Source organism: Rhinatrema bivittatum, chromosome 7 (assembly GCF_901001135.1).
Source record: "Rhinatrema bivittatum chromosome 7, aRhiBiv1.1, whole genome shotgun sequence".
Taxonomy (NCBI): domain Eukaryota; kingdom Metazoa; phylum Chordata; class Amphibia; order Gymnophiona; family Rhinatrematidae; genus Rhinatrema; species Rhinatrema bivittatum.
The window spans coordinates 181,073,567-181,361,924 of record NC_042621.1 but is presented as its reverse complement, the minus strand read 5'-3'; the positions used below and the strand labels follow the sequence as shown (position 1 = coordinate 181,361,924).

General features: G+C 44.3%; 3 protein-coding genes across 10 annotated transcripts; 2 read left to right on the top strand and 1 right to left on the bottom strand.

Annotated features, from left to right (window-relative positions):
- The first annotated feature begins 65,004 nt into the window (after positions 1–65,004).
- LOC115095612 (homeobox protein MSH-C-like) lies at positions 65,005–70,529 on the top strand. The gene is made up of 2 exons (XM_029609593.1): positions 65,005–65,618; positions 68,506–70,529. The coding sequence occupies exons 1-2, from the start codon at positions 65,171–65,173 to the stop codon at positions 68,919–68,921; spliced, it is 864 nt and encodes a 287-aa protein (XP_029465453.1). The 5' UTR covers positions 65,005–65,170; the 3' UTR covers positions 68,922–70,529.
- Positions 70,530–83,941: 13,412 nt separating this feature from the next.
- ZNF511 (zinc finger protein 511) lies at positions 83,942–110,220 on the bottom strand. Of its 2 annotated transcripts, XM_029609591.1 has the most exons (7): positions 110,005–110,220; positions 106,170–106,243; positions 101,367–101,568; positions 90,477–90,601; positions 88,728–88,922; positions 87,333–87,476; positions 83,942–86,266 (listed from the first exon to the last, which is right to left on the bottom strand). In XM_029609591.1, exons 1-6 carry the CDS (start codon positions 110,185–110,187, stop codon positions 87,350–87,352), a joined length of 906 nt encoding a protein of 301 aa, XP_029465451.1. In that variant the 5' UTR covers positions 110,188–110,220; the 3' UTR covers positions 83,942–86,266; positions 87,333–87,349. The 2 variants fall into 2 exon arrangements, with proteins under 2 accessions (XP_029465451.1, XP_029465452.1); XM_029609592.1 differs by lacking the exon at positions 87,333–87,476.
- A 213-nt stretch (positions 110,221–110,433) lies between these two features.
- TUBGCP2 (tubulin gamma complex associated protein 2) lies at positions 110,434–269,184 on the top strand. Of its 7 annotated transcripts, XM_029609585.1 has the most exons (21): positions 110,434–110,603; positions 126,585–126,706; positions 127,458–127,524; positions 128,207–128,279; positions 147,724–147,883; positions 149,677–149,805; positions 150,535–150,705; positions 169,238–169,397; positions 175,419–175,626; positions 176,799–176,998; positions 187,694–187,883; positions 188,614–188,759; positions 192,511–192,691; positions 193,093–193,273; positions 212,997–213,169; positions 225,627–225,755; positions 226,913–227,033; positions 239,573–239,716; positions 241,021–241,149; positions 256,993–257,156; positions 268,369–269,184. In XM_029609585.1, exons 5-21 carry the CDS (start codon positions 147,734–147,736, stop codon positions 268,478–268,480), a joined length of 2,688 nt encoding a protein of 895 aa, XP_029465445.1. In that variant the 5' UTR covers positions 110,434–110,603; positions 126,585–126,706; positions 127,458–127,524; positions 128,207–128,279; positions 147,724–147,733; the 3' UTR covers positions 268,481–269,184. The 7 variants fall into 7 exon arrangements, with proteins under 7 accessions (XP_029465445.1, XP_029465447.1, XP_029465444.1 ...); XM_029609587.1 differs by lacking the exon at positions 127,458–127,524; XM_029609584.1 differs by lacking the exons at positions 127,458–127,524; positions 128,207–128,279.
- The last annotated feature ends 19,174 nt before the right edge of the window (positions 269,185–288,358 follow it).

Below are 288,358 nucleotides of genomic sequence, written 5' to 3'. Positions count from 1 at the left end.
AATTACCAGCAGAGATCGGGCTTGCTTTCTCTGCACATCGGAAACGATGTGGGGTAGATCTGTATAATCGAACCTACTGCTGTTGTTCCTTTCTCCACCGCCGGGAATGCATGGATAAAAGTAGGCCTGTTGTTGAACGAACGATGCACTTACCTTTATCTGCAGACAGAATGAGCAATATTCAATGCCCCCACTTTCACAGGTTAAAATACTTTTTTCACCCATGGAAAAAGGCTTTGAATATTGGCTTCTTTTCTCCTTGTTTGCCAAAGCCAGAAGACTAAAAATATATTCATTTTGTTTTCTTTGTTTCTCATTTTTTAGTTGATATAATCAAGATGAAACAGTGGAATTTGTTGTTTTCCTGTTTATCTTGTAAGATTAAAGGGGAGCTGACCTGCTAAAGATTCAAGGTAACGGATTAAGCAGACAAGTGACAAATATCCTCTGATTGCAAAATGAGTCAATGATCCAAGCAGAAATGTATAGTAATGTAGTAACATAATAATGATGGCAAAAAAGACCAAATGGTCTATCCAGTCTGCTCAGTATGTTTCTTATAGAAATAGCTGCTGCTCCTTGCAGGATACCCACAAGTGCAGGTCACCCCCAAATCTTATGTTAAGGGTAGTAATATTAACAATCAAAAACCAAGCAACTGTCAAACCTATAACAACATTACTGCTAGCAACATTTTTACAGAGTGAGCAGCCTTCTTGATAATTCATACTACGCTGCTGCTTGAATGTGCTTTGTTTTTTGACTTGGTTGTAGAAGCAGTCCTGCATTTTTTTCCCCTAATGTCTGTGTATCAGACTGTAAAAGTCAGGGCCCAGCATTGGCTGTCATCTGAATACAATTCCCTTTATCCCTTTTTTATTACAGATGTTTGGGGCAACTTTTTGAAACCCGCTGTTTCCTATATAAGCACTGTGCGCATGTGCCGACGTTTTTCGCACAAGCATCACCGCAATATTGAAATGCTGAATTGAAGAGTAATTATGAGTATATATTTTAGGAGACAATATGTAATTAATTTTTTGGACAATGTGGAATTGAGTGTTCGCTATTTTATAGAAATTGCCCTGAAGCAGCCACTTGGCGAAACGCTGGCCAACATCAGCATCTCTGGCCTTTACATTCTGTAACTGAAGGGGCACAGAAATAAGAGAAAAGTTTCTGTTTTATTTAACGAAAAAATAAAAAATTTGTTTATAATAAAATTAAGTTAAAAAATGGATGGATGGGAGGATTTTCAGACCGATGATAATATCACCCATCAACATGCTCACAGGTTCTGTTTGAACAGCGCGTGTAGGGTTCTGAGGTCTTTTCCTACATTTAAACCAACATTCAACTGGAATTGTATAATTTTGGAAGTATTTGTGAAAGCAATCTATCTTTGTGGATCCATGCTGGTTACCCCCCCATGCACCCTTTCCTTAATTTCCAACTCTAATCTATAGGGATCTACAGTGTTTAGCCCATGCCTTTTTTAATTTGTTTAAGGTTTTTGTCTTCACCACCTCTTCCAGAAGGTCATTCCAGGCATCCACCACCCTCTCTGTAAAGAAATATTTCCTGACCGTTCTGAGTCATCCCCCCTGAAAAGATTATATACATCATTAAAATCTTTCAGGTATCTGAAGGTCTGTATCATATCTCCCCTGCACCTCGTCTCTTCCAGGGTATACATCTTCAGATCCTTCAGCCTCTCCTCATATTTCTGCCATTTCTTCGTCTCTCTCCACTCGTTGCTCCTTGTCACCTTTCAATTTCAGTACTCCACTTTACCCTCCCTTCTTTCTCTCATATATCTGAAAAATGTTTTATCACCTCACTTTACCTCTTTGGCAATCCTTTCTTCCACATGACGTTTTATTTTCCTGACTTCTTTCTTTGTCTCCCTCAGTTTCACCAGGTATTCTTCCCTGTATGCCTCTTTTTGTGATCCTTGAACGCTGTACTTTTTGCCTTTATTATTTCAGCCACCTGCTTTGAAACCAGATTGGTTTCTATTTCCTCTTACTTTTGATTATTTTTCTAACATTTAGATTTGTTGCCTTTGTAATAACTCTTTTTAATTTGGTCTACTGTTGTTCCATCTCACCCATTTTCTCCCAGTCTTCTAGTTCTTCCTCCAAGAACATCCCCATTTTGACAAAGTCCATATTTTTGAAACTGAAAACTCAGATCTTTGTGTGACTTCTCTGTATCTCGGCGATATCAAACCATATCCTCTGATGATCACTGGTGCTCAGGTGGGCAACTTCGCAGACATTAGAGACATTATCCCCATTTGTGAGCATTAGCCTGAATATCACACCTTCCATTACCATTTGTTTGAGTAGAATGCCTTGAAGAGCATCCACTATCTCTCTACTTCATCTCCAATCTACATTCAGCTGACTAAACTCTCCAATGAGCAACATTCCTTACTTCTTTCCCACCTTTTGGATGTCTTCGACCAGATCTCTGTCCAGTTCTTCTGTTTGAGTGGGAGACCTGAAGAACATATCCATGTAAATGGAAGCACCATCTTCTGTTTTTTAGGCTAGCCCATAGTGCTTCTTCCCTACCCCACTTCCCCAATTGCTTGGATATTGTTTTTGACATAGCTACTCCTCCCCCTTTCCTGTCCTCTCAGTCCTTCCTTAATAAGTTATAGCCCAGGATGGCCATATCCCAATCATGAGATTCAGTGAACCATGTCTCTGTAACAGCAATGATGTCTAAGTCTGCATCCACCATTAGGGCCTGCAGGTCTGGGATTTTATTGCCCAGACTAAGTGCATTTGAGGTCATAGCTTTCCAACTTTTCTCCCTTAGTTTACTGCTCTTCTCTAGTCACCTTTTCTGCTTTTTTGAGCTGATTTATTTTGTTATTGTTGGGGGTGACCTGCCAATTTCATTGGCTACCTCATGCCTCTAGTTTAAATACCTGATAATTTATGATCTGAATTTCTCATTTAGCATCTTCTTTCTTTTCAAGGACAAATGTAGTCCATCCTTACCATATAATCTTCTATTGCTCCATACAAGGGACAGATTTACCAACTCTTCGATTTCCAAATGAGGATGATTTTTTTTATCCCTTTTGAAAATACAAGAATAAAAATGTTTTCATATATTTAATGTTTTCGATGTTTTATGTATTTTACTTTAAATTGTTTTTCTCTGTATTTGATGTTTTATCTATGAATGTATTTATGTGCACCACTTAAATCATGAATAATGTGGCATATAAATGTTTTAACGGATTATTAAGTAAATATCTGAATGGAAGAGTCTTGGGTTTTGATGAGCAGGATGCAGTTGAAATCTATGAAGCTAAATGAAATAGAGGTGAAGGGTGTCTGCCTTGAAATGAAAGGGAATTAGAAGGTAGGGGGTCAGCCCACTCCATGCTTGTCCTTGCTACTGCTTCTGGGAATCACCATTTTGCAGCAGTAGCAGCAGAGATGACATCGCTAGTATCCTCCCTTAAGTATAAAGACAGTGTTCTATTTTAATATGTAACCAAACAACAAAACAAAGAACTGCGGCACTAGTCTTATAAATCAAATCCAAAACAAAAAAAGACCAAGTCAAATAGTATTGTAGAGCTGTGCCAACCACAGATACTTATCAGAACGTAATGTCCTTAAATGATTTTGATATTGTTCATTTGGGAAGGTACCGCATCAGCAAGCCAGTCACGGCTGTGAAAAACACTTGCCGTCTGGACTTCTCGTCACTTGCGGTGTAGATGTTTGCAAGAGTATTATAATGAAATTGTAATCCAATATGAGAATGTCAGCTTGTCCCTACTATTTTAAATAGCAATTTAATGTCCCGACAACGGCCGGTGTTTCGCGATCGAGAGATCGCTTCTTCAGGAGTACTTTAAATGACTGAAGAGGCGCTGACAAACAAAAATCAAAAAAAGGTTTAAATAAATGATTTCAAACCAACCATACTTATCTTAAAATAGCACAGTTTCGCAAACCTTCTATACGGACGCGGACGTCTCAAATGTTGTTGCAGTGAGAACGGGACAGCCAAGAGCCTTGAAAACGCCAAGTCTTTAAATCAGCCCGCGCTTTCAATACGTGATGACGTCAAAGACGTGAGCAGCGTCGTTGACGTGTTGTTGCCATAGAGACATCTAAACGACGAGGAAATGTTTAAAGAAACACTTGTAGTTCTAAAGCTGTGTTCAAGCCTTCAGGTTCCACACACCCCAGTCGATGGATCCAACGCTGTTCAGCACGCAACAACCTAGTGTTAAAGTTCCCACCTCTCCAGTTAGGGCAAAGTTGTTCAAGCACGCAGACTCTAAGATCATCAAAGGTATGTTGGAAACGAGAGCAGTGCGAGGTAAGCGGAGCTGTCAACCGGCCAGTAGAAATACACGACCGGTGCTCAATCAAACGAGTCTTCAGTGTCCGTTGTGTTTTCCCAACATACAGCAAACTGCAAGGGCATTGTATGATATAGATGACCCTATGGAGCAACAATCAGTGATTTGCCGCAAGACATAGGTAAAATCTTTTCTGCTGAAATAAATGGCTGATGTATCAATCATCACATGACAAACCGAACATGCACCACATGATTTATGTGCTCCTGTTGTGTTGGCTGCATTGGGCACTGTGGAATCAGAGTGAACCAAAAAATCTTTAATATTAGAACCCCGAGTAAAGGAAAACCTAGGAATATCCTGAAATTCATTGTAGACCTGTAACATGTGCCAATTATGATGTACTATCCGTTTCATTGTGTGTGTCATAGTGGAAAAAGGCATCACATAGGTCAAAATGTCACTGGACTCTGTTGGACGGGGTAAAAAGAGCCACTCTCTATTAGTAAAACGTGCCCGTGTGAATGCTCGTTTAACACAACGCCGAGGATAACCTCGTTCAATAAACTGGTCTGTCAAAGAACCTGCTTGAGAACAATACTCTTCTGTGGAGGTACATAACCTTCTCAGTCTAAAAAACTGACTGACTGGAAGGTTAGATTTTAAACAACGAGGGTGCGCGCTAGTATAATGCAAAAGGATATTCCTAGGTTTTCCTTTACTCGGGGTTCTAATATTAAAGATTTTTTGGTTCACTCTGATTCCACAGTGCCCAATGCAGCCAACACAACAGGAGCACATAAATCATGTGGTGCATGTTTGGTTTGTCATGTGATGATTGATACATCAGCCATTTATTTCAGCAGAAAAGATTTTACCTATGTCTTGTGGCAAATCACTGATTGTCGCTCCATAGGGGTCATCTATATCATACAATGCCCTTGCAGTTTGCTGTATGTTGGGAAAACACAACGGACACTGAAGACTCGTTTGATTGAGCACCGGTCATGTATTTCTACTGGCCGGTTGACAGCTCCGCTTACCTCGCACTGCTCTCATTTCCAACATACCTTTGATGATCTTAGAGTCTGCGTGCTTGAACAACTTTGCCCTAACTGGAGAGGTGGGAACTTTAACACTAGGTTGTTGCGTGCTGAACAGCGTTAGATCCATCGACTGGGGTGTGTGGAACCTGAAGGCTTGAACACAGCTTTAGAACTACAAGTGTTTCTTTAAACATTTCCTCGTCGTTTAGATGTCTCTATGGCAACAACACGTCAACGACGCTGCTCACGTCTTTGACGTCATCACGTATTGAAAGCGCGGGCTGATTTAAAGACTTGGCGTTTTCAAGGCTCTTGGCTGTCCCGTTCTCACTGCAACAACATTTGAGACGTCCGCGTCCGTATAGAAGGTTTGCGAAGCTGTGCTATTTTAAGATAAGTATGGTTGGTTTGAAATCATTTATTTAAACCTTTTTTTGATTTTTGTTTGTCAGCGCCTCTTCAGTCATTTAAAGTACTCCTGAAGAAGCGATCTCTCGATCGCGAAACACCGGCCGTTGTCGGGACATTAAATTGCTATTTAAAATAGTAGGGACAAGCTGACATTCTCATATTGGATTACAATTTCATTATAATACTCTTGCAAACATCTACACCGCAAGTGACGAGAAGTCCAGACGGCAAGTGTTTTTCACAGCCGTGACTGGCTTGCTGATGCGGTACCTTCCCAAATGAACAATATCAAAATCATTTAAGGACATTACGTTCTGATAAGTATCTGTGGTTGGCACAGCTCTACAATACTATTTGACTTGGTCTTTTTTTGTTTTGGATTCTATTTTAATATGTGCCATATTTGCATGTCTTATTGTTACGACTGTCGCTGCCCAACGTCTCCACTCCGCCCACCTTACCTTTTTTGTGACTCCTCCCACTGTTGATGGACGTCTGGCTGCCATGGCGTCTGCCTACCGTCCTCTCTGGCGTCCCCGGTCTGGCTTGGGTGCTGCATCCTGCCATATTGTCCAGGTATCATAAGGCGCACGCACCGCGCAGCCCTGCTTCTTATTCTCTCTTTGGCGTGAACCTCAGGGGCGTCCCCCTGTGATGATGTCATGGATCCCGGATACAAAAGCCTACACTTTTTGCTAGCTAATCAAGTTAGCAAGGGATCTCCTTACGGATGGGATTCGCTCTCTGTACCTAGCTATTCTTCCTTTCCAACTTTTGGACTTTATCCTAACGGGGTACCCGCTCCTCGGGGGCCTCTCTCATTTCTTGCAGGTCACTATCAGGAACCAGTACTCGCCCCTCAAGGGCCCATGTTCCCTGACTCGCTGCCTGAACCTATCTCTTCTGCTTGGAAGAAACCACTGCCTACATCATCAGTGAGTTACCAACTTTATTTCCTCAGAGCTGTTCACTGAAACCAGGTACTCGCTCCTCGAGGGCCTGCCTCTATTCCAGCTTCTGTGTCACCTTCTGGGAGAAACCGCTGTGTGAGTAACTTTACCAACGAGGATCTATACCAGAACTCTGTGTATGCTCCACTGTACTCACTATCTCAGTTTTCTCCACTACAGCACAGCCATAGAGGGAATTGCTGTTCCAGTAGCCTGAGGAACCCTAGCCCAGCCGGGCTTCATCTCTACTCACTACTGCCACCTCTGGTGGCTTCTCAACTCTGTCTAATAAAAGATAGAACTCTGTGTTGTGTGTCCCGAAGCTGAGCCTGACCTGTGGCCCCTCACGGGACTTCCCCCATGGGTGTGGTCAGCTGCCATGGTGTCCAAGGGTCCACCCAAAACCTTATAAACAATAACACTTATCACTAGGTATTCTCCCTTAAGTACAAAAATAGTGTTCTACTTTATCTTATTGTCAGGTATCCTCCCTTTTCTATAAAATCAGTGTTTACTGTGTGTTGCTGAGTGTCCAGTTTTTTAGCATTTCAGTTCCCAGTGTATATGTTCAGTATGTCCCCTCCACCTCAACATATGCACTGCAGTTCACATCATTTTTTTGCAATCTGCCTTGTGCCTTGCCTGGAAAATGGCAGAATATCAAATGGAAATAAATAAATAAAACATGTTCCTCTGCTTCCCACAGTGAACCACCACCACCTCTACAGCACTGCCAACCAAAAGACAAATTGATATTCCTGGGAAAAATATTTGCTGCTGCCATGATGATTACATTTCATTAGATATTTTCCAGCTTGGTGACATTTAAATGTTTCAGCTTTCAGTATACTTTGGGGCAAATCTTCAGTAATGCTCCTAACTGCAAGGTTATATCCACAATTTCCAACTGGCATAAACAACTTGATTTTCAAGGCTCACACATAAATGGAGTTGAATATTGGGTTCTTATCCAGCTAAATGTAAGGAGAAAATGACTAAAACAGTATAACTAATAGACGTGTCAGTACTAAGTGATTATTCTATACTATGTATTGAGAAAGAGAAAAGATCATCAGGTACCAAAAGATGTAATCAGAGACCAAGAAAATGTGGCCTAAAGATACAGAACCAGTCCTAATTGTTTGGGCGCCACTCCCCTAATTAAAAAGACTTCCAAGCTCACCTCGCTATGCTGCCTGTATAAATTACACCATATGAGCTTCAGAAACAAGAAATTTGGCACAATTTAAGTATTGAGAAAAGTACTATCAGTAAATTTAAGATCATACCCCACATATTAAGCGTTTGCTTAAGAGTGAGGTTCATGGGACGGGGAGAGAATTTTGAAAACCATTCATGCGGGTAAATAGCTCTTTACCCAGTTCAATAGGCCTGCCTGAAATCTGCATCCCCTCAGATGTACATAAGGTTCGCAGCACAGATAATTTTAGCCATATTATGATGCGTTCCTTTGGGCAATTTCTTGATGCCAAGGAAAATAGTACACATTCATGACATTTTGAAAAATATGTGCACTATTTTTCCCATCTTGACCACCCACAGAAAAGAGTAGCTGTAAGCTATGGGGGTCAATATTCTATATAACCCAACGGCATTCACATATATATTTTATATTTATCACACAAATCTCATACTAGCAAATTTAGACCAGAAAAATTTAGAGTTGTATGGCAAGACTGTTCATAACATCCATGCATTTACTTAGCAGTTGATTGCTTTATGTGCTTAGCAGTTGATTGCTTTATGTGCTTCGAGTCATACCTAGTGTTTGGGTACTTGCCAGGTACTTGTAGCCTGGATTGGCCACTGTTGGAGACAGGATGCTGGGCTTGATGGACCCTTGGTCTGACCCAGAATGGCAACTTCTTATGTTTCTTATGTTTTTTAACCATAATGTCTTTGCCACAACATCAATACTCAATATGTTTTTTGAAAATTTTTTTTAGAATCATTGCAAATAAAAACAGGGAAGAAAAAGCGTTACTTCCCTCTGCTGAGTTATCCAGTTAACCTATCCAAATATCAGGTATATCTAGCCAGGTTAGCTGGATAACTTTAGATCTTCTTCAGAGCAGGTTTAAAGTTATCCAGATTTGCGTGGCTGGATATATTCAAAAGAACATAGCCGGTTAACTGGTGCTGCACTGTAAAAAAAAAAAAAATTAAAAAAAAAAAACCAGATTATGAGCCTACAGGCCTGAACCAGACCCCCTCCTCCTTTCCATGAATGCTGTAAACAGCCTGGCACCCCCTCCTCAGAGCACCTGCATCTTGATTTAAAAAAAGAAAAAACAGGACTGGGGGTTGGTTGCGAGTGCATTCCCTCCCCCTGCTCCCATTTTCAGGCTTTTTAAAAAATAAATATTTGTTTCTCCACCTCACCCCTCACCCCAGCCTTAACCCTCCCACCCCATCCCGAAGCTTAAATTGGAATTTTGATATGGCCCGGATCTCGGCACCATCCTACTGCGATCCAAGCCCAGCGCAGGCAGTGGAGAGGAGGGAGGGGGAATGAGTTCACAACTGACCCCCGGTCCTTTTGAATAAAGCCAGTTAAGTGGCAGCTTATCCAGCCTGGCTAGATATACCCGATATTCAGATAAACTAGATATCTCAGCCCTTCCCGGAACACCCCTGAAATGCCCCTTTTTTATCTGGCTATAATTTAGCCAGATAAGTGTCTGAATATGCCACATTTGCCCGTGATTTTTAAATCATGATGCAGCTGCTCTGAGGAGGGAGGGCCAGGATGTTTACAGCATTCATGGAAGGGAGGACTCTATTCTTTTGAATATTGGTTAAATGTAAAGTTATCCAGCTAATTGTAGCCAAATAACTTTATGCCAGGCAAAGTAGGTGGAGAACCCAAATCACCTATGTAGCCACACTCACAAATAACGATTTGGTAAAATGTTCAAGTCCACAAATTTTATAAGTTGTTCAAAATGTATGCTTTATTGGCTTAATAGAAATAACATTCAAATAATGGTGTTCACGGTGCCCCGTAGCACATTCAAAACAAATCAGAGAAAATTATTTTTCACTCAATGCACAATTAAGCTCTGGAATTCATTATCAGAGGATGTGATTAAGGAAGAGTAGCTGGGTTTAAAAAAGGTTTGAACAGATTCCTGGAGAAGTCAATAAACTGTTATTAATCAAGTGGACTTAAGAAATAGCCACTACTTATCACTGCGCAATAGCAACATATACTGTTTGGGATCTTGCCAGGTACTTGTGACCTGGATTGGCCACTGTTGGAAATAGGATACTGGGCTTGGTGAACCCTTGAGCATATCCAGTAAGGCAAGTTGTTATGTTCTTATATCAGTTCTGTGTTACATTTCTTAATAGAATCATTACTTACAGTCGAATCACCATGCACTCATTATGCACTTCTGACGATATATGACCAGATAGATCTGAAATGTTTTAGTTTTGAAAGCTGTATTAATACACCACCATCAAACCCATACAGGAATAAATTGTTGTATTGCCATGGACATTTTTATTTGAACATAGGAAAATCAGAGCTAGATTCATCAAATCTCTATAAATATAGTGAAAATAGCTCCCGCAATAAAAAAAGGGGCATGGTTAGGGTAATTTGCAGCTTGCCGCATCATATAGGTAAATATCGCACGTGGCATTGTGTCAGTGCACAAGGTGTTGCATCAGCACGTCGCGCATTGTATCAACGTGTGGCAGGTTGCATCAGTGAATGCTGCGTCATCTTACGCAGTTAGCATAAAATAGTGCGTGGTGCGTTATTTTTTCCAGTTTATATATATCGGCTTACTGCAGCTGCCTCTTTGAGGGTGTGTCAGGAGTTTGGAGAAAGGAGGTAGGTAGGTAGGTGGTGTTGGCGGCTAGTTGGTAGAGATGTGAATCGTGTGCCCGATCGTCTTAACGATCGGGTTCGGCTAGAGGGGGGAAAAAATCTGATCGTGGGTGATGTGGGTGATGTGAATCGGAATTGGTTCCGATTCACATCGTTATTTTTTTTGTAGTGAGGCCTGACCCTTTAAAATTAACCCCTTACCTTCCCCCACCCTCCCGAACCCCCCCAAAACTTTTTACGATTACCTGGTGGTCCAGTGGGGGCGTGGGGACCGATCTCCCGCTCTTGGGCCATCGGCGCTATTTTGGCTGCCACTCAAAAATAGCGCCGATGGCCCGATAAAAAAAAAACCCCACCCGACCCTTTAAAAACGACCCCTTAGTTTCCCCCACCCTCCCGAGCCCCCCAAAACATACCTGGTGGTCTAGTGGTGGTCCTGGGAGCGATCTCCCGTTCTCAGGCCGTCAGCTGCCACTCATAAAGATGGCGCCGATGGCCCTTTGCCCTTACCATATGACAGGGTATCAGTGCCATTGGCCGGCTCCTGTCACATGGTAGGAGCACTGGATGGCTGGCGCCATCTTTAAAGATCGTGGCAGCCATCTTTACGACAGCGGCGGCCATCTTTAAAGACGGCGGCGGCCATCTTTACGAAGGCGGCAGCCATCTTTAAAGATGGCGCCGGCCAGCCAGTGCTCCTACCATGTGACAGGGGCCGGCCAATGGCACGGATACCCTGTCATATGGTAAGGGCAAAGGGCCATCGGCGCCATCTTTATGAGTGGCAGCCGACGGCCTGAGAATGGGAGATCGCTCCCGGGACCACCACTAGACCACCAGGTATGTTTTGGGGGGATCGAGAGGGTGGGGGAAGCTAAGGGGTCGTTTTTAAAGGGTCGGGTGGGGGTTTTTTTTATCGGGCCATCGGCGCTATTTTTGAGTGGCAGCCAAAATGGCGCCGATGGACCGAGAGCGGGAGAGCGGTCCCCGCGCCCCCACTGGACCACCAGGTACTCGTAAAAAGTTTTGGGGGGGTTCGGGAGGGTGGGGGAAGGTAAGGGATTCGTTTTATAGGGTCGGGTGGGTTTAGGGGTTTTTTGGTGTGCCGGTTTTCCCCGCTCTCCCCCTCAACGATTTTTCACGATAAATCGGGGGAATTTCTATTGTATCGCGACTCAACGATTTTTGACGATTTAAAATATATCTGACGATTGTTTTAAATCGTCAAAAAACGATTCACATCCCTACTAGTTGGAGGTTCTTTATAGCAATTACTGAGTGAGTTGTCTTGTTTTCTGTTGCCATCTGTTTCCCTTTACCTGGGTCTTTGCCTTCTTTGTTGGAATGAAAGTTTTCTTTGTTAGTCGTTTGTCTGTCTGTCTTTTAGTGTGGAGGAGTGGAGGTGTGAAGAGGAGTGGAGGAGTTTTTGTTTGTTAGACAAGTTTGTCTGTCTGTCTTTTAGTGTGGAGGACTGGAGGTGTGAAGTACAGAAGTGTGGACGTGAGGAGGAGTGGAGGAGTGGAGGAATGGTGCTGCAGGAGTGTGGATATCTAGAGTGTGGAGTGCAGGAGTGTGGAATGGTGCTGCAGGAGTGTGGAGGAGTGAGGAGGAGTGCTATGAGTGGAGTTGTAATGTTGGTGCAGGAGTGTGGAGGAGTAGTGTTTTTGGTGAGGAGTGAGGAGAATAGAGCGTGAGAGGCATGGGAGAGAGAGAAGAGGAGAGGCATGAGGAGAGGAGGAGAGGAGGGAGGGGAGGAGGCAGGAAGACAGGGGCAGGAGCGCTAGGGGAAGGAGGAGTAGGATTAGGGACAGGAGTAGAGAGAGGCAGGAGGGAAAGGATAGGAGGAAGCGGCAGGGGGAAGGGCATAGGCAGGCAAGGACAGAGGGAGGAGGATGGCAGGCTAGGGATAGAGAGGGAAGGCAGAGGGGATGAAAGTGGCAAGGCAGGGGCAGGAGAGGGGGAGAAAGGGAGGGGAGATGGGAGATGGGAGCGGGACAGAGAGTGAGGAAAAGGAAGGCATCTCTCCAGAAGAGGAAGTGGCACCCCCTTCTGGCAGCCAGGCAGCAGGACACCCTCATCTCAAGGCTATAAAGTTGTGTCAAGGAGAACGACATGGTGATTGCAGGGGTCCTGCAAAATTATGGAAAATAACTAGCTATGTATTTGCTGCTGAAAGCCAACTTGAATCTCCAATATAATTATCACTGTCTAAAATAATTAAACTTTATTTCTCTCAATATAACTCAGCTATTTTTATTTCAGAGAAAAGACCTCAGTATTGGCAAGAGATCTGAAAATTCAAAAACTACTTTAAGGCCAATTGTTTCAATCACCAGTCTTATATTCTCTTATTTTTTATTTTTAATAAAATTGCTTGAAAAGACTATTTTGTATTTGTTTCTTTTTTATTTTTTATGGTTATATTCTTATAATGATATCACTGGAATTTAATGTTGACCACTTGTTTGGTGAATTTTTATTCACAATTTATATTAATTGAAAAAATGACAGTCCTTATAGCTCAATTGTTATTTACTGCTTTGTCCACAGTTGTAACTTAGATGCCAATATTTTTGCTTTTTATGATCCTTATGATATTATCATTTTTCTCCAACAGTCATAGCTGTCTCATTATATCTCTGACTTGAATGGTAATGTTTTTTCTTTTTTTATCCTTATAACATTGGCACTTATCTTCAGCTATTATAGTCTTTGTAATTTGATCATTATTCTTCAGCTGTGTTTTAAATGCTGATGTATTGTGATCTATATGCTATTCTTCATCACTGGCCGATAAACCACATGACACCATTTAATGCTTTTCTCTGCAGCAATGATTAAAATTATTTCTTGTCAGCCCTTCTTTCAAATTTTCTTTTTCTTTCAAACTTCCAACGGGTGACATTTATGCCATTCTATAGAGCATATCTTTGTGCTTCTTGTATCGAATACTCCTTGAAAATCTCGACAGCTTTTTTAATTTTATAGCAGAGCACTTATCTGGCGCTTGCAATATGGAACTTCTCTTTTGCCGCTCTGCCGTGCCTCCAGCTCAAAAGGTCTGTTTGACTGCCGCCAACGTGGCCAACATTTCGCTGTAAAAACGCTGCTTCAGGGTGGACTAGTTTAAAAAAATGATCCTCCTTCTTTAAATGCCAGATCTGGCAAAACCTAGCCCAGACAATCAGGAGGCGTAGCGGAGTGCAAAGAAGCGGGGAGTAGGTCGCCCACAGGTACAGGGATATCAAAGCACAGCTGAAAGGCAAGGTTGTGGCAAGAAACAAGTATGTACAGCAGACCAAGAAGGAGCCCCATATCCCATCATCCTCGTCGTATTTCTTTCCAGATCATTTATATAAATATATTGAAAAGTAAGGGTCCCAATACAGATCCCTGAGGCACTCCACTGCCCACTCCCTTCCACTGAGAAAATTGTCCATGTAATCCTACTCTCTGTTTCCTGTCTTTTAGCCAGTTTGCAATCCACGAAAGGACATCGCCAACTATCCCATGACTTTTTACTTTTCCTAGAAGCCTCTCATGAGGAACTTTGTCAAACGCCATCTGAAAATCCAAGTACACTACATCTACCGGTTCACCTTTATCCACATGTTTATTAACTCCTTCAAAAAAGTGAAGCAGATTTGTGAGGCAAGACTTGCCTTGGGTAAAGCCATGCTGACTTTGTTCCATTAAACCATATCTTTCTATATGTTCTGTGATTTTGATATTTAGAACACTTTCCACTATTTTTCCTGGCACTGGAGTCAGGCTAACCAGTCTGTAGTTTCCCGGATTACTCCTGAAGCCCTTTTTAAATATTGGGGTTACATTAGCTATCCTCCAGTCTTCAGGTACAATGGATGATTTTAATGATAGGTTACAAATTTTTACTAATAGGTCTGAAATTTCATTTTTGAGTTCCTTCAGAACTCTGGGGTGTTTACCATCTGGTCCAGTGATTTACTACTCTTCAGTTTGTTAATCAGGCCTACCACATCTTCTAGATTCACTGTGATTTGGTTCAGTCCATCTAAGGGCCTTATTTTCTAAATGTATCGCACGCGGTAAGGGACATTTTGCACGCGAAATGTCCCTTTTCACATGCGATACCAAAATGGGGGCGGAGTCGGCACCACATGTTATAAAATCCGGGGTCGGTGCGCACAAGGGGGTGCACACTTGTGCACCTTGCACGCACCAAGCCCTAGGGGAGCCCCGATGACTTTCCCTGTTCCCTCCGAGGCCACTCCGAAATCGGAGCAGCCATGGAGGGAACTTTCCTTCCGCTCTCCCCCCACCTTCCCCTCCCTTCCCCTATCTAACCTGCCCCCCAGCCCTACATAAATCCCCCCCTACCTTTGTTGTCCTATTTATGCCTGCCTCTGGCAGGCATTACTTGCGCGCGATTCCCCTGGCACGGCCGCCACACCAGAGGCCTTGGTCCCACCCCCGGACTGCCCCCGGATCGGCATCCCGACCATACCCCCGCCCCCTTTCCACCCCTTTTTCAAAGCCCCAGGACATACATGCGTCCCGAGGCTTGCGCACGTCGCCAAGCCTATGCAAAATAGGCTCGGCGCACGCAGGAGGGGTTTTAAAGGGTTACGTGCGTATGTTATGCATATGTTATGTGCGTAACCCTTTGAAACTCCACCCCAAATACTCTAACTTCTGCTTACTAGCTGCCTTACAGACTATTAAAAATAAACACACTAACTACTGCTTACTAGCTTACTAGCTGCCTTACTGACTATTTAAAAATACAGTCTAACTTCTGTTTATTCACTGCCTTACTGACTATTAAAAGCACAAACACACTAAATAATATTCCCAAATAGTTAACTTTGCCCCAATACTTTTAAAAAAGAAAATGTCCCAAGCAAAAACTTACTGATTCCTTTCAGCCACCAGCAAGGTGGAAATGCATGCAGATAATTTGACCTAGCAGCAGTTTTAAAAATGGAAGTACATGCATATTTTTGCTTTGAAAACATGTGCAGAGACTATGGGCAAAAACCATCAATGGACTTTCCAGCAATGCAAGCAGTTTGGAAATTTTCCCATAAAGAGCAGTTGCTCCCCTAAGGTCTTTGCACCAATTTTCAAAGAGGAAATACATGCATACGTTTGTTCTGAAACCTGCTCTGAGGACATTTTTTTTAGATGGAAAACAACATATGTAAATATGAAAAATGCAGTTTATGCGCATCTTTATCCTCCCCACCCTAAACATTATATGCCCCTAGTAATGTCTCCTTCAAATGTAGCTAGAAGTACATGCATTGAAGAACTCCACATAAACTTTTAATTTGGCAAAGGGTGGGGGAGTTATCAGACAGCCCTTTTAACCAGATAAATTGTCCTCTAAATAAACATAAGATATCATCTGCATTAATATATTATCAGCACGTGTTTTTGTTATTTTTCTGTAGAAATAATTCCATGTATGTTAATGAGCATAAGAACATAAGATTTGCCATATTGGGTCAGATCACAGGTCTAACAAACCCAGCATCCTCTTTCCAACTTGTGACCAGTCCAGATCACAAGTACTGGCAGGATCTCAAAAGATCAATAGATTCCATGTTGCGTATCCAAAGTCTACCTTAATAATGGTTTGTGGGCTTTTCTTCTAGGAACTTGTCCAAACATTTTTAAACTCAGCTCATTAACAGCTTTTACCACATCCTCCAGCAATGAATTCCAGAGTCCAGTTATGCATTGAATAAAAAAATATTTTCTCCTATTTGTCTTAAATAGTAACTAAATTGCTTGTCTCTTAGTCTTTGTACTTTTCAAAAGAGTAAACAACCAATCTGCATTTACTCTTTCCATTCCATTCATTACGTTATACACCTCTATCATATCTCCTTCAGCCATCTCTTCTCCAAGCTGAAGAGTCCTAACCTCTTTAATCTTTCCTCATAGGGGAATTGTTCCATTCCCTTTATTATTTTGGTCACTTTTCTCTCTACCTTTTCTAATTTCTAATTCTGTTATATCTTTTTAGAGATGTGGTGACCAGAATTGCACACAATACTCAAGATACAGTCAATCCATTGAGTGATACAGAGGCATTATGATATTCTCTGTTTTATTCACCATTCCTTCCCTAATAATTCCTAGCATTCTATTTGCTTTCTTGGCCACCATTGCATACTAAGCAGAGGAGTTCAACATTTAATCCATGATAAGACCTAGATCGTTTCTTGGGTGTTAACCTCCAATATGGTACCTTGCATTGTGTAGCTATAATTTGGGTTGCTCTTCCATATATAACTCCTGAGCTAGTTATTCCCAGATAGTGGTTCCAGAAACCATATCTCAAATCACAGTTTTGGTTGTAAAAGTCCTTTAATAGTAAATTACAGTATTTTAATCTCCAGTATTCCCTGAGTGGGGGGAAGACAAATCTTCTAGGCCCTTTTTTGCATTTGCAATTACTTAGATCCCCAGATGATGAATGTTTAGGTCATTAAACAGTAAGAAGTACACTGTTTCCATACATGGTTTTCAACATTGCTTTTACTGAATTGATGTGCAATGATGAAAATGTTCTTTACAGTTTTATTTCAATTTATAGATGTTACAGTCAAGGTCATGGAATAAATATGTGACTTATTTAGTAGATGTAAAAGTCATTTATCTAAATTAATAAGTACAGTTCTCCTCGCACTTCCTCATGGATTAGAGTCACTGGTAAACTTCCCTCTCATGTAGATGATAATTAAAATGTTTAGTCCCATTTACATTCAAAGTCTCATCTCCTAACTCTCCACATAGTTTTCCCTTCCAAGCTCACATTCTCCTCGTAGTAGCAGATTGATTCTGGCTGTACTCCTCTTCTCCCAAGATCTTCCTTAGATATTCATAGACCCTGCTGAGAGTCCCAAGTCCTTTTTCCCCTCTCTCCTTCTTCTTCTCTGAATGGCTATAGGAAAACCCTCCTCTGGATACAGATGATCCTTAGGTCTTCTCTCAGAAAAGCAATCTCTCCCTTGTTTGTTGATATCAAATCAAAAGACTGAGCTCCCTAGTTAATTGGAAACCAAGTAAAAGGTAAAAAAAATTGGAAAAGTCTTTTTACTGAAAAAGAGGGGAAAATGCATGAGTCCAGGAGGGTGCTAACTAAAAGAATGACCTTAAAAGTGGTTCTTAACAATAATGGATGGCTCTCTGACTCCACAACTATTCTAGGTCTCATTTTGAGAACCCCAGAGGCTTACCCCTTCAACACAATCAAAACAGAGGACAAATTTGACATGTTGCTCTTAGAAAGGGAAACTGAAAAATCCACATAGAAATGATGGTCAAAGTATGTATATCAGAGGAGTTCACCATGTGCACTCCCCCACATGAGGGAGCTACCTACCCACATTGTTACTATGTTTCCTCTCACACAAAAGGAATATTCTGTATAACTCCCGGTAGAGATCTAACAGGATCTCTACACCTTCATGCATCACTTTGCACTTGTCCATGTTAAATGTCATCTTCCATTTGGATGTCCAGTCTCCCAGTTTTACAAGGTCCTCTTGCAGTTTTTCACAATCCTCTTGTGATTTAACAACTTTGAATAATTTTGTATATCAGCAAATTTGATCAACTCACTCTTTTCTCCCATCTCTAGCTCATTTATAAATATGGTAAAAAGCAGTGTTCCCAGGACAGATCCCTGGGGCACTCTACTATTCACCTTTCTCCATTGAGAAAATTGACTATTTAGCCTAATTTCTGTTTTCTATTTTCTAACCAGTTCTCAATCCACAATAGAGCATTGCATCCTATCCCATGACTTTCTAATTTCCCCAAGAGTTTCTCATGAGGTATTTTGTCAAATGTTTTCTGAAAATCCAGATATGCCATATTAACTGGCTAGATGATATCCACATTTCTTCATGCCTTCAAAAAAAATGTAAATACAAAAATGACAGAATCCACTAATGCCAGGAAACAACCAATATAGACAATTAATAAACTATTCCTGAAGAGAATATTAGGGTGGGAATATTAGGGTGGGAAGCTCACCGAGTCTTGGTGAGCTTCCCACCCTAATATTCTCTTCAAAAAAAATGTAGCAAATTGGTAAGGCAAGACTTCTCTTGGCTACATCCATGTTGGCTTTATCCCATTAAACATATAAACATAGAAATATGATGGCAGAAAAAGACTGTATGGCCCATTTAGTCTACCCATCTGTCTAATTTATCTAGCCCTTACAATTCCCATTACTCCCTTCCTCAGTAATTTTGTTCATATAATACCATTTTTCCCAGCATGAATAGGCTCACCAGTCTGTAGTTTTCAGGATCTCCCCTGGAGCCCTTTTAAAAAGCTGGCATTACATTGGCCACCCTCTAATCTTCAGGTACTATAGCTGATTTTAATAATAGTTTACAGATTACTAATAATAGGTTTGTAATTTCATTTTTCAGTTCTTTCAGCATGCTGGGATATATATACCATCTGGTCTAGGTGATTTGCTACTCTTTAGTTTGTCAATTTTCTCTCTCACATCTTTTAGGTTCACTGAGATTTGTTTAAGTTCCTCTTAATAATCACCTTTAAATATCACATCTGGCATGGCATCTGCCTTATATCGTCCTTAGTAAAGGCCAGAATAAAAAGACACAGAATGCTCTCAGAAGAAAATAAACTTTTTAATGAGATTCAGGTTTTGGTATGTGCCAAGAGAACTTTAGGAAGAGTTGATCCAAGCTCCTGTGTAGTCTGTCATAGAGCTGTGTGCTCATGTATTCACCCTTGATCAGCTCATCAAGGGTCAAAATGGGTGTATGGCACTTTGAAGGTATCTCTAAAGTTTAAGAGAAAACAACTTATGCATTATAAATGGATATGCAAAGTTATATTTTAGCATCCTAAACTTTCATGCTTAATTTTCAAGAATTTATTTTGAGTCTAGGAGATTTATTAAGGCAGGCCTTTCAAAAGTCCACAATGAATTAAGGGCTAGATATCCAGTTATATATTTATTTGCACACAGGACAGCACCAAGGAGAGTAGCCTGGCTGTCCAATGGCTTATTTAATACTTTTTTTTTATTCTTTATCATTTTTCATAATTAAAAAAAAACTAAATTTTGCAAAATCAGAAACATATGGAGAAATATTCAGTTATTCTTTCAAACAAAAATATCGCTCACCAAAGAAAAGCTCTCCATTTAACCAAAATAACAATATAGTATATTATAATACAATAATCCAGTTAATTATAGAGAGATATGCAAACACAAATAATTTGAAATAATTAGGCATTGACACGACTATCAGCTACATTATTCCATTTAAATATCTATGGGAGAAGAAGTGGTGGGAGACTTTGATGCCAGAAACTTTTTAAGCTGTTCCACACTGAAAAATATATAAACTTCCTCCCCCTCCTCAAGATACACTTACAAGGAAATTGTAATTTGAAGGTAAACCCCAAGGAAATTATTTGTTGGTGTAGAGCTAAAAAACCTCTGGGCCGGATTTTAAAAGGGTTACACGCATAAGGTACGCGTGTAACCCTTTTAAAACCCCCCTGCGCACGCCGAGCCTATTTTGCATAGGCTCAGCGGTGTGCGCAAGCCCCGGGACGCGCGTAAGTCCTGGGCTTGCAAAAAGGGGTGGTCGGGGGTATGGCTAGGGGGTGTGGTGTCGGTTTAGGGGCATGTTCGGGGGCATGTGGGCGGTCCGGGGGCGTAGCCGAGTGCCCCGATACAGCGGCCTGTGTCAGGGCCTGCTGCGCCAGAAGATAGCCGGCGCACATAAGTTACTACTGCCCGAAGGCAGTAGTAACTTTTGGAATAAAAGTAGGGGGGGTTTAGATAGGGCCGGGAGAGTGGGTTAGGTAGGGGAAGGGAGGGGAAGGTACGGGGGGGGTGGAAGGAAAGTTCCCTCCGAGGCCGCTCCGATTTCGGAGCGACCTCGGAGGGAACGGGCAGCGCGCGCAGGGCTTGGCACACGCAACTTGCACAAATGTTAGGGAAAGAACATTTCTTTGTGCATAGTAGTACCAAAGCCAGATTATATTCCCCATTATACTGTATAATATGATTTAAGGTACACACAGAAATCTGGAAGAGCATACTGATTTGTGGTGGTTCAACATTATTTTCCAGCCAACAAATTGTCAGATATTCCTGGCTCTCATGTCAGCCCCTTCCTTTCAGTCTTTTCTCTGTTTGCTTTGGCTTTCTGTCTCTGCAAACAAGATATAATAACATCAATCTTCTGGTTTATCACATTCTGCTAAAACTGCTGCTTATGCAGCCTTAGACTAGAAGATGTTAGAGCTTTGGTAATAGAAATTTTGTTTGTATAACTGATAGAGTCCAAAGATCAGCGTTTATCAACAGATGATTGGCTTCTCTGAACATTTTTGGAAAGAACTTGGTTTTCCTACTTTAATTATTCGTACCCTATGTAAAGGGACTTTCAAACTTTTGCCCCTTACTAGTGGAGTTTCCTGTAACTATAATGGCCACAGTGGTCTCTACAGACCTGGTGTACAAGTAGTATGAGATCAGTGATCTCAACAGAACCTGCCCCTGTTAGTAAGGTCAATATAGGTAGGAATGTATAACAGAACTTCTACACAAATGTGATGCAATAAGATTTTGAAGATCCCATACTATCTACATTTGGAGTAAAGATGCAAATGATGGATACAAGACAGATAAAAAAAATGAAAGAAAAACCAAAGCTTTTGGGAAGAGTCCAGTTTTGGAAGTTCTGATAAGGAGCATAAGGACCAAGTGCTATCAGGATACTGGCTCAGATGTGAACAATATATCAGCAAGCAATTTCTACCAAAATTATATGGAACTCTAATGTATAGAGGATGCCAAGTTGCCAAGTGGGTGAAGCAAACTACCACCAAAGGTCTGGATCTATCTGTGATTGGTCGTATTTCAGCAGATATCAATTGCCTGGGAATAAATGTAGTACAAGTTATCAAGGAGACTGTTAGAGACTTATCTGCTCTAACATGGGATATTGGTAGAAGAACAAGCATTTCGAGAATCTGGGCAAACAAAAAATTAATCATGAAATTGTAAGTGAACAAGTTTGCTATAAGCAACAAGAATGCTGCTAAACATGCATACATACCAATGGAAAAAAAACAGTAAGAGAAGATGTACTATCCTTAATATAAGGCTTAAGGGTAACCTGCACAGAGAGGTAGTTACTCCATGGGCAGATTATATTGACCATTTAGTCTTTTTCTGCCATCATTACTATGTTACTATGTTACTATGACTTCTTTAAAATGCATTTGAAAGAGGTGCAAAATCTATTTATTTATTTTTATTTATTTAATCTCAAATGTATAAACCACCCCTCCAATAAAGGCTCTGGATGAATACAATTCATAAAACATAAATACAATAAAATTATAAAATCATGCTGAACAAACAAAACAAAATACAATCATATAGATAATAAATAAACAAACAAGAACATAAACCCCATTATTCACTCAAAAACATAATAAAAGCAAAAAAATAAAACACAATAAAGTAAAATTGTCAAAATCAGAAATCAAATATAGAATGTCCAAAATCAGACCGTAGTCAAATAAACACGTTTCTTATGAAAAAAGAGAAAGAAATTGGAGTCACCAGTATCAGTTAAAATCAGAAAAGTGGGACATTCATTTATGTCTGTACATTTGAAATACTCCCCAGATTACCTAAAACAACTACAATTGGAAGATTCAGAACTGAGTGAAATAATTCACCCTTTGAAAAAGCATCTGAAACCAGATATGTTACCTTGTACCTCAAAACAAGAAAAATTGTAAAAACAGACTAAACTTTCAGATGATGAGAACTGCAATAACTTGACTGGATGAAAGCTCATGCTGAATGTTTACAATAAGCTTTCCGCACAGCAGATGAAGAATTCAGAAAACAAGGTAAAGAGTGAAGGCTAAGAGGATGTTTATTGATGTGAGTTTCCAAGTTCTTTTGAGAAACCACAGTTTTAGAGGCATGCACAAACTACAAAACATTTGAGAGGAAAACTCCTGTGTGGTTATTCAGGTGCTTGGAACTCTAAATAATGCATTTCAGATCCATTCAGACACTGGTGTATCCAAAGTGCTTCATTAATACCAAATCACATTGATCTCCTAGCCATACTTGTAAAAACTTGATAGAAAATGGAGAAGCCAAGTCTTCTCTGGTTGATTCATAAGGTATTGCATGGAGTCAAGATTTTGGTTTCATACAGAATAACAAAATGAGTCAAGATTCTGCTTTCAAGAAAAGAGGTACTGAAAGAAAAAATGTAATCTGGTTGTTACTAGGAGATGCCAGTTGGGGGTGGGGGGCACAACTTGGGAATCTGGAAACTAATCACATTTTGGAAAGAAATGAGGATGAGTAAGCAAGTACCAATATTAACAAATAAAGTCGTTTCATCTAGAAAATCCAGATTGACCAGAGGAAACATACCTAAATATTTAAGGGAGAATTAACTGATGTATTGAACTGAAGATGTAATGGCTTGATATTAACTCTTTATGAAAATACAGTATTGTATGTGAATTGTAGAGTTGTCCTAGAAATGCCAATGACAATATTACATGTTTGGGGGGAGAGGGAGAAATGTGTACATATAGTATTTTTTACCTGCATTTTGGAAAGTGTTTAGCTCTTTAAGTAGGAATATGATTTGCTTTCAGAGAGGAACAGGAGACATCTTCTTTGCTCTGCCTTCCTGAGGCAGGGAGATACCATACTGCAGGAGCTGGAAACAGAATAATTCTGATTGGCTAGAGCTTAGTCAATCAGATGATGTAAGCCTTAGAGAAAAAAAAATCCATGGAATGTTTTCAGGAGAACTTACCAAACAAAACATAGTTAGAGTGGTGAAGCAAGTATCACAAGAGTTGTGGAGACTCACATGAAAAAGGATCAGAATTGTGCTGTACATACCAGATGGAGAATCTTCTCCATTTGAAGGCATAGTTTTTCCTGGAAAGTAATATATCTTCAATTTCCAATGGAAATTATAGTTGTACTATCACTGTGTGCTCAACATCCAAGTTATGAGATGGTAGGTTAGGAGATTGGGATGAAAGTGTATCCCGTCATTCTGAGTTAAAAGAGCAGATGGTATGACAAGACTGCTGAAAAGCTTGATGAGATATACATACCAAATCTGTCTGGCCATGCCGGTGCAATTAGGATTAGACAGGGCAGTCTTGAAGGACTTTCTGCACTGTTTTGGCAATGAGGGGTATCGACGGAAAAGCATACATGAGGCTTTGGTCCCCAATCGATTAGGAAAGCGTCCTGTGCTAGTCTGCAATCGCTTGGTATAATTCAGCAGAATAGGTTTAGTTTTGTGTTTTGCTATGGTGCAAGTAGGTCTATTATCAGTAGACCCCAGAAATCAAACAATTTGTTTACTACTAATTGCTGCAGAGCCCACTCGGGAGGTTGAAATACTCTGCTGAGGTGATCTGCTAGAAAGTTGGAGACACCCGGTAGGTAGGTAACCTGAAGGGTCACCCTATGGCATTCTGTCCATTTCCATATCTTCAGTGCTTCTTGACAGACAGGCTTTGATCCCATTTCCCCTTGTTTATTGACATTGAATATGATGACCTGATTGTCCGTTTGAATTAGAATGCTCTTCCCTTGAAGGAGGTGTGTGAAGGTGGTGAGAGCATGCCATATTGCCCTCAGCTCCAGAAGATTGATTTGAAAAAGACTCTTGTAAGAGGATCAAGTTCCCTGGGTACAGAAAGAATCCCTATGAGCACTCCAACCTTTGGTAGAAGCGTATTTTGTAAGGACAAGCTGATAAGAGCATAGTTGAAGCAGGGCACCATCCCAGAACAAGTGGGGTTGTAACCACCACCATAATTCCCATACCATTGATTGTGTGATGCTCACTACAGAAGAGACAGGTTGTTTGAGTTGATTCCATTGAGATCTGAGACCTCACTGAAGGTGTTGGTTGTGAAGATGGGTCAGTGGAACTACGTGGATGGCTGCTGCCATGTGACCCAATAATATAAGGAGTTTCTTGGCAGTGGTCCTTGAATTGGAAAGTTGTTTTGGGATTAGCAAGATCATAGTAATCCTCCAGTCACTGGGTAAGAATACTTTTGTAATGTTGAGTTAATGTGTACTCCTATGAACTGAAGGCACTGCATGGCTCCAGGTTTGACTTCTCAAAGTTGAGAAATCCTAGACCCTGCAGGAGGCAAATCATCATGTCCAGAGAGTGAAGAAATGCTTCTCATGACTGCACTGTGATTAGCCAATCATCAAGGTAGGGAAAGACTTGTACTCTCTGATGACGTAGGTGTGTTGTCATCCACTTGGAACTTTAAGTAACGCCAATAGGAGAGAGGAATTGGGATCTGAGTATAAACCTCCTTGAAATCGAGAGCACACATCAATTCACCCTGTTGAATGAATGGGAGAATGGTGGTAAATGGCTTCATTTGGAGTTTCTCCCAGAGGATGTATTTGTTGAGAAGTCTCAAGTACAGGATTGGTCACAATCCTCCTGACTTCTTGGGCATGAGGGAGTATCTGGAGTAGAAGTCCTGCATTTGTTGTGATGGTGGGATCAGCACCATTGCCTGATGATTAAGAAGTGATTGCACTTCTGGTTGGATCTGATGGAGACGAAACAGATCCTGATAGGGAGGCACATAATGAAAAAGGGATGGGACTCAGGAGAAATGCAACCAGTACCCATACTGCACAATTTTGAAGACCCAAGAGTCCTTGATTATTTGATGCCATTTCTCCAGAAAATGTTGGATTTGTCCCGCTACCAAAAGCAAAGATAGGGCATTGATCAATGGAATCAAAAACTTGACTCTGATTAAAGCTGGACCTTTGGATGGTTTTCAGCTGACAGAGCTCATGCTATCTAGGCCTGGCTGGAAGTAACTATTGACTCTGGACTGGAAGCGTTGGAAGAAGGTAATGCTAAAAAGGCTAGTAAGGCTGTCTGTGAAAATACAAACATTTGTATGAATAACACAGGCAGTGAGGTCGAGCAGGTTTTTCAGGCAATATGGAGAGAGATTGTACTGCTACATTCTGATCTTTTATCTGGGAGATAGCTTCCTTCTGAAGAGGTTGTCTCCCAAGTTTAGGAGATCTGCCAACTTTTCATGCACATTCTCATGGATGGAACTAGCTTTCAGCCATGCCATTCGGTGCACTTCAATAAAAGCTCCAGAGGTACGTGAAGCAGAATCAAACAATTCATATACCGAACAGAGCAGGTGCCAGACAGCCTCTTCTGCATCCTAGAAAGGATGAGTGACTGCATTCTGGTATAGTTTTAGTTTTTTAAGACAATTGCACCATGTAGAATTATGGATAGTAAAACAAGCAGAAAACATAGCGTTCTGAAAAATTATTTTGCCAAAATTGTCCAGAAGTTTATAATCTTTACCCAGAGGGGAAGTGGAATGAATATGGGTTTTCTTTGCTTTCTTCATAGCAGATTCTGCAACCATTGATTGGTGTGGCAGACTGGCAGATGCACCATGCCAAAGCCTTGTGAGCTTTGCTGCAATTGAATGTGTGGAAGAAGTGCCCTTGATTTGAGGTTCTGATAGTGAGTGTGTACTCATAGGGGAGCTGGGGATGCCAACTTGTTGAATTGCTGAAGACTGAGTATAGATGAGAGGCTAGAATGTTCCATCCGCCTCCTTAGATAGAGAGGTAAAGAAACTCCTCACAAATCCCATAATGTGGTCGAACAACTGCTGTGTCCTCTGTCCTGGTGTTACGACTGTCGCTGCCCAACGTCTCCACTCCACCCACCTTACCTTTTTTGCGACTCCTCCCACGGTTGATGGACGTCTGGCTGCCACGGCGTCTGCCTGCTGTCCTCTCCTGCATCCCCGGTCTAGCTTGGGTGCTGTATCCCGCCTTGTTGTCCAGGTACCATAGGGCGTGTGCGCCACGCAGCCCTGCTTCTTATTCTCTCTTTGGCGTGAACCTCAGGGGCATCCCCCTGTGAAGACATCATGCATCCCGGATACAAAAGCCCACACTTTTTGCTGGCTAATCGAGTTAGCAAGGGAACTCCTTATGGATGGGATTCGCTCTCCGTACCTAGCTATTCTGCCTTTCCAACTTTTGGACTTTATCCTAACGGGGTACCCGCTCCTCGGGTGCCTCTCTCATTTCTTGCAGGCCACTATCAGGAACAGGTACTCGCTCCTCAAGGGCCCATGTTCCTTGACTCTCTGCCTGAGCTTATCACTTCTACTTGGAAGAAACCGATGCCTACATCATCAGTGAGTTACCAACTTTATTTCCTCAGAGCTGTCCCCTGGAACCAGGTACTCGCTCCTCGAGGGCCTGCCTCTATTCCAGCTTCTGTGTCACCTTCCGTGAGAAACCACTGTGTGAGTAACTTTACCAACGAGGCCTATACCAGAACTCTGTGTATGCTCCACCGTACTCACTATCCCAATTTTCTCTACTACAGCACAGCCATAGAGGGAATCACTGTTCCAGTATCCTGAGGAACCCTCGTCCAGCCCAGCTTCATCTCTGCTCACTACTGCCACCTCTGGTGGCTTCTCAACTCTGTCTAATAAGAGATATAACTCTGTGTTGTGTGTCCCAAAGCTGAGCCTGACCTGTGGGCGTGGTCAGTAGCCACAGTGTCCAAGGGTCCACCCAAAACCTTACAAACAATAACAATAACACCGGGGTAGGCAGAAGTACATGCTCTTCCAAAAGGTGATCTAGTTGATGATAGTAGAACAGACAGGATCCACTGTTTCCAGGCAAAGGCCTTCTGCTACCAACCTAGGTGGTATTAGCTTTCTGAAAATTGGAGGAGGTAAGGATAACTTTACTCCTTCTTCCACAGATCTCGGATAGATAGCATATTATTGTGTTGGCAACAATGGTGGGTCCAAGGAAGCAAAACTGCTTAAGGGAATTTAACACATGGGTGTTTTAGAAGACCATGAGTATTTTGTGGTATGTTCCTGAAGGAAGTGAGTCGGCAAGAATAAGGATTGCCCATGTACTATTATTGTCTGTAACAGATATGTTGCATCAGAAGTTAGATTCAAACCATACTGGTGTATTGTTGCATTTAGATATTGCATCAGTCTTTGATACTGTCTCACATGAAGTGTTGATTTCTGGTTTGGGTTTAGTTTGGATGGAATGGTGCTCAGATGGTTTGCTCATTTTTGAAAAATAGGAAACAGAACATCCAGCTTGGTTCATCAATCTCCACATGGAGAGATATAATGTTAGGAGTCCCACAGGGTTCATCCCTATCTTTGATTCTTTTCCATCTTTATTTGGCTACATTAGGATCTTTGCTAAATTCCCTATGGACATTGCGGAATAAATAAATAACTATGGCCCGACATTTCCAGTGAGACAAATTCTTTTCATTCGACAAACTTTTTCTCTTTTTTTTTTTTATAGCACTTAAAATGGGATTGTCAACTAGCTCCATATTTTCAGGACAGGTTAATGCAGTCCTAGTTTTACCCTATTACATGCTGGTACTTATTCTTATTTCCCTATTGTATATCCTAAGAAAAGCAAGACTATAAGTACTTGCATGCAGGGGAGTAAAACCAAGACTGGATCAACTTGTCCTGAAAATCTAGAGTCAGTTGGCAACCCTAACTTAGAAGTGTTGTTATGGGGCTGCAGAAGCTGTGAAGCAAGGCAAAAAAACAGGTTTTGATTTTAAAAAATGCTTTCACTTTGAAGAAATTATGAACAGAAGAGACATAGTATGCATCCATGCTTCAGCTTGAATAAAAATGACTGAAAAGGCTCACAAGGCAATGCTTATGCGAGAACTCCTGTACATGCTCAGTATAGCTCAAAGCTCTACAAACTTGGAGAGAAGAGTCCATTTGGTCCCACCGGATGTCATCATCCACATGTAATATCTAATTCAGACTGCATATCAATGAAAAATGACATTAATAAGTAGCATATTTAAACAAATCAGAGAACATTCTTTTTCAATCAACACACAATTAAGTTGTGGATTTCATTGCCAGACAGTAAAGGCAGCTAACATAGATGGATTTTAAAACGGTTTGGACAAGTTCCTAGAGAAGTCCATAAACGATTAACCAGATAAACTTAGAGAAAGCCACTATTTATCCCTGGTCATTAGCAACATGGGATCTCTCTACTGTTAGTGATCCTGCCAGGTACTTATGACCTAGATTAGCCACTGTTGGAAACAGGGTACTGGGCTTGATGGACCCTCAGTCTGACCCAATATGGCAATTCTTATGTTCTTCCCAGTCTAGGCCCCCAGAAGTAGCGGAGAGAGGCAGAGGTATAAAAAAATAATACAATTAAATTGTTGCAACCTTGAAGGCCTTGCATTCTGTTGCGGCCTCGAGGCCTTGCATTCTGTTATGGCCTCGAAGGCCTGGTGTTCTGTTGCGGGATGGGTTTAGTGTGCCCTTGGGCCTCAGCCCAGCCCCAGGCGCACCCAGGGCCGACCTGAGGGTTGACAGTGTATTCTAGCGTGACTGGCAGGCTGACCCTCTGCCAGGCCTGCAGGCTCCCAAGGCCAACACCCAGTAACTTATCCAAACCATTTTTAGATCCAGCTACACTAACTTCCCTAACCACAACCTCTGGCAATGAATTCCAGGGCTTGTGCATTGAGTGAAAAATAATTTTCTCCCATTTGTTTTAAATGTGCTACTTGCTAACTTCATAGAGTGCCCCCTAGTCCTTCTATTATCTGAAAGAGTAAATAACTGATTCACATTTACCCATTCTAGTCCTCTCATGATTTTATAGACTTCTATCATATCCCCCTCAGAAATCTCTTCTCCAAGTTGAACAGCCCTAACCTCTTTAGCCTTTCCTCATAGGGGAGCCGTTCCATCCTCTTAATCATTTTGGTTGCCCTTCTCTATACCTTTCCCAGTGCAACTATATCTTTTTTGAGAGGTGGCGACCAGAATTGTACACAGTACTCAAGGTGTGGTCTCACAATGGAGCAATACAGAGGCATTATGACATTCTTTGTTGTATTCACCATTCTCTTCCTAATAATTCCTAACATTTTGTATGCTTTTTTGACTGTGGCAGTACACTGAGCCAACAATTTCAAAATATAATCCACTATGACACCTAAATCTTTTTCTTGGGTGGTAACTCATAATATGGAATCTAACATTGTGTAACTAAGCATGGGTTATTTTTCCCTATATGCATCACCTTGCACTTGTCCACATTAAATTTCATTTGCCATTTGGACACCCAATCTTCCAGTCTTGCAAGTTCCTCCTGCAATTTATCACAATCCACATGTGATTTAACTATCTGCGGATGTATAATTTTGTGTCATCTCCAAACTGGATAATCTCCCTCATTGTATCCCTTCCAGATCATTTTTAAATATATTAAAACGTAGGGATGTGCATTCGTTTGCGACTAAATAGGAAATAGAGATATTTCCTATTTCGTCGCATTTCAGGGGGGGGGCAATGAAACGATATGAAAACCCATGAAATTTTGTGTGGTTTTCTTATCATTTTTTAAGGGGGAGAAAGAGCACATTAAAAAAAAGAACCCCAAACCCACCCCAACCCTTCAAATTTAATTAATTGCAACCCCCCACCCTCCTAACCCCCCAAGACTTACTGAAAGTCCCCGGTGGTCCAGCAGGGTCCCGGGAGCGATCTCCCCCTCTCGGACTGTCGGCTGCCACTATTCAAAATGGCGCCAATGGCGCTTTGCCCTTACCATGTGACAAAGGCCATCGGTGCCATTAGTCAGCCCCTGTCACATGGTAGGAGCAATGGATGGCCCGCGCCATTTTTTAAGATGACGCGGGCCATCCATTTTGATTACTGGCAGCCGACGGCCCGAGAGTGGGAGATCGCTCCTGGGACCCCCGCTGGGCCAGCAGGGAATTTCAGCAAGTTTAGGAGGGGTCAGGAGGGTGGGTGATTGCAATTAATTAAATTTGAAGGGTTGGGGTGAGTTTGGGTTTGTTTTTGCTTTGTTTTTTTACAACCCCGTTCTAATTAATTAAATTGGAAGGGTCGGGACGGGTTTCAGATATCATTTCGGGGGCAGCCGAATTAAAACCGGCCCGAACCACAGGAAAATGAAATTTCCCACGGCAGACCGATAATGAAGGGTGAACCAAAAGGTTCGGCCAAATCACATCTCTATTAAAAAGCATCAGTCCACTTACAGATCCCTGATGCTCTCCGCTGTTTACCTTTTTCCACTGAGAAAACTGACAATTTAATCCTACTGTTTCATGTCTTTTAACCAGTTTGCAAACCATAAAAAGACATCGCCTCCTATCCCATGTCTGTTTGGTTTTCTCAGAAGGCTCTCATGAGGGACTTTGTCAAATGCTTTCTTAAAATCCAAATATACGTGATCCAAGATGGCCACGCTTTAAGAAGCTAGGTTAGAGCTCTCTCTGTTTCCCTGTTTGGGACATTTTCCTTGACATGCCTCATACTAAAAGTAAAAACTAAATTGAGGGAGATTGCCCAGGCCTCTCCCTTGATGAACTTACTTCAACCACGGATTAAGGGGTTTTTTTGCTCCAACACCGATAACTTTGCTGGGTATGAGGGCCGCTGCGAATGCCGACTTGGAGGGAATGCTGACGCTGCTGGCTAAGGAAACATTGCTGAATCCTGGCACGCCTGCAACGCCATCTCCTCCCTTTAGCAAAACACCCATTGGAGTGGAGCCAAGGCTGGTAAGCCCCATAGTTAATCGGGTGATTCCAGTGCCTGGGGGAACCGCTGCATGGCAGATATAAGCCATACTTCTGTGGCTCTAATGGAGGAGCTAATTGGAGGAATTTCGTCTTCTCCTGTTGAGAGAATACCACCAGATGCTCCCTCAATGCAGACCTTGTCATTGGGATTTGGAGGAGATTTGGCTAGAAACAACACCTTCTTGAGCGAAGGCGGTTTGGAAACCAGGGTAAGTTTGACTCCAAAAATAACTTTAATTAATCCTGCAATTATTATCTTGGACGCTGTTTGGAATGCATTGGTTTCATTAGAAGCTTCTATTTCCTCTTTATCAAATATTACTTTGGATACTAATCAGCATGTTTTGGCCATTGATAAACTGGTTGCTTCACATGGGGCTACATTTCACAAATTCTCAAGATTCCAACTGAGACTATGCCAGTTATTACTAAGGCATATTATTTGTCACAGCTGGAAACAGGAGCAAAGATCAAGTGCAAGATTATTCTTTAAATCTGACAGATCTTCTCAAATCTTCACAAAATGTTCTAGTTTCAACAAAGAGAACTCTATTGGTTTCTTTTGCTTTTTTGAATAATAGAAATTCAGTTCTTAGATTTCTCTTTCGTAATAGGTTACTGCCATTTTGTGATCAGAAAATATGGATATTTCCTGATATTACTGGATTAATCCAAGAACGCAGGAAGAAGTTTCTTTCTATGCGATCTGAGTTGTCACTAGGTGCTCAGTTTATTTTGCGATATCCTTGTAAATGTTTTGTGAAACATCTTAATACTAATTATGTTTACTCTGAACCTTCTCAACTGCGATTATTCCTGGATTCCATTGCCTAAGATAGCTCTGCATGATGGTATAGCAATTTAGAAATGATGGTGTTTTGGTATGTATCTCTTTTTTTTCCCTTTTTCTTTATTTCATTGTAAATCACTCCTTTTTTCATTCTTGATCTCTCCTTTTTCTACTATGTGTTGAGATATATGTGAAGATACTTTATCGCTTTCTTTTTTTATATTAATATGATATTATTAGTGTATATGGTATGACACATCTCTCATTTTTTCTGGTACAAGGACTCTTTTGTTTAATTGTAAAATCTATTAAAAATAAAATAAAAAAAAATCCAAATACACTACATCTACCAGTTCACCTTTATCTACATGTTTATTAACCCCTTTCAAAAAAATGTAGCAGATTTGTGAGGCAAAACATCCCTTGGGTAAATCCGTGCTGGCTGTGTTCCATTAAACCATGTCTTTCTATATGTTCTGTGATTTTGTTCTTTAGAATAATTTCCACTATTTTTCCCAGCACTGAAGTAATGCTCACCAGTCTATAGTTTTCCAGATCATCCCTGGAACCCTTTTTAAATATCGGGGTTACATTAGCCACCCTCCAGTACAATGGATGATTTAATGATAGGTTACAAATTTTAACTAATAGATCTGAAATTTCATTTTTTAGTTCTTTCAGAACCCTGGGGTGTTTACCATCTGGTCCACATGGTTTGCTACTCTTTAGTTTGTTAATCTGGCCTACTATATCTTTCAATTCACAATGATTTCATTCAGTTCATCCAAATCATCACCCTTGAAAACCTCCTCTGTAACCAGTATCTCCCCAACATCCTCATTAGTAAACACAGAAGCAATGAATTCATTTAGTCTTTCCATGATGACCTTATTTTGCCTTTAACCCCTCAATCATCTAATGATCTAACCGATTCCCTTGCAGGTTTCCTGCTTTGGATATATTTTAAAAGGTTTTATTTTGAGTTTTTGCCTCTATGGCCAACTTCATTTCAAATTCTCTCTTAGCCTGTTTTATCAATGTTTTATATTTAACTTGACAATGCTTATGCTTTTTCCTATTTTCATCAGATGGATCTTTCTTCCAACTTTTGAAGAAAGTTTTTTTGCTAAAATAACCTCTTTCACCTCACCTTTTAACCATGCCGGTGATCATTTGACCTGTCTTCTACCTTTCTTAATGCATGTAATACATCTGGACTGTGCTTCTAAGATTTTATTTATTTATTTATCAAGTTTTATATACCATCATTTGGTAATGCCATCACAATGGTTTACATATTTAAACAAGGGATATGAAAGTTTATAAATAACAAAAAGGGAGAAATAAATAAGTAGAAAAGAGATTATCATCAGGGTACAAATAAGGTCAATGTACAGTCGGATGAAGGTATAGCAGGTAATGTAAAAGAGGAGTGAGGTAATAAAAAGTATGGGAAAGGTTATGTTCTCAGCTGGAGATGGTTCAGAGTTAAGTTGAACTTGGTAACTGAGCATGTTTTCATATCATTTGAGAGTTCAGTTGATGAGATGATGTTGTGAGAGTTAGGGTTTCATTATAAGCTTTGAAAAACAGCCAAGTTTTCAGATCTCTTTTGAATGTTTTCAAATTGGGTTGCATTCTAAGGTCCATGGGGAGTGAGTTCCATAATTTTGGGCAAGCAATGGAGAAGGCTCTATAATGGGTTGTTGATAGTTGAGCTGTTTGAACAGGGAGAATTTTCAGAAGGCCTTTGTTGTTTGAACAAAGGTTTCATTGAGTCATGTGAGGAATGAGATTAATGATTGACCAGTTAAATCATCTTTATATATTAATTTATGTGTAATATTCAGGGTTTTGTATTCAATACAGTATTTGATTGGTAACCAGTGTAAGGAAATAAGGATGGGTGTAATGTGTTCATGTTTTTTTACGCCTGTTAGACTTCTTGCTGCTGCGTTTTGTAGGATTTGGAGTGGTCTGATGCTCGAAGCTGGAAGTCCAAGTAATAGGGAGTTTCAATAGTCAATGTTGAAGAAAATAAGTAGTTGAAGTACAGATCTGAAATCTTCAGTGGTTAGAAAAGGTTATAGACGTCTGCGGGTTAATATTTTATAATATCCATCTTTAATTTTGGTTGTGATGTGGTTTTTTAAAGATAGTTCATTGTCAATGATCACTCCTAGGTTGCGTGTATGTGATACTGGGAAGATGGGTTCATTATGGTTCTCGAGTAAGAGGGGAGGTAGAGGTGATGGGCTGGGTTTCCAATCCATGATAATTAATTCAGTTTTTTCAATGTTAATTATGAGTTTCAAGCGAGTTAGCAGATGTTTGATTATAGATAGATATTTGGCAGTTTTCTTGTATCATCCAGTGAATTTTGAATTGGAATTAAAATGTGTATGTCATCGGCATAGAGGAAGTGGGTCAAGCTGAGATCTTTTAGGAGATGGCAAATTGGGAGAAGATAAATATTGAAGAGTGTTGCAGAAAGTGCAGAACCTTGAGGTACTCCAGTGTGAAGGTTAATTTTATTTGATAAGGTGTTATTCATTGAAACTTGGTAGCTTCTATTAGAAAGATATGAAGAAAACCATTGCAAGGTTATATTATATAATCCAGATTCAAAGAGACAGTCAATGAGTATATTTTGGTTCACTGTGTCAAAAGCTGCAGATAGGTCTAACATTATGAGTAGGTATTTTTACCCATTGTCAAACCCTCTTAGTATAGTGTCATTCAATGAGAGTAGTAAAGATTCGGTACTGAGGTTTTTTCTGAAGCCGAATTGAGTATTATTAAACAATGTCCACGCCTGTTCTACACTCTTAACCTTTGCAGCTGCACGTATCAGTTTTTTTCTCTATTTTCCTCATTTTATCAAAGTTTCCCTTTTGAATGTTTAGTGTCAGAGTCATTGATTTACATATTGTCACCCTTACAGTCATTAGTTCAAATTTGACCATGTTATGATCACTAATGCCAAATGGCTCCACCACCATTATCTCTCTCATCAAATCCTGTATTCCACTAAGAATTAGATCTAAAATAGCCTCCTCTCTTGTCAGTTCCTAAACCAGTTGCTTCATTAAGCAGTCATTTATTACATCCAGAAACTTTACCTCTCTAGCACATCCTGGTGTTACATTTACCCAGTCAATATTGAGGTAATTGAAATCTTCCATTATTACTACACTGCCAAATTGGTTAGCTTCCCTGATTTCTCTTAGCATTTCATCATCCATCTCATCATGTTGGCCAGTTGGAAGGTAGATACTCCTATCACTATATTCTTATCCAACACACACAGGATTTCTATCCATAAAGATTCTACAGTGCATTTAGTCTCATTATCCTGTTGGCCTCTATGCCCTCTCAGACATAAAGTGCCACCCCGCCCGCCCACCCCCACCCTACCAAGTTGATCCTCCCTATCATTGAGATATCATTTGTACCCTGATGTAGCATTGTCCCATTGGTTATCCTTCTTCCACCGGGTCCTTGAGATCCCAATTATGTCTTTCTCATCATTCACTGCTATACAGTTTAACTCTCCCATCTTACTTCTTAGACTTCTGGCATTGGCATACAGACATTTCAAAGTGTGTTTTTTGTTTATATTAACAACCTACTTTTCAGTTGATAGTAATAATTTGGAATCCTTTCACTCAGGTGATTCTTTACTTATAGGCCCATGTATTACTTTTGCTTTTATTGGAGCCTTGTTATAATTAGTGAGGTTTGGGTGGACCCTTGGACACTGTGGCAGCTGACCACGCCCACGGGGGGAAGTCCCGTGAGGGGACACAGGTCAGGCTCAGCTCTGGACACATAAACACAGATATTTCTTTATTTAGACAGTTTGAGAAGCCACCAGAGGTGACAGTAGTGAGTAGAAGATGTAGTCCGGCTGTGCTAGTATTCCCCAGTGTGCTGGAACAGCGGTTCCTCCAGTAGCAGTGCTGTAGTGGAGAGAACTGAGAAAATGAGTACAATAGAACATTCACAGAGTCCCAAGTATGGAGAAGCCCCGAGATATGGAGAGCTGGCCCTCGAGGAGCGAGTACCAGATCCCTGGGAGCAGAGAGACTCGTTGGCAAAGTACTCACACAGCGGTTCCACGTAGGAGATGGCACTGGTGGTGGAACGGAGGCAGGCCCTCGAGGAGCGAGTACCTGGTTCCAGGGAGACAGCTCTGAGGAGTGGATGATAGTAATACTCACTGATGGTGTCTGTAGCGAATTCTTCCAAGTAGAAGAGGAGATAGATGCAGGCACAGGTCAGGGAACATGGGCCCTCGAGGAGCGAGTACTGGTTACCTGATACCGGTAGCAACCTGAAAGAAGCAAAAGAGGCCCCCGAGGAGCGGGTACCCCGTTAGCAGAAAGAGTCCAATGGAAGTTGGAAAGGCAGAGTAGCTGGGTACAGAGAGTGAATCCCATCTGTAAGAATTCCCCTTGCTAACTCAACGGCTAGCAATAAACTGTAGGCTTAAATATCCGGAGAGCGTGACATCATCACAGGGGGACACCCTTGAGGAACGCGCCAATGAGGAAATAAGAATGAGGGCCACGCGGCGCGCGCGCCCTAAGGTACCTGTAGAACATGGTGGGAGGCAGCGCCCAAGTCGGTCCGGGGACGCCGGAGAGGACGGCAGGTGGACGCCGCGGCAGCCAAGCATCCATGAAGAGCAGGAGGAGCCGCAAAAAAGGAAAGGTAGGCGGAGTGAAGCCATCAGGAAGTGACGGTCACAACAAGCCTCTCTGTTGGGATGCCCTAACTTTCCTATTTCATTAGGAGTCTTCGAAGATACCTCCCTCTGAATCATGTACTGCTTAAAGACTGTTGGCTTTCCCCCTTGTCTAGTTTAAAAGCTGCTCTATCAGTTCCATTCTGTTAAGGTGAAGCCATCCTTTTGAAAAAGCTCTCCCTTCCCAAAAAGGTTGCCCAGTTCCTTACAAAACTAAATGCCTCTTCCCTGCACCATCATCTCATCCATTCATTGAGACTCCAGAGTTCTGCCTGCCTCTGGGGACCAGCACATGGAACAGGAAGCATTTCAGAGAATGCTACCCTGGAGGTTCTAGATTTCAGCTACCTACCTAAAAGCTTGAATTTGGCTTCCAGATCCTCTCTCCCACATTTTCCTATGTCATTGGTGCCCACATGTACCATAACAGCTGGTTCTTCCCCAGCACTATCCAAAATTATGTCTAGGTGATGCATGAGGTCCACCACATTCACATCAGGCAGACAAGTTACCAGATGATCCTCATGTCCACCAGCCACCCAGGTACCTACATTTCTAATAATCAAATCAATTATGGCAGCCAATTTAACCCTTCCCTCCTGGGCAATAACCCTGGGAAGCTCATCCTCGGTGTGAGAGGACAACGCATCACCTGGAGAGCAGGTCCTTGATGCAGGATCACTTCCTACTATACCAGGGTAATGCTCTCTGACCATGAGGCCTTCCTGATCCAAGGCAGTACCAGGGCTTCCAGACTGGTTTGGGGACTTGGCTACTAGGTCCCTGAATGTCTCATCTATGTGCCTCTGTCCTCCTCAACTCCTCCAGGTCTGCCACTCTAGCCTCCAGAGATCGGACTCATTCCCTGAGAGCCAGGAGCTCTTTTCACCATGTGCACACATACATCCACTCACCGGTGGGTAAAAAATCATACATGTGACACTCGATACAAAAGACTGGAAGCCCCCCCCCCCCCCCCCCCCCCCTTGTTGCTGGACTGCTGCCTTCATCTTAATTTTGTTGCATTCCTAGTTAAGTTTAGGTTGCTATGGGAGTAGGAATACATACAATTAGAGTCCTTTAAATGTATTGGTGTAGTCTCTAATAATCTGGTAATGACCTACAAAGGGATGATTAAACTCTCAATGAGGGCAGGGGCAATAGTGTGATTTAGATAACAGCCTAATTGATTTTTAATGAGAAAATGTCTCGTGCCTATAAATCAAAGAATGAGCTGGGGGTGAGTGGGAGGGAGGGAAAGACAGACACCAGAATTTAACTCTCTCTGGCTTGCTTACTATCTCAGACACATATACACATTAAAGAATATACCCCACTATTTTACCTCTCCAAACTTTTTTAAGTCCTAAGATTTCCCAAAGCAATACTTACCGATCCTCTTCAGCCACCAGCAAGATGATATTTTTTGTTTTCCTCTCAATGCTCCCACTGGATTGAGGATTACTGAGCTTTTCCACAACACTGTGGAAGTCTCTAGACCAATGATTCTTGGCCTGTGATAGGGATGTGCATCCGTTTTCCACGTATTTGTAATCCGCAACTTATTTTTTGCTATCTGTTAAATACGGGGGAGGCGAAACGCATCGCGACTCCCCATGGATTAAACAGATTTCTGTTTTATTCGGCCTCCTAAATAAAAATTTAAACCCCCCCACCCTCCTGACCCCACCAAGACTTACCAAAACTCCCTGGTGGTCCAGCGGGGAGTCCAGAAGCCATCCCTGCACTCGTTTGCCGGTTCATTATGGCGCCGATAGCCTGTGTCACAGGGGCTACCGGAGCCATTGGTCAGCCTCTGTCACATGGTCACCGGCGCCATCTTGTGCTCCTACCATGTGACAGGGGCTGACCAATGGCACCGGTAGCCCCTGTGACATAGTATGGGCAAAGGCTATCGACGCCATTTTGAGTCCTGGCATCGGACGGCCGGTGTGCAGGAGGTCGCTCAGGGGCCCCTGTTGGACCCACAGGGACTTTTGGCCAGCTTGGGGGGCCTCCTGACCCCCACAAGACTTGCCAAAAGTCCAGCGGGGGTCCGGGAGTGACCTCCTGCACGCAGGCCGTCCGATGCCAATACTCAAAATGGCACCGATCGCCTTTGCCCTCACTATGTCACACATAGTGAGGGCAAAGGCGATCGGCGCCATTTTGATTCCCGGACCCTCAAAATGATTCCCGGACCCTCAAAATGGCACCGATCGCCTTTGCCCTCACTATGTGTGACATAGTGAGGGCAAAGGCGATCGGCGCCATTTTGAGTATTGGCATCGAATGGCCGGCATGCAGAAGGTCGCTCCCGGACCCCCGCTGGACTTTTGGCAAATCTTGTGGGGGTCAGGAGGCCCCCCCAAGCTGGCCAAAAGTCCCTGTGGGTCCAACGGGGGTCCCAGAGCGACCTTCTGCACGCTGGCCTTCCGATGCCAGGACTCAAAATGGCGCCGATAGCCTTTGCCCATACTATGTCACAGGGGCTACCGGTGCCATTGGTCAGCCCCTGTCACATGGTAGGAGCACAAGATGGCGCCAGTGACCATGTGACAGGGGCTGACCAATGGCACCGGTAGCCCCTGTGACACAGGCTATCGGCGCCATAATGAACTGGCAAACGAGTGCAGGGATGGCTTCTGGACTCCCCGCTGGACCACCAGGGAGTTTTGGTAAGTCTTGGGGGGATCAGGAGGGTGGGGGGTTTAAATTTTTATTTAGGAAATCCTTTCCCCGTTGACTTTAATGGGAACCGGGAAACGTATTGACAGATTGACAAAGTATGGAATTCTCCATACTTCCGCATGAAACAGAATTGACCATCCATGACTAAGTATCACGAATGCAACGAAAACTTTTTGGCTGCACATCCCTAGCCTGTGACATCTCTGAAACAGAAGCCCACCGTCTTTGGTCCAGAGATTTACAAGACTAGTCTTGAAAATATCTGGACCTAGGATTCAGGCTCAGACCACCCCTTGACTGCCCTTAAAAATAAAAAAAGGCATATGTAAAAATTTCAGATAGTTTATTTGACTTCAAAAGCAATTGCACAAGTAAACATTTAGAATTAACTTCAAAGTGATTGCATAATATACAAGCTTGCATATGAGGCAGAAGTCCACAAACTCCATCAACAGGTCCATAAGCTGAAAGACCCCTTCTGAAAGCTTGGCAAAGTAGACAAAGCATCCCCATTCCAAAGAAAGAATTGTAGATGATCCACCTTTTCATCAAAACAGCAGCAATGAGTGCATTGGAAGGGAGCAACCATATCCACATATTGCAGTGATGAGTATTGATAATGAAAATGCACCCACCTACAAAAGAGAAAGGGAAAAGGGGGGGGGGGAGTACAATACATGCAGGATCTGAACCTGTTGAGCCCAACGGGAACCAGCAGGAGAAAGGAGTACATGTCTTTTATGTTAAATTGTGAATAAGAGACGAGCATTGGCAGATGGTGGGACAGACGATGGCAGAGACCAAGCATCTAAGACGGAGAAACATCCTTGCCAGAAGGAAGAGCAGGAGCAAAACCACTAGTTCCGCATGCTGCAGTGATGAGCAACGACAATGCATCCACCTGCAAAAGAAAGGGAAAATTAAAAAGAAATTAGTAAAGCCATTCAGAAGCTATCCAGTGCCCACTGGGGAACCAGAAAGAATGGTGCCGTGGAATGCTGGAGTGTAAATATTCATATAAAGAAAAGAGATGAGAGTCTGTGGCAGGTCAAGCGATGGCAGAAACGAGGGGGAGAAGCATCTACACCAGAAGGAAGAGTAGGAGTGCAACCACCATTCCCATATACTGCAGCGACAATGATGCACCCACCTGCAAAAGAAAGAGGAAAGAGAAAAAAAACTAGAAAAGCAATTCCAAAAGCTCTCCCTTGCTGACATTCTGGCCTCTCTACACATCCAGTGCATTTCCTTTCACATGTGCTCCATTTTTGCATATATAGCCCTGCATTTGGTTGTCACACTGGACTCTATGAGTTCCTGCCTTGCAATTAGTTCCTCCGCCAGCTGGTCCACCATGACATCCATAGAGGAGGGTGCTGCTTGTATCAATGCCATCATTCAAAACCAACCACCTGGAGACCCACCTCGCACACAGGTTCCAGATGTCACTGGTACATCCAAGATTTCAGGCAATGATGTCTCTGGCCACATGAGGTGGAGCTTGCCCAATTGACTGTCCTCTTGTGTGGTGGCTGCTGCTATCTCACTTAACAATTGCAGACTTGTAGTTGGTTCTTCTTCTGTTTCCATGGGTGAATCCTGGGCCTGGATCTCTTTGCCACGATAGACCTCTCTGTGGCAGGCTCTTCTGCAGCAGGCACTTCTGTCTCCATCATCTGCTGATTAATCGGAGAAAATTCTTTTTCACTCAACGCACAATTAAGCTCTGGAATTTGTTGCCAGAGGATGTGGTTAGTGCAGTTAGTGTAGCTGGGTTCAAAATAGGTTTGGATAAGTTCTTGGAGGAGAAGTCCATTAACTGCTATTAATCAAGTTTACTTAGGGAATAGCCACTGCTATTAATTGCATCAGTAGCATGGGATCTTCTTAGTGTTTGGGTAATTGCCAGGTTCTTGTGGCCTGGTTTGGCCTCTGTTGGAAACAGGATGCTGGGCTTGATGGACCCTTGGTCTGACCTAGCATGGCAATTTCTTATGCTCTCATATTCTTAACTCCTTCCACAGTGTCTGAATCCCTGCCCCCAGTATGGACACTCGTCACATAATCCGGCTGCAGTCGCCCAGACAGGTCTGATGTTTGCATCAGCAGCACCTCACATGGTGGGCCCCCTCCCATCCAGTGCAAGGACTGCTCAATCTGTGCCAGCTTGGCCTTGACAGTTCCCCTAGTGTCCGCCGCCAACGGTGCCTGAGATGCTCCACTATCCTGGCGGCCACCGAAAGGCTACTAACATCCTTCGCAATGTTTTACCAGTTTTTCCTCTTCACCTTAGTAGATGTTTTCTAACCAAAGTGTGCAGTGTGCTTTTCACAGACCTTGCACACTAGAAGATCGCTCTCTTGCTCTGAGAAGCGCATATCAGGCTACAGCCACCACTCCTCCTCCAGCTGTAGGCTGCTGATTCCTGCCTGTTCTTCTCTGTCAGATGGGTGATGTGGGTCCCTACATTCTTAGGCACTATTCCCAGCTCCCATCTCCCTCCCTCTCCTCCTGTTCTGGTACCTCCACCCACCTCTTTTCCTCCCCGCCCCACCCCCAGCTGCACCCTCTCCCTCACGCACACCCATCTCCTCCTGCCCCATCTCCCATCCTTCGCTATGCTCAATTGACTTACGCACCACACTCCTTCTTTCCACTTTGCCACCACTCATCTGCCTGACAGGCTCATCTTCTCCCCTACTCGCAACCCCCTCTGCCACGTTCTATTCTCACCACAGCTGGGAACACCCACTCCGTACTTTCAGGAACCTAAACAAGCAGACAAGAAAGACTGACAATTACGGACCAACAACCAGATGCCCTCAAAAGATACACTCATTCAATAACACAGACAAAAGCAAAAGAAAAGGGACAGTGAGAGGGAAAGTGAGAGCAGCACAAAAGACACCGCTCAGCAATCACAAAAGAGCACCTCTAACACCTCCAACCACCAGCTCTAACCACGAGCTCCAACCAACTCCTAACAACGCCCAGAACATGGTCCTGGAAGAAGCTGCCTTTCATTTTCCTACAAGGAGCAGTGCCCCAGAAAATTTGATGAGCATCTATGCACACCAATTACACCAACGCCACTTTAAACAGCCAATAAGGAACTCTGCAGCATTTTTTTTTTTTTTACATTGGCGCAGATTTTAGCACCTTTTTTCCCACGGTTTTCTGCAATTGGGGCTTTAAAGTGGCTTTGGGCACATGTTTTTACCTAGCGTGAATTTATAGCGCTGATTTCATTTGCATACTATTATGTTATGACATCAAGCGGGGCCGCTTTTTTTTTTTAACTCGTGAAGTATCAAAAATCAGCGCCAAAAAAAAAATATTGTGGGTTTTATTACATCGGTCCCATTATCATTATTATTCATTCTGGTTAGGAAACAGTGCCTGTTCTGGATTTATATATGATTTCTCTTCCAATTATTACCAGAACCACTGTCCTAAGCGAATCATAAAGAATCATAAATATTACAATGAGCTAACAAATATTAAAACACCCAACAATCAGTAAAACTAAAATTAAAATGAACTAAAATAAACAAATATGTAACATGATAAAAATAGATGTTAAATAGAAAAAGCTTTCTGTAATAAGTATGCCTTTAATGTTTTCCTATGAGACATACAATACTGCATCTGCTGCAGGCTATTCTATAAAATGGAGTCTATTAGGGAGGAAGCTCGATGGCGGGTCTCCTGCAAACACGCCACTTTCATATTAGGCTGACTGAAGCAAACAGGATGGATTATACTGTAAAAGTAAATTAGCTAAATATAGGAGACCAATCCCATGCAAAGCTCTGAAAATTAATACTAGGATATTGAATTTTACTCTTTACTCAATAGGCAACCAATGAAGAGCTTGCAATACCAGTGAAATATGCTCCTTAAGTGGACACCCAATAACCAGACGAGCTGTGGCATTTAATAACAATTGCAAAGCCTTAAGATGACAACTGGCAAGCCCAATATACAGTGTGTTGCAGTAATTTAAAGTGGTCAAAAAAAAAAAAAAGGAAAATGACTCTAAAATCCTTGCTATCTAGAATAAACTTCAGCTTCTGTTCCTTTCTCAACTTAAAAGAAATCCCTGATTTAACCACTACTTTTATCTGAGGTCTTACAGAGAAACAACAGTCAAACAGATTAATTATAGAGCACAGTCGATCTATCTTTTCCTAGATCTGCCTGGATCTCTTTTTCCTGTAGATCAATATCGAAGAGCTTTTTTGAGGAATCTTCTATGCTCCAAACTTTCTACATACTTTTTCCCTCTTTCTTTATAATATTGCAGTTTCTCATTCACGGAATAAATATTTAGCTTTTTCTTAAATCTTCATTTCTAATCTGATCTTGCCTATTACATGATTATATCCTTTAACTGATCGTCAAAATGTAATTTCTGCAGCCTGAATTCTGCTAACATCTGTTATGCATAACCCATGTTTTGGATCTCTTGGTGCTGCCATAACTTTACACAAATTAAATTCTGTTTCTCTTCTAGCAGCATGCAACAAACTAGGGTTCAAATCCCACTGACACTCCTTGTCACCTTGGAAAATTCACTTCACCCTCTGTTACCTCAGGTACAGACTTGGGGGGGGGGTTATTCACTAAGCCACATTAGGTCATTTATCATGGAAAAACATTGTTTTTCATGTGGTAAAGGGGATAACAAGATATTTCAAATATCTCATGTTATTCCAGCCCCAGCACCGTGTTATTTAAATGAGCTCCTTAGCATGCAAATACATGCTAATCAGCTCATGGATGCCCTAATTGATGCAAATCAAGCAATGCAGCATTCTGAAAAATTCATAAGCCACATTATTAATTAGAAAGTAGCTACAACTCATATTCTCTTTTTTAATTCCCTCCCCCTTTCTGATCCTAGTTATTATTCCCTGTTTTTTGTAACTTTCTCACGTCCTAATTATTGTTTTAATATTTTTTAAGTTTCACACTAGATTTAATGTTGAATTGGGAAATGTTTATCATTATGTTACTCCCTGCCTCCACACACATGTTAATTGTAAACCAGGTTGATGTGATTCTTATCATGAAACTCGGTATAATAAAAATAATAAATAAATAAATAAATAAATAATTTCTTCCAGGAGCCATAGGACATTAACACAGCGGAAATAGCCACTGCATGTTGCTAGCATTCATAGCATGGGATCTATTTAACGTTTAGATACTTGTCAGGTACTTCTGACTTGAATTGGACACTGTTGGACACAGGCTACTGGGTTTGATGAACCCTTGGTCTGACCAGGTATGGCATTTCTTATGTTATGTTCTTATCCTGAGGATCCTAAAGGTCCCAAGAATGCTTTTTTCCCAAAGTAATATAAAAACCCTGGGGTCTGCATATACTCCTCCTGCTCCCTACCCTTGGAGGGAACCATTGTGCAAAATTTTATTTTAAATAATGTTGTAGCTTCGGTGCCAGCTTCGCCCCAACCCCAAATCCCTTCCCTTCACTAAAATCATTCAGTCCCAGGAGCCAGGACCCCCCCACCCTCCAGTTACCCAGGAAGATAGCCCTGGTAGTCTAATAGCCCCCCTCCACCCTAGCCCACTCCAGACCCCCTTTTTTGACAAAAATGTTCTGGTGGTCTAGTGGCCCCCCCCATCCTAGCCCACCCCTTGGACCCACAAACTCACCAAAATGTCCCTGGTAGTCCCATGGAAACCAGGAGCAACCCCTAGGATCTGGGCCTGACAACCACCATTTTCCAGAATGGTGCTGCCCAGCCTTTACCCTTAGACATAGTAGACCCGTCCCCCTGCCCTTTAGAGACACAAGGGAGGGGTTGAGCCTGGAGCAGATAGAGGAAAAGGAGGAAAGGGAAATCATTTTGGGAAGGTTAGAAGGGGCTGATTGGAGGATCATTAAGGAGAGAGGCTGGGGAATAAGAAGGGATCAGCTGGGGTAGTGCATTTTCATGTGTAAGAGAGAATGGTATGGGGGCGAGGGAGAACGTGTATGAGAGAAGAGACTGGCGTGGCGGCAGGAACAGGAGAGCAGAGGTGCATCAGATGCATCCCCCACCTCCGCAGCTTTAGACCCAACTGCTTCTTTGACCTACACCGGACTTTGTACAGCCACATGGTTCAAAGCAACAGTCGGGCCAGATGGCAGAGGAAGGACAAGGACGGGCCTGAGGCACCACTGCTCTCCTCCTCCTGCTGCTGATCAGCAGGGGAAGAAGGAAAGGGGGATCTTGGGGGAGGAGAAAGGAAGAAAGAGAGAGAAGGGCTGGGGCAAAGAAATAGAGAAAAAGGTGGGCAGGGAGAGAAAAAGGGAAGGATGGGAGAGAGAGGGGATGAGAAGGGATGAGAAGGGGTGAAGCTTGGTTGACTTGGACCCCCCCCCCCCCCCCAACCAAAAAAGTGTTCCACTACCCCTGATGGAAGGTTAGAGAGGGGATGATAAAGGAAAAGGAGCAGAGGATGGTCAGGGCACCTGCCTTCTCCTCCCCAACCTCACTACAATTCAGATCCTCTCTCTCTCTTGATCTTGGATTCAGATTTTGAAACTTTCCTTCTTTCCTACCTCTCCCTTTTCCCCAGTTCCTAGGATCCACCTCCCAACCCCTCTTACTCCCTCCTCCCGTTTCAAAATCCAAGATCCTCCCTTTTTCCCCTCCTCCTCTCCCATTCCAGATTCCTAATCTCCCCCCTTCTCAATCTTCCTCATTTCCCATCCTCCTTATTCTCAATGCTCTCTCCCTCTTCTCCCTCCATTCCCAGTCCTCCCATCTTCTCCTTAACATAGAAATGAAGGCAGAAGAAGACCAAACGGTCCTCATCCCATTCCTGGCCCTGCTCCCTTCCTCTTCCCATCTCTAGTCCTCTCACAGTTTTTCCCTCCTCCTTCCGGTGTTGGAAAACTGCTTTAGTTTTATAATGTAAAATGAAAACTGGAAATGTTTGTCAATGTGTTTCAGAATTTTCAGATTTTTGCCCCAGAAGTGGAAGAGTATCCTATCGGTTAGAGCCGTGGGCTGTGAACCAGGGAAAACAGGGTTCAAATTGTGCTGCTGCTTCAGGTTCAAAGCTATATTGTAAACCCTCTGGGGATAGGGAAATATCTTTTGTACCCGAATGTAATCTGCTTTGAAGTGTCTGAAAGGTGGAATATAAAATAAATAAATTGAATCTACCCCTGAGCTGCCAGAGGAAACTGTAGGGCTGGACCTTAGACTTTCTACTTCCTGCTCTCTGACCTTAAGGGAATTGGGGGGGGCTACAGCACCTACAGAGCCTAGTGGGGTGACAAGACCGACCTTACTGGAGTGAAGATATGGAACTGGTCCCGGACGAATAACAAAACAAGAATGTGAGCAAGTGGATTTGGTTTTTTTCTCCCTGAGGCAGACAGACGTTCGAAACATGATATCGTGTCGGGGTTGGATCGGACATTTGATGACAAGATAAGTGTGGGAATACTTTGATGCTCATTTGAAAAGGAATTTTGTCCTGTGAATGTGCGGGACTGTTTTGGGTGATTTCTAAATAGTTTTGGTGATTTCTAAAGATTTTTGAAAAAATACAAAATAACATTAAAAAAAATATAGATAGGATTAAATAAAGAAAAATGGACTTTCCTCCTGAATTGGCTCTTTTATAATATTGAAGAGCTTAGGGTTGTCGGTCCCACATAAATGTCTGCATAAAAAGAGCTTTTTACATAAAGTATGAGTTTATAGAAGATCAAGTTATATGACCAGTTGACCAATTTTGGTTTTGTGAGTTTATAAAATCCTAAATGTGTCATTAGTTCTGGCTCTAGTCATCCTCCAGAGGCCAAAAAGAACTTAGTTGAATTGAGCCTTCAGAGCACTGACAATGGCAAAAAAGTTCATTCTTATGAACTGGAGCCACATAATAAGATGAGAAATGACATAATAGTCTAAGTTTATTAACAGCTACAAAAAAAGTATCTTTTAGATCTAAAGAATAGGAATTTTCAGAGATATCACATGATTTTCTTGAATTGTATGATTAGTTTGTATTGTAGTTTTGTAGGAACAGACAAAAAAATGGGAGAAGAGCCTTAGTGAATTAGGTCCTTAATTTACATTTTGTCTCAGTTTCCATGCCCAGCAATGCTGTCCTGACAAAACCTGAACTTATCAGATCTCAGAGACTATGCAGGGTCCAAAATGGCTAGTACCTAGATGAGAGTACCGGGAAAGACCAGATGCTACAGCAATGACAACCCACTGCGGTATCCTACTAAAAATGTCACAGTCATGTGGTGGGCCATGACTGCTTAAGACTGTAACAAACGAGGTGTCTAGTGTCTACTATCACCTTATCTTTTGTATGAAAACTTGTCACAGGCATTGTTCTAGATACTAGTTACTATTAAACCACTCATAGAAACACAGAAGATATTGGCAGATAAGGACCATTTGCTTCCCCCAGCCTTCCATGTGTGCCTGCCTGCCACCTTCTCCCCAACTGTAAGGTCCCTTTGAGTTTGTCCCGTGCATGCTTGAATTCTTCCATTGCTTTGCTCCCACCATCTTCATTGAGTCTGTTCCAGGTGTCCACCACTCTCTTAGTGAAAAAGTATTTACTCACATTTTTTTGAGCCCTCCCTCCCTTCAACATGATATGATGATCCTTTGTCCTTGAGCTTTTGTTTCTATGGAAAACACTGCTTTCTGGCACCTTATTGTATCATAGCTTCTCTTCTGCTTATTTCTTGGAGAATATCTTTGGCTTCTGTAAGTAACTCTTTGACTTATAGCGTAGGATATTGCCTTATCAATATCCTTTTTTTAGATACATTCTTCACAAATGCACGATAGTACTGACGTTAGGGATCTCACTAGAGACCTGTACAAAGGTCTTTCTACTAATGACACCTCTGTTTGGGTTCCAAACCTAAAACGCGTGTGCTAAAATCATGCACACCAATGTTAGAGTGCTTTTTCAACGTGAATGGTGCATTGAATTTCAATGCTCATTCAAAGTGTGCTGTGCTACTAGAAGGCATCATTTCAATAGTGGAGATCAAGCTAATGGGAAGTAAGATGCTATCCTTCTGCCAGCCCGGGGGAAAAGGGAGAGGGTCCAGGGAGTGCCTCATGTTAAGGGATTTCTAATGTTGGGGAGTGGGGCCCAGGGAAAGCTAATGTCAAACGTCTGGATCAATTAGTCTGTTGAGAGGGGGTCTAGGGAGGTCCCAACATCAGTTTGGGGATGGGGAGGGGACTAATGTGGGCAGTAAACTTAACTACACATCCTGGGGTGTAGTGAAGTTTCATCCACTAGTTTGCCTACATTAACTCTCATAAGTATTAATGCTTGCTGACTAGCACATCAAGCATTAATAGCTGATAAGGCCATTTAAATCTTTTTTTTAATTTAAGTCATTTGCATTTGCACTGCCAGCACAATAAGGCACATTTAGCACAAGCAGTAACATTAAAGCCCATTAGTACATAGGTCCCCTTATTCACTCAGAACTTCCCCAGCTGCTCTGTCACACTGACTGGCACCTTGTGCTAGCACAGATGATGACCTCCCAAGTCTTTTCCCTAGCTGGTAATTGCTGGTACTTCCCTTCCAAAACGGTATTTCACCTCTGAGGTTTTTCATTCTAAATGCATATTTTTTGATTAAAGCACAGTTACCAAATCCTTGAAGATTCTATTTTTTTTTTTAAATCATCTTTCATCTTATCAACTCTCCCTGGCATTTTTATATCATCCGCAAAATGGCACACTTTGCCTGCTAGCCCTTCCACAAAGTCACTTAGCCATGTTTCTGATGTAGATTAACAGTAAAACTCTTCTTTCTCTTGACTTGCCTGATAACAATGATTTTTTCCTGAAAAGCAACAGCTTGGTATAACAGTTGTTTTATGGCCACATCTGTGCCATCCATTTCTCTGTTGATCCTTGCTGTTAACTATGTGGAAAAGATCATATGAAGCTACTTAGCATTTGGTTGGGTGAAAGTTCCATGAGCCACTTTGCTTGATGGTTTTTTTTCTCCAGAGAAGAAATGTGATGATCTGAAAGGATTCCTCAGCACTGATCTGGGACACTGGCTCGTAACCCTTTGTCATTAAATAACAATCCCCGCAAAGCTCAGTTCTAATGCTCAGTAATTGCCCATATGTACAGTGAGACAGCCTGAGCTAAAAATGGGGCATTAAAACAAAAGGTATATGAGGAGTTACTTAGGGGTATAGTCTGCTACCAATCAGGACAGGGTTTTTTTATGTAATAAAAAAAATTCCAAACGTGATTTCCATGTTGCTTAAACTGTCCCTTTAAGTACAGGTTCTAACAGGTTTCTAATGTCAGATAATGCCTGCTTGATCTTGCTGGTCTGCAGGCGTAAACATTCCATGTCCTAATAAATAACTTTTCAAAAGTCAGGTCCGCCCTAGATTAAAGTCTTGGGGGAGACTGAGAGAGACGATCTATCTTTGCCTACATGCCCTACCGTTGTGCTCTAAGTCACAGTCTCAGTCCTCATACATGCAATACACTGTACAACATCATCAAAGTATAATGTGTAAAGGTGGTAAAGACCTTTCTGGTAATAGTGAACAAAATCCAACAGAGAATGGAACGAGGAAAGAGGAATGAACTGGAAACAGAAAAGGGAAGGGAAGAGAAAGATTATGGTGTTTAATGTATCAGATTTTCAACTAGTCTAGCATATGACAACAGATCAGGCATTTAACAACCATCAAAAGAAAATGACATAACCCACCATTTCTTCTCTTATAACCCCTTACAACAGGGCTTCCCAAACCTGCCCTGGGGACTCCACCGCCAGTTCAGTTTTCAGGATATCCACAGTGACTATGCATGACATACATTTGCATATACTGAGTCTCCGTGATATGCAATTTTTTCCCAGGCATATTTATTGTGGCAATCCTGAAAACCCAACTGGATGTGTGGTCCCCAGGACAGGTTTGGGGAGCCCTGCCTTACAACATGAATGACTCTCCCAAAGTATGGTCAGGGAATCTAAATCTAAACAATTATAATAAAAAGTTTAAACTAGATGTTCCCCTGATACATTATAGCCAGGAAGCTGCAGTATCCAGGCCCCGTGGACAGCAAAAAAAAAGTGCAAACAAGCAATGTATGGGCTCAGGAAACTTCAGCCCTCCCCACAGTCTGAGTAAACCGCAGATCCTGAGCAGCAGGCTCTGTGGGTGCAGGGTTTCAAGCTCTGTGGGTGCAGTAGGTGCTCAGACACCCCCAATGTTAAACCAACTCCTTCCCTGTAACCAGGCAGGGATAATTTGTGTTGAGTTTTTAGTGCCCCTATTTTTTTTTTTTTAAGCTGGCTCCTTTGCCGCAGGGTAACAATCAAGGTTTGCGGTCCCGTTTTGTAATCTTGCCATCAAAGGGCCGGAGTGAGTGCCTGTCCGCTGCCCCGTGCTGGAAGGGGGAGGGAGGGGCTGCGGCTCCTGTGCTGCTTGCGCTGCTTCCTTTCTCTTGCTGCCTGCGCTTTGGCCTCTGGGAACGAAGGATTCAGGAACAGCTAAAATCGAGAGTCCGAGTCTGCGCTCGAGCCTAAGGAAGGCGGCAGGGTGCGCCTCGCCTCTGACCGTGAATATCTCTGAGGGCGCCTAAATAGATAGAATAAGATGCAATTCAAAGGCAGAAGAAATATCTTAAGGGCAGAACTGCTATAGGAGCTTCGGATCCAGAAACTCTGCTCTTAAGCAACTGATTACAAAAATATGGACGGTCTTAAATTACTATTTCAGAATGTATCAAAGCCTAATTTACTGCGCAGAAAGCCTGCCGAAACGTTCCAGATGCAAAGCAAGCATGCAATCTAAAACACGACCTCTGTGAAGTAAATGTGCCCTGCCTTTTAAGAGACTTCTTGAAACTGTACGGCATGAAACGGACTTTGGGCTTAGTGACAGCTCTGTATTTACAGGAAATATTTTAAAGGGGTTTAAAAAAAAAAAAGGCCCATCTGCCATCTCATCTTAAACTGCATGTTATGTAAAATGTAAGTTAAATATATACATTTTAAAAAAATCAGTCCTTATAGCTGGAGAGCTCATTTAAATATATAGAACAAAAATGGCATTTTTTTTTTTTTTTGGTATGGGACCCTGCACACTTTTAAATATTTCATGCGGACTAAACAAAGCAGGTCATCCAACGTTCCAGTTTTAAACTGGGTGCATCTGCACTCCGATCCAAGCAACAAATTATTGCACTGAGTAGTTTACATTTGTTAAATAAAAGTTTGGCTGCTGAGTAAAATTCCTAGAGGCCGCTTGCCACCGACAACTAAAGAAAAATCTCTTCCAGTCAATCAAAGACAATGGTCATGTGTCAGGGCACTGCTCTCACAGACAAGCGCAGACTGTACGCATCTTTTTGCTATTCATTTGTTGCTACAGTAACTGTGTGCAAGTCACTGCTCTCTCTCTCTCTCCTTCCCTCCTCTTTCTTGTCTGGAGAGAGACTTAAAATGCAATTGTGCCTGTAGCTGCATTTTTTTTTTTTTTTTTCATGGACAAAATATCCTGTTAAAATGTTACCAGATGAATCAGAAATGTCAATGCGGAGATTGTTCTCCTGATAGGTTTAATGAGAAGACACGCTGGGACTCGACTGGGCAACTTTTCATAGGAAAACTTCCTTAAGGGGGGGGGGGGGGGCTTGGGCTTCATATATATTATAGAATTGCTGGTGCTCTTTTTTGTTTTTAAAGTGCCTTCTAATTTTGCACAAGAAGGATCATTTTTAATAGCGCTTATCGCGCTATTAAACGTTTGTGTGCTGTAAACACATGCAGCAAATAGCCAAGCCCCCATCTGCCAGGAAGACTAAAGGAAAAAAAGGGAATCTAAGGTGTCCAAGGCAAGAAATGATTAGAGCTGTTGCATGAATGCATGCTCTGCTGCCATGTCTCTTTATACTTTACAGAGGGAGATTAATCGGCACAGGAGATAAATAAGCGCCACTGCTGCTTGCCTGTATCCAAATGAACATGTAAATGCAGAGAGTTACCCCCCTTTTTGAGTCTGACCTCGATTTTCTGACGATTCGCCCCCTTCACGTTTTTTGAAGTCTCTTTAAAGACGTTTAAAGTTTTCTCCAAGCCCTAAGTAGCGTAACATGAGAGCCTTCTTCTTTCACTGCTGGACCATACCAAAAGTTTTCGTCTTTTGAAATATTACCCATTGCTCATAAGTTCTTTTTTTTTTTTTTTTTCAGGACTGCCATCAGAGATCTATAAATGCACGTCTTGAAAAGCACTTGTACAGTGGACAATTAATGGGATGTGGATTATATGTTTTCTAGCTTTAAGCTAAAAATTTGTTTAAGTTAAAAATGTGATTAGATGTCTCTCATGAATAACTAAAATCGATATTTTAAAAATGATGAGATTATTTCAACTTACATACATTTAAAAAAAAAAAAGCAAACGGTAAGCAGGAATTATTTCATAACTCTGGCCCATTCCTTCCCTTCAGTAATAAACGTTAAATTTATGTGCCAGTATCTGCATCGCTTCCCCCAGATCCAAGTTTAAAAGGGAATGGACAATAATTTTAAAATAATTTGCATTTTGTGCTGCCAGCAAGCCAGCGCAAGGGTGACGTCACTATTCAAGGACGTACTCTACCAAATGCAAGGGACACATGCTCCCCTCTATACCCCAGCTCTTTAACAATTACCATAGTGTAAGGAGGATACATTGTATAGGTGAGAATGGAAATAAAATTTCTCCTGCATTGGGAATTTTTTGGTAAAATGAGCGGCAGGGCGTGGCAGGGAGCTCTAGTACAATGAATGAATATAATAAGATAGATGGCAATCCGTGGTGACGTGTCTCCTCTGAAATGTTGCAGTCTGCGGAAAGATGCGGCATTACGTCAAAATGGATCTTGGCAAATCCCATGCGCGCGTACGTCCCTTTAAATTATGAATATAGAACGTGAAGCGCCATTTCAGCTACAGTGATGTATATCTTCTCCATTTTCACCCATTCCTCTCAATGTATAGTGCCGTCAGCTTGGGGGCATATGGGGGCCAATTTTGAATATAGCTAAAATAAAGCCTGCTTCCTGATGGGGGCCGGTGGGCAATGAACTCCTCAAGCGGAAGAACAGGGCCGACAGGTTAACAGAGAGCGGTTTGTATAATCTGATATTAAATGGTAAAATTAGCACAACAATAATAATAACTCAGTCAGTAATTCTTATTACATTTTTCCAAACAGTGTACAACAAAGTCAATAATTTGACTTCATGGGACAGATGTACTAAGCATTTTTCCCCCCATGAACACAAAAAGGTAAACCCCTGAAATACAACTAAGCAAACCATACCTTTTATTATAGCTTGCTATGCAAGTCCTCTCAGTCAAACCGAAGGCCGAAGTACTGGGCTCTGTTGGTGCACTGATGCTATTTGAAATTTTCCACAGGGGTGGAGGTGAGAAGGAGCCATTTTATAAATAACATATGGTTGGGTAAACTGAAGTACAGGAGAGAAGTCGTCTAAGATCAAACAGTGTCATGGGCAGAGGGGAATTCAACATGCATTCCAGGAATTCTCTTGATCCCACGTTCTACCCACTCGACCTCACATCCACTTTAATAAGCTCGTCTGGAAATCAGGAGTAAATAAATACTTAAGAAAAGGGAGCAAGACTAGCGTTTTAAAAGATGTTATGTCAATAATAATGTTGCAAAGTGGCGCTATACTGGACACATTCATTGTCCAAAGAAAATTCTACAACAAGAATCTTTAATTGCATAATAAGAAACTCTGGGCCTGAGCCAGGCATAGTCTCTATGTGTTTTCCAGTCTATTCGGATATCAAAAAAATAATCCTGTGATTAAATATACCAACTATATAAGGATGAAAGCCGCTCATAGCAAATGAAGCTCAGAAGAAAAACATTAGGGAGCTACATTAATTTATGTCTTAAAGCACCTTTTAAAAGAATGTTATTTTAAAGCGGAGGATGTCTTGTAATCTAAAGCAATCTAATCCCATAAAAAGCGGCCCTGAAGATAAGAAACCCTGTGTTCGCATGTAATGGATGGCATTTATATATAGGACTGCCCTGTCAAATAGTGAAAAGAAAGAAAAACAAGCAATAACTACTATGAAATCTGTCAAATAATTCCAATAATTGTCTTTTGGCAATGCCTAGTGTTTTTTCATCTTTCGGAGTTGACCTATAGCTAAATGATCTGTCTAAAAAAAGAGAGATGGAAAGAATGAGAAAAAAATCAAACATGTTGAATACTGCAGGATTGCGGTAGAAAACTTGCCTCAGTAAAGTGAAAACTAGACACATGGAGGGATAAAATGCTCGTAAAAACTGGAGATTTTGAGTATCGTGTTATTGATTACTCACGGTAATGGTTAATAGGATCCACGAGTGTATCTGATTCATTGACCCTTGTACAACTTGGACAAGTTTGTTGCACAATTTCTTACTCCTTGCTCTGTCTCCACACCCAAATCCATTTTAGAAAGCGTTATTATTCTTTGTATTTAAAAAAAAAGGATATGGTAGCCTGCTCTTTATTCATGCCCCTATTAATTAATTATGTTGGAAAGACAAGAAAGAAAGAGTAATGATTTGATAGAATGGCAAGACTTGGTAACCTTAGCAAGATTTAAAATTTGACAGATAGACTGCAGTCATGCAAAAGGGGGATATTAGTGTGACATTTATGTTAATCATGTGTTTTTCTATTCACAAACGAAAAGAGAGCACGACTAGTGTAAATTAGAATAGAATAGGATAGATTGGTTTTAGGATTCAAAATATCTTTTAATAGATACATAGTGAGTGACAGAGAATTGTATATATGGACTATTGTGAATAAAAAGACTAGCTATAGCTGGATAATGATTGCCATTCTATTTTATAAACTGCTGAGCTTTTGCAGGAAAGCAATATGGAGGTAAAACTGGACTGAGAAATTTATTCACGCAACAAGAAAATTTCCTGTCCTAATCTGTCTTTCCATCATAATTTTTTTCTTTCCTACCAAATGGAGAGAAACACTAAAATAATAACATAGAAACGTAGAAATGACGACAGAAAAAGACCAAACAGCCTATCCAGTCTGCCCAGCAAGCTCCCACACTTATTTTCTCATACTTATCTGTTTCACCTACTACCAAGTTCAGGGCCCTTGTTGGTAATTGTTTGATTGGAATTTCCTTCTGAAACTAGCTTACTTCCAAGGCACTGCTGAAGAAAGGAACTTGTTATTTTGGCCATTTTTTGAAAGCAGTGGTCTGGTTGGCTGAGAACACACTGTATTTTTAAGCTACCAGCAGCTAATTTTTGGATAATGCTAAAGGATATATATATATATAGGTAGATTAGGAATATATATGCATTCCCATACATTCCAATTCCTATGTATATCTCATATTTTACTCTAGTTTTATAAGCAGTGCTGCTTGATAATTGAAATCAATCTTACATTGCACCTTGGTGAACTGATTTTTGATTGATTGGTCTTTTATTGTATGGATACATGATTATCAGTAAATCTGGTGGATACAAATTACATTTGATAATATATTATTGTATATTGTGTAATGTACAATAAATAGATCTCGCTAATCTAATCTAACTACACAAAAAGATCCTGTGGAAGTAAGAACAAGCATGCTGTAAAAACCATGATGCCCGCAATAAGCAGTGTACTGAATGATGCATACAGATCAAGCCATATAGTATCCGACAGCCAATTAAGGAGACTACATAGCAAGTGTCCCAAAAGTTCGAGAAAATTTGATTTGAAGTTTTGTAAATGATCAGGAATTTTAGTGTGGTCTGGTAGTTTATTTCAAGAGTCTGCTTCAGTGTGTGCAAACTCATTCTCAGTGTATCGCTTAACTTGCAGCCCTTAAAAAATTCTTAGTAATAAACATTCATTACTTAAGACATGAAGAAAGGGTTGTATGCTATGGATGCAGTATGGATACGGCTTCTTATATATTTAAAGTTTAGTCACACAAACAAAACCTCAAGTTTTCAATAACACTATCACTATATTTTGACCAAGGACAAAACGCATTGCATGATATGACAAGATGATGATATGATGATGATATTGCATGATATGACAAGATCCACAACCCTATCGCTGTTCTTCAACTGGTTTGTTCGAGGGGAGACACCGTCTGTACTGTGAGCTTTCTGAGTCCTCAATTGGTGAATGTACTATTTCTGTACTGCAGGCCTCACACATCTGGCAAAATAAAATGCTATCAATAAATTGTGGCTTATAATCTGGGAACATGGCGAGGTAATTAAAAGACTGAAGACAAGCTTGTGATCTCAGTTTCATTTAAAAGAAAAAGTGGTAGCACACATTGCTATATGCGTTTGTTTTTTGTTGTTCCTTTCTTGTCGTGTTACTCAGGTCCATAAACGATAGAACGTACATAGCTGTACGTGTACAAGGTAAATATTTAGAAAGACCTGTGCTGCACACCTCTTCTAATTGTATATCACTCAATATGAACAAGGACAATTAGTTGGGAAAGGAAAAGATTAACAAACAATACTAAATGCTTGCTAAACTGAGAAGGAGGGAGTAAGTTTCATATTTGGGGGGGGGGGGGGGGCTGAACACCTTTTTAAACTCCTGTACATATACATAATGGAACCGAGAGGGGGTCTCCCGCACCCCCTGCACATCCTTCATAATAGCGGGGGATGTGGCACCGCAGGGGTGGGGACGACGACTCACTTTTCACGCTGATGCGCTGCATGACGGCTCCAGCGCTATTTCGATCATGGAGTACTCTAATAAGGAGGCTAGGCGGACTCCCTTTTCCAAAACGAGTCGCGCGGAGGTTGGTAGTATTGCACGCACGGATCCCTCAAGAAAACAGTTTGGCAGGAAAAGAGGTTTTTCCCAGCAAAGTAGGTAGGCAGTTAGAAACTTTAAAAAAAACTGCCCCATTGTGGATAGTTTTGTAAAGCCATCCTCAAACTTTAAATAAAGGAAGCCTTTTAAAGCCAGGGGGTGCGTTTAAATAAATATTTGTATATAGACAATGCTAGCAGAGGAGGAACATTTTTTCCAGCCAGTTTGTCCATTTCTGTCTGCTGTTCTCTCACACAGGTCCCGGTTATTACATCACCAGGTCTCGCCCTACCACTGAGATCCCTTTGTGCTTTCTGCCTCTGGTTTGGCTCTTCCAATCTCCACCTGAAGTCTCTTCCAGGTGACCACAACCGTCTCGGTGAATTCCTTTGAGCTTCCTTCCCTTCACTGTTATAGAAGGATCTCTTGTCTTTGCGCTGCTCCTTCTTTGGAAAATGCTACCCCATTCTGGCATCTTACATACTGACCCTGTCTTAACGCAGGAATACATGCGGAGAACTACAGGAGATCCTCTACAGTTCTGCCACTTTAATACTCTGCGTTAGGCAACCCATAGCGCTGTGACCTCCAGCTTAGGAATTCATACTCTGCCTTCTTATATAAAAACATTAAAAAAAAGGTGCCAGGATGCGCAGTCACAAACAGCAGTGTGAAGAGCACTAGATTAATCTCAGTGCTAACTGCGCCAGCATCTTTTAGTATATTAATTTAAAGTTAGTGCCCGTGCTATCCTTCACTAAATGAATCGACATCCTTTACAATGTTTACCAACCTATGCCACTCAGTTACATTTCTTTATCTGAATATTTTTTAGATGGTAGTAATTTTAGAGGGTAAAGGTTGTTTGTGGGTTATTTGGTTTTTTTTAAATGTTTTAAGATGAAACCGGTACCGATTTTTAGTCATTTGTCTCTCAGCCCTGATAAAAGCAGCGGTACCAAAACATTCATTAAAGTTTTCCCATCAGTTTTTGCTTCAGGGCAAAAATCAGGCCAGTTTTGCGCCACTGTTTCGCCGAATGAAAATGATGGAACATCGATAAGTGTGACCCAGTTTTCACACCGGAGGAAACTGGCAGGACATTTAAATAAATGAGTCCTCCCCACACACACACACAGTGTGCCCTTTGCACAACCTCTCGGACGCTAAACGATTGACCATCAGAAATTGCGCCAAGCTCGCATAGAATATAAAAAAATCATGGCTGCCGATTTTGTTTGTCTTATTTATTACTACTATTTAAAATATAAATAGTAACCCCCTTAGCAGAAGTTTTGCTCCCAAATATTTAGGTCATGTTCAGCCTTCGTGATCATTAGCCACATAAGTGAAAACCTTGTCAGAAGTTCTCTGTCCGAGACAGGTGGAGCTTGCAAACATCCTGTGGGAAAAGAGCGAAGGAGTGAACTAAAGCTAATAGTTTACCGGTTCGACCAATGTTATCAGCCATATAGGAATGCGATTATTTGGAATTAGGATCACAGTGGAAGTGCTCAGGAGGTACACCATAGCTAACTAATGTGAACTCGAAAACGTATTGACTATACGATTTCAAACTTTGACAACTTGCAGCTTCAAGCGTTTTTTCATATCTGATGCTTGTAAGCAGAGAATATTTTAAATCAGCGAAATGCAGCCTTCTTCAGAGCAAGAGTTACTGCACAGTGGTCCTTCCTTGGGTTAAGATCCAATTAATCTCTCTTCACACCGTGTTTTAAACTGCTCGTTCAAAATATACTGTTCAATTAAAGCAACATAACAGCTGCATATAACACTGGAATATAAAGAGTATTTAATATATAACCTATCCCCATAACAATATGCATTGTTTCTTCATTCCACGTTCCTTGATAGAGGAATATATCCTTCCTCCCATAACGAAATCCGTTTCTATCAAAAGTTTGTTGCTTCTGATTTGTATATGCGAAAAATAAAAGAAGAGGAGGACAAGGGAGGATTAAGGAGAAAAAAAGCCAGTGAGAGAAAAAAAAATAACTACGTTTGAATGTTTATCCTGGAATGGGTTCAACTGTTGATTATTTGTGAAAGGCAATTAAAACTCGCATAGGGTAGAAAAGGAGAAGGTTTACAAAACCTTGAGATTTAGAAGGTGGAAAATATCTCAGCACCTCACTAAAACAGTTTAAACTCTGGCAATAGTCCTTAAATTCGTCATAAATATGTTTGTTTGTTTTTTACATTTTTTTGCAAGGACTGTTCAGGTTCCTGTTGCTAGATGGTGTTTGACGAACCCAAAAGCAGTAAGCACAAAGCTAATTCAATGATAAGCCCTGTTGAATATTGCTCCTGGAAATCTGACACACTGTGTGCATCGGTAATTGGCTACCTTCCTGCATTGAATATTCATTTATTGTCAACTAAACGTTAAATATTGTTGGTATGAAAAAAGTTTCTTCAAGATATCAATGTGTCAAGAACTGATTATCGGAACGATATGCGGAAAGGGAATAACAACTATCTTTTACTTTCAGCCAAGTGTCATCATTAAACGAAAAATTAGAGATCTGCACAATACAAAAAAATGTTGTGGAATTTCTGGAAAGTGTCTTTCTTTATATTTCACTTTCATTATTTTTTCTCTTTTTTGTTTTCTTCTTTTTTTTTTTTTTTTGCCCTGCATTTCTAATTCCTCTTTTCTCTACCTTTTCTTTTACTTCCCCTCTGTCACTCCTACTTAGATTGCTTTAAATATACATTTCACTAAGCCATTCTCCCTTTCTCCTTCAGTCATATGAAATGAATTTACATATAATGAAATGCTCGAGGGACTATCCATTGACTTTTTTTTATCCGCACCATATTGTATGTTTGTGTCATATGTTACCAATAAATTATAAGCATTAAAACTTAGAATCACAAAATATAGTGCTTACCATAAAAATATTTGGGCGAAAATCCAGGAATGTATAGCTATTATAGAATGAGATGCTGCCAAAATTTCTCCATTAAATTATAATTTTCCTATATGTTATAAACTATGGAGTTTTAGCTTTCAAATTATTTCAGTTTCTAGTTCATCTAGAAAGAAAATGTTAGCTTTAATTCAATTTTATTTTTTAGACAAACAGCTAGACAGTGGCCCCAAGTATTAATAATTATGCAGGAAAATATTACAGTACAAAGTGTAGTTAGTCACTTAAAGGGCCAAGTTTTTCAAAGAAAAAAGGGGAGTTCTCCTAGTTGATGCTTATAGATAATTAGGCAGTCCTCTGTTGAATAGTGTGTATTAAATATATTTTCACAAGAGTTACAGAAAGATCTAAAGGGAGAAGAGAATTATAGGGCACCAGAATGAGAGAGACAGCTGGATCTTAAATGTTGCAATGATTAATTTGGTGCATGTCTGTGTCCAAATATAATCAATGTATGATGTAACCTAATATCTATTAGAACATAAAACTGCCTGCAAATCAGAGGTTTCTGAATATGTGCTGCTCTGTTGCTGAACGGTTGATTAAAAAAAAAAAAGAGAGAGAGAGAGAGAAAAGAAATTTATTCCAGCATTATCCATTACCTGGTCCAAATGTGCCATGCTAAAAGGTAACCAGAGGACTCTCATTTTCCCTTTTTAGTTTGCATGAGTTTTCATGAAAAGCATTTGTAGGTTACTATTTCACAGAAAATAATACCAATGAATAGTATTCACTGCTATTAAATAAAAGCCTATGTAGAGCAAATGTTCCAAAGGTCTTCATTACATGGTGAATTGTCACTTGCCTCAGCACTTCTAAAGTCGCTTCACACCCACTTATTTTTTATCATACATACGCTAAGAACATTTGTGTTCATAGTAACTCATATATAATTTTTTTAAAACATACTGTAATTCCCCTTGCCCTTTCTAAATTCCTAAATAGTTTCAAGATAGTCAATGTTAACAGCTATAAGAAAATAGTGCCTTGCTTAATTAATATAGAACATCTTTCTTCATCAGCTTAACGACGGAGAATGTATGTAAATTCAGGAATAGATGATGACACATTACAAATAAGCCGGCCTTCATAACAATGTGTGTCCAACCTTCCTGTGTTCCTAAAGGAGCATCTGGGCAAATTATTATATTTAATCGAGTTCCTTCGATATTGCAGAGTGTAGCAAACTAAGAAGAGAAGTGACTTTCTGGAAAACAACGCACTTACAAAAAAGTATTTTGATGGCCTGCTAATGATTAACTTCTCTAAATGAGCCTTACCTTTATTTATGCAATGAAATATAACTTTATTCTACTAGGTGTTTCCTGGTGTCTTCCTCGTGTATCAGAATATCAGCGCAACCCAAAGTACAAACAAAATGTGCAGTAAGGATCCAATGTTCTGCTGAAGATCCAGCTTCATATCATTCAAATGAGGATGTTAATTTCAAAAACGATTTGTTAATATATTATTGGAATCTACATGTTGGTAGTCAGCTATCACTATAAAATTTCACACTAAGCGCTTCCATCTGGCTGAATTCCGACCGAAGCTGCAGTTTTATAGAAACACGGTGTGATAGTAGCATATCATTACCAAGAAAGTGTCTATAATGGCCATTCCACTTCAGTATTATTTCTTTATCGTTTATTTTCTTTACGTTGTTTATGGTCAGGATATGTGTCACTTTAGTTCAAGATTTTCCTTTCCAAGGAAATTTTAATATATCGTATAACTTCAGGGGAATGAGATTAGTGATAATACAAGAAAGAAACTGCATTCAAAGTGGTAAAAATAAAACCGTTGATGTCCTTTATATAGAATAAACTTTTTCAACGCTTCCAGACTGGAGAGCCCCTTCCTTTTGGTGGAAGCACGATCACAACTTGCTAGTTAGAAAAAAAGAAGCACTGGAAATGATTTATCGGTATGAAACCAGCAACACTTAAAATCGTAACATATGTCTGTTAGCTTCCATTAGGGCTTTATAAATTAAAAAAAAACATTTTTGACCACAGAAATCATTTTAAGTTCCGTTTTCTATTTTAGCTCTTACAATTCGCATTACTCCATTCAAACTTGTGTTTATATATGGGTTTTTTTTTCAAAGGAGGACCAGCAATTTCCGCTTCTATTATGATCCTATACATAAAACCACATCTTTTTTTAAGCAGTTCATGAAATCATTGAATAAGATATAAACTTATTATTTTAACAGATCATTTTATTGATTTCTAGTGAGACCGTTCCCACTTTAAATATTTACTCAATGCATGTTTATAAATTAGATTAAATTCAAATCTATATAAAACTGCTGAGAAGTAGAATATCTATCAAAATACTAAAAATAATAATAATAATAATCATAATCATAATAAATTAATTAAATAAGCCTTACCTGTAAACTTCTGGCATCGCTGCGGAGTTCTCCTAAGAAAAGAGAAAATTCCTTCTTTCACTGAGGACAAAGGGAACTTTTATTTCCCACAATTAATCTAGTTCAGATAATTCAAGACAGTGAAAAGTGTGTTTAAAAGCCGGTAAAAAGCGTATTGTATTTCAGACTCCAGTAACCAACTGCTTAGGTTTTTTCAACGCATAACGGAACCATTTTCAAAAGCTTTCGAAAATAACTACTTGAGTGAGTGCATTCCAAAATTATTTTCTTAAAAATTATATCAACAGTAGTTTTAAGCAGTCCTTGAAAGTTCTGTAGTTTGCAGCCAGCTGGGATTAACTTCACTGCATGGAGTTTCAAAACTGCTTTTCCCCTCACTTAGTATGTGAGGTCCTGATTAACTCTTTCTACACTAACCCATCTAGGGCATTTAAGGCCAATATTAGATAAAAATAGGTTTAGTGGACATAAACTATTAAGCTCCACTATCTTCCATAGATGTTCTGTCGGCTGGGATACATCTTGCATCCTGTAATCTTATAACATACGTTTAAGAGTACTTTTTCCAGGCAAGATGCATTAATGATTGCTTATAATAAAAACCAGGATGACTGGGAATATACATGATTGTACAATGGCTAAGCAGTTTATGATACTGTACTAAGGAGAACATTGTTCTTCCACAGATTTCAGTGACATTTTATCAACTTTGAATAACGATGATCAACCTATTTTAGAAAAGGAAAAACTTATACAAAGAAAAAATGAAAGGTTTTTCGATTTCGATAAAATTTAGCTTCTTGGACGAGCATGAGGATTGTACGGTTCTCCAGTTTGAGTTTAGCCTTCTTAAAATCGTAATTCAATTACAAATTGTAAAAGTCCTCCCCCACCGGAAAAAAAAAAATCAACCTCCAAAGTGAAAAGATAGGGCATAGGCAAAAAAACAACTAACTTTTCATTAAAAAAAAGAGCTAAAAAATAACCTTCCATTCAAAGAATAAAGCCCATATTTAATTACATGTGCAACATTTTAATTCCTAGGTGAAAACATGGATGCTTTCCTATGTCTAAAAATCCAAATGCTTTTATAACGATTTCCAGCATTTATGGAGTTAACAAGCAATAAAAATCAGACTGTGAGAATGTTAGCCCTTTCAGCCATGCACTAGACATTAAACTTTTTGAGGACAATTGGTTAAGTAGAGTTAACCGTTGCCTATTCTCCCTGAGGTAGCTTCCTTTTTGATCCTGCCGAGCCTGGCGCCTTCCAAAACATAACTTGTCTGCCTTATTAAATGCTTTGACTTATGGTGAAGGATTGCCTGGTGCTTTTCAATTGAAGCTGCAACAACCTGAAAGAACCAAGACAGGCTGAACAGCAGAATGGCTGGGACCGCCGTAATAAATTAGCAATTACTTTGATAAGTAAAACAGCAGACCTGAAGTCGAATCCAAAGTTCAGGAAAATTGAATGAGAGCTCATTCCCACACAACACTGAATCAAGTGAACTAAAAAAAAAAAAAAAAATGCCATGAACTGCAATCTTCTCCTGTACTCTTTACAGTCTGCTAATGACTTGTTCCTAACTGAACTTTGAGAAGTTAAAAAAATATATTGGTAAATATTTTTCTTGTTTACATTTTACAGAATGAAGTAGGAAATTGGAACAAAAGTAGTTGTTTTTGGGCAATGCTGTTAACATCAAACGGATAAATGCAACTAATTTATTTAGATGCCTGGGTTTTAAGAAAACACTATTTGCATGCCAGAGAGGGGCTCTCCCCCTCCCTCAGGCTTTCAATAAGAGGCTTAGTAATGGGGAGAAAGACGCTTTCTAAAGGCTGCCCTACTGGTTAATTGCACTAAAATTGCTCTGGTGGCTCTGTGCTCCTTGGAGATTAGAGCCTAAAGCTATCAATAAACCTCCCCAGCAAGACATCTATGATTAACTACTCATTTCTTTCAAAATCGGTCTTGATGCCTTTTAGAGACAGGGCGGCCAATCCAAGCCGCTCCTCCTTGACGTCATGGGTGGGAGAAAGCCCTCCGATTGGAGGGCGGCGCCATGAAAAGGAAACAGCGGAACTTTAATAGCTGTAGAGCGTGTCCGAGTGCAGAGATTGAGGCGGAGAGTGCGGCGGTGGCGGCAGCAGCAGCAGCAGGAGGAGCAGGGCTGGAGCCATTGTGTTTTTTGTTGTTTTTTTGTTTTTTTTTTTACGGAGGCGGCGTTTAATTTTTTGGCTTTCCTCTTCAGTTCAGTGGAGTACATATACACACATTTGACATTTTGTTTTTTCCTGAAAGAGAAAAGTTTATGGCCCCCTATTCCCTGATCATGAATCCGAGCCAGAGGTCTCTCAGTCCAGAGACGACGCATCCAGAGACGGAGGAAGCAGGGAAAGAGGAGTCGCCGGCGGCCAACATCACGGAGAGCGCGAAGTGTGTGCCCAAGGAATGTAAGAGCCAGGCCTCCAGTCTGCCTTTCAGCGTCGAGTCCCTGATCGCGGACAGAAAGCCTTTCAGGACTCCGCTCGTGAATTCGGAGCCCGGACTATTAGCGGTTAACCCTCCGCATGCCGGAGAGCAGCAGCGGCAGCAGCAGCAGCAGCAGGCGCCTCCCTCACGGACCCTGTATGCCGACAAAGGTTACTCAGGGGAAGACTTTGCCACCTTGCCGGAAAGATCAAAGCACGACCTGGAAGGTCTGGGGGACAAGGAAACGAACTCTTGGTATCACAAATCCTCCTACTCGCCCCCTCCAAGTAAGTATATTTAAAACGGATTTACCTCCCGGCTCGCCGGAAGGCCACTTGCCTGCCTCCAACTCAAAAGCAGAACTGCTGTCTGCAATGCTCTCTAGAGAGAGCGCAATCTTCCGTGAGACTCCAAGGCTTTCGCTTCTCGCTCGCCGGCAAAACCGATGTCGCCGTGTTTTTGAAGTAGCAGTAGAGAGAGACAGGCCTCCTAGATTTGTGGCTGCGATAAGAAAGTTTAAAAAGAATAAAATAAAATAAAGCATACGCTGGTGCACTTTTTGGATTCTTGTATGGCTTGTATTGGGAATCTGGAGGAAGGCGAGTGATGGATTGGGTCAAAAAGATGTTAACCTTCCTGCCAATGATCGTTTTAATCTTCAGAACGAGAGATGGGCTCTCATTAATAAACTGCAAAAAAAAAAAAAAAGGGGGCTTCAGCATTATTTGCTATAATAATAGAAGTATTTCGAATATTAGTAAATACGATCTACTAAAACAGTCAACCTTTCACTATGTTCCAAATTACCAAGATAAGATCTGCTAAAGTAGTTAAATAAATGACCATCATAATTGATTTTACTTTCCTATACCTTTACAGATATTGTGATGCAGGATGCTAGAAAGTGGTGGTTTAAAGCTTCTTGATTCTAATATAGAAACTGATGCCACTAAAAACTAATCCGTACTTAGACTAACCTCCTGCATTATCCCACTACGTTTCCACATCACTACTTATTCCTGTGAAACTGCGTGCCTTTTCCGACTGAACTTCTGTTAACTTTTTTTTTTTTTAATATTTCTACTATAATTCTGTTCATTAGTAATTTGTGCATAATCTGTGCCTCAAAAGAAGGTAATGCCAGACGTCCAGACAAGAGACACATACACACACACACTTTTTTTTTTTTTACTTCAGAGACTTGCTGCACAGTCGATGCAATTCTGTAATTTATAGCTAATCACTAGAAAACTATTGTATTAATGATAATTGTAAGCATCCTTTTTTTTTTTTTTTTTTCCAAACCTTTCTCCCATTCACTTACGGAAAATAACATTTTGAATGGTAGGGCCTGAACAAATAACCTACTATGATTTTTAGCCAGAGAATACTTTTTTGACTCTGAAGATGACTGGGGGGGGGGTTTTCTCTCTCTTTTTTTCCGTACAGTTTTAAGATGAAATCTGTAATTTTTAAGCGTTCTAACTTCTGTCCTAAAACCATTTTCATTGAGCGGGCACTTCAACAAGCTGTCTCCGTGAGCCCCCGAGAAAACTTCCAGAGCAAACTGTTCAGCAGGCCTACCCGAGGGCAAGCTTCTCCCTAGGACAAATCACCCAGTGCCTACTAAGTAAAGCACTACGTACTACTAAAGCTATTATTAAGTATAATAAAGCTTCAATACGAAAATGTATTTTTCTCAAACTCTGAATTAAATAGCAATGTTAGTATAACTTCGGTAATTTGTTTTATAAAATGTTGTCAAGTTTGGGGATAGATTTTGCAGCTTATTTACGATCGCCAACATCCAGGGCTGTTTTGGTCTCTTAGGTGCTGGACAGATTCTCAGTACTTCGGTGTTTTTAAAGAATTCTATACCTGGACCAGCAGCAGCGCTGACACACAGCCAACCCTCGCTTATCACACGGAATAAAGATTCCCTACTCCCTTAAATGTTTATAGAAGTTCAAGGTTCTTTCACAGTCTTGAGTTTTGGCGCTTCTTATAGGAGTGTCGAGTAAATTCTCCTCCGGATTTCCTACTTAAACCTATTTTAGGATCTATTTAGAAATGAATCAAGTCTGTGCAACCGTTCATATAAGTCAATAAGAGAGCAATATATATATATATATATATATTTATTTTTTTTTACGTCCAAGTTTAAAAATCGTTTTCATATTATAAAAGAGAGAATCCTTAGTTATCGGGCAGAGGCAATTTAATGATGAATCTCAGGGATGGCGGGTTTCGAGTAGAATTTTATTATTTTCATTTTTAAAGTAATCTCCTTGGAAAAAGTGAGAAACCCTAGATCCAAATGACGCATATGCCTAACTCGTATCCTTTTTAAAAAGGATTATTAGCAAACAAAACGTGTTTGGGAATTTCGAGTAACCACGGTTTTCATAGGCACACAAGTAAAACTATTTATTTAACATTTTTTTTTCTCTGTTTGTACAAGTACTAAAATCTTATCTCTGTCTGCACAAAGGAACCGAAGAAGAAATATTAATTCAAAACCTAGCCTCCTATTTCGAAATTCATTTCAGCAGGTAGAAAAAAAACATGAAAACACACTTAGCTTATAAGATCCACATTTTTATTTTTATTTTTTGTTGGCTTTTTTTTTTTGTTTTTGGAGTCCAAGTAGTTCTATGCTCGACAGTTAAGTATACCCTTAGAAACATTTTCCGAAGACGAACATGTTTTTAAGATTAAACCATTTGTGAGTAAACAGCAGGCCATACCTGCCTACTAACTTTTCTAATTAAAAACTTTTCTTAAAGGTCGAAGGGGAGCCTTGTCAGGGACTAAATAAATACATAAACCCTTTCTCCTGGCGCCCCACCTCCCGAATAGTTTGTACTTGGGAGAAAGCCTTTAGAATAAACGATCTATACGTTTATGCTGTTCTTGTTATGCTCCTGTCTCTCGACTTTTTAATTATTTTTTTTCCACTTTGCTCTTCTTGGATCTCTACATCATTATTATAGGTTAGCACCCTGGCTGCATTTTTGGAATGATGATGCTGGGGGATTATTTATAGTTTTAACAGTTTAAACTCAGTACCTGCTTATCCAGAACTTAAGATGTGACCAGCTAAGGTGGATTGTCTTTTTTTTTTTTTCCTCTCTCTCTCTCTCTCTCTCTCTCTCCCTTTTCCCTCACCCGCAGGACACCCGAGCCCTCCTCCGTGTACGCTGAGGAAACACAAAAACAACAGAAAGCCTAGGACCCCTTTCACCACCTCCCAGCTGCTGGCGTTGGAGAGGAAATTTCGCCAAAAGCAGTACCTATCCATTGCCGAGAGGGCCGAGTTCTCCAGCTCCCTGAACCTCACGGAGACCCAAGTCAAAATCTGGTTCCAGAACAGAAGAGCCAAAGCGAAGAGGCTCCAGGAGGCGGAACTGGAGAAGCTGAAGTTGGCCGCCAAGCCCCTGCTGCCCTCCTTTGCCTTGCCTTTCCCGCTGGGTGCTCACCTGAGCTCGGCCTCGTTATATGGGCCCTCCAACTCTTTCCAGAGACCTACCTTACCTGTGCCGGGACTCTTCACCGCCCCTGTCACGTACGGGATGTATTACCTGTCCTAGTCATCCTGGTTTAGAGACAGAGACAAAGTATCCTGGCAACTTGTTTTAAGAAAGGCCTTGCCCTTTTTTTTTTCATCATTATGAGAGGTTAAACCCAATGGGTCAAAGAAGGATGCTCGGAGCATATAGGAAGAGTTCTATTATTAGAACTTAGCCAAACTGACAGCTTAGGTACATAAAAGCCTTCATACTGTATGCATAGGTACGTTCCAATTATTTATCTATAGCCTTCACTATATATGTGAGTATCTATCTATATATATATATTTTTTTTTTAAATTGGTAAAGCCATGAAGTACGGCTAACACGAAAATACATTTGTCATTTCTGCCCCAGCCCTAATTTAGAAAATGAATTTTTGAAAGTCAAGACAGGAAGGTGAGCCAACGATAGTGTCAAGTTTTTTTTTTCTTAATAATGATTGTGGTATGCTGGTATTTTTCCTTGTTATAGTGTAGGGAACCTTCTGTCCATTAAAAATTAGTCTCAGAGAATCAAGCCGGTTTGTGACACACACCGCTTTCTATACTGTAAAAACCAGGGAACTAGCCTGTGGTGGTTTAAGAACTTAACCTGATGCCAATTAACGGTGAACCACTTGATTGGCAAAGCAGACTCTTCCCAACAAAAAGGAGCATTCACCAAAACGTTTCCCCAATGTAGACAGCTTCTGGTTTGTCTCCCAAGCACCGTTCTGAATGACTTGAAATGCAGTTTCCTGTAGGTATTTACGTCTCCCGTGCTTATGCATGGTTTTAACTTGTTGAAGTTTTTTCCTTTGTAAAAGGACTCTACCATAATTAATTCTCCCTTCCATTATTTATATGAACACTTCACGGTGTTGATATCCTCTAGTTTTTTTGTTTTTTTTAACCTAGTTATTTTGCTCTCACTCTTAAAGATGTTTCTAAGCGATCTAGCACTCAATTCAGAGCGAACCGCACTAAATCCTACATAATGCATCCACTTTGCCACCAATTGAGGCCAGGGGCACATTACCATCAGGCTAGGACTGGGGGTAACGGCAGCCCCGAGTGAAAAATGACGATTAGGCTGCTGCAGCGGGCCCCTGTGGTAGGAGTTCGATGAAGCAGGTTATCCCCACGGCAAATGCACTCTACAAAGCCTAATATTTATTGCTCCAAGACCTGAAAAAACGCTACTTAAGCAGCTAGAAAAGGTGCTTAAGGTCTTTGAGTAGGTCGTCTTATTGCAGAATAAGGGGTGCTAAAGTACACTGCAAAATCTGTGGTTTGCTCACTGCTTTAAAGAGGGACTGTCAGACTTTGCTGACCAGTATTCACAGTGAGGGCCGTTCCTCCTGTCAGCTGTCTAAGGCTGTAGATAGGAAATAGAGGGGATTTATTGGGTTTCTATTTTGTATTTGGTTCACAAGTAAAAAAAAATAAAAATACTATGGAATCCTGTTTATAGGAGTCTGTTACCAGTATTTAAAAAGATGTATTTTAAACTGTGTGCATATTCGATCTATGTAAAATCTGTTTACCTGATTTCAATAATGTATATATTTTTTATTTGTATAGAGTCTATGGATGGAATGGGACATCATTCCTATTTTGTATAAAGCAGTTAATAAAAATCTTTTAAATTAAACCAGTGTTGTTTTTTTCTGGACCTCACTTTTTTTTTTTGGGCAAAAGACTATATATACATTACAGAGAAATATTAATTCTATTTTTTAGAAGTCCTAGCATCAGAAATGTTGTACCCTTTAATGATTTTTTTCATATTTACAGATGTTTACTATCAATGGGCATGATTCACAAAGTATTTTCCCCCATAGATACATATAGGACCCGATTCTTTTCTCCCATTATTTGCAAATTACATGCAAGTTTAAAATTAGCATATATTGGATGAAAATAAAAACAATCTGAACACAGGCTATCCCTTTCAGCAGCAAAAATTAGTTCAAGAGATAGAAATGCCATGGGGATGGCCTAATGTCAATCAATAAAAACACCCTTTTATAAAGATAAATGCAGCCTGATTGGATAGTATTCATTCTAATTTAATAATACTATCCTTTAGAAACTAACTTGTGTAAAATACAACGAAATAAGAAAACAAACATCCTTGATTTTATAAACAAGTAATTTTCTCAATTCTTGTTTTTCCTGTGAAAAGAAAAAAAAAATTTCCTGTGATGAATGGAAGTCATTGCTGCAAGAAACCCCTCCAGGAAGATATATTGGGGAGGTACTCTGCCCTTTCGCAAACATTCAATCTGCTGTTCAGGCAATTAATTCATGTATAGTGTCCACTTCCAGTAACAGTATACCCATTACCCATCATGCTTCCTAATATAAAAAGGGCATAGCTTGCACTGGACACCACTGGCACAGATTTTAAAAAATGGTTCAATCAGCACAAGTTTGAGACTTGGGAGAGGAAATGCTGCTCCTGAAGCTAACTGCGATGAAGCCTGGAGGACAGGCCTCACTGCTTACAAGTTTCAAATTTGTGCTAAATGAACCTTTTCTGGGTTCATCAGGAGACGACCGCTGTGGGTGGGCGTGTGTGTGTGCCTGGGATGGAGCCCTAAAGTGAGAATTAATTTTATGATTGCTTTCAGAGTAAGCAATTATGAAGATACACTTTGTATGCCTTTCACTTATGTGTGACCCAAAACTTTCCAGGGGGGAGGAAAGGGCAGGGACACTTATTTTATAGGAGCAGTTTACTCTTTGTATTCGATTTTGTCCAATGCTGGGTTCCTGGCTTTACTGAAAACAAAAATCTGAAATACTGAAGAATGCATGACACTGAAGCAGCAAAGCATTATGCTAATCCTAACAGGCATTACTGTAATTGTTTCTGAAGCAATAAAGCTTGGCAGCGTTGGCAGCTTCCTAGGGCCTGCCTGGAAAGTCCTGCGATCTCCCACAGGGTTGTGTGCGGCTCAGTCTACTCTCACTGCCTCCCTAAGGTTTATTTCAAGATTAAATAAGACATGGAATTTTAAAACCCATATGCTTGCGGGAGTAGAAGCAAGATTCAAAATGCTTCTCACGGAGGGCTGAGCAGATGTGACCAAAAAGGAAAATAATAATGACAAAAAAAAAGAAATGTTTGAGACCAAACATGCTAAATTTCATTGGTTTCATTTCACAACCTAGCAACCAATGGCAGAACGTACTGGATTGTTCTGGTAAAATAAGTTGGAACATGGTGAGGGGAGGGAGGACTCAGTCGCAAGGGCTTAAGGCAGCACGAAATGCCCAATTTACAACCCAGCACTAGGAATAAAGGGCTCATTAGCAAAGGTCACAATTTGCAACTTAATAAGGGATCTTGCCGATGAGCCCATTTTCATATTAAAATCGAGGTTCATCAAACAGGCAGACTGTAACATTATCTTTATCAAAACAGAATTGTGCTTGCTTAGCTCTCTGTGCTCCAAATTTACCGCTGCCGAAAAGCAAGGGCAAATTTGGGAGGAAAAGTTTCAAAAATGTCTTTATGTTGAAAAATGTTTCCTCTCACCCCGGCTTTGCGATTTACTCAACAAAACCTTTCACTTGGGACAGGTTATTATGTTTGGAGGTTTCCTATTTATTTATTAGAGGTCAGTGTGAGAAAGAAGTATTTTTTTGCACCGTGTAATCTGCCAGGCTGCGGCCGATGCCCGCGCTACAAACCGCGCCAGTCTCTGAGCTGAGCTCCATGTCACTAACGCTTCGCTGCATGCTAACGACTGCCTGCACAGGAACGCGAACCAGCGCTAAACCTAGGATCTTGCTGCACAGCATCGGCTGCTTTTGTAAATGTTTAGCTTATGTCATGTTATCCGGTCCTGATTTTAAACTGTGTCAATTAATGCAGCCGTCACTTCTAGCATCTGCAGCTTGGCCATTTCGGGTCTTTATTACTTTATATTTTGTTTGCATTTCCACAACTTCCACCTTTTCTTTTTTTTTTCCCCCCTAATAATACAGTTTTGTCCTGTACGTTTTCCATTCTTTGTTCTGGTCATGCCTTCGTTAAAAAAAAGAAAAATGCTCTTCCTTAAGTCTGCTTTTCTACTGTCTAAGTCATGCGTTACTTGTGCTTGCACGCTCAGTCTCACAGGCAGCAGAATGGTTAAATTTGGCAGTAGACTTTTTAGAATTGGCTTAATCAACACCCCAGAGAAAGATTCCCGTTTGCAGTGAGCTACCAGTTATTTTTCGGTTCTTGCAAAACTGCCACTAGAGAGGCTTTCCACATTTAAACCTCGTATTGCATTTGTAACTAAAAGTCTGCTGATTGGATAAACTTGTTTTCTTTCCTTTTAAACTGGTATTAAGCTAAGTAAATATAACCCACTTAAACCAGATGCGCATTGTAATACAATTCATTTTAAAACGGTATCATTTTAGTTGAATGCCATTTCGGGAATTTATTTATTGCCTAAAAAGTTAGTTTTTGTGGAGGAGAGTAGGGAGCAGCTTTCTCCTGCCCCTTGGGACTTCAGAACCTGCCCCCCACTAGGACTATGGTATGAACCTCCTCTGGTAGGAGTGCTCCATTCTTCATTTCCTCTTTATAACCCCGTCGTCACAGCCGCAATTCTCTCTAGGGACCCACAGAGCACAGCTCCCTTTGGAACTAGTATGCGGGTAGCTGGGATTCCCTCGCCAGAGGCTGTAGTAGCCCTAGCCCTGCAAGCCAGCCCAATGAGCAGAAGATGGCGGCAGAACAGAATCCATTCTTGACTCATGGTAGTACACAGCGTAGCCCGTTAACTAGTGGGCTACCCGCCCATATTTTTTATTCAAATATAACCCCATTTGCCACAAACAATAATAGCTTTCCATGTCCACTTTCACCATTCAGATGAAGTTCGGGGCAAATGCATGTGAATGAGCCTATTCCTCATTCACTCCCCATGTAAAAAGATAAATGTGCGTCTCAGATGCACATTTAACGCTCAGCTATTAACGCCTGCCAGGTAAAAAGTACAGAAAAACAGAAAAAACTGCTTTTCTGTTATTTTATTTTTACTTTAAAAAAGAAGTAACTCGGCAGACCGCCAAATTATGAAGACCGACACCAGTAAACTCAGCCTTGGCTTCCAGAACGTGCCTGCCTGCCTGCCAGTAATGAAAATGGCCACAGCGTTTATCGGCAGCCATTTTCATTACTGGCAGACGGCCGGTAACGAAAACCGAGGCTGAGTTTACCGGCATCGGTCTTCATAACCGGCAGTCGTGGGGATCACGTTAGCAAGGAGGCACTAGGGTCGCGCAAGCGACCCTAGTGCCTCCTTCCTAGTGTGACCCCCTAATTTACATATTGCATGGCACCCCCCCTTGCAGGCGCCATGCGTGCATTAAGAGAGCGGGCGCTGAAAAGTCAGCGCCCACTTTCCGCAAACATTATTGCATAGACTCCTTCGTGTGGTTATATGGCATAAGGAAAAACAGTCAAGATCTAATGCAATAACAATAAAAGTGAGTAGCCCAGAGGTTAGAAAAATAAAGTAGGAACTGAGAGTCTAGGGGGTTCAATTACAGCTTTCACCAATTTTTTGGCATCTTGGGCATCACTTCATCTCCTATTACCTAAAGTACGTACTCACAAGACGATGCAGAAAGGTGCGATCAGTCAAATGTACCTTTCTGCCTGCAAAACTTGTTGGTGCTGCAGCAACAGGGTTTGGGCGCAGAAAATGTGCGTCCCTAAATGGGAGGACTGCTTAGCTCCTTCAAATGGAAATCTCATGCAAATGAGGGCATTAAGGAGTACTCCCCCATGCAGAGAGCCTGCATCTGCCAGCATACCTTTTTTACTGCTGGAAACTTGATCACTGGGCCAGGGCTGGAGTTAAGTTTGCAGCACTGTGAAAAAAATAGATAAAAAGGCAAAAAAAAAAAAAAAAGGTTTTTTAAAAAGTATAAAAAGAGTCAGCGGCAGTACCGGCAGTCACCTCTACTTAACTACTTAACCAGATAAGTACTGACTTATCCAGGTAAATGGCAGCAGCCACCACTTATCCAGATAAATCAGAATCTATCTGTCTATCTAGCAGCAGGAAGTAGCTACCAGATAGCTGAATAAGTACTGACTTATTGGGCTATCTGGCACAGTTTGCCCCTTCTTAGCCAGGTAAGTACTTTATACACCTAAGTAGCAGTGACTCGCACCAGAAAGCCGGAGAAGTACTGACTGATCTGGCTATCTGGCAACTGCTTCTCACTGCCAGAAAGTGGGGTGGCAGCCCCTGCCACCACTTACTCAGTAGCTCATCAGGGATGCCTCTACCTCCCTTCCCAAGTTAAAATGTGTGCTCAGCACAACTTAAACAGGCCAATGCAATAAATGTGCGCAGAAAACGGGCGCTCGGTGTTGAGCGCCTGCTTTCCTAGTGTACGCCCAGTCACCTCTCCTGAGCGCACGATGCAATATTTAAAGGAGGGAGTCACACTAAAAAGGAGGCGCTGGGGAGACGAACGTGCATCCCTAGCACCTCCTCAGCATCGGGTGGCTGTCACAAGTGGGTTGGGAAAACAGACGCTCAAGTCTATGAGCGTCCGTTTTCCCCCCGCTACCGGCATACACACACACACAAGACACACGACATCCAGAATTTTTTTTTTAAAGACTTCTTTGTTTTTAAATAAATACTGCTTTATTCGGTTCTTCCTATTTAATATTGTTACGATACTATTAGGAGGAATCACAGAAAACAGGATTTTTTTTTTTTTTTTTCTATGTACCCTTGAGCTTAGCATTCCTTTAAGCAAGCCCTGGGCTGGCGTAAAATTTGCCGCGATACAAGGGCACATTGGCCGCGAGGGGAAAATTTATTGGATAGTGGGGATTAGCTAATAGCCTCATCTACATGAATTTGGACGTGCTAATCCCCGTATTGAATCGGGAGGGTTATGGACGCGCATTCAATCACAAGTTAAGCTGTGCGCAGTGGCTAGCACATAGTATTCCATTGGCCTGAAAGTTTGGGTGCATTTTTTTTTTCAACTTCTGATGCATCTGCATAGCTTTAACTTACTGCATTAGGAGTTAAAAAAAATATTTTAAGCTGAGCATTAAAATCGTGTGCGGAAATCAAGCGCACAAGGTCTTAACGCTCAGCTACCTGCATCAGCCTGTCAGATTGCACACGGTCTGGGGCAGGAACGTGTTATACCGCACCTTCAACTCTAGTCCCAAATCAAGCCGGTTTTCAGGATGCCCACGATAAATATTCAGACATATTTGCATACACTTGGTCCAAGCACTAGGTGACTTTGCATAGTTTGGTTACGTTGAAAACTAGACCAGTTCCTGGCACTTGAGGACCAGAGCTATGGATCCTGGTTATAAACAATCAGCAGTGGCAGTTTTAATTAAACAATGTCACCATGACATTACTAATCCTACAGTTGTACAGTCACCAGGAGTGGTGTCACTAATCTCATGCTCTAAATTTTTAGTCCAGCAGCATCAAGGTCACTAATCCTATAATAAAGCAAAAAGCATGGTACTGATTTGTAAATTAATTCAGTGTGGCATTACCAGTTTGAGAATAGGCGTTCCCATTGTCACTCCTTGTTGTTTGATGCTTCCTGGATTATCAACGATTTCCCTTAATACTTTGTTAATCCTATAACCAAGCTGTAGTCAGCTCTGGAAAGTTAACTGATGTCACTGAGAACCCTATTTACTAAGCATTTTTTCCATAGACATAGAATGGGAGAAAATCTTTAGTAACAGACCCCCTAAGACTGAAAGACTTGTCATCTGACATTTAAGGGCAGCTTTATTGACCTGTGATAATTTTGATCAGTTACTCTGGGCAATGCCACACAATTAGCATGGGAAGGAAAGGGCTGATATTACATCATCTATGAAGCAAATGATATGTAAAAAAAAAATAAAAAATTGCAGTATTGTTATTGTAAAATATCTAATCACTCAGAAAACTAAAAGCACAGGGGATTTTAACCAAGACAGGCTTGAACAAGATTGCTGGAGCCACCACCCCTCCTGAAAAGCATAAATCAGGCCCTTCTCCGTTACTCACACTCAGTGCTTGGAGGAAGGTGTGGAGAGCAATAGAGGCATGGAGGATAGTATTGTGCTTAAGAGGGAGAGGAAGAGAACATTGCAAGTTCTGAGTTTGCTGTTTATTATTTTTCCAATTCCCTTCTTTATGGCTTGTCTTTTTACTGTTGGCATGCTTGAGGGTGTGAAAGCCTGTGTGGCTTGGTCTTTTTCGGCTTTGTGTGCTAGAGCGCAGAGTGTGTACCTGTGCAAGGTGGAGGAGAGCATGAAAGGGGCCACATGTTTGTGCATGAAAAATGTGAGTGGGGGAAGTTAAGGAGAGAAGACAGAGGAGGAGGGGAGGATATGGCAGAAGGGAAGCACCACCTCAGTTACCTGAACAGCTAGATGGGGGAGTGGTGGTACAAGATCAGCCCTACCTCGACCCCATCTTTGCATCATCTGATTCAGCACTGGCAATAACCATCTTCTCAACTAGGCCCTGCACTACAACTCAGTATAGTTCAGTCATTTTTTTTTTTAATTTAGACTCTTTTTGTGACTAATCAGTCACTTCATAGCAGATTACATTCAGGTACTGTAGGTATTTCCCTCTTCCTAGAGGGTTTATAGTCTAAGGACCCTGCTTACTAAGCTTATTTCCATAGACATAGAATGGGAGAAAAGCTTTAGTAAATCAGGACCTAATAGGGTCATTTATCAAAGGCGTATCACATGCGATAGAATGCAGATTAGGGGGAGGGGAGGAGGCAGGGCCGGGAGGGGCAGAGTCGGCGGTGTCTTCGTTGCAGGCGAACATTACTAACATTATCGTCGGCAGTAGCACACCAAATAGCACCTTTCACGGTGGCGCTATTTGGATATGTGGCAGCCGGCACACCGCCGTGGTGCAAAGGCTGCGGGCTTTCACAGGCCCGCCCGCCCCCCCCCCCCCCCCTTCACTCCATCTGTGAGGAATGATGAATCCAGGCCTAAGTTTGTACCTGAGACAATGGAGGTTGAAGTGGCTTGCCTAAGGTCACAAGAAGCAGCAGTGAGATTTCAGCCCTGGCTTTCCTGGTTCACAGCCTACTGCTCTAGCCACCAGGCTATTCCTCCATGCCAGCAAGAAGTCCATTGTGGCAAAGGACATATTATGAGGGGACTGCCATGGCTGATTGCAGTTTCAAGATGTTCTGGCATACTGCAGACCACAAAAAAAAAATAAAAAATAGTAAATAGAGCACAGACTTTGAAAGGTAGTGAAGATACAGGTTAATAGAAGAAAGTCGGCAGGAAGGAAGCCAGGTTCCAATCAGCAGCCTATTATAGACCACAAACCTCTGAATACTACGTGCAGAGCCCTCAGCTGAGTTTCCACAGAACCTTTCCATACATAGGAGCATAGAAGCCAACTTTTGAAAATGATTGGGGGTGCTGAGTTCAACACAAACAGAAAAAAACCAAAACAGTGGGTTATGAATGTGGCCGACCAGTCTATATTTTAAATGTCCAGACGAGAGCAGATAAATTGGACACGAGGAAGATTCATGCTGCCAAAATAAAAGCTAGGGAAGCACTCAAAGTCCCATTCATCTCCCCCATACTGGGCTCATCCTCACCAGTCTCCTCTCCACTCCTCCAGCAACCTATCCACACTCCAAGGAAAAGGTTCAAATCTCAGTGCCGTTGCTTGTGATCTTGAGCAACTCACTTTACCTAGGTGCTATCCATTAAAATGCCTGAGGCAATGGAGGGTAGAGTTCATTTTTTATTTTATTTATTTATTCGCTTTTATATATTGACATTCGTGGGTACATCATGCCGGTTTACAATATAACTGAAGGAGGAAATTACAAAAAACCAGGGTGGGGGGGGGGGGGGGGGGGGAGAGGGAGCAGATAGGAAGAGAGAAGGGGCGAGAGAAGAGGGAAAAACAGGAAGAGGAGAAAAGGAACAGTACCTGATGGAAAACAACAGAAGAACATAATAAGTAGCATTGCAAATTATACACTCAATAAGGGACTGTGTATAACCTTATACACTGTGGATAACCTTATATAAATTATACACTCCAAAAAATATTATATACAATAACAAAAATTATTATATACAATAATATATATTATCTTTAACTAGTACATACAGAAGACACTATATATGACATTACAAATTATGCGTTCAGAAAGGCAACTATGTATAGACTGGCAGGATTGCTTTAGGGAAAAGTAAGGTTTAAAGGATAGCGGAGGGAGGACAAATAAAAGGGATATAAAAGGGTTACTATAGGGAAAAAGGTAGGGTATAAGGACAGGGAAAGGGGTATAAATGGGGGTAAATAAGGAGGTGAAGAGAAATGGGAGACAAAATAGAGTATAATTAAAGGAATAAAGGAGAAGGCTATGAGTACGTTAATGACAAGGGCTCTTTCTCTGAAGGAGTAGAGGGAGCAGGGGGACTACGTAGGATCCAGATCAGGGTAGGCCATTTTAAAGAGCCATGTTTTAACCCCTGTTTTGAATTTCCGAAAGCTAGGTAGAGAGTTTATCAAGCTAGGGCAAGAGTACATTGTAGAAATCTCATCTTTGGGTACCTTTCCTCATTACAAATCACATCAAATGTTCACTGTGTACTATGCTGGTCATACATCTCACAGAGTTTAAAACTGGCCCGAAAGCCCTAGACTACCACCACCAAAAACCTCACCTTCTACAGTGATATAAATTATTGACTAATATGAGAGCCTTATAAAGAAGTTCTCTGTCAGCAGCCCAAAACAGAGCTGAATATAATCCACTTTGAAGTGCCCAAAAGCAGAATATATCATTATCTTCTCATCTCCTTCTAGTCTTACACTTTCCTTCTCTTGATTTACATCTGCTCTCTTTATCCCACTACTTTCCCAGTCTTCTTCACCTAACCCTAATCCCTCAGCTCTTCCCACAGCCCCCATCCTATCTCCCAATTTGTATTCCCTTCTCAGCTACTTTCCTCTTTTTCCAGTCCATGTCCCCTCTCTTAGCTCCACTCCCAGTCCCCTCTCACCTTCACAGCATGTGTGTACTCCTCTCCAACAGCATACCAGCCCCTCTGTCATCTCGGTTCCTCCCTTCCAAGCCAGAATTCCTCCCTTTAGTTCCTCTCCCAGATCCTCACAGCAGCATTCTCTCTGTCAGTATCCCCTCGTCTATCTCATCTTCCCATATCCCAGCCAGCATTCCCTCGCCTTCTCCAGTTTTCATCCCCACATAGTTCCTCTGACATCCTTTCCCAGCTCTTCTAAGCAGCCTACCCTATTCTCCACTGTCAGGGGGGTGGGAGCAGCAGCAGGGAGACAGAAGCACTGCCTGCCGGCCCTTCCCCCTGGCCCTGCATCACAGAGCTCTCAGCTCCTGAGCTTACTAGAAGGAGCATGAGATGCTGGAGTCATACTGATCCGGAGGTGATCAGGATGCATCAGTAATCCTGACACACTTAAGGGGGAGAGGGGAAAAAGCTATATTCCTGAAGAAAGACCGCTGCCTTCCACGGAAGTACTTGCCACAAACATTTGGTGATCTTTACTCTTAGAAACCTACCTCTGAGCCATCATACTGTGTTACTACTTCCATCCTTTGAGGTTTATATACCTTCTTTTGCATAGCAGAGGATCCCTACAAATAGGCAACAATGATTGTAAACTAATTGATTAGGCTTTGTATGGGGTTTTTTTTATACCTTGTTGTATAAAATGTATATTTCATTTATATGGCCTATGCTACTGTTTTGCTTTTACAATATATTGTTCAACAAAATTATTATGGAAGATTAGCTGGGGAAGGTGTGCTAGATGGGCCTCAAAATGAACATGACATTCCTCAACCTCAACCAGATTAGTAGTCATGGTTTGGCTGACATCAAGCCATGACATCTCCCCACTATATACTTAACTAACTGTTAGGCCCAGTAATAATCCTGGCTCTGCATGACCTCTCCTGTCTCCTTTCCTCCCATTGCCACTACTGCTACAGCCAGAGAAAAAGAGGCTTCATGTCAGATGTGATATTTTCTCCCACATGCAATCTGCACTTGCCACCACCCTCCAGGTAGAACAGGGCTCCCCCCTCCACCCAATTTAAATAGCACATGATAAATGCCATGCTACTTACTGTACTTGACTACATACCAGATTGCCTAATGAGCTTATTATTCTTCATTAGCATGCCTATTATATTTACATAAGTGGCCACATTAACCCCATTTATTGAGTTGAGATGCAATAAATAGTACATACAGCAAAGTGTTTATCATGTCATAAATACCTGATCGCACCTTAGCATACATTATTATGCTGCAATCTTGAGATAGACATAGTTACCAGGGTTGCTTGAAATCCGTTCCTAAAGCGAAACAAAGACTGTCCTTTCCAAATCCTAAGCTGCAGTTTATCCTTTTAATAGTTTTACATTGGTGACATAGTTAAGTGATCTTACTAAGCAAAATAAAGAGAGGTTAATTATAATAATTTACAAAGGAAGGGTCATTTTCAGAGCCCTTTCCATGGGTAAGACAGTGCCATAGAAATGACCAAATATAAAACTGCTTGCCCAATATGAGGGTTACCTTTTGCATGCAGATGCTGAGTGCAGGACAAGAGCACCGGAACGAGCTGAGGTGTTCTGAAGGGCGGGATTGGAGGGGCTTGGACTTATGCGAACAGGTTTGGATTTTCAAAAGCACGCACACACACATTTTCCCAGGAAAAAATCCACACAAATCAGCAGGTATAAAATGTGTGCAGATAGAGAGTCGGTGGGATAATTTTCAAAGGGCAAATATACACGTACTTTCCCATTCAAAAAACAGATGTAAAGTAGGCAGGTAATTGCCTTCAAATCTATCTAGGTTATTATAAAATTACCCCTTACTGGATAACGATGGGAGAATGGTGGAGCTTGGCTGATGTTCTATAGCCTAGAGAGGCACCAGTGTAAAACTACTATAGAATAAAGTGAGGCTTAGTGTGTGGAAGAGGTTTCCAAACCTGTCCTGGGGACCCCCACAGTCAGTTAGGATTTCAGTATATCCATAATAAATATCACAAGATTAATTTGCATAACACAGGTCTCCAATGGTTGCAAATTTACTTCATGCATATTCATTGTGAATATTCTGAAAACCTGGTTCATCAGGACAAGTTTGGAAAGCACTGCCTTAGGAACTAGTGCCATCTGCTGTTTATTTCACAGAATATGCCAATAACCTGTTACTCTTAAGCCCTGAACACATTTATATTACAGCCATGGACTGGGCTCAATGTTCTCTATTGTATCACTATTTCTCATCAGCACTCAGTCACTGCCAAACTCTCACCGTTTTTTCTGCCTTCAGGACCCCCAATGATCACCAGGCAGTAAGGCCAGGGCCAAGCAGATGGGAGGGGAATAGCCAAACAGGAGGAAGGCTGAGCTACTAACTGGGCTGTGCGTCCTCCACCCACACCCTCCCCTTTCACCATCTCTTTTTCCTTCTCCCTGAAACCCACCAGAATAAGGCTAGGTCTCAATGTGGCTATATCCTGACTCAACAAGGGTAGCCACCATCACGAGCCACAACTACAATAGACTGGAGGTAGCAGCATTCCCTATGCTCAAACAGATTGGGTAGGGATTGTGTCCCCAAGTTCCTGGGGCTGGTATGAGTCAAGCTGCATGGACTCCCTGGCCTCACATATTCCACCACTGCTCGGTGGCAGGAGGGAGCAGAGACCTTTATGTAAAAGATTTATTTTCCCCAAATTTGTAGGTCTTTATACACCCCCATGCACAAGCTAGCATCTACAAGCGCAGTTGTAAATTTTCAGAACATTCAACTTTTTTCCTCCACTGTCCTATTCAGGGATTTAAATGCATAGATAATGAAATGTTTGCTACTATTAATAGAGATGTGAATCGGAACCGGAAACGGTTCGGTTCCGATTCAAATCTTATAATTTTTATTGTCCGGCCCGATTGGTTTTTTGTTTATCGGCTGCGCCTGATCCGATAAACAAAAAACCCACCCCGACCCTTTAAAACTGACCCCTTAGCCTCCCCCACCCTCCCGACCCCCCCAAAAATGTTTTAAAATTACCTGGTGGTCCAGTGGGGGCGCGGGGAGCGATCTCCCGCTCTCGGGCCGTCGGCTGCTGCTAATAAAAATGGCGCCGATGGCCCTTTGCCCTTACCATGTGACAGGGTATCCGTGCCATTGGCCAGCGCCATTTTTAAAGATGGCGCCGGCCATCCAGTGCTCCTACCATGTGACAGGGGCCGGCCAATGGCACGGATACCCTGTCACATGGTAAGGACAAAGGGCCATCGGCGCCATTTTTATTAGCAGCAGCCGACGGCCTGAGAGCGGGAGATCGCTCCCGGCGCCCCCACTAGACCACCAGGTAATTTTAAAATGTTTTGGGGGGGTTTGGAAGGGTGGGGGAGGCTAAGGGGTCAGTTTTAAAGGGTCAGGGTGGGTTGTTTTTTTTTTTTAATCGGGCCATCGGTGCCATTTTTATTAGTGGCAACAGACAGCCCGAGAGCGGGCAATCAGTCCCAGGGCTTCCACTGGACCACCAGGTGATTTTAAAACGTTTTGGGGGGGTTTGGGAGGGTGGGGGAAGGTAAGGGATTAGTTTTAAAGGGTCGGGGTGGGTTTAGGGGTTGTTTTGGTGTGCCGGTTTCCCCCCCCCCCCCCCATAACTCCCGTTAGTGGACACAAACCCGATTAACGATTTTTCACGATAAATCGGGGGAATTTCTATTGTATCGCACTCTTTAACGATTTTTGACGATTTAAAAAATATCGGATGATATTTTAAATCGTCAAAAAACGATTCACATCCCTATTAATATGCTAGCAGCCAGGTGCTTCTTAAAATGGGCAGACATATTCCTAATCGCTGTACTCATTCCCTGCCTTCCCTGAAACGTACAAGAGACTTCAAATGTTATTCATAACATTATAGCAACTTTTAAATTGACTGAAAAACAGCAACTTCTGCATGAAAAAGAAAATATACTTCTATGTTTAAAAATTTATTATTTACAACTTCAAATTTGCTTTAGCATTAAAAACTCTTTCACAATCATCCTTGGAATAGGAGGTCAACTCCAAAATATAATAAATAAAATCATTGCCTGTGAATACAGTTCATCCTGTAGAAAGATAACCACTTCTTTTTTTTTTATCCTCATAGACTAAATGCTGGCTCCTTTTACACCTGCTCCTCCTCTTCAGTGGCCATCCATAGTCCCTGGTTTCTCTTCAGGATCCAGGAAAAAAAAATCCCTGGAAGGCAATCACCATTTTAACTGTTCCCACCGCTAAAAAAGTCACAGTGTAAAAAATCAGACCTGTCAGGGTGCAGCCTCACTTCCAGATCACATTCCTTCCCTTTAATACAAATCACTATTACATACATTTACTAAAGAGCACGCATGAAATGCGGAGCGCAGGACATGTTCTTTCTGTCACGTATTGAGGCCAGCTAATAGGCAGGGGTCCCCAGTTTGCTTGAATTCTTTGTTTAAAGCAGCTGCCACAGAATCACAACAAAACTGCCCTCCCACCTTCCTTGCCAGGCTGGGTCAGTGGCTGCCACTGTTCCTCTCCTAAGCTGGAGTAGGAATGAGACTGGGGAGAAGGGGGAAGAATGAAAGGTCAGAAAAGTGAGGTTCATGAGGAGGAAGGATTAAAGGGTGAGAGTGGCAGAAAAGAGAGCTGGAGATAGGTTGGAAGATTGGGGACGGGAGGAATGGAGAAAATATTAGATGAGGGAGAAAAAAAATGAACTGGAGGTGTGGAGACAGGTGAGCAAAGAGGCACCAGCTGTCATGAGAGTGTGGGTGTGGTGCAAGAGGAGAAAAAGGGAGGAAAACAAGAAGAAATCATCAAGACATACAAGCTTCCTTCAGAATCTACCACTGAGCTGCTGCAGGAAACTGGAAGCCTTCATAATTGAATGCTCTTTGTCCAAGGATATCAGCCTTTGCCAGGACTGCCAACTCATGAAACAATTTTTTTTTTTTAAACCAACAACCTACCAAAGTTTTGCCATTGTTTTTTTGTGCAGAGGTAGACTTTTGCTGCCAAGACTCATCCTCCTCAAGCAGAGAGAGAGAGAGAGAGAGAGATAGTCCCTGACTCCCAATTCGTGCAACATCACAAAGCCTGAGCCTGCAGCACTGGAGGCAGGCTCTGCCACTTACAACATGAAATTGTTTTTACCGACATGTCATTTACTCACACTTGGCCAATTCTGATCTTCACTTGCTTATTCCTTAGATTTTCTCTTGTGACCAATATCTGACAAATGCTAGCAAGTATGTATGTTTTAAGTACAGGAACATTTTATAGCAATTTCTCTAAAAAAACAAGTCAACAGGTTGATTTGCTAGACTGAAGATTTGCTCTACACAATGCAATTGCTCTAACATATTTATCAATTTTGTCAGCCCAATTAAACCTGAGGTTTATTATTGAGGGACCATTGTATTAATCCACCGAGGGACACATAACAGCACCTTCTCTTTTTACAGCGATATCGCTAAGCCAAACTGTGGTTCTGAAAATAGTTACTATCTGCGTTTTATATTGCTCCTTATTGTCTAATAATGTCCAAAAGGCCTTACAAATCAGAGCACAACAGAAACACAGGCAAATCTCCAGGCACCATTTTCCACCACCTGTACAACTGCATGATAGCTTCCCCAATCAGATGCGTGAGACAGAAGAGGAGCTCCTCCATCCATCAGACTTGCATCCGTGCAGCGACCTGGCACTGATGGCTCCAAATGTTAGGACTTGCTCAGGTAACGGTGGCGATTCTGCGGGAACCTTCCCTGCACAGCCGTGCACCGTCAGGGACCACTTACTCTCAACCCAGCTACACCTGATGAAAGTAAACCATAGACAGCGGGAGCAGCATCAGATCGAGAACCCTCCAGACTTACAGGCTCATGCTCTAGCTTCGGCACCAGCTCTCTCAGTCTCTTGCCATGTTCTCCCTTCCCTTTATTGATTTGTGTTTTTCTTTACAGTGCAAGAAATCGGAAGTGGCCACAGCGAGCCTCCTATACCAAAATCCCAGCTTCCAACCTTAATAATTTACCTAAAGACAGAAAAGTCCTGCTGTTGAACTAAGTTTCAGCTAGGAGTACATGGTCCAGCTGTTCTGTAGCTCTTGTCTGCCTCTTAAAAATGAATAAGGCTTTCTCAGCTCAGGTTTGCACTGCTGATTTTTTCATGAACTCATTGTCTCTGGTATCCGTCATTTCTTCTTCTTTGAGCTTTTAAATCCTCGTATGGCATTGTGACCAAAACAAATTGTAGAAGGCACCCTGCAATAAAAGGAAAACCAATCCAGGTTGAATAAAAATAGCTCCCTCTTGATTCATGTTATCCACTCACTATAGCAGGATTACAGTTTCCTCCCTGAGACAGTAACTTTCAAAGTGGTGAGCAGGCACCCACTGGTGCGCATACGGTCGGCCTGCATCCAGGGGCGCAGCTATTTTATAATTGATGCATCTTTATGTGCATATGTTATAAAATAGCCTGGCTCCGCGCACAAGCGTAAGTCGAGAGATTTTAAGAGGGGCGCCTGCCCATGCCATTCCCAGTTTACCAGTTTGTCCACCGATTCTCCCACTTAACAGCTAGGTGGTTTGATAGCCTGCATGCCCCCATTACCCCAGGCCCTTTAAACCCCTCAGATATGGTGCAATACTTAGATTGTATCACTTACACTTCATCCCAAGGCAGAAGTAAAGTTATGGGACAAGAATTTTGATGCGCGCTAGGGCCCATAAATATTTACGAGTGCATCTCTTAGCCAGGCTCCAAAACACCAGCACCTCACCCAGACCATGTCCATGCCCCTTTTTGGAAAATTTTGAGATATGTGGGCCACGGCATTTACACTCTTATCTGGGCATTTTTAAAAATATGGTCAGCACGTACAAGTCCAACTTCTTCGCGCATTCTCTAATTGATGTGCACACCAGGATTTTAAAATTCGTCTTTAAAAGAGCAGTTTCCATCTTACAAAATTCCTTTTTTTCTCCTCATAGTTGTGAGAAGCCAGTCAGCCATGTTGTTATGTGCTATAATGCTGTATAGTTACTAATTACATACAATCACTGCTTTGAAGAGTAAATGAGTGATTTAACACAGTTTTGTTAAAAGGGATATTACAACGTTAATGTAAATACATAAGAGTCAGGAAATTGAGAGTAACGAACTCTGTAACAGTCCTAATACTACAACCGTCTGACTTGTCATCATACCAGATATACATCTTGTGTGGGATTTATAAAGGGAGAACAAAATATGCTTATGAATGGATTTGTAGGGCTTTTCAATTTTTGCCCTATTAAAAAAAAAAAAAAAAAAAAAAAACCTCACCCTTTTTAGATTGAAGTCTACCCTGTTGGAAATGACATCAGGCCCCAAATTTCACCCCCATGGTTCCCTGGCAGGTGATACTTCCAGATGGATCTACCCACCACCTTAGCACTCTCCAGACTGGAACTGAAAAGTGCTTTTGATCTGAAAAAGCAATTGGTATTTTTGTTATGTTAACATTTTGAATTTTATCCTTCCAAAATTAAGTTTAGAAGTTTGTTGAATACGTGTGGATTTCATTCCTCCATTTCAGTTTTGGTGTCATTTCTCTCTTTAATCACCCTCCTGTCCCCTTTCTTCTCCATTTCTGTATCTCGCACCCCGCTGGAGTCTGACATTTTCAGCACAGCCACTATGGATTCTTTATTTCACCTGTTGTGCTCTCTCTTCTTCACCTTCCCCCACAGCTCCCCCCAGAAGCGCCAAGAGCTGAAAGCAGCAGCAGCAGCTCCCCTTGCACACTGTTTAGGAAGGATGTGAATACCAGCGAGGAAAAGGGAGAGAAGCAGCCAGGGAGACAGTAAGGTGGGTCCTCTCATACTGCCCAGGGTGCCAATCCTTTAGGTCAGGAGAACTGGCATTACATACATAGACAAGGTGGGGATGGTGTGCATCAGAAAGGAAAGTGAGACTGTAGCCATATACCCATTGGATGAAAATAAATAAGAAGCCACTTTTATAAAGTCATGTTTACATATCTCAATGCTTCTTCCTACTTTTTTTTTTTTTTTTTAACCACCCAGTAAAATAATCAGTGCTTCAGAAATATATAACACACAAGAAACTCCATTTCTAAAAGTTCTACAGATTTTCAAGAACAAACATTACATTCAAATATTAAAATTACAGTGGAAGACTTTACTTGTAATAAAGAATACACAGCTTTTGCAGGCACATTTTGTGATTTTTTTTAAATTTTACAATTCTCTGAGAGAGGAAGCGATGGTATCAGGTAAGTTAGTAGAGAGATGAGTAGTTCTATCTTGGAATTATATCTAATTTTGTTACTTTGTGAAAGAATTATTTTTTTTATTCCATGGCTCCTACCCCTGTGCATGCATACACACAGATAACATCAAAGACACAACCAGAAAGAGTAAAGCATGGAACAGATATCTCTGCTTAATCAACTCTTGCATTACATTGTATAGTTCAAGCTATTTCTGATCTCAGCATTTAACAAAAGCCTTTACATTAAATAAGGGCTGCAAGTTTATTTGATGACAATTCTGTTCTGTGTAAACCGATGTGATATTCTGAATTGAATGTGGGTATAGAAAAACAAATAAATAAATAAATAAGAATTCGTTTCTGGGAATTGTGACAGTAATCATCTGTTTATGAGTTTTGCCTCAGACATGGTAGATTACAGTGATTAAATGTGAGGGGACTGACCTCTGTTTACCGGGTGGACTCTCTGACTTGGGAAGGCTCTTGCTTACAGTCAGGAAAGTGCAGGTACTTTCCATCGGTTCAGGGACAGACAACTCCATGGAATCCACGGGAGACTGCTCAGTATCATCTTCTACATTTAAATCCATGCACGCTATCACATCTTTCTTTTGTAGACTCTTCTTCAGTTTGGTATTACTGTGGAAACAGGCAGTTTATTAGAGCTATACATCTTTCAAACCACAGCTCACCTTAGCTGGCCAAAGTTGTAGTTAACAAAAATTTCTCAATAATACTTCAAAAATACATTTTTTTAACCTCCTTGCCTACAATCTTTTTCCCAAATCAATGCCTATCTGTAAGTTGTGGCAAGCAGCATCTCTCTTTGCTGCAATATATATATATATATATATATACACACACACACACACACAAGCACACATACATATACATACACACATACATATATATACACATACAAGCACACATACATATATATATATACACACACACACACACACACACACACACATCAGAGAAAAGGAAAGCTGGATACCTATAGCTATCTGTCCCTTGTTTTGAGTGTACTTTTTGTTTACATCCAGACTGAAGGAGGGCAGGTTGATAGTGTTTAAAGCTGTCATATTGCTTCATCTACTCATGTTTCACTTTGAAATAACATAGCAGATATAAGTTTTCTTATACAATATCTGTTGCTATACGTAAAGCACAGAGTTCAATTTACCATCCACTGTTGATTCTTTTTTTCACATGTGAAGTTTGTCTACAGCTTGTACAATGTGATTGCTCAAAGTTTCAATAAAAATTAGATTTAAAAAATTCACATATGAATTTTCTGCATCCAGGCTTCTTTCTGATCTGCCAATTATCCTGTCAGAAAGCAGCTTCAAGCAATCTACAATCTAATTGGCAGTTTTGTTGATATTTGAAATCTTTGTCTGGGGAACATTTGGAGTTACCTGGATAAAACCTAGGGGATCTCCTTCTGTTCTAGCTAAATTTTGTCCAGGTAATGAGTTACCGAGATAAAATTTTGCAGTGATGGAGGCATTTCAGGCATTGGTTACATTTTAGCTGTTAAACGAAAAGTCAGCTGGGCAAGTCTAGTTGGAAGAATATGCATCCCAAAATTACCTGGGTAACTTTATCCAGGTACATTCAGTGGCAGGCTTATCTGGATAAATGCTGCTGAACATTCAGGTAAAGTTACCCAGGCAATGTTCCTACTCACTAGCTCGCTGATTATCTACTTCACATGCAATGAGAGAGAAAGCGTACAATAGGATGAACTGCTGGTTGGACTTCAATATCACGTTAACTTACACAATTTTATCCTCTGTGGTTGCACCAGCAGCGCATATTTTTCTGCCTGCTAAACTTGCCATAGAATAAAGGAGCAATCCGCCTCCTCTGCCCATACAGACAATCAACCCATTCAAAGTAATCATCTAAATCTTATTAAAAATTCAAAGTCAAGCCTATTTTTAAACTTGAAAAGTGAAGAGACTTTACTAAATTCTGAGTGTTTGAGTATGTTTGAAACAACATACACTATACAAGGCTTTCTGAATTTAAATAAGATGGTTTATATTTTAAGTCTTACACAATATAAGTAACAATGTTCAAGGTGTGTAAGAGACTTCCTGATTGACAAAACTCATAAATCCTAATGGGTCTTCAAGTATCAGAGACTAGTGAAAACATTAACTGGCTTTAGGCTTTCACAATCACCATTTAGTTTTTTTTGGTTTGTCGAATCTGAAGTCAGAAGGATACAGATGAACTTTGATCAAATGGTCTTTTCTGTCTCTACTCGTCTTGAACTTCTCCAGGCAACCTTCGACTAAGCACTGATACTGAAAAAGAATATAGAAATTTCAAAAATATGTCGGAAAATAAGTTCATCTTCAAGACTCAGAGTATCTACCATTAATGCTAAGATGTTTCAACTGCTTTTTACATTTTTCGTTTTTTAACAATGTAATCAGAACTACATAATTTTTATTTACTTTACTACTGCAATAGTGATTGACTGGTACAGTATTTCCCAGTGGTAAGGAGGGGATGAAGGACATGAAAAAAAAAATAGCACAGAACCACTTAACAAAAGAAGGAATGGCTATTGTCATTGCTATGATATAACAATACCCCAGAAAAATGTTAAAAATGTTAAAATATTTTAATCTAAATTTAATTGCCTATATTTTGTTAGCTAGTATATATATTATTTTATTCCACTATCTTTCTACCACCTCCCCAAGTGATTCAGGTCCCTTTGTAGGAAGAAGAAAGGCATCCTCAGAGTTCAAACTCTTTACCACATCCATGTGACAGTGGGCGTTACCCCTGCATTGACAGTTACCCTCCATCCTTCCTACACCCTACCAGCTCCAACAGAGAGAGAAAATGCAAATTCAATTTTCTGACAACCCAGTGCATAGTATTAGGGCAACTCAGAAGGTAGTATTTTTATATGGAGTTACATAACCCACGATTCTCTCTTTCCTTGGTTTTTGCATCTATCCCCATCATATGGCTAAAAAGCTGAGGAGGCAAAGGCTGTGCAAGATAAGTAATAATAAAACTCCACCTACAGTATGAGATCCAATTCCAAATGTAATCCAGTTTACAATTTTCCAAATTTTCAACCTCAAGTACATGAAGAATTAGGGTGACCCCTTCCAAAAATTAGTAAGATTTGAAGAACCCTCAGTTCATATATCTATCTATATATAATGGGCAGAATCCCATGGTAAATCTTTATCCTGATCTTTTCCTGCAGTTAAAGATCATTATTGTAAATAATTACTATTAAGAAGCAAAAATCCACTTCAGCTTTCCACACTATTTCTAATGCTATATTGACAAGTATGGATGGCTTTTCTTGGCAATTAATGTACTGGCAGACAGGTTAAAAGATCAATACCCAAACCCAGTAGGGGTGATTAGCCTGAAGGGAACACTATGATTTTTTTGTAGACCTGTTAACATTTAGAAGGTACAATAAACCTATATATAGTTTTAGTTCAGAAACATATGGCAAAGTGGTTTTGACTTTCATGCTTGGTGCTAGTGCGATAATGGATCTTTGATGTTTAAATTTCAGCTTAGACCAATGACGGGACAGAATTCATGTTCAGGTAACTGGCCTCACCCACGAGGTAAACATTAAAGTAATAATAAAGCACAAGAGAATACATATTGCTGGTGGGTATCCATATATCTTGAGTGTATCATAAGACACAATGCTAAAGGTAGAGTATCTTTAATGAACCAAAAAGTGCCATTATCTAATTAAAGCACACACCCTGGAATGTGATTACAACTTTTTAAAGTCACTTTACAGGGCTTGTATCTAATCCATACCATTATGCTGGGATACAAGTCAGAGCTTCTGGCAGAAGATCAGGGATTCTTCTGTTTATTATTTAATAGTCATTAGATGGTTAGAATTTCCTTTTTCTGCTTGTTCGAACTGTCCATATTCTATGTTTCTGTATCTTCTAGAAACAATGGTGTTAGGGAAATATATTTATTTAGTGCTAAAAATATGTCTAGTGTAAAAGAATATTTGAATGTAAGATTCTAGTCTGGTAGGACATATTGCATTGGTGATAAATATTTAGTTGCAATATATGTTTATTTCCAGAAGTGGAATGGAAAACACAAACCAAAGCATTGAAGGCCTGCAAGGTACAGTATTAGAAACTAGCAGTAATTAATCAAACAGGGGTCTCAGTCCAATTGTAAAAAAAATTAATCTCCAAATATTGTATTAGTTCAGCCCCAAACTGAATCCTCATGAGCAGCATTTAAATTCAAACTGCAATTATGGACTTAGCAATTTATTGCTTAATTCACAAACTATATCAAGCAGAATCTCAGCAGTAGATGAAAAATGATTTAGTTTCAGCAGTCAATGTGACAGTTGTGGGGACAGAAAATGAAGTTAATTGGGGGTAATTTGCGATTAGGAAATGTAATGTATGCTAGAGACCACATATTGTTTCCCAGGTGGTATTGGCAGTGGCTTCTGATAGTGGTGAGCTTTCAGAGCTCCTGCATGCCACCATGACTTTGCCATCAAAGAAAAGGCAGCGCTTTGCTTTTAGATGAGGCATAACACCACAGTTCTTAGAGGCCACAATCCAACTCCCAGTTCCCTATATTCACAAGAGGACAGCAAAGAATGCATATTTTGAACTTTGCAATTTTCATCAACTGAAGTCTTATTTTACTAAACAGCATCTGGCCATCTTCATCCATACTGCAGTTGCATCCTGCCTGGAGTACTGCAATGTGCTGTATGTAGGGCTTCCAGCTAAGTTAGTCAAGTGTTTACAAGTAGCTCAAAATGCAGCTGCTTGTTTACTCTCTGGCTGTGGCCCATAAGATCATACGGCACCAAGCAGGAAAGCCCTTCATTGGCTTCCCATTTTCCCTAGAGCCCTTTGCCTTGCTTTTAGGGATACTAAAAGTTATCTCCCTGATCATCTACACAGTGTTATGTTCCAGAAAGGTCACTGAGATCCCAGAATGCACGTTTATTGAATGCTCCATCAGTTAATGAGGCACAGTTGGCTCAGACTCGCAATAAAGCCTTTTCCTGCTTTATGTCTTCACTTTGGAATAAGCTTCTAACAGAGATCTGTCAGCTGAATGATTACCTGGCCTTCTGCTGTACTTTCAGGACTTGGCTCTTTACCCAAACATATGGGACATATTTTTATTATTAATATTAGGATAGTATTCTCTTTATGATTTCCATGAATTTCTGTTTTATACTTATTATTGCTATGCTTAAATTGTGTTACGTTTCTAAGGAATCTTGTTTTTATTGCAATGTTATTTTTTATTATGTGGTTTTACCTGTGACTGCATAGATTAGTGCACAGTTTTGTTTTTTTAATTTTGTGATATTTTGCTTAACCCTCTGCTGTTTCTCATCATGAACAATGATGAAATGGCAAATAAACTGCTAATAAATAAAGTGCAGCTATTGTATTAGTACAAGTTAATTCAAAAGATAACAAAGTTATACTTTTAATTCCTTTCCATGAAGTCATTTCATAAAATACAGAAATTAGAATTCTGAAATATTATCTCTGTTTCTGACAAAATATGTCCTTTGAAACTGATTATGACCAATTAATTCCAATGGTGACTAAGACAACACCTTATTTAGTTCTCACTTGCTGTACAATATTATTGTACTGTATATAAAACAGTAGATATACTGCACGGATTGGCAGGTCTAGAAGGTTGAATACCTCAATGGGTGACAACTTGAACAACCAAGTCTTAGAATACTCAAAAACAAAGGCTGAGAAAATGAACTTGCCCCAGGTGATCAGGTTACCAGCCCAAGGAGGACATTCTCACTGTAACAAAACTCCTGTCATGATCTTGTTTTACTGGTCCTTAAACTGAGTGGATAAGAAGTGATTTCACATGACTGAGTGCTGCTGAGCTGCCATGGCAACCAGGTAAAACTCCTGCTCGCTTTAAAGGAAAAGCCAGCAAAACATTTTCAGTGTCAAACAAGCAAAGCTGGAGTCAGAACACCAGATTACAGATTCAAACAGGATTTAGAACAGTTAAGAAGATGGGGGGGGGGAACAAAGAACAGGTCAGCTCAAGGAAAAACCTCAGTCTCCTGCTGCTGTTCTGAAGAGGGAACGGGTTACGTGAAAGGGCAGTTCAGCAGGTCCCCCCATGCTATCGCCTCCCACATTATCTTTCCTTCCATCTTACTCTCAGACTGGATACCCATACAATATCTCCTAAATTAGGACTGTTTTTTTGGTTTTTTTTAAATAGTGAATGCTGGTCTCTCACTTTTTATCTGATAGATTAAAAAAAAAAAAAAAAGACCAGAAATTTGCTTTCACTTTTTTTTTTGTTTTTATGAATATTTCTCTTTCTGTTTTGGGGCTAAGTGTGAAAGATGTTATCAGACTTAACATTTATGTACAAGATTTCAATTCTAGTTTTTTTTTTAACTTAAGATTTTACAGATGCTGGCTATAGGCTGTTTCACAGAGTGCCAAGAGCAACATCAAAAACAGGCAGTCTTTGGCCATGCTTGGGACAAATGTGGAGGATAGTGGTGGGAAAAGGGTTGGTAACAGATATGGTAGAGGGCAGAGCTGTGTTGGGCTCATGAGAGATTTTTCTTGTATTGCTACCCAAATTGAATGATTCTCAACTGGGCAGACTGGATGGACCACTTTGGTCTTTACTATGCTAGAATCTTTAATCCAAGCAGCAGCTCATCCTCCATATTGCAAAATGATCCCTACTAGGTGGTGTTTAAGGTAAATGCCAGTTATCCTAAACAGGATGAGGCCTAGTATTATGCACACAGACTGAGTAAAAGTGCAGGCCTAAAGCAAGGTAGACATGGAGTTTTGCAGCCATGTGATTTTTTGGCAACTTTATAAGAGCCTGTTTTTCACATAAAGGAGAAAAGACCGTGTTTGTTTCTTCATATCAGAGAGTTGTCATCACTTCCCAAATGAGAGGACAGAACCTTGACCAGAACCGAGAACATGTCCTTGGTAAAAAAAACTTTGTATTTCGCCTGAGACCAGCTATGAAATGGGTACTGTTCTAATACTTGCTTTATTGATGGACTCTAATGAGCATATGAGAATATTCCTATACATTGGGACACAGATGACATCATGTGCATCCCACCAATCCTGTGTCTATAGGAGGTGGCAATATCCAATACAGATTAATACTGGACCCTTATGAAGCTGAATACTCAAGAGAGACTGAGTTACCCAGACAAATTTGAACGTTTGAGATTACCTGGCTGGATATTATCCTGGGAACATTATCCGAAAGAGCTTTTGCTTAGGGCTTTTCCCCATGGCTTTTTCCACAGATTCCCCAAGCTCTGCCAAGAGAGCTTTGTTAATGGAACTGCTGTAGTAAATCTGCAAGCTAAACTTAGTTTCAAATACTCAGCACAGTTGCTCATTAATGTGAATGCAACTGTTTGCCAAATATTTCATCTGGAAGGACTTCTCGGCCAATTAGTGAATTTTTACTCCTTTTCTACCGTCATAGCTCATGGAAACATTTGTGAGACTTTTTGGGTTTTATCTTTCATCCATTAAAAGTATTTCCACTGGATTAATCCTTTGGTATAGAGACAGTGTCCTTTTACTGCAAAGGGTGAGACACTGGCTAAAGTTACCTTACAAATGGGCTAATTTAGTGGCAATTGTGTAATTCTTAAGTGCATAGTTGAGGTTAAAGACAACGCTTAGAAGTTCTGCCTATCTTACATGACAGTGCTTACACTGTAAAACGAAACAAACTAACAAAACCAAAGAAAAAATAATTGTACCATATCACTTATTTTACTTATGCTGCTAATAAATTAATTGACTATCTCATAAAGTTTCTGTATTTGCTCCCTAAAAGTAAATGAATTAGTATCACAAGGTTACTGGTTAAATCTGATAATCAAATATAAGTGATCCAAACCATCCAACATAATACAGGTCCCATGCGAGATCTTCTTACAAGTGTCAATGTCAAAATGTCTAATCAAGAGTCCAGAGTTCGACCATAATGATAAATATTTTGCCTAGATTGTGTTATCTGTTTCAAACTCTCCCAATTAGTGTTCCGGATAATCTTTAAAAATTATGGCAGAAAAAGATATTTGGTTTCATTTGGAAAAGGAGACCTCCAAGAGTGGCTAAGGGAGTGTTATATCAAACTAAATTGGGGGGGAGGGGGGGGATTTCCCCCTGGTAACGACCTGGCCGCCTGCTCTCGGTGGTGGGCTTTGAGTTTAACTAGGCTAGAACAAGTCTGGGGTGGGCAGAGTACATTTTCTATATATAACCTTCAGGATAAATATTCTCTTGGAGATAAGGATAGATATTCCTTTTGTACAGCTGTTGCGTTCTGTGAATCTTAAAAAAAAGGAAAGACCCTGTTTGAGGGACTCTGTGATCAAGTGGATAAATTATAAAAACCTATTTCCAAAATGTATGGGATGTTAAACGGTGATTTAAAATCTTAAATGGCCCTTATCACAGCTTGGGAAAAAGATTTGGGGGAACTTCTGGGGGAGGAGTTATGAAATCAGTGCTTTCTGGCTACAAAGATATTCCATTTTAGCCAGAATAATGGAATCTGGGTATAAAATATTGTGCAGATGGTATCTAACAGCAGAGAGACTGCATCAGATGTACCCAGGGGTGAGGGGAGACTGTTGGAGAGGATGTGGAGAGAGGGGTCAATTTTTCCAATTAAGGTGAGACTGCTCACCTTAATTGGGCCAGGGTTTCTCATTTCTTTACAATATTATCGGGGGTCTTGGTGGCTAAAGAACCAAAGCTATTTTTACGTGGGCTTACTGATCAGAGCCTGCCTGAGACAGTATACAAACTGCATATGCAGCTAGTGTTGGCTGCTAAGTGTGAGCTGGCCTAGGAGTAGTGGAATCCAGGCGTTTATTTGCTTTTATAGACCGACATTCAACACATGTTATCACATCGGTTTACATAGAACAAGTTGGAAAAAGGTTACAGTGCAACAGAGTATAACAACTGGGAGAACAAAACAAGGGGATATAGATTTAACTGATATATAAGGCAAATAAAGAAAAATTGAGAAGCAAATAAATTAGGTAAAGAAAAACTCAAGAGGGTGGTTTTTCTTATATTCATTTAGGAATATTTAGGAATGTGGAGGATAGGCATTCTGTGTTATTTTAGTCACATATGATGGATGTAGGAGTGCATTGGATAGAATAGGGGATGATCGGAGATTGTGTATATCATGGAGGAGATGAGTTGGTGAGTGTAGTAAAGGGTTAGTAGGTGAGTGAAAAGGGAAGGGGGATAGGATAGGGGGAGGGGAGGGGAAGGAGTGGCTATGAGTGAGTTGTGGTGATTGTTCTCATGATATTGTAAAAGCTTTTTGGAAGAGCCAAGTTTTTAGTTTCTTTTTAAAAGTTTGAGATGTTGGCTCAAGTCTTAGGTCGATGGGGAGGGAGTTCCATAGAGGTGGTCCTACTATGGAGAAAGCACATTCTTTGGTTGAGTTGTGGCGGGTTAGTCTTGGGGAAGGAGGTTTGAGAAGACCGGTATTTGTGGAGCATAAATTTCTTAGTGGGTTTTGAAAGTGAAGTATGATTTTCATCCATTCCGTTTTGTTGTTGAATAATGCTTTGTGGATGAGAGTTAAGGTTTTGTATAGTATTCTGTAGGAGACTGGTAACCAATGTGGCTCCTTGAGAACTGGAGTGATGTGGTCAGACCTTTTGCTATTGGTAAGTGATCTTGCTGCTGCATTTTGTAGGAGATGGAGTGGTTTTAGAGTTAAAGCTGATAGACCTAGGAGTATTGCATTGCAATAATCTATTTTTGAAACCAGGAGGGCTTGCAAAGCTATTCTGCAGTCCTCAGAGTGCAGGAGGGGCTTGATCCTCTTTAAGACATGGAGTTTGAAGAAACCTTCTTTTATTGTGTTATTAATATGCTTCTTGAGGTTTAGTTCATTGTCTAATGTGATTCCTAGATCTTTTGCAGTGAGGATAATTTCTTTGATTGTTATGCAGTTATTGAGTTGGGGGTCATATATGGGTGAAGATTTGTTGCATATATAGAGAATCTCAGTTTTGTTATGGTTGAGGGCGAGGGCCATTTTTGTTAGTAGTTGCTGGATTGTTTTGAGGTGGGTGCTCCAGATGTTTAGTGTATTAGCCAAGTTGTCATTTATTGGGAGGAGAATTTGGACATCAGCATATATGTAGTAATTCAGTCCGAGATCTGAAAGGAGTTTGTATAGAGGTAGAAAGTAGATATTGAAAAGGGTGGATGATAATGGGGATCCCTGTGGGACACCATATGGAAGGGGTATTTGTCTGGATTCTGTGTTATTGGTTCTGACTATATATGATCTGTTAGATAGATAGGATGTGAACCACATAATGGTGGAGCTACATAATCCAATTTCTCTTAATCTATTTAGGAGGATGTTATGATTGATGGTATCAAAAGCTGCAGATATATCAAAAAGTATGAGGTTGAATTTTTGGCCGCTTCTTGTAAAAAGATGACAAAGACCTCCAGTTCTTCACAAGCAGAGTAAATGAAAGCAGAAAAAGGCCATCCAGTCTGCCCAGCTGCAACACAGGCACCACCAGTGCAAACATACCCATGCTGCTCTCCAATCCTGGAAACTACAGACTGGGTAGCCTGACTTCAGTGCCAGGAAAAATAGTGGAAAGTGTTCTAAACATCAAAATCACAGAACATATAGAAAGACATGGTTTAATGGAACAAAGTCAGCATGGCTTTACCCAGGGCAAGTCTTGCCTCACAAATCTGCTTCATTTTTTTTGAAGGAGTTAATAAATATGTGGATAAAGGTGAACCGGTAGATATGGTATACTTGGATTTTCAGAAGGCTTTTGACAAAGTTCCTCATGAGAGGCTTCTAGGAAAAGTAAAAAGTCATGGGATAGGTGGTGATGTCCTTTCGTGGATTGCAAACTGGCTAAAAGACAGGAAACAGAGAGTAGGATTAAATGGACAATTTTCTCAGTGGAAGGAAGTGGACAGTGGAGTGCCTCAGGGATCTGTATTGGGACCCTTACTTTTCAATATATTTATAAATGATCTGGAAAGAAATATGACGAATGAGATAATCAAATTTGCAGATGACACAAAATTGTTCAGAGTAGTTAAATCACAAGCAGATTGTGATAAATTGCAGGAAGACCTTGTGAGACTGGAAAATTGGGCATCCAAAGGGCAGATGAAATTTAATGTGGATAAGTGCAAGGTGAATCATATAGGGAAAAATAATCCATGCTATAATTACACAATGTTGGGTTCCATATTAGGTGCTACAACCCAAGAAAGAGATCTAGGCGTCATAGTGGATAACACATTGAAATCGTCGGTTCAGTGTGCTGCGGCAGTCAAAAAAGCAAACAGAATGTTGGGAATTATTAGAAAGGGAATGGTGAATAAAATGGAAAATGTCATAATGCCTCTGTATCGCTCCATGGTGAGACCGCACCTTGAATACTGTGTACAATTCTGGTCGCCGCATCTCAAAAAAGATATAATTGCGATGGAGAAGGTACAGAGAAGGGCTACCAAAATGATAAGGGGAATGGAACAACTCCCCTATGAGGAAAGACTAAAGGGGTTAGGACTTTTCAGCTTGGAGAAGAGACGACTGAGGGGGGATATGATAGAGGTGTTTAAAATCATGAGAGGTCTAGAACGGGTAGATGTGAATCGGTTATTTACTCTTTCGGATAGTAGAAAGACTAGGGGGCACTCCATGAAGTTAGCATGGGGCACATTTAAAACTAATTGGAGAAAGTTCTTTTTTATTCAACGCACAATTAAACTCTGGAATTTGTTGCCAGAGGATGTGGTTAGAGCAGTTAGTATAGCTGTGTTTAAAAAAGGATTGGATAAGTTCTTGGAGGAGAAGTCCATTACCTGCTATTAAGTTAACTTAGAGAATAGCCACTGCCATTAGCAACGGTAACATGGAATAGACTTAGTTTTTGGGTACTTGCCAGGTTCTTATGGCCTGGATTGGCCACTGTTGGAAACAGGATGCTGGGCTTGATGGACCCTTGGTCTGACCCAGTATGGTATTTTCTTATGTTCTTAATTCTACTTTGGAAGGGACCAACTTTCAAAGTGAGAAAGTAATTTAGTCTCTATAGACTTATGCAATCTTTGGCCTTACCGTATTCATAACTGCCAAGTTAGAAGAAATAAATGAATCCTATTGATAAACCACTCCACTCCGGAGGCTCTAGGTTATGTACAATAATGGTGGATGGTGATCTTTTATTTTTATGAGCACATCCATCAGTGACCAGGCCTAAACCATCAACTCTCTTCACACAAGCAACCAAGCATTTTTCAAATGGCAATGATTTTTGCTAAGTTTTAATAGGTGACAAGGGACCTTCATTTTCAGTACTTATTTTCTTTTTCCTGTGAATTTATCAGTGTTTATTAAAACAAAAAGGAAAAAAAACCCAGAGAAATCAGTGGAGAAACAATAGTATTTTTTATAGGTAAATATTTGTATTCGTCTTGTAATAAACACAGAGAAAATTCCCAGGAAAAATTAAGAAAAATTGAATACAAAAGTTCTTACAGGTGACTTAGGAGTGAAAGACTAAGCCTGTGCCAGTGCGGTCTCAACCAGTCCCTATGTTTATTGGTAGGTTTACTTTTTTTCTACAGGAATTTGGAAAAAAGCAATTTACAAAATATCCCAATTTTATCAATAAATCATCATACTTCTGCAGAAGAATATCATATAAAATTAAGTAGCCATCTTGCTCCATGATGAAGGCATCTGATAATTTCATCACCTGTCATCAATCCATAATAAGCATAATGTATGTTATGCATTTCTATTGCCACACGGGACAGATTTAAATAAATGCAAAACCAAAATACTGCTACCTACATAGAGTCTTCCATTACTAAAGAAATTCAGCCATGGCAATAAGGCAAAAATACAAATTATATTGATCTTTCATTTATTCAGAAAGCAGACTGCTTTAGAACAAAAAGGGTTAGCATTTTGTTATGTCTAACTAACCATGTTCTGCTTCTCTGACATCATCTGAAAGTATGAGTCATGCCACTCAAGAATGTGCACATCCAAGAAGTGTCCTGATGGAAACGAGCGCTTGCAGAATGAACAGACGTTTCGGTGAAGCGTGTTGTAGTGGTGTTCATAACCTTCCAAGGTATCGAAGAGCTGGGAACAGTCAGCAAGATGACAGCAAAACTCAGACACCCTGATAAGAAGAAATAATAGAAATGTGAGTGTAGATGGCAGACAACACCCACACTTTTGACCGATTAAAAGAAACTATTCTTGTTAACATTATACCACCACAGAATAAATATCAAGTTACAATAAACTTGGTTTTATATTCTGCTTCATAGAAGACAGCATTGGTGGGTGTATTAATTTTGTACAGAGATTGGCCGTATGTTCATATCCCGTATGATTCTGAAAAAGAAAGATGCTTGCAATGATTGAAGCCGAATGACTAGTCTAGTCTATCCTGTAAGAGGACCACACTAGAAGCAGTGACGGCAAACTCCAGTCCTTAAGTGTCACAACCAGGTCTGATTTTCAGGATAGTGAAACTATGCAATGAACCAGATTCTTAGATGAAGTGTATGTCGATGTATCTCTTGAATAAATCAGGCATTCAAGAACCAAAGTTCACCCTGTACTAGATATACTGTAGCTAAACTAATAGTGTTTCTCTCTGCATGTGTGCTTACAATGGAAGCAGATGGAGCAAATGTGTATTAACATTAACGCAGATTTTCCCCTAAGCGAATGTGTTAACTCGCTATTTACAATGGCACCCCCTGTTGCGTCCGGTCTCAGATGGCTTTGACCTCTGTGCCTCACTTTTCTTCCTGCTCTCTCCTCAAGCCTTGGGAAGATGGCTGCTGCCGTGTCTTCATGCCGCTCTCTCCGGCATCCCCGGAATGGCAATGGCAAGGCTATTCGCCATGTTTCTCCTGAGGGCCCCCTATGGTACGCGCGCGCGTGCACACCACCCACATCTTTATCCAAGTCATGGCAGGAACCTCGGGGGCGTCCCCCTCGAGGGATGTCACGCCATCCGGGTATTTAGCCTGCCCTTCGTTTGCTAACAAATCGAGTTAGCAAGGTTTGGATATGCCTCCGGTCTAAGCTACTCTGCCGCTTCTGTGATGCCGCTGGAAGCTCTTTCTGCCCTTCGGGGTATTTCATCTAACCTGGGTACCCGCTCCTCGGGTGCCCTTTGCTTTATTTCAGGTGCCTATCTGGGATACCAGGTACTCGCTCCTCGAGGGCCTGCTCTCCCTGCCTTGGTGCCTGCAATCCAACTACTTCTGCCTGCTGGGATCTCCAACAATACAGCTACCAACTTACAGGCCGATACAGTAAGGGCGCATAAGAAAAAGTGCGGCAGTGCCGGGCGTCCGCTCGTTTGCCGCGCGCACAGTTTGGATCACATACCGCTCGATACAGTATTTAAATGGCATGCAAATGCAAGCCGGGTCCAAAGTGCGTCCATGAAGCGCAATCCATTTTACTGTATAGAGCGCTATACAGCGCCTATACAGTATCCTGGGTGCGCTGGTACCTGTCATTTCAAATGACAGGTACCAGGAAGTGGATGGTTCTCCTATGCTCGGGCATCGGGGATTGCCAGTCCTCTCTCCCCCCCTCCCGAAGCAAGGCGCAGGGCGAAAATCGACTCGACATGTTATTAACGCAAATAGAAATTGTAACAAAAGTAAACTTACTGCATGCTTCCAGCAGCCTCAGTCCTCTCTCCCCTCCTCCCGAGGCGCCCACCGCGGCTCCCCTGCCTCCCGGGGGCAGCCGGCGGCGAAAGCGGCTTCCGGCAGCCCCTCCGGCGAAGGTGCATGAACGCACGTCCAATTTGGGCGCTCAAGCAGTGAAGGCGCATTAGCGAACCGTGACCTGAGCGCCAGGATGGACATCCGAGGTCACGGCGTGCGCGCATGCACCTTTGCTGCTTGAGCGCCCAAATTGGACGTGCGTTCATGCACCTTCGCCGGAGGGGCTGCCGGAAGCCGCTTTCGCCGCCGGCTGCCCCTGGGAGGCAGGGGAGCTGCGGTGGGCGCCTCGGGAAGAGGGGAGAGAGGACTGGGGCTGCTGGAAGCATGCAGTAAGTTTACTTTTGTTACAATTTCTATTTGCTTTAATAACATGTCGAGTCGATTTTCGCCCTGCGCCTTGCTTCGGGAGGGGGGGAGAGAGGACTGGCAATCCCCGATGCCCGAGTGTAGGAGAACCAGGCCACACCATGTTACTTGCTTGCTCCAACCCACCCACTTATTTGACCGGAGCCTGTCTATTGCTGTCACATCCCTCTAACGCCAGGGTCAGGGTAGGCGGTAAATTAGCAGGTTAAAGACGCGGCAAAACAGTTGGTTAAAAAGGCGATAATCGGGCCGCACGTTACTGTATGGGAGGGAATAGCTAATCCGATCGTTTACATATATACATGCCGCGGGCGGAAAGGGATACGCGTCGATTTAAAGAAGTGGTAAAGATTGGTAAAAACGGATAGTGAATCGCGGGTTAGACTTACGCGGCCAAATTGTGGGTAGAAAGCGGGTTAGAAACAGGGTAACCGCGGCCGCGCTTTACTGTATCGGCCTGTAAGTGAGTAATCTAACCTTTGTCAGTCTGTCTCATCTGCAGCTCAGCACTGGGAACCTGCATCTGGAACTCCCTATACTACCGTGTACTGCTAACATCTCCCATTGTGGGATGGGTCTCCTCTGCCGAGGGCTCCTGGACTGCTCCTACTGGATCACCTCACTACTGCCACCTCTGGTGGTATCATTCTGCTGTATAGTAAAAGACAAATCTGTGTTTGCGTGTTTCGAGTCTAGCCTAGTACTGCGGTTCCTCATGGGGCTCCTCCCCGTGGGAGTGGCCATCACCGCAGTGCCCAAGAATCCACTCCAACACCAACACCCCCCACCCTAATGCGCTGTCTAGGTAACATAGAGACACATTAAATATTAGCACACTGGAATATGGTAATGATCTCCTTAGTTATTAGCACACTATGTAGTAAGGCCCCTTAAGCAGAAGTTAAATTTATGTGATTACTGCTTTAAATGTAACTTCTGTCAAGAGCTGAAGTAAACCGCTAGTGTGTAAATCCAGCAAGGCCATTACAGCAGGCTAGCAGTTTACTACAATGGAGAGGGGGTGGGAGGGGAAGAGACCACGTCTTCAGCCTTTCCCTAGAGTACCTGTAAGAAAGAAAAATTCCCTCCCCGTTGCCTGTCTTCCCTGATCTTCTACAAAGAAAACTGCCCCATCTCCTGTTCATTCCCCTCCCACCCCATTCTGCCAAAAATATAAACTCACCCCATATGATCCACTCAAAGGTTTCAAATGTTGACCAGAGGAGACAGCCTTACCTCCTACTGGCCCAGCATATAATGATGCTCTAGCCTCACTTAATGGAGGCCTTCAACTTGAGAACCCTGTAGGTGGGGCCAGAAGAGGAGGAAAGGCCATCTTCTCCGGCTGGTATTAGGTGCTTTCAGGATGAGGATGGGGGTTCTTGGTAGTCCAGGGGGTCTTCTATTTGCTTATTGGGAGTGACTGATTTTGTTTTGCATTGGAAGGGCATGAGTCTTGTTTCACTGGATGAATGTGAAGTGAAAATCAGGGGTCTTTATTTTCATTGGGTGGGCAAGAGGAGAGATCCAGGGAGGTAAGGGTTATGAGGATCGAAGGTGAGGGGCCATTTGTTTTGTATTGGGCAGGTGGGAAAGGGGTATACTTACTTTTCTTTTGTATCATGGGAGCTTATGGACTAATTTTAGTATTGTGCATAGCACACCGGTGTTATGCTTAATGACCTTTTGACAGCGCTCTTTTTATAGTAAAGTTAAGCTATGTATATCATTTACCACTTTGGCAGAAAGCCTAATGATTAGCATCCATCGTTTAAAAAAAAAAAAAAAAAAAAAAAATATATATATATATATATATATATATATATATATATATATATATATATATATATATATATATATATATATATATATATATATATATATATGTACTAATTTTTAGCACACTTTGTATGCTTTTACTTCACATGCCCCAGAATTAGTTATAAATCATTCCTCTCCATTGCTTAAGAGGGAATATAGAGTCACTAATTGCTCTGTGAGAAAATAAATGTGCCCTGTACAAATAAAGAGCCAAAGGATTACAATTTACAGTGGCTTGCAAAAGTATGACCCCCTAAAAAGTCAGATTTGGGTGGATTACAAATGACACAAACATACTGTCTGGAACAATCTGTGTATTGCAAACCAGTATGCTCTTAAAGTAGAATTTCAAAGTCATAATTCATTATTTCTCTGCATTTTTTGTAAAATAAAATTCAAAATTGAAAAATGCTGTTTGCATAAGTATTCAACCCCCCTGCTATGGAAGCTCTAAGTTTACACAGAGGAAAGATATTGCCCTAACAACTGGCATCTACTTCTGAATCATTTAAAAACAAACAAACAAAAAAAGTCAGCTTTTCTAACATCAATGATTATAATACAAAAATGAGTGATGAAGGTAAAGTAAGGCCTAATATGAAGGACATTCTGTCTTATTGGGGACTGTTGGAGGTAAGCAAGATCAGAATCTGATTTTTCTTTATTGGGTATTCTACAATAGCTGCTCTGCAATACAGCATTTCATCTCTGTGCTGAATATCAGAAGAACACAGGATCAATTTAAGATAAAAAATGAAACATATAATCCATTCAAACCTTTTTTGATTATTTTTTGGATGCATGATATGACGGCAACAAATAGAATTCAACTTACTTGGGTCGTTCTGTCACTTCTGAAACACTCGTGAAAATGTCTTGGAGATATAAATGTCTATGAATATCACCATCCTACAGTATACAATAGATAGCAGAATTAGGTGACAGGAAATTTTAAATACTCCAAAATACAAATTCCCAGCACATACAGTGTAGCTGTTTTTATGTATTACTATTTCTATTACTAATAATCATTCATGAAGTACTACTAGACATATGCAGCATTGTACAGATATATACAAGAGACAGTCCCTGTCCTACAGTTTACAATCTAATCAAAATTTATTTATTTATTTATTTATTTTTGGTTTTTATATACCGGAAGTTCCTGTATACAATACATATCACTCCGGTTCACATTTAACAGAAATAACTATCGCCGGGGAGGCGGTTTACATGGAACATATCGAATATAATGAACGGATAATAATCAAGGTAAAATCTATTATGAAACAGCTAAGATCAACTTAGAGAACAACTTAGAAAACAACTTAGAAAACAACTTAGAAAACAACTTAGAAAACAACTTAGAAAACAACTTAGAAAACAACTTAGAAAACAACTTAGAAAACAACTTAGAAAACAACTTAGAAAACAACTTAGAAAACAACTTAGAAAACAACTTAGAAAACAACTTAGAAAACAACTTAGAAAACAACTTAGAAAACAACTTAGAAAACAACTTAGAAAACAACTTAGAAAACAACTTAGAAAACAACTTAGAAAACAACTTAGAAAACAACTTAGAAAACAACTTAGAAAACAACTTAGAAAACAACTTAGAAAACAACTTAGAAAACAACTTAGAAAACAACTTAGAAAACAACTTAGAAAACAACTTAGAAAACAACTTAGAAAACAACTTAGAAAACAACTTAGAAAACAACTTAGAAAACAACTTAGAAAACAACTTAGAAAACAACTTAGAAAACAACTTAGAAAACAACTTAGAAAACAACTTAGAAAACAACTTAGAAAACAACTTAGAAAACAACTTAGAAAACAACTTAGAAAACAACTTAGAAAACAACTTAGAAAACAACTTAGAAAACAACTTAGAAAACAACTTAGAAAACAACAAAAATAAACATACATGGCAAACAAGAGTCAATGGGAAATGTATTTGATGTAGAGAATTGGTTAGGTGTTAAAGGAAGCCTCAAAAAGGTGAGTTTGTACTATTAACATGGGATCTGATTAAAGCTACCGGTATTTACATGGGTATATATCTGGGCTTTCATTTGCTACATTAGCAGATATTTGCTTCTCCAATGATTTTAAGGCCCTGATACAAGGTTGCATGGTAACTAATTAGATACTTTTAGGAAAACCGTTTGTTGATTACTATCTATACAGGACACCACATAAGACTTCTTTGCTGTAATATTCTAATAATAGACATAGGAGAAAAGTGAAGATACTCAGATAAGACAGAAGTGCAAGATCCCAGAAAACGTTAACAGATATTTGTAAGAATTCTAACTAGCTAAGGGATCCACAAAATATGTCTGAATAAAGTTGTCCTATGAACAATTCCAACCATCCAACCCAAGCAATTTTATTTTATCCTTGTTCTGGAACAAACACTACTAGAAAAGAGTCTGATCTAAATAAATAATTTCATAAAAATGTGAGTAATCATAAGTTGTCTATACTGCAGCACCACTAATTATTTCCTCAAAAATAAGCTCCTTGACAGTCCTGACAAAATATATAAATAAATATATATATTTTTTTTTTTTACTCATCCTCTTCCATGTGTTTCTATAAAGAGAATTCAGAAGGGTTATCCTTCACTTCTGAAACATGCAGTATACTTAGTGATCAAGGCAACCCCTGATATTTTTCCATAGAATATTTTTTGTGTAAAAAAAGTATCAAAATAGTCTCAACATATAAGATGATCAGAGACAAGACAGCATGGAAGTTGTGTGTCAAGTGTCAGGAAGAAGCCTTTAGTAAGACTACCACATTTCCAGGTCAAATTTGTGAATCTGTGGAGGAGCTGAACTTTGCGAAAATACAGCAGACTGATGCAAAGGGTTGCACAAGCAGACTGACAGCGGGAGGAGAGACTCTTTATAAGGCCTTTATAATATTCAATTATTTATATCACTTTCGGGCCGATACAGTAAAGTCTGCGGGAGAGTGGGCGAACGCCCACTCGCCGGTGCGCGCGATTCAGTATTTAAATTAGGTCCGGCGGCAGATCCGGGTAAAAGTAGGCGCTAGGGACACTAGTGCGTGCCTAGCGTCTTCTTTTTGACAGGAGCGGTGGCTGTCAGCAGGTTTGACAGCCGACGCTCAATTTTGCCGGCGTCGGTTCTCGAGTCCGCTGACAGCCACGGGCTCGGAAACCGGACGCTGGCAAAATTGAGCATCCGGTTTTCGGCACGACAGCCGCGGGCCGAATTCAAATTTTTTTTTTTTTTACTTTTTTTTACTCTTCTGCACAGAAAAGCAGTTTTTACTGCTTTTCTGTGCACTTTCCCGGTGCTGGAAGAAATTAGTGCCGACCTTTGGGTCGGCGCTAATTTCTGAAAGTAAAATGGTGGCTTGGCTGCACATTTTACTTTCCGTATCCCGCGCGCATACCTAACAGGGCCATCAACATGCATTTGCATGTTGAGGGCGCTATTAGGTTCGGCGGGTTGGACGCGCGTTTTCCTCCCCTTACTGAATAAGGGGTAAGGGAAAACGCGCGTCCAATAGCAGGCTAACAGTGCGCTTCGCACTGTACTGTATCAGCCTGTATAGGAGGGCCAGCTAATAACTCGAAGTGAGGTTTTGGTGGGGCTAGTTTTACATGCAGAGTGAGATGTATGAACAGCACAGTACACCTCAGTGAAGATTTGACTTCATTTGGAGTGAATAAAGTGTCACAAAGATGAGATTTCTACAATGTTCTCTCACCCTAGCTTGATGGTCTTCTCACTCTGCATGTAAAACCGGCCCCAAAACCCTAAATCACTACCAAAACCTCACCTCAACTTATTATTTCTACAATGTTTTCTCGCCCTAGCTTGATGGACTAAATTTATTTTTATACTTTGTAATCTTTTAAATAAGATGTAATCTGCTATGACGGCTCGACTGAATAACAGTATAAGAATTTTAACAAATAAATAAAATAAAACAAAACTTCTCCTCGAGTTATTAGCTGGCCCTCCTATAGTGATATAAATAGTTGTTGTGAAGGCTTCCTCCAAAGGCTCTCTCTCTCACTACTCCACTAGCCCAAAAAATGGCTGAAATGCAATTTGCAATCTTTATCGCGAATTGTGTTAGGGCTGTTTCGGGCATTTCGCACAGCTTAACACCAGGGGGAAAAGGTGTAGTTATTTCCAGCACGGGTTACGCTATCGCACAGAGTGAAAATGCCCTTCATTTTCAAACCCCTCTCCTTTTGAAAAATTTGCATTCGCACAGGGCGCTACCATTACTATCGCATGTGTTATGGCATTATCCCCATAACGCATTTTGATGAATGACCCTGTCAATTAGGTAAATAAAACCCAAAGTAGTTGGGTAGAAATGATACACTCGCCAAGGCTAAAACGTGTTTAAAGATGAAAAGCTTTTGGGAGCACCAAGACATTGCCCGTAAAAGGCAATGCTGGTCCCAAAACTTGCTTACACCGTTAAAACACTTTTATTAGAGTACTATCTCCGCCCAACAACTTTGTTGTATTTCTTTTTACTACTCATTCTATCACAAGCCCTGCGCCTTAGGAGGCAGCCCCGAACACAGCCATAATGGCTGAGATCCAGCCACCCTCACCGACCCCCGCCTAAGGACACTCATAAGCCGGCCGGGACGCAGCCTTCTCTACCTCGAAGAACGCGTGCTCCTTGTGGAAGCGGATTCTGCGGGGGGTGAAGCGGCAGAGGGCCGCCCCCGCATCCCCGCCGCTCTGCTCGGGAGCAGCCTGAACCGGGAGCACCGGGAGCTTCCCCAGGTCGGCATCGTCAGGGCCGCAACGGGTCAACGTGGCCACCAGCTCAGCGGGCAGCATCAAGGTGGCAGAGCAAAAGCCATCGAGCCCTCAACAAACCTGCAGCTGCGCAGTTCACAAGCCAGCGCCGTGCGTGTCAAGCCTCGCTCTAGCTTAGAATTGTCGGCATTATCTTTTTTTTTTTTGTATTTGTTACTAGACCGCTCGCAGTGCTTTACATGTACTATCGCCCGGAGGAGGAGGAGTAAGTACTGGGCGGAACTGTACAGCGTCTTTCCTGGACTGTTCGGGCTTGGTTTCCGCAGGGACGAGTTTTCCGGTTGCACCGAGGGGGTGGGCGGTAAAGACCAGGCTGGAGCTTCTCTTAACAGTAAATGCGGGGACGGAAAGCGGCGGTGGCGGGAGTAGAATGCGCTGTTAGATCTACGGAAAACTCAGGGATGGCGAACAAAAGGGAGATATAGGAGGCGAGTGTTGTAAGTGTCGGGGGGGGGGGGCTGTGGCTTGCTGTTGACTTTCGGACTGGCAAGAGTGGGATGTAAGGAAATGCGAAAACTGCAGAACAACTGCCCGTCCTAACATTCTTCCATCTTTCTCTCTCTCTCTCTCTCTCTCTTCTGAGTTGGTCTCTCGTGCTCATGGTTCCTTTTTAAGATGGCTCTTCTTGTTTCTTATGCTTTATCTCTGACTGATTTAATTATTCGGCTCTTTACGCCCTTTTAATGTTTTCATGCAACTGACATTTAGATATGTATCAACAATGTGTGAATAGTTGCCCACCTAGGGTAACCAACTGCCCGGTTTTGCAGTCTGTTGTACAGTGTCCGGTTACAAGGGAGCTTAGAAGGGTAACCGGACACTGTAAAACCCGGTCAGTTAAGGCCAGGAGTCAGTCAGTTGTGGCAACCTGGCAGTGCTCCAGTCACCTGCCTTTTTTTGAAGGCTCGGTTTGGCTTGCCCCTTTAACCTCTCCCATAACTGTGCCGCGCTTGTTGCTATTTCGCCCTGGCCACCTGGGAGTCGAAGAGGAGAGGCCAACCTAGCCCCAAAGACAGGCAGGCAGAATCTGCCCTCCCAAGTGTCCAGTCCTGCTCCATGGAAAAGTCGGCAACCCTATGCCCATCCTACCCTTTATTTTCTAGGTTTATGATTTTTTTTTAAGCTTTTCGGCACTTCAAAGTGATTACATTCAGTATTGTTGGCATTTTCCTATCCCCAGAGGGTTTACAATCTTAGGGGGTCATTTACTAAGCATTTTTACCATAGACACAAAATAGGAGAGAGCCTTTTATAGATAAGCCCCTAAGTTTGTACCTGAGGCAATGGAGGGTAAAGTGACTTGCCCAAAGTTACAAGCAGTGGCAGTGAGATTTGAACCCTGGTTTTACATAGCCTGCTGCTCTAACACTAGCTTACTCCTCCACTCATGATGCGGCCAGAACTCCTTGCTAGTTACAAGCTTATGTGCAGTTGGCGCTGGTATTTGTTGAAACAATTACATTACTCACAATAACATTGCGAACTGAAAATCTGTATTTTTAATATTACAGGGTGTGTTATGCTATTGATTTAACTGCATTTTTCTGGTTGAGTAGTTGTAGGCTTACTAACTGAATATTTGGCCAGCTTTGCTGAAGGGAAGCTGATTGTGGGCAGGACCTTAAAACTAGTGTTTCTTATGATATGGAGCCAGGTGGCAACATGTTAACTTGGTTCTGCTTTTACCCTGTTGCATGCAGAGACTTACAGTTTTGATTGCCCCTTTGATTTACCTAAGAAAATCGGATGTATTTTAAACTGTCTCAAATGGAACCATGGTAGTGGAAGAAAATTAGGGAACTAAAAAAAGAACCAATCCGAAGTCAGTATAAACAAAAACCCAGTAATAAAGGGTTTGCAAATAAAAGATGAAATACACTGCATGAGGAAAATTAAACATTCATCTGCAAAACAAAATCTGGGGGGAGAGGAGCTTAGCAGAGCACACCATTTAGTGCCCACTGGAGGGCAAAGGCATCCACCGAGTCAGTAGGGACAGCGATTATAGTGCTCTGTTGAGATTCAAGAGCACACTATCGCCCAGAACAGGTGCCACAGTCTATGGGTGTCTCCCCATTCAAGCGCAACCTCCTGGTCTTATAGATGGCTATCTTTTTGCAAGAGCCAGGAGGAGAGCCTTTTCCCAGTGTGGTGGAATCTTAGATGTGGTGTGCCAGAAAATAAACAGATGCAGGGAGAAATGAAGCCAGAATTGCATCAGCAGGTTCTTTAACAAAACAAAAAAGGGCTGCAATGTGGTGGAACACAGACTCTGTCCTCCCACAGGAGAGTGAGGAGTTCGTGAATCTTGACTAGAACTCACCCAGACTTGCAGCACCATGCAAGATCCTCCAGCTTAAGTCCATAGTGGACCTTGGAATCAGCTGAGAGTAGAAAGATATGCACTGGGGGTCCTCTCCCTCAGATGGTGGGAAAACATCTTGCCAGATGGTATGTATTGTCCTTTGCTTGCAATCTGTTAGCTTGAGTACTAGACAATCAGTTAAACCTTATTCCCAGCTTAAAAAAATAGAGAAAACTCGCTCTTGAATGCGAAATAACATTTATCTGAATGATGAATAGTTCAACACTTACAGATTGAGAAGGCATCAAGAGTAGCCGGACAGAAAGGAGACTATTACGGCTGTGAAAAGTTCTGTCTGGAAGTTCAGTAGTCCGAAGAAGGCAACTAGAGCTGAGATAGAAGCTGTAGAATGTGAATGGTGAAAAGCAATGCTTCTGCTTAGCTTGAAACAGGAGTAAGAGATGCTGCAGAGAGGCTAGTTCCAACTGAAGAAAATCAAAGGAGGCAAACTGTCCAAGATATTCCTAGTGGCAAGGGACCAATGAGAGCAGGCGAAACAAAGCAAAACAGGAAAGATTCAGTAAGGAGCTTAGAATCATTCAAAAGACAACTGATTGCGGGGGAGAGCTCTGCATCAAGTAGAGAACCAAGCTATGCAATATCAATAAAATTATACAGAGTAACAGCAATACAAGGAAACATATATACATATTTTCAAATATACAGTGAAGACAGACCATGGTGCCTGGGTAGGAGATAAGGGTGAGGAATTGCATAGTGTCTAATACGAGTAAGTAATGTATCTGCCTCGATGCAATGGAGATATGTGTTGGGATGAACTCTGACAACCTGGTGAGGTTCTCAGGATGAAGAAGCTGAGGGGGATTTGATCCAATGAGGAGATCTGGAGGTTCTGTGGATGGTGGTGCATGGCTACCTCCGGTCTGCAGAACCCCCTTGAGTAAGGTGCGTTGTTTGGGAGATAGAGCATCTTTGATCTCCTGCAGCAAATGACTAGTGATATGAGTGGTTCCCAGATCATTAGATGTGGAAGGAGTTACCCACTCAAGTCAATTGTAGTCTAGGAGATCCATGACTGTAGAGATTCTGGCCAAAATTAGGTGATCAAAAACCATGGCGGACTCGAGCTTGCTTGCAACTAGGCAAGACTTAAAGAGCATAGGCTTGGCTAGAAAGGCCACACTCGTGATCACTGGGGCCTCATTATGGAGATTACATTCTGGATTCTTAGCAGATCTTGATAGAAAACTGGCAGCCTTGTGAGGTCCCTGGATGAATACAATAAAGCTGCCAGTCATGTTGTAGATTCTGCAACTTGTGAAGGAAGTAACAGGCTTGTATGTGCCAATGCGGGGTGGGCATGCAGGATCTGGAGGCAAAAGGTGTAGACATGGCTTTGGACTCACACCAGACTGTGTCCTCCCTCATTCAGGTGGAGGATCAGAACATGAGCAGAGGCTCTGCACTACCTACGAACTTCTCATCTGATTGGTCACCATCCTTTACCTCCCTGATGCCAAGGATTTCAAAACTCTTGGGATCAGGGAGAGACTTCATCCTCAGCTTTAAGTGGTCCCTCACTGTCCCAAGATGTGTGTGTGAGGGACCTGAGTAGAATGCCTCCAGCAACGTGATGAGGACCATCTTCATTAGTTGAGCTGGAGGGGTTATAGTTGTCATTGCTGTGGCCTTGGGAGACCCAATAGTGAGGGGAGGAGCAACCTGCTAGGAGGCTGCAGGTATTGTTTCCTCTCCCTCTGGCACCCTGGTAATGTATGTCTCCATGGAGTCATTCTCAATGGCTAGGTCAGGGGTCTATGAGGGTCTCTGGCTCCACCTCATCTGAGGTTGAATTGGCTTTACTGAGTAACTTGACCCAGGTATCTGTAACCGGAGTCAGGCCTGGCTCCTCACCTTGGCCAGGTGGTAATCCCGAGGGATTCTCCCCCTCTTTCTTAGCCGCTTAAAGCTCAGAGACGCATTAACTGGCTGGTGGTGGCTGGAGAGAGGGCCAAGAGTTTGCCTTGGCAATCCTACCAGACTGGGGGAAAGAGAGGATTCTTCACTCCCATGAGGGTATTTTCCCCAAAGGGGATCTGCTAGGGGACTTTCTTTACCCAAAAAAGTTGTGTTCCAGGGATTGAACCACAGATTTTGTAACTGCTAAGGGGTCTGATATTTCAAGCTCCATATCCTGGCCCTTGCTTGTAATTGGGCCTGGATCTTCTGGATCCAGTCCCATAAAGGACCAGCATCCTCATCTTGACTTGGGGAGCAGGTTTTCCGCCCCTGTACATTTACTCAGCACCTATTCTAGCCCTGTCTCAGTGCTCTCCATCTTCCCATGGGTTATGCTCCCCTTCTCCTCCGTAGAAGTGTTGTCTAGGAGAGAGTGAACAGAGACAGGATCAGGAGCATTAGATGTTTCTTCTGTAGGGGGTTGGTTGGGGATACAGCAGTGATAGGCAAGGTGGTGGTTCAGCCTGTTTCTCTTGCTTCCGTTCTTCCTTGGAAAGAGCTGAGTTTATTTTACATTCCAGTTTTCAGCATTTCAAAGCAGATTATATTCACATACTGTAAGTATTTCCCTAAGTTCGTACCTGAGTCAAGAGGGTAAAGTGACTTGCCCAAGGTCAAAAGGAGTAGCAGCCGGGCTTGAACTCTGGCCTTCCTCCTTCATGGCCTGACGTTCTAATTATTAGGCTGCTACTCCACTCCAGAGGTTTTCCCTGCTTCATCTGCTGAAAAGTAGAGGAGCAGTTGATGTCCCTGCTGATGCTGGTAGAGCTGGACAGGCATAAGAACATGCCATACTGGGTCAGATCAAGGGTCCATCAAGCCCAGCATCCTGTTTCCAACAGTGGCCAATCCAGGCCATAAGAACCTGGCAAGAACCCAAAAACTAAGTCTATTCCATGTTACCGTTGCTAGTAATAGCAGTGGCTATTTTCTAAGTCAACTTAATTAATAGCAGGTAATGGACTTCTCCTCCAAGAACTTATCCAATCCTTTTTTAAACACAGCTATACTATCTGCACTAACCACATCCTCTGGCAACAAATTCCAGAGTTTAATTGTGCGTTGAGTGAAAAAGAACTTTCTCCGATTTAGTTTTAAATGTGCCACATGCTAACTGCATGGAGTGCCCCCAAGTCTTTCTATTATCCGAAAGAGTAAATACCGATTCACATTGACCCGTTCCTGACCTCTCATGATTTTAAACACCTCTATCATATCCCCCCTCAGCTGTCTCTTCTCCAAGCTGAAAAGTCCTAACCTCTTTAGTCTTTCCTCATGGGGGAGCTGTTCCATTCCCTTTATCATTTTGGTTGTCCTTCTCTGTACCTTCTCCATTGCAACTATATCTTTTTTGAGATGCGACCAGAATTGTACACAGTATTCAAGGTGTGGTCTCACCATGGAGCGATATAGAGGCATTATGACATTTTCTGTTTTATTCACCATTCCCTTCCTAATTCTTAACATTGTTTGCTTTTTTGACTGCCACAGCACACTGAACTGATGATTTCAATGTGTTATCCACTATGATGCCTAGATCTCTTTCTTGGGTGGTAGCTCCTAATATGGGACCTAACATCGTGTAACTACAGCATGGGTTATTTTTCCCTATATGCCTCACCTTGCACTTATCCACATTAAATTTAATCTGCCATTTGGATGCCCAATTTTCCAGTCTCACAAGGTCTTCCTGCAATTTATCACAATCCGCTTGTGATTTAACTACTCTGAATAATTTTGTATCATCTGCAAATTTGATTACCTTACTTGTCGTATTTCTTTCCAGATCATTTATAAATATATTGAAAAGTACGGGTCCCAGTACAGATCCCTGAGACATTCCACTGCCCACGCCCTTTCACTGAGAAAATTGTCCATTTAATCCTACTGTTTCCTGTCTTTTAGCCAGTTTGTAATCCACAAAAGGACATCGCCACCTATCCCATGACTTTTTACTTTTCCTAGAAGCCTCTCATGAGGAAATTTGTCAGATGCCTTCTGAAAATCCAAATACACTACATCTACCAGTTCACCTTTATCCACATGTTTATTAACTCCTTAAAAAATGTGAAGTAGATTTGTGAGGCAAGACTTGCCTTGGGTAAAGCCATGCTGACTTTGTTCCATTAAACCATGTCTTTCTATATGTTCTGTGATTTTGATATTTAGAACACTTTCCACGATATTTCTCGGCACTGAAGTCAGGTTTACTGGTCTGTAGTTTCCCAGATCACCCCTGGAGCCCTTTTTAAATATTGGGGTTACATTTGCTACCCTCCAGTCTTCAGGTACAATGGGTGATTTTAATGATAGTTTACAAATTTTTACTAATAGGTCTGAAATTTCATTTTTTAGTTCTTTCAGAACCCTGGGGTGTATACCATCCGGTCCAGGTGATTTACTATTCTTCAGTTTGTCAATCTGGCCTACCACAGCTTCCCGTTCACCGAGATTTGGTTCAGTTCATCTGAATCATCACCCTTCAAAACCGTCTCTGGAACGGGTATCTCCCTAATACCTTCTTCAGTAAACACCGAAGCAAAGAAGCTGTTTAATCTTGCTATGATGGCCTTTTCTTTCCTAACTGCCCCTTTAACGCCTCGATCATCGAATGGTCCAACCAGCTCCCTCGCAGGCTTTCTGCTTCGGATATATTTAAAAAGTTTTTATTATGAGTTTCTGCCTCTATATCCAACTTCTTTTCAAATTCTCTCTTAGCCTGTCTTATCAATATCTTACATTTAACTTGCCAATGCTTATGCTTTTATCCTATTTTCTTCTGATAGATCCTTCCAATTTTTGAATGAAGATCTTTTGCCTAAAATAGCTTCTTTCACTTCACTTTTTAGCCATGCTGGGATTCATTTGACCTTCCGTCCACCTTTCTTAATGCATGGAATACATCTGGACTGCACTTCTAAGACTGTATTTGTTAACAATGTCCACGCCTGTGGCAGCTTTGTAGCTGTACCTTTCTTTTTTCTTTTTATCTATTTTTCTCATTTTATCAAAGTTTCCCTTTTGAAAGCTTAGTGCTAGAGCTGTGGATTTACTTACTGTCCCCCTTCCAGTCATTAATTCAAATTTGATCATATGATCACTATTGCCAAGCGGTCTTACCATCATTACCTCTCTCATCAAATCCTGCCCTCCACTGAGAATTAGATCTAAAATTGCTCCCTCTTTTGTCTGTTCCTGAACTAATTGCTCCATAAAACTGTCATTTATTCCATCCAAGAACTTTATCTCTCCAGCATGTCCTGATGTTTCACTTACCCAGTCAAATTTGGGGTAATTGAAATCTCCCATTATTGCACTACCAATTTGGTTGGCTTCCCTAATTTCTATTAGCATTTCATTGTCCATCTCACCATTTTGGCCAGGTGGATGGTAGTATACTCCTATCACTATACTTTTCCCCAACACACAAGATTTCTACCCATAAAGATTCAAGTGTTCATTTAGTCTTATGCAGGATCTTTATCCTGTTGGACTCTATGCCATCCTGGACATAAATCGCCACACCGCCACCAAGATGTTCCAGTCTGTCATTACAATATAGTTTGTACCCTAGTATACCAGTACCCCATTTGTTATCCTCTTTCCACCATGTCTGTGAGATGCCAATTAAGTCTGTCATTCACTGCTTTACACTCTAATTCTCCCATCTTACTTCTTAGACTTCTGGCATTAGCATACAAACATTTCAAAGTGTGTTTTTTGTTTGTATTAATATTCTTCTTTTCAGTTGACAGGGATAAATTAAAATCTTTTAGCTCAGATGAGTTTTTGATTTATAGGCACTTGGACTACTTTTCTTATTATTGGAACCTTTCTGTTGGGATACCCTAACTCTAATGCTTCATTAGTGTCCTTCAAAGATACCTCTCTCCGAACCATGCACTGCTAAGCAACTGTTGGCATTCCCCTTAGGGCAGCTTTTAAACGAAATCAATTTCCTTTTTAAAGGTTAGTGCCAGCAGCCTGGTTCCATCCTGGTTAAAGTGGAGTCCATCCCTTCTGAAAAGACTCCCCTTTTCCCCAAAAGGTTCCCCTGTTCCTTACAAAGCTGAATCCCTCTTCCTTGCACCATCGTCTCATCCACATTGAGACTCTGGAGCTCTGCCTGCCTCAGGGGACCTGCTCGTGGAACAGAGAGCATTTCAGAGAATGCTACCCTGGAGGTTCTGGATTTAAGCTTTCTACCTAAGAGCCTAAATTTGGCTTCTAGAACCTCCCTCCCACATTTTCCTATGTTGTTGGTGCCCACATGTACCACGACAGCCGGCTCCTCCCTAGCACTGTCTAAAATCCTACTTAGGTGACCCGTGAGGTCTGCCACCTTCGCACCAGGTAGGCATGTTACCAGGCAATCCTCACACCCACAAGCCACCTGGTTGTCTACATTCCTAATATTCAAATCACAAGCTATGATGGCCGACCTAACCCTTCCCTTCTGGGCAGTAGCCCTGGGAGATGCATCCTCTGTGCAAGAGGACATTGCACCACCTGGAGAGCAGGTCCTTGCTACAGGATCCTTTCCTGCTGCACCAGGTTGATGCTCTCCGATCATGAAACCTTCCTTCTCCAAGGCAGCACCTGGGCTGCCAGACTGGAGTTGGGACTTGGCTACGATGTCCCTGAAGGTCTCATCTATATACCTCTGTCTGCCTCAGCTCCTCCAGGTCTACCCCTCTAGCCTCCAGAGATCAGACTCATTCTCTGAGAGACAGGAGCTATTTGCACCGGATCACATGTACAACTCACAGGTGGGTAAAAAATCATACATGTGACACTCAACGCAAAAGACTATGAGGCCCCCTTTTGCTGTTGGACTGCTGCCTTGATCTTACATTTTTTCACTTCCTAGTTAAATTTTAATTTGCTATGGCAGTAGGAATGTGTACAATTAGGATCCTTTAATGTATTAGTGTATTCACTATTTATCTGGTAGTGGCCTACAAGGGAATGATTAAACTCTTGATAAGCTGTGGGGATTTTCTGAACTTAAGTTAAAATGCTGATTAATTTTTTAATGTGAAAGTGTCACTTGCCTATAAGTTTTTTTAAAGGATTTGGGGAGGGGGCCCTAACTCTTGAACCCAGCTGCTGGGTCTGCCCTTCTTTCCTTTCCCCAGAGCCACCAGTTGCTGTGCCTCGTAGAACCGCCGCATAGGATTTAGCAAGTGGTTTGACAGCAGCCGAGGTGGGTTTGATGACTAGGGAGGAATTGGGATGTGATCCCTGTCTGCCCCATGCCCTGGTATAATGGCGGCGGCGGCAGCAGGGACCCTTTCCATCTCAGGCTGGTGATGCAACCACCTCCCAGGTGTGAGGGGGCTCTGCAGACTTCTTATGAACATAACCTGTGTTTCTCAGTGTAGTGAAGAGGCAGAGGTGCAAGATTTTCTCTCCTAGCTGTCGGTAATAAGCATTTTCTTTTATAGCCCACAACAGAGCAGCTACCTCAGCTATGGATGGAGCTGAGGCAGGAATGGCATTTACGGTGGCTGGTAATGTAGTGACGGCCATAGAGAAGATTTCCTCGAAGGGGGGTTGACAGTGCTGGGGCAGCAGTGGCAGGGATCATCTTATTAAGAGTCGCTGCTGGAGCAGAACCTGCACTCTTGGGAGAGTGCAGCCATTGGAGGTGCCGGGGGGGGGGGGGGGGGGGAACAGCTGCAGCCGCTGATGTTGCTGCAGTTTTAGGGATGCCAGCCAGAAGTCGATGGATGTTCGATTTTGGCATTGACTTCTAGCTGGCACTCCCCACCCCCCCCCCCCCCATTCCATCCAGCTTTGCTGCAGCCCATTTTGAAATTGCTTCTTCCTCATTGCTCAGGCTATTCTGTCTCTCAAGATTTAGGCAATGAGGACTGAGGTTGAAGCAGCTTCTTGTAAAATAAAAGGGGTCCCTTTTTAAATGTGAACATTTTATTTAATTAAATAACAACAAATATTTATTTATTTTTATTTATTTATTTTAACTGTGAAAAACCTACTGAAAAAGTTAACCTGTGCCCAAAATTAAACAAATAGGGAGTGAGTAGTAAAAAAAAACCAAACCCAAAACTGAACATGAGTCGCTCATAAAAATGTACTTGGCTGCAGCAGGTGTTTTTTGGGTTCATTTGGGGTTTAGAGTTTGTGGCCTGGCTGAGTAGTTGTCAGTCCTCTTCTGGAGCTCCAAGAGCCAGAGTATTTGAATAAAAAATTAATAAAAGGTAAGAACTAGTGCACTTATATTTTAAAATTGAAATAAAGACACATAGGGTAAAATTTAAATAGTGAAACAAAACATTAGATCGGGAGCTCTCCCTTCTGCTCCTACGGGATACTGAAGGGATGAGCACAAATACATGGATATTATAAAGATAAGCAAATTAAAAATAAATGAAAATAAAGGTTTCTAAAGTATGATGCCAACACAGCCTCTCAGATCTGCAAGTCCCTGCATGCAATGATATAAAATCAGGGTGAATTAGCCTGTTCCTTTATAACACGGAGCTAAGTGGTGGCCCTGCTTAAAACTGGCAATATAAGTGCCAATGATTTGCTAATTTGCTGATTTCCCTTAAGGCAGTAGACATTCGTCTGACTCCACATCCTTCCCTCCTAAGCTGCCTGCACTCTTTACAGCCCCTTGATTCTTCTCCCTCTTCCTTCGCCCTCCCCTCTTACGTGGTCAGCTCTTCTTAGTGATATCAGCCAGTAGCATACTATGAATCTTTGGGCCTCGGGCCAATGTCTCTCTATTTGCGTCTACTACCACATGCACCCGCATATCCTCTTCCTTCTCGTAGTGATATATAAAGTTGCAGAAAATCACAATAATAAAAACACAAAAGGGAACTTTAGGAGTGTTCCATTAATGGCCTTTGGGAAAACATTTATCTGAATATTTTTATTTTTTTTTTCTTGGGTCTTCACATATTACTGTGGCCTCTTTACATCTCACTACCAACCCCTTCATATAAAAATAATGTATGGATGTGTGAGAGCCATGCAGTCACACAGTGTGTCTCCTGGGCAGCAAAGGCAAGGCCTCCATTAATAGTGAAAGCCACTCAGGGGATTGAGATCCTGTTTTTGGCCAGCTGCTGGAGAGGGAAAACAGTGGCATAGTTGAAAGTTACGAGTGGCGAGCTGAAGTGTGAAAATCATTTGGGAAAGGTGGGAGTGGAGGGAAGCAATGGCAGAGGAAGGCTGAGCAAAGAGGTATCAGCTCACACAGGTGGCATGGAGGCCTGGGAAGGGGAAGGGGAAGAGTGTCACTCAGGCACCCTTAGATCCACAGCTTTCCACTCTTTCTCTCTCTCTCACACTAGCATATACAGATGCACAAACAGACTCCCTCTCTGTAATCAGCACACACATTCTTTCTATCTATCTTCCCTGACATCTGTGCTCTCCCCCTGGCTAGGCATGGGCACGGGCACATAAGGCTAGTGCGATAATTACTCCTGGGGGAATTCTGTGCAGCACAGAATTAGTGCAGAATTTCCCTCCTGCATAGAATTTGCATTTGTTTGTGCAGAATCTGGACAAAGGCCCAGTGAGCCATGAGCGGAGCCCACCCCTCTCACGGTCGAAGAGCAATGAGGCCTAATGGGCCATGAGTAGAGCTCATCCAGCTCACAGCCAAAGAAGACAAACAAGAGAGGCAAGAGAGAGAGAGAGAGGAAGTGTGACCTTGTGTGTGTGACAGAGAGGGAGCCTGTATGAAGGATTTTGTATATAAGGAGAGATTGTGAGAGAGTGTGTATCTGAGTGAGAGACTGGGAACCTGTATGAGTGAGGGTGTGTGTATGAGTTATTAGATTTTGTCTACATGTGTGAGGGAGGGTGCATGCATGCAAGAGAGAGGTAACCTGTGTGTGTGTGTGTGTGTGTGCGCGCAGGCAAGAGAGAGAGTCTGAGTGAGGGTGTATGTGTATGAGAGAAGGAGCCTGAGTGAGGGTGTGTGTGCTTTCATGAGAGAGGGAGGGTGTATGAGAGAGGGCGCCTGAGTGAGGGTGTGTATGCACGTGAGAAAGAGGGAGCCTGTGTGAGTATGTGTGTGTGTGCACGAGAGGCACAGAGGAAGCCTGTATGAGAGAGGGGTCAAATTCTGGAAATGGAGGGTTGGGGTGGAGATAGAATTCAAGGGATTGAGTCTGGAGGGGGAGAGGAGAGATGAAAGAAAGAGGAGGAGTTGGGATCTGAGAGGGCAGAGTGAAAAGGGTCTGTCCAGGGGAAATAGGGAGAGAGATGGAAGTGACACAGTGTACTTTTGGGGGAATTCTGCTCAAAATATTGAAAACTCTGCATCTTTAAGTAATAACTTTTCTGTATTACATTTTAAATTAATTATTCAGTCTGTGATGTATTTTGTATATTGTTCACAATAGCAAAGTATGCAGAATTCCCCCCAGGAGTAAATAATGTCACTGAACAGAGAACAGTCCTTGGCTTTCTTTTCCAGCCCCTCCCCTCCTAGGCAGGGAACAGGAAGTGAGGTGGTGAGGCTGAGGTTGGAACAGGCTGAATAGACCAGAAAAGAACCACACTACTCCCTAATCCAGCCTTTCTCTTCCTGTTCTTTCTTCCTCCCCTCCTGTTCCCTGCAGTGGGCAGGGGGGGTGAGTTTGGCATAGACAGGAAAGAGCAAAGAAAAGAAGAACCATTCTGCTCCGTAATCCATGCTCTTGCCTCCTGTTTCTCCCCCACCCCCCCCCCCCTTTCCCCCCAGGCAGCCTGCAGGGACACAGAAGGGAAGGGTTGAAAATTTCCAGGTATGTGCACACACCTCGAGCAGCAGGAGCACTGATTATTGGTGGTGGCACCCAGGTTGGCTGATGCCCGGGATTCCCCCCCAGATATCACTGGTGTCGGCGGCATGGGGCTGTAAGCACGTTTTACGTGTGCACACAGGTCACACAGTGGCTCTCTTCTCTCCCCCCCCCCCCTCCTCTTCTGATTCCCTATCTGAGAGGGGGATAGAAGGGACAGTGACTAGAGAAAAGGCCTTGAGAAAAGCAAGCCGCCTTCTGCAAGAATGCCAAAACTGTGTGTTTTGGTTGTTGTATTCCTTAAAGGTGAACTTGCATCCCAATCAACATTAAAATGGAATGGCTAAGGAAGTAAAGATAAATGTTCTGAAGTGGCCCAGTCAAAGTTTTTACCTCCATCCAATCAAATAAGTGGCATGACTTGAAAATTGCAGTCCCATCAACGCTCCCCCAGGATCTTGACAGGACTTGAACAATTTTGTAAAGAAAAATGAGCTAATATTGACAATTCTAGGAGTGCAAAGTTGGCGAAGGCCTATCCCGGCAGATTAGCAGCTGTAATTGCTGCCAAAGGTGCTTCTGCCAAGTACTGGTTCAAGGGGATGGAGACTTATCCAGCTGGATTTCAGTTTTGGTTTTTGGATAGGTTTATGCTTTGTCCCCCAATAAAACACTGTTGGCCCTGAAAGGTGTGGAGTATGGTATGTTGATGAGTGGAAAAAAATCCTCATTTAAATGCATGCAAGTCTGACATATAAAATATAAAAAATGTTTAAGGGGGTGTAGACTGACTATAGCCACTGTATACTTTCCCTGTTATGCATGGAATTTCTGTGCCTTGAGATTCCAGAATACCGTTTTTCCTGCACAGTTTTCATCCAGTTTGACCTCATGCCATCATTAACATATAATACCACCCCCAAACCTCCTCACCAGTTTGATCTGCTCTCTTATTTAGATTTATTTTGTACCCTGGTGTCAGTGTCCCTTTGGTTATTCTCTTTTTCAGCAGGTCGCTGAGATGCCTTTATCTAATCTTCATGTAATCCCATACAGTCTTATTTATCATTATTTATAGTTTACCTAACCAAAACTAGATCTCGGTGTAGTACAACAAAGGAAACCATATATTAACAAAAATAACTAATCTGTAAAATAAAAAAAAAAAATACAAGCGTAAAAGCTTGAGAAAATAAATAGGCTTTTACCTGTTTTCCGAGTGTAATATAGCAAGTAGCAGATCTCAGTTGTAGAGGCAAGGAGTTCTACAAGATAGGAGATGCAGATTAGCTGGAATACCAAGATCGAGAGTCTTGAAAATCTTAAATGTTAGATCTGGCATTTGCATGTAGACCCCTGAAAATATTCTTATTCCTGTTCACAACCTGCTTATTAGCAGTTGATTATGGTAATATGGAATAATTCATATGTTTGCTTTTCTTTTCAATCCACTTGAGCTACTTAGGCTTTAACCACAGCTTCTTTATCAAGATATGGCTAAAAACAGGGAAATTAGAGTGTCCTGTGAAGATATCTCACTCCATATTATGCACATCTTACGTAGCAACTGTCTGCTGTCTTCTATGACCTTTAAAGTTTATAGACTGCTGTATCTCCTTTTTAATGTTTAGCACCAGCAGTTGCATTCCATTTTGCTTAGTCCCATTGGAATAAGTTCCTTCTTTGCCTAAAACTCCCCAGTTCCTACTAAATCTAGTTCACCATTGTCTCATCCACATACTGAGATTACGGAGCTCAGCCTGCCTCTGTAGGGCCTTCCTGTGGAAGTGGGAGCATTTCTGAGAATGCAATCCTGGAGGTTCTGGATTTCAGTCGTCCCCTATCTAGAAGCTTCCGGAATCTCCCTCCTGCATCTTCCTGTCATTGTTACCCACGTGTAACACGATAACTGGCTCCTTCCCAGCTCTCTAAAATTCTTTCTAGGTGAAGCATTGGATCTGCTGTTTCTGCAGCAGGCCAGCACGTTCCCATTACCACTTTGAGTCTGTGGGGAAAGGTGGCATATCAGATCTAAGAATAAAAAAAAACAACAACGCGATCCTCGTGGCGACCCAGCAGTCTGCACTCCTAATGATAGGACTGCCATTGTTGTTAGCGATCCAGTCTTATCCTGCTGGGCATACGCTTCTGGAGACGACAGCCTCTTGTTTTGCGGTGACTTCCAGTTTTATAGAATAGAACTTTTGCAGATGAAGAGTTCTTTGGACTGTTATTTACCACAGACAGCTGTGACATTTGAATCTAAGCATATCAAAACTGCTCCAAACCCAGTCTACCACAGAGGAATGGATCACTGCATAGCTGCCAAGAATGCAGAGAAACTTACCGTGTCAGCAGTCATTTGATGGTGTACTCCAGTTTGATAATACGCAGATTTAAACTTTGAAGTTTTTTAAGAGTGTGTTTTCCTTTGGAATTTTTTTTGGTAATGGAACTATCAGGAAACCATCTTTCACAAAGTTAATATTTGGGGCTGCCTGCCTCTGTGGATCAGACCACTGTGATTATAGGGAGGATGACGGCTCAGTCAGCCAACAAGAGGTGCTGGGTGTGCTGCTTGGAAGGAGTTGCTACTCCAGCTTTTAAACTGTCACAGGTTCTGAGAGCTACTCGGGGCATGTCTTCTGGAAAGGGGTTTGGATTGTCAAAGGTGGAGGGATGAAAAGAAGAAAAAGAAATAAGGAGGGATTTCCTTGTTGGCTGCTTTTATGTAGAAGGTATAAAAGAGCACTGACATGCCCAGCAGCATTTCAGCGTAATTGGGTTTCTCTTTCCTCTCCTCTTTGGCCTTCAGTATTTCATGAAATGTTGTGAAGAACAGAGATGTGAAATGAAAACCAAACTTGTATCACTTTATTATGCAATATTTTATTTTTATAATTTTCTGTTTTACAATCTTTTATGCAACCGTACAAGGCAGGCATCATTTAAGTGTTCCAGTAACCTGAGTGACACAAGTTGTCTGTTTCAAAGGAAATTTCAACTATTCATCGAACATAAACTTGCTGACACAATGTAGGCTTGTTTAGGCAATGCTCCTTCATGATATATTAATCTTTTTTTTTTTTTTTGCCTTTTAATTTTCTCTCTGATCTATATGATCCAAAAAAGGCTTGCATGTGTCCCATGTTTATGACTAGTCTCATTTTTATATCCCTTGTTAATTTCCTCATGCAGCTTATCTCAGACCATACCGTCTCATCCCTGAGGCTCAGGTGGCCATCTGCCTGGACATTAGACATGCTTTTTCCATTCATAAGTATCTTTCCCGTTTGTTTCAGGAGACTTGCTTGAAGAGGAGCCCATGATCTTCTAACTGGTACTGCTGACAAGATTCTCCAGCCCCACCATCACCACCTCCTCCTTCAGTCCCACTTCTTGGATGGCTTCCTACCAGTCGTAGGTCTGTAGACCAGCTGACCATACAAACTAAACGTCTTCCCACTCCCAAAACACCCCACTTTTGTAAAAGTAATAACTAGCCATATTTTTATATTGTTGGGTAACGCATTTTCAGGTCACTTTTTAAGTTGATCTATACGAGTGTGGTAGCAACTTACTTCCACCCTGTATGCCTGAATAGTAATGCAGACCACAACATTAGCAGTACCCGGTGATGGTACATCTGCAGATCCCACCCACCTCTACACACAGTGTAAGAATCGGGTTCCAGCAATCAGTTTTTCCTGTTACTAATGTTCAGCACAGTTTACATTTCAAGAACGTCAGAGCATACACAGACTTTTCAGTTTTACTTTCTGACTTTTGAGGGAACGGCCTGGATGCACTGCTGTGAGCTGAATGCGTTCTGGGTTCCCAGTGAATTAATTTCTTGGATTGGGTAGGTAGAATTCAAATCACTGATACATGAAGCTGTACTTGCATCTACGGTAACATATCTCCACAGTGTTTTTCTGACATAATTATATTGCTGTCTCAGTCTGGCTTTAATTCACATCATACTAAACTGGAATCTTACTTGCTGTTAATAACCCTCTGTCAGGAGAACATCAGTGGCTTTAGTTTTTGGTGATGGGGCAAGACAAATCTTGGGCAAGTAAAGGCTGCCTGGGGACTGTTTTGTTTTCAATGATTTCTTCATCTTCTGTGCCAGCTAATTGTTTCCTCCTTGATCTCCATTGTTTGTTCTTCAGCAGCTTCATCTGGTAGCCTCTCCATGTGTCTATGATTTGCTACATGCAAAATGTTTCCTGCCATCTGGTTTGTGTATTTGACCTTTTTTACTTTCCCTCTTTCCCTTTCCCTATCATCTGTTTTCGACTGAAACTAGTAACTCAAATTGACAATGTTTAGACCAAGAATTTATATGGCTTCATTAAATGCCCTGTGTTGGAGCACAGCTCGTACCTCCTTAAGTATTGAGGCTCAACCCTGTTTCAGTCTCTTTCCTTTTTAAGTACTACCTTTTAGCCTTTTTATTTTTTGGACGGGAGGTTTCCTCTTGCTCCTTTGGGCTGCCAGCTCAGCCTGAGCCCGGGCTAGGATCTGGCACCAGTGGGCCCTCATTTGCAAGTACCTGGGGAATTTTCCCCTATTTTATACCTCCCACTCCAAACATACTCTTTCCAGACATTGCAGCAACAGTCTTCTGCCAGAGACCTAGAGCAGGGCTCCTTCCAGAGCTTGTAACAGGCACTAAATCCAGCCACTAGGTGTCACCATTGTGTGATGCCTGGGGCTAGCTCTCCCCAGGGGCTGTGAATATTGCCCTGGCCGACCCCTACCATAGCTGTCTAATAATGTAATGACTGGATACATTTAGTAGGGGTTTTTTTTGTTGTTTTTATCCAGCTGTGTTTATTGCATGATTATATTATTATTTTTTTTATTTTTAATGTAACTGCTAATTGTTTGCTGGTTTAAACCTTTTTTTCTTATTTAGATGTTTTTTCTGAACTTCTTTCATTCAAGGATTTTTCTGTTGTAACACGCTACTATTAATAATGAAAGTAAAGGTAATAGGATTTTTACTTTTCAAATGCATGTGCATTTTGTTTTATTTCTGTGGAATTGTTTTTAAAGGTGTTTCAGAAGGAAGGAAATGTGACTATTCCAAAGGCAGGCAAACCATAGCTGGTGGGGCCACATCTGACTCAACGCTTTTAGTCCAGCCCCCTTTCATGTTGTAAAATATACATTTACCAGGCTGCCACCAGTTCAAGGCCCTCGCTTGCTCCCTTCTTGATGGCTCTGATCATGTGGCTGTAAGATTCAGGTACCTGTGGCAGGAAGTATTGTATGTTGTGGTATTGCTTTTCTCCAAAAATTGGGCAGGTTATAGTCCCGTGTTTTTTGTTTTGTTTTTAATATTAAGATTTTTTTTTTTTTTTTTTTTTTGTGGCTGTAACCTGCCCCAGCTGTTGGAGGAAAAGGTTAGGGAAATAGATAAGGAGTACTCAATTCACCTAGGGCTGGGGGAGGTGGTGGGAGCATGTAGTGTATTACTCAGGCCTTGGCCAGGAGGCAAGAGCTTGCCTCCCCCCACCACCCCCGACTAGTCGCTGTTGCAGTCAAGAGGTACTAATTTGTTCTATGCCCAAAAAAAAGTTTGCCCAGCTCTGCTATAGTCGTTCACCTGTCTATCTGTCCGTCAGTCAGTCAGTACAGGCCTATGTGGCACATCCAGCATGAATGGCACGCCTGCACAGTTTTTTTTTCTTTTGGTTCTGCCCTCCCACTCACCCATGCAGATGTATCCGTGAGGTCTGTGCAGGATGACGGCAGTGGACAGTGGTTGCTTGAGGACGGCGGGCAGCTTTAGACCCACGTGTGAAGAGGAGCGACTAGGCCTTGCCTCACGACACAAGCCAGCGAGGGGAACCAGGACCTTGGGAAGGAGAAACTCACTTAATGTGTGCTGTGACTGGAGTTTCCAGTTTCCCAATCTGCTTGCCTCAGCATGTAGCCCAGTTGCTGCCCTCGCTTGTCACGTGAATTAGGCATTCGGTTTGGCATTAGTTACCTTGAACAGTGCTGCAGCTGGGCTTCTTTGCTCCTTACTTCCCCAGAATTCTGTAAATGTGTCTTCGGGATAGGCGGCATAGCTTCCCAACTTTTCTAGTGTAGGGACCGTGAAATTTGAAAGCTTGCGGTCCCAGTTAAGTTGTGTTCCCAGAGGCTGCACCATGAGAGAGAAGTACTGAGAATCAGGCAAGTGCTAAATCCTGAAATAGCCAGGAGATCGAGCAGGCCTTGCAAAGGATGAGCCCTGCAAATGATAGAAAAGCTGTAATAGGGCTGTGGGAAGAAAGATTCCCAAGGGGGAGGTCCATCCTTGGCTGAAAGAATGTGTGGAGAGATGTGTAGCCTACCAGCTACAAGATCTTTTTGACAATACTATGTATTTAGATTCGTATCAGTCTTTGTTTCTATTCCTTATTTTAGTGTAAACTGTCTTGAAGGCTGTTAAAGATGCAGTAAGATCTTGGCATAGGGAATGATTCCATGTTAATTCTTCTTTGTCAGCTGCATTTAGCACAGTTGACTTTTGGAATCAGATGCCTGAGGTGCTTTGCCTAGAGCAGTGTCTTAAAACCTTTAGAAAGGCTCTTAAAACATTTTACTTTGAGAAAGCTTTTAACTTGCTCTTGTAGCCATTTGTTTTTGAGTTTATGTAATATCTGTAATGGCAGATATAGGTGAGGTGAATGTGTATTTGTGTTATGATTATGAATATTTTTATTGTAAGCTACATTGAATATGCAAGAATGTGTTATGCAAACGTGATAAATGCAATCCTTGTGCATCTTTTGTCTGAACTGGCTATGGGCAGACTTGCCCTTCAATGGATTCTTTCTTTTTTTTAAAGGGAAGATGTCAGAATATATACGTAATTTTTTTTCTGTTATACCTGGTGTCTTAATGTGCAGTGTTTCAGGGCTCAGTACTCTCTTCACTGTTCAGTGTTTGTATGTACTCATTAGGGAAATTTAATTCAGCAGTTTGACATTTTAAATATCAATTTTTATTCAAATTATGTCCAGCTCTATGTGCCCTTGAATTATAACCAGATTGATTCACTGAATGTCTTGTTGGAAGTCATTACATTTTGGCTATGTTCAAAGAAACTAAAATTAAATGCAGCCAAATCTAATTTACTATGGATGCATAAAAGCATTACTTCTAATACTGATTTTACAGTTGCTGTTGACGACATGGTCCTTCCTTTCAAAAATAAAGTTTGATTCTGACTAACAGTAGAAGCTTAGATAGCAGCGTATCAAGAAGTTGTTTTGGATTGTTAAAACTATGGCAGCTCTGCCCTCAGCATGAAGCAATGTGTTCTCATTCAAGCAATCATAACCACCTGCTTTGATTATTGTAATAGTTTAGATATGTTTTCAAAAAACGAAAAAAAAAAGTCAGTGGAAGCTGCAGCTGATCCAGAATTTTTGCTGCTTGATTATTAACCAGTGTTGGTTACAAAGAAAGCATTACGCCTGAGTTTAGGGAGCTTCACTGGCTTACATTTGCTTTTTGAGCCCAGTTTAAAATACTTTTGCTTGCCTGAGAAGTCCTGTCTCAGTGTTCAGCATACACTCTAAGATCAGGGAGTGAGGATTTCTCCACTGACCATCAGTAAAAGAAGTTAGATTATCTGGAACCCAAAGTGCATTTCGGAGAGGGTCTTATATTTTTAATGTCTAGTAAAAATTTGGCTGTTCCAGCATGCTTTATATTATCCTTAGTTTAGAGACTATTTTATTGTTTTAGAGATGCTGGATTGATTTTATGAGAATTCTATTTATTGCTGCTGGCTCATGTATTTGTTTCTGGGTTTCATTGCATTATACTTTTATAACTTCAGTTAATTCTTTCATTTTATGTTTTTAGATTTAGCTCACACCTTTCATTGGTAGTTTAAGGTGAGTTACATTTGGGTACAGTAGGTATTCATTGTCCCCAAAGGGCTTGCAATCTCAACTTTGTAGCTGAGAATAATGGAGGGTAAAGTGACTTGCTCAAAATCGCAAGGAACAGCAGGATTTAAACCTTGGCATCTCTAATCTAAAAAAACAAACAAACCGGAAACTGATGCAATATTGCAGTAGCGACCAAGACAAGAGGATCAGTGAACACCAGGAGTTCTTTATTCTGTACAAAACCTCATAAAAAGCCCGACTCAGGCCGAGTTTCGCTCTTTGAGCTGCTTCAAGGGCTGAGAGAACAAAACAAATATAATCACATATAAAAACATATAAATGTGAATAAAAACACATACACCAAACATAGATAATGAAATTATATAAAATATATGAAATCAAAAACACAGACATAATTATTAACGCTAGACAACTTAATGACAAGAATATTGTAACATGGTCTAATTAGTTAACTTAGATAGCTAAAAAGACATCACTCCTTATATAAAAGTATCTTTGTTTAAAAAATAAAATATGTATAATTCCATACATGCCTATATCTGTATCCATATATAATTAAACTTTGAAGTACCTATTATGAGTAAAGTCGGTGGTTTGTCTCCATACAGCAGTTCAGCCTCTTTAGAAATGTTTAAAACATTGCCTTCAAGACAAACAGTAAGGAATATTGTAACAAATTAAAATCACTTACTGAAAAAAAGTAAAACACCTTAAAACAATGAATCACATGGATGTCTACCTAGAGATGAAAAAGCAGTGCTCTAAAACAACTAATAATTAAGGTGCTGACATGCAGACAGACTTAATGTAAAACAAAGGTTACTAGAACTCAAAAGTGAAGACATAAAATAAATAAACAATTAAAACTGCTATGTCTGTATAAAAAATGGTATACAGAATGACTTAAAAGTAATTAAAACCGTTGCTTAGCCATAACAATGCCGTCATGCTGAATTTAATCTGCTGCATTTTAAATGCTAGTGCACTAAAAAACCAACATAAAAAATAACTTAAAAAAATAAATATGGCATAAAGGAATATAAATTGAGCCAAACTATTTAAAAACAGAAGCATGGAAAACTGTCATACTGAATGTAAAGAACTGCTGTCATGCAAAATTTAAAACACCCTCTCGCTGAATTTAAAAACTCACCACCACCACTCAAATGTCGGCGCAAACAGTTCAGCGACTAGCTCTGCTTCATCCGGTCAGGAACTCAGCCGAATAGATACCAGCCTTTAGACAATCAAAGCCATCAAAATTACAGCCGGAAATACCGGGCTGCGCGTCAGGCTCACTCTTTAAATACTTCCTTTTCGCGCCAATATTTTGAAACGCCGATACGGGCTGAATGTCCAGAAGACATACCACCGTGCATTAAATATTATACGTAATTAAAAAATGTATAAGCATCAATGAATCATATATGTATTAAAAATATACAGATGAATACATAAACGGCACAGTTACAAACATAATTTCCCTGTACGTACCAGGATCAGTCCAGGATACCTGGGTTGTGACTCCGCACCAGTAGATGGAGACAGAGCAAGATCTGTCGGACTTGGCTATATATAGCCACGTGCCTCACACAGCCCCTCAGTCTTACTCTGTCTCCAGTAGATGGTGCAGGTGCAGTCACAGCCTCTGGCTAGGCCTGGTAGTTAGTTAGGCTTAGTTTTCTTTAGTGTTTTCTTGTAAGTTTAAAAAAAAAAAAAAAGGAAGATAGATTTGGCTGTTGGGGAACAGCAGCAGGAAGATCCTCCGGCTGTCCTGCCTCCCAGGGGGGTCTGAAGGTTCTGAGGGGACCATCCCCCCCCTGGTAGAGGCCGCTGCTAGGGTCGAGGACCTGGCTTGCTAGTAGCAGCATTGGGGGTGACACCGGGGAGCCCGGTTCACTCACTCTCGCAGGAGCTCAGGCCTCAGGACTGAGGGCAGCACCAAGTCAGTAAGAAAAAAAAAAAAAAAAGGTTTCCTTTATTTTTGTTGCGCCGGCTCTCCGTTTCTTCGCGGGCTCTCTTCGCGGGGGGGGGGGGGGGCTGTTTCGGCACGGGTGTTTATTTTTTAATTTATTGCTTTTCAGTTTGTTTCTGCTGACTCGCGGTCCCGCCGGATGCCACGAGGGTCAGCCTGCCGCGCGCGACGGCGTTTGTTCTGCATATGTGGCCGGCGGTGAGGGGCCGGTCGGGAGGGCTGGTCCCGGTCGGCGCGATCGCCACCGCGTGCAGGGAAGGCTGCAGATGGGCCTGCAGATCTCTTCCCTGTCAGCGCGGGAGTGGCGGCCATTTTGGGGTCAGCCCGGGAAATTTCGCGGGAGGCCGCAGCAGATGGCGGCATGCCTCCCGTGCTTTCCCCGCAACGGGCACCCTCGGGGGGGGGGGGGCCCTCCGGGGGGGCTGACTCACCGGTGGAGGCCAGTGGAAGTGATTTCTCGGAGTCGGACTCCTCCTTTTCCTCGGACTTTGCGCTTTTATTGCGCAAAGTCCTAAGGTACAAGGGCCGCAAGCGCAGAAAGGGAAAATCTCACGCCAAGGGATCCAGAGGGGGCTCCGGATCCCGGAAGAGGAAATCTGGAGTGGTTTCCAGAAGAACCCTCGTGCCCCCTAGGGAAAAGCGTCCCTTGAGAGGCGTACTGCAGGACACAGACTCGGAGTCCTCGTTGCAGGACGAGGAAGATTTGGCCGAAGAGCCCCCGGGGGGGGGGGGGGGGGGGTCGATGGGGCTACGGGGGACGGTTCCTCTCAGCCCGGGACTGGCAAAGGCGCGCAGGCCGTCGACGGCGATGACCCTAAGGTGGTCAGTCTATTTCGGAGGGATGAGCTGGTCCCCCTCATACCGGCTATCCTCCAGGAGCTGGGGGTGGAAGCACCTCCGGTGGTATCTCGGCCTGACACAAACATGGATCCGGTGCTCCTGGGTCTCACCGGGCCAGCCGTGGCTTTCCCGTTCCACTTTGCGGCGTCCGATATCTTGTTCCGTGAGTGGGATACGTCAGAGCTGGGTCTGAAGGTCAGCAAGGCCATGGATAAGCTTTACCCACTGCCAGAGGATGCCCTGGAGCTTCTCTGGTTGCAGAGGGTGGATGCGGCAGTGTCAGCGGTGACGAAGAGGTCGACAATTCCGGTCACAGGGGCCACGGCCCTCAGGGACATACAGGACAGGAAGCTTGAGCTGCAGCTGAAGAAGATTTTCGAGGTATCGGCCTTGGGGGTCCAAGCGGCCATCTGTAGTAACTTCGCCATGAGAGCAAGCCTGCGCTGGGCCCAGGTTCTCCAGGCCAATGCTGACCTATCACAGGAAGGAGCCACGCAAGCCCGACCGTCTGGAGGCGGCGATAGCTTATAGCGCTGATGCCCTATATGACGTCCTTCGCACTTCAGCCAGATCCATGGTTTCGGTGGTTTCAGCACAGCGTCTCCTTTGGCTCCGCAACTGGGCGGCGGATGGATCGTCCAAGGCTCACCTCGGGGCACTACCGTTCAAGGGCAAGTTGTTGTTCAGCAAGGAGTTAGATGATCTGATGTTATCCCTCGGGGAAAACAGGGCCTTTAAGCTACCTGAAGATAGGTTTCGGACTCTATCTTCTTTTTCTAGTAGGTCTAGGTTCCGGGGGAACAGGAAATCTCGGCCCCAGAGGTCCTCCGGTCCCTCCTACCGTGCAGGTTCCTCCCGATCCTCTTCCTGGCCGCAGTCCTTTTGAGGGAAATGGTTTGGTAGGCAAGGGGGGGCCCCGGGGGGTTCGGGGTCCAAGCCCTCCCAATGAAAAGCGGCCGGTCCATACCTCGCATCAGCTCCAGTCGCTCGTCCCAAACGTAGGAGCTCGGCTGGAATTGTTTTACGAGGAATGGGCCAAAATAACATCGGATCAGTGGATCCTCAGTGTGATAAGAAGAGGCTACGCGTTAGATTTTGCAAGGACGCCCACAGTCAAGTTCCTGGTGTCCCCCTGCAAGTGTCCACGGAAGTGCGAAGCCGTGGAGGGTACTCTGCGGCGCCTGGAAAGCTTGGGGGCAGTACTTCCAGTATCTCCCGGCCCACGAGGCGAGGGCCGTTACTCCATTTATTTCATTGTACCAAAGAAGGACGGCACAGCATGGCCAATCTTGGATCTAAAAGGGGTAAACAGATGTCTTCGCATTCCCCGTTTCAAAATGGAGACGATTCGGTCCGTTATAGCCTCGGTCCGCCTGGGTGAGTTTCTAGCGTCCCTGGACCTCACGGAAGCGTACCTCCATATCGGCATTCAACCGTTTTATCAACGGTTCCTCAGGTTTTGCATTCTGGGCAGGCACTACAAATTCAGGGCCCTCCCCTTCGGTCTAGCCACGGCTCCCCGCACATTCACGAAGGTAATGGTAGTGATAGCGGCTCAGCTCCGACGGGAGGGGTTTCTGGTGCACCCCTACTTAGACGATTGGCTGATTCGGGCCAAGTCCGAGAGTCGATGTCGGCAAATGATAGACAGGGTCCTCCATCTGTTGCGCTCCCTGGGCTGGGTGGTCAATCTCAGCAAGAGTCATCTGGTTCCCACCCAGTCTTTGGAGTACCTGGGTGCCCAGTTCAACACCAAGCAGGGCAAGGTGTTTCTTTCCAGGGAGCGGGTTTGCAAGCTTCAGAGTCAGGTGCGCGCCGCTTGTTGTCGCTTCGGCTCCCACTGTTTTGCGATTACCTGACGGTATTGGGCTCTATGGCCTCGACGCTTGCTTTGGTGCCCTGGGCTTTCGCCCAACTGCGTCCGTTGCAATCAGCATTGCTTTCCTGTTGGAAGCCAGTGTCGGAGGAGTTCCATCTTCCACTGCCGCTCACGGCTCAAGCGAGAGTCAATCAGCAGTGGTGGCTGGAAGTGGATCACTTAACGTGTGGGGTGTCTCTGCTCATGCCCGATTGGACGGTGGTCACTACGGATGCCAGTCTCTCTGGCTGGGGAGCGGTTTGTCTGGGCAGATCAGTGCAGGGCCGGTGATCCTCGGCTCAATCTCAATGGAATATCAATCGCCTGGAAACCAGATTCAGGGACAGGTGGTCCGAGTATTATCGGACAATGCTACCACCGTCGCCTACATCAATCGCCAGGGCGGGACAAAAGGTCCACAGGTGGCAGAGGAGGCGCAGCGCTTGATGAGCTGGGTTGAGCGCCACCTCAACAGCATTGCGGCGTCTCACATCGCCGGAATCGACAATGTTCAGGCGGACTTCCTCAGTCGTCATCACTTGGACCCCGGTGAATGGGAACTGGCGCAGGATGCTTTTCGCGTTATCAGCGAAAGGTGGGGGACTCCGCACATGGACCTGATGGCCACGTTCCAGAACACGAAGGCCCCACAATTTTACAGCCGAAGGCGGGAACAAGGGGCCGAGGGTGTCGACGCGTTGGTTCTTCCTTGGCCAACGGACGTGTTGCTGTATGTGTTCCCTCCGTGGCCGCTCATAGGCAAGGTGCTTCGGCGCATAGAGCTGCACTCATCCACTGTGATCATGGTGGCGCCGGAGTGGCCGAGACGCCCATGGTTCGCGGATCTCATCCAACTTTCGGTGGATGCTCCCCTTCGTTTTCAGGGGTTTCCGGGGCTCCTCCATCAAGGCCCCATTTGTTTGGAGGATGCGGATCACTTTTGTCTCACGGCATGGCTTTTGAGAGGCAGCATCTGAAGAGAAAAGGGTATTCGGATGCAGTGGTTTCCACGTTGCTGCGGGCCAGGAAGTAGTCCACGTCCTTGGCTTATGTCCGGGTCTGGGCGGTTTTTGACGACTGGTATGTAGAGCGTAGCCTGGATCCTATCTCGGCTTCCGTCCCCGATATCCTAGCATTTCTTCAGGCTGGCCTTGCTAAGGGTCTCTCGTGTAGCACGTTACGGGTTCAGGTGGCGGCACTGGGATGCCTGAGGGGCAAGGTACATGGGGTGTCTCTGGCACTACACCCGGATATAGCGCGTTTTCTTAGAGGGGCTAAGCATTTGCGTTCTCCATTGCGCCATCCTTGCCCGTCTTGGAATCTCAACTGGGTACTTTCTGTCTTTTGAGCCCATCAAGCGGTCGACACTCAAGGATCTCACGTTGAAGACGGTGTTCCTCGTCGCGATCACCTCGGCGAGGCGAGTATTGGAGTGTTACAGGCGTTGTCCTGTAGGGAACCGTTCCTGAGGATCTCGGAGTCAGGGGTTTCTTGGCGGACGGTTCCTTCTTTCTTACCAAAGGTTGTGTCGGCGTTTCATTTAAATCAATCGATTGATCTGCCTTCTTTCCCAGTTACCGACTTGTCGGATCCAAAATCCAGGGAACTGCGGAAGCTAGATGTGCGGAGGGCCCTCCTTCGCTACCTGGAAGTCACTAATCCTTTCAGGCTTTCCGATCACCTCTTTGTTCTATTTTCAGGTCCGAGAAGAGGTGGGGCGGTTTCCCGGACTACAATCGCTCGTTGGCTCAAGGAGGCCATCGGTTCGGCATATGTGGTATGGGGTAAGCCGATGCCCGTGGGTCTTAGGGCTCACTCTACACGATCGCACGCGACTTCGTGGGCAGAGTCCTCGCAGGTCTCGCCTCAAGAGATTTGCAGGGTGGCTACCTGGAAGTTGCTGCACACTTTCACTAGGCATTATCGGTTAGATGTTCAGGCCATTGATTCTGGGGGTTTTGGAGAGAGAGTGCTCCGAGCGGGACTCTCTGGTTCCCACCCTCGGTAAATTGGCTCTGGTACATCCCAGGTGTCCTGGACTGATCCTGGTACGTACAGGGAAAGGAAAATTAGTTTCTTACCTGATAATTTTCGTTCCTGTAGTACCAAGGATCAGTCCAGGATCCCACCCGTGTTTCTGAAGTAACAGAGAGTCCACTCGCTATTTGATTGTTCACCTAATCTGATATGTAATTTCTGGTTTTCCTTGGTTTGCTTCTCCGGTTGAGGAGCCTGGTTCCCGTTGGGGTTTTTGAATTGGGACTCTTTGGGGTTAGTTATTTAGCTTGTTCTACTTTGACATTACGTAAGACTGAGGGGCTGTGTGAGGCATGTGGCTATATATAGCCAAGTCCGACAGATCTTGCTCTGTCTCCATCTACTGGTGCGGAGTCACAACCCAGGTGTCCTGGACTGATCCTTGGTACTACAGGAACGAAAATTATCAGGTAAGAAACTAATTTTCCTATATTATTCCAAAGGAGACTGTCAAATACCAATCAAATGACTGAATAAATAAGTAAATAAATAGAATCCTTCGTATCTAGACAACAGAAATAAAAAGGTCATTGATTACACTGGGTCCAAATACTTGATGGGTTTAACAGAGAATTTTTAAACCTTGTACACACAATATTAGAGTACAGTAACTTAAAAGGTGATGTGTCCATGTATCTTAAGGATACCAACTTAATAACTACAAGTTATTAAAATAAATAATGAATCATTAAAATGATAAAATCCAGATATCTATAGTAAAAAGGCAAAAAACATTAAATTTCTTAAAAACCATTGATTTTTGATTTAAAAAAAAAAAACAAAACAAAACACATTTGTGCACATAAAAATGAAGGCAGTAAAAACCTTAAACAGTGACCATGTGTCTGAACAATGATAATAAAATAAAGTCAATAAAATCTAATTATAGGTAAAATATGAATACTAAAAATCAAATAGAGAATCATAAAAAACAGAAAAATCTATCTCATTGTTGAGACCATTTGGTGACATTGTATTGAAATCAAAGATGAATTTTTGTTCTATTCTCAAAAGATTCTGGTCAAAATTCCCTCCTCTCCAATTCTTATTCACTTTCTTGATAGCACAAAATCTATATTCATCAAATTTATGTCCTGCCTCAATGCTGTGTGCTACTAATGGTTTACCATCGACCTTTCTATTTACTGCGCTCTTGTGCTCAATTATACGTTTGTGCAGAAGTCTAATGGTCTTGCCTACATACATCTTTTTGCACGGACAAATGGCCACATATATTACTCCATCACTCCTACAGTCTGTGAAACAGTTCAAAAAATATTTTTTCTGTTGTACCAATTTTTATGCTTGTAGTTTTCAAATTAACATTGCACACACTACATCTTCCGCAAGGTCAGTGGCCTGCTGGTCTTATCTCTTGGTCTTTGTATAGGTAATGAAGATGGTGACAAAAGATCCTTCAGATTTTTGTCACACTTGTTTGCGATCATAATTTTTTTGTCTTTAAATACTGGTAGCATCTGTAAGACATGCCAGTGCACAAATGTTTTGTTTTGTTTTTAAATAAAATCAATGGTTTTAAGAAATATTTTTTGCCATTTTACTTTAGATATCTGGATTTTATCATTTTAATAACTTGTAGTTATTAAGTTGGTATCCTTAAGATACATGGACACATCACCTTTTAAGTTACTGTACTCTAATATTGTATGTACAAGGTTTAAAAATTCTTTGTTAAAATTAAATATTTTGGACCCAGTGTAATCAATGACCTTTTTATTTCTGTTGTCTAGATACGAAGGATTCTATTTATTTACTTATTTATTCAGTCATTTGATTAGTATTTGACAGTCTCCTTTGGAATAATATATTATATTTGTAACTGTGCCATTTTTTATGTATTCATTTGTATATTTTTAATACATGTGTATGATTCATTGGTGCTTATACATTTTCTAATTACGTATAATATTTAATGCACGGTGGTATGTCTCCTGGACATTCAGCCCGTATCGGCGTTTCAAAAAATTGGTGCAAAAAGGAAGTATTTAAAGAGTGAGCCTGATGCGCAGCCCGGTATTTCTGGCTGTAATTTTGATGGCTTTGATTGTCTAAAGGCTGGTATCTATTCGGCTGAGTTCCTGTCCGGATGAAGCAGAGCTAGTCGCTGAAGTGTTTGCGCCAACATTTGAGTGGTGGTGGTGAGTTTTTAAATTCAGCGAGAGGGTGTTTTAAATTTTGCATGACAGCGGTTCTTTACATTCAGTATGACAGTTTCCATGCTTCTATTTTTAAATGGTCTGGCTCAATTTATATTCCTTTATGCCATATTTATTTTTTTAAGTTATTTTTATGTTGGTTTTTTAGTGCACTAGCATTTAAAATGCAGCGGATTAAATTCAGCATGACGGCGTTGTTATGGCTAACCAACGGTTTTAATTACTTTTAAGTCATTCTGTATACCATTTTTTTATACAGACATAGCAGTTTTAATTGTTTATATATTTTACGTCTTCACTTTTGAGTACTAGTAACCTTTGTTCCCTGTACGTACCCGGATTTGTCCAGACACCTGGGTTGTGACTCCGCACCAGCAGATGGAGACAGAGCAAAACTTGTCGGGCTCCCTACATATATAGTAAGGTGCCACCCACAGCCCCTCAGTCTTTCTCTGTCTCCAGCAGATGGGGCAGGTCCACCCACAGTCTCTGGGATCCCTGGTTCGGGTTTTTTCGTAGTCAGGGATTGTTAAAAAAAAAAAAAAAAAAAAAAGGAAAGAAATAATCAAAAGGGTAAAAGACATTCAGAAGAAGAAAAAGAGAAGACAAGTCTCCTTTGGTGTAAGGCTCCCAGGGGGGTTGGGAAGGTTCTGAGAGGACCATCCCCCCTGGTTGAGCCCGCTGCTGATGGTCGAGGACCCGGCCAAGGTAGGCAGCAGCGTCGGGGGTGACACCGGGGAGCCCGGTTCACTCACCCCCGCTGGAGCAGAAGATTCAGGACCCGGGACAGTGGTAAAAGTTGAAAAAAAAAAGTAAAGCCGGGGACTTTGTTTTTGCTTCAGCCGCGCCGTTTCTCTCCTCTTCTCTCGGTCTCGTTCGGGCGTTTCGCGGAAGGGGGGGGGGGGGGCGATTGTTTTGTTAATTTCTGGGCCTTCTCCTTCTGCCGGAGCGTACCGCCGGGGGCCGGGGATGCCTAGGGGAACGGCTTGCCGCGCGTGCGGGTCTTGCTCAACGGGGTTTGTGCGAACTGCGTCTCCGGAGGCGAGGGACCGTTGGAGGGGCGCCCTCGGGCGGCATGATCGCCGCCGGGCACGCTGAAGACAGTGTGGCTGACCCGTTTCCGCTGAGCGCGGGAACGGCGGCCATTTTGGAAACAGTCAGGGACGCAACGAGGAAGGCTGCCGGTAATGGTGGCCAGCCTCCCCCGCTTTCACCGCAGCAACGAGCCCCCGGGGGGGAGGCCCTGGGGGGGGCTGAGCTCGCCGGGGGACCTAAGTGTGGAGGAGGCCTCTTCTGATTCGGAGGCCTCGTTTTCAGCTGATTTTACATGCTGCTCCGCAAGCTGCTGAAATACAAAAAATCCAGAAGGAAGCCCGGGAAGTCCAAGGCATTGGGGGGCTCGGAGGGTTGCTCTCAGCCCCGGAAGAGGACGGCTCGGGATCGGTCTCCGAAGGACCCGCCGAGGGAAAAGCGGCAGCTGCGGGAGGCTGCGCAGGACTCGGACATGGAGTCCACCTCCTCAGAGGAGGGGGAACTGTCCTCAGGGGCCCCCAGGAGGGGCGGAGGGACCTGAGGAGGAGGGGCCAGTGCCGGCAAGGGGACGCAGGCGGCGGATGGCGATGACCCGAAAGTAGTGCGCCTGTTCCAGAGAGATGAGCTGTCACCCCTCATTCCGGCTATCCTCAGGGAACTGGGAGTGGAGGCCCCGCCTGTGGAATCTCGGCAAGGGGCCAATATGGACCCGGTGTTACTGGGTCTTGCGGGGCCACCGGTGGCTTTCCCTTTTCACTTCTCAGCGTCCGATATCCTATTCCGAGAATGGGACACCCCTGAGCTGGGCCTGAAGGTGAGTAAGGCCATGGACAAGCTGTATCCACTGCCAGAGGAGGTCTTGGAACTTCTTCGCCTCCCAAGGGTGGACGCAGCGGTTTCGGCGGTGACGAAGAGATCTACGATTCCCGTCACAGGCGCTACGGCGCTCAAGGATATTCAAGATAGAAAACTGGAGGTGCAGCTTAAGAAGGTTTTTGAGGTTTCCGCCCTGGAAGTCCGGACGGCCATTTGCAGTAACTTCGCACTGCGGGCTGGGCTGCGTTGGGCCCAGAATCTCCAGGCGAATGCAGGTCTCTCCGAAGGGGAGTCAGAGCAGGCGGTTCACCTGGAAGCTGTAATTGCGTATAGCGCGGATGCTATGCATGATTTGCTGCGGATGTCAGCCAGGGCCATGGTGTCAGCGGTATCCGCACGCCGTCTCCTCTGGCTTAGAAACTGGGCGGCTGATGGATCGTCCAAAGCTCACCTTGGCTCGCTACCATTTAAGGGGAAATTGTTGTTTGGAAAACAGCTGGACGACCTGATGCAGTCCCTCGGGGAGAACAGGGCGTTTAAGTTGCCGGAGGACAGACCCAGACCTCGTGTCTCCTTCTCCACTAGGAATCGTTTTCGGAGTAACAGACATCAGCGACCGCAGAGATCGGCCGGATCCGGGTCCTCCTATCGATCCGGGTCCTCCAGGTCTTCCTCGTGGTCTCAGTCCTTTCGTGGGAAGAAATTCGGAAGACAAGGTGGTCCCTCGTCGGGTTCGGGGGCCAAGGCGGCCCAATGAAACGAGGGAGGTCCATTCCTCGCGGCAGCCTCAGGACCTTGTGCCAAACGTGGGAGCAAGGCTAGCCTTGTTTATCGAGGAATGGACCAAGATAACGTCGGACCAGTGGGTCCTCAACGTGATAAATCACGGCTAAGCGTTAGATTTTGTACGTCGGCCGGACAAGTTCCTCGTGTCGCCCTGCAAGGGGTTCGACAAGCGCTCAGCGGTAAGGGCGACCTTACAGCATCTGGAAGCACTGGGCACCATCACTCCCGTACCCCTAAGGCAACATCGCGAGGGGAGGTACTCCATCTACTTCGTGGTGCCAAAAAAGGAGGGCACGTTTCGGCCAATTTTAGATTTAAAAGGGGTCAACAGGTGTCTTCGCGTTCCACGATTCAAGATGGAGACGATTCGCTCAGTGGTGGCTGCAGTGCGGCCGGGCGAGTTTCTAGCCTCACTGGACCTGACGGAGGCGTACTTGCACATCAGAATTCAGCCGGCCTATCACAAATTCCTGCGATTTTGCATCATGGGCAGACACTATCAGTTCAGGGCCCTTCCCTTCGGACTCGCCACGGCGCCTCGCACCTTCACAAAGGTCATGGTGGTGGTGGCGGCACAACTCAGATGGGAGGGCCTCCTGGTACACCCTTACCTGGACGATTGGCTTATCCGAGCCAAATCGGAGGTCACATGTTGGCAGGCGGTTGCCAGGGAGCTACAGCTTTTGCGTTCTCTCGGATGGGTGATCAATCTCGCCAAGAGTCGTTTGGAGCCTACCCAGAGGTTGGAGTACCTGGGTGCCCTGTTCGATACGGAGAGGGGCAGGGTCTCCCTGTCCCAAGAGAGAGTGAACAAGCTGCAGGGGCAGGTGAGGCGCCTGTTGTCACTACGGTGCCCGCTGTTGTGCGACTACCTGATGGTCTTGGGCTCCATGGCATCCACGCTGGCCTTAGTTCCCTGGGCTTTTGCTCATCTACGACCATTGCAGTTCGCTTTACTCTCCCGCTGGAAACCGGTGTCGGAAGAATTCCATCTTCCCCTTCCCCTCACGGACCGGGCCAGGTCCAGTCTGCAGTGGTGGCTGCGGTCCGACCATCTGACGTGCGGAGTGTCACTGCTCATGCCCAACTGGATGGTAGTCACAACGGACGCCAGCCTCTCTAGCTGGGAAGCGGTCTGTCGGGGGCGCTCTGTTCAAGGACAGTGGTCCAGGGAGCAATCGCAGTGGTCCATCAATCGTTTGGAGACCAGGGCAGTGTCGCTGGCGTTGCAAGCCTTCCGCCCGCTGATTCGAGGGCGGGCAGTCCGGGTGCTGTCGGACAATGCGACCACAGTGACCTATATCAATCAACAGGGCGGAACCAGGAGCAGACAGGTGGCGGAGGAGGTCAGCCGGCTGATGCGCTGGGTGGAGCAGAATCTCAGCAGCCTGGCGACGTCACACATAGCAGGAATCGACAACGTCCAAGCGGATTTTCTCAGCCGACATTGCCTGGATCCAGGAGAATGGGAATTGCCGGACGTAGCTTACCACCTCATCTGCTCCAGATGGGGACGACCACACATGGATCTGATGGCCACCGCTCGGAACGCAAAGGCTCCGCAGTTTTTCAGTCGGAGAAGGGAACGAGGGGCAGAAGGCGTCGATGCGCTGGTACTGCCCTGGCCCACGGACGTGTTGCTGTATGTGTTTCCTCCTTGGCCCTTGATAGGCAAGGTGCTTCGGCGGATAGAGTTGCACCCGTCGGCGGTGATCTTGGTGGCGCCGGAGTGGCCAGGGCGACCATGGTTCGCGGATCTTCTACAACTGGTAGCGGAACCGCCTCTTCGGTTCCGTGGCGATGCGATCCTTCTTCGCCAAGGACCCATCTGTTTGGAGGACGCGGATCACTTTTGTCTCATGGCTTGGCTTTTGAGAGGAAACGCCTGAGGTCGAAGGGGTACTCAGATGCGGTGGTAGCCACTTTGTTGAGAGCTAGGAAACAGTCCACGTCCTTAGCTTACGTTCGGGTTTGGACAGTTTTTGAGGACTGGTGCACCTCTCGCAAGGTGAATCCTATCGTATCATCCGTGCCTGAGGTCCTCGCTTTTCTCCAGGACGGTCTCTCGAAAGGGTTGTCCTGTAGTATCCTTAGAGTCCAGGTAGCTGCTCTTGGTTGTCTCAGAGGTAAGATACAGGGGGTGTTGTTAGCACTCCACCCGGATGTGGCGCGCTTCCTGCGAGGAGCTAAACATCTGCGCCCGCCGGTGCAGAATCCTTGTCCGTCCTGGAATCTAAATTGGGTTTTCTCTCAGCTCTATGTACAGCGCCGTTTGAACCCTTAAAGCGGGCGACCATCAAGGACCTAACCTTGAAGACGGTTTTTCTGATTGCAATCGCGTCAGCTCGCCAAGTTTCGGAGTTACAGGCTTTGTCGTACAGAGAACCGTTCTTGAGAATCTCTGATTCGGGGGTGTCTTTGAGAACGGTCCCGTCTCTTCTGCCAAAGGTGGTTTCAGCGTTTCACCTGAATCAATCTATCGAGCTCCCCGCCTTTTCGGGCCTGAGAGAGCTCGACGTTCGTAGGGTTCTTCTCCATTATCTGGAGGTCACGAATCCTTTTCGGGTTTCCGACCACCTCTTTGTTTTGTATTCTGGTGCCCGAAGGGGCGCTGTGGCTTCTCGAGCCACGATTGCGAGGTGGCTTAAGGAGGCCATTGGCTCGGCGAATCCTTTGCAGGGCAGGACGGCCCCTAAGGGCCTCAGGGCTCATTCTACTCGGTCACACGCCACTTCATGGGCGGAGGCCTCTCAGGTGTCCCCGCAGGAGATCTGCAGGGCGGCGACTTGGAAGTCGTTACATAAGTTTACTAGACATTATCGGCTTGATGTCCAGGCAGCTGATTCTGGGGGGTTTGGAGGGAGAGTGATCCGAGCGGGACTCTCTGCTTCCCACCCTCGGTATTTGGCTCTGGTACATCCCAGGTGTCTGGACTAATCCGGGTACGTACAGGGAAAGGAAAATTAGTTCTTACCTGATAATTTTCGTTCCTGTAGTACCACGGATCAGTCCAGGCTCCCGCCCTTATGTTCTGTTTTTTGCGCTGAAGTCACAGAGTCCGCTCGGTTGGATTCCAGTTTTCATTTACTCACGTTTTGGAGTAATACCGTTCTCCTCTGGGTCTGGCAGTTCTGTTTCAGCTGGGGGTAGTTGAATTGGCCTGTATTGAGGGTCGTTTTAGTTAGTTAGTCGGGCAGTTCTTTGCTTTGACATTCCGTAAGACTGAGGGGCTGTGGGTGGCACCTTACTATATGTAGGGAGCCCGACAAGTTTTGCTCTGTCTCCATCTGCTGGTGCGGAGTCACAACCCAGGTGTATGGACTGATCCGTGGTACTACAGGAACGAAAATTATCAGGTAAGAACTAATTTTCCTTTTTACATTAAGTCTGTCTGCATGTCAGCACCTTAATTATTAGTTGTTTTAGAGCACTGCTTTTTCATCTCTGGGTAGACATCCATGTGATTCATTGTTTTAAGGTGTTTTACTTTGTTACAGTAAGTGGATTTAATTTGTTACAATATTCCTTACTGTTTGTCTTGAAGGCAATTGTTTAAACATTTCTAAAGAGGCTGAACTGTTGTATAGAGACAAACCACCGGCTTTATACATAATAGGTACTTCAAAGTTTAATTATATATGGATACAGATATAGGCATGTATGGAATTATACATATTTTATTTTTTAAACAAAGATACTTTTATATAAAGAGTGATGTTTTTTTTAGCTGTCTGTTAACTAATTAGACCATGTTACAATATTCATAAGAACATAAGAAATTGCCATGCTGGGTTAGACCAAGAGTCCATTAAGCCCAGCATCCTGTTTCCAACAGAGGCCAAACCAGGCCACAAGAACCTGGCAATTACCCAAACACTAAGAAGATCCCATGCTACTGATGCAATTAATAGCAGTGGTTATTCCCTAAGTAAAATTGATTAATAGCCATTAATGGACTTCTCCTCCAAGAACTTATCCAAATCTTTTTTGAACCCAGCTACCCTAACTGCATTAACCACATTCTCTGGCAACAAATTCCAGAGACTTATTGTGCGTTGAGTGAAAAAGAATTTTCTCCGATTAGTCTTAAATGTGCTACTTGCTAACTTCATGGAGTGCTCCCTAGTCCTTCTATTATTCGAAAGTGTAAATAAGTCACATCTACTCGTTCAAGACCTCTCATGATCTTAAAGACCTCTATCATATCCCCCCTCAGCCATCTCTTCTCCAAGCTGTCATTAAGTTGTCTAGCGTTAATAATTATGTCTGTGTTTTTGATTTCATATATTTCATATAATTTAATTATCTATGTTTGGTGTATATGTTTTTATTCACATTTACATGTTTTTATATGTGATTATATTTGTTTTGTTCTGTCAGCCCCTGAAGCAGCTCAAAGAGCAAAACTTGGCCTGAGTCGGGCTTTTTATGATTTGTGCAGAATAAAGAACTCCTGGTGTTCACTGATTCTCTTGTCTTGATCTCTAATTCTCAGCCTGCGGATATAACCACTAGGTTACTTCTCCCTGCTTGGAATGGATTTTATCATGCAACTTTTTTTTATATATAGAAAGAGTTGATTTTTGTATGTTTCACTTTGTTTCATTTATATATACAGTACACTACCTTGAGCTTCCATTGAAAGGTCAATTGCATCCTCCTAAGTAAATAAAATAGGTAGTACTCTACAGATGGAATAGAAACTTTTTATATTTATTTGGTATGTGGGCCAATGTGTTCTACCAGCTCAAAGATCAGGAGAAGAGTTTCCAGATTCACTCCCAGCTTCATAATTGCATAGATGTAACTGAACCTTTTGTGGCACCTGTTAGAATGTACGATAGTATGCACCCACTTACATTAATTTATGTGCTTACATGTAAACCGTTGCGATGGTTTATTACTTAGCGACGGTATAGAAAAGACTTTAAATAAATAAAATAAATTTCTTATCTGAGCTTCGGATAATTCTGCTTTTGTACTGTACAACCCTAGGCTTGACAGCATGAGTGAATTCCGGATTCATCATGATGTTAATGAGCTCATCAGCTTGCTGCGTGTCCATGGAGGGGATGGAGCCGAAGTGTACATAGACTTGCTGCAGAAGAACAGGACTCCATACATCACCACCACAGTCTCTGCACACAGTGCTAAAGTGAGCTCTCATGTGTTTCATTTTATTATGCACGTTGTCAAACGTGAGGGATCGTCTGCCTGTGTATCTGCGTTCAGGTTGTTGAGCGTCCATCTTGAGCTAGTTGAGAAGGATACAACTCATAAAGCTTGGGGTAGAGAGCTGCTGACTTGCTGGCATAGAGAAGGGCTGCAAGTGGCTCTTGGATGTACTGCAGCCTGACTTACTGCGGCCCTCTCTTCTTTGTGTTTTGTTGGATATTAATGACAGCAGAAATAAAATCAGAGCAGTTGCATCCTAGTTGTCCAGTGTCTGAGTACCCCCCAGTAGTATGATGTACAATATTTGGCATTATTAGTAATGTTATAATGCACAAATAACTAGCAAGAAAAGAGAAGTCTGTCAAACTAGAATAAAATATAAGAACCTAAAGTGGATTTTTCAGCCTGGATTTACTGGTTCATTGGATTAATGTAAGAATAATCCAGAAACAATGTTGATCATAAGGCTTTCAAACCCACATATAGGGTCGTCTCTTCAGAGGATTCACATCTGAATCCCATCCGAAGAAAGGACCTTATGTGGTCCTGAAAGCTCTCATACCAACATCATCTTTGGCTTATTCTTACATTAGTCCAGTGAAGTGTAATCCAGTTTGTTTGAACAATGCAGCTAGTAAAGTTTGCACTAAAGGCCTTAAAATCAAAGAAAACTATGAACTATAAATACCTTAGACATTGCTTATTGTTCTGCACTAATTCTTTCTATTTATCCTGTTCGCAGGGATGGAAAATGAGAAAATCTAGAAGTCTGGCAGGGGTGGCAAATTCTGGTCCTTGAATTCTACAAGTGAGCCTGGTTTTCAGGCTAGCCAAATTTATACAAATCCTAATTCTTGGGTTTTGAATATGTCTTAATTATTCGTTGTGGGAATTCTGAAAACCAGCTCTCTTTTTTTTCTGCACTTCAGGGCCAGAGTTTTCCATCGCTAGGTCAAGAAGATAAAAGTGAAAGCCCCCTTCCCTTCTATATTCTTCATCTCCCATGTTTTTCCTTTCCCTTCCATCACTTCCCCATGATGCTCATTTACTTCCTTTCTCCATTCTCCAGCTCTGCCCTATTTTACTTCTCTCCCTCCCAGTTCTCTCTCTTTCCCCCATATGTTTACCTTTCACCCATCAACCCTTTCCCTTCCCCTCTCTTGCCTCCATCTCATGCTCGAATGTACTCTGCAGACTGACAGCGCATAGGATGAGGAGGGGCAAATACCTGCAGGGACTCTCGTTCTCCACCCTCCCTAACTCCTGACACCGTAGCAGTGGCAGCCGGGTGGAAATGGATGGGGATAAGGAGCAGGTCCTGTGGCAGCTGCAGGGTTTTTCTTTGGTGGCCAATGGGAAGAACTCCTCAACCTGCCCAAAAAAGGGTGGAGAAGCACTGTTACGGGGTACTTGCACTATGCCACGTCAAGTCCTGGGCACCAGCATGGACATTTTGGGCACCCGTACAGCCAGGCTCCTGGGAAACCTTCCACCCTGGTCATATGGCATTACCACAGTTGCAGAGGGGATGGGAGTGGGGATGGTTGATTTTGTCATAACTAAAACTTGTTCTGCACATTCTTCCCAGGTGCAAGTAATAGATGTCAAGATGAAACCTGTCTTTTTTTTTTTAATAGTGTGAGCCATTTTATTTAGTTCTCTGGAGGGGGCATACATATTTACATGTTTTTTTCTTAGAATAATGTATTTCAATATGATCACTTCCAGCTGAATACTAAAATACGTTTTCATTTGATATTTGATGGTTTGAAGGTTAAAATAGCAGAGTTCTCTCGAACACCAGAAGACTTTTTAAAAAAATACGAAGAACTGAAATCAAAAAATACCAGAAATTTGGATCCCATGGTGTACTTACTCTCGAAGCTCACAGAAGACAAAGAGGTAACCCTTTTTGGTTTGTGGATTTGCTATGGGTTCTAGCAGCTGCATATCAGGAGTGTAGGCATGAGGGAGGGCCACATTCTCTTCACCTCTGAGAAATGTGTTTGTCCAGGCTGTATCACTGCATGTGTGCGTTTCTAAGAATCTGCTGAATTCATTCATCTTTCTGTTTACACTGATTTGTAGTTTACTCCACAGAAAATCCAAGGACTTTTACACAGCTGCTCCACAAGTCGCCTAACTAAAACTACTTCCTATTTATGTGTTAAAATATAGCATTGCATACCCTTCCCAAGGGAAATAAGATTCTCACACACAATTCTTTCTCAAATTTTGGAGTTAGTTGGCACCATGAACCTCTCCCTCTCTAGGTACAGTGCAGCCCTCTGCTGCATCTCATTAAGAAGCCTGAACTTCCCTGGTATCCAGGGGCTTCAGAGGAACCAAAAGCACAGTCCTCGGAACTCAATCCAGAAATAAGAGAGAACATGCGTGCTGGGACCATAATGCTGTGCCCTGCAGCTTGAGAAAGCTGAGCATTTATGCTGCTTTTATGAGCAGCGTTGAAACCTTCAGCATCATGAAAGATTTTATTTCTAGCTCTTAGCCTACGAGGCGACCTGAATTACTCAGTCATTTTAACCTGGGAAGGTAGGCTTTTCAAGTCTCTCTTTGGTCCCGGGTGCTTGGTGGAAGATCCAGAAACAGAAGCTGTTTGTTCACTTGCAGACACTTCAGTACCTGCAACAGAATGGCAAAGAGAGAGCAGAGCTTTCAGCTAGTGCCACGGCTAGTGTCAACTTCACCATCCCGTCAACTGCAACCAAGATATCCATGCAGGAACTTGAAGAGCTTAGGAAACAACTTGGTAGCGTCGCCACCAGCTCCAGCATACAGCAGGTATTTTACATTGTGTCCATTAAGATGTATGACAGCTGCTTGGATTTTGTTTCTTACAAGAAGGCTGGTATTTGGAGAAGGAAGACCCATGCATACTGATTTCTCCAGTAGCTGGGAGTGAGTTCTACTGTCATGTACACAGTCAGATCTGTTAGGAATTCAGCTGTGCTGCATAGTGTATGTCATGAAAGTAAATAAGGTGGGATGTTTCATGTAATCCTTTTCATCCCCAGGCTATATTTAAATTCACACATCTTGAGTATAACTAACCAATAACCACAATCAGAGATTTTGCATACTCTTCAGTGGTGGCTTTCCCTGCAAGTTAGTTGTGATATCACTTTTTGATCCTATAATTAATCCTTTAGATCTACTTGATCAAAAGGCATAGGTTTTCTGCAGAATGTTTCTCTCCAGGGATCTTGGAAACTGAACATGTGTGAATATGGGCTAGTAATCTTACCTGGATGTCTTTGTTTTCCTAATTTTGACTGTGGCTTGAATCTCCTGCTGGTAGTTGGGGGGCCAGGAATTCTGCTGTTCCCTGTACGTACCCAGATCAGTCCAGACTCCTGGGTTTTGCCTCTCCACCAGCAGATGGAGACAGAGAAAGTTTTGACAGACTCTGCCTTATATACCTAGGTGCCACCCACAGCCTGTCAGTATTACTCTGTCTCTAGATGGTAGGGGTACTTAACCCACAGTCTGTGATTGCTTAGTGTAATTGGTAGTTAGCTTCAGGTGGCCAAATTTTGGACTTAGTTTAATTTCAATTTGAGGGGATTTTCTTAAAAAAAAAGACAGCAAAAGCAGCGAAAGATCATCTCCTCAGCCTCCCAGGGGAAGGGATCATCCCCCCTGGTTCATGAGGCAGCTGCGGCTGTGGTCGAGGACCTGATAGCCATTACATAGCAGCTTAGGGGTTGACACCGGGGAGCCCGGCTCACTCACCCCAGGAGACCTAGCAGCAAGACCTTAGCTGTACCAGGCAAGTAAAAAAAAAACAAACCCAAAAAACAGTAACTGCTTATGTTTTTTGTCTCTGCTCTCCCTTCCCTCCTGCGGTGCTTGCTTTGATTTTTCTTTCTCCTGCTTGTGCCGATTTAAAAAAAAAAAAAAGGGGGGTATTTGTTTTTTTCGTTTTCCTCTCTTCGGCCCGACATGCCGCGGAGGTCAGCGTGCGGCTCAGCGCGCACTCGTCTGTCGTGGGACAGTTTGTGCACTGCTTGCCTGCCTGAGGGAGAGGGCACCTCGATGACCACCTGGGGTGTCATGATGCGAGTTATTTCAGTCTCCCACGCGTTCAGGGAGCTGCCTGCTGTTTCTTCTGCCCCGTTCCCACTGAACGCGGGAACGGGCACGGTTTTGGAAAATTTCGGTGTGGTAGCACTGGCCGCGTCAGGGGACAGCATTTTGCCGCCTGCACTATTGCCTCAGCGCCCGCCCAAGGGGGGGGGGGGCTAAATCGGCTTGCCCTGATCCGTTTTTGCTAAGGGATGACCCTACAGAGGAGGAGGATTCCTCCTCCTCATCTTCTTTTAATTCAGATTTTATACTTTTATTGCACAAGGCCTTTAAGGCCAGAAGAGCCTCTAAGCAGCAGGGCTTGGATAAACTTTCATCCCCACTGCCCTCTAGGTCCTGGAAATGGTCCAAGCAAAAGGTGGATCAGGGGGCCCCTAAGACTAAGCGCCCTTTGAGGTCTATGGCGCCACAGGACGATTCGGATTCGTCCTCTGATATCTCACCGGACTGCGATGATCAGGACCTGCCTACCCATCCCCCGAGGGGGGGTGGGTAGAGGGTGAGGGGGACCAGCAGCAGAGTGCTGCACGAGAGTCCCATGGCGTGGAAGGAGATGACCCCAAGGTGGTAAGGTTATTTCGAAGGGATGAATTGGCGCCTTTTATTCCCGCCATTTTGAAAGAGTTAGGCATTGAGCCAGCGCAGGATCAGGCGTCCTTAGAGACTATGGACCCTGTGTTGCATGGGTCTGAGGGGCTCTCCTACAGCTTTCCCTTTCCATTTCTCAGCAACAGATCTGCTCTACAGGGAATGGGACACCCTAGATATGGGGCTTAGTGACGAAAGCTATGGATAAACTTTATCCTCTCCCAGAGGAGACTTTGGCAGTTCTCAGACTCCCAAAGGTGGACGTAGCCGTGGCTGCGGTCACACAGAAAACAACTATCCCGGTCACGGGTGGCATGGCTCTCAAGGATCTGCATGATCATAAACTTTATTTATTTATTTATTTATGTAGGATTTTTATATACCGACTTTCTTGATACAGATCAAATCAACTCGGTTTACATAGAACAATAGTTCATTAACAATAACTAGTCTGATCTCAAACAGGAGACAGAGAGGGAGCAGGAAGTAGAAAGTTACATTATAACAAGGGAGAGCAACTTGGAGTTGGAGATGAAGAGAAGGATAACCAAGGTAGAGAGAAATAAACAGAGAGTGGGGCTTGAAGACAAACCTTTGGAGATTAACTCTAGCATAATAACCTGATTATGTGACACTCTGCTAGATTACGACATGATATGATATGACTGAAAACAGCTGATTGGATAATGTCTTGGTAGAATATAGTCTAGGATTCGGGAAAGGCTCGACTGAACAGCCAAGTCTTGAGTTTCTTTTTAAAATTTATGAGGCAGGTTTCCTGTCGGAGGTCTGGGGGTAGTGTATTCCAGATGGTGGGGCCTGCTGTTGAAAAAGCCCGATCTCTGATAGTTAATCTTTGTACCATTTTAATCGTGGGAATATGAAGGGATCCCTTATAGGCATCTCTTAAAGGTCTAGTCGAAGAGTGTAATTTGAGAGGGTGTAGCAGGTCTAGAGGAGTCTGGTGAAAGATATTTTTGTGGATGATGGTGAGAGATTTGTGGAGTATTCTAAAATTAACTAGAAGCCAATGTAGGTCTTTTAGTATTGGCGTGATGTGATCTCTTAAGAACATAAGAAAATGCCATACTGGGTCAGACCAAGGGTCCATCAAGCCCAGCATCCTGTTTCCAACAGTGGCCAATCCAGGCCATAAGAACCTGGCAAGTACCCAAAAACTAAGTCTATTCCATGTAACCATTGCTAATGGCAGTGGCTATTCTCTAAGGGGCGGATTTTAAGAGCCCTGCTCGCCTAAATCCGCCCAAAACCTGGCGGATTTAGGCGAGCAGGGCCCTGCGCGCCGGGAAGCCTATTTTACATAGGCCTACCGGCGCGCGCAGAGTCCCGGGGTTCTCCGAGGGGGGCGTGTCGGGGGGCGGTCCCGGTCGTCGTGGCGTTTTCGGGGCGTGTCGGCAGCGTTTTGGGGGCGTGGCTACGACCTGGGGCGGTCCGGGGGCGTGGCCGCGCCCTCCGTACCCGCCCCCAGGTCGCAGCCCGGCGCGCAGGAGGCCCGCTGGCGCGCGGGGATTTACGCCTCCCTCTGGGAGGCGTAAATCCCCCAACAAAGGTAAGGGGGGGTGTAGACAGGGCCGGGCGGGTGGGTTAGGTAGAGGAAGGGAGGGGAAGGTGAGGGGAGGGCGTTAGAGGATTCCCTCCGAGGCCGCTCCGATTTCGGAGCGGCCTTGGAGGGAACGGGGGTAGGCTGCTCGGCGCGCGCCGGCTATACAAAATCCATAGCCTTGCGCGCGCCGATCCAGGTTTTTAGCAGATACGCGCGGCTCCGCGCGTATCTACTAAAATCCAGCGTACTTTTGTTTGCGCCTGGAGCGCAAACAAAAGTAGGCTATTCGCGCTCCTTTTAAAATCCGCCCCTAAGTGAACTTAATAGCAGGTAATGGACTTCTCCTCCAAGAACTTATCCAATCCTTTTTTAAACACAGCTATGCTAACTGCACTAACCACATTCTCTGGCAACAAATTCCAGAGTTTAATTGTGCGTTGTGTAAAAAAGAACTTTCTCCGATTAGTTTTAAATGTGCCCCATGCTAACTTCATGTGTTGGTCAAAATTCTCGCAGATGCATTTTGGAGCAGTTGCAGAGGTTTTAATGTAATAGCTGGTAGACCTTGCAGAATCGAATTACAATAATCGACTTTAGAGAACAGGATTGCTTGGAGTACAGACCTGAAGTCATGGTGATATAGGAGAGGCTTAAGTTTTTTGAGCACCTGTAACTTGTAGAAGCATTCCTTTGTAGTATAATTTATAAACTTCTTCAAGCTCAGATGGTTGTCAATTATAACTCCGAGGTCTCTAGTATGAGTGATGTGGGAGGTAGCGTGCGATTGTTGTAAGCGTCGACTATTTTCAGGGGTGATGAGCAGGAGTTCTGTCTTAGCAGTATTTAACACCAGGTTGAGGCTGGTAAGGTGGTGGTTGATAGTTTGTAGGTGAGAGTCCCATAACTTGCTTGCTGAGTCCAAGGAGTCTGTTATGGGAATCAAGACTTGGACGTCGTCTGCATATATGTAGAATTTCAAATTTAGCGATGAGAGGAGATTGCAGAGAGGGAGGAGATATATGTTAAATAGGGTGGGAGATAAAGAGGAGCCCTGGGGGACTCCATGTGGGGAGATGGTGTGAGGAGATTCCATGTTATTGATTTTAACCTTATAGCCTCAATTGCAGAGGAATGAGTTGAACCATCTGAAGACAGATCCTGAGATTCCAATGTCGGATAGCCGGTTTAATAGGATGGTATGGTTGACTGTGTCGAAGGCTGCGGAGATATCGAGGAGTGCAAGCAGGAAGGAACATCCTTTGTCAATACATATCACTCCTCATATCACCTAGGAGTGATATGAGGAGTGATTCTGTACTGTGTTCTTTCCGAAATCCATATTGTGATGGGTGAAGGATTTTATGTTCTTCCAAGTAGTTTGATAATTGATTATTTACTACTTTCTCCATGATTTTGGCTAGAAACGGCAAATTAGATATAGGTCGATAGTTGTTGAGATCGTCTGGGTCCAGTTTTGGTTTTTTGAGGATAGGTTTGAGGGTTGCTTGTTTGAGAGTGTCCGGGAAGATACCTTGTGAGAGCGAGCAGTTAATGATGTCTGCTAGGTATTTGGAGATGGAGCCTGGTATTAGAAGCAGTAATTTAGATGGGATTTGATCTTGTGGGTGAGTGGAGGGTTTCATTCTTTTAAGGATAGTTTCTACCTCTGTAGAATATGTGGGCTCGAACATTTCCAATGCTGCGAATGAGTTAGGGCGGTAGAGGGGATCTAAAGATGATGTGATAGGGTTGGAGGGTAATCTAGCCAAGGTTTTAGAGATTTTACTCTGGAAGAAGATGGCCAATTCATTGGCCTTTGATTGGGCTAGGTCATCCGAAATCGGTGCGGAAGTTGTCTTGGTGAGGTCTGAAACGTATGCGAAAAGTGCCTTTGCATCGAAAATCATATCGTGGATGCGGTGGGCGTAGAAGTCTCTTTTAGTTCGCAGTGTCATGATTCTGTAGTGGTGGAGAGCTGCTGTCCATCAATTGTCTGGAGACCAGAGTGGTACGACTGGCGTTGTAGGCGTGTCTTCCACTGCTCAAGGGAAAGTCGGTCAGGGTGCTGTCCGACAACTTGACCGCAGTGGCTTACATCAGTCGGCAGGGAGGAACCAAGAGTCGGCTGGTGGCGGAGGAAGCTCGTCTGTTAATAGGCTGGGCAAACTTGAGGTGCAGCTGAAGAAAATCTTTGAGGTCTCTGTGCTGGGGGTCCAGGCAGCGATGTGTAGCAATTTCGGTTTGAGAGCTGGGCTCCGCTGGGTGCAACAGCTGCAGGCCAATGAGTCTCTCTCGGAGGAAGAAGCTCTTCAGGCAGGGCACCTGGAGGCGGTAATAGCATATTGTGCGGATGCCCTTTATGATCTCTTGCGGACTTCCGCTCGATCCATGGTCTCAGAAGTTTTGGCCCGAAGATTATTGTGGTTGAGAAACTGGGCGGCGGATTTGTCTTCAAAATCACAGTTGGGCTTTCTCCCTTTTAAAGGCAAGTTGCTGTTTGGCAAGGAGCTGGAGGACACGATACAGTCCTTGGGTGAGAATAAGGACCATCATCTGCCAGAAGACAGACCACGGTTGAGAGGATCTTTTTCTTCTAGATCATGCTTTCGTGGGGGGTCGTAGATCTCAAACGCCCACGTCTTCCTTTCGACAGAGTGCTGGCAGGCAGCAATTGTGGCCTCAGCCCTTTCGAGGATGACGTTTCAGTAGGCCTGGTAACTCCCAGTCTACCCAAGTCGGTAAAGCTTCTCAATGATGGGCAGCCAGTTTATTCCTCTGTTCCAGTGTAGGGGGCAGACTGTCTCTGTTTTACGAGGAATGGACCAAGATCACGTCGGACCAGTGGGTTCTATTTGTGATAAAACACGGCTATGCTTTAGATTTTGCACGCCTGCCATGCCAACAGTTTCTGATCTCACCATGCGGGTATGCCGCAAAACGTCGAGCGGTAAAACAGTCATTGCAAAGCCTTTTCAATCTGGGCGCCATTGTACCAGTTCCTCCATCAGCACAGCGAAGAGACCGTTACTCCATTTACTTCGTGGTACCCAAAAAAGAAGGGTCCTTCCGGCCCATCCTCGATTTAAAGCAAGTCAACAGATGCCTGCGAATCCCCCAATTCCGCATGGAGACGCTTTGGTCAGTCATCGCTTCCATTCGTCCGGGGAGTTCTAGCATCTCTGGATCTAATGGAGGCGTATTTGCATGTCTGGATCCGGGAGGATCATCAAAAGTTCTTGAGATTTGCCGTTCTGGGTCGGCACTATTAATTCCTCTTACTACAGCGCCCAGGATATTTCCCAAGATCATGGTGGTGGTGGCAGCACAACTACGCAGAGAGGGGTTGTTAGTACATCCCTACCTGGACGATTGGCTGATTCAGGCGAAGTCAGAAGTACTTTGCCATGCAGCGATCCAGCGAGTGTTGCAACTCTTGAAGGTGCTTGGCTGGGTGGTCAATATGGCCAAAAATCACCTAATCCCCTCCCAATCATTGGAGTATTGGGAGCTTTGTTCGACACTCAGAAAGGAAGAGTCTGATATCCGACCGCATTGTCAAATTACAGGGACAGGTGAAATTATTTCTCTCCAAAGCTCAGCCGAAGGTCTGAGATTACTTGCAAGTTCTAGGTTCTATGACCTCAACTCTGGAGTTGGTTCCCTGGGCCTTCGCTCATATGTGTTCTTTAGTCAGCTTTGCTTTCCCGCTGGAGTCCAGTCTCTGAACAATTCCATCAGTGCCTGCCTCTGACGGACTCCGCTCGTTCCAGTCTGCATTGGTGGCTGCTCTCGGACAATTTGAGCAGAGGAGTTCCCTTGGTGGTCCCGGATTGGACGGTGGTGACCACAGATGCCAGCCTCTCCAGCTGGGGTGCAGTTTGCCTGCGGATCTCTGTGCAGGGGCAGGGGACTCTGGAAGAATCTCTGTGGTCCATCAATCGTCTGGAGACTAGAGTGGTACGACTGGCGTTGCAGGCGTGCCTTCCACTGCTCAAGGGAAAGTCGGTCAGGGTGCTGTCCGACAACTCGACCGCAGTGGCTTACATCAATCGGCAGGGAGGAACCAAGAGTCGGCTGGTGGCGGAGGAAGCTCGTCTGTTAATAGGCTGGGCAGAACAGAATCGACTCAGCATAGCAGCATCCACATAGCCGGGGTCGACAACGTTCACGCGGATTTTCTAAGTCGACATAGACTCGATCCAGGCGAATGGGAGCTGGCGGAGAGAGCCTTTCAACTCCTCTGTGACAGGTGGGGCGTCCCTCACATGGATCTAATGGCAACGTTCAAGAATTCCAAGGCTCCGCGCTTCTTTGCTCGCCACAGAGACACAGGAGTGGAAGTAGTGGATGCTCTAGTTCTTCCCTGGCCAATGACTGTTCTACTATACGTATTCCCTCCTTGGCCTCTAATAGGCAAAGTACTCCGAATAGAGAGACACCCGGCAGAGGTGATCTTGGTGGTTCCCGAGTGGCTGCGAAGGCCGTGGTTTGCGGATTTGCTCAATCTGGCGGTGGACAGTCCCCTGCGGTTTCCTTCTCTTCCGAACCTGCTCCATCAGGGACCTGTCTGTTTCGACCAAGTCGATCGCTTCTGTCTCGCGGCATAGCTCTAGAGAGCAGCGTCTGAGGGGCAAAGGCTATTCCGATGCAGTAGTCGCTACTCTCTTGCGATCGCGTAAGACTTTCACTTCCTTATCTTATGTTCGCGTCTGGAAAGTCTTCGAGTTGTAGTGCATGGACCGGCGGATTCTTCTTACTCGGATGTCCGTGTCTGATATCTTTTGTTTCCTTCAGGCGGGATTAGCTAAGGGATTGTCCTGTAGTTCCTTGAGAGTGCAAGTGGCAGCTCTTGGTTCTTTACTTGGTACCATTGAGGGCGTAGCATTTGCTGCGCATCCGGATGTTTCTCGTTTTCTTAAGGGTGCAAGGCATTTGCGTTCTCCGGTGAGCTCGCCATGTCCGTCTTGGAATTTAAATTTAGTACTTAAAGCTCTGTGTGCGCCGCCCTTTGAGCCCTAAAAAAGGGCAACATTGAAGGCTCTAAAGTTGAAGGTGGTATTTTAGTGGCGATTTCCTCAGCTCGTATGGTTTCCGAGCTTCAGGCATTGTCATGCAGGGAACTTTTCTTGAGGATCTCAGATTCGGGTATCTCCTTGCGTGTACAGTTCCTTCCTTTCTACCAAAGGTAGTTTCCTCCTTCCATTTGAATCAATCTGTGGAGCTTCCGTCATTTTCCGAACTGGACAGGTCTGATCCTCTTTCTCAGGATTTGCAGAAGTTGGATGTTCGCAGGGCTCTGCTCCTTTATCGTGAAGTTACCAACGATTTTCGAGTCTCGGATCACCTCTTTGTGCTCTGGAGTGGTCCAAAGAGAGGTAACATGGCTTCTTAAGACCACGATAGCCCGGTGGCTGAAGGAAGCGATTTAATTCCGCATATTTGCTCTGTGGTAGGCCCTTGCCAGTGGGCCTTCGGGCACATTCGACACGTTCTCAGGGGTCTTTTTGGGCGAAATGTCAACATATTTCTCCGCAGGAGATCTGCAGGGCGGCTACATGGAAATCCTTGCATACTTTTGCTAGGCATTACTGGCTTGATGTCAAGGCACTGGGGTGGCTAATTTTGGAGGTGTGCTCAGAGCGGGCCTCTACGGATCCTATCCCAGGTAAGTAGAGCTCTGGTACATCCCAGGAGTCTGGCCCGATCCGGGTACGTACAGGGAAAAGAAAATTTGGTTCTTACCTGAAAATTTTCGTTCCTGTAGTACCACGGATCAGTCCAGAATCCCGCCCACTTACTGCATAGAGGTAATGGAGAGTCCGCTTTATCTGTATTGGTTTGTTTTCTCATCTACAGAACAATTGCTGTTACCCTGTTTACTGGGTCTGGTTTACATTTGGGGTCAGTGCTCCATTTGCATTTACGTTCTTGTATATAGTTAGTTTGGGTTGCAACTATTCTGCTTTGACACTGAGTAATACTGACAGGCTGTGGGTGGCACCTAGGTATATAAGGCAGAGTCTGTCCAAACTTTCTCTATCTCCATCTGCTGGTGGGACGGCAAAACCCAGGAGTCTGGAGTGATCCGTGGTACTACAGGAACGAAAATTATCAGGTAAGAACCAATTTTCTTTTGGCCATACCAACACACGGGCTCTGCCTGCCTTTCCCATAGATTCTCCAGGATATTGGATTCTAAATTTCCCTCCTCCCCACCCCCTACAGCTCAAACCTGCAGAGTAAACTACTGTAGCAAAATATTATGTAAGTGGTAAATGTGTTTGGTCTGCTTCCAAACTGAGGTTTCTGCTGCTAAGCTAAAGGAAGAATTTGTTCAGGTGAGTTAGTAAAAGGTCCCTGTTACACTGGCCAGATTGCTTATTTTCTTGCATTTATTATATATATCTGTTTCCATCTCATCCTGCTACACTGGTCCAGCCATTGTAAGTGGGTTCTTTCCTCCTACCAGCAGATGGAGGCAGACAATACTCTTTTCCTGTGTGACATCACAGCCACTACTTAGTAGGTGGTGCCAGCTGCAGGAATCCAGTATTTTCTGCCTTCAGCAGCTGGTAGGACTGAACTGGTGCAGCAGCTCGAGGGTGGATATGCGGTCAGACCCCTGGGCCAAGCCACTAATCATGTCCATGAGTGCTAGCCCTTTTCTTGCTCCCAAACTCCTTTAAAGGGTTCCTGGTTGAGCTTTGGCCAGGGAATGTGAATTAACTTGCAAAAAATTAAAATAAAATATAAAAGGGGAAACAAAGTAGTTAGGAAGCAGTGGGGCTTTCTCTCTGGCTTCTCTCTCTTTCCTCAAGGATTCCCTGCTCCCGGTTCTGTGGGGAGTGATTGTGTCCCTCCCTGCTTCTGTCTTTGCCTTTCTCCCCCCTTCCCCACCTTCTAGTTTAAAAAAAAAAAAATACAGAAACAAGAATTTGCAGTGTGCTGGGAGGGAACGGTACTCTCAGCTCGGGGGCATTTGCAGCAGCTTCCAGTGCGATGCGTGACATTGTTCGATGACTGGAAACCTCTCTTTTCTTACTCCTCATGTTGGATTGTGGCAGTGGGAAAAAGACCATGATGCACTGCTGCAAGGCCTGTGGGGTTCTGCGAGCTGCCAGGGAGAAGAGAGCATTCTGCCTGGTAGCTTGCAGAACCCCACAGGCCTTGCATGTGCTGCCTGTGCATGGGGCAGCTGGTGGATGCATGCTCCATGGCTGGTTTTGCTCCTTCACGGCCTCCCACCTCCCGACAGTTTCTTTGGCGTGTCAGCTTTGGGGCAGATAGCTGGCCCAGACACATGGGCAGGTGCACGGGTTCCAGAGAGGGTGGCCATTTTACACTCAGCCATGTGCTCGGGCCTGGAAGGCACTGAATCGGCTGGCCTCGAAGGGGAGACAGATGCAGCACCTGTATTGCTGCTGCAGTGGAAGCAGAGGTATCACTCAGAATAAAGGAGTCTGCTTTGCTCCAACTTCTGGGGGAGAATTTTCTCCAGAAGTGTGTTTTTTATTTTATTTTTTTTCATTTTTTGAGGCAGGATTTTTCTCCCTATGCTTATCTGATCTGCAGTCCGGTGGGGGCCATAATTAGGTCAGCGAGTGGATCATTGGTTCCCTCTCCTCTGCTCCCAACTAAGTGAGCACAGGTGGCTGAGGCCCTAGAGCTCTCTTGGGAGGTCCCCAGGGCCCTGGATGATCCAGCTGATGGTGACATCATGGATCCCTTGGAGGAGGAGATCATCCCCGTCCCAGAGACCAATTTCATTATCAATCTCTTCCATAGAGATGAGATTAGTGTCTTGATTGACCAGGTGATTGCTTACCTTTGCATGGAAGAGTTGTAGCCACAGGAAAATCTGAAATGAGACTCCATTATTAAGGGGGAAACAAAGACCATTACAGCTTTTCCTTTCCACCTGGAGGTGAAGGAGATGATGTTGGTTGAGTGGGAACCCTGGTGTTGGGTCTGTGGAGAGTTGGCCGCCTGCAGCAATTGTATCTGCTTCTTCCAGAAGTTTTTCAGGTTCTGGCGATTGATGCCCTGGTGATGGCTGTCACCAGGTGTATCACTATTCCAGTGGAAGAATCTGCAGGACAGGAAAATGGAACCACTTTTATATAGAAACATAGAATTGACAGCAGAAGAAGACCAATAGGCCCATCCAGTCTGCCCAGCAAGCTTTCACACTTATTTTCTCATACTTATCTGTTACTCCGACCGCTGAGTTCAGGACCCTTTTGTGGAATCTGTACATCTTGACAGTGATGGCTATGCAAATCTTGACTTGTTCTGCTATTGCAGGCACTCCTTCACTGGATCCAGCAGCTGCCAAAGAGTGAGGAAGTAACCCTGATGGAATTGGTGGCTGCCTTCTTGGCAGACACGTTGTATGACTTGTTGCATAGTTCGTCCCGGTTGGTGGCCCTTTCAGGTGGCTCATCTGTTGTTATGGCTTTAGAATTGGGTGGTAGATTCTTGGCTAAGATCTGATGGGGAAAGTTGCCCTTTAAGGGCAAGCTTCTGTTTGGAGAGGACCTGGATCAGTTGGTGAAGGACCTTTGGGACCCAAAACTCCAGTGATTTGCCTGAAGATAAGGTCCACTCCTTCTATAGAGGGAACAGAGGTTATGGACAGTTTCGGGCCTCCCGAAGGTATCGTTCAGGTCGACAGTTCTTTGGATCTGGCTTCACGGAGTATTCCGGGCCAAGAGGACAGGGTCAGCCCTTTTTTGGAACCAGAAGGCAGAAATCTGATACCATCATGGCCACAGGGACCCGCGTGTCCATTCCCTGCTGGTTCCTGTAGAAGGAAGTCTACAGGAGTTTTATGGGGAATGGGCCCAGATAACATCTGACCAGTGGATGCTGCGTATGCGTAAGACCTTTTTTGCCCCATGCAAGATGTTTTTTTGGTATTACAGTGTTCCATGCCAGCCAATTAGCAGGCCTTTTGCAAAACATTATTGAGGCTTCAGCTCCTGCAGGTGGTGGTACCAGTATCCCTTCTGAATGAGGTCAGGGTTGTTATTCCATTTATTGTGTGGTGTGCAAGAAGGATGGGTCTCTTCACCCTATCTTGAATCTCAAGAGTGTGAATCTCTGCCTGAGGGTTCTATGTTTTCGGATGGAAACTCTGCAGTCCATCCTCGCTGCATTTCATTAGGGTGAGTTTCTGTGCTCCCTGGACCTGACGGAAGCCTACCTTCACATTCCAGTCCAGGAAAGGGATCAGAAGTACCTGATTTTTTTTTTTTGTGTGTGCTGCAGGAAAACGTTTAGTTCCAGGCCCTGCCTTTTGGTCTTGCGACCGTGCCATGGGTGTTTACCAAGGTTATGGTCATGGTAGTGGCAGCGCTTTGGCGTGAGAGAATTATAGTACACCCCTATCTCGGTGACTGGTTAATATTCACACCATTGTATGAGGAGGCAGTGTGAATGATCCATTGGCTGGTACAGATCTTAGACAGCTTGGGTTGGGTAATCCATTTGCTAAAAGTTCCCTTCATACCATGCAGTCTCTGGAGTATTTAGGGGTGAGGTTCAATACTCAGGTGGATGAGGTGTTTCTCAAGGACAAGCAAGTCTGCAAGATGCGCCAGCTGGTCCTGAGCTTTCTGGAGTGGTCGGCTCCCTCAGTATGGGACTATTTGCAAATGCTAGACTTGATGGCAGCAGATCTGGTTCCTTGGACAAGGGTGCATATGTGTCTTCTGCAAGTATCCCTTCTGTCCAAATGCTCTCCTTCATTTTCTCCCCCTGATTCAGGGAGGGCTGTTTAGATCCTCTTGGACAATGCCATATAAATTGGACATGTGAACAAGCAAGGGGCAACCCAGGGAGTTTCATTTTGAAATTTTGCTCCTGTTTCCATGGGTGGAGAAGAACTTGTAGCTGCTCTCGGCAGTCTGCATTGCCAGATCAGGTCGACTTTCTCAGCTGGAATCAACTGGATCCCAGAGAATGGAGTTGAGTCAGGAAGTGTTTTGCTGGATTTGTTGCAGGTAGGGTTGGCCGCAGGTGATCTGATGGCAACCCGGTGGAATGTAAAGGTAGATTGGTTTTTCAGCTGGCACCAAAAGCAGGTTTCGATGGGCATCGATGCCCTGGCCAGAGGGAATGCTTCTATATATCTTTCCTCCATGGGCACTCCTAGGCAGGCTGCGCCGAAGAGTGGAATTGGAAAGCAACCGGGCCATTCTGCTAGCACTGGATTGGCCTCGCCAGCCACAGTATCGGATGTCCTCCAGTTGCAAGTGGACTGGCCCTTTGTCTGCCAAAGATGCGGGGTCTCTTGATTCTCAAGGGTCTGTAGTCCTGGAGGATCCAGCTCCGTTTTGTCTTGCAGCCTAGCTCTTGAGCAGAAATGGCTAAGCAGGAAGGGGTATTCCTCTGCAGTGATTTTCATGCTTTTGAAGTCCAAGTGGCTTATATAGACTCATGTATAAGCCATGTCTTTGGCTTATACACTGGTCTGGTGGCTGTTTTGGCAGTTTTGCAGTTCCAGGTCAGTTGTCTTGGCATGTGGAAGTGCCCTGCCTTCTGTCTTTTCTTCAAGGCAGGTTTGATAAAGGAATTGCCTTTAATTCCTTGAAGGTGCGGGTGGCCACTATTGCTTGCTACAGGGGTTGCTCAGGGGTGTCTCCTGGCAGCTCATCCGGATGTGTTATACTTCCTGAAAACCTTGAAGAGGTTGTGGGCCCCCCCTTTCATACCATCGTTCCTCTATGGGATCTGAATTTGATGTTGAAGGCTCTTACGGGGGCTCCCTTTGAGCCTCTGAAACAGTCATCGCTGAAGGACCTTTCCTTGAAGATGGCATTTTTGGTGGCTATTTGTTCCATATGGTAAGTGTCAGAATTACAAGCCTTGTCTTGCTGGGATCCTTTTTTTGTGATTTCCTTGAGTGCGGTTACTTTCCAGTCAGTGCCATAGTTAATCCCTAAGGTCAATTTGGCCTTTGACATAAACCAAGTGTGTTTTCTTCTGTCTTTTTCTCGGGAAGAGTGGGGATCGGAGTATCAGTGCCTAGATGTACGCAGGATGGTACTGTACTACTTGGAGGTAACTAACAACTTCCATAGGTTTGACAAGTTGTTTCCTATTTGGAGGTCCATATAAAGGGGAGGTAGCCTCTAAGGTTACTTGGCCTGCCAGATAAAGGACAGTATTGACTCTGCTTATTTGCTCAAATGCAAAAAGGAGATAGAGCAGCTTTTAAACTAGAACAAAGGGGAAAGCCGACAGTCGCTCAGCAGCGCATGGTTCGGAGAGAGGTATCTTTAAAGGATACTAATGATGCATTAGAATTAGGGCATCCCGACAGTGAGGTTCCAATAATTAGAAAAGTAGTCCAAGTGCCTGTAACTAAAAACTCACCTGAGCTAAAAAATTCTAACTTATCCCTATCAATTAAAAAGCAGAATGAAAATACAAACAAAAAACAAACTTTGAAATGTTTGTATGCTAATGCCAGAAGTCTAAGAAGTAAGATGGGAGAATTAAAATGTATAGCAGTGAATGATGACATAGACTTAATTGTCATCTCAGAGACATGGTGGAAAGAGGATAACCAATGGGACAGTGCTATACCGGGGTACAAATTATATCGCAATGACAGAGAGGAGCACTCGGGAGGAGGTGTGGCGCTTTATGTCCGGGATGGCATAGAGTCCAACAGGATAAACATCCTGCATGAGACTAAATACAAAATTGAATCTTTATGTGTAGAAATCCCTATAGTGATAGGGATATACTACCGTCCACCTGGTCAAGATGGTGAGACGGACAGTGAAATGCTAAGAGAAATTAGGGAAGCTAACCAAATTGGTAGTGCGGTAATAATGGGAGACTTCAATTACCCCAATATTGACTGGGTAAATGTATCATCGGGTCACGCTAGAGAGATAACGTTCCTGGATGGAATAAATGATAGCTTTATGGAGCAATTGGTTCAGGAACAGACGAGAGAGGGAGCAATTTTAGATCTAATTCTCAGTGGAGCACAGGACTTGGTGAGAGAGGTAATGGTGGTGGGGCTGCTTGGCAATAGTGATCATAATATGATCAAATTTGATTTAATGACTGGAAGAGGAACAGTGTGCAAATCCAAGGCTCTCGTGCTAAACTTTCAAAAGGGAAACTTTGATAAAATGAGAAAAATTGTTAGAAAAAAAACTGAAAGGAGCAGCTACAAAAGTAAAAAATGTCCAAGAGGCGTGGTCATTGTTAAAAAAAAATACCATTCTAGAAGCACAGTCCAGATGTATTCCACATATTAAGAAAGGTGGAAAGAAGGCAAAACGATTACTGGCATGGTTAAAAGGGGAGGTGAAAGAAGCTATTTTAGTCAAAAGATCTTCATTCAAAAATTGGAAGAAGGATCAAACAGAAGAAAATAGGATAAAGCATAAACATTAGCAAGTTAAATGTAAGATATTGATAAGACAGGCTAAGAGAAAATTTGAAAAGAAGTTGGCTGTAGAGGCAAAAACTCACAGTAAAAACTCTTTTAAATATATCCGAAGCAGAAAGCCTGTGAGGGAGTCAGTTGGACCGTTAGACGATCAAGGGGTTAAAGGGGCACTTAGAGAAGATAAGGCCATCGCGGAAAGATTAAATTATTTCTTTGCTTCGGTGTTTACTGAAGAGGATGTTGGGGAGGTACCGTAATGGAGAGGGTTTTCATGGGTAATGATTCAGATGGACTGAATCAAATCACGGTGAACCTAGAAGATGTGGTAGGCCTGATTGACAAACTGAAGAGTAGTAAATCACCCGGACCGGATGGTATACACCCCAGAGTTCTGAAGGAACTAAAAAATGAAATTTCAGACCTATTAGTAAAAATTTGTAACTTATCATTAAAATCATCCATTGTACCTGAAGACTGGAGGATAGCAAATGTAACCCCAATATTTAAAAAGGGCTCCAGGGGCGATCCGGGAAACTACAGACCGGTTAGCCTGACTTCAGTGCCAGGAAAAATAGTGGAAAGTGTTCTAAACATCAAATGGAACAAGTCAGCATGGCTTTACCCAGGGCAAGTCTTGCCTCACAAATCTGCTTCACTTTTTTGAAGGAGTTAATAAACATGTGGATAAAGGTGAACCGGTAAATATAGTATACTTGGATTTTCAGAAGGCGTTTGACAAAGTTCCTCATGAGAGGCTTCTAGGAAAAGTAAAAAGTCATGGGATAGGTGGCGATGTCCTTTCGTGGATTGCAAACTGGCTAAAAGACAGGAAACAGAGAGTAGGATTAAATGGACAATTTTCTCCGTGGGAGTGGACAGTGGAGTGCCTCAGGGATCTGTATTGGGACCCTTACTTTTCAATATATTTATAAATGATCTGGAAAGAAATACGGCGAGTGAGATAATCAGATTTGCAGATGACACAAAATTGTTCAGAGTAGTTAAATCACAAGCAGATTGTGATAAATTGCAGGAAGATCTTGTGAGACTGGAAAATTGGGCATCCAAATGGCAGATGAAATTTAATGTGGATAAGTGCAAGGTGATGCATATAGGGAAAAATAACCCATGCTATAATTACACAATGTTGGGTTCCATATTAGGTGCTACAACCCAAGAAAGAGATCTAGGTGTCATAGTGGATAACACATTGAAATCGTCGGTTCAGTGTGCTGCGGCAGTGAAAAAAGCAAACAGAATGTTGGGAATTATTAGAAAGGGAATGGTGAATAAAACGGAAAATGTCATAATGCCTCTGTATCGCTCCATGGTGAGACTGCACCTTGAATACTGTACAATTCTGGTCGCCGCATCTCAAAAAAGATATAATGGCAATGGAGAAGGTACAGAGAAGGGCTACCAAAATAAGGGGAATGGAACAACTCCCCTATGAGGAAAGACTAAAGAGGTTAAGACTTTTCAGCTTGGAGAAGAGACGACTGAGGAGGGATAAGATAGCGATGTTTAAAATCATGAGAGGTCTAGAACGTGTAGATGTGAATCGGTTATTTACTCTTTCGGATAGTAGAAAGACTAGGGGGCACTCCATGAAGTTAGCATGGGGCACATTTAAAACTAATCGGAGAAAGTTCTTTTTTACTCAACACACAATTAAACTCTGGAATTTGTTGCCAGAGGATGTGGTTAGTGCAGTTAGTATAGCTATGTTTAAAAAAGGATTGGATAAGTTCTTGGAGGAGAAGTCCATTACCTGCTATTAAGTTCAGTTAGAGAATAGCCACTGCCATTAGCAGTGGTAACATGGACTAGACTTAGTTTTTGGGTACTTGCCAGGTTCTTATGGCCTGGATTGGCCACTCTTGGAAACAGGATGCTGGGCTTGATGGACCCTTGGTCTGACCCAGTATGGCATTTTCTTATGTTCTTATGGGTGGAGATGCATGCTCTAACGCATTATCGCCTAGATGTACTCACACAGGAGGAGTCCACTTATGGCGGTGGGGATTTTACGGCAGTCCTTACTTCCTCCCACCCAGAGAATTGAAGCTTTGGTACTTCCTACTTGTAATGGCTAGACTGGTGTAGCAGGACGAGATGGAAGGAGAAATTGTTTTTACCTGCTTTCCATTAGTCCTGCTACAGTAGTCTGAGACTCACCTGAGAAGTGCAGCTGCATAACTGTCAGACTGTTCTAATTAGGTTTGTGCTGAAGATTAGGTTGGGTGTTTACTCCCAGTGTGTTTTCCTTTGTTTGTTCATTTTTTGTTTTTTATGTTTTGTTTTTTTCTCAACTGCAGGAAGCAGGGAAATTTTGATCATGGTTGAATTTTTTATCAATGGTTGATGTTTTGTATGTGTAAGGGGTCTGACTAAAAGCTTTCTCAGAAGGGTACTGGATTCCTGCTGCTGGCACCACCTCCTAAGTAGTGTCATAAAGGAAAAGATGGTTGTCTGTCTGCTGGTAGGGGGGAAATAACCCACTTGTGATGGCTGGACTGGTGTAGCAGGACTAATGGAAAGGAAATTAGCAGGTAAGAAAAATGTATCCATATCATTGTTTGGGCCTAAACATTTTTTTTTAATTCTTTTTATCCTAAAAAAGATATATATTTTTTTCTTTAATCATATATTTCTAACAGCCTCTTGATGTCACAAGAAAGATTCTAAGAGACCGTCAGAACAAGAAGAATTCTGGACAGCCTATTCCAGTGTTCCCCACATGGGTGTATGACAGGCCTGCCCTCATTGGTGATTTTTTAACCGGCTTGAACTTGAGCACTGATTCAACTGTACCTATAGGTATGTGCCACATTGCATCCCAGCCTGAAGCTTCAGCAGGATGGGAATTAGGAAAGCAGCATTACTAGTTTTCTGAACTAGGGGGAGGTAACCCTAATGTGGCTTTTCTGTGTCCTTTACTATTCTTCTTGATAATACCCATGACTGAGACAAACAACTATTTGTGTTGATTCTCTCACAATTCAATTCTGAATTATTTTCCACCTTTCCTATGACATCTAGGTTTACACATGTTACATCTCTGGATCATTTGTACTAATATTCTGTTATATTTATGCTTCCACATTCACAGTAGTTTAAAAATATTTTTGATTACTTTTTTTTTTTTTAACAGGTATATTATGTCACTATGAAAAAAGCTTGTCTATTCAAGGACAATATTTTAAATAGATTAGGATTATAATCTTCTATACCTCATCATCCAACCAGACCAGTTCAGATGCATGGGTTATGCTCCTCAGCTAGCAGATGGAGACAGAGAACTAATGGTTTGCTGACATCACTCCTTATAAGGTAACATGCTGCACTCAGCCTGCCAGTATTCTCTGTCTTCAGCAAATGGTAGGCAAGCATATCCCATGCTATAACTGAGACCTGATTGTATAGCCCAGATGTTTGCTAGCTCCTGGACTTCTTCCCCCAGTTGAGCCTAGCCTTACAGCCAGGGAGCTTCCTTCAGGAACCAGATATACTGTGTGTGTACCCCTTTCCCCCTCTCCCAAACTGGTGTGTTTGTGTGTGGAGAGGGAGCTTAATCTCTTTCTTTCCTGTTCGTATCCTGGATCAGTTCAGACAAGTGGGTTTATGAATCCCTACCAGCAGATGGAGACAGAGAGCAAAACTTTGAGGCACTGCTACATAAGTGAGTGCCACCTGCAATCCCTCATTATTTCTCTGTCTCCAGCAGATGGTAGAGGTGCAAATCTGCAGTATGGAGTTCTAAAAAGTTAGGATTTGAATAAGAAGAGGATTCGGTTCCCCAAGATGTTAGGTTCCTTCGAGAGCCATCCCTCGGGTGGAATGGTGGGGGTGGGGGGTTTGGTGACCCCTGTCCAAACTCAGCCCTCCTTGGCAAGGGGGTCTGATAGCCAGGGCTCCTGATTCCCTCACTCCCTCTGGGTCCTTATCTCCCTCTGTGTACCTGGCTCCTCTGTGGCCTCCAGAAGCAGGAAAGTACTTTCTTTTCTTTTCCTTTCCTGTGGTGTGCAGATTCTTTAAAAAAAAAAAAAAGTTTGCAGCAGGAAAAGAGACAGCTGCAGCACTGAGCAGTGCGAAATCGCAGGAAAGACTTTGTTTCCTGCCGGGAGACAGGCAGAGGGAGTGGGCCAAATTGCCTGCCTTCATCAGGGCTGGGTGAGTGCTGAATTTCAGCACCGGTCAGTGGCAGAAGCGTTTTCGTTGGCAGGGGTTATTCTTAGGCCTGACTGCTTGTGCACGCCGGCATGCTCACTCATACGGAAAATTTTGTTGCGGCTGCGGTTTGAGTTGGGCTCGCCTCAGTTCGGCCGTGATTGTGCCTCAGGGGGACCGAGACCTTGGCCAGACACTGGGAGGGGTGGCAGAAATGAGAAGGAAGCTAGGACGGTTCTGGAAACCCCAGGTGAGGGGGGGGGGGGGGGTTGGAGGAGTTGGCATCCATTTTGACAGCACATGCTGAAGCTCCGTCAGCCATTTCAGATCCTTGGGACTCCCCTCCCACCCTTTTCCCAGTGGAAAAGGACTGCAGCTAGGGGAATGGGTGATCCAGACTCTTCCTCCTCGGATCCGGAGTCTTTTTCTATGGATTTCGTGTTGCTCCTCCATAAGTCTTATCTAGCCAGGAAAGATTTGGGGTCCAAGAGATCCTGCCCCTGGAAGTGCTTGTTGGGCAAGAAGGCTAAAAGGCCAGTAGAGTCAGGAAGGATCCTGCATTCTCTGGGGCTCAGGCATGGAGAATGAAGATTCATTGGACTGAACGGATGATCCAGATAAGGGGCCAGGAGATCTTGTGGATCCAGACAAGGACCCTTGGGGGATCCGATTCAGGATCCAATCTAGGATCCCGGTAGACATTAGAGGATCGCATGCAGGATCTGGAAGCAGTGCCGGTTACGGAAGGTGATGACCTACGGGTGGTCCGCCTGTTCCGCAAGGAAGAGCTGGGTCCCTTAACTCCCTAGTTGATTGAGGAGCTGGGGTGCAGAAGGCACATGACAAGCGGTTGAGGTCGGCAGCTGAGTCAGCCCAGGTGGCTCGCTTGGAGGCGGGAGTGGCCTATGTGTACGATATGATCCAGGCTTCTGCCAGAAGTATGGTCTCGGTTGTAGTGGTGCGGAAGCTGCTTTCTCTGTGTAATTGGTCAGCGATTGTGTGGTCTAAGGCATAATTGTCGAATCTACCCTTCAAAGGGGAACTGCATTTTGGGGAGCAGCTCATGAAGCAGTTGGGAGAGTCCAAGGGTAATAAATTACCAGAGGACAGGAAGGCCCCTAAAAAGTTCTTTCCACCTCGAGCTTACTTTCGAGAAGTTAGGAGATTTTGTGCAGGCAGAAGTTCTGGTCTGGCGATGCAGACAGCAGTCCTTTCAGATCCAGTGCAGACCCCAGAGGGATGGTATCTCTCAAGGGAGCAGCAGAAACAAGGGGTGGGGGCAATGATGTTGTGTTGGTCGGCTCCTTTCCTGCGGCCATTGGATGATGGTTTTCTTTCTTTTTTATGAGGAGTGGACCAAAATCACTTCGGACCGGTTGGTCCTGGAGGTGGTGAGAGACAGTTATGCCGTAGAATTTTCTCATCCACTCAGGGACACCTTGGTGGTCTCCCGCTTCATCTCCCAGAGCAAGCGAGAGGCAGTGCGGGATACTCTGGATTGATTACAGTTCCTGTGTGCCATTGCACCAGTGCCCCCTCAAGAGAAGGGGCATGGTCTATGTTCCGTGTACTCTGTAGTTCCAAAGAAAGGCACTTTTGCCGCATTCTAGATCTGCAGAATGTCAATTCTGCCCTCTGAGTGCCACGATTTTGGATGGAGACCTTGCTCATCATCAAAGCAGCGGTGTGTAAAGGAGAGTTTCTGACATCATTGGACTTGACAGAAGATTCTTCATAGGCTCATTCAGGCCAACCACTGGAGGTTTCTGAGATTTATGATCCTGAGAGAGCATTTCCAGGTTCAGGCTCTACCCTTTGGATTGGCGACAGCACCGTGCACATTCACAAAGGTGATGTAGTGGTGGCAGTGGCTCTCAGGAAGGAAGGTATGCTGGTACACCCATACCTGGATGATTGGTTGATTCCCAGGCGAAGTCAGAAGCAGAGCATGTTCACTCAGTCCAGAGGGTACTTCAGCTTCTGGAATCATTGGGCTGGATGACGAACCTAGCAAAGAGTCATTTGAGGCCGGCCCAGTCATTGGAATATCTGGGGGTGTGCGTCGATACCCGGTTAGGGAAAGTGTTTCTGACTACGGAGAGGACCGTCAAGTTACAAGCTCAGATCCGGAGGCTACCTAGCCTGTTGGTGCCCAGGATCTTGGATTACTTGCAGGTACTGGCTTCCATGGCATCTACGCTGGAGTTAGTGCCATGGGCATTTACTCACATGCGTCCTCTACAGAGGGCGCTGCTATCCTGTTGGGACCCGCTTTCGGAGGAATTTCAGCTTCCTTTACTGTTGCCATAGAATGCCAGATCTCTTGTGGTGGCAGTCTTGACCCAGTCTGGAGAAAGGAATGGATTTGGAAGTGTCCTAGTAGGTGGTGGTGACCACAGAGGCCAGTCTCTCTGGATGGGGGGCAGTTTGTCAGGGGAAGTCAGCCCAGGGTCAGTAGTCGCCGGAGGAGGTGACATGGTCCATCAATTGTCTGGAGACCAGGGCAGTGCGCAAGGCCTTACTGGCGCTTCTTTCACTCGTTCGAGGCAAGTCAGCGCGAGTGTTTTTCGGACAATGCAACGACAGTGGCGTACATCAATTGCCAGGGTGGTACAAAGAGGAGTCTGGTAGTGCAGGAGGCACAAGAGCTGTTTGTCTGGGTGGAAAAGCATCTGGAGAGGATAGCTGTTTCCCATGTCGTGGGGGTGGACAATGTACAAGTGGACTTCCTTAGTAGACAATGCCTGGATCCCGGAGAGTAGGAGTTATCATCGGAAGCCTTTGCCTCGCTTCTGGTGAGGTGAAGCAGGTCGACGGTGGACCTCATGGTGACTCCAGGCAATGTGAAGGAGATTCGATTTTTCAGTCACAGAAAGGAGGTCATTTCGTCAGCTTCTGTACATCTTCCCACTGTGGCCTCTTGTAGGTTGAGTTCTGCACCGAATCAAGCTTCATCCAGGCAAGGTGATTCTGGTGGCCCCCGAGTGGCCATGCTGGCCGTGGTTTGTGGACCTTCTGTGGCTAGCAGTGGATGGTCCCGTTCGCTTGACTCATCTGGCAGAGCTGCTGCGGCAGGGACCCATATTTTCAGACCAGGAGGATCGCTTCTCTCTAGCTGCGTCTGAAGGGTTATTCGAAGCTGGCGACTGTAACTTTGCTTCAGGCTTGAAGATCTTCCATGTCAATGGTAAGTGTGGAGCGTGTTCGAGTCATGGTGTTTGCACAATAAGGTGCATCCGATGAAGGTGGACATTCCGCATAGACTAACTTTTTTGCAGAATGATTTGGCGAAGGATATGGCTCATAATTCCCTTTGGGTTCAGTTGACAGCCTTGGGATCCCTTCGAGGTAGGATTCAGGATAGTCCTTTGGCATCTCATCCAGATGTAATTCGTTTCCTCAAAGGGGCAAAGCATTTGTGTCCTCCGGTGCAGAGAATTTGTCCGGCCTGGAACCTTAATTTGGTGCTTCGAGTGCTCTCTGGTTCCCCTTTCAAACCTATGCAGAGTATGTCATTGAAGGAATTACCCCTGAAGTCTGTTTTCTGGTGGCTAACTGTTCAGCCAGGCAAATATCAGAACTACGGGCGTTATCATGTAAGGATGGGGTTTCTTTATGTACAGTTCTTTCCTTTTTGCCTAAGGTGATGTCCTCTCTTCATCTTAATCAGGTTGTCAAGCTACCAGCCTTTCTGAATTTGTCAGCGGACTCTGCTATGGCCAAGGAGCTTCATTTATTGGATGCGTACCTGATTCTTTTGCGATATCTTAAGATGGAAAATGCCTTTCGGAGATCTGATCATCTGTTTGTCCTGTTCAGTGGAGCAAAAAAGGGCAATAAGACTTCCAAGGGCACTATTGCACGATGGTTGAAGGAGATTATTGCTTCAGCTTACATCTGCAAGGGTCAGTCTGTGCCGGAGGGGTTGAGAGCACATTCCACCATGGCATAGGCAACCTCATGGGCGGAGTGTCGATTGCTTTCTCCGCAGGAGATTTGTCGAGCAGTGACGTGGTCTTCTCTTCACATTTTTAACAGACATTACCAGTCAGATGTGCGGGCGCCAAAAGAGGCAACTTTTGGGGACAGTGTGTTGGGCGTGATTCTTTAGAGTTCCTGCCCAGAATAGAGGGGCTTGAGTACATCCCACTTGTCTGGACTGATCCAGGGTACGAACAGGAAAGGAAAATTTGTTCTTGCCTGCTAATTTTCGTTCCTGAAATACCACGGATCAGTCCAGAGACCCGTTCCCATCTTTCGAAAGACTTCCTCATTTCTGGATATTGCTGAGCTGGCATGTGATATACTCAGATTAATTAGATACGAATATAGTTTGGTATGTGCTTTGTGTTAAGCCAAGGGGCCTAGTTTTCAGGGGGCTCCAACTTTGTCTGTTTGCCCCAAGTTTTATTTGGGGTTAACAAACATTTTGGCTTGGGTACAGATCAATATTGAGGGTCTGCAGGTGGCACACTTGGTTATGTAGCAGTGCCTCAAAGTTTTGTTCTCTGCCTCAGTCTGCTGGTAGGGATGCATAAACCCAGGAGTCTGGACTGATCTGTGGGTACTACAGGAACGAAAATTAGCAGGTAAGAACCAGTTTTCCTGTATGCAGTGACAGAAGCATGTCCTCGATATTAGTGATTTATTCCCTATTTTGTACTTTTCTAGGCACTTTACCATTAACTTCCCAAGAAAATGCAATTGTGGAGGATCTGCTGTATGTCTTAATAGGCGTGGATGGCAGATACATCACAGCGCAGCCTCTAGTTGGCAAGCAGAGTCGTACTTTCTTAGTGGACCCTAACCTGGACATGTCAATTAAAGAACTTGTGAATAGGATTCTGCCTGTAGCAGCAAGTTATTCCATCGTGACCAGGTAATCCATGTCATTTGTGGTTTATGGATGGCGAGCAGCTAATGTTCATTTGCTGTAAACTCGTGTACTGTTAAGGCTCAAAGTCTAAGCTGTGTACGGTTGTGCGCAGCTTTTTGATTGCTGGTGCACATCTTTATTTCTCTGCTTTATTTAGCTTCAGTTGCTTCCAAATCCTTGCCCCGCTACCTGCTTCTGCTCTCACCAGCCCTAAAAAAAATTAGCAGCTGCTCCTAATGGCCTTTTTGTTCTCCAGACACAGAGGTCTATATTTTCTAGAAACATGTTTTATATTTTCAGTGATTAAAAGTGATCAGAATGTTAATATCTGAATCTATGATATATGCCTCCCTGGCCCCCTTTTATTTTAGAGAAATCCATATCACGTTACCCTAAATTCCACCTGTGGGAGGACGCTTTTAGTTCATTTTATATTCCTTGTAGATGTCACTTTCAAGCCCCATTAATCACATTAGATTTAAAGGAAAACTTGTTCCACATCACAGAGCAATAAGGAGATTATAAAGTTGCTGACCAGGTAAAAATTAAAGTATAAAATCTATCATGCTTTAAGCGGTAGGAGGTTTTCTTTTCTTTTGGTTTTCATTTTATTTAAAGTACATTCTATATCTAGCATAAGAGATTAGTTAGGGGACAAGTGCATAAAACACATTCTAGAAGTATAATTTGTTGTATTTTGTGACTCTAGTCTTCACCTAGATATTACAAAATAGCATTCTGTATGGGTACCATGGCTGCAGAGCAAGAGCAGCCATCTCCTTGCGAGTTGGGCCTCATGTCCTAGAGCTCAAATTTCTGGTGGTAGGATAGGCTGGTGTTTAGTTATTGGAGACTTTACTCCCCACCTTTCTTCATCTGGTTGCTATACTCTAATCATCAATGATAAGGATGGTGAGAAGAGAAAAAACTTTACATCACATCTACAAGCATATTATGTTTGGTTATGCCAGTTCTTATGGACCATTTTTTCAGGACTGGTTTAATATGACATTACATCCCTGGGATGGAATGGCAAAAATGTATGGTTTGTATCTTACATTCATTATATATGAATTGAAAAAACAAATAATAGCTCAAAAATCTGAAGTAGCTTGCAAAGAAAAGCTACCACACAGTTCATTTTCCTACAGTAGCATTTTTCCTTTATTTTTTAGGTTTATTGAAGAAAAATCATCGTTTGAGTATGGGCAAGTGAACCATGCATTGGCTGCAGCAATGAGAACTCTGATCAAAGAATATATGATTCTTATCACCCAGCTGGAGCATCTTCAGAGGCAAGGACTCCTCTCCCTACAGAAACTGTGGTTTTACATCCAGCCAACCATGAGAACCATGGAGATCTTAGCATTGCTCAGTGAGTCCAGCTGACTTCCACCTAACATTCACTAATCATGCCCTTTGATCACGAATCATTCCTGTTCATACCCCAGATCAGTCCAGATAGGTGTGTTTTGCATCCCTACCAGCAGATAGAGGCAGAGAACCAAAGACATTTGAGGCACTGGTGCATAACTAAGAGTGCCATCTGCAGTCCCTCGGTACTTCTCTGTCTCCAGCAGATGGTAGAGTTGCAATCTGCAAGCTGGAGTTTAAAAAAAAAAAATGTTAGAGAAGATGAGACGCTCCCTGAGGTTTAGGTTCCTTTGTGGGCCATCCCTCAGGTGGAGCTGGGCAAGTGGGGGGTTGGTGATTCCTGGGCAGTTTGACCTGCAGCAATTTCAGGGGTCTGACAGCCAAGGGTCCTGTCTCCCTGTGCATCCCTCAAGGCTGCTTCCCAGATGAGTGACCAGCAGCAGGAAAGTATCCTTAGGTTTTTCTGCCTGTTGGTTTGTTCTTGCTCGGTTCTTCCTGGCTCTTTAAGACTTCAAAAAAAAAAAAAAGAAAAGCAGAGTGGCAATGCTGTGGGCTGTTCCCTTGCAGTGCAGTACTGACAGTGGCGATCAGTGATAGATTAGACTCAGGGAGTCGTAGGCTGTGCTTGGCTGTTTCCCCGTGCTTTCCCCCATGCCGCAACTGCGCAGTGTTTTGCTGAGAGTGAAGCAGGCCCAGCCTCGTGTTTTCAAAATGGCGCCAACGGCAGAATCACTTTGTGGGAAAGGCTGTAGATTGTGCGGTGTGCTCTGGGGACAACTTAATTCAGCGGCATTATGCCGCAATTGTGCTCAGGCAGTGAAGGTTCCTCAGGGGAACTGAGCCCGCTGACTCTGCAGGGAGTCTGGAGGGCCTTTCGTGCAGAGGGAACGTGTTGGCAAGGAGGAAGGCTGATTTAGAGTCCGGAGATAGCAGATGGGAGATGGAGTCAGATTTCAAAGCTGATGTCAGCTTTCATATACCCGTGCAGCATGCTTAGCTCTTCAGTCTTTCTCCATCTCCCATAGCAGTTGCTGACACTATCCAAAAGAGAATAGTGTAACTTTTACAACTAAGAAGAAAAAAAAATGTACCTGCTAAGAAGAGAGCCCTGCTTCTCCTGCAGTGAAACCTAACGGTCCCTCCCACAGTCCCACTTTCCTGAGGTGATTCGATATCCCTCAGAGGTGAACCTTAGTCCGCCGGCCCATTCCCGGCGTGGACGTAGCCCCCAGGGTGGCTGAAAGGCAGCGGGTACAGATTCGAGCGCGGCGGTGAAGGTATTCCCCTCGCAGCTGGAGACCGCCCGGCACGAGACCGGTAAGCGCCAAGACCAGGTAAGGTAGAAACCTTTACTTCTAAATCTCCGATCTCCAAGGCTCGAATAGCCGTACCGACCTTCCTCCAAAGAGGTTTTAAATCGGGTTGAGCAGCTTCCCTCTGGCTAGGCCCCGATCCGGTGCGACGGTCCACACACGTGGAAACCCTCCGGGGGGTCACCATCTTGCCACCGGGGTCGTCAGTGCCATCTCCCCCCCCCCCCTCCCCTCGCCGTTGGTACACATGGAGCAGGCCAGAAGCCCGAGGCGCCTAACTTGAGCACATTCATAGGGATACACGCTTAACTGCGTGCACATCTGAGTTGTGCGCACAGCAGCGCGCACAACTAGGCCGCATGCACAAAGCCAGACACCTGCACGCACAACTTGTGCGCACGTTCTGCGTATAACTTCTGTGCTCTCGATGCGCACGACTAAGCGCATCCGCGCGCATAACTCGTGCACAGACGAGTTTTTAAGTCCTACACGGTTACAAACAATGGCATCACCATCCAAGAAGGCCAAGGGACCCTTCCTTTGCCCAGCCTGCCACTTGAGAGCTGCGCAGCCTGAATTAGAATCCCTCCTGTGCCAACAGTGCGAACAGAACCAGGGAGAATCAAATCAAGACCTTCCACAGCCAGGAGAGGGATCCAGAACCACTGATGATGGCACCCCGGACCTAAGTATGTCCAACGCTGCGCCCCCACAGGAAAATTCCTCCGGGGCTTCCACTACAATCGCTCCTGGTATCAACATGGACTCAGGAACCTTCTCCTGGGTGGAATTTTTTAAAGGGCTGCAAACCTTTGCCCAGGCGCAACCAGCCCCGGCTGTCCACTTGACTCAAACTCTGCCAGAAGCACAAGCCCTTCCCAGCACCACCCGAGGCTCTCGAGACATGCCTCTCCTAACCAAGAGCCCCCCGAATAGGGATCCAGATACCTCGGATGAGGAAACAGACCCCCTGGAAGAAGGGGAAATCCCCCCAGGGATGGAACCATACCGGACCATGCTCCGATTCTTCCACAAGGACGAATTACCAGCCCTCGTGTCCCAAACTATGAAGACACTGGGTCTCCCAGGCATGGAACCTACATCGGAACCAAAAAAGAATCCCATGTTGGTGTACCTCCGTAAAGCTTCATGCTATTATATATTCTATAGGAATTATATATTCTGTATATATAATAATAGAATTATATATTCTATTATATATTCCTCTATATTTTATAGGAATTCCACTCTTCGAACAAAAAGAGATTTTTACGCTCACAGAATCCACAACCTCGTTTTCGACGCCAAAGCCCTATTCACCTATGTATCGGACCTCACAAAAACCACCACCCTGTCCATCAAGCACAATCAAAGGCAAACAAACTTGCAATTTTCTTCCAGAGCAAAATATCCAACCTATTAACACTCCTGCCCCCCAACTCTACCTCCACTCCTATCTCTATCTCTCCTTCCTCAAACACCGGAACATTACTTGAATCATTTGAACCTACATCCGCTCTAGAGGTTGAATCCCTAATAAAGAAAATGAAACCCTCTTACCATCCTCTCGACCAAATCCCGACTAAACTACTTCTATCGGTGCTGGACACCATCTCCAAACACCTGGCAGTCATCATAAACTGCTCACTATCGCAAGGAATCTTCCCCAACATTCCAAAACTCGCCACTCTCAAGCCCCTTTTCAAGAAACCAAACCTAGACCCTACAGAACCCAACAATTTCCGCCCCATCTCCAATCTGCCTTTTGTTGCTAAGATTATGGAAAAACTAGTCAATACCCAACTATCAGACTACCTGGAAGACCATAACATACTCCACCCAACACAATATGGATTCCACAAATCATTAAGCACTGAAACCCTCCTCATTTCCCTCACAGACCACCTCATCATGGGCCTGGACACAGGACACTCCTTCCTACTAGTACTTCTTGACATCTCGGCTGTTTTTGACACGGTGAACCACTCCATTCTCCTAAAACGACTTTCAGACATCGGGATAACAGGAACAGCCTTCAGATGGTTCGATTCCTTTCTCAGAAATAGAGGCTACAAAGTCAAAATCAATAACAAAGTACCCCCTCGCATCAACTCCACACGAGGAGTACCTCAAGGCTCCTCTCTGTCCCCCACCCTCTTCAATATCTACCTTCTTCCCCTCTGCCAGTTGCTTACGAAACTAAAACGTAAACATTATCTCTACGCCGACGACATACAAATCCTGATTCCTATAACCGAATCCATCACAAAAACACTAAAGTTTTGGGACAACTGCATCCAAGATATCAACCTCCTCCTCACTAGCCTAAACCTTGTTCTGAAATCATCTAAGACAGAACTACTCCTTATATCTCCCAACCACAGCGACAACCTTCAATTGACCCAACCAACACCCTGGTCAGCCAAGCAAGAGATCTCGGAGTTATAATTGATAACCAGCTAAATCTAAAGAAGTTCATCAATAACGCAACCAAGGACTGCTTCTACAAACTACAGGTACTAAAAATACTCGATTCTCTTCTGCACTTTCATGACTTCAGAACTGTCCTCCAGGCCATTATATTTTCCAAGTTAACTATTGCAATTCTATTCTACTAGGTCTCCCCGCCACCTCCACCAAACCACTTCAGATGCTTCAAAACTTGGCCGCCAGAATCTTAACAAATTCTAACAGAAGAGACCACATCACACCCATCCTCAAAAATCTGCATTGGCTTCCTGTAAGCTTCAGAATCTTACACAAGTCCCTCACCATCATTCACAAAACTATCCATAACCGGATCCCTATCAATCTCAAATGCCCACTCACACTCCACACCTCTTCAAGACCTATCAGAGAAGCCTACAGGGGATCTCTACACTCCCCCCCCTCCCCCCAGCCAAATCCACTCTTCATTCAGCCACCAGAGAAGGAGCCTTCTCAACAGCGGGGCCAACCCATCCCAGCTATAGTCACACTTCAATGCCATCTATTCGGTGCACTCCATTACCGATATTATAAATGGTTTGTTATTGTTTTAGTTCTGAGTTACCTTCTGCCACTGGCTCTTCACCTCCACAGTTCTAGTACCCCTGTTATATTGTAACTTTTTGCCTTCGTTTATATATATGTTAACGTTATTACCCCTTGTTCCTTGTAAACCGCTATAATATGATCTGTATCATGAATGTCTGTATAAAAAAGCACTAAATAAATAAATAAATAAATAAAAATATTTTCCTATGTTGGAGCCCATCAAGGAACTGATTGACCTGGAATGGAATGCTCCAGAGGCCAGTTTTAAAGGGGGACGGGCACTAGAAGGCCTATACCCCCTGGAAGTCACAGTCAAGGAACTTCTATGCTTCCCTAAAGTAGACGATATGATCTGTGCAGTCTCAAAATGCACCATGATCCCTGTGGAGCCCTGAAGGAAGGCTTCCAGCCTTCTGTCTTGGGCATCCCTGAAGGATGCCCAAGACAAAAGGCTGGAAGCCATCCTTAAGCAGTCCTTTGATGTTTCAGCAATGATGCTACAAATTGCTTCCTGCTGCGCATTGGTGGCAATTTCCTGTTTGATCCTCTCCAGAGATGCTACCACGCCTGGAGAAGCAATGGATCCTGCGGTCTCCTTTCTCACCGATGCTACCGCAGACCTCGTGTCTCTGCTGCCACAGTGGCAGCCGGAAGACAATTTTGGCTCCAAAATTGGTCTGCTGATGCGACTTCCAAAGTGAACCTGTCAAAAATTCCTTTTAAAGGATCTCTCCTGTTCGGGAGCGAACTGGAGAAGTTAGCCAACAAATGGGGTGAATCCCCATTACCCCGATTACCTGAAGACAGGAACAAAAGAACATAGCGCTCATCCCCCAGAAGAGCCAAGGGTAGAGGATCGCAACATTTTAAAACTTACAAGAACACACAGTCCCAAGCACCTCGTTTTTCAGGAAGGACTCAGTCCTTTCGGAACAAGCACATTGAGAGGAGCAAGCTCAGGGGCAGGCTATGGCCGTACCCCACAATGAAAAGACGCAGACCCATCCACAGGAAGAAGACATAAGGGGCAGACATACCCTCTTCTACCAAAGATGGGTTGAGGTAACATTGGACAAGTCCTAACTATCATTCGAGAGGAGTACTCCCTGGAGTTCCAAAGCATCCCCCCAGACAAATTTATGAGATCACTGTGCCACTCCCACTCCAAGAGACTGGTAGTGGAAACCACACTAGCAAGACTACTCAGCCTGAAGGCAATAGCTCCGGTGCCCACGTCTCAACAAAATACTGGCCACTATTCCATCTATTTTATTGTTTCCAAGAAAGAAGGAACATTCTGGCCCATCCTGGACCTCAAGGCTGTCAACAGTTACCTGAAGGTACCACACTTCCGCATGGAAACCCTACGTTCCGTTATAATGGCGGTATAACCGGGAGAAGTCTTAACCTCCCTGGACCTATCCGAAGCCTACCTTCACATCCCGGTCCATCAGGACCACCAGCGCTTCCTGCACTTTGCGATACTGGGCAATCATTACCAATTTTGAGAGCTACTCTTCAGACTAGCTACCGCTCCCAGAACCTTCACCAAAATTACGGTGGTAGTAGCAGCAGCACTGAGAAAAGAAGGAGTCCTGGGACATCCTTACTTGGACGATTGGCTGATCAGGGCAAAGTCTCCGGAGGAGAGTCGCCACGCGACCACCAGTGTCAAGAACCTACTACAAGAGCTTGGGTGGGTCGTGAACACAGCCAAGAGCTGCCTACAGCCCTCCCAGTCACTGGAATACCTGGGAGTCCGGTTCGATACCAAGCAGGACAAGGTCTACCTTCCCCACCCCCCCCCCCCTCCAAGGAGAAGGAAACCGATAGGTCAATTGCAAAACCCGTTAAACTTGGCTCGCCCCAGGTATGGGACTACCTTCAAGTCCTCTGTCTCATAACATCAACTCTGGAAGTTGTTCCGTGGGCAAGGGCCCATATGCGACCACTACAACGCTCCCTACTGTCACGATGGAATCCAGTGTCCCAGAACTACTCAATTCGTCTCCAGCTACTGACAGAGGTTCGGCGTCAGCTTCAATGGTGGTTACAGGAAGAACACCTAAGCAGAGGTGTAAACCTATCCCCACTGAACTGGATCTTGCTCACCACGGATGCGAGTCTGCGAGGGTGGGGGAACCCACTGTCAGGAGCTAACAGCCCAGGCCTGAGATGGGCCTGAAGGTGGCCAGGGCCTGGCAAAGTTGTAACCCTTAACTGAGGAAGTTCTTCATCTGTTGGGAGTTGCCCGAGGTGGATGCTTCGGTATTGGCTTCATCAAGAAAACAACGATCCCAGTGGCGAGGTTGACAGCCTTAAAGGACGCGCAGGATCGTAAGTTGAAAATTCACCTGAAGCAGATGTTCAGGGTTTCGGTTTTGAGTCTACGAGCTGCGATATGTAGTAGCTTCATGGAGAGGCTCTGTTTGCGCTGGATCCAGAAGGCTCAGGAGAAGTCTGCAGCTGGGGCTGGGGCTGATAGCCAGGCAGCCTGGGTAGAGGCTGGGATTGCTTATGTGGTGAATGCTCTCTATGACTTGAAATAGACTTTGACCAGGAGTATGGTAGTGATGGTCTTGGTACAACGTTTATTGTGGTTGCGAAATTGGTCTGTTGATATGTGGTCCAAGTCCCAACTCTATAATCTTCCCTTTAAGGGAAAATTGTTTGGGGAGGATTTGGAGCAATTGATCAAGATGCTGGGAGAGTCAAAGAGTCATAAGCTGCAGGAGGACAGCTCTGAAGACTTTTCCACCTCGTTCCTGTTTTCAGGAAGGACATATTTTTCATTCCCTTAAGGGTTCTGCACCAGTGGTGGGACAGACAAGATTCCAGATGGCAGCTGTCCTTTCGAGGTGCCTGTAGGAATCCCAGAGAAGGCTCTGGCCAGGGGGCCAGCAAGACCTCTCAATAAGGCCAGCCGGGTTCACTTTCTTGAGGTAGCAGTTGGGGGCCATCTATTGCTATTTTATGCGGAGTAGACTAGTTACCTCAGATCAATGGTTCCTAGAGGTAATAAGAGACGGCTATGCATTAGAATTTTCTTGCCCCCATCAGAGATACATTCATGATATCTTACTGTGGGGCAAAAGGAAGGCAGCAAGCAATTCAAGCTACGTTGGGTCTCCTTCATGACCTTGGAATGATAGTCCTGGTTCCGACGGTAGAGCAAGGCTGCCATCGGTACTCAATTTATTTTGTTGCCCTAAAGAAAGAGGGATCCTTTCATACCATTCTCAATCTGCAAAAGGCTAATCTATCTCTGTAAGTTCCCCATTTCCGGATGGAGACATTGATTACTGTTATAGTGGCAGTCTGTCAAGGAGAATTTCTGGCGTTTCTAGACTTTATGGAAGCCTATCTCCACATTCCCATCAGGCCTGAATATTAAAGATTCCTGCGTTTTGTGGTCCTGCGGCAGCACTTCCGGTTTTGGGCCCTGCTGTTTGGTTTGATGATGGCGCCATGCACGTACATGAAGATGATGATGGTAGTGGTGGCAGCAGCTCTCTGCAGGGAGGGATTCTGGTTCATTCTTACCTAGACAACTGGTTGATTCGAGGAAAATCAGAAGAGAATGTTGACAGTTGGTTGTGAGGGTGCTAGATCTGTTGCAATCCTTGGGCTGGTGCTCTCAATTGGGCCTGTGCCCTTTCCAAACACTGGAGTATCTGGGGTTGAGATTCGATACTCATATTGGGAAAACTTCTCACCTCTGGGAGGATTCAGAAGTTGCAAGTTCAGGTGGGATGGTTTCTGAGGATGCCAGACCCCCAGGGCTTGGGATTATCCAAGTACTGGGGTCAATGGCATCTTACTTTAGATTTGGTACCTTAGGCTTTCGCAGTGGAATCCGTTGTCAGAGGAGTTTCACTGACTGTTGCTGCCCCTGGGGTCTTCCAGGTCCAGTCTCTCATGGTGGCTGTGTCGGCCAAATTTGGAAAAGGGGATGGATCTGGAGATCCCAATCTGGGTGGTGGTAACTACGGATGCCAGCCTCAAGGGACGGGCAGCGCAAGGTCTGTGGTCACCAGCAGAGGTGGCATGGGTGATTTTAAACCAGTTGGAGACACAGGTGGTGTGCAGAGCATTGGTGGAGTTCCTTCCTCTGATTCAGGGTCAGATGGTCAGAGTGTTTTCAGACAGTGCCACTACAGTGGCATATATCAGTCGGCAGGGGAAAACGAAGAGTCACGCAGTGGCCCAGGAGGCTCAGGAACTTTTTATCTGGGAGGAGCTACATGTTTGTTTGTTTGTTTGTTTATTTATTTATATTCTTTTCTATACCGACTTTTGAAGGGGATAGCCGCTTCTCTTATGTTGGGAATGGACATGTGCAGGCGGACTATCTCAGCTGGCAACAGTTGGACCCGGGAGAATGGGAGATGTCAGTAGAAGCCTTAAATCTTATTTATGCCTGTTGGGGCAGTCCAAGTCTGGACCTGATGGCATCCAGGAGCAATGCCAAAGTGACAAGTTTCTTCAGTCGCAGGTGGGAGGTGGAAGCTGAGGGCATAGATACTGTGGTTCTTCCATGGCCTGCAGGAATTCTTCTGTATGTGTTCCATCCATGGCCTCTAATAGGCCCGGTGTTACGATGCGTCAAGAGACAGCCAGGCTGAGTGGTTCTGGTTGTGCCGGAGTCGCCACATCGTCCTTGGTTCATGGATCTGGTTCATCTCGCAGTGGACAGGCCCCTGAGGTTGGCTCATCTACAGGAGCTGTTAAGACAAGGTCCTATTTTTTTCGGATTAGGTGGATCACTTTGTCTCACAGCTTTTGAGAGGAGAAATTTGTGATTGAAAGGTTACTTGGAGCCAGTGATTTCCACTTTGCTTCAGGCTAGGTGACCGGCCACGTCTATGGTGTATGTTTGGGTGTGGAGAGTGTTTGTTTGACAACTGGTGTGTGGAAGAAGGCCTTGACCTGTTGTGGGTGGATATTCCACACTTGTTGGTTTTTCTACAGCTCGGCCTTTCTAAAGGTTTGGCTTACAATTCTCTGTGGGTTCAAGTGGCAGCCTTGGGTTACCTGAGAGGTAAGCTCCGAGGGAGGTCATTGGCCTCACATCCGGATGTGGTGAGGTTTCTGAAGGGAGTCAAGCATCTGCATCCATCGGTGCATAGATTGTGTCCTGCGTGGGTGCTTTATGGATCTCCGTTTGAGCCATTGAGGAAGGCCTCTTTGAAGGACCTCACTCTGAAGGTCGTTTTTTCTGGTAGCAATTTGTTCAGCTTGAAGAATTTCAGAGCTGCAGGCTTTATCCTTTAGTGAGCCTTTTCTGAGAATTTTGGACGAGGAAGTGTCATTGCATACTGTTCCCTCATTCCTTCCCTAGGTGGTTTCTTCCTTCTATCTGAATCAGCTGGTAGAGCTTCCTGAATTGGTTGGCCAAATCGCCGGAGTCCAGAGAGCTCCATCTCTTGAATGTTCGTCTGATGCTATTGTATTATTTTTAATAGTCACCAACATCTTTCGGCTTTTGGATCATTTGTTTGCGTTATTTGGAGGTGCAAAAAAGGGTTGTAAGGCCTCCAAGGGCACAATAGCGTGCTGGCTGAAGGAAGCAATTGTCTCTGCTTACACTTGCAAAGAAAGGAGAATTCCAGTTGGCTTGCATGCGCACTCTGAGGGCACTGGCGGCCTCATGGACTGAGTGTCAGTTGGTGTTGCCGCAGGAGAGTTGTAGAGTGGTGACATGGTTGTCTTTACACACTTTTTCTCACCATTATCAGTTGGATGTTCAAACTCCGGGTGAAGTGTCCTTTGGCAGGAGTGTGTTGTGTGGGAGTCTTTCGTGGGCCTGCCCAGTGAAGGGTTGCTTTGGTACATCCCACTTGTCGGGACTGATCTGGGGTACGAACAGGAAAGGAAAATTGGTTCTTACCTGCTAATTTTTGTTCCTGAAGTACCACAGATCAGTCCAGAGACCCATCCCTGTGTGTATTGCTCAAGACTTTTGCGGCAAGTCTGTCTTAGGTCACACTTTCTGGGAAGAACTGATATTCAGAGTCTTCAGAAGTTGGCCTGGTTGTTCTGTTCTCCCTTGAACTGTTGGTGGTGGTTATGCTGTGTTCAGGGGTTTTCTATTGTTCGGGTTAGGTGTTTTTTCTCCTCATTTATGCAGTCGCTAAGATGGTTTATTTCTAATCTGGCTTGGGTATAGGTCAATACTGAGGGAACTGCAGGTGGCACATTTGGTTATGTAGCAGTACCTCAGTCGTTGGTTCTCTGCCTCCACCTGCTGGTAGGGATGCAAAACTCACATGTCTGGACTGATCTGTGGTACTTCAGGAACAAAAATTAGCAGGTAAGAACCAATTTTCCTTTCTCTTCTTTTGCAGCCACATCCTTGGACAAAGGAGAGTGCATGGGAGGTTCCACCCTGAGCTTACTTCATGACAGGACCTTTAATTACACTGGGGACAGCCAGGCTCAAGAGCTGTGTCTCTATTTAACTAAAGCAGCTAGTGTCCCTTATTTTGAAATTCTGGAAAAGTGGATCTATAGAGGAATCATCAATGATCCATACAGGTATGTCAGTAAAAGAATGCCATACATGTATTGATTCTTTAGTGTCTGCTTTTTTTACATTCTTCTCTTGTACATACTTACACACAATTTACCAGGTTCTGTATTTCTGAATTGTACACATCAGGTGTATTTTCATATATTGTTTAAATAAAATAAAATAAAAATACTTTTTTCAATGTTAGTTTGCAATCCTATCTATGCAGATAGGACAGATGCTGAATATAAAGCAACAAATTAGTCATTGAATTGATGTAAAATGCATACTTCTATTGTAACTGGTTTACAAATATTAATTATATTTTACAAGTACATGCAGTAATTTGCATTCTTGGTACCTCTCCAAGAAAGCCACACTCAGAACATCAGAAACTGCCACATTCTGAGGAAGGAGACATTTTTCATAATTGACTGGCTTAACCTTGGTTGCATTAGAGGAGCTGTTTTTCCTCCTGTCTGACCTAGTTTTGTTGGTCTGGACTAGTCTGCTTTACATTTGTTCAGTTAATTTTTTTTCTTTTTTTAGTAATATGGGTACTGTTGATCATAATTTTGTAATGCATCTTGGGTAGGTTGATATAGAATAAGCAAAATAAGTAAATAGTTGACTGAAAGTTATATTTTTTTTATGATCAGCAACATAACATGATTTTTGTTTCTTTGTTTTAACTCTGTCAAAGGACAATTGTTGTCTTTTGAAGTCTTCTTGGAAAACCCTGTTTTATTTTTACAGTGAGTTCATGGTGGAAGAACATGAGCTACAAAAGGAAAAAATCCAAGAGGATTATAATGATAAGTACTGGGATCAAAGATATACTATTGTCCAACAACAGATTCCATCCTTCCTGCAGAAAATGGCTGATAAGATACTTAGTACAGGTATGTTTTAATAGCATTAGACACGATTTCTTAATAAAACCCTACAAACTGCCATAGTGGTAACTAGTACTGGATATTAAAGTAGCTTTGGATATTAGAATGTAGGATAATGCACAATAAAAACCTTTTTGAAATGGCAAATCATTTTACAAATTAAATGGCAGCGAGCTAAGTTGCCACACTGTTAATCTAGTGCTCTTTACAGAAGAGTGCTGCCTAGGACTAATGAAATTTGTTTTGCCACTAGTAGAAGAACAAAGTCATAATAAACTAAAGAGGATGACCCTTTGGAATTAATTTATTTTTTGTTTACATTCCTACTGTAGACAACCAGTATTTTTTTTTTTTTTTTATTAATTTTCTGAGAACAAGGAATGTGCCCTGTGGAGGTCCCTGCTTCCTTACTTGCTTTGGTTCTTTATTTGGTCATATCTTGTGCCAGCAGTATGGTTTTGTGTCAGAGCAGGTGAGGTGCAGAGACATGTGCCATAATAGTCTTGAGTCCTGCAGGCTAATTTTAAGATGACGCTCCTGTAAATTTAAGTATAAAGAGGTCCATATTCAGACACAGTCCAGATAGCAAAGTTAGCAGGATAAACTTATCCAGCTGACTTTGGAAGTATGTTCAGTGGTACAGCCGCCCTAGTGAATATAGCTGGCTATCTTAAATTTAGCTAGCTAACAATAGCTGTTCTAACTAGGTCAGCTCTTTAGTCCAACCAGACTTAGCCTGCTAAGTCATCCGGTTAACTCTGAATATCGGAGTTAGTCAGTTAATTTAGCCAGCTAACTAATTTCCTTCCATGCTCCGGAACATGTCTAACTTATCTAGCTAAATTCTTGCCACTTAACTTATTATTTAGCTGGATATGTGACCAAATATTAATTTAGCTATCTGACTTCACAGTTAGCCAGTCAAATGCATTTAAATTTGGACCTTACCATTTAAGGGTGTTGTTTTGTTAGAATTTTTTGATGGTTTGATGCACTGTAATCAGAAAAAAACAATCTAGGAAAACAATGAAAACATTGTCTTAGTAACATAATAGCTTGAACTGAGGGCTTATGATCCAATTTGAATTGTAGCATCGTGGTTGTGTAGCATGCAGAAAAAGGAAATAAGGGAGCTATTTTATATGATTTATATTCCACTTTTCAATATTTCAAAGCGGAATATAGATACCTTGGGTATAATAGCATAGGAAGATATGGTCTTTAAATGAAATTGCTGAATATATTATATAAATATTTATATATAATATATCTTTTATGAAGCCTGAATAACACACACATGGGTAACTTTTTCTCAGAAGATAAATAGTTCGCCGTAGTCACACAAATGGGTCACATGACTGTTTATCTCTTAACAGAGAATCTTCCAGAGCTCTCTATTGTTCGGGTAAAAGCTTTTCTCTGCTATTGCACAGTAGTTCCTACAGCTCTAAAGCTTTCCCCAGTTCTTTTTTGTTTGCTGAAATCATCAGACCCCTCTTCCCATTTTGCAGCTCCAAAAACATCTGAAATTTTTTTTCTCCTCTGTCAAAATCCCCATAGTTTTTCCCTATTTAAAGTTTTGTCTCTTTTCTAAGGTGTATTTTTGTATTTATGTTGAAAGTCTTGCTGAACTGAGCTGCATTTTACTTCTTGACCATTGCCAGTAAGCTGCCTGACTGAATTTTTTACATCTCTTTTGACTGTCTTTATAAGGGAGAGAGTGTCTTCATTTTTATTTTACCTCACTGATTTTCCTTGCTGTGGCCAAGAAGCAGGTCATAAGCTACAAGTTCTGTCCTAAATGCAAACAAAAGATGTCCATTATTGATAATTAAAACATATTCAGTAAGTGATTTGGGACAAGCCAACAACTTGAATGGAGCTATGGTTCAACTCAAAACCACACTGAAATAATTGTATTGTGCTTCCAAGAAAGGCATAGGGATAACCTACATGGTACAACCCCAGAAACCTGCTGGGCAAACTGGATGGGCCATTTCAGTCTCTTTCTGCTGAAATGTGTACTGTCTTATCACTTCAGCACAGTTTGGACCTGGAATAACAGACTTTGACCCTTTCTTCTGGAAGAGTTAAGTCTAGCTCCTTGAAGCTTGCCCATGGCATTGTACTCTCCAATGGTAGCCATACCACACCAAAGCGTTCCTCAATTTCTTTGTCTTGGTCAAAGGAAAGGCCCAGGAGTCAAACAAAATATCACTCTTCCTACACCCCCCCCCCCCCGCCTCCCCATTATTCTCCTATTCTCAAGCCCAGGCCTGGGTTCTGAGTACTCGAGCAGAGAGGAATTGGTGCTGACCCTCATCATCAGAACTTCAATGTGTGTCTGATGCCTGGCTCTAAATATCAAGGCAGACCTGACAATCCATGTTGGGGCCAGCGCAGTGTAAATCACCCATCTAAGGTTTTCCAATGTAGATATATGCAAGGCTGCAACGCAGAGTTCAGTCCACATGTTCACATTCCACAATTGTCTGGACAACAGTGAGCCCACAAAAAATTAGAGAGAGATGTGTGCAAAAAGTTCTCTTTTCATTTTCTTGTGCCTGCTATTTTTTTCCTACGTGTGCTTGTTTCATGACCTGTGCGCATGTATACAGCTTAAAAGGAACATTGTTGGATGCTATCCCCTTGGGGGTAGATTTTAAAAGCCCTGAGCGCGTAAATCATGCCAGATTTACGCGCGCAGGGCACTCGCGCGCCAGCGCACCTATTTTGCATAGGCCACCGGCGCCCGCAAGTCCCGGGGCTTCGTAAAAGGGGCAGGAGGGGGCATGTAGGCAGGCCGGGGGTGTGTCTGGGGTCAGGGGGCGGTCCGGGGGCAGGCCAGGAGGGCGGTCCCGAGTCCCCTGGCACTGCGGCCTGTGCCGGGGGATGCCGAAGCAGCGCGCGCAAGTTACGCCTGCCTCAAGCAGGGCGTAACTTGCACAACAATGGTAGGGGGGGGATTTAGGTAGGGCTGGGGGGTGGGTTAGATAGGGGAAGGGAGGGGAAGGTGGGGGGATGCGGGAGGGAACAGAGGCAGGCTGCGCGGCTCGGCGCGCGCAGGCTGCCGATTTTGCGCAGCCTTGTGCGCGCCGACCCCGGATTTTATAAGATACGCACGCCTACACACGTATCTTATAAAATCTGGCGTACTTTTGTTTGCGCGCGTGTACTTTTTAAGATCTACCTCTTGGTGTAATAGTAGGTTTGGATTGTCTGTTCTCCCTGGTCTATTTGAAGGATTGAACCTAATTTCATCCATTTTTATAACTTTAAGTTGTCTTCCTTGAAAATTAATAAATTGAAATTATTTTTCTCAATAAACATACTTCCTGTTCATTGGCAGTTCTTGTTTACTCTTTATTGTTGAAGGCAACCATTAGCTAGAGAGTTTAGCTTGTGTGACTATGGTGAACTGCTTGTTTTCAGAGAAAGCAAAGTTTGCTTATCTGTAGTGAATGTGCTTTAAAGTCAATATTTCATCAATCGTACAACTCCACTCACCTCCTCTTAGGAGTTGTTCTCTATCCCAGTCAAAGCTAAATAATAGAACGGAGTAGAGCTGTGGTGCTGCAGCAGCGCGGGAACTACTGGGCAAAAGCAGAGAGATGCTTTTGCCTTTTTCAGAGAGTTCTGGAAGATTCTGTCTATTTGGTACCAAGTACAGTCCCATAATTCACATGTGTGACTAGTGAACTGCAGTCTTCTTGGAATCCCTGCTTACAGGTAAGCAACTTGATTTTTATTTCTTTAGGAAAATACCTAAATGTTGTCCGTGAATGTGGTCATGATGTTACCTGCCCTCTTGCTAAAGAAGTCATCTATACCCTGAAGGAGCGGGCCTATGTCGAGCAGATAGAGAAGGCTTACAACTATGCAAGCAAGGTCCTTCTAGAATTCTTGATGGAGGAGAAAGAGCTTGTGGCACACTTGAGGTATAAATTTAATATTTATTCTTTTTAGTAATAAAAACCTTATATGAGGAATTGGATAAAAATATGTGAGATAAGGAGAAGTTCACCTCGCATTTCCATCCTCAAGCAGCTTTACTTTTGAAGTATGCTGTGAATTCCCATTCACAGCAGGGCCAGCTAAGTAAGGAAAAATCTATTTAGGCTACTCTGTTTTAGTTTCAAGAACGCACAGGATTCAATGTGCATCTTGGCTCTGTGTAAACATTGTTTTACATAGTCACTGAGCCAGCAGGTAGCCCCTTGATGATTTTTTGTTTTCACATGCTTCATAAATCTAAATGAATGTTTTAGTGACCTGCAATTTTTTGCCCATTTCATGTCGCTATACTTTCTTTGCTTCTCATTCCTCTACCTATTTACAGGTCAATAAAGCATTACTTCCTAATGGACCAAGGAGATTTCTTTGTCCATTTCATGGATCTCACAGAAGAGGAATTGAAAAAATCAGTTGATGACATCATCCCCACCAGACTGGAAGCTTTGCTTGAGCTAGCACTGAGGATGAGCACAGCAAACACAGATCCCTTTAAAGACGATTTGAAGGTGAGCTACTAACCAAGTGATGTCTGACTGCAACGTGTGTTAAATTCATTATGAAATTGATTGATTTATAACTTTGTATGACAAGAAAAAATATAGGTAGCTTATGCTTCCTTACAAATGATCAACAAAAATATTGCCATAGTTCATGAGCTTTTCAAACTACATAAGTCCCTCTGCACTAAAGAAAAATTTAAGTGTTTACTTTCATATAATTAAAAAAAAAACTGATTCCTGATTTATAAAAATAGTTTCTTTGAAGTAAAATAGTAAGCGAAGGGCAGAGATGGGAGAGAATCTTGCAGAGATCCTCTTCTTCCCTCCAAAGAATATTTGTAAATTTTTAAAGTGGCTGTCCTGAGATAGTCACTGGGCAGGAGCTAGCATTAAATTATTTACATAGTCACATGTGATATTTCGCCTTTTCCTAAGATAGTCTCAAGGTGAATTGTGTTCAAATTTATAATTAAAATTACAGTACAGTTGCATCATTTATAATTGCCACAGTTACATTGAACAAAAAGGTGGGCATGTTTATATATTCTTCAGAATAGCTAAAATACTAGCATTTAAACAGGCTTCAAAACTAAATAAACCAGCAGGAAGCAAGACATTCTAACTTCTCTTAGTTATGTCTGTTTCTCTGACAAGTAGGGTTGAATTAGCCATAACACATGGGTGATGCCATTTGATAGTGCCAAATGAACCCTTCCTTCTATGCTCCTAGAGCTTTTGCTTTACCGAGCATGTGCGGGAATTCCCACACAGGCGTTGCCTCGTGAGCTCTCACTTTTTCCTTTTTTTTTTTTTTGTCAAAGCTTCAGCATGGATGTGTACCCTATCTCTCTCAAAAATGTATCCTATTAATCATGTTTCATACTTTTGCCTTGCTGCCTGAGCAGCCTCCCAAACATCACTTTTCATTGCTATATACAAAAAAAATGTCTGGATCCTAGAAGCCCACAGTGAGTGGTTTCAAAGACTGTATATTCAGTAAAAAGATATAATTACCGACAGACATGATCTCTGTTACTGCTGTTTGGACTGGACCATGACCAGGCAAATTGTTATCATTGTGGCTGCATGTTCCCATTGTCACAGAAGTCCATGATCTGGAAAATGGAGGGAAAAAAACGCTGTGGAGCCAGCAGCACATCCAGCACCAAAAAAGCATCCGCTGATGCACCTTCTGCTGACTCATCGATCACCAGTGCCGTCGACCCATAGGGCTTCATATAGCACAAAGCATCTGCACCATTCATGCACAAAGCCCCAGTGCATAAGTCCTCAGTGCATCAGAAAAACTGCTTTGTTGTCTGTTCCGGGCCATGGCGCTAACAACTCAGCAGTTCTCTACGTTACTAGTAATTCCAATTCAGAGAGCTGGATTTTTGGAAGCCGTAGGTGTCATAATATACTTACCCCCACCAATCAACAGAGCAATGTCACCATCAAGATTTATTTATTTAAGAAATTTTATATACCGGCGTTAGTGGGGACATCACACCGGTTCACATATTAACGAAAGATCGGAAATTACATCATAACAGGAGAAAGTAACTTGGGGGGGGGGGGGAACATTAGAGAAGCAAGGAAGGATAGTGAACAAGCTGATAAAAAGCATTAGATAGCAAGTATTTATAACAATTTACAGTATTGGTAACCTTGTATACATCTGTGATCTCATAAGAGGGACACGTGGCATCGTGGACTGGGTTAGGGTTCATGGGATAGGTACATGGTTAGGAGAAATAGATAACATGGACTATTCTGGGTAGGCTCGTTTGAATAGCCAAGTTTTCAATTTCTTTTTGAACTTGATAAGGCAAGGTTCAAGACGCAGGGTAAGGGGCATGGAATTCCAGAGGGAAGGGCCGGCAATAGAGAGGGCATGGTCACGGGCGAAGGAAAGACGGGCTGTCTTTAGAGGGGGTACACGTAGAGTGCAACTATTGGTAGATCTGGATGGGCGGGAGGAGTGGTGGGGGGTGAAGGGGATATCTAGCCAGTTGGAGTTGTGTGAGTGAATGGATTTGTGTACAATGGTGAGGGCTTTATAGTGGATACGGGAGAGGACGGGTAGCCAATAGAGATTTTTGAGAATCGGAGTGATGTGTTCGTGTTTGAGATGATTCTTGCTGTTGCATTTTGCAACATTTGCAGGGGTTTTATTGTGGAGTAGGGGAGGCCTAGGAGGAGAGCGTTGCAGTAGTCCAGTTTGGTGGCGATGGTAGCCTGGATCACTGTACGAAGATCTTGGGGGTAAAGTAGGGGTTTCAGTTTTTTTAGGACGTTAAGTTTAAAAAAACCTTCTTTAAGTATGGAGTTGATATAATTCTTCATGTTTAAGCGTTGATCAAGGAGGACGCCAAGATCCCTTACAGATGGTTGAGCAGTGGCGATGTTAATGTTGGGGTCATTGGCAAATGGTAGGGGAAGGGTGGCGTGAGGGGAGATAAGTAAAATCTCAGTCTTGGAGGCGTTGAGGGCTAGGTGGAGGTTGGTAAGGAGGGAGTTGATGGCATCCAGGCATTTCTCCCAGTGCTTTAGGGCATCAGAGATGGAACTTTGAATAGGGATGACGATCTGGACATCGTCGGCATAAAGATAGAATTTAAGGTTAAGATCAGATAGGAGTTGGCATAGAGGTACAAGATAGATGTTAAAGAGGGTGGAGGAAAGTGAAGAGCCTTGGGGGACGCCCTGTTGCAATGGGCGTGGGTTGGATAAAGTTTCACCAATTTTGACAGCAAAATTCCTATTTGAAAGGTAGGATTTAAACCAGGCAAGGGCAAGGCCAGAGATGCCGATGCTTTCTAGTCGGGTAATGAGATGATTGTGGCTGATGGTGTCAAAAGCCGCGGAGATATCAAGGAGGGCAAGGAGGTAGCTGCGGCCTTGACCCAGGCCCCTGATGAGGTGGTCAGTAAGAGTGAGGAGGAGCGACTCCGTATTAAAGTGCTTCCTGAAACCAAACTGGGAAGTATGGAGGATTGCGTGATTTTCAATGTAATCCATGAGTTGGGCATTGACAATTCTTTCCATTAGTTTGCCAATAAACGGGAGGTTGGAGATTGGGCGGAAATTGGAGGGGTCCTGTGGGTCTAAGGAGGGTTTCTTTAAGAGAAGCTTAACAACAGCGTGCTTGAGGGAGTCGGGGACAGATCCATGGGTGAGTGAGCAGTTGATAATATCTGCGATTGCTCGGGCGATGGTGGTAGGGATCGCCAGTAGTGCTTTGGGTGGAATGGTGTCACTGGGGTGGGAGGCAGGTTTGATTTTTTTGAGGATATTTTCGACTTCTTTAGAGGAGATGAGGTCGAGGGCAGTCAAGTTAGGGTGAGAGGGAGAAGGGGGGTAGGAGCAGACTGGAGGGATTGGTCAGGTGATGTGGGGAATCTTGAGAGAAGGTTGGTGATTTTACTCTGGAAAAAGGTGGCGAGTTCTTCACATTTGGAGGCTGCAACAGCGTCAGAGATGGTAGGGGGGAGGGGTTTGGTGAGACTTGATACATAAGAGAAGAGTACTTTAGGGTTGAATCTGTAGTCATGAATTTTCTTGGCATAGAAGTCTCTTTTTTGTTTTAGAGTGGCAATTCTGTAGTTATGTAAGGCTGATTTGAAGATGGAAGAAAGCTGTGTTGGAACAAGATCTTTGGCTAGAGATACCTGATCCCATTTGTTCAGTGGTCCCCTTAATTTTGAACTGGCCTCCAGTACGGTTCTTGCAAAGTCCAGAGGAGGCACAAGGGGATTCCATCCTAGTATTAGAAGATGATGATCCACCTACAACGCCTGGCTAAAGAGCACGTCAGTCCTTGGACCACGTGACTGAATTAGGAAAAAACGTATTTTACCCCTCTAGCTTCTAAGGATAAAAAGGATATTGAAGGTGAAATTTTTCTAATCACAAAGGAAGTGTGGGATTTGGGGGTAATTGTATTTAATCTTAAGGTGGTTAAACAGGTGGATAAAGCGATGGTAAAAGCCAGAAAAATGCTTGGCTGCATAGGAAGAAGCATGGTCAGCAGAAAAAAGGAGGTGATATTGCATCTCTCTATAGGTCCCTGGTGAGACCTCACTTGGAATACTGTGTACAATTCTGGAGATCGCACCTTCAAAAGGATATAAACAGGATAGAGTCGGTCCAGAGGGTGGATACTAACATGGTCAGTGGTCTTCATTTTAAAGCATATGGGGATAGACTTAAAGATCTAAATATGTATACCTTAGAGGAAAGGTAAGGGAGATATGATAGAGACATTCAAATATCTCTGGATTCCCTTTGGGAGTTAATGGCTAAGTTTATTCTTGTTTCAGCCATAAAAATGGATTATTTTGCTTTGGGGAAAATTCTGAGAGTTCAATCAACTATGATTCAAGAATAAGGAGCCCTTTTACGAAGGATTGACTTTAGAAAATTCTTCTAGGAGGCTTAATCTTTGCATATTAAATTCCCCTAAAATAATGGGAAAGTTTCTTTGGGTAACTTTATAAAAAAAATAAAATAAAATCTTGTGGAGGCTCTACATTTGCCCTTTGAGACTTTTCCTCCTTTATTAAAGCAATTTTTTGCCATCATCTCCTTGTTCTAATGCTTTATCTGAACAAGAAATTCTGCTGTTTCTTCATTTAACTTAACTGAGACTCTGGAATCATCTGGACCTGAAATTATAGAGAAGGCTACTTCCCTTGTTTCTTTTATAACTGATTCTGATGTAAGCAAAGTGATGGCTGCATATTTTAGGAATTTCAATATAGACTTTCGAAAAGTGAGAATGTACCCAGATTTATCAAGGCTGACACAGGAGAGAAAAAAAGCTTTCCTGCTCATAACCCAGATCAGTCTGACAAGTGGGTTTATAGATCCCTACCAGCAGATGGAGGCAGAGAACAAAACTTTGAGGCACTGCTACATATCCGAGAGTGCCATCTGCAGTCCCTCAGTATTTCTCTCTCTCCAGTAGATGGTAGAGGATTAGTTTAGGATTAAACAGAAGATTAGAAGACTGGGTTAGGTTCCACAAAGGAACCTAACCCAGAGGTGTTAGGTTCCTTTGTGGGCCATCCTTCTGGTTGAGCAGGGCAAGCGGAGGTTTGGAAATCCCTGGCCAGACTCTACCCTTAATTCCAGGGGGAGGGAAAGCCAGGGGTCCTGGTTCCCTCACTCCCCCTGAGGTCCTCTCACCCAGGCTGACCAGCTGCAGTGGCCTGGAGCTTCCTGAAACAGGAAAATAGTATTTTCTGTTCTGTGTGGCTCAGCATACTGTTTCTTTAAGAGCTTAACTTAAAAAAACAAAAAAAAAGCTCAGAAGCTGTGAGGCCTGTTTATATTTTCTCCGTCGTCGGAGCGCCTGAGGTGTGTCAGCTCAGCGTCTGGGTGAGGAGGAAACCATGTAGCTGGTGCTGTTTTTTTCAGCACCCGAATCTGGGACAGCGGCGGTGGCTTTATTTTCTCCTGCTTAGGTTATTTTTAGCCACGTTGCATGCGATGCCATCTCCTGCTAAGTGCAGGAAAACCTGTCTGGCCTGGGGGGGGGGGGGGGGGGAGGCGCTCTCACCTCAATGCGGCCCTTCTCTGCCCTCCCTGTGTCTCTGGAGGCGGGGCAGCAGATGCTGCACTCCTGTGCAGGAGGGGTGAAAGAGACGGTGGCCATTTTAGCTGACATGGATGGGGAAGGCAGGGACTCCCCTACCTCACTTTCTCCTGTGCATCAGGGGCCTGGAGGAGGGGGAGATGTGCCAGCAGACACGGGAATGACCTGGCGCCCGTGGAGCAGGGAGACTGCTACGGATTATATTTTATTAATACATGAAGCCTATATCGCCAGGCAGGAGCTGGCAGCAAAGAGGCCAGCTTTTCAGACGATCCTAGGCAAGGCTAAGAACGCTCGGGCTGAGGTGCCTCCCAGGATGGGGGGGGGCATTTTGCATCTGTTGGGTCTGGATCAATCGTGAGGGGAGGATCTTTCCTCTGAGGATTCCTATGGCCCTGATCCACAGAGTGGCGACCCGCAGGTGGACCAGGGCTCTGGTCAGGGCATGGATGCTGATGCCTGATCCCCTGGGAGTCCCAGATGCGGACAAGGTCCATCTAGCAGAAGAGGATGACCCGAGGGTGGTCAGGTTATCCCATAAGGGAGGAATTGTGGCCTCTCATCCCTCAGGTTCTGGAGGAGCAGAGGTTCTTCGGGCTCTATGCAGAAGCAGGGTTCAGGAAGGCAGCAGTCCTTTCGAGGGACCCATAGACCAGCCAGAGAGAGTTCCGGACAGAGCTCCAGAGGTACGAAGCCCATCCAATGAAGGCAGGCTGGTCCACTCCTCCCTTGTGGCGGTTGGAGGAAGTTTCATCTTTTTTATATGAGCTGGGTTCTCCTCGGATATCTCAAGGTGACCAATGGATTTGGGTGCTCGTACTATCTTTTTGTGTTGTTCAGTGGACCAAAGAATGGTTGCAAAGTGGCTAAGAGTACGATTGCTCATTGGTTGAAGGAGACTATAGTTTTGGCTTATATTAGTAGAGGTCAATTCTATCCCTGAGGGATTGCGTGCGCATTCTGCTAGGGCACAGGCAGCCTCCTGGGCGGAGTGTCACTGTCATCGCAGGAGACTTGTCAAGCAGCAACTTGGTCCTCTTTGCACACTTTTACCAGGCATTATTGTTTGGATGTCAGGGTCCCAGAGGAGGGCTCCTTTGAGAGTGTACTGCGTGCAGGTCTTTTGGGATCCCACCCAGGTTAGAGGGGCTTGGGTACATCCCACTTGTCTGGATTGATCTGGAATATGAACAGGAAAAGAAAATTGTTTATCTACTAATTTTCGTTCTTGGAATACCACAGATCAGTCCAGAATCCCAGCCCATTATAATGCTTTTCGAAAGACCTCTCCTGATTCTGGACGCTCCTGGTGATGCAGACGTAAGTTAAGAACATAAGAATATGCCATACTGGGTCAGACCAAGGGTCCATCAAGCCCAGCATCCTGTTTCCAACAGTGGCCAATCCAGGCCATAAGAACCTGGCAAGTACCCAAAAACTAAGTATTCCATGTTGTGTACTGCAGAATAATATTGTATATAGTTCTCACTTGTTTGAGACTCAAAATTATTTTTCTTGCCCCTAGTTCTGGGGTCAGTTTGGTTGGGAGTTTGCAACTTCTGCCCCAGCCTTTTTAGAGGAAGAGATCCTGGAGGTTGGGGTTAGACATTGGCTTGGGTACAGGTCAATACTGAGGGACTGCAGGTGGCACTCTCAGTTATGTAGCAGTGCCTCAAAGTTTTGTTATCTGCCTCCATCTGCTGGGTAGGGATGCATAAACCCACTTGTCTGGACTGATCTCTGGTATTCCAGGAACGAAAATTAGCAGGTAAGAAGCAATTTTCCTTTTTTGGCTCTCAGGAAAGATACTTTGGCTTTAGGTGCTTCATTCACCCTATGATATCCTTGTAATTGCTTTGTGAAATATCATACAGATTGCTTTCTTTTCTTTTCTTCTGAGCAACTTAAATCTTTTTGAGATGCTAGAAGGATATTAACATTTCTTCTGCTCCCTTAATGAACTAGTCGTCTTGTTTTTTGTTAATCACAGGAATCTTTTTTTACTCGCTATTGCTTTTGTATTTTTTTGCTTATATTCTTTTTAATTTCTCTCTCCCCTCTTATTTTCTTTCATGAAGGTTGTTCTTTACCTAGAAGGATAAAATAAGTGTATTGTTTGTATAAAAAAAAAAAAATTCCTTTCCTAGCATGTAGCAGATGGACTCAGGAACAATGGATATAGTGTACTCCTGATAGCAGTTGGTAATGGATCAGATTTCAATCTGACGTCAGCCCTAGTACATATACCCCTGCAGGAAGTGCAGCTCTTCAGTATTTTCAGTCTCCATAGCAGTTAGGGACTCTATGCACGCTCGCACAGCGTTAGAGTAATTTTACCAAAGAAAACTAAATTAAGAAGAAATCTTACCTCTATAGTCGAGCCCCACTCTCCTGCAGTGACACCCATTGGGTCCTTCCCCGAGTTGAGAATTTCCGAGGTGATTTCCGCGATCCCTCGGAGGTAAGCCTCGGTCCGGCGGCCGACCCTTGGCGGGGACCTAGCCCCCGACATCGGGTGAGGCTGAGAGGCAGCGGGCGCAACCTCGAGCACGGCGGTGAAGGTATTTTCCCTCTCTCCCCGCAGCCGGACACCGCCCGGAATGAGACCGGGAAGCTCCGAGACAAGGTAAGGTAGAAATGAAGGAGCCGCACAGGTCGCCAGCCGGGACCAGTGCCACCGGATTGATCTGCCCTAGCAGGGCTAGACCCCGGTCAGATCCAAGGGTCCTCCACGTGGAGACCCTCCGAGGTGGTCGCCATATTGTCCGAGTGGTCGCCATCACCATTTTTCTCTGTTCGCCGCCGTTCCAATCCGTGCGCACAGAGGCGAGTCGTGCACACACATACCTTGTGCGCACAAGTACCGTGCGCACAAGCGACGTGCATAGCCACACACTTACTGTGCTGGGCGCATAACTTCGATCTGTGCGTACAACAGCGCGCACCAAACCTACATGCAAAACTTCGTTGCACCGGAGCGCCAACTGTATTTTATGCGCACAAGTCATGGCACCACCGGAAAAGAAACTCAAGGCTCAGGGCCTTTGCCCAGCATGCCACATTAGAGCTGCACAGCATGAGGAGGCCACGGCCCTGTGTATACAGTGTGAAGAGGCCCTAGGGTATCCAACTAATGGCCCTCCCCAGCCGGTACCGGGTTCCAGCCTCTCGAACAGTACGCCAGACCTAGCATTGCACAGCAGGACTCCCCCTTCAAACGGGGAGCCCCAGGGACATGATGCCCCTTAGTCTAGACCCAGCATCTATCTCCTGGGTGGGTGGAATTCTTCAAAGGTCTGCATACCTTCATCCACATGCAACCGGGGCCTCCTTATAATACAGCCACAAGCTCAACCAGAGGACATCCCGGGACCCTCTATGCCCAGGGAAGTGATCCCACTGCCCAGAAGCCCCACTTTCGGGGACATGGACAACTCGGATGAGGATTCAGAACCCCTGGAGGAAGGGGAACTTACTCCGGGGACAGAGCCCCACCGAACCATGAGACGTTTCTTCACCAAGGACGAGCTTCCAGACCTGGTCACACACAGCTTAAAAGAGCTTGCTATCCCGGGCACAAGTGCCTCAGGGGAACCTAAAACGAACCCCCTACTTGAGGGACTCCGTCAGACCTCCCGTCATTTCCCACTATTACAAGCCATCCAGCCACTAATTGACCTGGAATGGGATGCCCTGGAAACTACATTCAAAGGGGGGCGGGCTCTGGCAGCCATGTACCCTCTGGACCCAGCCACCAAAGATCTCCTGGCATGTCCAAAAGGTGGATGCCATGGTCTGCGCGGTCTCAAAGCCCACTACTATCCCGGTGGAGGGAGGAGCAGCACTCGAGGATACTCAAGACAGATGTCGAATCTATCCTCAAACAGTCCTTTGACATCTCCACTATGTCTTTACAGATCGTGGCCTGCTGTGCCGTGGTGACACGCACCTGCTTATCACAGACCAGGACCAACACTCTTGGAGAGGCCCTGGAACCAGTAGTATCATTCCTCGTGGACTCCGCTTCTGATCTGGTATGCACCGCAGCTAGAGGAGTGTCATCTGCCATGGCAGCCAGAAGACAACTCTGACTCCGAAACCGGTCGGCCGACGCATCCACCAAAATGAGTCTCATAAGGATACCTTTCAAGGGAACACTCCTGTTCGGAAGCGAACTAGAGAAACTAGCCAACAAATGGGGCGAGTCCCCACTGCTGCGGCTACTGGAGGACAGGAATAAGAGAAATCAGCAATCCTTCCCCCGAATCTCCAGGGGCAGAGGATCACAGAGCTTCAACCCATATAGAAGCACATATCAAGCGGCCCGCCCCGCAGGCCGAAGCCAGTCCTTTCAGAACAAGCACAACAAAAGGGGAGCCAACTCGGGCCCAGGCCCCAGCCACACCTCACAATGAAAATCAGCCAACCCGTCCAAAGGAAGAAGCCATAGGGGGCAGACTTGCCCTATTCTACCAAAGATGGGTCGAGATAACGTCGGACAAGTGGGTCCTATCAATCATTCGAGAGGGATATTACCTGGATTTCCACCACCTCCCTCCGGAAAATTTGTGGAATCCCCCTGCCACGACCCTTCCAAGAGGATGGCAGTGGAAGCTACACTGACCAGATTGTTCAACTTAGAAGCTATAACACTGGTGCCTCCACAACAAATAAATACTGGACATTATGCCATCTATTTTATCGTCCCATAGAAAGAAGGAACGTTCAGACCCATCCTGGACCTCAAGGCGGTCAACTGTCACCTGAAGATTCCTCGCTTCTGCATGGAAACCCTATGCTCTGTAATAAGGGCGATACAACTGGGAGAGTTCCTTACATCCCTGGATCTGTCGGAAGCCTACCTACACATTCCGATCCATCAAGAGCATCAGCGTTTTCTATGCTTCTCGATCCTGGACAGTCACTACCAGTTCCGGGCACTACCATTTGGGTTAGCCACTGCACCCCGGACGTTCACGAAGATCATAGTGGTGGTGGCAGAAACACTGAGGAAGGAAGGAATCCGTGTGTACCCTTATCTAGACGATTGGCTGATCAGGGCGAAATCCCCAGAGGAAAGCCACTAGGCGACCAACAGAGTCAAAACTCTACTGGAGAGCCTCGGGTGGGTGGTCAACACAAACAAGAGCTGCCTGCAGCCCTCCCAATCTCTAGAATACCTGGGAGTCCGGTTCGACACCAAACAAGACAAGGTCATCCTGATAACCCAGTTACGAACCCTGTTGAGCGAACTTCGCCCCACTGCCTGGGACTACCTACAAGTCCTCGGCCTCATGGCATCCACACTGGAAGTAGTGCCATGGGCATGGGCTCACATGAGACCCCTACAACGCTCACTACTTTCAAGATGGAATCCACTGTCCCAGAACTACACCATATGCCTTCAGCTCCCGGACAGAGTTCGGGCCCAACTACTATAGTAGCTACAAGAAGGTCATCTGAGCCAGGGAATGAGACTATCCTCACCAACCTGGATCCTGCTCACCACGGATGCCAGCCTACGAGGATGGGGAGCACACTGCAAGGAGCTAACTGCCCAAGGGCAATGGAACAAGGAAGAGTCTGGATGGAACATCAATCGCCTAGACGCCTGGGCAGTCAGACTAGCCTGCCTACGGTTCGGTCAGAGTAATGTTGGACAATGCCACAACAGTGGCCTACATCAACGTCAGGGAGGAACCAGAAGCCAGCAGGTGTCTCTGGAAATAGACCCCCTAATGTCATGGGCAGAAGCGAATCTTCAAGAGATCTCGGCCATCCACATCGCCGGGAAAGACAACGTCGCTGCGGATTACCTCGGCAGAGAAAGTCTACACCCAGGAGAAAAGAGGCTGTCTACCACAGCATTCCAATTGGTAGTAAACCGTTGGGGAACACCAACCATGGACCTCCTGGCAAACTGGTCCAATGCCCAAGTGCCCAGTTTCTTCAGCCGCAGGCGGGAACCCCAGTCCCAGGGAATCGATACCCTGGTACAGACCTGGCCACAGGAGACCCTGTTATACACCTTCCTGCCATGGCCCCTATTGGGCGCAATCATCCACAAGATAGAACACCCAGGGGACAAGTACTTCTAGTGGCCCCGGACTGGCCAAAAAGACCGTGGTACGCAGACATGCGAAGACTGCTGCCAGGGAGCTCCCTCCCGCTTCCTCCACACAGAGGCCTGCTCCGATTCTCCTCGAGGATCCAGCTTGATTCTCTTACGGTCTGGCCATTGAGAGGACTCGCTTGAGGAAGAGCGGATACTCGGGGACAGTAATTGACACCCTACTCCGAGCACGCAAGTTCTCCACATCCCTAACATACATAAGGATTTGGAGAGTATTTGAAGCCTGGTGCGAGGACCGCAACGACATACCACCCTCAGTCAAAATTCCTGTGATTTTGGAATTCCTGCAGAACGGCCAACAGAAGGGATTGTCCCTCAACTCCATCAAGGTACAGGAGGCCGCATTGTCATGCTACGGAACCAAGAGCGGCAGCATAGCCTCTCACCCGGATGTCTCATGCTTTCTGAAAGGAGTCAAGCAGATCCGACCATCCCTAAAGTGGCCGGTGCCTCTTTGGAACCTCAACCTGGTCCTAGATTTCCTAGCAGGAACCACCTTCAGACCTCTCCGTGGCCTGTCTCTCCAACTATTAACATTGAAGACGGCCTTCAGCCTGGCAGTCTGTTCGGCCCATCGTATATCCGAGCTACAAGCACTGTCCTGCCGGGAGCCGTTCCTCAGACTCACCCCGGGAACTATCCAGTTACTCACAGTTCCATCGTTCCTCCCCAAAGTGGTGTCTCACTTTCATCTAAACCAAACCATCTCGCTACCATTGCCAGATGAACATAATTCGGAAGAGGCTCGAAGTCTACGCCATCTCAATGTCGGCAGACTCCTAATCAGATACCTGGAAAGGTCGGAATCCGTATGAAAGACAGATCATCTATTCCGAAGCGGGAAGAAGCAAGGGGAAGCGGCCTCGTGAGCAACCATAGCCCGCTGGATCAAAGAAGTCATCAAGGCGGCCTACGTAGAAGCAGGCAAGCCACCACCTTTACAAGTCGAGGCCCATTCTACTAGAGCCCAGGCATTGTCCTGGGCAGAAACCAAGATGCTGTCACCTGCCGAGATCTGCAGGGCGGCGACATGGTCCTCCATCCACACCTTCTCCAGGTTTTACTGCCTGGATGTTCAGGCTTGGATGGACACAGCATTTGCAAGGGCAGTGCTAAGTGGGTCACGGGCAGCCTCCCATCCGGTTCGGGAGTAGCTTTTATACATCCCATTGGTCCTGAGTCCATCTGCTACACGCTAGGAAATGGAGAAATTACTTACCTTATAATTTCGTTTTTCTTAGTGTAGACAGATGGACTGAGCATCCCACCCACGGCTGCTGTTACTCATGGTATTCTCGGGGGATTCACGGGTAAGCCATGCTTTCCTTCAGCTAGGACACCCATCTCCTGAGTGTCGACGTTTCTCGGTTGAGGGCACTGGCGGTCTCCAGCTATAACCAATTCAACAGGTTCAAGTTAATCACGTTATCCAAGTTATAAAGTTAATCAAGTTATTCAAACTATTCAGTCATACATTTATCCACAATACTGAAGAGCTGCACTTCCTGCAGGGGTATATGTACTAGGGCTGACATCAGATTGAAATCTGATCATTCTCCAACTGCTATCTGGAGTACATTATTCCCATTAGTCCTGAGTCCATCTGTCTACACTAAGGAAAACAAAAATATCAGGTAAGTAATTTCTCCATTTTTCATCCCGTTATTGTACAAAGTTTTTGTGCTTTCTAATTTGAAATTGAATAAAAATAAAGCTTTAAAAAAAATCTCAAAGGTCTCCATGCACAAGGTGAACCTTTTTCAATGGAAAGAAGGCTCTTGAATGAGGGACCATGAAATGAGGTTGAAAGGGGGTAGACTCAGGAGTAATCTTAGGAAATATTTCTTTAAAGAGAGGGTATTGGATGTGTGGGATAGTCTCCGAGTGGAAGTGATTGAGATAAAAACAGTATCTGAATTCAAGAAAGCATGGGATAAATACAGAGGATCTCTAAGGAAGTGATGAAAATTATAATACTAAATTAATTGGATGAATGGGCAAACTAGATAAGCCATTTGGTCTCTTTCTGCCATCTTTTTTTTATGTTTCTGTCCTGGACAAGGGTTTGTCACACGGTTTCAAGAAATTTCACAGCACTGAATCTCTACTACTCACTCTCACAGATACATTACTTCGAGGGTTTGACAAAGGTACTTCCTCCTAATACTACTTGACATTTCTGCCGCATTTGACACTGTCAACCATAAGATCTTAATTCACAGACTAAGAGAAATTGGTCTCAATGGCACCACTCTCCAATTGTCTCAATCATTCCTATCCAACAGATCCTTTAAGGTAACCCACAAAAGTACAACATCAGAACTAATACCCCTCTCACAGGGAGTCCCACAAGGCTCATCCCTATTCCCTACCCTCTTCAAAGTTTATATGCTGCCATTATGCAACTATTTGGACAAAGTAGGCCACCTATTTCCTATACCCCGATGATGTACAGATTCTGCTTCCCATCAGGGATAGCATCAATAATACACTAAACCGATGGGAAACATACCTTACTGATATAAAATGTATCCTCAACCAAATGGCACTCGCGCTCTTCCAGAGCAAAACGGAAATTCTACACCTTTCCAGCAAAACTTCAACACCCCCCACTGACCCTACAACACCGCTCAAATACAAAACGCTCACAACAGTTAGAGACCTCGGAGTCACCTTGGATAAGGAATTAAACTTTAAATATCATATCAACACACTGAAAAAGGTTTCTACAAACTACAAATCCTTAAACTCCAACCCCTGCTACATCCTCCGGATTACCAGACAGTACTACAATCCCTCCTCTTCGCCAAGTTAGAATAGGCCTGCCCTCTGCCACCCTCAAGCCCCTCCAACTCCTTCAGAATGCAGCCGCAAGATCACTAACAAATAGCAAAAAAACGGATCACATCACGCCCATACTCAACAACTCCACTGGCTACCCGTTCCATTCAGATCTCAATATAAGATCCTCATGCTCATCCACAAAGCAATCCATAATGACAAGGCCAGATGGTTACAAGGACCACTGTACCCCTGCAACTCTACAAGGAACCTCTGCTCAACCAACACAGGTTTACTTACATCTCCCTCCATTAAGGAAGTTCATAGAGTCTCCACAAGAGAACGCGCTGCATCAATAGCAGACCCCCACATCTGGAACAACCTCCCGGCTCCTCTCAGAACTGACCCCTCTATGCCTTCCTTCAGAAAGAATCTCAAAACATGGCTCTTTTGGAAAGCATTCCCTCCAGAAAATTAATCCCCGGCTTCCTGTCCCCCTCCCCTCCCCCCCCCCCCCCCCCCCCCCCCCACCTTTTGTTACCCTCCCTTGGCACAGCTAGTTCCCCTCTCTGCCATTGTACTTAGTAAGTTAAATCAGAATTTCCCTGTACGTACCAGGATCAGTCCAGACTGCTGGGTTATGCCTCCCTTCCAGCAGATGGAGTCAGAGAAAAGCTGAAAGCACCTCCCATATAAACTGGGGTGCCACCTGCGATCCCTCAGTATTTTCTCTGACTCCAGCAGATTGAGAGGCATAACCTGCGGTCCTGATCTCAAATTTCCTGGGGTCTTGCCCCATCAGGTTTGAATGTCTTTTATAAAAAAAAAAAAAACAGCTTTTAGAACTTTTGACTGGATCATTTAAAAAAAAAAAAACAACAAAAAACAGGGTATTGGTTTTTCTGTTCCCTTCTGATTTTCTTATATGTTTTTCTGCAGCAGCCAGACAGGGGCAGGAAAGGCAGGGCATTGCCCTACAGCCAATTCCCGGAGTGACCACAGCAATAGCCTAGTGAGAAGAGGCGGAGGATTTACCGGTGGGCCGGTCACTCTCCCCCTCCCTCAGAGATGTTTCAATTCCTCTGGCATCCCCCCCAGCGCCGTCCCCCGTGGGCTGAGTAACTTTAAAAAAAAAAAAAAAAAAAAGACCAGTGCAAAGTAAAACAAAAGAGGAGATTTGATTATAATACTTTAGTTATTAGTTGAAATTTCCTACCTCAGCTGCGCCTGCCTACAGTCTCCCGGGCCTCCGGAGGGGGTGGACCTTCCACCTGGCTGCCAACGATGCAGAGGGGGAAGGCGTGTAACTCTTGTGGAGAGCCGGGGCTCCAGCTCTCCTGCGAAGGCCTCTGCTCCCGGTGTCTCCCCGGGGGCGAGGGGCCTTCGCAGCGTCCAGATTCGGCGCGGGGTGGCGGCCATTTTGCAGCAAAAAAATCGCGCAGGGCGCACACGATGCTGAGGGGCAGAGGCCTGGCTCACTCCCGATTAGTGTGGGAGCAGCGGCCATTTTGTCTTCCTCGGATGGGGACGCTGATTGCTCTGAGGAGGAAGAGGATCTCCCTCCTCCGCTATCCCCGCCGCACAGGCCGCGTGGTTTGTCGTCTGACACGGCTCCTCCTCTGTCCAATCCCCCGGGGGGGCCCTTAAAGCGGCAGCATCCATTTTCTTCAAAATTTATTTTATTATTACATAAAGCATATATGGAGGCGGAGACTGAGTGGGATTCCCAGTCTCCTAGCCCAGCAAAGATCCCGAGGAATTCCATGGGTCAGGGAGAGGCGGATTCCCGCTTCTCTTCCTTTCCCCCGGGGGATAGGCTGCCTGACCCGGTGGCCCTGGTGGATCAAGGGTTTCAGGATTCATTCACCAACGATATGGGCGATAAGGGGAACAATACCGCCCAGGTGGATGGGGATGACCCCCAGGTCCTCCCTCTGTTCCGATGGGAAGAACTGGATCCCTTGCTCTTACACATACTTCAGGAGCTGGAACTTCTCTGTCACAGGAAACGTCAGATTTATCTACGGGGGATTCAGCTTTAGCGGAGCTTCGCGCTCCACTGCAGACTTTTCCCTTTCACCCGAAGCTGTCACAGATTGTATCCCGTGAGTGGGAGACACCGGAGGCCTCTTTGAGGGTTACCAGAGCCATGGAGAAATTATATCTACTTCCTAATGATTCGCTTGACCTCCTTAAAGTTCCAAAAGTGGATTCGGCAGTCACGGCCATAGCCAAGCATACTACTATTCCGGTAACTGGAGGCACAGCGCTCAAAGACCTTCAAGACAGGAAGTTGGAAGTGTTGCTCAAGCACATATTTGAAGTATCCGCCTTAGGGATATGGGCCGCTGTATGCAGTAGCCTTATGCAGCGGGCTTTGCTACGTTGGGTTCAGCAAATGTTGACAGCCCAAGACCTTCCCCCGGGGAGGCTGAACAGGCAGCCCGTATAGAATCAGCAGTCACCTATACGGCAGATGCCCTTTATGATCTTCTACGTACTTCGGCATGCACTATGTCTTCAGGGGTGTCCACACGGCATCTGTTGTGGCTCCGGAACTGATCCGCACATGCCTCGTCTAAATCTCAACTGGGGTCCTTCCCTTTCTGGGGTAAGCTGTTGTTTTGGTGATGAGCTGGAACAACTCCTAAAAGCCTTGGGAGACAACAAGGTGTATAAGCTGCCAGAGGACAAACCCAGGGCGGCCCGCTCACCGGGTAGCTACAGGGGCCACTTTAGGGGGCAGCGTCATTTCCGGTCTGGTAGGGTGCGTCGAGCTATACCCCTAGGCAAACAGCTTCAAGAGCACAGTCGTGATCGTATTCCTTTCGGGGTAGGCAGCCTCAGCGTGCCGGGGCCCATGCCTTCACTCACAACAGCAAACCAGCACAATGAAGGGATGCCGGCCCATTCCTCCATACTGAAGATCGGGGGCAGGCTATCCCAGTTTCACGAGGAATGGGTCAAAATTACCTCAGATCAGTGGGTACTAGATAATATAAGTCATGGTTACGCTTTGGATTTTGCTCATCCCCTCCGGGATCTCTTCTTAGTGTCTCCTTGCGGACCGCCGCAGAAGCAGCAGGTGGTTCTTCAGACCCTAGCTCGGTTGAAAGCTCTGGGAGCCATTGTGCCAGTTCCTCGATCAGAACGCCGGACTGGTTGTTACTCCATTTATTTCATGGTACCCAAAAAGGATTGAACTTTTCGACCGATTTTGGACCTCAAACAGGTCAACGAGGCATTGCGGGTACCTCGTTTTCGTATGGAAACATTGAGATCAGTCATTGTGGCGGTCCACAAAGGCTAGTTTTTGGCTTCTTTGGACCTGAAGGAAGCTTATCTCCACATAGGAATCCAACTTGGACGTCCAGGCGGGCGCTCAAGGCAGTGGGAAGGTGCATGAACGCATGCCGCAACCTGAGCGCCTGGCTGGGCGTCCAAGGTCATGGCGTAGGGTGTGTAGGGATAGGGCCTGATACAGGAGCTCGTGCTCACTGGAAGTCAGCGGCGACAAGGAGCCCAGACCCACGAGAAGGCCAGAGGAGCCCCCGGAAATGGTGTCCGTTGTTCTCTACGGAACCGAAGTACTCTGACGTTAAGCGCGGTGGTGCCAGGTTGGGTTACTTTTTTCCTGCCTTGGGCGAGAAGCATTTTTTTCTGTGGATTGGGTTGGTTTGGAACTGGGCGGCTAAGTTCTAGCAGTCCTCTTTGTTGCTGGCATGTGGTGCTTTTTTTTTTCTTTGCTGTGGGCAACTCAACCAGCAGTTAGTGATGACTCTTCGGCCGGAGCCAGCGGTGGCATAAACTGCAGCGCGACAGAATGGATTCAGAGAACTGCTGGGCTTCAGCCGGTGCTCAAGGCAGCGGGAAGCTGACTGAACACCACACTAATGCCAGGGTCAGGGTAGGTGGTAAATTTGCAGGTTAAAGACGTGGCAAAATAGCTGGTTAAAAAGGCGATAATCTGGGCGCACGTTACTGTATCGGAGGGAATAGCTAATCCGATCATTAACATACCATATACATGCGACGGGCGGAAAGGGATATGCGTCGATTTCAGTAAGCGGTAAGGACGCGTAAAACCGGATACTGAATCGCGGGTTAGACATACGCGTCCAAAATGTGCGTACAAAGCGGGTTAAAAACAGGGTAACCACAACCGCACTTTACTGTATCGGCCTGTAGGAGAGAGATCTGTTCAGTTCTGCCAGGTGATGTCACCCATATAATGACCTAATACATTCTGCTATCTATGGACAACGCTGTTTACAGTAAGCAAACTTGCTATTGCCTTTATCCTTTGTGGAAGGCAGGCCAAATGTGAAGTTGTCTTCTGAAATGGAGTTTCTTGATGGAAGCAGTCTGTATTGTTGCTACAGAGCTACTGGCTGAACTGTTTTTGTAGAAAATATGCAATGATTCCTTTGTTAATCATCTCTTTGGCAAAGTCACCAAACCTTCATTAGGGACAAAATAATCTGGTTTTGAATTTACTGGATCAAATATCTGTCAACAATGATGGGATTTAACAATTTAAATTCACATTGGCACTCTCTGGCTTTGGGGGATGTACCTTGGTGGCTCTTCTTCTTATTTGCCCCCACAGCCAGTGACTTAACCTTATTGTTGCTACTGACCTATCCACTTACTAACCAGCATCTTGAGATTGGCCAGCTGTCCTGTTGACATGGAGCAGTAGCATCCCTGCAATCCGATAAACGAGAGCAGTGGACAAGAGGAGAAGAAATGCTGCCAGGAGTACAAGGAGGATACATTGCCACTTTTCACAGGCAGCTTCTATGTTTTCTAGCACTGTGTGTGGCTATTAAAACAAGCCATCTGTGCCATCAATCAGTGTCTTGATAGAGGTGTGGGGCATGCATGCTGTCCATTAGCAACTCAAGGTGAGGTGTCATGTTACTTTTGTGGGAGTTTTAGATAGGAACAGAATTTTATTATATAGGAGGTAATTCCTATTGCGCTGAACTATGGAAAAAAAAATATTGAACTTACACAGTCAAGAAGGTTAAGGAAAAAGAATAATGATAATGTGGCTGTTTTATGTAAAGAATTAGCTTTATGAATTTTATTAATACAATTAGAGTTTGTATTTATCAGGTTAATATGCAAGACATGCATTTCCACCAGCCATCTCCATAAATAACACATTTTCTACAAATACATTTCTAACTTTCTTTCATTGTTCCTTCCAGATTGATTTGATGCCCCATGACCTCATCACGCAGTTATTACGAGTTCTTGCCATTGAGACCAAACAGGAAAAGGCACTTATAAACGCAGACCCCACAGAACTGACACTTAGTGGACTGGAGGCATTTTCTTTTGATTATGTTGTGAAATGGCCTCTCTCACTTATAATAAACAGGTAAAGTTGTTATAAACGTAGAGCACGGGGGGAGGGGTGGGAGGCAAAGTAGCGCCCGGGATCCAGCAGGGTAGAAGCAGTTTGGGATCGTTCCTTCTCCCAGACCAGCCCGTCAAGGGGGTGAGCTTTAGAAGGGGGCTGCATATTTGACATTTCCCTGTACGTACCCGGATCAGTCCAGACTCCTGGGTTTTGCCTTCCTTCCAGCAGATGGAGACAGAGCAAGTTTCGACAGACTCTACCTTATATACTTAGGTGCCACCCACAGTCTGCCAGTATTACTATGTCTCCAGCAGATGGTAGGGGTGCAACATTCACAGTCTGTACTAGTTCTTTAAAAAGAAAAGAAAAAGAAAGAAGGTAGCTAGTGTAGAGAGGAGTTAGGGCTAAGCCTTTTGGTTAAAATTTTACAAAAAAAAAATAAATAAATAAAGAGGAGAAGTTAAGAAGCAGGAACAGGAGCTGTCCTTCGATCGGAGGATCTCTGGCAGGCACCAGGGAGCTGGCTAGGTCCTAAGGGGGCCATCCCTCCAGGTGTGCATGTTGGCTGTGGCTAAGGGTCGAGGGCCCTACTCTACCACCAGTGCACTAGAGCTTGGGGTGATACCGGGGAGCCTGGATCATTCACCCCAACAGGACTGCCTCAGCTCCAGGGTCTGCGGGATCCTTGACAGGTTAGAAAAAAAAATTGATTTAAACATTAAATTGAAGCGGTGTTTTCTCTTTTACTTTTCTGCAGCATCGGATCGGGAGTGGGCTATTTGGTGCTTCTAATTTTTTTGTTTTCTCATGTTCGCTCTTTCCCGGGGTAGGACTCATGCCACGCAGGGCGGCCTGTTGAGCATGCGGCTCCATTCGCGGGCGTTTGTCAAGGGATGGGCTGTCTTCAGCCTGCATCCCCGGCGGCGAAGGCACCTCAGTTAGCCCGGGCAGGGTAGTTCTACGGGGGCGGACCGTTTCGATGGCTTTTACAGCCCTGCCTCTCTCTTCTCCTCTGCCGTTCCCGCTGGGCGTGGGAAACTGCGCCATTTCCTAACGTGTAGCCAGATGGACTCAGAACAAATGGGTATAGTGTGCTCGTGCTAGCAGTTGGAGATGGATCTGACGTCAGCACGGGTACATATACCCCCACAGGAAGTGAAGCAACTCAGTAATTTCCGTCTACAAAGCAATTTGGAGAGCCTGCACGCTCACAGAGCGTGTTTTCCAATACTACTTTCTATTTTCTACTTTCTATATTCTACTTACTAAATTTCTACAGGAACATCGAGCCCCGCACTCCTGCGGTGATACCCTCGGGTCCCTCCCCCAGTTGCGTTTCCCGGGGTGATTTCCGCGATCCTTCGGAGGTTTAGGCCTCGGTCCGGTGGCCGAATTGCGGCAGGGATCTAGCCCCCGAGCGAAAAGGGCTTGGGCCGGGCTGAGAGGCGCCTCGGTCCCGGCGTGGACCTAGAGGCAGCGGGTGCATTTCCTCAAGTGCGGCGGTGAAGGTATTTCCCCTCTCCCCCCGCAGCCGGAGACCGCCCGGGTTCCAACCGGGAAGCGCCGAGGATCAGGTAAGGTGTATATCTCTTACTTTTGGTCTCCGAGGTACGAGGATCGGCGGCATTGCCTGTATGCGGCATGCCGTGGAGGTCGCCATCTTGTCGGCCTTGGTCAGGTATTGAGCGCCCATGATAGGTGCCTGTATATGATTAAGCGCATATTATTGAACGCATATTGTATATCATTGAGCGTATATTGCTGACCGCATATTATTGAGCGCATATTGGATATCATTGAGCGTATATTGCTGACCACATACTATTTGAGCGCATATTGGATGTCATTGAGCGTATATTGCTGACCGCATATTATTGAGCGCATATTGTATATCATTGAGCGTATATTGCTGCCGCATATTATTCAGCGCATATTGTATTAAGCGCATATTCTTCAGCGCTACATTCGCAAGCTGCGATGGAACATTCGAACGCTCCTGCGGCGGTGCCTCTTGATTCCGGCGTAAAAGCGCTCGGCCTCTGCTCAGCATACCAGCTTAGAGCCACGCACAGCGAGGAGCCAGACTCCCTTGGTGCCCAATGTGAGGAGGCAGTGGGAGCCTCGGGCCAGGACCAGTCTCAACCGAGGTTTGCTGATAGTTCCCCAGGGGCCACCCCGGATCTAGCGGGCCGTCTCGAACAGCCAGGAATCCCGGGGGACCTGATACCCCGAGGATGCTGTCGCCTGCAGAAATATGTAGAGCAGCGACATGGTCCTCCCTCCATACCTTCTCCAGGTTCTACCGTCTGGATGTCCAGGCCAGGGAGGACACAGCATTTGCGAGGGCAGTCCTACGCGGTCCTCAGGCAGCCTCCCACCCAGTCCGGGAGTAGCTTTTGTACATCCCATTTGTTCTGAGTCCATCTGGCTACACGCTAGGAAATGTTGAGATTACTTACCTGATAATCTCCTTTTCCTTAGTGTAGACAGATGGACTCAGCATCCTGCCCGGCTGCCGGTATACATGGGTTTCACCGATTCAAGGTAAGCCATGTCATCTTCTTACATAAGAACGTCCCCTTTGCCAGGTGTCGACACCTTCCGGTTGTGAATGCTGGTGGTCTCCAGCTACTATCAATCGGTCAGGGGAATCCTGTTTCACTATTTCATTGATCGTCAGTACACATATATCCATAACAGCTTTTGCAAGGAAGATTACTGAGTTGCTTCACTTCCTGTGGGGGTATATGTACCCGTGCTGACGTCAGATCCGTCTCCAACTGCTAGCACGAGCACACTATACCCATTTGTTCTGAGTCCATCTGTCTACACTAAGGAAAAGGAGATTATCAGGTAAGTAATCTCAACATTTTGTCCTCCTGCTCTCCAGCGGCTCAGATAGCGGAGGGGGAGGGGAATCTCCTGCCGCCATTATCGCCACAGCAGCTGCCTCCAAAGCCTAAATCTCCTGCTTGGCCCATACCAGCTGCACAGAGGGACACTCCTGATACGGGGTCTGATGATTCTGAGTCATATTTTACCTCAGACTTTGTGTTATTAATGAACAAAGCCTTTAAAGAAAGGAAGCTTAATAAAAAGCACGAGTCTGACAGGGGGAGTTTGTCTGTCCCTCTTTCTCATCCTCAGAAGCGGCCCCAGTCCGAGGGACAAGGTGGGGCTTCCAAATCTGAGCGCCCGGTCCGGACGATACCTCCGCAGGAGGATACAGACACGTCCTCTGAGGAGGCAGATCCGGATGGTCAGGATATCCCAACCCAGCCCCCGAGGGGGGTAGACGGGGATGGGGACCTCAAGCAGAGTGCTGTCCGAGGGTCCCAGGCAGTCGAGGGTGATGACCCTAAAGTAGTCCGTCTGTTCCGCAAAGAGGAACTGGGCCCTCTTATTCCCACTATCTTGGCAGAATTAGGTATTGCGGCGCCTCCGGCCGAACCGCGGTTGGGATCTATGGTCCTGCGAGGTCCACCTACTTCCTTCCTATTTCATTTTTCGGCTAGGAATCTCCTGTTTAGGGAATGGGACATCCCTGATTTGGGGCTGAAGGTTACAAAGGCAATGGACAAGCTTTATCCTCTATCGGAGGAGGCGTTGGAGATTCTTTGGGTGCCGAAGGTGGACGCGGCGGTTTCCACGGTCACAAAGAAGATGACGGGTCTGGTCACGGGGTCCACGGCTCTTAAGGATCTACAGGATCAAAAGTTAGAGTTGCAACTTAAAAAGACATTTGAGGTCTCTGCTCTGGGAGTTCGAGTGGCTATGTGTAGTAATTTTGCTTTGCGAGCTGGGCTTCGCTGGGTGCAACAGCTGCTGGCCAAAAAGGATCTTTCTGATGAGGCTCGCCAGGCTGGTCGCCTCGAGGCGGTGGTGGCCTATAGTGTGGATGCCCTTTACGACCACCTTCGGACGTCCGCTCGCTCCGTGGTTTCCGCTGTTTCAGCCTGTCGTTTATTGTGGTTACAAAATTGGTCGGCGGATGTGTCTTCCAAAGCCCATTTTGGGTCTCTCCCCTTTAAGGCAAGTTGCTCTTTGGCAAGGAACTGGAGGATATGATCCAGTCTTTGGGAGAAATAAGGTCCATAAATTGCTTGAAGAGAGTCCTCTGTCCAGGGGATCGTTTTTGTCCCAGTCCCGATTTCAGGGGAGTCGCAGGTTGCGTATGCCTCGAACGGCCACTCCGTCCTTTTCGGCAAAATGTTGCTCAGCCACAAGCCTGGTCCCCTTCCTTTCGGGGTCAGCGTTTTGGTAGACCCAGCGCCTCCCAGTCCACTCCCAGCGGAAAGTCTACCCAATGATGGGCGACCGGTCCACTCCTTGGTTCCGATGGTCGAGGGCAGGCTGTCCCTGTTTTTCGAGGAGTGGACCAAGATCACTTCAGACCAGTGGGTTCTCTCGGTGATAAGATACAGCTACACATTAGATTTTTCATGCCGTCCGCGCCCACAGTTTCTGATATCTCCTTGCGGGGAAGCCGCAAAGTGTGGGGCGGTAAAGCAGACCTTGCAGTGTCTTCGCAACCTCGGCGCCATTGTACCGGTTCCCCGGTTCGCTCAACGTCAAGGACGTTACTCCATTTATTTCATCGTGCCAAAACAAAGAGGGGTCCTTCCAGCCCATTCTCGATTTAAAGCGGGTCAGTAATTGTGTCAGTTCGGCAGGGGGAGTTTCTGGCCTCTCTGGATCTGACGGAGGCGTATTTGCATGTAGGGATCCAAGCGGATCACCAGAAGTTTCTACGGTTTGCTGTTTTGGGTCAGCATTACCAGTTTCAAGATCTGCCCTTCAGCCTTGCTACAGCCCCAGGACGTTTACCAAAATCATGGTAGTAGTTGCAGCGCAGCTCTGCAGAGAGGGGATGTTGGTGCATCCGTATTTGGACGATTGGCTGATTCGGGCAAAATCAGAGGTTCTTTGTCAGTAAGCGATCCAGCAGGTACTACAGTGTTGACTACACTTGGCTGGGTGGTACACATGGCCAAGAGTCATCTTGTCCCTTCCCAGTCCTTGGAAGTTTTGGGAGCTTTGTTAGACACCCAGCAGTGGAGAGTTTTCCTAGCCTCCGACCGAGTGGGCAAATTGCAAGGGCAAGTGCGGGCGTTACTCTCCAAGCATCCTCTGACTGTTTGGGATTACTTGCAGGTTCTCGGTTCCATGACTTCTACTCTGGAATTGGTCCCCTGGGTTTTCGCTCACTTGCGGCCTTTGCAATCAGCTTTGCTCTCCCGTTGGAACCCTGTTTCCGAACAGTTTTACTGACCTTTACTGTTGACAGAGTCTGCTCGGTCCAGCCTGGATTGGTGGCTAGTGTCAGACAATTTGACCCAGGGAGTTCCCCTGGTTGTTCCTGACTGGACAATGGTCACCACGGATGCCAGCGTGTCCGTTTGGGGAGCAGTTGGTCTTCGAAAATCGGTAAATAGAAACATAGAAATGACAACAGAAGAAGACCAATCGGCCCATCCAGTCTGCCCAGCAAGCTTCGCACTTTTTTTTTCTTCTCATGCTTATCTGTTTCTCTTGGCTCTTAGTAACATTTTGGTTCTATTTCCCTTCCACCCCCACCATTAATGTAGAGAGTAGTGTTGGAACTGCATCTAAGTGAAATATCTAGCTTAATTAGTTAGGGGTAGTAACCGCCGCAATAAGCAAGCTTACACCCATGCTTATTTGTTTACCCAGACTATATAATTCAGTCCTTGTTGGTTGTTCTCTGTATATAGATCCACTTTTCTTCATTCCCCCTGCGGTTGAAGCAGAGAGCTATGCTGGATATGCGTGAAGTATCAGTCTTTCTCCCCTGCCGTTGAAGCAGAGAGCTATGCTGGATATGCATTGAAAGTGAAGTATCAGACTTATTTGGTTTGGGGTAGTAACCTCCGTAACAAGCAAGCTACTCCCTGCTTTTTTGTGAATGCAGATCCTTTTTTCCACATTTCCTCTTGCCGTTGAAGCTTAGAGCAATGATGGAGTCGCATTAACCGTGTGTGTTAACTGTGGTTCCCGAAGGAGGCGCGATGGTCCATAAATTGCCTGGAGATCAGGGCAGTACAGCTGGCCTTGCAGGCCTTCCTCCCAATCTTCAAGGGGAAGTCGGTCAGGGTAGTGTCCGCAATGCAACCACGCTGGCTTATATCAATCACCAGGGAGGTACCAAGAGCCGTCCAGTGGCGGCGGAGGCTCGTCTGTTGATTGGCTGGGCAGAGCGGATTCTGCTCAGCATTGCAGCATCCCACATAGCAGGGGTCAACAACGTACACACGGATTTTCTAAATCAACATCATCTAGATCCCGGAGAGTGGGAACTGGTGGACAAGGCTTTTCAACTCATCTGCGACAGGTGGGGGAACACCTTGCATGGACCTGATGGTGACGTTCAAAAATGCCAAGGCCCTGCACTTCTATGCCCGCCAAATGGATATGGGAGCAGAAGGGGTGGATGCCCTAGTGCTGCCATGGCCATCAACGATACTGCTTTACGTCTTCCTTCCTTGGCCTCTGATCGGCAAGGTGCTCAGGCGGGTAGAGGCTCACCCGTCCGAAGTGACCCTGGTGGCTCCCAAGTGGCCGCACCATCCGTGGTTCGCGGATCTGGTAAACCTGGCGGTAGAGGGTCTTCTGCAGTTTCCGTGTCTGCTGAATCTTCTTCATCAGGGGCCCATATATTTCGACCAGGTCAATCGCTTCTGTCTTGCGGCATGGCTTTTGAGAGGCGGTGTCTAAAAAGCAGGGGATATTCGGATGCAGTGGTGGCTACTCTGATGCGATCGCGTAAGTCTTCCACTTCTCTGTCTTACGTCCGAGTTTGGAAGGTCTGAGTCCTGGTGTGTAACCCGGGAGGTGGAGCCCACTCAGGCGTCCGTATTGGATGTCTTAGGTTTACTTCAGGATGGGCTAGCTAAAGGTTTATCATGCAGTTCCTTGAAACTGCATGTGGCAGCTTTGGGTTGTTTGCACGGTTCTATTGGGGGGTTACCGTTGGCTGTGCATCCTGATGTTTCTCGTTTCCTTCGAGGGGCGACACATTTACGTCCTCTAGTACATCATCCCTGTCCGTCTTGGAATCTAAATTTGGTTCTTTCCGCTTTGTGCACTGCTCCGTTTGAACCTTTATCTCTGGTCACACTAAAGGACCTTACATTGAAAGTGGTATTCTTGGTGGCGATTTCCTCGGCTCATAGAGTTTCTGAACTTCAGTCTCTGTCCTGTCGTGAGCCCTTCTTGAGGATTTCGGATTCTGGTGTTTCCTTGCGAACGGTTCCATCTTTTCTCCCAAAGGTGGTTTCCGCTTTTCATTTGAATCAATCGGTGGAGCTTCCGTCCTTTTCAGATCTGGTTAGGTCAGATCCCCTTTCTAAGGACTTGAAGTTGGATGTGCGCAGGATCTTGCTCCGTTATCTTGAAGTCACTAATGATTTTCGAGTTTCCGATCATCTGTTTGTTCTCTGGAGTGGTCCGAAAAGAGGTAATATGGTATTCAAGACCACCATTGCTCGGTGGCTCAAGGAGGCGATAAATTCCGCATATTTATTATGAGGTAAGCCTTTACCGATAGGTGTACGGGCGCATTCTACACATTCTCAAGCGGCTTCCTGGACTGAATGCTCTCACATTTCGCCGAAGGAGATTTGTAGAGCGGCTACATGGAAATCCTTGCATACGTTTGCACGGCATTACCGACTGGATGTTCAGGCTCCAGATATGGGACATTTTGGAGAAGTTGTGCTCAGAGCGGGCCTCTCCAGATCCCATCCCAGGTAGGTGAAGCTCTGGTATATCCCAGGAGTCTGGACTGATCCGGTACATACAGGGAAAAGAAAATTGGTTCTTACCTGATAATTTTCGTTCCTGTAGTACCACGGATCAGTCCAGAGTCCCGCCTGATTGCTGTAGAGTGGTAAAGGAGAGTCCGCTTCTTTCTGTATTTGTTTATTCTTCAGGTCTGCAGATTATTCTTGTTAACCTGGTTGATGAACGTGGTTCGCAGTTGGAGGTTAGTGATCCAGTTTGGTTTATGAATCCTGTATATAGTTAGTTTGGTTTGGTTACCATTCTGCTTTGACAATATATAATTCTGGCAGACTGTGGGCGGCACCTAGGTATATAAGGCAGAGTCTGTCGAAACTTGCTCTGTCTCCGTCTGCTGGAAGGGAGGCAAAACCCAGGAGTTTGGACCGATCCGTGGTACTACAGGAACGAAAATTATCAGGTAAGAACCAATGTTCTTTTAACACTTTGGGACTCAAGGGGTAAGGATTAAGTGACAGAGCTTACATTTTGTTGACTTTTATGGCCCATGAGGGGCTTGAAGGTCAGGATGGGGATGGTCCACTGGGACCACCAAGAATTTTTGCAAACACATTGGAGGGAGAGGGCCTCATGCCTCTTTAACACATTGAGCCCTGAGGATCACAGACATTTATTGCACGCTACCACGGTCGGGGACATGTGAAGTTTCTGGCTGTGGCAACGTGAAAATTGTCTTGCGCAATTTTGCTATGAATGCTAATGAGCTCAGAGCACAAATGGTCCTCTAAACCTGGGATTAGTACATCAAGAGTTAAAAGAAAATGAGCATTAGTAGTAAATTTAATATTGAGATGATGTCAACACACTCTCGCAAGTTACCCGACTAAATGATAACATTTGAATATTTTGGGCACTTAACCAGCTAAACTTTGCCAATATTTCATTATCCAGCTAAAATTTAACTGGATAGCATAGGGGCATTTCTGGGAGGTGTTACATTAGTTGGCTAAGTTATCCAGCTACCTCTGATATTCAGACTTATCCTGCTAACTCTGGTCTCTCCAAAAAACTGTACTGAAGTTAGCTGGATAAAGTTATCCAGCTATCTTTAAGATGGCCAGATATATTCAATATTGCGACTGCACTACTAATTAATTAATTAATTTAGATTTTATATTCCGCTTTTCGGCACTTCAAAGTGTACATCAAGGCGGATTACATTCAGGTATTATAGGTATTTCCCTATCCCCACAGGGCTTACAAACTATTTTTCTACCTGAGGCAACTGAGGGTAAAGTGACTTGCCCAAGGTCACAAGGAGCGACAGTGGGATTTGAAGCCTGGTTTCCCTAGGTTGTAGCCCACTGCTCTTAACCAATAGGCTACTCCTCCACTCCACTACTAAATATTCCTCCAAAGTTAGCCGGAAACATTTTCCCCTGGATGCACTAAGCCACAATGTTTTTTTGTGGGAGGGGTCCCACTATTGCTGGAGGTTTGCCATGATTGTGGGGGCCCTCCCCTGAAAAAGCATTGCAGCTGTATGATGCATTCTTTTATCTCGCAGCCACACTGGATAAAAAAAACATAGCGAGCAGCCTTTTAACACGATGGTAGCTCCAATCTCATGGGTCCGCCATTACCTTAAACTGGGAAACTGGCCCAAAAAAAAAAAAAATTACGGGCAACTAGGGAGGTTGAGCAGGGGTCAGTGCTGACCCCAGTCTCAACAGGGTCTGCCAGTCAAGGCAACCCCAACTCCCCAAAATGTAAATTAAAAAAAAGGAGCTGTGCGGTTGTTTCCCTGGCCCTCCGCTGCCCCCACCCCCCCCAAGTGAGTGACAGACCTCCCTGATTTAAAAAGTTCCCAGGCCCCACCCTAAACCCCTGAAATGAGAAAAATAAAAGTTGTGTTCTGGTCTCCTGTCCGCATCCCCAATACCTAAAAACAGAGCCTGCCTCTGGGCCGGGTGCCTCCTTGCACCTGGTCTGGTCAGCGCCATTTTCCAAAATGGCGCTGACCTGATCTTGCCCCACCCATGTGACTGGGGTAAGATCCAGGGATCACGTTATAACACGCATTAGAACCCTAACGCAGCTTGATGCAGTCCGGCTGGTGACTGAATATTACCCCCTTAGTTTATTTTGCTTTCTTTATGTAGACATATTTTTTTTTTGGCAGGGCTCATATCAAGAAAAATGCATTTTCTTGGCCTTTTCTTTCTGTAGTTTTCCATTTTGCCTGGAGCTTGGTGTCTCAAATCCACATTCTATGCTCTGATAGTCTCTTTTTCAGCCATCTTGTACTAATAGGCAGATTGGATTGACCAATCATCACTGCAAAGATATATAAGAAGATGAGAAATGTAATTTTATTTTTATTTATTTATATAAAAATGTTTCTATTCAGTCTATAACAGAAAATGTGCTAGGCGGATTGCAACAATAATACAAACAGTAAAATGATATATTAATACTGCCAAGCCCAGCATCCTGCCTCCGATAATGACCAAACCAGATCGCAGGTACTCTGCAGGGATCCCAAAGAATAGATCCAATCCTTATTGCTCATAAATAACCAGGGAAAAGCAATGACTTTTCCAACTCTAAATGGCTAATAATGGTTTATGGACTTTTCCTCCAGGATTGTATCTAAACCCTTTTTAAACCCAGCTACACTAACTGCGTTTACCACCTCCTTTGGCAACAAATTCCAAGTTTAATTGTGTGCTGAGTGAAAAAATACTTGCTCCAAGTTGTTTTAAATATGCTGTTAACTTCATGAAGAGTCCTTAGGCCTAGAACTATTTAAAAACTATTAATAACCACTCTCTGTGTACCCACGTACTCAAGATTTTTTAGACCTCTGTCATATTGCTGTCATAATGCCTTGGTGCAACTGCAATTGTGAACATAAAAGGATTTCGAAGTATTGTCCAAAAGAGTATATGATGTTGTAACTCTGGGGAGGGTAGTTTTATGACTTTCTAACTACTGGTATTTTATACTCGCTCTTGGTCCCTGAAGCAGACGAATATCGTCAAAACACTGCCAGTGTCAGGCAAATGGCTTAACTCTATTGTGAGGAATTCAGGACCATTGAGAAATGATCAGTCCTCTCTTTTATTCTTTAGCCAGTTAGCAATCCACAATAGGTCATTGCCTCCTTTCCCTTGGCTTTTTAATTTCCCAATGAGTCTTTCATGAGGGACCCTGCCAGATGCCTTCTGAATATCCAGATCAGCTGACTCTCTCTTGCGAACATGTTCAAAAGAATCTAACAGATTTGTAAGGCAAGATTTCCCTTTCCTAAATCCATGTTGGCTCTACCTTATTAGTCTGTATCTTTTCAGATGGCCAGAAATTCTGTTCTTCAGACTTATGAAATAACCTCCAATTCTCCTCAGCCGATCAGCCCAACTCATATGCTCGTGTTAGAGTCCCTTCACTTATCTTTTGAAAATGCGGTATGGAAATGCCACTGGTCTTGAATTCCTCAAAATAGAGTTAAGCCATTTGCCTGACACTGGCAGTGTTTTGACGATATACATCTGCTTCAGGGACCAAGAGTGAGTATAAAATACCACTAGTTAGAAAGTCAAAAAACTACCCTTCCCAGAGTTACATCATCATTAAAAATTCAACTTACTTGCCTAGCATAATGTCTCCTTCTAACTGCCATATGTGCTGTCAGGCAGCATTCGCGCTGCCTGCTCGGGTATTGACCAATCCCCTTCCTTCCCAGAAATGAGGTCCATCTGCTGTCATGTCTCAGCGATTAATCCGATTCATTAAATTGGGTCATAATCTCCCTTTAGATCCGGTGTTTGAGAGCTCATTGTGCTTACTACTTCTCTTTCACGTCCGCATGTTGTTACAAAGATAGAAAGTATTCTCTCATGTCCACTCCCTCCGCGTATAAAGGGTGGGTCACTACCAATAAGATCAATTATAGTAACATAGACCGTGTGTGATTGCCGATTTGATCGTATAATGTTGTAAACATAGTCCCTTAGCGCGGAGACCTCATAAAACTCTTGAAACCTCATCCAACGCTAATGCTGACTTTGGAAGTGACAAAAAAATAGATCTTTTTGCCATCTGCTGAGTACTTGTGACTCAGTTTGGCCACTGAGTTTATGGATCTTGGTCTGACATAACATGGTGTTTATTTAGCTCTGTGCTAGGGTGAGTAATCTCTCTTCATTAACATTGAAAGGACAAGGATTTTTACAGTAAAAAGTCTTTGTCATCAAGAATCAGGGAGAAGGGCATGTGTGGAAGATAAATTCCCTGCACAGTGGTTAAGCCAGGATGGGAAAAGATATCCAGCAAGTTATATAAGATACAAATGATCTTTTAGTAAATTGTATATCTCTCAAAGCAGGAGACTATGGGGAATCAACATAAGAATCTGAATGTTCCTGTGGGCTTCTTTTATTTTGAAAAAGTAATGCTGATTACATTTCAAAAATAATGTTGGTACATTATATAATGTAATCCTCATTACCATTCCAGAAAAAAAGGACTGCACAGGAACATCCAGATTCTTATGTTAATTCCCCCATAGTCTCATGCTTGAACAAATATAAAATACTTTATTGACCGCACATTTATAAAATATTCCTTATTGTAATTACCATCTTCTGCATTTGTTGTGAAATATCCCAGTCCCCTAATGGTTAATTCTATGTTTCTTTACCTTGTTCTTCAGGAAGGCTTTGACCCGGTACCAGATGCTATTCCGACACATGTTTTATTGCAAACACGTGGAAAGGCTTCTATGCAATGTTTGGATCAGCAATAAAGCTGCAAAGCAATGCTCTCTCCATTCTGCTAAATGGTGAGCTCCTTGTGAGAGCCGTGTCAAAACCGGTTGCACCGATTGCAAATTGGACACATCAAACCTTTTTTATTGAAATTCCTAATCTGATGAAAACAAGCATAGTTGGGCATGGGGGTTGTTTAACTGAGCATTGTTTGCTCACTTTTTAGCCCAGGGCTCCATAGAAATGAGAAAGCAGAGGCACTAGCGAGATTAAAGCAGAATGTGAGCAAATCGCATACAGTCTTCACTCCATTCCTCAGCCACAGCAATCCAGAGTAGCCCCTGCTATTTCAGTACTGTCACAACCCCATCTTTACCAGTCTATGCCAGTACAGCTTTATGCAGACCAATATTTCAGTACTGGCTCCACACACATTAACCCACTTTCATCCTATTGCCTTTTCTTTTTCTGCTATGAAAATCTCTTATGCAAATTGCCATTTGTATATGTGGTGGTTTTGGGTCTTGTGGATAAATATTCCATAGCAAATGGGCTGAGACTAAAACTGGTTTCACCTAGGAATAGGTCCTGGGAAAGATTCTGATACCAGGGGTGGAAGGCTAGCGCTGTAACTCACCGCACCATTTGAGCCTTTCTAATTCTAATCTTTTTTTTTTTTTCTCAATAGTGTGTGTATACAGAGAGATTTATTTACAGGTGCCTATTTTCCTAGAGAAAACTGGCTTGATAAAATCGTGTCTGACCTTCTTCACCCACACCAATAACTTTTGAACCATTCATCCAATTTCAATTAAATTTCTGCCACAGGTGGTAGAGCATATAGCAATATTTGGCTCATACTTTTCATGTTCCTGGACACCTAACTCTTAGGATCTCTTCCTTTCACTTTTCTATAGGGAAACAGACTTAGATCAGTTGAAATCTCAGGGAAGCTAGAGCACTTTAAGACATCAAGTATATGTAAAGCTGCTTTGTCATTGGTTTGTATCTGTGGTCACTAGCATTCTCCATACTGTCTAATGTTCAATGATGAACTTCAGAAGCACACATAATCAATATTATTATAATCATATGCACATTGTGAACCAAAAAGGGAAACTAGGCTTCATGACGTGTTCACACATCTGTTTAAGAGTAACAAATGTGTCTTCATACTTACAAATCATGACATAAAGAAGCAAGATATTTATTGATTTTGGTTCAATCTCAGGTTTGCTGGTGCTTTCACTCTAAGGCAGCGAATGCTAAATTTTGTGCAGAATATCCAGTATTACATGATGTTTGAAGTGATGGAACCAACATGGCATAGCCTGGAGAAAAATCTGAAATTGGTGAGGTCTTAGAACATTTCCACTCTTGCATGTTACAGCGATGTTTTTCAGATCTGGAATCAATGTATTGTGCAACACATCATTGCTTGGTGAGGCTCCCCATGTGAAGCAGCTGAACATACTGATATTCGGGTTTTTGTTAAATTTTAAATGAAAGAATAGAAATTTCTATTCATGCATGCACAAAACTGATAAGCCCATTTTGTATCAGCCATTTTTGCTGTACTTCCATTTCAGCCTTGTTAGAACATCCACTAATCATGGGAGTAACTGGGCAGCTTTCAAGAACATTAAAATCATGTTCCCAGATTAGTGGGGGTTATTCTTCTAAGGGTTCTCAGAGTGTTTAAAAGTAAGTCTTTTTTTAAAAACTGCCAAGGTGTGTTTATCAATTCGTCCCTCCCTCATGTTTCAAATGGGAAGAATCTGCCAAATCTGGGTTATAGTGCCTTGTCTCTTCCTTCATGGCTATCTGAGGTGCGGGAGGTCCTTAATTTGGTTGCCTCATTTCCTTCCCACTGGTAACCCAGCCATGCAGGAACAGTCTTCTGTCTTAAGAGACATGGCCCTAATTTCCATTGGAACCCACAAAAAACGCACTTTTGAGCCAGACAGTAGGTGTGTCTCTAATGATGGCAGGGGCTCCTTCCTTCCTGGAGTCTGACCATTGCACCTCCAGCATCACCTTGCATCAGCCAGCCTAAGAAGCAGAGTCTGTGAATTAAATCCTGGTCTCCCATACTACAGCTGAATCAGAGGGCCAGACTGACCAGATTAATTTTTATCTGCCACCAATGCAGTCTTGTGTTCCTGGAAATTAGCCCTTTCTAATACTTTATTAGTATGTTCTTGGAACTCAGTTAATTCTTTAACTATGGTATTTTTTTTCTCCTAATTCATGTTTCCTGTTCATACCCAGATCAGTTCAGATGCATTGGCTTTTCATCCCTACCAGCAGATGGAGGCAGAGAACAAAACTTCATTGACACTGTATATAACATTCAGGCCGATGCAACATAGTGTGCTCGGCTGAGCGCATGGCTTTACACACGCTTAGACATGAATCCAAAACTCCTCATGCAATAAGGGGATTAGCACGTTCAAAACACGTGTCCAAACCAGCTCATAGCTAATAGAGTTCATCACATGTAAAGTCATGCTGATAAGGCTATTAGCTTTTACACCCCAATGCAAAACATTGCCGTGCGGCCATGGTGCCCATTTTAACACTGGAAATTTAATGCCTACCTGGGAGCAGGCATTAAAGCATGCAGCGCTAAAGTATGATTAAAAAAAACAAAACAAAAAACCCCAAAAATTATTGCTTTCTGCGATACTAAATAGAAGGAACCACAGAAAGCAGAATTATGTCCCGCTCAAGGGCTTAACATAGCATATGGAACTAATGCCCAGGACAATACATAAGTCCGCAATCCATTTGATGAGTTTTTTATTCTTTACTATATTAATCTTATCTTAGTTTTTAAGTCTGTTTTTAGTTTCTACTATGAATAGTTTTAACTATTTTATTATTTTATTGATGTTTTATTGTATTTATTCTTTTTCCTACTGTTATTTATTAGCTGTATCATATAAACCGTAAAGATAGCACCTTGTGTTCTGAACAATGGTATATAAGAATTGCATAAATAAAATAAATAAATAACAAAAAAAAATCCTGTTTTCTGTGTTCCTCATAGAAAGCAGCATCCCCAAGGTCCGGTTGGCATTGAATGAAGGAGTGAATACATTAATATTAAGTGTCGGGCATTTGATATTAATTTATTCACTTCTTCACTTCCTGCCGATTGACACATTCACTATCACATGTCAGTGAAAGGATCAATCCCCTTTTAGAAGGCTGTCCTGAACAGGGATTGGTCCTTTTCACTGACAAGTGTCTGTGAAAAGGACCAATCAGGAACAGCCGTGCTGATGGTGGAGAGGGAGCTCTGGCCAGGCTGTTCTAGATGCACAGCCACTTCTTGTTGGCGCCCGATACAGAGCACTAGGGATGCACAAATTAACCATTGCATGTCCCTTTTAGCACGGCGGCTCATTTGCCAATTGCATCAAGTTCCCAGGACAGATAGATGTGCCCGCGTTCCAAAAAAAGTACACTCAGTTTGGACACATTTTTTTTATGCACGGATATTGCATTGGCCTGATAGTGTGCCACCTGCAGTCTCTCAGTATTTCTTTGTCTCCAGCAGAGGTGCAAAACCTGCAGTCTGAGAATTAAAAAAAAAAGTTAGAAAAGATAGAAATTTCAGAAGAGTGCAGACAAAGAGGCTCCCAATGTGTTAGGTGCCTGGTGGGACCATACCTTTGGTGTAGCAGGACAAGCAGAGGATTGGTGACCCTGAGATGACTCGCCCAGAGTTGTTGGGGAACTGAAAGCAGATGGCCTGGCTCCCTCGTCTTCTCTGTGGACATTCTTCCTTCCTGAATTCCAACAGAGCTTACTTCAGGAAAGTATCTCTTGATTTTCGGGCTTGCTGGCTGGGATTTTTTGAGAGGAGGTCTGCCTCTTTTTAAAAAAAAAAAAAAAAAAAAAAAAAGTGAAACCAAAAAACAGGCAGACCCACGAGGCACGGGTGAGCCATTGGGGAAGGAAGAAGCAGAGGGCTGCAGATTTGACCAGGGGAACAGACCGAGAGCAGTGCAAAGAGGCTCAGGAGAGTCTCAGAGCAGCGCATGCAGCAGTAGTTGGGGCCATGGTCCGGTATGGGAGCATCAGATGAGCATGGGAAAAGTTGCCGCGCACGTGGAGAGAAGTGATTGCAACTTAGTGCGGCAGGGCTGTGCAGCAGATATTCCTCTGGGAGGAGGGAAATTCTGCAGTGACCACAGCATCCTTGGTGAGCAAGAGAGCTACCAGGTCGTGTGATCAGACAAGCTGGGCCTCTCTGAAGACATGGGAGGGGCAGCCAGTTTGCCTGCACATGCAGCAGGGCAGGCTGAGTTGGGAGAAGGAAAGGATTCCCCTCCTCTGCTGTTCCTGATAGATCCATGCTTTGGTGGCATTCCAGATGGCTCCGGGGCAGCTGCAGATGCCTTGGATGGGGTATCAGAGGAGTTTTCCACTGACTTTGTGCTGCTTAAGCTGTCTAGCATGGAAAAGCACAGGCAGCAAGCAATCCCGGCCTTAGACAGTCCAGGAGCTGGCTAAGGTGGGCAGGCTTATCCCTCAGAGGTGGACATTAGGAAGCCTCCACCTACTTGGTCTGTAAGGACATTTTGGAAGTGGTTTGGAAGATTTAGATGATCCTGATGGGGCAGGGGATAAGGATCTGTCCGACTCTGAAGATGTACTGGTATCAGATGATTCAAAGGTGGAATGGCTGTTCTAGAAAGAGGATTTAAAGCCTCTGATTCCACATTTGCTGAAGGAACTTGGAAATAAGGTTCCTCTGGAAGAATCAGATCATGAAGGAATGGACCCAGTAATAGAGGGCTGAGAGGACTAGCGAAGGCTTTCCCTTTCCATAGATTGATAAAGAAATTAGTGGTCAGAAAGTGGGATACTCCGAAAGCTGGCTTGAAGGTGGGGAGAGCGATGTCCAAGTTGTACCAATTGCCTGAGGATGCAAAGAAGCTGCTGAAGCTCCTTAAAGTGGATGTTTCAATCTCTGCGGCGACTAGAAAGATCACCATTCCAGTGGCAGGAGCGGTTGCATTGAAGGATTCGCAGGATCAGAAATTAGAGATCCACCTCAAGAAGATGTTTGTTTGAGGTCTTGGCCTTAGGCATTCAGGCTGCGGTCTGCAGCAGTTTTATGCAGCGGGCTTGTTTGCGCTGGGTCCAGCATGCCCAGATGATGGGGACAGCACTCTTGGCCTCTGCCAGAGACGGGTATGGCCTATGCAGTGGACGCTCTGTATGATTCAATTCATATGTCCACCAGAATTATGGTGTTTGTGTTTCGCCCAAAGACTCCCGTGGCTACAGAACTGGTTGACAGATGTCTGGTCCAAATCTCAACTGGGTAATCTCCCTTTTAAAGTCAGCCTGTTTGGGGAGGACCTGAGCACCTGGTTAAATAGCTGGGGGAATCAAAGGGGCATATATTACCCAAGGATAAGCCTAAAAGAAGTAGGAAGAGCTTTTTGTCTCAATCCCAGTTTCAAGACACAAGAAGATACTGCCCCAACAAGGGCTTCTCTTCACTTCAGAGGCAAAAGTAGAGCAAGTCTCAGTCCTTTCGAGGTCCGTGAAGACTTGCACATGAAAACTCCAGGCAAGGGGCCAGGGAAAGCAAATCTGCGCAATGATGTGAGGCTGGTCCACTCTTCAATGGAAGCTTTCGGAGGGAGATCAACTTCTTTTATGAGGACTGGACCAAAATCACTAAGGATTAGTGGATTCTGGAAGTGATGAAAATGGCTAAGCATTAGAATTTGCTCACCCAGTCCGAGGCCTATATGAATTTTCTGTGCACTTCTTACGTCAAAAGAAAGGCAGTTTGCACCACATTGGATGGACTGCAGCATCTAGAAGCAATTCTTTTCCGCAGATAAGCAGGTTGAATTAGCCATGATATCTGGGAATGTTCCTCCAGTCTTCTAGGTGGCGGAGCTCCAAAGAGCACACAGATTTGAGCTCTGTGTGCCTGCCTGTGTACATCACCACGTGGCTCCCAGCCTGCCTCAGTCTTGTTCTTTCCGTGTTGCAGGCTGCACGCAGAGCTCTGTGTCTCTCGCTGCTACATTGTTTGGAACTGCAGGAATTAACTCCTCGTGGGCTCAAACAGCAAAGTGAAGATTCCAAGACCATCTGGGTTCAAATCTTGCCAGGGTGGCAAGATTATGTCAATAGCGGATGGACATACACTCTGTCTGCTTGGGGCCCGACCATGACCATGCCAACTGCAGGGACTGAGGTCGCATGTCCCCGAGAGCACGCAGGCAGAGAGCAGCAAAAATTCAAAAGCTGAAGGAAGCAGCAGCAACACCCCAGACTGCACAGTCTGCCCAGGGATCTACCCAGTCCTCTCCAGGTCCCAGCCGGGAACCCCTGAGAGAGAGAGAGAAGGAGAAGAGGGCCTGCTCAGTAAGACCCTCAGGCGATGAAAGAGCCCCGAGGAAACGCGCCCTAGTCACCTTAATGCAGGGAGCGTCTGAGGAGCAACTCCTCCATAGACCCAGGCAAGTTGCTGACGACACACACACAACGCATCGAAGCATAGACCCAAAGCAAGGCATCAGACCGACTCACATGTGTTGAAGAAGGGCCACCAGGAGGAGAAATCAAAGCGTCAAAGAGAATCACTTGATGAAGCTAGCCACTGACATACCAGCCCTCGTCGGGGACACCAGGCAGACCTCGCGGAACATGGGAGGCCTGCAGACCACTGGGTCCATGTACGGCAGATACGGGTTCGTCACCTACAACCTAGCCCCCAACTCTACATGGAGCCCCTGTCCCAGATTGGGAAGGGCTGTCAGATGTGGAGTTAGTCTGCTCAGGGGTCAATGGGATCATCCAAATCGTCCAAGATCTTCTCAGCCTGTCGTTGAGCTCAAGGCGAAGACAGAAGGGATCTCACCTACAAGAGTTGCTGGAGGAAAGGAATAAACTGGGTCCCCACGTACAGCATGAACTGATATGCTCAAGAGGCCCAGATTTGGACATTCTGTTAGAATGTCTTCCCAGAGGACCCCCCATGGAACTCCCTCGGGGAGCACAGGGCTCTCTGGCCGCATAGGCGATGACGCAGATATCATAAGTGCTTACGCATTTCTTGGCCTCGCTGGAACAATGCCGCAAGCAGGAGGCTCCAACCCCCTGCATACCACCATCCCCAACAAGGGAAGATATCTACCTGCTGAGCACGATTCCCCCACAGGAGGAGCCACAAGAAATATCTCCATACGAATCGCTCGCCTCATCACCGGACTCCACAACAGGGTACCTGTCAGATCCCCCAGAGGAACAGCCTCTGCCCATCTCCCCACCAGTAGACCTCTCCTATTCTAAATTTGTGGAGAAGGTGGGAAGTACCCTCAACGTCAAAACCAAGAAAGTGCCAGACTCTCTAGAGTGGAGGTTTTAAGGATCCTCAAGATTTTTGAGTCACCAGCGGAGCTGAACGCACTGCCTTTACACGCAGTTCTGGATGACTTGATAACCTGGGCATGGCAGTCTCCCTTCCTAGGGGTGGCAACCTCACGCAAAACAGACCTGAAATTCAGGTTGCGGGAGTCACCCTTTTACAGCATGGTGCAGCTTCCTCATGCCTCTATTGTGGTAGAATCCGCCATGAAGAGGGCAAAGAAACCCTGGCTGCACGCGTGTGCCCCTCTGGGGAAAGACAATAAGTATACGGACAGTTTTGCCAAGTGCACGTTCCAGGCCGCGATGCTGAATGTGAAGATTCAGTGCATCAATTTTACATCATCCAATACTTATACGAATGCCTTCAGTTGTTAAAGCCGGTGGTGATGGCTGCTGACCCGGATGGCAATCGTGTCCCCCCCCCCCCCCCCACACACACACACACAATTGCATACGATGGAGGAGAGACTGCACCATTTGCTTTGAAAGATCTATGAAGCAGTCGACATCTCAGCGAGGATTTCTGCAGGAGCTATCGTGGCCAGACGCCTGGCCTGGCTATGGGTGAGTGCCATCAGGAAAGATGTCCATGAGAAGCTTGCTGACCTTTCCTGCCTTCCCGATAATCTTTTTGGTGATAAGTTACGGAAGACAGTGACTCAATTAAAAGAAAAATGTTATGGTCCAGACTCTGACTTCCCCAGGAGAGCAACTGCTCGGGAGGAGATTTTATTCAACCCCTCGGAGGTTGCAGACGCAAACTCGCAGGGTAGGGCCTACCCTCTTTTTCACCCACAACCATACCAACCATCCAGGGAGCCGCAGCAATTCCAGAATCGTGCCCAACAACACAACCTGGGCCAGCAGTGGGCCTCTGAGGACCTAACCAGCTCCAAGCCCCAGCAAGGGTTTTAGGGGCAACTGGTCTATTGTCACCAGTACTGAAACCTCAAATAGACTCCCAGGATCAACACCACTGGGAGAAACTCATGCTCAAGACAGGAAAGAGCCATGAAACGCCTTGCGGGAGCACCACAAGCCATCGATTCACCTTCCGATCGGATCGGGGAATTGATCCCCATGTTGCATCTCTCCCAGGAGACTAGTGAAAACCACCTTCCAGGGGCAGATGGTCACCAGCGTACTGTGGGCAATACTGTTACTTCCAGTCCAATGGACATTGCTTTCAGTGCAGGACACCCCTGCCCACACTGAAACTGCCCCAAAGATCTACCATCAATCACTCGCATGCCTGGGCCCTGCCCCGGTTGTAGCAATCAACAAAGACAATAAGCAGGGAGAAGAAGCTCCAGGAACATAGCCTGCTACGGACATAAATTCCATGTACAGCGACACCAGGGGACTCAACAGCCCGAGAAGGACAAGCCGCTTCACCTCAGCAACTGTTGCCAGTCAGAGCTATGCCCGCAGCTCTGGGAGAGGCAGACCTGACCGGACCCCTGACACCTTCCCCGAGCAGAGCAAGGGCCACTCAAGGGGGGGGGGGGGCATGGGCTGCATTCTCTCTCTCCCTGTCCCATGGGTGATCAGGGGGGTAGAGAGGCACCCACCTACTCCTTTAGTCCATTGGGCGAACACAACTCCCGAGGCATGTCCGGATCCGACTGCCGAAAGACAGAAGGTTACAGCCGCCTCCACCAGCGGATAGCGTAGAAATTGAAAGGACAGTTCTAACACGCTTGGATCTACCACGATCAATTCAGGATGTACTAGTCTCCTTTAGGAAGCACTCAATTAGGAAGAACTACCATGCTAAGTTTGCCGAATACTCAAGGTGGTGCGGAGAGCAAGGACTTGACCCCTTATCATGCCCCCAGAGCGCCTGCTTCATTATCTTCATTCCTTATACCAAGCAGGCCTAGCGACTGGGTCAGTCAGAACATATAAGCATGATTGCAGCTTACCACCTACCTCAAGATGGCTGTCCAGTATCTTAATCTGGACTTGGAACAGTTGATGCTCCCACCCTTCCAACCTATGGACAGTAGTCACATGAGGTATCTCTCCTGGAAGGTCCTCTTTCTAGTGGCGCTCACTTCAGCAAGGAGAGTGAGTGAGCTACAAGCATTAGTCCATTATTCACCATACCTAGAGTTTTACCATGACAAAGTGACATTAAGGACTCGCCCATCATTTCTTCCCAAGGTAGTGTCAGCCTTCCACCTTAATCAGACAATCACGCTACCGACCTTCTTTCTGAAGCCACATCGATCGGAGGCAGAAAAACAGCTTCACATACTGGACTGCAAACATGGCCTAGGGTATTACAAACGGCGTATGCAGTCAAACTCCAGAGCCTCTCAACTATTTGTCTCTTTCAGCCCGAATGCCCCTGGACTTCCCATCACCAAAAGGACGTTGTCATTGTGAATTTCCTAGTGCATCGAGTTCTGTTACTATAAAAGAGCGGAAACCTTGTCTACCGCACCAAAGGCTCACCAGGTTAGAGCAATGGCAGCCTCTATGGCACACTTGTCTGAAGTGCCTATCCAGGACATTTGCAAAGCCACCACGTGGTTGTCATTACACACTTTCACGACATATACTGCCTCAACTAGCAAGCAACCGCAGATGCGGCAGTAGGTCGAGCCAATCTGCTGGTGGGAACAACAAAGGAGATGGTCCACAAAGGAGTGCCAGGTTGAACACACCCCCATGCAAGAACCGGAATGGACTACACGTCACCTCCAAAACCAGGAGATGCTCAGCTTTTCAGCTTGAGATTCCCCAGATATCATGGCTAATTCAACCTGATTATCTGCGGGGGGGAAAAGCAAATTTGCTTACCGTAAACGGTGTTTTCCATGGATAGTAGGGTGAATTAGCCATGCTAACCCACCCACCTCCCTGGACAATCACTGGATGGTGCACTTGCAAGCTTGGATAACAGACTGAGGCAGGCTGGGGAGCCACATGGTGATGTACACAGGCAGGCACACAGAACTCAACTCTGTGTGCTCTTTGGAGCTCCGCCACCTAGAAGACCGGAGGAACATTCCCAGATATGACTAATTCACCCTGCTATCCACAGAAAACACCATTTATGGTAAGTAAACCTGCTTTTCCCCTTACTCCTGAGGAGCAGTAAAGAGTAAATATTCCATCTATTTCATGATACCCAAGAAAGAGGGGAACGTATCTGCCCATTCTGGACCTGAGAAAGGTGAATACAGCTCTCGATGTGCAATGTTTTCGGATGGAAACTCTCTGTGGTGGATGATAGCAGCAGTGCCCAAGGGGGAGTATTTGGCATCACTAGATTTGACAGAAACTTATCTGCACATTCCTATCAGAACAAAACATCAGAAGTTCCTGAGATTCATGTTACTGGGAACCATTTTCAGGTGCTTCCCTTTTGGTTTGGCAATGGTACCGCAGACCTTCACCAAAGTGCAGGTGGTGATAGCTGCAGCTCTCTGGAAGAAAAGGATCCTAATTCACCCTTATCTGGACGACTGGCTTGTTCGCGCAAAGTCAGAGTCACAATGTCATCAGTTAGTTCAGCGGTTTATGTGGAGTTTGCACACACTAGTCTGGGTAGTGAACCTGGCAAAGAGCATTCTGGCTCCAACTCAGTCACTGGAGTATTTGGGAGCCCGCTTCAACATCAGAGTGGGCAAGGATTTTTAATGACAGTGATGAAACTCCAGACACAAGTCCACCACATATTGCAGCTTTCAGTGCCCAGAGTGTGGGATTATTTGCAGGTCCTGGGTTCTGAGCCATCTACACTGGATCTAGTACCGTGGGTATTCGCCACATGAGACTGCTCCAGAGGGCACTTTTGTCTCGCTGGAATCTACGGTCAGAGGAATTTCAGCTCCAGCTGCTGCTTGAAGGGGACTCTAGGACCAGTCTTTCAGGGTGGCTTTCTTGAGCCAGTTTAAGTGAGGAGTGGACCTGGAAGTCCCTGGATTAGGTGATGGTGACAACCAGTGCCAGCCTAAGAGGTTGGGGAGCCATTTCTGTAGGGCAGACAGCTCAGGGTTGGTGGTTAGAGGCATAAACGTTGTGGTCTATCAATCGTTTGGAGACCAGGATGGTTAGCATGACGTTGCTTGCCTTTCTGCCATGGTTGTGAGGTCAAGCAGTTCGAGTTCTGTCTGACAATGCAATGACAGTGGCTTACATCAATCGCCAGGGAGGAACCAAAAGTCGAATGGTGTCTCAAGTGGCCCAGATGCTGTTTCAGTGGACAGAACAGCATCTGGGGGCTCTGGCAGCATCCCATTTGACTGGGGTGGACAACGTGCAAGCAGATTTTTCTTAGCTGGCAGCTGTTAAGACCCCGGAGAATGAGAGCTGTCAGGAGAGACCATGGCTCTCATTCAGGCCAGATAGGGCAGCCCCCCTACTGGATTTGATGGCATCAAGACAGAACGCCAAGGCAAATTGCTTCTTCAGTTGCAGAAGAGAGGTCAGAGCAGACGGTCTAGATGCTTTGCTACTGCCGTGGCCAAAGGAGATTCTGCTATGTCTTCCCCCCCATGGCCCCTGATAGGAAGGCTATTATGCCGGGTAAAGAGGCATCTATGGAAGGTGGTTCACATGGTTCCAGAGTGGCTGTGTCAGCTGTGATTTGTGGATCTATTAAATCTTGCGGTGGACGGTCCCTTAGGGTAGGGGCATCTTCAAGGCTCACTTCATCAGGGACCAATCATCTTGGCACAGGCAGATCACGTTTGTCTTGTGACCTGGCTTTTGAAAGGCATCTTTCAAGAGTAAAGGGGTATTTGGAGGGGAGGTGATTGCCACTTTACTTCAGGCCTAGGAGACCTACTTCCCTGGCTTATGTGCAAGTCTGGAGAGTGTTCGAGATGTGGTGTCTCAAGGAAATTGAACTGACTCGAGCTTCAGTGTCCGAGATTCTGGTCTTTTTGCAGAGAGATCTGAAGAAAGGTTTTGCTTATAATTCTTTTTGAGTCCAAGTGGCAGCCTTAGGCTGTATTCGAGATAATGTTCATGGTGTATCAATAGCCTCACATCCAGATGTGGTCTGTTTTCTTAAAGGAGTAAAGCACTTATGTCCTCCGATTCAGAAAATGTGTCCTTCCTGGAATTTGAACTTGGTACTAAGAGTGCTCTGTGGTTGGCCATTCAAGCTGTCAAAACGGTTGTCACTAAAGATCTTACTCTGAAGATTGTATTTTTGGTAGCGATTTGCTCGACTAGGAGTATTTCAGAACTTCAGGCCTTGTCATGTTGAGATTCTTTTCTTCAGATCAGTGGGGATGGAGTATCGCTGGAGTATCCTTCCTTCTTGCTGAAGGTGGTTTCTTCCTTTCACTTCAGTCAAACAGTGGAGCTTCCTGAGTTCAGGAATTTGGATGTTGCAGATCTGCAAGCACGGGAACTTTAGTTGTTGGATGTTCGCCAGGCTCTGTTGCACTATCTCAAGGTTACTAATGCTTTCCATAGAACAGATCACCTCTTTGTTCTGTTTAGTGGGGCGAAGAAAGGATGTAAAGCGTCTAAGGCCACAATTGCTTAGTGGTTGAAGGGAGGCAATTGGGTCAGCATATATCTGCAGATTGTCAGATTTCTGAGAGGTTGTGGGCTTACTTGATCCGGATACAGGCGGCTTCCTGGGCAGAGTGTCAGTTGGTCTCCCCACATGAGATCTGTAGAGCTGTGATTTGGTCTTCGCTGCACACGTTCACCAGTTATAATCATCTGGATGTCAGAACATCAGAGGAAGTGCGTTTCGGACAGTGCTGTGAGCCAGTCTTTCATTTTCTTGCCACATTTAGAGCAGCTTGTGTACAGTCCATGTGTCTGGACTTATCTAGGTATGAACAGGAAAGGAAAATTGGTTCTTACCTGCTTATTTGCGTTCCTGCAATATCACAGATCAGTCCAGAGCCCCCCACCCTGTATGGAAAGACCATTCTCTTGTAAGAGTGTAAATAATGAAGAAAGGTGGATTTTTAGGTTGTCGTTTTGGGAAGTTTCATTCCCTGTTATTGATGACTGGATCCCAGTTTAGGGGCTCCACCTTTTCCCCTGCTCGTTTTCAAGTGAGGGGTTGAAGTTAGTTTTGAATTAGATTCATCTTGACTTGGGTACAGGTCAATACTGAGGGACTGCAGGTGGTACACTGTTGTATACAGTGTCAGTGAAGCTTTGTTCTCTGCCTTCATCTGCTGGTAGAGATGAAAAACCCATGTATCTGGACTAATCTGTGGTATTCCAGGAATGAAAATTAGCAGATAAGAACCAATTTTCCTTTATAAAACAGAACAGGGAAATATTTGTAGTTATCTTCTGCTAAACTACCTTCTCACTGGAAATTTTAAAATTAGCAGCAAATAAGTGGTACTTCTGCCTAAGCTCTATCCCACTGCAGCAGGTACCATTCTCTATCAAGATGATTTGCTGTTTTGAATTCTTTCATTTAAAAACCTCTGGTAACCCATTAATTTTTGAGACTGCTCAATGAATCTTGCATCCTCAATCACAGGCTTCCAACATTGATGAGGTTCTGAGCCACCACACCAGCTTCTTGGATAACTGCCTAAAGGACTGCATGTTAACCAACCCTGAGCTTCTGAAGATCTTTTCCAAGCTTATGTCAGTCTGTGTCATGTTCACAAACTGTATGCAGGTATGTCTTTCCACAGGACAAGGGAAGAAAACTCGTGTTGTTTCTTTCCTCTGTAATTAAAGCAGTTCGTCAGCCTGTGTTCTCTTAGCATTGCTTTTATCCACTGTGTTTAATTGCAGGACTGGCTTTACCATGTCCAGTGCCCATAGACAATTGGGAATGGGGGAAGAGTCTAACACACGCACCCCCGATTGCTCTTGTCCAAATACCCCTACCCTTCCCACCTCATCTTGGAGTCATCGTTGCAGCCCCTGGTGTCTTCCATATAAGCGATGGACCCTTAACAGCAACAACTTCAAGAATGGAGTTTAGTATGGGGCCTTTAAGCCCTTACATGCTCAGAGGCCCTATAGTGCCCTGCCCCCTCCTCCCATGGAAACCCGTGATAAGGATGGGGTGTCACGGGGCCCTGAGTGAGGGAGGGTTTACAGGCCTTCTGTTGAATTCCCTTCCTGAAGTTTCTGCTGCTGGCACCTGTATGAAGATAGTGATGCAACTTCAGGCCTGGATAAATGGCACAGCAAAGCATTGGCACTCTGCCTATGTAAATTTGGTGCCAGAAGCAGTTACCTAGGCCTAAATCCAGGCCTATATATTTGCTGCTTTAATGGGCTGTATACAGTATACAATGGAATACAACACAGATTTTGTTATCTCATAAATCAAATGTGTACTAATTTGTTGACCAGTGATGCCAATTGAATAGAGGAGCAGCTTTTCATATGTTGTCTACTAAAAGCTAAGGTTTTACTGTGATCAGTGGTATACATTAAAGATTTATTCACAGAGCTGTGAACAGGAAAATTCACGTACAAAAAATGCCTAATCAGACAAGCATAACAATAAAACATTAAAAACAAGTAATTAAAGGTCCACTAAACTAGGGAGAGTATACTTCCATAGCAGTAGAAACCAGAGTTGAGACTCAAAAACTTGGCCAAAACAGTCAGGTTTTACAACCCAGAGCCAGCCGCAATGTAAAATTGTGTAGCCTACTTGTATGGTTAGTCCCTCTAGAATACACATTGCTCTTCTATGGGCCTTTATAGTGCAATTTCCAGAGCACATTGCCTCACCTCCATTAATAGTCTTGTGCATATTTTTGTATTTGTAATTATAATGTGTTATGGTAGAAAAATGTATTGGTCTCATTTACGAATAGTGGCTTGCTTCTTGGTTATTACATCCCATGATGCTCTGCTAGTTCCATTAATGCACTGATGCAGGCACTGTGGTCTGATAATGCCCACCCACATGAACTTTGTGTCTCCATGTGTTTCCCTCTTTCAATTTTTAACACACAGCGGTTTACCCAGAGCATGAAGCTAGAGAATGAGATGGATCGTTTGACATTAGAGCATGGAACAATGATGGGCCCTCCAACTCAGACTGAACGTTTGGAGGAGACTATTAAAAAAAAGCTGACAACCAAGGTAAAACCTGCTTCTTTGGGAAATAAGGTTTATTAAAGTGTCCACATGAATAATGTCCATCTTTCATGTATCCGAGGCAACTCTGTGAGATGAAGTTACTTAATGGAGAGAAAACAAGAACCTGGCCAATGTAGGTTGGGATTTCAATTTTGAAAAATGGCTTGCTGAAAATATGTATGGCCTCCTCCACATTTATTACTTTTGACAAGATCTTAAACCTTTTCTGGGATAATAGAAGATGAGTATGTTTAGAAAAGCTATTTGCTCTTTAAAACAGAAAGGTGGGTTGAAGTGATAAGAGAAGAGAAACAAAGAGCAATGTGAAGTAAAAGGGTGTCGCCTACTGGCTTAGCCAGAGGAATGCTCTTGCAGCTCCATGGTAGAAGCCTCACTTTGGAATCTGAGGGCTATAGGTTCATTTCCTGAGATCCTCATTTGGAAAAATGAGAAATAGAGGCCAATACAGAGACCATATCATTAATAAACATACTTGCCATGTGGGAAGGCTCTATATTTGCTAATCTAAGTATGCCTCTAACTTTTTAATTTTTCCAAATGGGAATCTCAGGAAATGAATTTGCTGCCCTCAGATTCTAAAGTGAAGCTTCTACCATGGTGCTGCAGGAACATTTCTCTGGCTAAGCCACTTGGTGACCTCCCCTGTCTACTTCAGACCGCTGCTTGTTTCCCTTCCCTTATCAGTTCATACCACCTTTCTCCTGAATATTTTAGAGACCAATACAAAGACCATGTCACACAACCATTGCCTATAGATCTAGGCAAGGGTGGTGTGCAAGTGTTCTAAACATAGCAGAATGATGCAATTATTAAAATCTCTACATTGGCTACCCATTCAGGCACGGCTTCAATTCAAACTACTGACTTAACTTTCTGGGTAATGGGCCACCTCATTCACGAAGAAAATGAATTAGTATGCCCCCAACTTGCCAATTGCAGTCAAGTCAAGGGGTGTGTTATTGACTAGAGCTTAGGTTGGAAAAGAACTCTTTTTATTTAATTTAAAAATCTGTATGCCACTTACTTTAGGGTCTAAGTGGCTTACAGTTAAACAACATACATAATTGCATGCATAAATTTAGACAGACAAATCACAAGACAAAAAATACAACACTTTTAAAAGTTATATTCCATCTCATCCTGCTGCACCAGTCAGGTCCTGTACAGGTGGATTGAAACCCCCTACCAGCTTATAGAGGCAGACAACACTGTCTGTTTTCCTCACATGACATCATCACTACTTGGGGTGGTGCATCATAGGTAGAATCAAGTATTGTTTGATTCCACAGATGGTAGGACAGGGTGGTGCAGTAGAGTGACATTGGATCTTAGGATTGGACTTGGGGCCAGGCTACTGGCTATGACCAGCAATGCAAGTCCATCTACCAGTTCCCAATCCCAGAGAGGTCTCCAGTTGAGCTCAGGTTAGCCCTTTAAAAAAAAAAAGATAGAAAAGACAGAGCAGAGAGAGTTTCCTGAGAGAAGGATTTTGGTCTGTGATTTTCTCTACCCCGAGTAAAGTTTAAAAAAAAAAAAAATCAGAGAGCACCGTTGTGCCGTCTGAGATGGCAGTGGTTGGAAACTGCAGACAGGAAGGATTTTCCGGTGAGTCTTTGATGGGTAGGCAGCCCTTAGTCTACTCTGGGTGGGGGGTGAAATGCTGATAATCTCAGCCACTAATCGAAAATGGACAGGCCCAATTTTTTCACAGGACAAGCAGGATGGTAGTCCTCAATATGGGTGACATCATCAGGATGGAGCCCAATCACAGAAAACTTCTGTCAAAGTTTCCAGAACTTTGACTGACTCCTACTGGGCATGCCCAGCATGGCACTAACCCTGCAGCCAGCAGGGGTCCCCCTTCAGTCTTCTTTTTTCCACGCAGCAGTAGCCTCATGGTAAAGGAGCTCTGAAGAGATTCCTGACAGGAATTTTCCTCATGGAATTATTAAAAGTTAAATTGCCCCACAGGGTTCCCTCCTCTAACTTTTCTCTGACTGCGGTACTCCGGTAAGTTTTTACCCATTTTTCCGTCTATTACCGTCGAGTTTGGCCCTCGCGGCCTACAGGCAGTCGACCGTACCGCGGCTCAATTTTTTTCAATGGCAATGGCGTCGGGGTTCCATCGGTGCCCGGACTGTACTCGCACCATGTCTATCACAGACCCCCATAAAGTCTGTGTAATGTGTCTCGGCCATGAGCATGATATCCTGACTTGCACCAAATGTGCCCTAATGACACCAAAAGGTCACAAGGCCAGAATGGAGAAGATGGAACTCCTCTTCCGTGCTCAAACCCCGACTCCCATCAATTGCATCGACGTTGTCGGAACCGGCACCATCGACTTCGTGCTGGCATCGACCACCAATCGGTGACCGACCAGCATCGACGACTTCACGGCCATTGACACCCTCTACTCCCCCTTAGGATAGAGAGGATCGCAGGGAAAAACATAACCATCGACACCGTAAGACTCAGACCATCGAGGGAGCGAAATCATCGACCTCGCCATCGTCCAAGCCGCTGTCAAAGAAGCCCCGTCCAGGAAAGGCACCGACCATTCCTGCGACCGGGTCACCGAGGCAACCCTCACCCGATCGGGGTTCGGGAGCCACGACTCCGCCTTAAACGGTGGTCCCTCTGGCTATGCCTCTGCCTCCCTCTTCTGTTCCGGAGTCGGGGCTGCTTGCTCCAGGACTCCGAGAAGACCTGGACCGGCTGCAACGGCAATGCAACGTCTCCAGGTTCCTCTGGCACCGGCACAGAGTGTGGAACCCACCATCGACCCGATTCCAGCAGAACTGGTACCACTGCTATCCAGGATGGAGGTGCTGATGGCCGCCTTTCCACTGATGGGTTCCGGGTCTCCGATGGCTCCGATGCCCTCCCCGCTGACAGCGTCATTGGGAGGAGAAACACCGTTCTGCATCCCTCCATCGGGAGTTTTGCCTCAGCCATCGATGCCAATACGTCCATCAGCGCCACAGAGTCATCCATCGATGCCCTCGATGCCTGCACCGGTGCCTTCGATGTCATCATCAGTGCCTCCGGTAATTCCTCCGATTCCTTCAGAGCCTAGACCGGGACCCTCAGGTATCCAACCCCCTCTACTTCCTAGAGGGAAATCTGCTGATCCTTATGATACTTGGGGTGATGATACCTCATCAGACACCGATGACTTACCCTTCACCACCTTCACCCACTGAAAGCGTTCTCCTCCAGAGGACCTCACATTTATAAATTTTGTGAAGGAAATGTCTGAATTGGTTCCTTTTCAACTACAGATGGAACAGGATGATAGGCACCAAATGATGGAGTTACTTCAATTCCTGGATGCCCCCAAGGTGATCACCTCTATTTCCATTCATCAGGTCCTTCTCGATCTCCTCAAAAAGAACAGGGAAAATCCTGGATCAATTGCTCCAATACACAGGCTGACACTACTTATTTAGTTCAGTCAGCCCCAGGCTTTCCAAAATCACAGCTTGATCACCACTCGGTTGTGGTAGAGTCTGCACAAAAGAGGGCAAAAAGGTCAAAACCTCACTTGTCTACCCCTCCTGGCAAGGAACAAAAATTCCTAGATAACATTGGTCGACGAGTTTTCCAAGGAGCCATGCTTATCTCCCGAATTGCTGCCTATCAGCTTTATATGACCCAATATAACAGGGTCATCTTTAAGCAGATACAGGGCTTCTCAGACTCCCTGCCTCAGCAATTCCAAGACCAACTACAAACCCTTGTAAGCAAAGGGTTTGAGGCAGGCAAGCATAGATCAGAACATCTTATGACATTTTTGACACTTCTACCAGAGTGTCTGCAGCTGCTTTCTCGGCGAGACGGTGGGCCTGGCTCAAGTCTTCTGACCTTCGCCCAGAAGTGCAAGACCGGTTGTCCAACCTACCGTGTGTAGGAGATAATCTGTTCGGTGAACAGATCCAACGGACGGTGGCTGAATTAAGACCATCATGAGACCCTCAAGCAGCTCTCTTCGATCCCTTCCGACTTCTCCTCAAAGCAGCCTTTTAGAAAGGACTCTATGAAGTCGTTTTACTGTCCAAGGAAGTCCTACCCGCCACCAGCCAGATCCCGTGCTACGAGACCTTATCAAAAACCACAGTCTCGCCAAACCCGAAAACAAAAACCCCAAGCAGCTCCCCAACCAGGGCCTGGTTCAGGTTTTTGACTTCCGCTTGGAGAGCAGCAGCCAGATTCCTCTGTCGCACATACCAGTCGGAGGTCAACTGTGCCATTTTCACAACATGTGGCATTCAATCACATCCGACCAATGGGTATTGGCAATCATTGCTCAGGGTTATCATATGAACTTTCTCGCCCTTCCGCCTGACTCCCTAACATCCGATCACTCCATTCTTCTGGATCAAGAGGTCTCCCTCCTTCTCTAGTCAAGAGCAATAGAACCCGTTCCATACACTCAGCAAGGCCTAGGGTTTTATTCCCGGTACTTTCTAATCCCCAAAAAATCGGGGGGTGTTCATCCAATTCTGGACCTACGTGCTCTCAACAAGTACCTCCAGTGGGAAAAGTTCAAGATGTTAACCTTGGGATCGCTTCTATCTCTTCTACAAAGAGGCGACTGGCTCTGCTCTCTGGACCTCCAGGACGCATACACCCACATTGCGATAACTCCAGTTCATCACAAGTATCTGAGGTTTTTAGTAGGCCCCAAGCACTATCAATACAGAGTGCTTCCATTTGGCCTCGCATCTGCACCACAAGTCTTTACAAAATGCCTCGTAGTCATTGCAGCTTTCCTCAGAACCCAAAGTGTTCACATCTACCCCTATCTGGACGACTGGTTAATCAGGGCTCCAACTCAGCAAGCTGCTCTGTCGTCCCTCAGTCTAACCCTACACACTCTAGTTTCGCTAGGATTTCTAGTCAGTTACAAAAAATCGTATGTAGTCCCACATCAAACCTTGTCGTTCATTGGGGCAGACTTGGACACCTTCCAGGCAAAGGCTTTCCTGCCTCGACAACGAGCACTAACTCTCGTGTCTCTCGCTCACCAGCTGCAGTCTCAGCGCGCTGTGACCGCTCGCCAGTTTCTCGGCCTTCTCAGACATATGGCGTCCTCAGTCCTTGTCACACCAATGGCCCGCTTGGCCATGAGACTCATGCACTGGACTCTGAGGTCACAATGGATTCAAGCTACTCAGCCTCTGTCGGCCATTGTCCACATCATCGACTCACTTCGTCTGTCTCTCGCCTGGTGGAAAAATCAGACCAATCTCTTCCAGGGTTGCCCTTTCAGGTTCCGAATCCTCAAGTCATTCTCACCACCGCTTCCAACCTCGGGGGGCCCACGTAGCTGATCTGCAGACACAAGGCTGTTGGTCTCCAGAGGAAGCCAAACATCAAATAAATTTCCTAGAGCTTCGAGCAATACGATACACTCTCAGGGCTTTTCAGGATCGCCTGTAAAATCAGGTCATCCTAATTCAGATGGACAACCAGGTGGCCATGTGGTACATCAACAAGCAGGGAGGCACAGGCTCCTTCCTTCTGTGTCAGGAAGCTGCACAGATTTGGGCAGAAGCTCTTTTCCATTTGATGGACCTCTGGGCCACCTACTTGCCGGGAGTGGACAATGTTCTGGCAGACAAGCTGAGTCGCGTTTTTCAACCGCACGAGTGGTCTCTCAACCCCTCTGTAGCGAACTCCATCTTCCAACAATGGGGATATCCTCAAACAGACCTCTTTGCGTCCCCTCAGAACCACAAAGTGGACAATTACTGCTCCCTCATTCGCAGCAAACATTCTCAGCCCAGATACGCATTCTCCCTCTCATGGGCAACCGGTCTGCTTTATGCATTCCCTCCACTTCCTCTTCTCTCGAAGACTTTCTTGAAGTTACGTCAGGACAAGGGAACCATGATCCCTGATAGTGCCTCACTAGCCACGCCAAGTGTGGTTTCCCATACTTCAGGATCTCTCCATCCGCAGGCACATTCCCTTGGGAAAGGACCTGCTTCTGATCACTCAAAACAACGGGTGCTTACGCCATCCCAATCTTCAGGCCTTGTCCCTGATGGCATGGATGTTGAAAGGTTAAGCATTCAACCACTTAACCTTTCAGATCCAGTTTCCCGTGTCTTGATTGCTTCACGGAAGCCTTCCACGAGAAAATCTTACCCTTATAGATGGCAAAGGTTCATATCATGGTGCTCTTCTCAGTCCCTTGATCCCTTTTCCTGTCCAATCCCGAAGTTTTTGGACTATCTCTGGCATCTGTCAGCGTCAGGTCTCAAGACATCTTCCATCAGAATGCATGTCAGTGCAGTAGCCGCCTTCCATATAGATATCGGGATGTCTCTATATCAGTACAACCCCTTGTAACATGCTTTTTGAAGGGCTTGCTCCATATCAAGCCACCATTACGTCCTCTGGCCCCTTCTTGGGACCTTAATCTGGTTCTCGGTCGGCTCATTAAACCACCATTCGAGCCTCTTCACTCCTGTGACCTAAAATATCTCACATGGAAAGTGATTTTTCTTTGGCTATCTCTTCAGCTCACAGGGTTAGTGAGTTACAAGCTCTAGTTACTTATCCGCCTTACACTAAACTCCTGCAGGACCAGGCGGTACTCAGCACTCACCCGAAATTCTTACTTGAGGTAGTTTCTGATTTTCATTTAAACCAATCCATCATACTACCTACCTTTTTTTTCCCCGGCCCCATGCCAGTCCAGGAGAACAGGCTCTGCATACTCTTGACTGTAAACGAGCTCTAGCTTTTTACCTAGACCGTACAGCTGCCCACAGGGAAAGCACTCAATTATTCGTATCTTTCCACCCTAACAAGTTAGGGAAGCCTGTGGGTAAGCAGACTCTCTCCTCCTGGTTAGCGGACTGCATATCCTTTTGCTATCATCAAGCGGGCATTTCATTTCAAGACTGTGTCAAAGCACACTCTGTGAGGGCCATGGTGGCTTCAGTAGCACACCTGCGATGGGTGCCGCTTCCTGACATTTGCAGGGCTGCCACCTGGAGTTCTCTCCACACCTTTGCAGCCTACTATTGCTTGGACAAAGCCGGAAGACAAGATTCCATCTTCGGCCAGTCTGTCCTTCGTAATTTATTTCCAACGTGACGTACCTACACCCTTCCGCCTGCCCGGTGGGGTTCAGGATGCCCTCTCCCAAATTCCACCCCAGTTGATGTGCCTGTTGCACGTCTTTGGGAACATTTGGTGCATGTTCGGACATCCTCAGCTCGGTACTCACCCATATGTGAGGACAACCATCCTTCTTGTCCTGTGAGAAAGCAAATGTTGCTTACCTGTAACAGGTGTTCTCACAGGACAGCAGGATGTTAGTCCTCACAAAACCCACCCGCCACCCTGCGGTGTTGGGTTCGTAACGTTTTATTTTTTGGCACTGCCTGTAGCTTTCAAATAAGACTGAAGGGGGACCCCTGCTGGCTGCAGGGTTGGTGCCATGCTGGGCATGCCCAGTAGGGGCCAGTCAAAGTTCTGGAAACTTTGTCAGAAGTTTGCCGTGATTGGGCTCCATCCTGATGATGTCACCCATATGTGAGGACTAACATCCTGCTGTCCTGTGAGAACACCTGTTACAGGTAAGCAACATTTGCTTTGTGTGCCATTGCAGGGCCTGTGTAGAGTGTGCCACGCAGCCGCATAGAAAGGGCTGCTCTGCTTGGCCAGTATTCGCACAGTGGAGGTTCCAGGGACTTGCTCTGTGACTGGTTTAGTGCCGCAAGGTCAGGGATCAGTCCTTGGACCAGTTCTTTTCAACATTTTTGTGAGCGACATAACTGAAGGATTGTCTAGAAAGGTTTGTCTTTTTGCCGATGATGATAAAATCTGTAATGGACAGCCAGGAAGGTATGGAAATCATGAAGAGGGATCTAGCGAAGATCGAGGAATGGTCTAAAATTGGGCAGCTAAAATTTAAAGCTAAAAAATGCAAAGTAATGAATTTAGGATGTAAAAAAAACCAAGGGAAAAGTACAGTATTGGAGGTGAAGTTGTTCTGCACACCAAGAGCGGGATCTGGGAATAATTATATCTGATGATCTTAAGGTAGCTATAGCAGTGATAAAAGCCAAAAAGATGCTTGGCTGCATAGGGAGAGAATTGGTCAGCAGAAAAAGGGAGGTGATGTTGCCTCTGTATTGGGCCCTGGTGAGACCTCATTTGGAATACTGTGTACAGTTCAGAAAGCCGAGATCCGATGCTCTTTGGGACCGGAAGATCCGCCTCATGAAGTTCAGAGGGTCCACTTGCTGATAACCACAGTGGGTGGTCGCTTCCAGGAGTTCTGCAGAGAGTGGACCCACATTACTTCAGACCAGCAGGTATTGAAGATTATCTGCACTGGACCTACAGCAGCCCATTCGTGATGTATTCATGGTTTCTTCTTGTTCCTCTCTGACCAAGCAATGGGTGGTCTGCAAAACTCTGAAACTATAGCTTTTGCAGTTCGTGATCCCTGTTCCACCTGCCGAGCAGGGCCAAGGCCAATATTCCATCTTTTTCCTGGTACCCAAGAAGGATGGAGCTTTTCACTCTATTCTGGATCTCAATGGGTGATCTGCAGTCTGTGGGTGATTCATTTTCATATGGAAATGCTGCGTTCTGTTCTCGCTGTGATAATGCAGGGGAAGTATCTCTGCTCCCTCAACTTAGCCAAGGCCTACATGCATATTTGATCAGAAGTACCTGAAGTTCTGTGTGCTGCGGGAGCCATTCAGGCTGGCAACTGCACCCCACATATTTTCCAAAGTGGTGGTGAAAATGGCTTCAGTTCTCAGATGCAAAGGCATTATGGTCCACCTGTATCTGGACGATGGATTAATTTGAGCAAGTCTCATCAGGAGGCGGTTTGCGCCCATGTCTTAGAAGGCTTGGGCTGAGTGGCAAATTTTGCGAAAAGCAAATGTCAGCCCTTGCAGTCTCTGGAATACTGAGTGGCCAAGCTTTCCTTTCAAACGAAAGGTTGACCAAGATGATATGGCAGATTTGGAACCTGCTGAGTCTTCCCTCTCCTACTGCTTGGGATTATTTGCAGGTCCTGGGAGTGATGGCAGTGACTCTGGATTTGGTCCCTTGGGCTAGAGCTCACATGGGGCCGCTTCAGGACTCACTCTTGTCCTGCCGGTCTCTGCAGAGCCAGGAGTATGGATTATGGCTTCCCTTGAGGTCATTCATTCACAACTCAATTCACTAATAGCTGAGTCCTCCACATCTGCTCAGGAGGGGGAGGGGGGGTGGAGGTCAGTTTGGTCATCCCTTCCTGGATTTTGGTAACAACGGATATGAGTTTAGTCGGTTGGGGGGTTTATTGCCAGAATCAGTGGGCACATGAACAATGAACTCCAGAGAAGGCCTCGTGGTCTATCAGTTGGTTAGAGTTCAGGCCCACCACTTTGCTGCATTTGCTCCCCTTGCTCCAGGGGAAGGCTGTTCAGGTCCCCTCAGACAATGCAACAGCAGTGGCTTATGTGAATTGGCAAGGCAGAACCTGGAGCTGGGAGTTGTTGCAGAGACAGTTATGCTTTTTCCGTGGGCAAAGGAGCACCTCCAGGTGCTATCATCGGCTCACATTACTGGGCAAGAGAATGTGCAAGTGGACTTCCTCAGCAAAGACTGTGGGGCCACCCACAAATGGATTTAATGGAACGTGAAGGTTAGTCTATTCTTCAGTTGGCGATGAGAGCCAGGATCCATGAGAATCTATGCACAAGTACACCCTTGGCCTATGAGAGAGCTTCTTTACATTTTTTCCCCATGGGCCCTCAGAGGAAGAGTCCTTCAGCACATACAGATGGAGTGCAATCGGGTCATCCTGATTGTTCCGGATTTGCCACGCAGAACCTGATACGTGTACCTGATGTGTCTTTAGGTGGACCATCCCATGCATCTCCCATGATCAATGGGGCTGCTGACTCAAGGGCCTGTGGTCATGGATGATCCAGTTCTATTTTGTCTTGCTGCTTGGCTCTTAAGCGGTGACGTTTGTGCAGAAATCTTTACCCTTTTGAAGGCACATAAACCTTCTACCTTGTTGGCTTATATACTTGTTTGGTATTTATTTGAGGCCTTTTGTAAGACTAGGGTGACAATGTCCTGCATCTTAGTTTTTCTTCAAGGAGGGCTGGATAAGGGGCTTGCCTTGAATTCACTGAAGGTTCAAGTGACAGCTATTTCATGTTACCAAGGAAGGCTAGGTGGCCTGGCTATAGCGGCTCACCCAAATGATTAGTGTATTAGTGGTAAGGGACAGTTTTGCGGAAGTCATTGCGATGGAGCACGCAAAGGGTTAACTTAGCTACATTGCACCATCCCTAAGTAGTGGCGATCATGTCACATGATGAAAACAGTATTGTCTGCCTCCATCTGCTAGTAGGGGGAAACAACCCACCTGTACAGGACTGGAAAGGAAATTAACAGATAAGATTTCTCCCTAGCAGTCATGAATTAAAGGAGTATATTAATTTATCACATGAAGACAGCATTTAAAACTTGAGGTAGTTATAAGTTTAATGCCTCCCGGAATAAATACACTTTCAGATGCTTCCTAAAAACCTTGTGGATTGAAAACTGGGAAGTGATTCCACCACATTGCACCAATGACTGAAAATATTCTCACTCTGGTTTCTGTTAATCTGACTACCTGAAAACTTGGAATGTATAACAGTCATTGACCTGCAGGTCATAAAAAGTTTAATACTTGGATCTTTCCCTGGTAAAAAGATTAGTTGAATCCTGGATATTATTTTTTATATGGGTTACGGCAATGAGGGTTAGACTGTTTTTTAAAATAGAGCTGTTAACCCACATATACCAATAAAGTTAATATTATGGGGTTGTTATAGGCTGCTCTAATTGTGTTGGAGTGACTTTTACTCTATCACAATTGTAATTTCTTTTATTTATGATACAATTTTTATGTCATTTGACTTGGATAACTGTTTTGGCTGGGATTGCTGTATAAATGCTTTACCTTTTCATTTCTGACAAAATTGTTTTGGCTTTGGTATATAGTTAAACTTTATACAATGATGGAGTTAGTGAAGGCAGCTCAAACATCTATTTCTGAGTCAGGTTCCAGTCTGACTCTTTCCTTCACCCATGGTAATTCTGCCAAGGGGCCATGCCTCTTAAGTGTGCTGTTTTTCTGTCAATGAATAATTTTCTACAATAGACATTGGTTTATTTATTATAAAATGTTTTGATAGTTTTTCATTTGTATTTAAACATAGTTATTCTTGGAATGAGAACAGACCATTGCCTGGTAATTTGGCACTTAGCTCAGATGAGTCATAGGGAAAGTGACAAGTGGTTTTGGTTAAAACTAAATTCTGTATAATGAAGCCTCCCACAGGGAAGCATAGATCAGTATCCTTATCTTTAGTCTGTAAAAATACTTAAGCTGCTTAAATAGCCATTCACATTGATTTGTTTGTTTTTGTTTTTTTGCATATCTGCCATGACACAGCATCTGCTTTGTAGCTGGGTTTACTGTTTGTTTAATGTTTTATGCCATAAAATAGCAATGGTTCTGTAAAAAGACTAATTAAGCATTGAACACATCCACCAGGTTGGAAGTTACCCCATTTAAAGGATGAAACTAATTTTGCTCTCTCCTTCTGCTACAGGGATAGGTTTGGCTTATATCTCTTTACCTTTGTCTGGAGTTGTGCTTTCGGTAGAAAATAGATCTGAATGAATATCAGTCACAGGCTGAACACTGTAATAAGGAATTTGAAATCATAGCAGAATGGCACATGAGTAATTTTGTAAATCTAAAAAAATCTTTAAACACTTTATGGGTTGCAAAATAGTACCATTTCAAGATTGCTGATTGTCACCATTTTCTTACTTCCTTAAGCTAATGGAATAGCCAAAATATATTTTTGTCCTGAAATGATTTTATCTATACAGCAAAGAAAGGTGGCACCAAGAGGACAGGGGAGGATTTACCTCCCTCAGGTGGCCAGTATTCCCCCACCCTCTATGTTCCAGAGATACATAAACAAGGCATTGAAAATGCTATGCCACCAGTTGTTAAACCACATTATTTGTCTTTAGAGAAACAGGTAGAAACCTTTCAAGGAGATGATGAAGAAGGCATGTACTATTTGATAGGAGCTTTTTTCAATTTTTGTAGTCCTCTCAGGAAGTACTTTTAGTGCAGTGTGCTCTGATGGTATGTTTTGCTTTTGAATCTGATGTAGTTTTTGAGGAATTTTTCCAGAATAAGAATAATCTTTTTCTAGGTCTGAAGATATGTATTTTCCCAACATTTATAATGTATCTCAGATTTATTACTTCTATGCCAGCATGTTGTTGCTGTCCCAATTCCTGGTTTTCCTGTAAGTGTTTGAAACATCAGGGAAACAATTATGCATTCTTAGATCAGCTTCATTTGTAAGCTTTTTTTTTCAGGTTAAATTGTTAAGACTCCAGTTCTACTCCAGTGAATAGTTCCTTTTCATCCCCTAGATCAATCCTGAAGAGTGGTGTTTTTCATGCCTACCAGAACATGGAGACAGAGAACCAAAGCTTCACTGGACAGTGGTACTTAAGCCACCTGCAGTTGCTCAGTATTATCTGACTCCAGCAGATGGATGTGGTATAAAACCCTGCAGTCATGTTAGAGACAGGTTATTTGAAAGAAATTGCAGCCAAATTGCTCCCAGGGGTGTTAGGCTCTGGGTGAGGGCCATCCCCTTAGTGGAGTAGGGGGGGCGATGACCCTTGGATTAGCAGTGCCCTGGCTTTCTAGAAGGGCTATCAAATCCAATGTCTGGCTTCCTCATTCTCTGACCTTCTACCCGTCTCCTGGACCTCCTTGCCTTGGATCAGGGGAGTATTAATTTCATTTATTTTGGAAAGGATCTTGTTTCTTTAAGAAGAAAAAAGAAGGCACTCAGGAGATTTTTTGACACCTCTCGGAGCAGGAGGGAGAGAAGGACTTCTCAGAGAGGCAGTTGAGCCAGGATTTGGCAGTGGTGAGCACATCTGTTTTTGGCTCGGGCCTGTGTCTGCCATGTCTGAGAAGATTACATGCGCCTCCATAATGGTGGCTCCCATGGAACACGCAGGAATTGCAAGGCATGTGGTGCATGCAAGGCCAAACTTAAGTTGTCGGGGTGTAGTTCCTGTATAAGCAGCAGGGAAGGAAGTGTGGTAGAACAATTTCCATGACTGAGTGCACGAGACCGGGGGAACAAAAAGTAGGTGCCATGATAAGTTGATGCAATTAGTGTTGCTGTGCTGTGCAGCACAGGAACAATGGCCATTTTGTCTACCATTCCCATGGTGCAGGGCATGTCAAAGAAAGGTACATCATCTCCCCCATTGTTGTCCCCAGTGCTAGAGGCCTTGGAAAGAACCCAGGGTGGGTTTGAGGAGGTCAGTGATTCCTTAGAAGGGGAACCTAAAGGAGAAGAAGCCTTTTCAGGTGAGTTAGTTCTTTTGATGCATAAGGCTTTTCTATCTAGAAAAGACGCAATGGGAAAGATTTCACAAGGTAAGAGGTTCCATGTCCCCACCCCAAGGTGCGGAGGTTATTTTGCTGGGTGGAGAAGAATTTGATCCTGTCAGTATTGCATGTTGCTGGCGTGGAAAACATTCAGGCCAGTTTTCTCAGCAGGCACATACAGGATCCCGGAGAATGGGAATTGTTGAATGAGGTGATGTCTTATTCATTCAAGATGGGGTGTTCCTCAGATGGATCTAAAGGTGTTTGAGATAAACTTCAAGGCTTGAAGATTCTTCCGTCACAGACTAGAGTGAGGGGCAGAAGGCCTCTGCAATCTCCAAGCCTTGGCCGAGCAGGATTCTTCTATAAGTGTTTTTGCCCTGGATACTGATTGGCAGGGTTCTGTGAATGATAGACTCATCACGGGCAGGTGATTCTGGTGGCTCTGGAATGATCCTGGTAAATCTTGTGCTAGACAGTCCATTGAGGTTTGTGCATCTCCCTGTTTACTTTGTCAAGGCTCAGTTGTCTTGGAACAGGCAGCACACACTTTTGTCTTGCAGCTTGGCTTTTGAGCAGAGGCAGTTGAGATTGAAGAGTTACATGGAGGAGGTTATTACAACCTTGCTTCGAGCTAGGGAAAACTTCAACTTCCTTGGCTTATGTGCAGGTCTGAAGATGTTTCAAGAGTGTTGTTTCAAGCAGGGGGTAGTGCCTCTGCAGGCATTTATTCTTTTTTGTAGAGAGGGCTCCAGAAGGCCTTGAATTCCCTCCAGATTCAAGTGGCTTCCTTGGCTTGTTTCCAGGGAAAGGTAGATAATTCCTGTCTGCTGTCACACCCGGACATAGTTCAGTTTCTCAGAGGAGTGAAACACTTATCTTTACTTGGTACTGTGAGCATTGTGTAAGGTGCCTTTTGAGCCCTTAAAGAGGTCTTCTGTAAAGGATCTCATGTTAAAAACCTTTTTTATTTTTTTTTTTTTGTGCCAGTGTGTTCAGCGAAATGCATTTCTGAGTGCAAGCTTTGTCATGTAGGGACCCTTTTTCCCAGTTCTAGGAGTGGGGAATCTCTTTGCACTGTTCATTCCTTTTTGCCGAATGTGGTTTCCACTTTTCATCTGAGCCAACCTTTTGGAAATTTGGAGGCATCTGCTCCTCAGGCTTGGGAATTTCATTTGTTGGATCCACGTTGAATTCTTTTGCGGTACTTGAAAGTCACCAATAGTTTTCAGAGAAAGATCATTTATTTGTGCAGTTTGCTGGATGTGGCAAGGGAGAGAAGGCAACGAAAGCAACTATTTCTTGTTGATTGAAGGAGGTGATCTTTGGCTTATATAAGCAAAGGACTTACAGACTGAGAAGGACTTCAAGTGCATTCAACTAGGGCACAAACTGCATCCTGGGCTGAGTGTCGATTGGTTGTGCCGCAAAAGATTTGTCAGGTGGCAACTTGCTCTTCATTGCATACTTTTGCCAAACACTACAGGCTGATTGTTTGGGCTCCAGAATCAGCAGGTTTTGGTAAAAATGTGTTGTGAGCGGATCTGTCAGTTTAAGGGCGTTTGTGTACATCCTGTTCATCTGGACTTATCTGGAGGATGAAGAGGAAGGGAAAATTGGTTCTTACCTGCTAATTTTAATTCCTTAAGTCGCATAGATCAATCCAGAACCCCTCCTTAAATTTATTCTTTCCACTTTGTTTTTTGTGTATATATTATGTCAGAAATTTTCTACAGTACTCCAGTGTGGAGGTTGTTTAACCCTGCTCTTTATAAAGTAGGGGGTTAGTTATTAATTTTCTGATTTACTTAGGTACAGTTCATACTGAGCAACTGCAGGTGGCACAGTGGCTTAAGTACTGTACAGTGAATCTTTAGTTCTGTCTCCCTCTGCTGGTTGGGATAAAAAAAAACCCCATTCATCTGGACTGATCTGTGGGACATAAGGAATGAAAATTAGCAAGTAAGAACCAATTTTCCTTTCTGATACTTGACTATTCCAAGATTGCCACCATTATTAGGTGGTTATCTGTTTTGAAGGTTAATTCTCACTTGCTTTAAGTTTGTAAATTTTGTACATTTCTGTATATCTTTCTGTTTTGTAATTATTGGCCTTTTATTCTTTGTGTTTTTGCTCTCCCTCCCTCTTCTAATTTGAGGACTTTGGAAAACTGGTACTTATTATTTTCCTTTTCTTCTAGCCTGTATTTCCTGTAAGGAATGTATTTTTTTCTGTAGTTCGTGAAATTCATAAGTATAAAAAAAAACCAAACAAGGTGGCGCAAGTTCTGGAGCTCCTGAAAGCCTAGATACTGTAATGTTTCTAATGTTTTCTGGGCATTTTTCTTCTCCTAGTATTTAGCAGAACATGTTGATGCACTTCATTCAACCGCTGAATTTGAAGCAACCATCAATAAGTTTGACAGCAATTTCTCCACACATCTCCTTGACCTGTTAGACAAGCTGAGTATTTACAGCACCAATGACTGCGAGCACAGTATGATCAATATCATTTACAGGTAAGTGGGGATTTTCCTGCATCCTGTTGCTTTTTAAATGAGAGATTCTTGTAAGGTCCAGGAACAGCCATAAAGCATTCAAACAAAAAGAAATCTCAGGTGCAAACTAGTCCAATAAATTCATGTTTTTGTATTATTGACTTCCAAATTAATATAACAAAGCTTTATTAGTGTAGACTGCCAGAGTCACAGTTTAAACACCACTAATTTGGGGGTATGAGGAATTTGTTCATTTGTCATTGTCAGTGTTTTGCCTTAGTTTTTTACTTCATTTGTGTACTGATCTCAATAGCATTATTTTTTTCCTAAAAATTTGAATTAATAACTGGATTGTCACAGGCTTCAGACAGTTTACTGCACCAAATTCAACTCTTAGCCCCAATTTACCTTAGGAGATCTCACATTCCTTATACACACACCTGCTCTCTATGTTCACAAATACAGGCATGCCTGGTGGTACCATCCCCAAGAACAATGCACCTCACCAACACCAGGAAGAGAACTTTTTGCAGGTTCAGTCTCACTACTGTGAAATTCCCTACAACTTTACATAACTCACCCCAAATTTCCTATCCTTCAGAAAATTAGTGAAAACCTGACTCTTTGAAGCAGCATTTGTTGCCAACCAATAACACAAACTCTACTAAAAACTTTGTACATAGTGCAATATGGCCCAAGGAACTATTTATATGATATACCTGGTTTAATAATGTTAACTATTACAACTTAATGTACCAATTGTTTTTTTTAACTATTATATTGTACTGTACCAGCTGTACTATTCTGTAACCTGCTTTGAACTCCCCAACTGGAAAGGTGTGTCATAAATAATGATAATAGTGAAATATCAGCAAGCTGTACAGAATGGAAAATAATAGTTTTGCTTCTTATGCAGTACATTGCTAAACCTATTTGTTTAGAAAGGACTGTAATTGAGATGGTTTTGTTAATTTCTCTGAGGATAAGAAAAATGGCAGTCTTCAAACATGGGTGACATCATCGGATGGAAGCCGGCATGGAAAACCTATGTTAAAGTTTCTAGAACTTTGACTAGCTTCTCTGAGCATGCATTATACCACTCATCCACATGGGGTCCCCTAAGTCTCTTCCTTAGGATTTCAGGGAAGTTGCTTTTTTCACATGAAGTTTTTTCACGGCCGTGATCAATGTAGGTTCCTTCCCAGTTTTCCCCTTATTGTCTTTAGCCAAGTTTTTCAGTGTTTAGGGCAATTTTCTAGGGCAGTTGTTTCCTGGGGTGGCAGAGCTTCAGTGCCCACTAACCATCATAGGCTACCGCCATCAAGTTCGATATTGTGTCCCTTTTGTTTCTAGTCAATATGTCCACATCCAGGTTTAAGCCCTGTCCTTAGTGCTTGAGGATTATGATGATCACAGACCCCCATGATCGATGTATCCTCTGCCTTGGGGCATCACATGAAGTCTGGGGTTGCAGCAAGTACACCCAGATGATCCCTAAAGGGCTTAAGATCCAGTTCGACAAAATAGAATGACTCTTCGGGCCAGAGAAGACCAACCCATTGGCGTCAGCAGGACTATTGGTTCCGTCAGTGTCTGTGGCTGCTAGGGACTCTGGAGAACAGGCCATCATCTACTTCCCCTGGGGCAAAGACGTCTGGTTTATCGTCTTCAGCCTCTCTACCAGGTAAGGACCAATCCGAGCATCGAGGGAAGCCAAAGTAGCATCAACATCTGTCCTAGTCTATGTACGGTGCTGGACAAGGGGATGCACCAGCTTCTGCTGTGAAGCCCCCAAAGCATCCTCATGGTGAGGAGCACCGATCCTCCATAGATACCCAGGATCTGATGCCCACCACCGATCTTCCTCTCTGGTCTGAAGAGGATTGGTTGCATCTCCTGGTTCCAGTCTGTCTTGGCATTGGCACTCTTTGAGGAGCTTGAGAGGTTTTTGCAGCTGGCAGTGGAGAAGGCGATATGGAGCCTCTGTGTCAGGGCACAGACAGCACCAGGCCAGGCGCCATCCCCAGCACTGTCCCTCCTCAAGACACTGTTAGAATCTCTGCACACCCTCATTGGAGTATTACTGATGCAGCCTGTGTCGGTTCCTGGGGTAGTATCGATGCCCAGTGGTGCATTAGTGGCGCCAGCAGCCAGTCTGGTGCTTGTCCATGATGCCTCAGAGTATAAAGCTCTGCTGGGGACTGGGGTGATGCCTGGGACTGAGTCCCCATGGCCAGTCAAGACAGTACCCATACTGCTAACTGGAGGCCGAGCACCTAGGGCAGTGATGGGAACTCCAGTCCTCAAGTGCCACAAACAGGCCAGGTTTTCAGGATATCCACAATGAATATGCATGAGAGATTTGCATGCACTATCTCCTCTTTATGTAAATCTTTCTCATGCATATTCATTGTAGATATCCTGAAAACCTGGCCTGTTTGTGGCACAAGAGGATTGGAGTTCGCCACCACTGGCCTAGGGCCTCTTCCACTGCTTCTGGCATTGAGGACAAGGGCCCATATGACCCCTTGGATGATGACTCCTGTGATGTTTCTGATGAGCCATCAAATGGTGGTCTCTTGGAACTATCTCCTCCCAACAACAGAAGGAAGTCTCCCCTCGGAAGACCTCTCCTTTACAGGATTTGTCACAGTAGTGGCGGAGGCCATCCCATTTCAGTTACAGACTGAGGAGGATACCCAGCACAAGTTGCTGGATATTATCTAATACGTGGAGCCTCCCAAGCTGCTCTTGGCAGTCCCAATGCTCAAGATCCTTGTGGAGTTACTGTTGAGGATGTGGGAACACCCCCTCTCAGTTCCTCCTGTTAATAAGAAAGCAAACACGATTTATCTCATCCAGAAGGCTCTTGGATTCGACAAAAGTCAGCTGCCACACAGGTCTGTGGTGATCGAATCTGCTCTTAAAAAAGCCAACCATATTCGGACCCATTTCTTGGCACCTCCAGGGAAGGATCAGAAGGCCATGGATGCTCTTGGGAGAGAAGTCTTTAAGGGTGCTATGCATATCACCCACATAGTGGCCTACCAGCTCTACGTTAGCCAATATATGCAAGACATCCTGAAGCAGATGCAGGAGATGGCCGAGCAACTGCCTCAGCAGCAGCAGGACACTCTCCAGTCACTAGTGCATAAGGACCTGGAGTGTAGAAAACATGGTGTCAGGTCATAAGAACATAAGTAAATGCCATACTGGGTCAGACTAAGGGTCCATCAAGCCCAGCATCCTGTTTCCAAAAGTGGCCAATCCAGGCCATAAGAACCTGGCAAGTACCCAAAAACTAAGTCTATTCCATGTTACCATTGCTAATGGCAGTGGCTATTCTCTAAGTGAACTTAATAGCAGGTAATGGACTTCTCCTCCAAGAACTTATCCAATCCTTTTTTAAACACAGCTATACTAACTGCACTAACCACATCCTCTGGCAACAAATTCCAGAGTTTAATTGTGCGTTGAGTAAAAAAGAATTTTCTCCGATTACTTTTAAATGTGCCCCATGCTAACTTCATGGAGTGCCCCCTAGTCTTTCTATTATCCGAAAGAGTAAATACTGATTCACATCTACCCGTTCTAGACCTCTCATGATTTTAAACATCTCTATCATATCCCCCCTCAGCCGTCTCTTCTCCAAGATGAAAAGTCCTAACCTCTTTAGTCTTTCCTCATAGGGGAGCTGTTCCATTCACCTTATCATTTTGATAGCCCTTCTCTGTACCTTCTCCATCGCAATTATATCTTTTTTTTGAGATGCGGCGACCAGAATTGTACACAGTATTCAAGGTGCGGTCTCACCATGGAGCGATACAGAGGCATTATGACATTTTCCGTTTTATTCACGATTCCCTTTCTAATAATTCCCAACATTCTGTTTGCTTTTTTGACTGCCGCAGCACACTGAACCGACAATTTAAATGAGTTATCCACTATGACGCCTAGATCTCTTTCTTGGGTTGTAGCACCTAATATGGAACCCAACATTGTGTAATTATAGCATGGGTTATTTTTCCCTATATGCATCACCTTGCACTTATCCACATTAAATTTCATCTGCCATTTGGATGCCCAATTTTCCAGTCTCACAAGGTCTTCCTGCAATTTATCACAATCTGCTTGTGATTTAACTACTCTGAACAATTTTGTGTCATCTGCAAATTTGATTATCTCACTCGTCGTATTTCTTTCCAGATCATTTATAAATATATTGAAAAGTAAGGGTCACAATACAGATCCCTGAGGCACTCCACTGTCCACTCCCTTCCACTGAGAAAATTGCCCATTTAATCCTACTCTCTGTTTCCTGTCTATTAGCCAGTTTGCAATCCACGAAAGGACATCGCCACCTATCCCATGACTTTTTACTTTTCCTAGAAGCCTCTCATGAGGAACTTTGTCAAACGCCTTCTGAAAATCCAAGTATACTATATCTACCGGTTCACCTTTATCCACATGTTTATTAACTCCTTCAAAAAAGTGAAGTAGATTTGTGAGGCAAGACTTGCCCTGGGTAAAGCCATGCTGACTTTGTTCCATTAAACCATGTCTTTCTATAAGTTCTGTGATTTTGATGTTTAGAACACTTTCCACTATTTTTCCTGGCACTGAAGTCAGGCTAACCGGTCTGTAGTTTCCCGGATCGCCCCTGGAGCCCTTTTTAAATATTGGGGTTACATTTGCTATCCTCCAGTCTTCAGGTACAATGGATGATTTTAATGATAGGTTACAAATTTTTACTAATAGGTCTGAAATTTCATTTTTTAGTTCCTTCAGAACTCTGGGGTGTATACCATCTGGTCCAGGTGATTTACTACTCTTCAGTTTGTCAATCAGGCCTACCACATCTTCTAGGTTCACCGTGATTTGATTCAGTCCATCTGAATCATTACCCATGAAAACCTTCTCCATTACGGGTACATCCCCAACATCCTCTTCAGTAAACACCGAAGCAAAGAAATCATGTAATCTTTCTGCGATGGCCTTATCTTCTCTAAGTGCCCCTTTAACCCCTCGATCATCTAACGGTCCAACTGACTCCCTCACAGGCTTTCTGCTTCGGATATATTTAAAAAAGTTTTTACTGTGAGTTTTTGCCTCTACAGCCAACTTCTTTTCAAATTCTCTCTTAGCCTGTCTTATCAATGTCTTACATTTAACTTGCCAGCGTTTATGCTTTATCCTATTTTCTTCTGTTGAATCCTTCTTCCAATTTTTGAATGAAGATCTTTTGGCTAAAATTGCTTCTTTCACCTCCCCTTTTAACCATGCCGGTAGTCATTTTGCCTTCTTTCCACCTTTCTTAATGTGTGAAATACATCTAGACTGTGTTTCTAGAATGGTATTTTTTTTTAACAATGACCACACCTCTTGGACATTTTTTACTTTTGTAGCTGCTCCTTTCAGTTTTTTTCTAACGATTTTTCTCATTTTATCAGTTTCCCTTTTGAAAGTTTAGCACGAGAGCCTTTGATTTGCACACTGTTCCTCTTCCAGTCATTAAATCAAATTTGATCATATTATGATCACTATTGCCAAGCGGCCCCACCACCATTACCTCTCTCACCAAGTCCTGTGTTCCACTGAGAATTAGATCTAAAATTTCTCCCTCTTGTCGGTTCCTGAACCAATTGCTCCATAAAGCTTATCATTTATTCCATCCAGGAACATTATCTCTCTAGCGTGTCCCGATGATACATTTACCCAGTCAATATTGGGGTAATTGAAGTCTCCCATTATTACTGCACTACCAATTTGGTTAGCTTCCCTAATTTCTCTTAGCATTTCACTGTCCGTCTCACCATCTTGACCAGGTGGATGGTAGTATACCCCTATCACTATAGTTTTCCCTGACACACAAGGGATATCTACCCATAAAGATTCAATTTTGTATTTAGTCTCATGCAGGATGTTTATCCTGTTGGACTCTATACCATCCCGGACATAAAGTGCCACACCTCCTCCCGGGTGCTCCTCTCTGTCATTGCGATATAATTTGTACCCCGGTATAGCACTGTCCCATTGGTTATCCTCTTTCCACCATGTCTCTGAGATGCCATTTAAGTCTGTCATCACTCACTGCTATACATTCTAATTCTCCCATCTTACTTCTTAGACTTCTGGCATTAGCATACAAACATTTCAAAGTTTGTTTTTTGTTCTTATTTTCATTCTGCTTTTTAATTGATAGGGATAAGTTAGAATTTTTTAGCTCAGGTGAGTTTTTAGTTACAGACACTTGGACTGTTTTTCTAATTATTGGAACCTCACTGTCGGGATGCCCTAATTCTAATGCATCATTAGTATCCTTTGAAGATACCCCTCTCCAAACCATGCGCTGCTGAGCGACTGTCGGCTTTCCCCTTTGTTCTAGTTTAAAAGCTGCTCTATCTCCTTTTTAAAGGTTAGCGCCAGCAGTCTGGTTCCACCCTGGTTAAGGTGGAGTCCATCCCTTCGGAAGAGACTCCCCCTTCCCCAAAAGGTTCCCCAGTTCCTAACAAAACTGAATCCCTCTTCCTTGCACCATCGTCTCATCCACGCATTGAGACTCCGTAGCTCTGCCTGCCTCTGCTGACCTGCGCGTGGAACAGGGAGCATTTCAGAGAATGCTACCCTGGAGGTTCTGGATTTAAGCTTTCTACCTAAGAGCCTAAATTTGGCTTCCAGAACCTCCCTCCCACATTTTCCTATGTCTGTGCCCACATGTACCACGACAGCCGGCTCCTCCTCAGCACTGTCTAAAATCCTATCTAGGTGACGCATGAGGTCCGCCACCTTCGCATCAGGTAGGCATGTATGTTACCAGGCGATCCTCAAGCCCACCAGCAACCCAGCTATCTACATTCCTAATAATCGAATCACCAACTATGACGGCCAACCTAACCCTTCCCTCCTGGGCAGTAGGCCTTGGGGAGATATCCTCCGTGCAAAAGGACAATGCATCACCTGGAGAGCAGATCCTTGCTACAGGATCCTTTCCTGCTGCACCTGGTTGGTGCTCTCCCATCATGAGACCACCTTCCTCCAAGGCAGCACCAGGGCTGCCAGTCTGAAGTTGGGACTTGACTACTATGTCCTTGAAGGTCTCATCTATATACCTCTCTGTCTGCCTCAGCTCCTCCAGGTCTGCCACTCTAGCCTCCAGAGATCGGACTCGTTCTCTGAGAGCCCGGAGCTCTTTGCATCGCATGCACATGTACAGCTTCTCACCGGTGGGTAAAAAATCATACATGTGACCTACAATGTCTTAGATTGGGCATCACGGGTCTCTGCCACTGGGATTGCTGCCTCCAGATTCACCTGCCTGCAGGCCTCCAGTCTCTGTCAGGAAGTGCAGGAGCAACTCACTGACATGCCATGCACTGGAGAGAATCTTTTCAGAGATAAGATGACTCTGTTGCTCAGATGCGGGAGCACCATGTGACACTCCAACAGTTCTCCACTGGCAACCAGGACCTGTCTTCCTCTGCCAGGATGTCTTTGAGATCTGGCCAGATGAAGTCTTTCTTCCACCTGAGGAGATTCTATTCTCCACCTCCTCGACCCCCATCAGCATCAGCAGGTCCCTCACTGTTGCCTCATGCCTTCTGGGGCTTCGGGGCCCTCTGCTGCCTGTCAGTCAACTACCAGAATAGAGTTTTAACTGGATTTCAGGGAAGATAGCCAAGTCCACCAAACCTGAGATGATGGAGGCAGTGGTTCTATGCAAGCCTTTTGCTCAGAGGGATCGGTGGGTTCTGTCCATCATCTGTGGAGTGTATAAAATAAACCTTTTGAGTATCCCTCCAAATTGCCCCAAGCCCCCAAGTCCCTATTGGGACAAGTAACATACCAGGAAGTAGTTCTTGTGGAGCTCTCCTCCCTCTTAACGGCCATGGCGGTTGAGCCTGTTCTACTAGGGCATGGGGGTGGGAATTTTACTCCTGGTACCTAATTCCAAAGAAAACGGGGATTCTGTCACATCCTACATCTAGAACAAGTTCCTCAGAATAGAAATGTTCAAGATTCCCTGGTCACTTTGATCCCCTTGTTGCGAAAAGGGGACTGACTTTGCATGCATCCTTCAGATCGAGGGAACATTCATATCAATGACTTCCAAGGTCACCAGAAGTATCTCAAATTTGTAGCGGAACAGCAGTATTTCTAGTACCACCATCTAGTCTAGCATCAGCCCCCCCGCCCATGTCTTCACAAAATGCCTGGCCATGGTGGCAGCACACCTTCACAGACTGGGAGTCCATGTTTTCCCTTACTTGGATGATTCACTGGTCAAGGGAACATCTTGGGTCCATGCGCTTGACCTTATGGGTACTGGAGTTGCTAGATTCGTAATCAACTACCTCAAGTCCCATTTCAGCCTGTCACCTCAATTGGACTTTATAGGAGCCCTGCTGCATATGGCTCAGGTCAAGGCCTTCCTGCTGAGACACAGGGCCACAGCTTTGATGGCCATCACAGCAGAGATTCAAGCAAGCCAGCATGGCACATGTTGAGGCTGTTGGGCCACATGGCTGCAACAGTATATGTCACTCCCTTGGCATGATTACACGTGCAGAAAACCCAATGGACAGTACAGACCCAATAACATCAGGCTACTTTAGTGTCTTTAGGATTGCCTCTGAATCACCCCATCCCTTTGGGACTCCTTGTCCTGGTGGTGGAAAGATTCCAATCTGGAACAGGGGCATCTTCTTCCAAAGTCCTCTGGTACAAATTGTATTGACAATGAATGTGTCCACCCTAGGCTGGGGAGTTCATGTAGATGGGCTTAGCACCCTAGATCTCTGGTCCATCCAGGAACAGTTGTCAAATCAACTTCCTGGAGCTCCAGGCGATTAGGTATGCTCTGTGGGCTTTCAGAGATTGGCTGTCCACCAAAATTGTGTTTACAGACAGTCAGGTGGCAATGTGGTATGTCAGCAAGCATAAGGTATGGGCTTGTACCTCCTGTGTCAGGAAGGTCTTCAGATATGGCCATGGGCCCTCTCCCAAAGGATGGTGTTCAGGCAATGTTTCTATCTGGAAGGAGAACATGATAGTAGAGAGGCTGAGTCATTCCTTTCAACCCCACAAATGGTCTGTGGTCCAAGTTGTAGCGAATCGGGGCTTCCATATGTGGAGAAGCCTGGAAGTGGATCTATTTACTGCACCTTGGAACAGAAAGGTTCTTCAGTTCTGTCCTTGTTCAGGTCACACAACAAACCAGCCTCTGACAATTTTGCTCGCCATTGGAGTGAAGACCTCCTGTATGCGTATCCTCCAACTTCTCTGGTGGCAAAGACTATGTTGAAGCTTTTTGAGGGCAAGGGGACTATGATTCTCATAGCCCCTCATTGGCCCAAACCAGTCTGGTTTCCACTCCTCTGGGAGATATCCATCAGGAAACTGATCAGGCTGCGAACTTCCTCAGATTTCATCACCCAAGATCGAGGCAGGTTGTGGCATCCCAAACATTAGGCCCTTAAACTCACAGCCTGGATGTTGAGAGGCTGATTCTAGAACCATCCAATTTCTCGGAAAATGTATCTCTGGTTCTGGTAGCTTCCAAAAAGCCTTCCACTAGAAAGTCATATGCACTGAAAAGGAGGTTTTCAGCGTAGTGTGAGCAAAAGGCCCTAGATCCCTTCTGCTCAACACAAAACCTACTTGACTGTCTTCCACACCTTTCGGAGACTGATCTAAAGACTAACTCCATTAGGGTTCACCTGAGTGTGATTGGCATATATCACCATAGTGTAGAAGTTAAGCCCATCTCTGTACAGCCTATAGTTGTATGGTTCATGCAAGGTCTGCTTCAGTTGAAGCCTCCCCTAAGGCCTCCCATAGTGTCTTGGGATCTTAGCATGGTTTTAGCTCTGCTGATAAAAGCTCTCTTTGAGCCTTTGTGCTCCTGTGACTACCTGACCTGGAAGGTCATAATTTTGCTGGCAGTCATTTCAGCTTGCAGGGTCAGTGAGTTCCAGGCCTTGGTGATTTATCCACCTTACATTAAGTTTTTCCACGATAGGGTGGTCTTATGCATGCACCCTAAGTTCCTGCCAAAATGATGTCTGATTTTCATCTTAAGTAGGCCATCATCCTGCCAACATTTTTCCCCCAGGCCCCATTTACATCAAGGTGAATGAACCATACACAGTTTGTTCTGCAAAAGAGCCTTAGCCTTCTATTTGTAGTGGACAGAAGCCCTTAGACAGTCTCCCCAACTTTTTGTTTCTTTTGCTCAGAACAAGTTGGGGGATCGCTGTTGCCAAGCAGACACTTTCCAATTGGCTAGCAGACTGCATCTCCTTCTGTTATACCCAGGCAGAATTTCATCTTAGGTGCCACATCAAAGCTCACTCTGTTTGAGCCATGGCAGCATCGGTGGACCACTTGTTAGCAGTTCCCATGGAGGAGATCTGCAGGGCTGCAACGTAGAGTTCTATCTACTCATTTGCATCACATTAGTTTGGATAGGTATGGCCGACGTGACAGCAGGTTTGGTCACTTTGTCTTTAGAACTTGTTTGAGGTTTAGAACCCAACTCTTTTCCCGCCTAGGGTCCATTCTTTCTGTTCAGATTGCCCCCCTTGCTTGTTCCTAACAAAACGTGTTGTGCCTGTTGGTACTTGTTTTGTTGGTCCCCTTTTTTGGTTGGGGGGCACCTGTAGCTAGGGATTCACCCATGTGTGAAGACTTCCATTCTGCTTGTCCTCGGAGAAAGCAGAGTTGCTACCCTGTAACAGGTGTTCTCCGAAGACAGCAGGATGTCAGTCCTCATGAAACTCGCCCACTACCCTACGGAGTTGGGTTTCCACTTCGTGGGTTTTCTTCTTATTTTAATTTTTCGTTCCTCAATTCTATGCTATAAGACTGAGGGGGACCCCATGTGATTGTGTGGTATAATGCTTGCTGAGCAAGCTCAGAGAGACTCAAGACAAGGTTCTAGACACTTTGACATAAGTTCTCTGTGCCGGGCTCCATCAGATGTCACCCATGTGTGAGGACGGACATCCTGCTGTCATCAGAGAACACCTATTACAGGTAAACAACTCTGCTTTCTAAATGTACTTCGGGGTTCAAATTTTGCAGACTTCAGTTCTTCCCTCCTACTTCTTCATGCCTGTAAAGCTATTAAGAGGTTTTAAGAACCTCACCAATGCACATAGCTAGCACTTTTTTAAATCTCTAGTTTAATTTTTTTGATAAGTTCTAAACAATTTGCATTTTTGTTTGTCAACAGATTGGATTTTAATGGTTTTTACACAGAGCGCCTAGAACGTCTATCTGCAGAAAGGAGTCAGAAAGCAGCTCCTCAGAACAGCTTGCCAAAAACTGTAGTGGCTGCTCAGTAAATTTAATTGTATATTTTTAGAATACCTTTTGCTGTATTATATAAAGAAACCATCATCTGCAATCTGTATATTTTTTTTTTCCTTTTCATCCCTGACATATAAATCCTACCAGCCTGGAAATAGGAAAGGCCGCATGCTATATAATTATGTTTGACTTTTTTGTATCTTGTGGTGACTCATGAAATATTTTTGCTAAAGATTTTTCATTTGCTTATTTTTACTACTAAATGAACAATTATTTACCTTGACCTAAATTTATATAATATTAATATCTTAGATGACAAACTTAATTATTTTACAAGTTATAGGTCTGTGTGTTTGCTTTTCAACTTTACCTTTATATATATTGTAGAATTTTCATTTTTCATTAAAGCAATAATGTATCATTCAGTTACATAATGTTTTATTGTCTGCTGCTACACACTAGATTCTAATTTAAGGCAGATTTGTTCATGTTGTACCAAAATTTTACATCAAAAAGAGGTGTAGACACATCAGATATGTTATCTTTCTTAGTATTGCTGTGAAAAACCCCTCATTTATACTAAAATGTAACTTATTTAATATTAGCCAATCATAATTGGCACTACCGATGGAATGCGCCTTCATTGCCTCTTATTTAATCATAGGCTATCGTGTATACAGCACAGTTAAACCTTTTTAAGTCTTTTTTTTTTCTTGTGCAAATAAAATGACTTATATTAAAGCCGTACTTTTGATTCAAAGATAGACTCAGATGAATTGGACCTACCTATGTACAATTATACCGATTCACATAATGACAGGATAAAACTAAGCGGTTCCTGTTGGTTCCCTTTCTGAATAGAGCATTTTAAAGTAAAGATCCAACTGTGAGCACCAAGGTGCTGTCAAAAAAACAAACAAACAAACTCTGGTGCAAAATTGTAGAAAGAGTATAGATCTGGGATTGGATATAAAAGAATTTCAGTCTGAGCACGATCAAGATGATTATTAAGAAATGGAAGGTGTATAGCACCATCACAAGCCTGCCTAGATCAAGCATCCCGCCAAACTGGATGACTGAGCAAGAAAGAGACTGATCAGGAAGGCAACCAAGAGATCATTTCCTAGCGTGTAGCAGATGGACTCAGGACCAATGGGTATACTGTACTCCTGCTAGCAGTTGGAGACGGATCAGATTTCAATCTGACGTCAGCCCCTAGTACATATACCCCTGCAGGAAGTGCAGCTCTTCAGTATTTTCCGTCTCCATAGCAGTTAGGGACTATCTGCACGCTCTCACAGCATTCGAACAAATTCAAGGAGAAAATCCAAATTTTTAAAGAAGAAACCTACCTGAAGACAAGCCCCGCTCTCCTGCGGTGATACCCTCTGGTCCCTCCCCCAGTTGAGATTCCCGAGGTGATTTCCGTGGTCCCTCGGAGGTAAGCCTCAGTCCGGCGGCCGAATCGCAGCAAGGACTAGCCCCCGCTCCTCGGGCGCAGCTGAGAGGCAGCGGGTGCATCCTCGAGCGCGGTGGTGAAGGTATTTGCCCTCTCCCCCCACAGCCGGAGACCGCCCGGGACGAAACCAGGATGTGCCGAAGACATGGTAAGGTAGAAATCTTCTGCTTGACTCCGGTCTCAGAGGATCAAGTAGGAGCACAGGTCGCCGGCCGGGACCAGTGCCACCGGGTTGATCCACCCTAGCAAGGCCAGGCCCCAGTTATTTCCAAGGGTCTACCCACGTGGAGACTCTCCGAGGGGTCACCATATTGTCCGCGTGCTCGCAGTCGCCATCTTGGCCCTATTCGCCGCGCTGTTCGCCGTTCGGCCCGAGCGCACAACTCCAATCTAGGCGCACAAAGCGCTTGTGCGCATAGCCTTACACGCACATCAGGTCTTGCGCGCATAAGTTGCTCGCGCAGAGCCGGGCGCATATCTAAGGCTGGGCGCACAACTACACGCTTATCTTAAGCGCACCGGTGCGTATAAGAGTTTACGCGTCGACAGCCATGGCACCTCCAGAAAAAGAGAGAAAAGCTCAAGGCCTCTGCCCAGCATGCCACATCAGAGCCGCACAAAGCGAGGAGACCGACGCCCTGTGCACCCAGTGCGAGGAGCCCCTGGGAGATCCAGTTCAGGGCCAGTCCCACCCAGGGCCGAGTTCTAGCTCCTCAGGGGGTACCCCGGACCTAGCCAGGGGGACCTCCTCACAGAAGGGGACACCCAAGGAACCAGCGCCCCTCAGCTTTGACCCAACGTCGATCTCATGGGTGGAGTTCTTCAAGGGGATTCACACCTTTGCTCAAATGCAAACTGAACCTCTGGCTCTCCAGCTACATGCTCCACCGGTGGACCCTCATGCCCCAGGCCCTTCAAGACCTAGGCACAGGCTTCCACTTCCCAGAAACCCCACCTATGGGGACTCAGACATCTCTGAGGAGGAAGCCAGAGATGTTAGAGTCCCCATAGGTGGGACAGAGCCTCACCGAACCATGAGACGCTTCTTCACAACGGACGAGCTCCCGGACCTGGTCAACCAATGCCTGACGGCGCTCGCTATCCCGGGCCTAGGAACTTCGGGGGAACCTAAGCTGAACCCCCTGCTGGAGGGGCTCCGACAGACTTCTCGCCATTTCCCTCTGTTACAAGTAGCACAACAGCTGTTTGACCTGGAATGCAGTGCTCCGGAATCCACATTCAAAGGGGGACGAGCCTCGGCAGCCCTGTACCCCCTGGACCCAGCAACCAAAGATATTCTCGCATGCCCAAGAGTGGATGCCATGGTCTGCACGATCTCTAAACGCACCACTATCCCAGTGGAGGGAGGAGCTGTGCTCAAGGATGCACATGACCGGCGCCTGGAGTCCATCCTCAAACAGTCATTTGACGTAGCCGCTATGCCTCTACAAATTGCGGCCTGCTGCACCGTGGTGACACATGCCTGCTTATCACAAACCAGGAACAACACCCCGGGAGAATACATGGAACCAGCAGTATCATTCCTCGCGTACGCTGCTTCCGACCTAGTGCACACAGCGGCCAGAGAAGTGTCATCTGCGGTGGCCGCCAGGAGGCAACTCTGGCTCAGAAGCTGGTCAGCCGACGCATCTTCCAAAACGCGCCTCACAAGGATGCCCTTCAAAGGATCCCTCCTGTTCGGCAGTGAACTAGAGAAACTGGCCGACAAATGGGGCGAATCCCCATTGCCGTGCCTACCGGAGGATAAGACGAAGAGAAACCAGCAACCCTTCCCCAGGTCCTCCAGGGGCAGAGGTTCACAGCGCTTCAATCCTTTACAGGAGCAACCATCAAACCCCCCGCCCTACGGGCAGGAATCAGTCCTTTCGGACCAAGCACAAGAGGGGGAACCAGCTCGGGTGCAGGCCCCAGCCGCACCCCACAATGAGATTCAGCTGACCCATCCAAGGGAAGAAGCCATAGGGGGCAGACTAGCCCTATTCTACTGCAGATGGGTCGAGAGAACCTCGAACAAGTGGGTCCTAGCCATCATTCGGGAGGGGTACTACCTGGATTTCCTACGAACCCCTCCAGACAAGTTCGTGGAGTCCCCCTGCCACAACCCCTTCAAGAGGGTGGCAGTGGAAGCTACTCTGCCCAGACTACTGGCCCTCGAAGCCATAACCCCAGTGCCTCCACAGGAAATAAATACTGGACATTATTCCATTTATTTTATCGTCCCCAAGAAAGAGGGACATTCAGGCCCATCCTGGACCTCAAGTCGGTCAACCTCCACCTCAGGATTTCCCGCTTCCGCATGGAAACCCTACGATCCGTTATAAGGGCGATACAACTGGGAGAATTTTTCACATCCATGGATCTTTCGGAGGCCTACCTGCACATCCCAATTCATCAGGAACACCAGCGCTACCTACGCTTCAACGTCCTGAACTGTCACTACCAGTTCCAGGCACTACCCTTTGGGTTAGCCACAGCACCCCGGACGTTCACCAAGGTAATAGTGGTGGTGGCGGCAACACCGAGGAAGGAAGGAATCCTCGTTCACCCTTACCTGGACGATTGGCTGGTTAGGGCAAAGTCACTGGAGGAAAGCCGCCAAGCAACTAGCAGAGTCATAACTCTACTGGAGAGCCTAGACAGAGTCAACACACACAAAAGCTCCCTACAGCCCTCACAGTCGCTGGAATACCTAGGGGTCCGATTCGACACCAAAGAGGACAAGGTCAGCCTGACCCCCACAAGGAGATCAAAATTGTGGAACCGGCTGCAAACCTTGCTTGAACGATCCTCGTCCCACAGCATGGGATTACCTGCAAGTCCTCGGGCTGATGGCATCCACACTGGAAGTTGTGCCATGGCCGCGAACCCACATGAGGCCCCTTCAGCGCTCGCTTCTATCATGGTGGAGCCCACAGTCCCAGAACTACACCATACATCTATCACTCCCAGGCAGAGTTCGGACCCAGCTACGATGGTGGCTGCAGGCCAGCCACATGAGCCAGGGATCAGGACTATCCTCCCCAACCTGGACCCTACTCACCACAGATGCCAGTCTACAAGGATGGGGAGCACACTGCGAGGAGTCCACCGCCCAAGGGCAGTGGAACGCAGAAGAGGCGGGATGGAACATCAACCGCCTAGAAGCACGGGCAGTCAGACTAGTCTGCCTGCGGTTCGTTCACAGACTTCGAAACAAAGCGGTCAGAGTAATGTCGGACAACGCCACGACAGTGGCCTACATCAACCGGCAGGGGGGAACCAGGAGCCAACAGGTGTCCCTAGAAATGGACCCCCTGATGGCATGGGCGGAAGCAAATCTCCAGGAGATATCCGCCGTCCACATCGCCGGGAAAGACAACATCACACCAGACATCCTCAGCAGGGAAAGTCTAGACCCAGGAGAATGGAGGCTGTCATCCGCAGCCTTCAAGATGATAGTGAATCGGTGGGGGACACCGGATATGGACCTTCTGGCAAACAAATCCAACGCCCAAGTATCCAGATACTTCCGCCGCAGGCGGGAACCGCAGTCCCAAGGATCGATGCCCTGGTACAGCCCTGGCCTCCGGGGACTCTACTATATGCCTTCCCGCCGTGGTCCCTATTGAACGCGATCATTCACAAGATACAGCTACACAAGGGACTAGTTCTTTTGGTGGCTCCAGATTGGCCAAGAAGACCCTGGTACGCAGACATGAGGAGACTGTTGGCAGGGAACCCCCTACCCCTGCCCCCACACAGGGACCTGCTACAACAAGGTCCGATCCTCCACGAGGACCCAGCTCAATTCTCTCTTACGGTTTGGCCATTGAGAGGGCTCGCCTGAGAGAGCGGATACTCGGGGGCGGTAATCGACACTCTCCTCCGAGCATGCACGTTCTCCACATCGCTAACGTATATAAGGATCTGGAGAGTATTTGAAGCCTGGTGCGAAGACCACAACATCAAGCCACGCTCATTTAAAGTTCCCGTGATCCTGGAATTCATACAGAACGGACTACAGAAGGGTCTGTCCCTCAACTCCATCAAGGTACAGGTGGCCGCTTTGTTATGCTACGGCCCCAAGAGCGAGGGCGACAGCATAGCTTCTCACCCGGACGTGTCACGCTTCCAGAAAGGAGTCAAACACATTCGCCCACCACTAAAGTGGCCAGTACCTCTGTGGAATCTCAATCTCGTTTTGGACTTCCTAGCGGGAACAGCCTTCAGTCCCCTCCGAGGCCTGTCCCTCCACCTGTTAACCTTAAAAATGGTGTTTTTGCTGGCGGTGTGTTCAGCCCACCGCATATCGGAACTACAAGCACTATCCTGCTGTGAGCTGTTCCTCAGGCGCACCCCGGGGTCCATCCAACTATGCACGGTTCCCTCCTTCCTCCCCAAAGTGGTCTCTCACTTCCACCTTAACCAAACCATCACACTATCAACGACAGATGCCTTGAAGAATTCGGAAGAAGCCTGTAGTCTGCGCCACCTCAACATCGGCAGACTCCTGTCCAGATACCTGGAAATGTCCAAACCCGTACGAAAAACGGACCACCTTTTCGTCCTTTACAGTGGAAAGAGACAAGGGGAAGCGGCCTTGCGGGCAACCATCACCCGCTGGATCAAGGAAGTCATCAAGGCAGCCTACGTAGAAGCTGGCAAGCCACCACCTCTACAGGTCAAGGTCCATGCTACCACAGCCCAGGCGGCATCCTGGGCAGAAACTAGAATGCTGTCACCTGCCGAGATCTGCAGGGCGGCTACATGGTCCTCCATCCATACCTTCTCCAGATTCTACCATCTGGACGTTCAAGCTCAGGAGGACACGGCATTTGCAAGGGCAATACTAAGTGGGTCAAGGGCAGCCTCCCACCTGGTTCAGGAGTAGCTTTTCTACATCCCATTGGTCCTGAGTCCATCTGCTACATGCTAGGAAATGGAGAAATTACTTACCTGATAATTTCGTTTTCCTTAGTGTAGACAGATGGACTCAGCATCCCACCCTTGGCTGCCGTCACACATGGTCTTTCAAATGATTCAAGGGTAAGCAATGTTTTCATTTACCTAGGGCATTCACCCTGCCGGGTGTCGATGCTTTCCGGTTGAGTACTCTGGCGGTCTCCAGCTATAGTCAATCAACCAGTTCAAGTTAATCAAGTTTTAACGTTTAACCAAGTTATGAAGTTATTCAAGTTAATCAGAATATTAAGTTAATCAATCAGTCACACATATATCCACAGTGCTTTTCGAGAATACATAAGAGCTGCACTTCCTGCAGGGGTATATGTACTAGGGCTGACGTCAGATTGAAATCTGATTCGTCTCCAACTGCTATCAGGAGTACACTATACCCATTGGTCCTGAGTCCATCTGTCTACACTAAGGAAAATGAAATTATCAGGTAAGTAATTTCTCCAATGGCAAATTTAAAAGAGCTATTTGATCAATAAGGAGTGGAGGAGTAGCTTAGTGGTTAGAGCAGCAGGTTATGAACTAGGGAAATCAGGCTTCAAATCCCATTACTGCTCTGTGTGACCTTGGGCAAATCACTTTACTCTCTATTGCCTCAGATACAAAATATAGATTATAACCCCTCTGGGGATAGGGAAATACCTACAGTACCTGAATGTAATCCACTTTGAAGTACCAAAAAGCAGAATATAAATCAGATAAATATAAATATAAAATATAGTATAAAGAGGGAAAAAACTAGTATAGCAATACCAAAAAAATTATACAAAATAAGTATACTGGCAAAAATAATTTAAAAAAAATACGTTATATCAATTAAGTCATAAAAACATAAAAATTTACTTAGCTACAGTATCAAAAAATCTTATAAACCTAAGCTTGTGCTTCTCAAGCCAAGCCAAATGTCATATAAAGCCAATAAGAACAAACACATCAAGGTAACAATTAAAAATTGACACATGGAATAGCAAAAATTCTGTTTACGTAAATATACAAAGGACAATGGATAAAATACAAGACTACCAACATACCAAGAAAAACAAAAAAGACAAAACCAAAAATTGAAGAAACAAATCAAAAAATGGAAAGTATAAAAAAAGGAACAAAAAAGAAAAAATATTTAAAAAATCAACGGTAATCAAGAAATCCAAATTATAAGAATGTCAAATAATCCAAGAGGAAATACATATATTAGCAATAACATTTAATAGTTTGTTATTCTGTGGAGCCCAGCTTCACTAATAATCCAAGATATATAAATGGCTCAAAAAGGTGCTAATGCCTCAAAACCCAACATGTTCCGCCAGGTTAGGCTTCTTCAATAGTATTCTCGCAAATGTCCCACAGAATATATAGACACAAAAGTTAACATACCCCACCAGTGTCCTCACTTAAAATTAGATGTCAAAAACCTGCCATAATTGTAACAAGTAAACAGGCAATAGAGATCAAATGGATCCGTGTAACCTGCTAGATGAGTGGAGATTTATCGGTTCATGCCAACTTGTCAACAGATTACTACATTTATATCATCTTTGCCTTGAAGCTTTTTATTTATAAGATTCTAAATAATCTTGTCAAATCTGAGAAATGGGCAGAAATGAAATTCATCTAGGACAAATGCAAGGCAGTATCCACTTAGGAAGGAAAAAACAAGTAACTGTAAGTACAAAATGGGGAGTGACTAAATAGGTAACAACATTGCAGAACAGGATTTGAGAGAGGTGTAGTAGACCACAAATTGGTTATGAGTCAGTTATGTAGTAGTAATTAAAACAAAAAGAAAAAAACCTCACATACAGAAACCTAGCACTATTGGAATGTTTTAAGGAGAAGACGCTGAAATCCTTTTTCTTGCTCTGCTCAACATTGATAAGGCCTTTGAGTATTTTAGTCCGATTTAGGGCCTATTCTTGAAGAAAGACATGGGGATTTTGATAAAAGTTCTGAGGTGCAAAGTAAAGAAAACTAGGTAAAACTAAGATAAGTTGGAGTTTGTTTTAGTTAACCTAGAGAAGACTGAGTGTGTCCAAATACATAAGAGTGAGGTTATAAAAAGAAAGTGATGAACATAAGAAAATGCCATACTGGGTCAGACCAAGGGTCCATCAAGCCCAGCATCCTGTTTCCAACAGTGGCCAATCCAGGCCATAAGAACCTGGCAAGTACCCAAAAACTAAGTCTATTCCATGTTACCATTGCTAATGGCAGTGGCTATTCTCTAAGTGAACTTAATGCAGGTAATGGACTTCTCCTCCAAGAACTTATCCAATCCTTTTTTAAACACAGCTATAGTAACTGCACTAACCACATCCTCTGGCAACAAATTCCAGAGTTTAATTGTGCATTGAGTAAAAAAGAACTTTCTCCGATTAGTTTTAAATGTGCCCCATGCTAACTTCATGGAGTGCCACCTAGTCTTTCTATTATCTGAAAGAGTAAATAACCGATTCACATCTACCCATTCTAGACCTCTCATGATTTTAAACATCTCTATCATATCCCCCCTCAGCCGTCTCTTCTCCAAGCTGAAAAGTCCTAACCTCTTTAGTCTTTCCTCATAGGGGAGCTGTTCCATTCCCCTTATTTTGGTAGCCCTTCTCTGTACCTTCTCCATCGCAATTATATCTTTTTTGAGATGCGGCGACCAGAATTGTACAAAGTATTCAAGGTGCGGTCTCACCATGGAGCGATACAGAGGCATTATGACATTTTCCGTTTTATTCACCATGCCCTTTCTAATAATTCCCAACATTCTGTTTGCTTTTTTGACTGCCGCAGCACACTGAACCGACTATTTAAATGTGTTATCCACTATGACGCCTAGATCTCTTTCTTGGGTTGTAGCACCTAATATGGAAGCCAATATTGTGTAATTATAGCATGGGCTGAACAGTTGTTCCCCCATCTCTTTTTGGGTTTAAATTGTAACAGTATTTTGTCATGACATTAGGAAGAACATTCGAATTGTAATGGTAGTTAAGCACTGGAACAAATTGTCTAGTGAAATGGTGAAATCTCATAACTGGAGATTTTTAGCAGTGATCAGAGAAAAATAGATGCAGAATAGTTTGTTTAAAGACAGTGTACTCTGTCTCGAGGCAATGGGATGGACTACATGATAGCTTAAGATTCCTTCCAGCTCTCTCTCTTCCTCACCAATATCCCATGGTTCCCTGTATTTCTCTATTTTGGTTTAGTTACACATATGTTTAATTGCCTTCTGACATACCATTAAAGAAAATCTTGTCTGCCAGCTACAGATGTATTCCATCTTAGTACAGGTCCAGTGTATAATTAGCTTGTTTTCTCATTGTAGCAAACAGCATTCTATTAAATACAAAATTGTACAATGCAAGAGAATTTTGAGGGAAATACCCAATTTCAGTATGATTGCAATAATAATTGTGCCTCTGTGTGTTTTGTACTAATGTTTCCTGTATGTAAGGCAGGGTAATACATTGGTTTTTCTCCATTTGCATACTGTATTTGTAAATACTGCAATATCAGATATGAAACTATACTTTGAACCTAAGAAACTGATCCATCAAAACAGCCCAGGCCTTGGTCCCTCCTTAATTGCCTAATAATGTACACCGTTCCTTTATGCTGTATGAGTGCAAATTTTATAGCTTTTCAAACCAATTTTTTATTATTTTAAAATTTTCAATATCTGAAAAGGAACATTATAAAACGTTTATTTAGCATTTCCAATTCACCTCTATGACCAAAATGCTTAAGGTGGGGTACAACATAAGACAAAATCCAGAATGCAAAACAATGTTAATTAAATTAAAATAATTGTAAAACAAAAAGAAAATGCAAAAAACTTGAATCAGCAATAAAACAAAACATATAGCATAAACTTAAAATGAATAAAAAGCCAGAAATATCATTAAAAACTGACTATATTAATCTAAAGCAATTAGGAACCAAAAGCTTGATGAAATAAGTGAGTTTTCACTAGGCTTCAGAAAACCAGGTAACCCTTTCTTAGACAAGCCTTCTGAAGAATGAAGTTCCAAAGTGATGGCACAAAACTTGGAAAAGCACATTATTGGATTTTCACTAATCTAACTTTAATAGAAGTCATAAAAAGAAACTCCACTGCTGACCTTAGTGACCATGAAGTTAAATAAGAACTTTTTACCCTGACTGTATGGTGTCTTAAAAGACCCTTTTGACTTAGGGGCGGATTTTCAAAGGCCTGTGCGCGTAAATCCTTCCAGATTTACGCGCGCAGGGCCCTCGTGCGCCGGCACGCCTATTTTGCATAGGCCGCCGGCGCGCGTAAAGCCCCGGGACGCGCATAAGTCCCGGGGCTTTTGTAAGGGGCTGTGTCGGGGCGGGGCCTACTGACGCGGCGTTTCGGGGGCGGGCCGTGGCGTTTCGGAGGCGTGGCACCGGCCCGGGAGCGTGGTCGACGGAGGACGGAGCGGGGCTGCCGGCCGACGCGCGCAAAGTTACGCCTGCTGGAAGCAGGCGTAACTTTGCCGACAAAGGTAAGGGTGGGTTAGGGAGGGGAAGGTGCAGGGAGGGCCGGGGAGGGCGAAGGAAAGTTCCCTCCGAGGCCGCTCCGAAATCGGAGCGGCCTTGGAGGGAACTGAGGCAGGCTGCGTGGCTCGGCGCGCGTAGGCTGCCGATTTTGCGCAGCCTTGTGCGCGCCAACCCCAGATTTTATAAGATACGCGCGGCTACGCGTGTATCTTATAAAATCAGGCGTACTTTTGTTCGCGCCTGCGCAACTTTTTAAAATCTGCCCCTTAATCTGTAAAAGCAGCAGGATATCAAATTTTACTAAATAAATAAAGGAATTAAAAGCTAGGTTAAGTATTTTAAATTTGGCCCAGAAAATAACTGGAAACCAATATAAGTTCTTCAAAACAAGATTAACAGGAGGAGGAAAGACATTGCGCTCGCATCAGCAGTTCCCATCCCCCCCCCCCCCCCATAAATCTCAACCACAGTTGAGATTTATGGGGGGGGGGGGGATGGGAACTGCCACAGTTTATTTCAACCAGAACCCGAGCCCTTACAAATATTCAATAAGAGCCCCCCTTTAACCTGACCCCCCCCTTCCTCCAACTCCTCCCCGGGCCTCCACCACCTTAAACACCAATGGTGGAGATACCCTTCCCCTTTCCCACCTGCTCCGCCTCGTGCCAGCGTGAGCAAGCTTGAACTGTGAACCTTAGATAGGAGAACCAGGAGAGGGCTGTTTCAGAAATGCCTATCTCTGCTAAGCGGATAATTAGGATTTGGTGGTTGACAGTATCGAAGGCTGCCGAGATGTCTAGGAGGGCCAGTATGTATGACGTTCCATGATCCATGCCTTTCAGGATGGTGTCCATCATTGGTAGTTGTAAGGTTTCAGTGTTGCGGGCTTTACGGAAACCAAATTGTGAGGGGTGTAAGATATTATGGTCTTCTAAGAAGTCAGTGAGCTGAGTGTTGACTACCTTTTCAAGGACTTTGGAGATGAAGGGCAGGTTGTGTATGGGCCGGTAGTTAGCTGGGTCTGTGGGGTCAAGTGTAGGTATTTTGAGGAGAGGTTTGACGACTGCGAGTTTAAGTGTGTCTGGGATTGTTCCAAAAGTAATGGAGTAATTTATTAAGTCAGCAATGGGCTTTGCGAAAGTAGATGGGATAGAGAGGAGGATTTTAGGGGGGATGGTGTCCGAGATATGGGTAGTTGGTTTCATCTTTTTTAGAATGGATTCGATCTCCTTGGCTGAGGTGAGGTCGAATGACCCGAGGTTGATCTTATTGTCGTTGGGGAGGGGAGTGATGGGAGAGGGTTTGGTAGGGAAACGAAGGAGGATGTTTGTGATTTTGTTCTTGAAGTACAATGCCAGTTCTTCGCATTTCTCACTGGTGTTTGCTTCGTTGTGTGTCGGGGTAGTGGGGTGTGTATTGCATCGGCCTGATAGAGTATTACAATAGTCAGTAAGAGTGGCTAAATCTGATCTGCTGGGATGCATTCGCAGCAGCTGGAGTTTGGAAAAAGTACCTCTGAATACCACTGAAATATATGATTCCATATTCAGGCTAGAATCCAACATAAGACCAAGTTTACAAATCTCAGTTAAGGGAAGGATAGTTCGATCAATTAATAACTGGATTCCCACAGACTAGGAACCCATTTTACTCACCTGAAGTACCTTAGATTTGCTAGGATTTGGTTTCAGTTTATTGACAGACATCCATTTTGATATTTCATCTAAACATTGATTCAGTAAATTTACAGTCACATTTACATTAGGGCCTGAGCTTAATGGAACACAAAATTAGATCTCAGCATTAAAGATGAAAATGAAAGCCAAATTTCTCAATCATATTGCTGAAAAGCCATCATGAAAACTCTTCCCCTCCCCCAGCAATCATTTTTTTTAAATGTATATAAGATGATATTGACGTTCAAAAGGACTGACACAAGCACAGGTCTTAATTATCAAAGTAGCCAAACTGTAAATTCATAAATGTAGGAAGAGTTGAGGCAATTTCCTGTGCAGATGCCAATTAGGAGATGACTACTCCTACTGCTGCATAGTGTTGCAGATCTGTGTAACACTGTATAGCTAAATAGAAGAAAAAGCTCCTGTTCCATGGAGTTTATAATCTAGTCAAGATCTAAGCGATTTCAAGGACATGAAAACATGGCTAAAATCAACAAAGGCAAAGTATCTTTCACTAGAGGGCAATAGACACCTTCTTTTGTCCATACTGGAACTATGGATGGAGGAGACAATTAACAGCTAAAACTTTGAACTCCTCTTTCAGTGATAGGCAGAGATTAGGACACCTCTTTTAAGAGGTACTAGTGTAGAGAATATCTGTATTCCTGATGTAAAATAAGTATTAGATGTTTGGTTTTTTTAAAAGCTTGCCCACCTCCAACATTTTCACTGAGTGATATATTTAGGGCCAATTTGGGGCAAAATAAGTGTAAAGAATCTGTAATTTTAAAATTGTGCACCTCTCACGAAAGGATTTAATTTCCTGCAATTTCTGAAAGGAAAGAAAAATCAAGCAAGCAAAAACTTGTGTAAAAAGCGTATTGAAATTTTTGTCCAATTCTTGTATTTAGTATTGCTGGACAAATTTTGTAGCACTTTTTTGCAGGTTGGATTTACACAATTATTTCAATGGATTGCTTTTCCTTCCAGAAGTTACAGGAAATTAAATCCTTGAGTGAAAGATGCATTACTTCTAAACAGGCCGATACAGTAAAATGTGCACTGTTTTACCTGCTTTTCTGTACATTCTCTGAATTAATATCGTGGCAATATTAAGTCGGAGGAACCAAAAGAAAAAAAAAAATTTTTTTAAATGTGCCGGCAAGTCAGGTTAGGAAAACGGATGCTTGTAAAATTGAGCGGCCATTTTCCAAATCCACTGACAGCCACCTCTCCTGGGCTTCCGCTGCTAAGGAGGCACTAGGGCGCGCTATTGTCCCTAGCGCCTCCTTTTTAGCGTGATCCCTCATTTAAATACAGTATCGCGCATGTTAGGAAAGCGGGCACTCAACACTGAATACCCATTTTCCCCATGCACTTTATCATATCAGCCTGATAGTATGCAAGGAGACTGATTTGCAAGCTTTTTTGTACTTTTAGGATCTGTTTTTGCCCTCACTTTAAATCTGACCCTTAGCTTCTCTGAACTCATCACCAAAGTGGAAACTAGATGTCTCTTAATCATATCACCTTGTATACATTTAAAAAATAATTGCTGCTTGTAAAATCAACTCCAGTGTTTGTCCAGAAATGTTCCCTCTTCACTGAGCTTAAGTACATTAAGTAGTCCTATAGAAGTGATAAGTAATAATAGTAGCAATCTACTGAAGATGGGAAAGAGGAGAGGCAAACGTAGCCTACCCTGCTGATGTCTGGACTTACAGATCAGTTTTGTGTCCCAGTCTGCAAGTGTGCTCAAACTCGGGGAGTCCTTGGGTGATGCACCTGGCAATGTTTTTCCAGTGGATCTCCACTCATTCATGCTCAGAACTAAGAGTAGCATTTTTCCTCCAAACCCATAGCTGTTCATTGCCATTGCAGCTCTGGCTTTACCAGGGCTGATGTGGCATCTAAAGTGATAGTTGCTTCGATTTTCGATGGAGGAGGCACTCTGACCCCAGAAGTGTCTCTCCATACATATTAGATCATATGGTAAAATTTGATGACTTTAATAAAGTTACTGATACTAGAGTAAATGTCCATGATTTGCCATTGCAGGATAGCATCACAAATGACTATCCTAGAAGCGAGGGTTTCCTCATTGCAGGATCAACATGTTTCCTTGATTTAAAGATAAAAGGTATCCTGCATAAGAAGTAGGATTCTATAGATAACTTCTCTGGAAAGAATAACTTGTGCTTTGTCAATTCCTGATAAGAATCTATAGATACTACCTCTGGAAAGATTAATTTGCCAGTTATCAATTTTCTCAAACTGGAGAGGGTCGCTTCCATAGATATGGCTCAGTATTACCTTTGGAAGGTGCTTAAGGTTACAGAAGAAGCCTTGGCACCTATTACAAGGGCCTGCTATGCACCATCTGCAAGAAAGAGAGAAAACGTCCAGGGGGCTGAAGTCAACAAGGGCCAATTATCCTTTGACAGTTCAGACCTTACCTGAATGTTGGAACAGTCTCTGAAAGAAGAGGGGGTGGGGTCCATTTTGATGATATCTTGTGCTTTAGAGATAGACCAAAGTGGATTCACAAGACTTTATTCCATCATAGGGATCACCTATTTTTGGGTCATAAAGTGAAGGTATTCCCCAATATATTTGCAGGTTTACTGAATCCAAAAGGAAGAAATTTATACCTACGCAGTAAAATGTTTTTTCCTGAACATACCCAGATCAGTCCAGACAAGCAGGTTGTATTCATCCCTACCAGCAGATGGAGATAGAGAACAAAACTTTAGGCATTGCCACATATACGAGAGTGCCACCTACAGTCCCTCAGTATTTCTCTCCAGCAGATGGTAGAGGTGCTAACCCTGCAGTACTGAGTGACTGAATATTTTAAGGAAAATTATTCCCCGAGATGACAGGCTCCTGCAGAAGAGTCGTCCCTCGGGTTGAGCCGAGCGAATGGGGAGGTTGGATGTCCCTGGCCAGCTTCAGCCCGGGACTATTGACAACCAGTGGTCTGCTTCCCTTGGTGGGCCCGAAGCCCCTCTGCCTGCCCAGGACAGGGAAGTACCCTTACTTTTATTTTTGTGCTTTCCTGTGTGTCTGGACCTTTAAATCTTTGTTGTAAAAAAAAAAAAAAATCACAGACACTTGTCTGCTTTTGCAACAGCATGTGCGGCCTAGTAGGCTGAATGCATCAATGCAACAGCAGAAGCATGCGGCAGGCTATGTGGCCTAGCAGGCTGAAATCCTCAGTAAGATCGGGTGCATGCCAGGCAGTAAATGGGCAATTTGGAGGATCATTCGGAGGAGGGTGGTCCCGGTGGGGGCTGGCTGTACTCCCGAACAAGCCGCGCGGTTTTCAGTTGTGGCAGTGGCCTGTTCACTGCGCCGCCGGGAAATTCTTGGGGCAGTGCACTCTCTTCAGGGTTTGACAGCTGCCGTGTGGTGCTCCCCTCCCCCTCATGATCCAGGCCACGTGGAAGTGCGGCAAGCATAGGATTGCCAGTTTGGATTTTTGTTTTGCCTTGATTTATTTCTTTGTGCTTGTTATGACAGACAAGCAGCTCAGAGAGACCTGCAAGGCCTGTGGTAGCCTGTTGGCCGGCCTGAATGACCTCCTCTTCTGCATGGTGTGCTGGAGGGGGGGTCTGAAAGGCAAGCACAGCCACAGAGGCATTCGAGGACCACAGCGGTGGCTCAGGGATCACAGGAGGGAGTGGCTATGGCTGCAGAAGCGGAGCTGGATAGGAGGCTTCTTCCCGGGGGTCCGGGGGGGTCTCCACCACTCTTGTCTCCCATGGTTCGACCTGGGGAAAAAGGTCCGGATGTCATGGGGCCCCGTGGGGGGGGGGGGTTCACCCAAATTCGTACTTTTACTGCACAAGGCCTTCCTGGCTAGGCAGGCAGGTAAATGTGGTGTCACAGAAGGCCTGATGGGTTCGGCAAAGCGGGGGACGGTCCCCCTAAAGGTTCTGCGGGCCCACGAACGCTGCCTCCCGAGGGACAGCTAGCGTGATTGGAATCAGACTTAGAAGATTCGGATGAGTCTAAGCAGGAGGATGAGATCTCCTCAGAGGCCTATCAGGATGGGGACCTGATTGGGGGTCCACCTCTAGACCCAGGGGACTCTAAAACTACAATAGGGGACCTTGGAGGGTCCGGAGGCTGAAGGCGAGGATCCGCGGGTGATCCGGCTTTTCAAGAGAGAGGAGTTTCGCCCGCTTATACCTCAGGTGTTAGAGGAGCTAGGGATTAAGCTCACCCTGGAGGATTCAGATGCTGAAGGGGTTAATCCTGTTCTAGATGGCCTACGGAGCCCAGATGGCCTATGGAGCCCAGCACGTTCCCAATTCTGAAGAAAATCCAGAAATTGATCAACCGAGAGTGGGATTCCCCCAACTCGGGTCTGCGGGTTGGCAGAGCGATGTCCAAGCTTTATCCGCTTCTGCAGCACCATCTGGATGTTCTCAAGGTCCCGAAGGTGGATGCAGCAGTTTTGGCAGTCAATAAGAAGACCACAATTCTGGTGGCTGGAGCTTCCGCTGGGAGAGGATGTTCAGGATCAGAAGTTGGAAGTACATCTCAAGCGAGCTTTTGAGGTCCTGGGGCTTGGCTTGAAGGCGGTGGTATGTGCAAGTCTGATGCAGCGGGCCTGTTTGTGTTGGATCCAGAAGCCGCAGGACCAGTCGGCCTCTGGGACTCTTTCCCCAGTCCAGGCAGCCCGCCAGAAGGCAAGGGTTGCCTATGGCACGAATGCCTTGTATGACCTGGTGAGAACCACGGCCCGCGCTATGGTGTCAGTGGTGGTGTCCAGACACTTGTGGCTACGCAACTGGTCAGCGGATCTGTCATCAAAATCGCAACTCTGTAATCTGCCCTTTCAGGGGAAATTGCTGTTTGGTGAGGCTCTTGATCGTCTGATGAAGTCGCTGGGAGAGACAAAGGGCAATAAGCTGCTAGAGGATTGAAAGTCTGGCCGTAAACCTTTCTCTTCTCAGCCTCACTTTCGGGAGTTTAGACGTTTTTGTCAGACGAGGCCCTTGGGGCCTCGGCACCAAGACAGTGCTCGCATAGGCAACAGTCTTTTCAAGGGGCTGGAAGGTCATCTAGAGGCGGATCCACCCAGGGTGCGGGTGGCAATAAGTCCTCACAATGAGATCCGGCAAGTCCACTCCTCATCTCTGGTAATTGGGGGCAGGCTGGCCCGGTTCTACGGGGAGTGGACCAACATTTCCGACCGGTGGGTGTTGAGCGTGTTGAGAAACGGCTATGGCTAAGAATTTTCTCGCCCACTGCAGTCGGTCTTTCTGGACTTGCTTTGTCTTTCCCGAAGCAAGCAGGCAGCAGTCCAGGAAATGCTTCAGCGGTTGTTAAGTCTGGAGGCGGTTGTACCAGTGCCAGTGTCCGAACAGGGACAAGGCAGATATTCCATTTATTTCATGGTGCCCAAGAAGGATGGCACGTTCCGACCTATCCTAGACCTGAAGAAAGTCAACCAGAGTTTGAAGGTACCACATGTTCGGTTGGAGATGCGCACCGTAATTGAGGTGGTACAGGGAGGAGAGTTTTTGTTGTCTCTGGATCTCACTGAGGCTTATCTGCATAACCTCATCCATCAGGAGCACCAGACGTTTATCAGATTCATGGTTCTGGGTCAGCACTACCAGTTTCAAGCGCTGCCTTTCGGGCTGGCCACCGCCCCGTGGACCTTTACAAAGGTGATGGTGGTAGAGGCAGTGGCACTGTGACAGGAGGGATTGCTGGTGCACCGGTACTTGAAAGATTGGCTGATTATAGGCGTAGTCACTAGAGGAATGTGTGCGGTTCGTGGACCGAGTTTGGTCGCTCCTGGAATTCTCTAGGCTGGGTTAGCAATGTCCAGAAGAGCCATCTGGTCCCCTCCCATTCCCTCGAATACTTGGGAGCCTGTTTCTACACCCAGCGGAGCAGAGTGTTTCTTACAGCGACAGGGTGAACAAAATTCAGGGGCAGATAGCGCGTCTGCTTCGTCTACAGGTGCCAAAGGTCTGGGATTACTTACATGTCCTGGGCTCGATGGCGTCCACATTGGAACTGGTGCCCTGGGCGTTTGCCCATTTGAGGCCTCTGCAGAGAGCCTTGTTGTCCCATTGGAATCCTCTGTCACAACAATATTTCCTGCCCCTGGCTTTGATGGAGTCAGCCAGGGCCAATCTGGCCTGGTGGATGACGCGGAACAATCTGGAGAAGAGGATGCCTCTCGAGGTCCCGTAGTTGGTGGTGGTCACCACGGATGCAAGTCTTCGGGGCTGGGGGACAGTTTGTCTGGGCAGGTCTGCTCAGGGCCTTTGGTCGATGTCGGAACAGACATGGTCCATCAATTTCCTGGAGATGAGAGCGGTGTGCCGAGCTCTGGAGCAGTTTCTACCCTTGGTCCGCAATCGGATGGAATGAGTTTTCTCGGAGAATTCGACCATGGTGGCTTACATCAACCGCCAGGGGAGAACCAAGAGTCCCATGGTAGCGCAGGAGGCTCAGCTGCTGTTCGAGTGGGAAGAGCTTCATCTTGAAGGAATCGCCGCCTCCCATGTCGCAGGAGTCAACAACGTCCAGGCGGATTACCTCAGCCGGCAGCAGTTGGATTCGGGGGAGTGGGAATTCTTTCAGAGGGCCTGGGAGCTTCTCTGTGAACTGTGGGGAACCCCACAGTTTGATCTCATGGCAACGAGTCTCAATAACAAGACGCAAAGGTTCTTCAACCGCCGGAGGGAGTCTGGGGCGGTGGGGCTCAATGCCCTCGTATGTCCATGGCCGATCGGAGTCCTTCTGTACGTCTTTCCTCCATGGCCGCTGATAGCAAAGGTACTCAGGTGTGTAGAGGGCCACGCGGGGTCAGTGATTCTGGTGGCTCCGGAATGGCCTTGCCATCCGTGGTTCGCAGATCTGGTGTGACTGGCAGTGGACGGACTGCTACGCCTAACCCATTTACCGGATCCCCTGCATCAGGGTCCTATATTTTCTGATCGGGAGGATCACTTTTGTCTCGAGGCCTGGCTTTTGAGAGGAGGCGATTGTGCGTGAGGGGGTATTCGGAACCAGTAATTACCACGCTGTTCCAAGCGAGAAGCCCTGCTACCTCTTTAGCCTATTCCAGGATATGGAAGGTGTTTGAGACCTGGTGTGGACAACAGGGATTGGACCCTCTTCAGGTGTCGGTGTCCCATATTTTGTCTTTTTTTGCAGGTGGGTTTATCCAAAGTTCCCTTCGGGTCCAGGTTTCCGCTTTGGGTTGTCTCAGAGAGAGAGTCCAGGGAAAGGCCTTGGCATCCCATCCGGATGTGGTGCATTTTTATGAGGGA

Excerpts from the sequence above, each read along its gene's own strand:
- LOC115095612 (XM_029609593.1), top strand. The coding sequence starts at position 65,171 with ATGGCCCCCTATTCCCTGATCATGAATCCGAGCCAGAGGTCTCTCAGT. Across the intron at positions 65,619-68,505 it reads CTCCTACTCGCCCCCTCCAA|GACACCCGAGCCCTCCTCCG; the intron begins GTAAGTATATTT and ends CCTCACCCGCAG.
- ZNF511 (XM_029609591.1), bottom strand. The coding sequence starts at position 110,187 with ATGCTGCCCGCTGAGCTGGTGGCCACGTTGACCCGTTGCGGCCCTGAC. Across the intron at positions 88,923-90,476 it reads AAACCAAAAAAAACTAAATG|TAATACCAAACTGAAGAAGA; the intron begins GTGATTGTGAAA and ends CTGTTTCCACAG. Across the intron at positions 87,477-88,727 it reads AGTCCACCCGGTAAACAGAG|ATCAAAAGCACTTTTCAGTT; the intron begins GTCAGTCCCCTC and ends TTGCTTTTTCAG.
- TUBGCP2 (XM_029609583.1), top strand. The coding sequence starts at position 126,999 with ATGTTCAGCACAGTTTACATTTCAAGAACGTCAGAGCATACACAGACT. Across the intron at positions 192,692-193,092 it reads GAGCTTGTGGCACACTTGAG|GTCAATAAAGCATTACTTCC; the intron begins GTATAAATTTAA and ends ACCTATTTACAG. Across the intron at positions 193,274-212,996 it reads CCTTTAAAGACGATTTGAAG|ATTGATTTGATGCCCCATGA; the intron begins GTGAGCTACTAA and ends TGTTCCTTCCAG.